This window comes from Adiantum capillus-veneris, chromosome 8 (assembly GCF_014529385.1).
Source record: "Adiantum capillus-veneris isolate H3 chromosome 8, ASM1452938v2, whole genome shotgun sequence".
Taxonomy (NCBI): Eukaryota; Viridiplantae; Streptophyta; class Polypodiopsida; order Polypodiales; family Pteridaceae; genus Adiantum; species Adiantum capillus-veneris.
The window spans coordinates 140,030,273-140,318,630 of NC_140938.1; the positions used below are offsets into that span (position 1 = coordinate 140,030,273).

The 288,358-nt window shown below is 45.3% G+C and overlaps 4 protein-coding genes across 6 annotated transcripts; 1 reads left to right on the plus strand and 3 right to left on the minus strand.

Moving 5' to 3' along the window:
- The first annotated feature begins 45,853 nt into the window (after positions 1–45,853).
- Positions 45,854–77,063, plus strand: LOC147453063 (Pseudouridine synthase family protein). The gene is made up of 2 exons (XM_086518567.1): positions 45,854–46,411; positions 75,719–77,063. Exons 1-2 carry the CDS (start codon positions 45,886–45,888, stop codon positions 76,369–76,371), a joined length of 1,179 nt encoding a protein of 392 aa, XP_086374693.1. The 5' UTR covers positions 45,854–45,885; the 3' UTR covers positions 76,372–77,063.
- A 12,693-nt stretch (positions 77,064–89,756) lies between these two features.
- On the minus strand, positions 89,757–210,664 carry LOC147453064 (putative LRR receptor-like serine/threonine-protein kinase At1g56140). Its single transcript, XM_086518568.1, has 13 exons — positions 210,581–210,664; positions 196,906–196,974; positions 129,300–129,365; positions 128,914–128,958; positions 128,352–128,419; positions 118,341–118,717; positions 92,222–92,417; positions 91,965–92,129; positions 91,744–91,886; positions 91,336–91,546; positions 91,030–91,258; positions 90,771–90,921; positions 89,757–90,506 (listed from the first exon to the last, which is right to left on the minus strand). Exons 2-13 carry the CDS (start codon positions 196,953–196,955, stop codon positions 90,231–90,233), a joined length of 1,977 nt encoding a protein of 658 aa, XP_086374694.1. The 5' UTR covers positions 196,956–196,974; positions 210,581–210,664; the 3' UTR covers positions 89,757–90,230.
- LOC147453065 (uncharacterized) lies at positions 138,493–147,238 on the minus strand. Its single transcript, XM_086518746.1, has 2 exons — positions 146,619–147,238; positions 138,493–138,613 (listed from the first exon to the last, which is right to left on the minus strand). The coding sequence occupies exons 1-2, from the start codon at positions 147,236–147,238 to the stop codon at positions 138,493–138,495; spliced, it is 741 nt and encodes a 246-aa protein (XP_086374872.1).
- A 22,320-nt stretch (positions 210,665–232,984) lies between the features above and the next one.
- LOC147453066 (uncharacterized) lies at positions 232,985–257,079 on the minus strand. 3 transcript variants are annotated; one of them, XM_086519079.1, is made up of 10 exons: positions 256,952–257,079; positions 256,811–256,833; positions 256,705–256,737; positions 238,290–238,425; positions 235,148–235,219; positions 234,996–235,067; positions 234,844–234,915; positions 234,609–234,680; positions 233,180–233,251; positions 232,985–233,105 (listed from the first exon to the last, which is right to left on the minus strand). In XM_086519079.1, the coding sequence occupies exons 1-10, from the start codon at positions 257,077–257,079 to the stop codon at positions 233,030–233,032; spliced, it is 756 nt and encodes a 251-aa protein (XP_086375205.1). In that variant the 3' UTR covers positions 232,985–233,029. The 3 variants fall into 3 exon arrangements, with proteins under 3 accessions (XP_086375205.1, XP_086375203.1, XP_086375204.1); XM_086519077.1 differs by having other exon boundaries at positions 232,987–233,105; positions 256,705–256,833; positions 256,942–256,960; XM_086519078.1 differs by lacking the exon at positions 256,952–257,079 and having other exon boundaries at positions 232,987–233,105; positions 233,180–233,239; positions 256,705–256,935.
- Positions 257,080–288,358: the final 31,279 nt, after the last annotated feature.

Genomic DNA, 288,358 nt, shown 5'->3' on the forward strand with positions numbered 1-288,358 from the left:
TACCTAGTTAGCTTGGCATGAACAATACTTGCAAAAGAGAGAGATAATTAGAGAAATTTGACAACAATTGAGGATCGGATTTACTTGGAGCCGATCCCCCCTCTAAAAGGCTTTTGTATTATAGATTCTCCCTTGAAGAGAGACTTGGTACAATACATATTTTTGTGTCCCTTGAGACCTTGTTGATGCCATGAAGATGGTAAGCTTCATGCACCAATATTATGCCCGTAACTAACTTGCAAAAACATTAACTTGTCCCTGGCCTCAATCCCAATATCTCAAACACCTTCAAAGGTGGAGAGAGATAGCAGGGAATGAGGGATGGGAAGAGGAAGAAGAAGTAGCATACTTTTCTCACCATAGATTACTCTTGGATCTTAGCTTAGCATAGTAATATAGATGGTAGAGAATATGAGCATGCCATTGAAGCTTGACTCTTGCATTTGCATTGCATAGCCAAGAGGTGTTGGTGTAGGCTCTCTATTTCTCAAGCTTGGAGAAGGAGATGGAGTTCTTGCTCAACACAATGAGAGAATGTGTGAGTGATCATGTGAGAATGAGAAAAAATGAGATCTCCTCCTTGCCTAGTTAGACCTCTCTCTCTCTTTACTCTAGCTTGATCCCTATTGGCCCTTGCCAAGGTTGGTCAATCACATGCTATGGTCATTCCAAGCAATAGGGATAGCATTTGGACAAGTGTTCTTCTTTCCCCCTTTGAGAGAGAGAGCTTAAGTAATTAAATACATGCATCTAAATTCTCATTGGACCTCCCTAAAGGCCATCCAGTAGGATTCAGGCACACCATGAGGGCAGCATGGGTAGGGGCTTGACATGTGTCCTTATTGCCTCTTCAGTCTTGGGCTTGCCGAGAGAGAGAGAGAGAGAGAGAGAGAGAGTTCTCTCTCATACCCCTACCTTTAGGGCTTTCCCCCTCCTTTGTAGAGATCATCTTTTACTTGCACACAACAAGCACCTTGGTCATCAAACATGACAAGCACCTTAAGCACCTTGGTCATCAACCACGACAAGCACCTCAAGCACCTTAGTCACCAAGCACAACCAGCACCTCAAGCACTACCCTAGCCTGCCTAAGATCTAAAGTACCTAAAGGTCCTAGGTCTAAGGGAACTAACCTTTGGAGGTCTTTAATAAGGCTAACCCTAAGGTCTTTTAAGCTCCATTACTTGCTCATTGCTCTTTGGTAGACCACCTCCCTTTTGGACCCTTCATGAGAGGTAGCCTTCTCTCCTTTTTGGTACCGTGTTGAGATACATCTAAAAGCACATATCTATATTCTAACTCTTGTTCCCATTCATTTTTCCACATTAAATTATCAGTTAAATATGAGAAAATCATTTGAGATAGGTAGATATTATGTTTTATGACATGGACTCCTCGTACACATCTCAAGTGGACCTTGCACTTCCAAGGAGTGCTTGCATGGATATTCCATCCACTGGAATAGATGAGGGACCCATTGATTTACCACCCTTATAAGTCCTATGGCTTGATGGCAAAAGTCTTGTAGAAGTGGAACAAGTAGAGAAATATGTCCAAGCAGCTAGAGACAAGGAAATAGAAAGCTTACGCAAGGTGAACAATTCAAGGATAGACCACAATAATAGTGTCTAGAATTGTTGATCAATTTATTCACCATGTACAGGTGGTGAGGAGGAGTTTAGCAACAAGTAGTGACATTACATCTACTTTGTCATAAAATTTAATATCTAACTAACCCATATGATTTTCTCGTAATAAACTGATCATTTAATGTGGGATAATAAACGAGAACTAGGGTTAGAATATAGACATGTGCTTACGGGTCTATCTCAACACGGGGCCAATGGTAAAGGGGTCCAAATGAGAGATGATATGTCAAAGAGCAAGGCTACCTAATGGAGATTAAAAGACCTTAGGGTTGGATTCTTTAAAGACCTCCAATGGTTAATGTTAAAAGCCATTTGACCTTAGGCAAGCTAGGGTTGTGCTTGAGGTGGGAACCCGGCCCAAGCTTGAGGTGCTTGTCGTGCTTGATGACTGAGATGCTTGAGGTGCTAAGAGTGATGATAAGTGAGGAACTATTTCTTTTTCCAATGAATGATTCTTCTTCCTCTTCCCTACCCTCATTCCCCACTTAGCTCTCTCCACCTTTGAAGGTGTTTGAGGCCTCGGGACTGAGGCTGGGGATAGTTAATTCTTTTTACAAAGTCTATGTTATGCTCGTGATGGAGTCGTGATGCATGAAGCTTTCCATATTCATTGCATCACCTAGGTCATAAGGAACACTAAGATTGTATTGTACCAAGTCTCTCTTGATGGGAGAATCTATAATACGAAATCCTATTGGAGGGGGGACTAGCTCCACATAAATCCGGTCCTCGATTGTTGTCAAGTCCTCTAAACTCTCTCTCTTGCAAAAGTATTGTTCATGCCAAGTTAATTAAGTACTATGATTATGTTGCTACCATCAATTAAGTTCAGCCTCTATGTTCTCAAATTAGTCTCACAAAAATGCTCTCTTTGTATCTCCTAATTCCGTTATTGTCAAAGTTCATAGGCCATTTCCATTACATACTTTGAAAGGGACATGTAGTGCACCAACTTTTGATGGGTTATTTCTCTGTGAAAATTGGGATTACGACCTACAAAGTGAGACTGTGATTGACCTACAAACTGGCAACACCTATCCTATGGGTTGATTGGATATCTTATAATCCACATCGAGTGCACAACAACATATGATTTGAGATTTCATCCATAGTATTGCCCAAAATGAGTATCATAATAGAGTTATAAGTATACATTTGACAAGTCCAATGAAACTCTTAATTAATGCCAAGGCAACACGACCAACACTATCACAAATGGAGACTCCTTCTGTGAGTCCAATAGACCCACCGTACATTGTTTTGCCTGGCCTTTCGGTATAGTCTAAGCCCACAAGCTGTAGTTTTACTTTTTAATACTAGCTCATCTTTCTCTCTGAGACACTACAAATACCATGCCTAATCCAGTGATAAGCATGATAGAAATTGCAGAGTCTTACCATAGGTCAAGCAAGATTTCTCAAGCAAACTAAAACCCGAGAAAATATCTAAATGGAATCTACCCACATTCTGCTATATATTGCTTTTGATGTTGTGCTTAATTGCTTACATCTAATTTCATTTCCTAAATGTGTATTTGAGTCAATCTTTGTAGAGAGGGCTATGAATCAGAGCCACCAAGAGTTTTCCAAGGTTCAATATACAAGGTGGATGCTAGCTTGAGTGTGATCCTCTATATGCAAAGTCTCAATGAGAGACAATAGTAGTGTTGGAATTAGGGTTGCAAGGAAACGCACACAGCTTGGAGAAGACGAAGGAAACTCAAGGCACACAATAGAGATTGTATTACTTAGTGTGCAATGCAAAGATAGATAGCCCTAGAATGAATGGGAGTATATAAATGCACGGGGGAAAAAACCTCCGAAAGAGGACATCCTTCTAAATGGGAAAAAACCTTAGGGGGAAAAAACCTCCTAAATACCCCGGCGGTCCTAAGTGTGTTCACACACGTCAGTACCACATGTATTTGGTAACAAATCCCCCTTGGAGTGATGTGGTGAACGAGAGCTGGTACAAGAGTAAAGGGAAGTGCCATGCCCTGAGGACATGATATGTCCACAAAGGGGAGTAAGCCCAAAGCTATGCGGAAAGCTTCGAACTTCTCACAAGACAATGCTTTGCAAAAATATATGCAAGGTTGTCCTGTGTTGGCACATAAGCCAAGTTGATCTCTCCTGCTGAAAGCCTCTCAATGTGCTTTCTGCGAGCATGAAAAATTGGGTTCCTCGCAACTACCAATGCACTCTGACTGTTAGTGTAGATAGTGTTTGGAGTGTCATGTCCACCACCCAAATCAGCATAAGGCGGCTGAGCCATACACACTCAATCGTAGCTGTGAAGACTGCCCTGTACTCAGCCTCACAACTAGAAGTGTCCACAGTAGGTTTCTTTTTGCTCAACCATGATATACATGAACCGCCAAGCATGAAACAAAAACCACTTGTGGACACTCACGTGTCAAGGCAACTAGCCCAATCTGAGTCCTAAAAAGCATGTAAGTCTTGCGGCAATGATCCCCCTTGGGATAAAACAAGCCAAGATGTAAAGTGCCACTCAAGTAGCAAAAAATCCTCTTGATAGTCTGCCAATGCTTAGACCCTGGGCTATGCATAAATCTGATGTTATGTGAGACTGAAAACTGAATATCCGATCTCGTGTTGCATACATAAATGAGGCAACCAACAACAATTTGGTAAAGGGTGACATCAGCAGGATCACCAGCATCATGTAGACTCAACTTCAAACCTGTTTCCATGGGAGTGGCAATAGGTTTGCAATCCTCAAGTCCAAACTTACATAGCAATGTCTCTATATAACTTTTCTAACACAAGGCAATACCACCATCACAATGCTTAAACTATATGCCCACGTAATGATGCAACAACCCCAAATCTTTCATCTTGAAAGTAGCATTCAAATCAGCCTTAAATTCAGCAATATGTCTCTCATTTGGTCTAGTAATCAGCAAATCATCTACATAAAGAACAACAATGGGAAGTACATCACCCTCACAATACATACAATGTGCTTTCTGTTGGACTGTTACGAAAGCCTTGTTTGCCAAGAGGCAAATCACATAAAGTCCATGTGTCATTTTTTATAAGTTCATCATATTCTGATTGCATGGCAGCCATCCAATTTTTTGAATTTTTTGCTTCATCAAAAGACAGAGGTTCCTCAACATCATGTAAGCTAGACACGGCCAAAGCATAACAATCTGATGCATATGAGGCATGGCAAGAACCTAAACGAGTACGACTAGACAAAGGTGCATCCAATTTACTGTCACGCAATGTATGTATGCACCAACCATTTTGGCATACCTCTAGCCTGCTCATTTTCAGCCCTTTCCTCATCAAGTACATCATGTACATCTACATCAGTAATAGGTTGATCTGTAACATTTTCAAAAACACCCATAGGCTGTACATTTGCCTCATTGGAATTTACATTCAAACTTCCACCACTGAAAAGAGGTAACAAAGTGTCATAAATGTCCTGTGAGCTTACATTATTGTCTCTAGTACATGACAACAAGGGCTGAACAGAATCTTCCACAAACACAACATCCCGTGAAACCAGAATACGCTTTATTTGTGGGGATGGGATGGTACAAACTTTAACCTTTGCTTTCAGCACTATAACCAACAAAAATACATTTGGCAGCCTTATCATCCAATTTTTTGCATTGTGTTTGTGGCACCAAAGCATATGCCAAACAACCAAAAACATGCATGTGCTCAATAGAAGGCTTTCTATCATGCCATGCTTCATATAAAGTAATAGACTGCAAAGCTTTTGTAGGACACTAGTTTAGTACATAAGCGGTACACATGATGGCCTCGAGCCAAAAAGAATGCGGCAAAGCTTGACTTTTGACCATACATCATGCCATTTTCGTAAGTGACATGTTTTTCCTCTCAGTAATACCATTTTGCTGAGGTGTATAAGGCACTTTACATTGGTGTTTTATAACACGACAAGAAAAAAATGCAATAAATTCATGAGACACATACTCCCCCCCTCGATCAGAACGGAGGATGCCCATAGTACATTTCGAGACATTTTCAGTCATAGCCAAAAATTGTTTGAAGCACATAAAAACTTCGGACTTCCCTTTAAGCAGAAATACCCATGCATGCCTGGAGTAATCATCAAAATGAAAGTCACGAAGTAAAGGTAATTTCCCAAGGACGAAGTTGGCATGGGCCCACAAACTCACTATGCACAAGATGCAACCTGCATGTGGCCCTAAAACTAAACCATCCTTTGAAAACTCAGAACGTTGTATCTTATCAAAAATACAGCCTTTACAAACGTGTTTGACAGGTGCTTCAAGAGGCGGAAAAGAAGCAACCATATCATATTTTTGCAAACGCAGCAAACTGGCAAAATTCAAATGTCCAAAACGTTGGAGAGGGGGAATGGGGAACACACCCGACACACACGCAATGGCCCCTATATAGCTCAGGGTATTCACAACACCCCTGTCCTCTCGAAAATACCTTCAAAAAAGACGATTCACACTAGCAGGGCCTCGCCTGCACTTCGCCCAACGCACACACAACCTACACAATCCTTAGAGAGCGACCACATCGATATTGGCCTCCTCCAGCTCTTCCACAACTCGACACCTCTCTCTCTTTCTCTCTCACACACACAGGGGGCCCGGGGGACGCACACGCTCACACACACCAGCACCACACACCTCGGAGACGAGCAAAGAACAAAGGGGGGAAGGGGGGAGAGACGACAGCAAAAATCAGCAATGACAGCTTCTCCTTGAAAGAAAAAAAACGTCATGTACAACAACCATATGGCCTGCTCTAGGTCGCACCATGGCCATCACACATCCTTGCAGAGGGGCACACACATCCCTCGAGACCGAATCCGTAGACACAAACCTCGACGGAAAAATTTGCCTCTTGCTTCACTTCCGCAGCAGTGTTTCCTCTTGGCAGCTCTCGTTGGCTCCCTCTTCAACAAGGCACTTGCCCTCCCTAGCTGCTTCGCGAACAACGCATCTCGGCTTCGACCACCGAGCACGAGTGTATGAGGATCTCCTTCCTCCTTCCTTAAGCCAAAAAGAAAACCCCCCTCTTTTTCGAAGCCGACTGCCCCTTTCTTTCTTCCTTTTTTCCCCACTCAAAAAGAAAAAATTTCTTCTTTTGCAATGACGCCCTGCGCCACTGTGCCTTGGGCTCTCTGTAATGGAATTTGCCTATTCAATTTGAGAGTAGCGGAATTTAATGAGAGTACTTTCAAGAAATGATTTTGTGAGCATAGCGGGTAGACATAATTGAAGATAGCAACATAATTATAGCAATTAGTTTACTTGGCATGGACAATACTTTTGCAAGAGAGAGAATTTAGAGAATGTGACAACAGTTGAGGACCGGATTTATGTGGAGCCGGTCCCCCCTCCAATAGGCATTTGTATTATGATTTCTCCCATAAAGAGAGACTTGTTACAATACATTCTTTGTGTTCCTTGTGACCTAGGTGAAGCAATGAAGATGGAAAGCTTCATGCATCACCATCATAGCATAACCTAAACTTGAAGAAAGCTTTAACTATACCAAGCCTCAATCCCAAGACCTCAAACACCTTCGAAGGTGGAGAGAGCTAGCAGGGAATGAGGGTAGGGAAGAGGAAGAAGAAACATTTCATACGAGAAAGAGCTAGTTCCTCACTTATCATAACTCTTGTGCTAGCATACATAATAGCATAGTAATGAAGAAGAAATAGATGGCAAGCTCAAGCATTGGAGCATGGCTCTTGGATGGATTTGCACTCCATAGCCAAGAGTGTTGGTGTAGGCTCTCAACCTCTACTTGCTTGGAGAAGGAGAGGGAGCTCTTGCACTTTGCATAGTACACAATGAGAGTGTTTGTGAGTGTGTGTGGGTGAGTATACCCCCTAAGCACCCCCCTGGCTTGCTTGGGTCGACCCCCCCTTGTAGCTCATGCTTGAAGCTCATTGGACCCCTCCAGGCCTAGCCAATCACAAGCAGGAGCCATTACAAGCAACATGGGTAGCCTTGGGACAAGTGTCCCCCTTTCCCCTTTGAGAGAGAGGACTTGATAAATGCAAAATCAATTAATTAAATATCCTAAATTATCATTGGACCCCTTGGGTGGCCAACCAATAGGCTTCAGGCACACCATGAGGGCAACATGGGAAGGAACTTGAAAAGTGTCCTTGCTGCCTCTTCAAGCTGGGGCTTCCCTTGTGTGTGTGTGTGTGTGTGTGTGTGTGTGTGTGTGTGTGTGTGTGTGTGTGTGTGTGTGTGTGTGTGTGTGTGTGTGTGTGTGTGTGTGTGTTCTCTCTCATCCCCCCCCCCCTTGTAGGCTCGCCCCCCTCCTTGTAGGGATATTTTTGACTTTGGATGAGCAAGCCCCTTAGTCATCAAGCATGACTAAGCACTTGAAGTAGGGGGTGTTCCCACAAGCATCTCGGGCAAGCTTCTCAAGGCACCTCAAGCACCTTAATCATGCACCAAGTCAAGCACCTCAAGCATGGAGCCAATCAAGCACCTCAAGCATCTTAATCAAGCACCTCAAGCACGACAAGCACCTCGAGCTTGGGCCGGGTTCCCACCTCAAGCTCAGCCCTAGCTTACCTAAGGTCAAAGAACTTTTACACACATTATTGGAGGTCTTCAATGAAGCTAACCCTAAGGTCTTATGCTCCATTGGTTAGCCTTGCTCTTGATAGACCATCTCCCATTTGGGCCCCTTTACTATTGGCCCCGTGTTGAGATAGATCTATAAGCACATATCTATATCTTAACACTTGTTCCCATTTATTCTCCCACATTAAGTGATCAATTTAATATGAGAAAATCATTTGGGTTGGTTAGATATTAGATTTTATGACATTACCTCTCTCTTGAAATCATAGTCGTCCTCGACTATGAGGTAGAAGAGATAAAGCCTTACTCATTAGTCAATCGTACTTAGCGGGTAGAGGATCCCTTTTTTACCCTACGACATCTTTCCAAGATGGATGACTAATCCATTTGGTGCTTGGGAGACATAGCTGCCACAAGCATGTCTGCTCTTTAGTCCATTTCATTCTCCCAAAGTAGAGTGACAAATTCTACTTGGTGTTTGAGAGACGTCGTCATCACAAACATGATTCTAAGCATGCATACTAGTTAAATTTGTGCACAATTAAAAAGAGGATTAGTCTTATAAGACAAAAACATGAGTCATTTAAAAGAGAGTTGTACATTTGCTTACTCTAATGTAGCATTGTAAGCATTGACAAGGTTCATACTATCCTTAAGTTGTACTCCTTGCATCCATTTAGCATCTTCAAAAGGATAATTTCTGAACTTAATAAGATACCGTCGGATTATCTTACCATGTCGTAGTACCTTGTCTTCATGCCGAAGGACAGCTTCGGGTTGTAGCACCTCTTCTTGGTTTTCAACTTCGGGAGGGCCTTCAATAATTGGTTCAGTTGGTGGCTCTCCTTTATAGGGCTTAAGTAGGCTTACATGAAAGGCATTGTGTATAAGCCAATGGTTGGGCAACTTGAGTTGATAAGCCGTCTCATTGATGGGCTTCAAGATTTGGAAAGGACCATAGTATCTTTTTGCTAGTTTAGCATAATACTTTTGATGGCCCGGAGGATTTTTGCCCGTCGTTTGCCTTAATCGAGCCTTAGGAAACTTGAGTAAGACCCAATCATTTTCTTTGAACATTAAGGCTCTTCTGTGCTTATCAGCAGTAGCTTTTTGCCTTTGTTGAGAGATGGCTATAGCCTCCCTAATCTTTTGAAAAGATTCTTGTAGGTCACGGCTATACTCATCGGCGGCGAAGATCTTCCCATGTACTTTGAGTAGCAAGGGACTTTTAGGTCTTCCCTCTATGATCTCGAAAGGTGCTTTCCCCGTAGAAGTATGTACAGTATTATTGTAGGCATACTCTACTAGAGGTAAATACTTTTCCCATTGTGAGCGTTGATCTACTTCGGTAACATAAGTCTTGAGTAGATCGAGTATCGTAAGATTGGCTATCTCACTTTGGCCATCCGTTTGTGGGTGATAGGCCGAAGAGAAATTCAATCTTGTTCCTAGATTTTCAAAGAGACCTTTCCAGAAATTACTGGTCATTCTAGGATCTCTATCTGACACGATGGATGTGGGTAATCCATGGTGCTTGAAAATCTGAGATATGAAGAGAGTTGCCATTTGATGTGCCTTAATAGTCTTTTTGACAGGAATAAAATGTGCTTGCTTGCTAAACCTGTCGACTATTGTCCATATTCCTGTATTCCCATGGATAGACTTGGGTATTCCAAAGATGAAATCCATGGATATACTCTCCCATGGTGAATTCGGAATAGGCAATGGTTGGAGTAATCCAGGTTGCTTCCCTCTATCATACTTGGTCTTTTGGCATACTACACATTTTGAAACATACTCTTGTATGTCCACTTTCATGGTAGGCCAATAGAAATACGTCTCTACTCCTCGGAGAGTAGGTTGAATACCTCTATGCCCTGCATATGGAGGAGCATGGGATTCATACATAACCTTCTCACGAAGGGAATGGGTAACACATAGCCTATTGCCGTGGAGAAGATAACCATCCTGCAAGGTGAATGGTTCCTCTTTCTTCCCCAAAGCAAGGGCTGACATTATGTCTCTAAAGTCAGGGTCAGTAGCATACTCATCTATCATAGAGGATAGATCATTGTGAGTAGCTATAGACACCGCATTAACTTTTGGTCGTCGTGAAAGTGCATCGGCAACTTGATTGTGCTTACCAGCTATGTGAGCAATATGGAAATTAAATTGCGAAAGAAAATTTTCCCACCTCATTTGTTTGTCAGAAAGTTTGGTCTGCGTCATGAAATACTTGAGACTTTGGTGGTCGGTTCGTAGGATAAATGGAGTCCCCAATAGGTAGTGCTTCCATGTATCTAGGACATGTAGAACAGCTAAAAGCTCTTTCTCATAAATGCCCAAGACTCGTTCATCACTATTGAGCCTTCAGCTCTCATATGCTATGGCATGCCCTTCTTGAAGCAAAACCGCTCCAAGGCAATCACCACAAGCATCACATTGGACCTCAAATGGTTTTGAGAGATCCGGAAGCACGAGGATTGGTTGGGAAGTAAGCTTCTCTTTGAGTTTTTCAAAAGTATTTTGCTCCTTAGCAGTCCATACAAATTTAAGGTTCTTCTTTGTTAAGTCGTGTAGTGGTCCTGCTACTTGAGAGAATTTTGCTATGAAGCGTCTATAGTATGCACACATACCAATAAAGCTTCTTAGCTCATGTAGATTCCTTGGGTTAGGCCATGATTTTATTACCTCTAACTTTGATGGATCCATACGAATATCATCGTGAGAGATAATATGACCTAGATATTGAATCTCTTGAAGGAAGAATTCACTTTTCTTTTGGTTGAGAAAAAGTTTGTTTTCCCTCAAGGCTTGAAAAATCACTTGGAGATGTTTCTTATGTTCCTCCAAAGATTTGGAGTAGATGATGATATCATAAAAGAACACTCCAGTGAATTTACAATATGGTCTAAAAATTTTCTCCATGAGACGATTGAAAGTAGCTGGTGCATTAGTCAAGCCAAAAGGCATGACTAGATATTCATAAAGACCAAATGTTGTGCGAAACGCGGTCTTTAGGATATCTTCATCCACTATCCTTATTTGATGATAGCCACTCTTAAGGTCAATCCTACTGAAGTAGGTAGAGCCTTGTAGCTTATCAAACAGATCTTCTACCTGAGGCATGGGAAATCTGTTTTTGATAGTGATATGGTTTAGTGTTCGATAGTCCACACACATACGGTATGTACCATCTTTCTTTTGCACTAAAAGGACTGGAGAACAAAAGGGAGACGAACTAGGCCTCACCATCCCTTTGTCTACCAATTCCTGTACTTGCCTCATAATCTCCTCTTGTTGAGCTTGTGAGACTCGATAAGGAGGTTTGTTACGCGGTGAGCTTCCTGGAAGGAGCTCAATACGATGGTCATCATCCCCTCGTTTTGGAGGTAGGTCCATAGGGATATCATCAATGAACACATCTTGGAATCCTTTTAGAAAAGTAGACAAGTCTAACTCTTCTTGATTCCTATCATTTTCATTTGATGAAACATTATTAGCTTTCAGAGACTCTTTGACATAAATCATGTACGCAGGAAATTGAGCTCTTCATTGATTTATCAAAAGAAAGAGGATTTACAAGTGGAATAGTGCGACCACGCTCACTAGCATCTATATACATGTTCTTTCCCCTATAGGTGAAGTAAATTCTCCTTTCAGGGAACTTCATGTTGGCAGCCATGCGATCAAACCATGGTGCCCCTAGGATAACATCCTGATGTTAGAGAGGAGAGATGAAGAAGTCTTCTTTGTCGACATAGCTTTGGACATGAAACCTCAACTTCCCAATCAAGGGAGTAACGGAGGCTTGTTTTCCCTTGAAAGCTGCATCAGCTGTTACTATATCTCCCATCTCAAAAGCTTGAATGCCCAACTTGGTGGCCAACTCTATTGATATGAATTTGAGAGTAGAGCCAGGGTCAAACAAGATGAAGGCATCATGCTCTCTTACCTTTCCCCAAGCATAGGAGAGTGATGATCCTTTGCAATGAGCATCCTCTTTTGGAGCTTCGATGGTGGAAGCCCTAGGAGTCTCATTGCGAGTATTCTTCTTGGGGCAAGAACGATAGCCATGTCCTTGCTCCCCACACTTGAAACATTTATGGTCCTTGCGAAAAGCTTCAAGCTCTTCAGGAGAGAGTTTGTTTTTCCCTTTGTAAACTCCCTTCTCCTTGGACCGATTGTTGTTGTTGTTATTGTTGTTGTTGGAAGTGCCTTGGGAATTATTTGTGCATTGGATTTCCCCTTTGCATCATTTTTATCTTTTTTTCCATGGGCTTGACATTACGTCTAGCCCCTTGATGGAAATTGATGCGTGAAGCAACCATGGTGTGATGGATTACTTCGGTAATAGTACCAGGCCATTGAGAGTTGATGTATTCGGCCATCTCTTCAGGTAATCCCGCACAGAATTGTTGTCTTTTCTCGACAAAGTCTATCTTTTGAAAGACAGTAGCTTTGAGATGTAAATCCCAAAACTTGTCTACATACTTGTTGATAGACTCATGAGAGAGAAGCTTCAAGTCGCGCCATTCGGTAAGAACTTTATCTTTAGTATCGCTTGGAAGAAATTGCTTCATGATGGAAACTCGTAGAGTTTTCCATGTCTTTGGGGCTTCTCCATTGCCACGAAGGCTACCCCACCATTGACGAGCTGATTTTTGGAAGTGCATAGCTACATGGCGTAGCTTGGAGGACTCTGTGAAGCCCTCATCCCCAAAGGCTGCATCAAATTGCTGGATGAAGGCCAACACTTTGTCGGTAGCACCAAAGGTGCCATCGTAGGTGAGAAAAGAGATACTCTTTCCTCCCTCCTTGAACTTCTTTAGCTTTTGTGACCTTCGCCATGCAGGAAATGATTTGCGATGTCCTCCCCTCTTGTATTCTCTAGGAGAATAGCCATAACTTTCATCGGAAGAGGAGGAAGGTGAAGAAGAAGGAGAAGAGGGTGACCTCTTCCTAGCCCTTTTCTTCCTTTGTTTCCTCTCTTGCCTTTCAGAGTGATGAGGAGAAGGACTATAGGTTGCTCTTTTCCTCTTGGGAGGAGTAGGCGATCGTCTAGACCGCCGTCTTCGTGGAGCCACCTCTTCAGAAGAACTTAGAATTTCATTGCTTTCTTTCTCTTTGGATTCCTCCTCTCAAATGGGAGAGAGTCTTCTTTTGGGGGACTCTTCAAGAGGCCTCGTAAGCTCTCTCTCCTCTGGGAGAGGAAGGGAAATTCCATAAGCACGAAGTTGTTGAGTAAGTTCGGCTTGCAAAGCAGGGTTGCCCATAGCTTGCTGCAACCTAGCGACGAGATAATTCACAAACATGGGAGCATCATCATTAGCACCTTCATGTGCAAAACCAAAGCTATCAATGTTCATTCTACTCTCTTGATTATTGTCAGCCATGTTAACAAAACTTATGTTTATACTTAGTGTATGCTTTGGCAGTTCAAAACCTTAGTTGCCACTCCTCTTAGCCTTTGAAAATCAAGGCAACTAGCCCAATCTGAGTCCTAAAAAGCATGTAAGTCTGGCGGCAATGATCCCCCTTGGGATAAAACAAGCCAAGATGTAAAGTGCCACTCAAGTAGCAAAAAATCCTCTTGATAGTCTGCCAATGCTTAGACCCTGAGCTATGCATAAATCTGTTGTTATGTGAGACTGAAAACTGAATATCCGATCTCGTGTTGCATACATAAATGAGGCAACCAACAACAATTTGGTAAAGGGTGACATCAGCAGGATCACCAGCATCATGTAGACTCAACTTCAAACCTGTTTCCATGGGAGTGGCAATAGGTTTGCAATCCTCAAGTCCAAACTTACATAGCAATGTCTCTATATAACTTTTCTAACACAAAGCAATACCACCATCACAATGCTTAAACTATATGCCCACGTAATGATGCAACAGCCCCAAATCTTTTATCTTGAAAGTAGCATTCAAATCAGCCTTAAATTCAGCAATATGTCTCTCATTTGGTCTAGTAATCAGCAAATCATCTACATAAAGAACAACAATGGGAAGTACATCACCCTCACAATACATACAATGTGCTTTCTGTTGGACTGTTACGAAAGCCTTGTTTGCCAAGAGGCAAATCACATAAAGTCCATGTGTCATTTTTTAAAAGTGCATCATATTCTGATTGCATGGCAGCCATCCAATTTTTTGAATTTTGTGCTTCATCAAAAGACAGAGGTTCCTCAACATCATGTAAGCTAGACACGGCCAAAGCATAACAATCTGATGCATATGAGGCATGGCAAGAACCTAAACGAGTACGACTAGACAAAGGTGCATCCAATTTACTGTCACGCAATGTATGCACCAACCATTTTGGCATACCTCTAGCCTGCTCATTTTCAGCCCTTTCCTCATCAAGTACATCATGTACATCTACATCAGTAATAGGTTGATCTGTAACATTTTCAAAAACACCCATAGGCTGTACATTTGCCTCATTGGAATTTACATTCAAACTTCCACCACTGAAAAGAGGTAACAAAGTGTCATAAATGTCCTGTGAGCTTACATTATTGTCTCTAGTACATGACAACAAGGGCTGAACAGAATCTTCCACAAACACAACATCCCGTGAAACCAGAATACGCTTTGTTTGTGGGGATGGGATGGTACAAACTTTAACCTTTGCTTTCAGCACTACAACCAACAAAAATACATTTGACAGCCTTATCATCCAATTTTTTGCATTGTGTTTGTGGCACCAAAGCATATGCCAAACAGCCAAAAACACGCATGTGCTCAATAGAAGGCTTTCTATCATGCCATGCTTCATATAAAGTAATAGACTGCAAAGCTTTTGTAGGACACTAGTTTAGTACATAAGTGGTACACATGATGGCCTCGAGCCAAAAAGAATGCGGCAAAGCTTGACTTTTGACCATACATCGTGCCATTTTAGTAAGTGACATGTTTTTCCTCTCAGCAACACCATTTTGCTGAGGTGTATAAGGCACTTTACATTGGTGTTTTATAACACGACTAGACAAAAATGCATTAAATTCATGAGACACATACTCCCCCCCTCGATTAGAACGGAGGATGCCCATAGTACATTTCGAGACATTTTCAGTCATAGCCAAAAACTGTTTGAAGCACATAAAAACTTAGGACTTCCCTTTAAGCAGAAATACCCATGCATGCCTGGAGTAATCATCAAAATGAAAGTCACGAAGTAAAGGTAATTTTCCAAGGACGAACTTGGCATGGGCCCACAAACTCACTATGCACAAGATGCAACCTGCATGTGGCCCTAAAACTAAACCATCCTTCGGAAACTCAGAACGTTGTATCTTATCAAAAATACAGCCTTTACAAACGTGTTTGACAGGTGCTTCAAGAGGCGGAAAAGAAGCAACCATATCATATTTTTGCAAACGCAGCAAACTGGCAAAATTCAAATGTCCAAAACGTTGGAGAGGGGGAATGGGGAACACACCCGACACACACGCAATGGCCCCTATATAGCTCAGGGTATTCACAACACCCCTGTCCTCTCGAAAATACCTTCAAAAAAGACGATTCACACTAGCAGGGCCTCGCCGCACTTCGCCCAACGCACACACAACCTACAGGGGGAAGGGGGGAGAGACGACAGCAAAAATCGGCAATGACAGCTTCTCCTTGAAAGAAAAAAAACGTCATGTACAACAACCATATGGCCTGCTCTAGGTCGCACCATGGCCATCACACATCCTTGCAGAGGGGCACACACATCCCTCGAGACCGAATCCGTAGACACAAACCTCGACGGAAAAATTCGCCTCTCGCTTCACTTCCGCAGCAGTGTTTCCTCTTGGCAGCTCTCGTTGGCTCCCTCTTCAACAAGGCACTTGCCCTCCCTAGCTGCTTCGCGAACAACACATCTCGGCTTCGACCACCGAGCGCGAGCGTATGAGGATCTCCTTCCTCGTTCCTTAAGCCAAAAAGAAAACCCCCCTCTTTTTCGAAGCCGGCTGCCCCTTTCTTTCTTCCTTTTTTCCCCACTCAAAAAGAAAAAATTTCTTCTTTTGCAATGACGCCCTGCGCCACTGTGCCTTGGGCTCTCTGTAATGGAATTTGCCTATTCAATTTGAGAGTAGCGGAATTTAATGAGAGTACTTTCAAGAAATGATTTTGTGAGCATAGCGGGTAGACATAATTGAAGATAGCAACATAATTATAGCAATTAGTTTACTTGGCATGGACAATACTTTTGCAAGAGAGAGAATTTAGAGAACGTGACAACAGGTTAGGACCGGATTTATGTGGAGCCGGTCCCCCCTCCAATAGGCATTTGTATTATGATTTCTCCCATAAAGAGAGACTTGTTACAATACATTCCTTGTGTTCCTTGTGACCTAGGTGAAGCAATGAAGATGGAAAGCTTCATGCATCACCATCATAGCATAACCTAAACTTGAAGAAAGCTTTAACTATACCAAGCCTCAATCCCAAGACCTCAAACACCTTCGAAGGTGGAGAGAGCTAGCAGGGAATGAGGGTAGGGAAGAGGAAGAAGAAACATTTCATACGAGAAAGAGCTAGTTCCTCACTTATCATAACTCTTGTGCTAGCATACATAATAGCATAGTAATGAAGAAGAAATAGATGGCAAGCTCAAGCATTGGAGCATGGCTCTTGGATGGATTTGCACTCCATAGCCAAGAGTGTTGGTGTAGGCTCTCAACCTCTACTTGCTTGGAGAAGGAGAGGGAGCTCTTGCACTTTGCATAGTACACAATGAGAGTGTTTGTGAGTGTGTGTGGGTGAGTATACCCCCTAAGCACCCCCCTGGCTTGCTTGGGTCGACCCCCCCTTGTAGCTCATGCTTGAATCTCATTGGACCCCTCCAGGCCTAGCCAATCACAAGCAGGAGCCATTACAAGCAACATGGGTAGCCTTGGGACAAGTGTCCCCCTTTCCCCTTTGAGAGAGAGGACTTGATAAATGCAAAATCAATTAATTAAATATCCTAAATTATCATTGGACCCCTTGGGTGGCCAACCAATAGGCTTCAGGCACACCATGAGGGCAACATGGGAAGGAACTTGAAAAGTGTCCTTGCTGCCTCTTCAAGCTGGGGCTTCCCTTGTGTGTGTGTGTGTGTGTGTGTTCTCTCTCATCCCCCCCCCCCTTGTAGGCTTGCCCCCCTCCTTGTAGGGATATTTTTGACTTTGGATAAGCAAGCCCCTTAGTCATCAAGCATGACTAAGTACTTGAAGTAGGGGGTGTTCCCACAAGCATCTCAGGCAAGCTTCTCAAGGCACCTCAAGCACCTTAATCATGTACCAAGTCAAGCACCTCAAGCATGGAGCCAGTCAAGCACCTCAAGCATCTTAATCAAGCACCTCAAGCATGACAAGCACGACAAGCACCTCGAGCTTGGGCCGGGTTCCCACCTCAAGCTCAGCCCTAGCTTACCTAAGGTCAAAGGACTTTTACACACATTATTGGAGGTCTTCAATGAAGCTAACCCTAAGGTCTTATGCTCCATTGGTTAGCCTTGCTCTTGATAGACCATCTCCCATTTGGGCCCCTTTACTATTGGCCCCGTGTTGAGATAGATCTATAAGCACATATCTATATCTTAACACTTGTTCCCATTTATTCTCCCACATTAAGTGATCAATTTAATATGAGAAAATCATTTGGGTTGGTTAGATATTAGATTTTATGACACTCTCTGTTAAGGCAACTACACCGCTAGCGGAAGCTAAATAGCGAGAACTCAACCAACAACAGAATTTGTCAGACGAGGACGGAGCTTGACCCGCAGGCGCATGGAAACAACTAGGTGGGTGTCAAATCACCTACTCGACCTTCTAATGACAATCACTACTAAGGAAATCAAATCTAAGTTTTAAAATACGCAAGTGACTGAAATCCGTACTACGAACGAATGCTATACGAAACAGGATCTAGAATCATTGAATCAATCTCAAACTCAAGGGGAAGTCTATGCACTAGGTAAGAACAACACCCTAAAGACTTGAACTGCAAAATCAACCTATAACCACTCCGTGCGGTAAACGCGTATGAAGACAGGCCGAAAAATACAGGTGACCGAAACTTGACCCCGATGGTACTAATGTGTAGCTCTACTCGTTGTGGTTCTATAGATATGCTGCACGCTCAAATCTGACACACGATTTGGAAGAAAACTCACACCGAAGCTCGTAGGAACTTACCACACATAGAAGCCGATAGCGCGCACTCTTGGTATCTGTGCGTAGCTCTCGTCGTTGCTAACACAATGGCGGTGTCGCTTCTCCAATGGCGGCTTCGTAGCTCGCGTAGCAAGTAGATAAGACTCTCTCTCACACACACTCTCTCTCAGACACAATCACGGCGCTCAAAAACTCACTTTGATTAATAATCTGAATCCCTTAGGTTACAAAAACTTTGGCTTATATACCTCAGCCTTGGAGGTGAGAACATCTCTAACTAATTACATCAACAAGTGAAATTACTTCGCGATTACAAGCTGGAAACTCAATTGAGTCCCGTTACTTAATGAATGGCTCAATTCAAAATCAATGTCGGAAAGACATTTATTACAATCAATGGTTACAAAAATGATGAGTGTGAGCAAAAATGTGGGTGTGATCCTCTGCTGGCTCAACACTCCCCCCCTCCGCGTTCATGTCGTCCCTGACATGACCTTTATGCTTGGTCAATAAAGTCCTGTCGTCTTGAGCATCTGCAAATGTGATTCGTATCGCAGGTTGCCGATGGTCAAGGTTGGGCCGAATATTTTGCTTTCGTGGGTGAAAAAGCCGGTGTAGAAAGCTTCTTCGAATGTTTGCATGTGGAAGCTAGGAAAAAACATAATCCTCTGGTATAGGAGGTGCAACACTTTTGGGGAAGGCTGCAATGAAAGATCATACATCATATCAGTCACTGTGTTTGCCGTCGATAGTAGACTCGAGGTCGTGGCTTTATCTGGCGCGAACACTTCAATGCAAGCTAAGAGAGTCCTGCAAATTTTCTTGAGCATCTGACACGAAAGGTAAGGAGAGCCAGTAAAGAGCTTGATGGTGCCTGTTAGGGTTTTCACCATGTAGGCTTTACCTATTCTCTCTCCTGCCTTTGGCCCTGGCATCCTGGGGTAATTAAGCCAATTTGGCTTCTTTTCTGCAATCCTGCCATGCTCTTTCCAGCTTCTGACTCTTGGCAACGGGCAGAAGGTTGCATCCTCCCGAATCTCCTTTGGTGCCTCTACCAAGTAGATGAGGTAGGTTGGGTATTTGTTCAGCCAACCTTTCCTCCATCTAAGCTGCGAATCTACAATCTTCTTTGATTGTTCCTCTTTTGTGATGTCGCCTTCGTAAAGAGCGACATACTGCTCCTCCTCTATTCTCTTTTTCGTTTTTATCACTTCAAACTTCATCAAAGGGAAAGGCAGGCTGGGTTGCATCCACTCTTCATGGAGCACTTTTGTGTCTAATCCCTGAAGTCTAATGGAGATTAGGAGTCTCCTCTCCCATTCCATTTCCGCCTTGGCACTCTCCTCTGTTGACTTTGCTATTTGGTCATGGAGCCTTTGTTCTTCTTCTTCAGAGATTCTTGAAGTCGAGGCCACCTCGTGAACTGGGGCTGGATCTTCAATTGTGGTTGCCTCTCCAGTATAGCCTCTGACTCCTCATAAGCTCTAATATATTGATCATATTGATCAACATGTGGCCTGGCTGAGCTAGTTCCGACTTTAGTGGGGTCTGGAATCCACTTTTCTTCAAAATCCCCCTTTAGAGCTCTTTCCGCTCTAAACTGCTCCACCAGTCTTTCCATTCTTGCCGCTTTCTGACTTTTGGTTTGCTTGGGAGCAACCTTCTTCTTTGCTTTCTTCATAAGCGGCTCATCCACATCCTCTTCAGGTTCTGAAACTATTTCTAGTTTCCTGCGTGCTCTTGTGGACGCCCTCTTGGATACTTCAGGCTGTTCTTCCTTCTCATCGGCTTCTCTGAGCCACTCATTCTGGGAGGGAACCTTTGGCCATTGATCTCTGGCTCCAATAGCTTCATAAGCTATTCTTGTCAGAACTTCAGCTCCTCCTATATACTTTGGCTTCTCGTTGTGCATGGCAATTACTTGCTCGTGGATGTGTTGAGCGTAATTCACCTCCTTTGGCATATTGCTCTTCAATGCCCATGTGATGGTAGTTGCAATGGCATGGGTTGGTGTCGTATACTTTTGCGGTCTTTTACTGCAAATATGGAGAAACTGGTTGTACAATCAGCAAAGGGTTGCCGCTCTTTGGTCTGCCATATCTCCATAAGTTGCATTCTGTTTCTTGGACCCATAAACCTCTATAGCCTCCCTTCTTTCCCTGACAGAGCTCCCTTTGTTGTGCAGCTTCAATGCATCTGCAATGAGCTGTGGAGTGATCTGTACCTCTACTTTCTCTCCATCTATTGCTGTCAATGTGGCTTTCCCATCCTTCTGAATGGAGGTTGCCAACTCATACACTCTTCTTGTATCTACACCTGATGGTCTCGAGGTGAAGAATCTGTGCAAATCTGCCCTTTCCAGGTACCTGCTGATGTTCTCTGACCTGCTATAATCCACCAATTCTTGTGGGATCATCGGTATATCCACTGCTTGCCCTTGAGGATCTCTGAAAGTCCCCTGGTAGATCTTTATTCCCTCTTGTTCCAATACTGCTTCCTCCACCCAAGTTTTGGTTGGCTTGAGGGTTTCTGCTGGAATGTCAAAGGGTTCCGCTTATGCAAGAGCATCTTTGATTGTCGGTCTTTTTCTCTTTGTTGCTGATGACTTGGCGGAATCCATGGATCCTGTAACTCCAATTTCAGAAGTTAGCGTCTTTTTAGTACTGAAAGCCGAAATGAAGCTTTTAACTATTCAAATGATTTGAAAATTGAAACATGAGCTATTCAAGGCCTAAGGATGCAAGGTAGGTGAAAAAATATGCAAACTGGGCACAAAATCATGCTTGAGACATCATACGCGTATGATGTCTTTTGTATCAAAATGACTTCATATTGGTTGTGCTTGTAGCTGATAGTGTATACATGAGTATCATATGCTTGGATTTGAGTTTGGATCCCATTTGGTCAGGTTTTGGCCAGTTTAGTCCAGTTAAGGCTCTTGGCAAAATTTTGAAAGGGAATAGGATTTTATGATCCAAATTGGATAAAACTTGGTGGTTCACCTTCAAATGGCATGTAGATCACTTCTGTTTGGTGGTTGAAGCCCTGAGGTGCCAAAATCACATAGTGAGACATCATACGCGTATGATGTCTTTTAGTGTATTTTTGGACCAAATTTCTCTATAAGCTTGGATATGGCTTTAGATAGGCTTATTCAATGGATTTATGAATTTTGGATAGATTTTGGGCTAAAAATGGCTCTGGAGACATCATACGCGTATGATGTCTTTTTCATCAATTTTTCATGGGATTGGTTCTGTGGACTCCCCATGTACTAGTGAAGGACTGTCCCTACTCAAATCTTGGTTTGGACTTGAGTATGCTGGATTTGGGCTAAAATAGGCTTTGGATGAAGGATTTTCCCTCAATTGGGCTAATGGGGTGATCCACTTGACCAAATGGTTCCAAACTTCATTTGTAGCATGTATTAGATATATATAATGGATGTATGATGTCAAATGAGCAATTTTGGCTCTGTAAGTGCAAATAGACATCATACGCGTATGATGTGTTTTGTGTCAAAATGGTGCTTTTTGGTTCCAGATAGCTTATAGATGTGTTAATCAACAATCCTACAAAGTTTCAATGAGTTTGGAGTTATTTTGACAAAATTAGGACCAAAAATTAATTTTATGGCCTACTTTGCGTCTTTTTGGTTTTCCTTAGGTTTTCTAACTCCAATTCTCATGATAGTTGGTTCATAGGATGTGATTAACATGTGGAATGAGGATATGCACTCAAATGTTGAAATGGATGTGAAAATCATGCTGTGAGACATCATACGCGTATGATGTCTTTTCTTGAAATGTTGGTCTTTTTGTGCAAAGAATGCTTTGTGCTAGTGCCCTAAGCCCTGCTAACTAGTTTTCAACTTAAAAAGTCATCAGTTTAGCTAAAAAGCCCCCTTATACGCATTTCAGTCTCCGAAGTCGTCTTTTTGCCTTGGAGTTGAATTTCTTCAACTTTTCTTCTCGAGAGTTGCATTTCCAGCTCATTGGATATGTTGTGAAGCCACCTATTTGGTTGAACTTGACTTTGGCTCCCCGTTCTCCATCTTTCTCCATTTGGTTACCCGAAAGCGTCTTTTTCACCATCGGTAAGTGAATCAGTTTTCTTTTGGGTTTTGCTTGCAAACATAAGTCATCCATGCATATTTGAAGCTGCTTGTGAAGTTTCACGTCATTTGGTCGTCAATTTTAGCCGTTATGTCAAAATGACGCTTTGTGTGTCCGCAGCCGAATCGGTTGTTCCGACCTACTTTTGGTGATCCAAACCCAGAGATACCCCATGGTTGCATTGCCCTCGATGTTGTTAAGCTTCCTGAGAAGTTTTGTGTCGTTTCGACAACTTTTTCCTGTTTGCCTCTTGCAGGCTCTGTTGACCTAGGGTTTTTCAAGTCGTTCTTTCTCGAGCTTTGAGTGTTAGAAACCCATCTTCTATGTTAGGGTAACCCACCTCTAAGTTCTTGCAAGGTTTGGTTAGGCGGTTGTGCCCCTACCTAGCGTTCTTCCCCATTCCCCGTCTGCTCTTGTTTCTTGGTTTTGGTCAGTTTTCGCGACAAAAGTTAACGATAAGCATCAAAAGCTTATGGCAACGAGTCTACCTCTCATGTCTGGTGTCCTCTAAGCTCTCGTAGCAGTCGTAGAAGGCGGTAGAAGGTCGGATGCTCCTGTGTGCTCTTTGCTCTCTCCAAGAAGGTAATAGTGGAAATGAGCTTGAAAGTGATGTGAAACATACTTAACTTCGGACTTCCCGGATCACTTGTTACCAAATTTGACATGTGCTCCTATCTCGTCATGAAATGCACTTTAGGATTTGAAATTTCTCAATTTGGACTCCATTTGACCTGTTTCTGAGAAATCTGTCCACTTTGCCAAAATTCTCTCATTTCGGGCTTTCCGCAACTTTTTCAGAATTGTACCCAATTTTTACCATGGGTTGTCCTTGTCATTAGGACCATCACCGTCTATTCTTTTCTTTTTTCCGATCTCATTTCACCTGCTTTTTTATTTTTCTTTTACTTTTATCAAGAAAATCATAAAAAATAAAGGAAAATAGCAAATTGAAGCCAAAAAATTCCAAACATACACAATAAATAGCTGGTAACCCTGTGTATATGAATATATACTTATTTGTGATTTCTGGACTTGGATTACCACTTTTTAGCTCCAAAAACACTCTTATTTAGTGATATTTACACGTCTAGAGACCCAAATTCATCATTTGATCTCTTCTTGTTGCAAAACAAGGTATATAAGGGCATAAATATTATCAATATCCGCAATCAAACATAAAAATTGCAAAATCATGTAAGACACTGCCCTTGTAATATAATTTTTGTTTTTCTTTGTTTTTGGCGCTTGTAGCTGCTTTGTAACTCCTGTATACCTGTATACCTCCCCCCCTCCTAGTCTGAGTCCTCCCGGACGACTATAAAGTGTCTGTGGGCGAAGCATTGTAGTTGTTTTGGTCATAAGTTCCCAATGCAATTGCAGAGCGATGATACAACAGTCTTTCCAGTAAAGCTGCTCTTTGTTTGATTGAAGGATTGTTGGTCGGGTTTTGGGTTGGTGATACTTCGGTAGTAGAATCAATAGATGGATTCATCTTTACCTTGTTGTTCTTTTGCACAATCCAAATCTGCTTCCGCTTCGCTTGTGCTTGCCACAAACTCTTTGCGACCCAAACCTGCTTTGTCCTTTGTGTTGATTTCCTCGCCTTGAAATACCTAGGAGTTTCCGTTGATTGTACTGAAGGGAGTTCCTGTTTACAAATCTTTGGGATCCAAATTTGCTTGCTATGGCTTTGTGCCGTCATGAATTTCTTTGGAATCCAGATCTGTTTCACTGTCCTTGATTGTCTAGAATCACTCTGTTGTCTGGTATTGAAGACTCTGTTTTCCACCTTTGTTTTCTCTGGCACCACCTTTTTTGGTCTCCATATCAACTTTGACTCCGTTTTTTCCCAAGGTTGAGCTGTTATATTATTGCTTGTCTTCCTTATCCACTGTTGAGAATTCCTCGTCGAAGAGTAATCCGGTTGTATAGAAACTTTTGGTTGCCATTGCTTCTTCTTTTTCTCTAGTTGTTGTTTACCTTTGTGCTTGGATTCTTCCTTTGGAGTTGGCTCTATTTCTTTGGTGAACTTAACTGATTGGCTTTCACCTTCGTATTTGATAAGCACTGATTTAGAACTCCAGTCAATCATTGCATTGTATTGTTTCTGCCATGGTTGTCCTAGAAATAATGGTTGTTGTGTAGCTTGGTCTTCAACCACGTAAAACATATGAGGATACACATATTGGTTAATCTGTATATGTAAAACTGTGCATCCGACACTTTTGATTGAATTCTCATAGTAACTCTTTAACTCTTGCTTGGCAATTTGTAGTTTAGTGTCATTTGTCAATTGTCTATACAAACTGAGTGAAAGTAGGTTAGCTTGAGCTCCTGAATCCAATAGTGCTCTGGCTTTGATTTGGTTGGTTCCTACTTTGCATTCAATGATGGGTTCTTCTTTGTCATTATCCATTTGTGTTATACTGACTGCGTTTATTCGTATTGCTCCTTCATTGCACTGTTTCTGACGCAGTAGTCTTCTTTTCTCCATTTTTTCCTTCGCCTCGGCTTGCGCTTCCTCCACAATCATTTTCTTTTTCTGGACACGCAACTTTTCTTGATGTATTTTGAGAAGCATGTCTTGGGTTAGCGGCAAAAGATACTTTTTCACTCTGCATCCACTAATCCAATTGGGCATTTCTTCTCCGTCTAATGTAGCAAGCTTGACGGCTCCACTTGGTGATAGATCTTTAATCACCAGAGGTCCCATCCCTCGCTTTTTAAGCTTCTTAGCATGTTGTTTCAGAGTGTAAACTAGGACATAGTCCCCAACCTTAAACTCTTTAGTCCGCACATGCTTATCAAAAAATTCCTTTTGTCGCCTTTTTTGAGCGTAGATAGAAGCTACTGCTTTTAGGCGAAGCTCATCTAGCTTTTCCAGGTCATCTATTCTATCAGAAAGCTCGTGCCCTGTCCACTCTAGATCCTTAGCCACCCTTAATGTTGAAATCAAGAATGCTATTGGTAAGATAGCATTTAGCCCAAAAACCATGTTATATGGGGTCGTTCCTATTGATGTTTTATATGCTACCCTATATGCCCATAATGTTGAATGCAACTTCTGGTCCCAGTCAGTTCTCGACTCAGATACAATCTTCGTAAGGACCGTGCATATGGTTTTGTTTGTTGCCTCAGCTTGTCCGTTTGCTTGTGGATGATACGGGGTTGATTTCCTATGGATTACCATGAATTCATCTAGAAGGATCTCTATCACTTCATTTATAAAATGTGTGCCTCGATCACTCACAATTTCTATTGGCAATCCATATCGTACAAAGACGTATTCATATAGAATTGTGCCGTGGTCCTGGCATCTGCTTTTTGAGTTGCCTTTGCTTCGACCCACTTTGTTAGATAGTCTGTAGCCACAATGATGTATTGTGCATGAGTCTTATATGCAAGAGGTGAAATGGGTCCGACATAATCAATCCCCCATTTTGCAAAAGCTCTTGCCCCCATCATTGGTCTAAGCGGCATATCATCTCTTTTAAGTGGTACTTTGGTCCGCTGACAGTCATCACACCGTTTAACGTATTCCTCAGCGTCCATATGTAATGTTGGCCACCATATTCCTGCGGCTAAGACAAGTTTTGCTATCTTATCACCTGAGAAATGGCCTCCACCTACTCCTCCATGAGCTTGCTCTAGGATTATCACATACTCAAACTCTGATGCGCAAATCCTAAGCTGGTTGTCTTTACATCTCTTATAGAGTTGATCTCCTATTAAAGCGTAATCTCTAGCTTCTGTCTCTACAGATTTTTGACGAGCTTTTGACGTTCCTTCTGGGAAAGTTCTATTTGTGAGATATTCAACAATATATTGACTCCATTCTGGAGCGATCGTTATCTGATATAATGTCGAATACTCTGCTGGCGGTTTTGATGAACATACAATACATACAGTGACATATTCATGTACGCTTTCTTTCATTCCTAGCCAATAGACTCCCAATTGTAACAAATTCCTATATGTGTTCCTTCTTGAACAATGAAATGCACATTCCTGAACATGTGCTTCGCGTAGATATATATTATATTCCTCAGGATTGATGCATAGTCGTAAAACATGATCATTTCCCAATTGATACAACCTTCCTGCAACCAATTGAAGATTCTTGGATTGCTGAATAGCAATATGTTTCTGGTTGTATTCTCTTCTATCGAACTCTCCTCCATAGGTTAATAGGTTAACGACATTTTGAGACCACTTCGGTATCATCTCTATGTTGAACAAGTACGCGTCTGACATGTCGTCATCTACTCCTATAGGGTCTTCTCCATTCGTCAATCGCGAAAGATGATCAGCTCTAAGATGTGTTTTTCCTTTCTTTACTACTACCGTGAAGTCGAATTCCAGTAAGATAATGAACCATCTCACTATTCTCCCGGTATTGCATGGTTTATTCACTAGGTAGAGCAAGGCTTGGTGATCCGTAAAAAACACAAACTTATTGGCTAGAAGATAATGCCGAAATTTTTTCACAGCATATATCATTCCTAATCCCTCTCGCTCTGTTGTGGTGTAATTCTTCTCTGCATTGTTGAGCTGTCAACTGGCGTAACAGATAGGAAAATCCATGTTTCCTTCTTCTGGCTAAGCCAGAATGCATCCTATTGCATATGCCGAAGCATCTATATGCACATGGAATATCTTCTCCCAATCTGGTGATTTCAAGACTGGAGCAGTAATGAGTGCCTCTTTCAATTTCTTGAACGATTTCTCACACTCCTCTGTCCATTCAAAGTTCACTATTAGCCTGTAAAGTGGTTGGCCTATTATAGCGTACATGTAAATGAATCGTCTATAATATCCGCAATGTCCCATAAAGCTCTGCACTTGTTTCGCATTGGTTGGTCTAGGCATATCCACTATAACTTTTATCTTCTCTAAATCCGTGGATATTCCGTTTTGTGAGACAATATGTCCCAGAATTCTGCCATGTCGGACCATAAACACACATTTCTCAGGATTGAGACAAATGCGATATGTCCTACATTTCTCAAATACTTTTCTTAGGTGTTCTAGATGCTCATCTCTCAGAAGAGAATGTACACATAAGTCATCCATGTATATTTCTAGAAACAACCTTAAGTATTCTTTGAAAGCATGCGTCATCAGCCTCTGGAAGGTTGCGGGAGCATTGGTTAGACCAAAAGGCATAACCCTATAAGCATAGATTCCCCACTCAGTTGCAAAAGCTGTTTTATGTTGATCTTCCAGTGCTATGGCTAGCTGGTTATATCCTGAAAAACCATCAAGAAAAGAGTATGTTGTTTTCCCTGATACACGCTCTAGAACATGATCAGTTATCGGCAGGAGATAATTGTCCCTGATTGTTGCAGCATTCACTTTCTTTAATTTGACACACACTCGGAGTTTTCCGTTCTTCTTGGGTACTACCACAATCGGAGATACCCAATGGGTGTGTTCAATCTCGTATATGAATTCAGCTTCCATTAGCTTATCTATCTCTTCTTTGATTCGCTTAGCAAACGTATCATTATATGTGTATGGTCTCTGTCTGCTAGGCTTTGCGTCTTGTTTTAGTGGGATTGTGTGTTGGCATATCGATGGGTCAACTCCCTTTAAGTCCTTATAAGACCATGCAAACACATCCCTATACTCTCTGAGAAGACTCAAAAGTCTCTCTTCCTCGCCTGGAGACAAATCTGTGGCTATGTACACCGGTCTAGGTGTCTCACCTGGAGCTGCTAAATCAACTTTTTTTGCATCCTCCGGTCCGTCATAAGATTCGTTCTCCCTTCTCTCTCGAATAGGTTGGGTTAATACCACCTTCCTATCCTCTATTGTGAATTTCCTATAGTGAGAGGGAACATCCATGTTTTCCTTGATTTTGGCGTTTTCGTCCTCTCCACTCTCAAATTCTGTCGTCCAAACTTCTTTCAGAGTTTTCTTGAGCTCTCTGTACATTTTTCTACGTTCTAACTTGGACTCCGTGTGTTCTCTGTTGCGCTTGTTCTTTTCTGATTTTTCTGTTTCTGTTTTCGTTCCATTCCTTTGAACTTGATTTCTTGAGCCTCTTTTGTTTTTTCGTAAGCTCTTTTGATCATTGCCTCTCATTCTTCCAGAAACCTTGTCCTTAACACAATCTTCTGCTTTTACTAGCATTAGGAATTGAGTTTGGCCTCTTATTCTAGGCATCGGATTGGTTCTAACCCCCTTTGTTTTTCTCTTTGCTCTATAGCGTTTCTGGAGTTATTTAGTTTGGTTCGGAAAATCATAAAATCGGACATCCGTTATAGTTTCTTCGTTTCCGCTTGAATTGTCCGTTGACTCGTTGTCTGCTTCATTTCCCCACTCTGGATGATCGGGAATGTCGTGAAACACCTCTTCTTCATCTTCCTTTTCCAGTGTATCGTTCTTTTCAGTTTCTTTTTCGAGTATAGTTCTCAACATGAAGTACGGAACCACGTCGTACCCGTCCTTGTCGCAAAATTTCATTGTGGGACCATCCGGAATTGCACAAACATCTAGGGTTGCTAGAATGTGTGTCCATTCTAATGGTTCAAGCGTGTCCTCTGGAAAGGGTTCTCCTATATAAGCTTCGTCTTCGATAGCCCTTTCTAAAACACATTCTTCTCGTTTCAGACTTCCACATTTCGAAGCTCCACACATCCATAACGCCTTGGGTTTACCTAACCAAGCTGGAAATTCGGATCCCGCCAAAGTAGCAGAATCAAACTCCTCCACCGGTGTTCGGTTCACATCTTTGTAGCTATGGTCTTTCAGGTTCACACGTGTAGTGGTTTCCATATTTCTCAGGTATATGTGATCGTAGCCCCAATCCTGGACCATTTTCAATTGTCTCATGAATGGTCTTCCCAGTATGATATCATAGTTATTCTCCTTGCCAAAATCGACAATAGCAAAAGTATGTTCGTATTCAATGCCGCCAGAAGTCACTACAACTTTCTCTAATAACCCCATAGGTTTCTCCATGTGTCCATCTGCTAATTGGAGTTTCAACCTAGTCTTCCTTATTGCTGGTTTCTCCCATTTTTTCCAGATTTCTTTTGTAGCAATGGCTACCCCAGCTCCGTTGTCTAGTATTGCCATCGTCTTCACTCCTTGGAATTCAACTGGTAAGGTTGTATTCCCCTCTTCACCTTCGCAATACTCTCCGACCTTGTTTAAGGGTACAGGCTTAGCGTTCTTTTGTGGTTTGCTCAACTCTTGTATACCCTCTTGCAGTCTCGATGTTGGGTCTTTTATCCCAAATTTCTCCAAGCATTTTCCTACAGTGGTCCACATATGTGGTCTTAGCCTCAAAAGCTCAGCTAGAGTGATAGTGCATCTCACTGGTGTTGACAAGATCTCTATCAATCCTTGCGAGTCCATGACTTTTTCTGATGAAATTCTTGGTGAGGGAAGCGCTCTAGTCTCGGATTTTGCTTCATACTCTCCTAAGTATGAAGGTAAAGTATTCAGTGAATGAGGTTTGCTCTCCATTGTTCTAACAGAGCCCCCATCTCCCCAGTAAGATTGCAGATCCAAGTCCACTTGAGATCCTGCCTCAAATTCCACTATGGGAGGATTCCTGATGTCCTTTTCCCAATTTTTCTGATTAGCTTGGCAACTTAGCTCGTTTGCAAAGTTTGCCTCTCTCACTTGTTTCCAAAATTCATTGTAATCCTCATCTCTTCCGTAAGACCTCTGTATGACTGGATGAAAACTCTCTATCTCCTGATCGGTTGTGTTTAATACTATGCGGTCATCCTTGTACGTATTTTCAGGCTTTTGTGCACTGGGAGTCTTTTCAGCTACCCGTGAAACGACAGTCTCTTGCTGAATTGGGTTTTCCGTTCCACAATTCATTGTTTTTTTTTGTGGTTCTAATAAGGCTTGTGCAGTCTCGATCATTCTCTGGCACATTTCAAGTCTCTGCTTTTCCAATTCCGCGTTTGGGTATGTCATCCACCTCTGTTCTTGTGTTTGGTTGTTCTTTAACCTAGCTTCGTAAGCTCTCATCAGTGCATCCAATGGTTCGTGTACTTTGTCGACTAGCATTGATCCCCCTGAGCTTAAGCTAGTTGTTTCTTTGATACTCTTTTGTTTCGTTCTTTCAGGGCTCATCTCTCGTTTCCCATTTTGACTCTCAAGTTTTTCTAATCTATCTTTCGTTTGCTTTAGTTCCTCAGCTAGAATAGCGTCTTCACGTTCTCTTCTCAACTTCATGCGTGCTTTTCTAGCTTTCCATGTGTTTCTCTGACTCCGCGGTCCTTGACTAACCACTTCAGTCGCTAACTTTCCATTCTCAGGTTCTCTAGTGGTTTTCTTAGCTTGAGCTCTAGTAACAACTTGCGTTGGTATCAGAGTTTCATTTTCAGACCCACTGCTGGTAGGAATAGTTTCTAGCATATTCAATGTCGTGTTTTGCACTTTGTTTGGATTTTTTGAACAATCCTCAATGAAGTGAGTAACCCCACACTCAGTGCAATAAGCATTAATTCTAATGATTTCCGTATGTGGACAAACATTCATCAGATGGTCACCTCCACACTTGTAACAGGGTCCTAGTGTTGGTCTTGGTCCCATTTGATTCGTCCTTTGTGAATAGGATGGTCTTTGTCCTGTTAACCCTCCATGAGCTATGAACATCAGTGTTCTTGCGTCCAAATTGTATCTCTCTTCATCAGAAGCACTTATAACTGTTGGTATTCCAACATTCCCAATCATGCCCCATGGTTCTGGTTGTTTGAGTTCTTCTGGTGGGTAATACACAGTTGGAGACATGTGTGCACCAGATTCTTCATAATAGGCTTGAACAGGCACTAAGGCTTGTTCTTCCTGATTCTCTAAGGTTGGTGCGTATCTAATGCCCACTGGTCTTGCTCCTGGTAAAGGTGGTTGTTGTCCCAATACTGGTTGTGGTCTTTCTATCCCCATAGGTCCTGGTACATTTCCCGTTGGGTATCGAGGTACTGGATGTACTTGAGGTGGTGCTAATTGAGCAGGAGGTGCATGCTGACGCTCCCTTACATACCCTTTGTTTTAATAGCACTCCTCTGTTGGATGGTTTGTCCATTTTTGTTCAATAGCACACCACTTCAATGTTTTTGGCAATGGTTTTTGGTATGGTGCCATCCTTTTTAGAGCATCTTCTATCATTTGCTCTACATTTGGCATGGTTGTTGTTTGAACATTCTTTTTAGTGGTAGTCTCGCTCGCTACGGAGGAAGAGCTACTGGATGCAAAATCTGTATCCGCTGACGCCTCTCCATAAACCGTACAGTTATCCACTAAGTACAATGCTTCTCTCGTTACTTGCTCGAAACTTGTACAAGCTTTCAAGTGCAAGTCCTTCTTAAGAGTGTCGTTTCTCAATCCCTCAATAAAAAGAACAGATAGTCTGTCATCTTGTGGTCGTTCACGTACTGGACATCTCTCAATGTATTGTTTGAAGCGAAGTGAAGCTTCCTTCACTTTTTCGTGTTCTCTCTGTTTAAAAGCATATATTTGTGAGACCGTATTGTGCTTAATCCCTCGTTTTGAGAATTCCTCAGCAAACTCTCTTAGCAAATGGTCAATGTCATGGAATCCCCCTATGTTCAGTGGTTGAAACCATGTCAATGCCGTACCTTCTAGAGTAAGACCAAATCCCTCGTATTGTGCATGGAAATCTGTTATCTGCTCAGCTCTTAAGACTTGCTTAAAGAGTGACACATGTGCATACGGATCTCCCGAACCACCATACTTCTTTGGCATACACTTCGCTACTTGAGATGGTCTCATACGTCTATTGTCTGCTACCAATCTCATTGCTCCTATGTCCCGGCTAAAGCTTTCTCTAGCATCATGGACTTCATGGGTTACCCTTGTCGGTTCCCCTGCCCTGAATCTACTACTAGGAGGTAAATGTGATGGTTCCTCTTCGAACTTTGGACTTGGAGTGGTATACGTGGGGATTGGAACTGCACTACCTCGATTCGTATCCATTGACTCTCTGGAATGTAATGATCCCATTGGTCCGGGCTTCGAGTACTGAGGTTGACTGAAAGAGTCAGCAGCCTGAGTTCTTTGTCCTCCTGTCGTCATTGGGTTTTGCCCTCCATTTGTTGGTGCTGGTCTTTGTGAGCTAGAAGTAACATAATACTGATGTAGTGGTCCCCCAAAGTATGTATATCCTTCTAATTCTTTCTTGCCCATTGTTGAGTATTGCCTGCCATACTTGTCGTAAGCGGCAATTTTCACTTCCGATCCCTCTGTGTAGGTAAAGACATAAAGTCTTTTTTGGTCTGTCAACTCTCCGGTGTAGGGTTCTTCACATCTATAATAGAGATCTTGCTCCCCATTATTATATTTGTATAGCCCCACATCGATGTTATCAGTGTTGATCCTTGTAGTTTCATTCTCTCTTCTTAACCTCGCATCAGGGAAGTTCATTATTGGTGCTTTCTCCTCAAGTTCTACATCTACTTTGGCTTTGGTGCCCATCAATCCCCACTTGTCCACAATGTTAGGGTTTAGGACTACCAAGTACATGGTACCCTCGTCATCTAGATATCTATCTCCGCTATAGCTCACAGGCACTAAGTCCTTGAACTCACTAGGTCTCTCTTCTATCTTTACACAATAGCGGTCCATTCCATCTTTGTAGATCTTGGCACCTTGCTCATTGTCGTACTGGTATTTTATGAACAATAGCTTCATGGTGGCGGAAGGGTTTGATGATCCTGCTGCCATATTTTTTCTGTTGTTCAGGTTCAGGTGTTCCACGTGTTCGGTGAAAATCTCGTAAGATCTCTCCGAAGAAGTATCAGAGACACTTCCTTCAAAGATCGGCTCTAATGGTTGCACCCAACTTTGGTTTACACTTCCCTCGGTTGATATGACACTTGCTGGTTCCCCTTGTTTTGGTTGGTTATTCTGGAGGTTCCTGCCCGATCTCAAATTCATCAATTCCCCTAAAGGACTTTAACTTTTCCGTCTCGACAATTTGTTTTCCCCAAGTTTTTGTGGTGAGAATTGATCCAAACTGATTGATACTTGGTCAATTGTTTAATCTTGTCAGTTTGACAACTTCTGTTTCATCAAGTGAGAATTTTGTTGCAGTTATGCTGAAAAAGACATTATACGCGTATGATGTCTTTTTTCACAGATTTAGACTATTTTGGTTATGCCTCACTCTCAGTAAGCCCCTTATGCTCTTTCCACTCACAAAATTCAGTTTGAACTCTGTTTGAGCAAGTTATGGCTAACAAGTTATGGCTAATTTAGGCTTTTCTTGGCAATTTTCCGCTTTTAACTTGTTTTTTGGGTCAATTGTGATGCAAATGGGATGAAACTTGAAATATAACCTCTAGACAGCTATTACAATGGATCTGTGTTGGCAAAGTATCAAAATATGTCCAAAATTAGGTAAAAGACATCATACGCGTATGATGTCTTTTTCATCAATTTGGGTCAAAACTTGATATTTATGCTTCCTACAGTGCTTGTAACAATCTTGTCAGGTCAGATATAAAAAATAAGCAGTGGATGTGTCAAAAGACATTATACGCGTATGATGTCTTTTGTCCCAGATTTTGACTATTCTTGGTTTTAAGCCTTTTCCAATGTTTATAATTGAGTTTCAAGTGTTTTTGTCAAGTTTGAATGTAAAAACAAGATCTGAATCCAAAATTTCCTCTTCTTTGCGTTTCTTGGACTCCGACTTGTCTTTTTGGGTTTCTTTGAGTGTTAATGCTCTTGTTTTAAGTTGAAATTAGGGTATAACCCCCCTTTTGAACACTCTGGTACAGTCAAAATTTCTGTTTTGGTCTCTCTTTGGTCATTTAGACATCATACGCGTATGATGTCTAAAGTTGCAGATTTCTAGTTTTTTGGCACAGAATCCTTCCTAAAGCTTTCTCTAGTGCTCAGCAACTCCCAGATACACAGAAAATTTATCTGACTTTTGTTTATTGCAAGTTTCACTACTAACTCAACGGTTTAGTGATCTAACATGCAATCAACCATATCAAGCAAATACTCCAATGATTACTAGCTCTAGATCAGGATCAAATGAAGTCCTACCTAAGCTATTCCTAATCATAAAATGGGTTTGGTAATTGTGATTTTAAAGAGATCCACTGCCACTCACGGACTACCAAATTCTTCTTCTATCAACAACTACTCAACACCAACAAAACAACAAACAAATCTAAGCTAAACTAAAAATACTGTCAAAACGGAAGACCCAGGAATACCCCACTTCCTAGTATCTCTCGAGATCTTCGGAGTCCACCACTCCTAGATCTTTTCTAACTAACGTATACAAAGTAGTTTATACGACTCACCTCGTAGGATTAGTCTAAGGTCACCTACTTAGGGCTCTCGTCCCCAGCAGCGGCGCCAAATGTTAAGGCGGTTACGCCGCTAGCGGAAGCTAAATAGCGAGAACTCAACCAACAACAGAATTTGTCAGACGAGGACGGAGCTTGACCCGCAGGCGCATGGAAACAACTAGGTGGGTGTCAAATCACCTACTTGACCTTCTAATGACAATCACTACTAAGGAAATCAAATCTAAGTTCTAAAATACGCAAGTGACTGAAATCCGTACTACGAACGAATGCTATACGAAACAGGATCTAGAATCATTGAATCAATCTCAAACTCAAGGGGAAGTCTATGCACTAGGTAAGAACAACACCCTAAAGACTTGAACTGCAAAATCAACCTATAACCACTCCGTGCGGTAAACGCGTATGAAGACAGGCCGAAAAATACAGGTGACCGAAACTTGACCCCGATGGTACTAATGTGTAGCTCTACTCGTTGTGGTTCTATAGATATGCTGCACGCTCAAATCCGACACACGATTTGGAAGAAAACTCACACCGAAGCTCGTAGGAACTTACCACACATAGAAGCCGATAGCGCGCACTCTTGGTATCTATGCGTAGCTCTCGTCGTTGCTAACACAATGGCGGTGTCGCTTCTCCAATGGCGGCTCCGTAGCTCGCGTAGCAAGTAGATAAGACTCTCTCTCTCACACACTCTCTCTCAGACACAGTCACGGCGCTCAAAAACTCACTTTGATTAATAATCTGAATCCCTTAGGTTACAAAAACTTTGGCTTATATACCTCAGCCTTGGAGGTGAGAACATCTCTAACTAATTACATCAACAAGTGAAATTACTTCGCGATTACAAGCTGGAAACTCAATTGAGTCCCGTTACTTAATGAATGGCTCAATTCAAAATCAATGTCGGAAAGACATTTATTACAATCAATGGTTACAAAAATGATGAGTGTGAGCAAAAATGTGGGTGTGATCCTCTGCTGGCTCAACACTCTCCCTCTACCCCCCTTTTTTTCCCCTTTAGCCTTTGAGTTTCAAAACTCCATCCATCCTTTTCTTTATCAATCCCACCTTCCAGCCACCTCTTTCTTTTGCACTTATACCCAAGGGTCTTTTTTTGTATTCATTTCCTATGGTGTCGATGCTTCTATGCGGTCGAATTCGCCAAATGAGCTTCCTCGATCATGCCGCATGGGAACTTCATCTGCCAGCTCCGAACCATGATGCCTCGATGGCCTCAAACGGCGTGTCCCAAACATAGAAAAAAGCATCCGACCATCCACGTTCGCTACGAACTGTCGACCTCGACCAAGCATATCTCCATGCTTCGGACTCCGATTCATGTGCCGTCGACTCCGACTAGCATCACATGCTGCATGCTACCCATTAGACACCTGGCGAGCTCGAGAAAACACCAAATGGTGTGTTTCCCAATGTGGCCCCCAACCGCCTCGAAACTGGCCCCTGTCAAACCTTGATTGTCCATAACTTTCCATCCTGAAGCCCGATTCTCAATCTGAAAAGACCGGCATGCCCCACAACTCGAGCACTTCCCGTGTATCATTTCACACCCGCCTTGACCAACCACCTGTGCCTGCCCAATCCGGCGAGGATCTGCAAACGCATCCCACTTCAACTTGCCATATCTCGCAAATTCGGGCTCCGTTTGACGAGCCATCTGGACCAGCTTCTAGAGCACATCAAGCATCACATTTCGACAGACAAAACCATCACTTCGGACACATGAGGCCACCATCCAATTTAGCACCTGGCAGCACACCCTTGGCCAAGAAAACCATCATATGCATACATTTCCCGATCCACCTAACCACAGTGGCACTTCACAGCTGCATTATCACCTGGGCCTGCATCTGCTCGACCACATAGCCCCATTTGTGCCCACTTCTATCGTCGACAGCATTTGGCTGTACCATCATTGCCCACCCCCTTGTTGAGCATTTATGCTCAACCAAAAGCATACTCGCTGCATACCAAAAGGGCATAACCACACCAACACTGAGCAAACCTCAAACCACACCACAACCTGTATGTACAATATATACATGGCTCCTGCTCTGCTGGCCTTCCTTTAGGCGGGTTGCCCAACCCCCTGCTTTATCCACTATCATCCACCAGGGTCAAACACTTGGCATTGGTCTTGTCCATCCACAAGTAGCAATTCCCTGTAGTGTGGCACCCCAACACAAACACAATAGTGCACCCAAAGTGCACACAACATAGCCTCACTGCTCCACGCAGCCACTGGCATCCAAGCACTCAAAAGAGCACTATCGTGCCTACCATTTTGCCCAACAACCACACCAACAGACATACCAGCATCGATGGACAAACCAACATCGATGGGCAAACCTGACCCTCCCACCCAACCATGTAAAGTGGAGGACTCCTCCACAGACTCCTGCAACTGGCGACATGCCCACTGCACTGCTGTACTCACAAGCATGGTCTTCACGACCCAATGGCACATCTCCCTTGACGGCTTCACAGCACCCATAGCCTTCTCTTCTTCTTCACCCATGGCCAAATGCACCTGTTCATCACCCAAAGGCCTCTCGAACAGCATCATACCATCGCAGTCCATGCCTGTGGCATCCTCAAACACCGTATCCTCATGCTCATCCGAACCAAGTGAGCCACATGGCTCCATCAATGCCTCTTGCAGACCATCCTTTTCAACCTGTTCACTCTCCACCTCCATGGCAGCTTCCTCTTTGGCCAAGCTCCATACCTGCCTCACTATCAAAGCACACTCCACGGCCACTTTAACCAACATCACCATAAGCATGGTGCCGCACAAAACCTTTGCATGCATATCCTCAGCCCCAAGCTTGGGAACTTCCACCTGCTCTTCAGCCACATTGGCAACCATCACATCTTTATATACCAAACCAGGCAGCTCTACCTGTACCATCTCAAGCTCACTAGAGTCCGTCTCTTCACCATAGGACGTGGACCCATCCTCTTCACCTGTATCCCACAAACTCGAGCTTAAACTCCCATCACCTTCACTGCCATAGGCCGACTCGGCACCTGTATTCACATCCTTTAGCAGCTCCAAAAAAGCTTGGCTACTGCCAACTTGGCTCTGCACACTCTCATCTTCCAAATCCAAGCTCTTGGTACCTACAACCTGGCCATAACCTGCCATCTTCTCTAGCAAAGACTCCACAAGTACAGGCTCTATTGCCTCTTCAAGCTTCACTTGGCACTTGGCATCTACTATCTTCCCTGCACACAGACTCTCTTGAACACATGGCTTGCCCTCGTTGGCAAGCACATCCACCATTGGCACTAGCATCCTACAAACAGGCACCTCCGAACAAGCAAAATTCACCATCACAAAAACCTCAAAATTGACACTTTTATCTTGTCGCAAGCCTTTAATGTGCGCTTCCACTTAATTCACCGACACGACCTTGCGAAACTGTAGCAAAAACCGCTCTTTAAAACCTATCCAAATCTATTTGTTTGCTGCTTGCAGACCATCAAACCAAGCCTTCGCTTTTCCTCGTAGCACCAAGGGCACCGTACGCACCTTGTCATCATCACCTGTCATCTGCAATGATAGCAGGAACAACTCAAAATCCACCAGCCAGCCGTCCGCATCCTCGCTTGCACTGAAGATCGGGCCACTGCTTGCCACATCCTTGCTTCCAATCACATCACCGAGGAGCTATCAGTGCGCTCCTCAGTGGGGGCACCAGAAGATGGTGAGGGGGAATGGGTAACACACACGCAATGACCTTATCGCAAATGGAGACTTCCTCGGTAAGTCCGATGGATCCTCCATATGTTGTTTCCCCAGGCGTCTCAGTGCAATCTAAGCCCACAAGTGATAGCTTCACCTTTCCAAGTCTAGCTCATCTTTCCCTTGATGACACCACGGCTACCATGCCTACCCCAATGATGGACATGCCAAGAAACACGCCATGGACCTCATTTGTTAGTAAAGCATCACTACATGGTAGCTCAATGCCTGCAACAGTACCTACAAGTGTGTACCAATCGTATGCACCTATGGGTCATGGCACTCATGTAGTCTCTACCTCTCCCATCGTTTCAACTACCTATGCTCCACAACCACAACACCCAAGTTCTTATTTCCACGGGACTATACCGGCTAGCATTAGCATGTCACATCCGACGTTTGCTATGCCTAGGGCCACACATATGAACTTTGGATCGCCACATGGCACAACACCGTACCAAACGTGGAACCCAAGGGCTTCCTATGCGCCAAGCCCGATGCCAATACCTACTCCACATGTAGTCTCTGGAGCACCTTCACCCACGGTGCCTGCTCACTTAGGTGACTTGGCAACATTTGCTCAAGTTATTGGTCGATCTATTGCTGTGAATATGCGTAACAGGCCTGATAGAGAGCCTAGAAGTAAGGCAGTACACATAGCCAAGCTCACACAAAAATTTAGTGGAGACGGGGATGTGAGAAAGCATATCGAAGTGTTTGAACAAATATGCGATTCTCTAGGAGAACACAATGACCTGCATAGAGTAATGCTTTAAGCCTAACCTTAAGTGGGAAGGCAGGAGATTGGTATAGAACCCTAAGGGTGGAAGAAAAAACGATTTACCCTACTCTTAGGAGACTGTTCTTGAAAGAATACATACAAGAGGGGGTGCTTTGGGGTGTAGCCTCTCAACTCCAGAAAGCCCAACGAGAGGAAGGAGAGTCGGTGAGAGACTTTATAAGTCGCTTGAAGCATTTGAATTCTCGTTGTAATCCAAATGAGCGCTTCAACAATAACCAATTGCTTGATAGATTCATTAGGGGGTTACGACATGAGGATATCTATAATGGCCTTGTCATTAGAGGTATCACCACTTGGGAAGCAGTCACCACCAATGCGATCCAATTGGAGGATAATTTAATGATTCAAGGAGAAAGAGTGTCTGTTGCGCCTAAATCTATTAGCTCGCAAGCATCAGGGCATCATCCAATGACCCTAAAGCCTATTTTGCTAAGGATTCAAAGATATCTGAGATGACTTTAGCAAATCTCACCAAGGCTATTCAAGAGAGTCTTAGGGATAATCGTGCTCCACAAAACAATCATATGTATCCAAGAAAGGAGCAACAATGGTGCTCAGTATGCTATGGACTGCATAGTACTAGTGAATGCCCTACTTTTAGAGTAAAATTCAATGGGAAGTGCAATGCCTGTGGGAGGTATGGTCATCAAGCTAAGGATTGCATAGTATTTAAGCACGCGATGGCCAATAGACCAACCTTAGCATGGACAGACACACCTCGAGTGCCTGCATTGATGCCGGCCCCACCTCTTGAACAAACATCACAACACATGGTCCCTAGGGCCCAAAATGTTGTTCAAACAACACCTTTACCACCTCCAGTACTAGGACCGCAACCACCACATCCGAGAATCACTTCTGTGAATCAAGTGGGTTGTGAGTCATCTATTGCTTGTTTGGAAGGCTGTGAGGAAGATATAGACCCTAATATTGCCTATGGGATGGATGTGCTTGAAGAAAGTCCACAATACCACATGGAGGACTATTGGGGACAAGTCAAACCTGTATATCAAGTAGCTGCTCTTGCGGCAAGAGGTCAAAATATCAATTACACTGCTAAGAGACCACCTCTTCAATGCTATGAGTGTGGAGGTCCACATCGTGTAGCCGAGTGTCCTATTAGGCTACAAAAGAATGCCACACTAATGCAAACCAGTCAAGCAAGCACATCTACAATGCCAATACTCATGTGTAATCGATGTGACATAGATCATTTGATTGCCCAATGTCCAAATAATCCAAATGCACCGAAGATCATGCCATTAATTTTGATCGAAGTTACCAAGGAGCCATCACAAAGTACACCTGTGGTACCAGTAAACGTACTCACACGATCGATGCTCCAAAAACAAAATTATATTCTTGAGGAAAGAGACACGGCATCAATTGCCCAATCTCAGAAAAAGAAGAAAACATGACGAAAGAGATTGCAAAAAGCAGCGAAGTCAGATCCCAATTCAAAGACCAACATAGGGACTGGTGACGACCCCGTATATATGAATGATGTTGAAGAGGATTCTGATTCAGGAGAAACCATGGAGACCAAAACGACCACTAAGATAGAAACCAACAAGGAAGATCTTCATGAGCCACAATGGCCATGAACCGAGAAGAAGATAGGAACTTATTCAAACCCTACAGAGGAGATTGAGCGAGTCAAGCAATTAAGGAGTTTGGCAGAAGATACCCAAAGGGATCTAGAACCAGCACCTAGGCAGATCCAGATTACAGACACCGTGTTCCCTACGCAGCAACAACCTCACCAAGTCCATAGACCCTTAGCCATACCTAGTGTCATCCAAGAAGAGAGTGACTTAAAGTCATGGGAAAGTGGACGTACTCACTTCTTGATGGAAAGAATGTTTACGGAGGGACTACTTGATCCTATCGAAGAAATGGAGATCCCATCTTCCCCACGTCAAGGGATTGATGTCCAAAAGGTGCCATTAAACATTGCCAAATTGATGGATTTCATATCTTCAGAAGTTAGAACCACCATCATGTCCAAACTATATAAAGACCCTGAGCTAGTCTCAGCTCTTCGAGCCTTCCTCATGTTAACCCTCACGGCTCACGGACACCCTATCATCTCCGACGGACGTTGCATTATTTACTTGGTAGAGTCAGGTACCGGGCTTGTCGGTCCAATAGGAAAAGGGTAAGAGTGAACGCCAATGAGACGCGCACTCTAACTGGAACATTCAAGGGATTAGTTAGCTAAGCATGGGCGCCCAAGTGTGAATGGGACGAGCTCATATAAAAGTCAACTAAACCTTAAATTCACTCATTCTCTCATTTGTGCAATTGAAGAGTGCTCTTGCTCCATCTCCATCTTCTTCTTCTTCATCTCCTTGTGTGTGTGTGTGTGTGTGTGTGTGTGTGTGTGTGTGTGTGTGTGTGAGAGAGAGAGAGAGAGAGAGAGAGAGAGAGAGAGAGAGAGAGAGAGATCAAGCATTGCGACGGCACGACGACAACGAGGCGGTTGAGAGCGGCATCTCCCTCTTCTTCGCGGCGAGGAATCCTCCATGACAGGAAGCGTAGAGCGGTGAGTGACACACCAATGCCATCTTTGAGCTTACTAGTTTAGGCTTGTTGTGTGCTTGGAGCCATTTGTGGCTCGCACACAGTGTATCGGCAAGTTCCTTGCATTGACACGTGCAACAGACGCGCACACTACCAATGTACATTCTCTTGAAAACATAAAACAACTTACATTACATTGTAATTCACTGTCAAATACAATCCTTCATGTTATTCCTAGGAGAGTACCTTCCTCTTTACTTTTCTCATGTGCTACCCTGTACTTTCCTCTGAATGGAATCTGGTAGCTAAACTAGCGTATGATAAAAATTTTGAGTAGCTAGAATGGCTGATATGTCTCTTGACCATGAGTGATCCCTACTCAGTACAAGATATTTCCCCGATTGCATAGACTTATCCTTTTTTGCAAGATGAATATCCACGCCTAGTGAATTTCATAGTGAACGTATGTGTCTCTGATGATGAGGAAGATTTAACATATTGGACAGATGAAATTCATGGTCTCATTGAGGACGACTTATCTTGATAATGAGGATAAAGATTTAGCCTTAGGACAACCATGCAACTTATACAACATTCTCTTACCTTGATTATATAATGTTAGTGTGGTGACTATTAGATAGATTAGTGTTCTAAACTTTGTGCTTCCAGTAAATAAATGACTTCTTTTCATGATGATGCGCCTCCTAAAGGTATAATGTTGTGTTAATATGTTTGTACAGGTAAAAGACGTGCCTCCTAAACATATAGTGTTGTGTTAGTATGTTTGTATAGGTAAAAGATGTTTGAGTTAGGTCCCATTCATTTACAATGCCGACACAACTCCAAAAATTGACACAAGAATATTCACATTGACATGCGACCATCTTCATTGACAAAAGGCGATCTCCATTACACGAACATGTTTCTAGCCACACAATATGATTCCACTTCGCACATCTACAACATCTACTCCAGATGACGAGTGCCATGATTACAAGTGTACTACTTCCTATGATTTCTGTTATGAACCTGCATGGTTTTACATTGTGGATATTGATGTATGTACATTATACTTGCCAAGTCGATGCTTGTATGTTTTGCACATGTGTAGGTTCAAGTGCCTTTATATTAAGTATTTGAATTTTGCTTAAATGCATGGTACTTCTTTTCATAGCATAGCTCTAGAATTATCTTGTAACTTTGCACGTGTCTTAATGCTATTAGGGGTTAGACTAAGTAGTGCTAGCTTCAAGGATGGAATTATTAGTTGTGTGAGTTGTGAAACATTGATCACTCAGACAACTTGAGATGCTAATTAGATTATAATCCTTTGACTTTTCTACAAATTAAGTGCTCCATTTCAGTTTAATTCTTGACATTTGACTCAATGCATTTGATAGGTAGACTCTGCCATTAGTTAATCAATGCACGTACATGCATACATTCTACTTTGGTAAGTCAATGATGATAGTTTTTTGCACCTCACAAATTGTGTACTTCACAATTTTTTTTTTCTTCTTTTGTTGGATGTGCCCGCTTTTATTTCGATTCATTTATTTTTGCAGTCACATTTCTCAAGGCTGCATCTTCGACAAGTTTTCTTGCTAAGCTTACACCTCACTAGATTTCAAGGATCGAATTTACATTAGGAAGGATGACATGCTAACCCATGATGGTAAACCTCATGAATGGTATTATTTTAAGTCATGGGCCAGGGTTGTCAATTTCACATGTAGATAGTAGGTGATTGGGTGATCACCAATTGTATATGAAAGGTGCACTGCAATTCAACCAGATAAGGTTCAATGTTGGCCGCCCAAGTGTGGATGCACGATTGAGAAATGGTTGGCTCATATATAAGCTATTGTAAGCTTAAAACTCTCTCATTCTCTGAAGTGCCAATGCAAGTGCTCTTGCTCCTACTTTCCTTCTTCTTATCCACCTGCATATGTGCATGCGAGTATGTGTGTGAAGGAGCCGACGCCCTTCCAAGCGGGTATGGCATTTCCTAGGGGAAAACTGTCGGGTTTCAAAGGCAGTTTAGTGAGGTGAGCGATAAGTTACCTGGAGGAGGCAACTCCAAAGGGAAGACCGAAGCTAGTCTTGCAGTACCTGGGCCTCTGAACAGAGGTACTTGGTCGCTGTCACGCCCACCGAAATGGGTCTCTCAAGGGAACAGTCATCGCCCTAAGAGTGTAGATAATTCTGGCCTCCCGAGTCCAGAGGAAACTAGTGACAAAAGCGTCTGCCTTCGGTTTCTCGGGGCATAGTCCTGGTCGTTCTTCTTGTCCACTTTTACGGTGGATAAGGGGAGCCGCCGGGCTTGCCCCGCCCGACTCCGAAAACAAAACAAAAACATGCGAGTATGTGTGTGAAGGAGGGAGCATGTGTACGCGATCGAGCATTGGCAACGACACCAACAATGCCGAGGGTGCTGAGCAAAACAGCAACGAGCTTCTTCTTCTTTGCAACACGAGGATCCCTCATTCCTGGCGGCACAAGAGGTGACTGACACACCATTGCATTTTGTTGAAATTGCCAACGCCCTGCCTGTGTGCTTGAAGCCTTTGTGGCTCGCACATGGAGCAAAGCAAGTTCCCTAGCAACGAGTACGATAAGAGCGTATATATGGTTAAGGAATTGCATAAAAAATCCTGGCTTCCCCTTATGGCCTTATGTAGGCCAAAAACTTCTTGACATACAACTGGACGGCTACATGAATAAGCGTTCACCACATCAACGTGGCCACCTAGTGCAATACATGTGCAAAATAAGTGAGGATGGTCAATGAGTGCTAGCTCAATTGAAAGAGTCATAGCCTATGACTTCAAAGGTGGTGGGTTCAACACCCCTTGATTGCTGGAAGACATGTTCTATTTCTTAAGGGCGTTTCCCATATGGTTTGGCCAACCTTATTTGACCAGGAGGACTCACCTTAAGAGTGGGTGTGTGAGTTGTTAACTGTCTAATTGAAAAGAAGGGAAAATGACCAAAATACCCCTCTAATTTGTGAAAATTCCCAAAATACCCCTCAAATTTCAAACATTCCCAAAATACCCTTTTACCTATTTTGGTTGATTATTCAAGCTTATTAGTTCTTAATTCTTTTCTGACAATCAAGATCCGTTTTCGAGTGCTTAGCATGTAATTTATCACAAATTACCTCGCAAAAAAGGGCAATTATATCTAAAAATAATGAAGCAATTCATCTCCAAAGCCTACATAACCTACTCAAATTCTAGTTTTAGTATCTTATATTGATAGACAATCAGTCTTCTTTGAAAGGTAGAAATTGTTTTATCTTTGGAAAAATTTACACTCACAACCAGGGGTATTTTGGGAATTTTGGAAAATTTGAGGGGCATTTTGGGAAATTTTGACAAAATATCGGGGTATTTGGGAATTTTTGAAATTTGAGGGGTATTTTGGAAATTTCCACAAATTAGAGGGGTATTTTGGTGATTTTCCCTAAAAAGAAAAAAGAAAAAAAAAAGAAGTGAGGATGGTCGGAAACCCTCGTCATTATATGGCACGGCTTTGGATCAGAGGAGATCTAGGGCCCAAATTTGAGAGCACGAGGCGGCTTTAATCTCAGCCGTCGGATCACGCAGTGAACTAGGGGTGAACTAATAGCTAGGGGTGGTGAACTAAGGGTGAACTAGGGGCGCCTAAACTAAGGTATGATCATATGCCATACCAACATGGACAGTGACGTGCTAGCGTAGTGGTAGGGCATTCGTGTGGCAACCGAGATGTCCCACGTTCAACCCACACTCCGCGAAGCGGGTGAACTACGAGTGAACTAGGGGCGCCATTTTTAGCTCGAGTTCACCCCTAGTTCACCCTGAGTTCACTGCGTGATCCGACGGTCGAGATCAAAGCCGCCTAAGTGCCCCCAAATTTGGGCCTGGCCAGAGCCGTGCCATATAGTGACGACGGTCGGCCACCCCAAAAGAGAATGTGGCAGGCAACAACAGGAAGTGCCACAATCTATCGAAGGAGTCCTGTCGTGCAGTTGCCGCGCTTGAATCTCTTCCGGGGAAGGAGTCCAGGTGGGAGAGTCGTCAAAATAGAGCAAGGCAGGCGAGGGGGGCTTGTTGAGCGGTGGAACATGGACAATGCAGAGCACCACATTTCCCACTCTCTTTCTGCAAAGACCCACATCTCGGACTCCCTCCCTGCTGAAACGCACATCTCCCACTCTGCTTCTGACGCTGCTGGGGATGCCCTAACTAGCCATGAATGGCCGCTTCCCCTCTCACCTTTGTCTGGAGAGCATGCCAAAGCTGTGGAGCTTGAGAGGGCATTGAGAGCTGAAGCGGTCATGGCCTCCCAGCCTGCTTTTGCAGCTTCCGACATTATCTATCAGGATCAGTGGCTCATTGTCATTAATAAACCGTCTGGAGTTTACAGTGGTCATGTCCTCTCCACCGTCAGCTCCATGTTCTCCTCCCAAGAAGATCATACGTTATCGAAACATGAAGGTAACAAAATTTGTTCAATCCGTGTTGTCTGCAAGGCCAGCATTCATGTCTGTAGCTCTTGTGGTAGTAATTTCAGAAAGCGAATTGTTGCACTGGATGGAGATACAGTCAAGAGCACAACCTTTCTTGGTGCACAATAACATACTGGCCAGTTTACTTGTTGAGGTATACAGATGGTCCAATTAGCGAGGAGCGCGCCTCATGGATTGCGTATGTGTATGGGTGTGTGTGTGTGTGTGTGTGCAGTTCTCTCCTAATGCGGCCCTTGTTATAGGGCTGACCAGCTATGATCTGTGCATCCTCCTCCCTTACTTGGGGGGTGACCCTCAAGCAAAATATGCGATGTGGAATATCCACGCATTTGTGTGTGTGTGTGTGTGTGTGAGAGAGAGAGAGAGAGAGAGAGAGAGAGAGAGAGAGAGAGAGAGAGAGAGAGAGAGAGAGAGAGAGAGAGAACCAGAAAGATTCTTAGTCACATCTAGATTGAGAAATCCGAATTTGCCTATTATGCTTTGGTATGACATGGATATCCAAAGCGGATAGGATGAAATTTGAATAAAAATTTCTATGCACACTTCTGGGAGCGTCCCAAGGGGACTTCTATTAGGGCCTTGCTTGATTGGGCAAACAGGTTGCACACAGATGCTGCTGAGGTCCTTGACATAGCTTCATGTTATTTTGAGCATTTGTTTACTGCATATCAGGTAACTGATGATGTTGTGTTTGCAAGAGAGGAGGTTTGGTACCATGTTCAGCCAATGGTTACAGAGGCCATGTGTCACAGTTTATTGGCCCCTTTCACCTTGTAGGAGATGCGTGATGTTGTGGTTGGCCCTGATGGTGCTTCTTGTCTTGGAGAGGATGGGTTGACTGGGCAGTTTTTCTTGCAGTTTGGGATGTGCTCAGTCTTGTTATACTTTCTTGCGTCCATGACATTTTTGACACTATGTGTCCAGGCCTCATATCTCTGAAGCAACTAGTTACATCTGGACTGATGTTGCAGATCGTGGATACGAACAAGCCCTTGTGGCGGAAACTGATGTCAGCGATTATGCCATGGGTGCTGTTCTCTACCCGGACGGTCGACCTGTAGAATTAAAAAACCACAAGCTCACAAACATGAAAACCCGTTATTCCACACAAGAGAAGGAAATGTCTGCAGTCGTCCATGCTTTGAAAAATTTGGCGTCCTTACCTCTTATGGCGCTTGCTTTGTGGTATGGACCGACCATCATTCATTGCATTATTCAATCAGTCAACCTTCAAGGCCACAAGGCTAGGTGGGCTGAACTCATGCAGGAGTTCGACTTTGAGATACGCTACCGTCAGGGTGCTACCAATGTGGTGGCCGATACGATCTCGGAGTTCTTTTGTTCATGGGCCTCTTGACTGACTCTCAAAGGGCGTTGCGAAACAGACCCTCACTATGGTGAGATATGGCGATAAGTCCAAGAGGGATGCGTAGCAAGAAAGCAATGGCGGTTCGGACACCCATTGGTAGGCTACGAAGATAAAGGTAGCAAAAAAGTATTCCGTTCGTGGTGGACTACTTTTCAAACAAGGCAAAGTGTGTGTGCCTGTTGATGACAATATCCACAAGCAAATTTTGTTTTATTGTCATGATGCACCGAGTGCAGGACACCTTGGCATATACCGTACTTTGGTCTTAGTAAGCTGGCATTTGTGTTGGCCGCACATGCAAGCCTTTGTTGAAAGGTATGTGCGAAAATGTGCGCATTGCCAATTGAATAAAACTGAGCGTCAAAAAACCATGCTTGGCTCCTACATCCTCTGCAAATTCCTGATGAGAAATGGACTAGCATTTTATGGGTTTTGGAGTTGGCTTACCCTGGACCAATCATGATCAGGATGCCATTTGGGTCGTTGTCGATCTAGTCTGACAAAGAGACAATTTATTCCTACTCGCACCATTGGAAAGAGCCATGAGTTAGCTTTGCTCTGTCACGTGCACATCCAACCCTATGTGCATGTGGACCAGCAGTAACTCCTACTTCTAGGTTTTAGGGAAGTGTTCTGGCACCATTGTGAGCCCATACGCAGGACTTGCATGCCCACGCACTTTAGATTAGTTGCATACCCTTTGATTGCACGAGCATAACCAATGTCTACTAGGTGTAGGCATTGGGGAGTGTTCCCATTCAGCACTATTCGTACCAAGCCTAGGTAAGAATTGCATACGAAGCACCTCTTATTAGTAGTTCATCAACTTATCAATAAGTGACATTTTAGCGTCATTTTATAATGTCGTGGGGCTCAATCTGACACTGCTCGACCTAGACTTTTGCACCTATATAGGAGGCCCTAGTGGTCACCTCTCCAAACATCGAGTACCCGCAGTTCAAGTATCCGCAGCATAAGGATCTTTGAACGTTTTTCAGCCATCAGCACATCGCTAGCGTTAACAGCAGAAGCAGCCCAGCGTTTTCAGATTTCAGCCCTAGCCTCATTGTCTGATTGCAGTTCCAGTCCAGATTAGCCCTAGCGTTTTCAATTTCCAGCCCTTAGCCTCGTAGATCCTAGTATCTACCGCAAGATCCCATGAGCATCTTAGCATCTAGGACCATTATATGAGCATTTGAGCATTTCAATTTCCAGCCCTTAGCCTTGTAGATCCAAGTATCTACCACAAGATCCCATCAACATCTTAGGATCTAGGACCATTGTATGAGCATTTGTGCAATCTAAAGTAAATACCTCTCTAGCGATAGAGAGGGTGCCCTTGGAGGGGGGTTTGTCATGTCATCTGGTGTCAATCTTCTCTCTCTCTCACTCACAGAACCTTAATTCACAATATCAGTCTCCTCTCTCTAATCTCTACACATCTCACTTGAAGTAAAAGTGTCACAACCTGCTGACATGTCAAGCCAGTGAAGAATGGAGCCAACATGCAGATCTTGGCCGAGAGGCCTAAACCCTAAGAGAAGAAGTAGCAGAAGAAGTTTTACCAACTTGCAATGTCTTGCCGAGTGGCCTACTTTTAAAGAGGAGTTCCCACCAACCTATTGTTCTCGTCGGATGGGGCCCATAATAACATAAAGTAGGACCCACTCTCAAAGACTGTCCAACGTACGAAGCTGATGATGTGACAGAACTGTACGGACACCTCTGAAATTCGTGCTGAGAGTGCCACGTGACAGCAGTACGGATTTTTGCATTTGGCGCTGGCAGGTGCTGATGTGGTAGTATGGATTTCTGTGAAAAACGCCGACAGCTTATGAATTAAGCACTTTTAGACCAGATGCTCGTTCTGTTACAAAAAGGAACTGTGTGATTTAGTAAAAGGAACTTTGAGTAAGCATTGAGCACTCTTGCTGAGTATTCACCATCAATCACTTCCGCATTGGTATCAGAGCTCTTTGGCAGTGCTCGATATCATCACTCAAGAAAAGAGCCTCTTTCAGATTTAATTCCTCAAAGAATCTTCATGCCCCTGCCTAGACTTATTAGCCACTCCCACCCTTAGTCCTTTGCGCATCGCGCGTACTCTCGTCTTCATCACTTTGTCTTAAGGGCAATTTAGCCATAAAAGAACGACATAATTTCTTTTTTTGCTTGTTTGAGATGACATGTAACCCAAGACCACCTGGGCGTGTCGATCTCTCTAATCTGTGTTTTTGAAGAGTGATAGGTAACCCAGAAAGAAGAGCTTGTCCAACCTCTCCTCGTTCCTCTTTTTCACTCATTGAGAGCGGACCTTGCATATTGCGGCAGGGCAATCAAGGTGAGGTGGGAAAAAGCAACTTTGGTGTAAGTGTGAGGCCGCCAAGGGGTGCAGCCGCAAGAAGGAGTTGAGCTTGGGCAAGAGAAAAGTCTTCTTAAACGCAAATTGCAAGCAGTACCAAGTACCAAGAACCCAAGTACTCAAGAACACCTAGTTGTCACGATTGTGACTTGTTATTACATTATACAGTCTTCTTGATTCATTACAGATGCAGATGTGAAGTGTGACCAACCCAGGAGGACCCTTGTTCTTGACTGGTCACAACCCTTCGCTCTAAAGTCATGTCTCTTCACCAACGACCACATTCCTTCAACGAGTAGTCACGCCCCTTTAACCAATGGTTGCTGCTCTTCATCGAATGGATGTGTCTATTTGCCTAAAGACATGTCTATTCGCCTAAAGGATATGTCTCTTCGTGAATAGTCATACCTTTTCATTTGTGACTCTTCGTCTCCTATATAAGGAGCCTATTGTACTTAGTTTTCAAGCAATCATTCAATCAATCGAACACAGAGTCTTTTAAGTCTTGTTTCTGAGTCAAGTATAAGTTTCTTAAGTCTTAATCATGAATTTAAGTACTTAATTAAGGATTAGTAACTAGAATCCTTACTGTGGTATCTGAGTAAATTATTTTCCCGGGACTTGAAGGTTGCTGGCCTCTCACCCTCGCCGCTACCCTCTCCCCCCTCTCCTGGAGTTGCATGGAAGCAGAGGAAGGTGGTACATACACACAAACAATCATGAGGTAACATGAATTTTTCTGTCCCAATGACATAAATACCGGACAGAAGCACAGATGTGTGTGTGGCGTACCCGGTGAATTTATGGAAACCCTCTGCTGGTGACCCTTCTTGTGCCTGTTCATCGGATTGTGCCCTTTCATGCATGAGTTCACCCTTGCAAGTGAATGGTGAGCAATTCCGCCATGCAGGTATCCCTTTACCTTGGTGGCACCCCTTCCCCAAGAGACTCGCAGATAGGGAGTGTCTCCTGAAGATAACCGGCAGGGGCTATGCACCTCTTCGCCTCCAAGGGACACGCGCACATACACCCCCTAGATGTTGGAGCGCTAAAATGCAACAAGCTGATATTATAATTAAGCAAGAACAAGTCACAATTCAAAATTCAGCAGGGAGATTCCCTCCTCACAAGAATTTGACACGTTGAAATTCAGAACAAAGTGCCCTTCCGTGGCACCCCTTCACACTCCTACACTTGTTCGAGTTCCCTTTGAGGTGTAACCATGCCGAATTCTCAGGACGGAGGTGGTCAATCTGACGATGCCCTTACTCTTATCAAGGAGCAGATGGCCACACTTTCCACAAGCCCTCGCATCACTTCACAGTCGTTTGGATCAGATGCAGACGCAAAACACTTCTCGAAGTCGTCCTATTGCTTCTTGGACTACTCATGCAGCATCTTCCACCCCTTCTTCCGAAGCTTCAGTGGAGGATCTGGTTCTTCAAATGTTGCTCCACTTGATCGTGGTAAAGGACATGATTTTTCTCAAGATCGGCGTTCTAATACTCAACAAGGCTCTTCGTCAAATGCATCTTCGACTTCAAAGAAGGATAGTTTATGTACAATTTGCGATGGTGACCATAGATGGTATCAATGTCCAAAGAGACCAACTCCGTCTAATTTGAAAAGAAATTCCAACCCAGAAACATCATCCAGTTGTGAACAACCAGCTTTTGCTCAAGATAAAGGAAAATTTGTGGTCAATAAAATTCATGTCTCAGAGGATATGACTATTCTTATGAAGCATGCTCAGTGCAATTCTTCAATTATGGAGCCTCTTTCAAAGCAAGTTCTGAGCCTTCTTGGAACTCTCAATGGTCGCTCCATCAACGTTTTGGTGGACATTGGATGCTCGAATAATTTCGTCAGCACTCGGATAGTTCGACAGCTTGGCTTGCCAACTCAGGAGACATCTCACTTATATGATGTGAAATTAGCAGATGGATCAATTTTAACTTGTGATGAGATAGTTCGACGATTGCAATTCAATATTCAAAATTATGCAGATCAATTGGATTTCGAGATCATGCCTTTATCTTAGGCTCCTGTCACATGGCTGACGGCCATGAATGAGCTGACAGCCTCTGGGCGGCAGTCCTTCCTCTTGCATAGATGGGCAGTTCGGGATGCAAGTCACACACACGGGGCATCCATAGCCTGCACAGCCAATCAACAAAGCGATTCCAGCTTTGGCTGTGAGGAGGGCGGTGTGGGGGGTCGCCCATCATTCTTGAGCAACGGTCATGAGTTGGCAAGCCAGCTCAGCTTTGCTGTGTGCATCCACCGAATGCATGTGACTGCAGTTCGACCATGGCGCCCATATTGATTGGTCCAACTCGGTTTTCGCTATATCCATCTGCCTATGTCTGACAGGGGCCTTATTACGACATGATTCTTGGTAAGCATTGGTTATTCCAGTGCGATCCAACTATTAGCTTTCGAGGACATACTATCAATGTCACGTGACACATCCAACCCTATGTGTCCGTGGACAAGCTACAACATGATCAGGTGATCAGGGTTCAGTCTGTCAAGTCAGTCTAGATTAGAAGTGATCTGGCACTTTTGTGAGTCTATTCGTAGACCGTGCATGCCCAATCACTTAGTGTAGATGCATATCCTCTGGTTGCACACAACATGATCATCAGTATTCTCATCAGAATCCATTAGAATCAGTTAGGGGATTTTTCCAGTGCATTTAGCCTATTTTCCCTATTTTTGACATTTTTCACTTATTAATTTAAGTGACTTCCCAACAAAAGTAGGTAGGGCAATTTTGCTAAGAAAATATATAAGCAAACCAAAGCTAGCATTCTTTGGCAGATGAGCAAGGAGCACAACAGGCCCTCAGGCAGTAGGTACTCCCTCTCTCTCAACAAGAACCCCTCAGCACCCACAAGACTTGGCATTTTCAGCTTTGCCGTCATCGCCAAACATCAAGCCTAGCGTTTTGGTGTCGCCCACAGTCCCCCTAGCCTGGCGTTTCAGCCCTGCTATCATCGCCACGGTTCTAGCCAGCCAGCGTTTTTACTAACGCTACCAGATCTGCCAGCGTTTCCATTTTCAGCCTCATTTGCAGCAGATGGTTCAGCGTTTTCAGCATTCAATAGAGCAGCCGATTCAGCCCTAGATGATTGCAGAAGAACCCCATTTTCAGCCATCAAAAACGCAGCCAAAAACAGCAGTTTTCAGCCACCCCGAATCAGTCCCAGATTTTCAGCCATAGCGTTTTTATGGACAGCAGATAGAAGACCACAGATTTCAGCCCTTAAGTCGTCGTCATCATCCCCGTCGTCGTCACTGACATAGTCCCAAGTTGCATCAGTCCATTGCATCGTCATTGTACCACTTTGTGCAATCATAAGTAGACCACTCTCGCTGACGAGAGTGGGGCCTTCGGAGGAGGGTTTTACGTCTCTGGTGTTGTATCTCTCTTCTCTCTCTATTTCTCAGTCTCATACACTTGCACGTAGTGTCCATTCACTTTGTTGTGATCATAGCACTTTCCATTAAGAACAGAAGGCTCTCCCTTCCATAAGAACTAAAAGGAACCTTGAGCACATTTCGGAGCACTCATCTTGAGCAAAGTGCAAACAATCATTCCGCTGCACCTAACTATCAGTTTATTCAAAGATGGACGTGAACTGAATTTATACGGGCTTTATCATGCGGAACGAGTGATTCAAGCCTCACGTGTACAAGTCAAACAACATGATACCGTGGATTATGAAACGAATATGATCTTTGATGCAGATGCATAAATTATTATTGATGAATCTTTGAGTTCATTAACTTCTCTTGAATCAATTGATGAAGACAATGATGATTTCAAGCAAGAAGTTTTTCCAAGTGATACTTCATTCCAAACAAAGATAAGGACATAGTTGCAGATTTCGAGTCTGAAGACAACTATGCTTTCTTTGATTCTTTGTTGGATGATGATATGCCAATTGCAAGCCATGAAGTGACAGTTTTCGAAGATGATTCTGAAGAATTTTGGGATTCATTATTGGAAGATGATTGCAGTCTCAATCCAAAATCCTCTCCTATAATTAGCAAAGATGAAGTTAACCCCTTCGAAGAATGCCTTGCGAAGATTTCCTCTTCAATATTTGTCAGTTATCGGAAATTTTTTGAACCAGAAGTCTTACATCGCATGAAGGATTTTGAAGATCAACCTCTTGTTCCAGTCAACTTGATTATCTTTAAAAAGTCTTTGAATAATGCAACGACATGGGATTTAGCAGTCAAAGCAAAAAGGTTTTGCAAGAAGCGAAAGTTCAAGACAAAGATTTCAAATAACTCAAAGACTGAAGATTTTCGAAGATTCAATGCTTTTCCAAAATTCTATCAACATCAGAAGTCATTTCTTAATCGAGGCTCTCGTTTTAAACGGGAGGAAATGTCACGATTGTGACTATATTACAATAGTACATCTACTCCTAGTTGCAGATATGCAAAGTGCCATGCCAACGAGAACCCCTACGCTTGGATGGTCATGACCCTTCACTCAAGAGACATGCCTCTTCGTGAAAAGCCACACTCCTTCGACGACTGGTCACACCCCTTCGCTCTATGGTTGCGACTCTTTGTCCAATGGTTGCAGCTCTTCGCCAAAAGGATGTGTTTGCGTCTAAAGTCATGTCTCTTCACCATGAGACGTGTCTTTTCATTTTTATCTCTTTGTCTCCTATATAAGGAACTTGTTGTACTTAGTTTTAAGGCATTCATTCAATCAATCAAATACACATTCAATCTATTGAGTCTCAGTTTGATCTTAAGTATGAGTCACGTGACACATCCAACCCTATGTGTCCGTGGACAAGCTACAACATGACTAGGGTTCAGTTCAGTCAAGTCAGTCTAGAATAGGAAGTGATCTGACACTTTTGTGAGTCTGTTCGTAGACCGTGCATGTCAAGACACTTAGAGTAGATGCATATCCTCTGGTTGCACACAACATGATCATCAGATTTCCATCAGAACCCATCAGGAGCATTTTTACAGTGCATAGACCTATTTTCCCTATTTTTGACATTTTTCACTTATTATTTTTAAGTGACTTTTGTTGGGAACTAGGTAGGGCAAATTTACTAAGTTTGTATAAATAGAAACCTAGTGCTAGCACTTTTTGACAGAAGAGGCAGTAAGAGCTCGGGTTCAACAGACACCTTCTCAGTAGGACCTTGCTCAATAGCAGAGCCTAGCGTTTTCATTCCCAGATCAGCCTTAGCGTTTTTGCATTGCAGAGCAACCTCGGCGATCACAAGACACAGCAGATCAGCCCTAGCGATAGCGGATCCCCCGCGACAGCAAATCAACCTCAGCGTTTTTGCAGATCTTCACGACGAAATCAATCCTAGACTCAAAAATAAGAAAAATAGCTCTCAGAAGAAGTTCCGGTTTTGTTGAAGATTCTACTTTGTGGGCTCGCTGCTGCTTGCGCCTTCCCCCCCGCCTTCGCGTATCTCCCCCCTCCTGCTCCCTGCACTGTCTACCCCAGCCCTCGCCCGTGCTGCCCGTCCCCTGTGTGTGCAGTCTCCTCCTCCCTCGTTGCTCCTGCCCGCAGCCCTTGCCGCTGCTACCGCCACTGCCCCCTTGCCGTTGCCTACCCCCGCCTGACGCCGCCTGCTGCCTCTCCCCCCCCCCTGCCCGCCCCTGCCCGCCCATAGCTTATCCGTCTTCAGTCCACCCCCGCCCCGCTCGCCCGCCCCTTTTCTCCCGTTTTGCATTGCCTCCCCTCCCCCGCATCCCCGTTTTTTTGCTCGCAGGAGGCTATCCCCACGGCCTGCTGGGAGCGGCCTTCCCGTCTTCTTCGACTCAGCAGCAGACACATATGGAGGCTCCAGCCTCGTCACAGAGGGACTCTACCGAAGCCCCCTCGCCTGACCCTGCTGAGCCCACCGTTCGACTTGCTCTTTCACCAATAGAGCAAGCGAGCCTAGCCCAGAGGTAGAGCGCTTGCAGGCGACTTCTGTCATCTGCAAGATTCTTGGTATCCGACCCAACAGAGGGGAGCTGCGTGACCTTCTCTAGGCGCGCCTACTTGCAGAGGTGGACAAGATCTTGGACGTACAGATACTCGGACGAGGCTACTATCAGATCAAGTTTGAGACCTTTGAGATGGCGTCCAAGGTCATCGCCATGAGTCCGTTGACCATCCGAGCAGCTCGAGTCCACTTTCGACAATGGAGACATGGTTTTGACCTTGCTTCGGATGTTCTGGTAGAGGAGGCAAACATCCCCATCTCCGTCTGCTTTCTTGGTTTGCGGAGGAAGTACTTACCACTTTTGTCTAGGATAGACTAAGCGATTGGGACTGTCCTGGAGACACCTCGCACGACAGCCTCAGTAGCTGCCAAGGTGGCCGGCATTCCCTCAGTTCACGTTTTGGTTAGGGACACTCACACGCTCCCGAAGGTCATTCTTCTGTCTTGGGTGAGTGGGGGTTGGTTCAGACAGAGCGTGGAGTATTCGGGTCTCTTGAACCAATGCTTCATTTGTCGACAGATGGGCCATCTTGCGAAGGCCTGTCCACGGAGGAGGCCTCGACCTACACCACAGATTCAGTCCCAGCCTGCAAGGGCTGGCCAGCAGCCCACAGGTCGAGACACAACGCACACAGGCAGAGCCTCCCTCCGAGCCTGGGGCTCCAGCGGAGGAGGGATGGCAGCAGGTCCGTGGTTGACGACGATAGGGGCCACAGAGACAGCCTGGCACTCAGACTGGTCCTCAAGCGCCTTCCTAGCAGCAGTGGGTTCCCACGGGGAACTGTTTCTCTCCTCTTGAGCAGGATGAGGTCCGTGCTCCAGCCCCCACCTCAGCTTCACCCTCGACAGCCCCTCCCCCCCCCAGAGTTCCCCCCTCCTCATCATCCTTCCCCCCGCCTCCTGCTCCTGCCGCCTCCTCCCCCCGCCTCTCTACCCCTGCCGCTCCCCCCCGCCCCTCCTCTCCACCTCTTACCCCTGCTCCTACTCCCCCCCCCTCCCGCTCCAGTTCCACAGCCGACCCAAGGGGCAGGGCCATCTCCGGCTGCTAGGAGATCTCTTGGCAGCGCCTTTGCCACGAGTCGCTTGGTGCGAGAGGGACAACCTTTCTTGCAACCCCCTCTACAGGTGCAGACGTCTCCTTTTGCAGCTCTCCCTCGTGGTCTAACGAGCATCGACTTGCGGCGCCAATGGGACTTCTTTGACTACGACTTCACTCGTTTTCTAGGCGACCCATCAGCAGACCATGAGGCAGCTTGCTTCAGGGTCCATGTTCTGTTCCTTGCAGTTAGGGGGATAGAGGCCTTGGACTCAGCGGTTGGCTTCTCGTTTCCCCTTTGCGGCAGGGACCAGATTGAGTGGACTCTCGACTCAGTGTTGGGGTGGTTACACACACAGGTCCTAGAGTTCTCTCACCACATGGGAGAACTAGGAGTTACAGACATGCTTCAGACTTTGTGGCCAGTGGCCACGTTTGCGGTGACCCCTCCAGATACAGCAGGATGTAGACACATTGTGGTCTACTTATTTGCCGATACGCAGTGCTTGCCATTCTATGTACACATTCATGAGGACTCCTGGACAGAGGAGGTTGCTTTTGCGAACGATCGATCTACTTGGGCTTGGACCAGACACTCGTTGTAGTCATGCCTATCTAGAGGACGCTCGGATGCGGATTACTCCCCATCCAAGCCAGCCTCGAAGATAGCACGTTTAGCTGCTGCGGCAGCATCTGTTCTCTCTCACTCCCCATGAGAATCGTCTCATGGAATGTGCAGGGACTCGGTGGGCCCCAGTTTCAGCGTCAGCGGGGCCGACTGCGTCAGGAGCTTCATCGCTGCCTTGTGGGAGGAGAGATTGATCTCCTTATGCTTCAGGAGCACCATCTTTGTGAGAGCCGCATTAGACGTTGTGGTCAACTCTTGCGTGGACGATATAATACTTTTTGGTCAGTTGCTTTTGGACTTGGAGGCATCCAGGGTGGGGTACGTATGACTATTGCGGATTCTTTGCAGCAGGCCATTGTGGGCAGAGGGATTATTGTGCCAGGTAGGGCTTAGTGGATTACTATGCAGGTTCAGGGTTGCCTTGTGGGCTTCCTGAACATCTATGCGTGTAATGTGGCGAGTGCTCGAGCAGAGTATTGGTCACAGATAGTTGAGTCTCTGCTGCAGACAGAACTCTGGTGCATAGGGGGGGACTTCAACATGTTGGAGGACTCTTCTGACAGGATTGGTGGTAGCCATGCTATTGTGCATGGAGTTGAGTTGGCAGCTTGGGAGAGGTTTTGTATGACTCTGAGGGTCTCGGATGTATGGAAGCACTCTAGTTTTGTGAGGCCCCCAGACAGCCTTGCCTTCTCTCGTTCGGACCGCAGAGCGGGAGGAGTGAATCTATCGCGGATAGATCGCTTCTACACTAGTGACCATTTCAGTGACTTGGGAGGGACAGTTGGCATTTTGGCAGGGACTTCCTTCTCGGACCATGCACCATTGATCCTCACAGTGGCAGACAGGCAGAGGAGAGGGAGCACGATGCTTCGCATCCCAGAGAGGGTCTTGTTGGACTCTGCACTCAGAGAGCGAGTAGAGGCTCTCTGGACAGAGAGCTTGGACAGACAGGATTCTCCTGCTGACAGAGTGGCTTCAGGACTAGCTCAGATTAGTCGTTTCTTTCTCCAGGAGTCTTTGGCTCGTCGGGCTGCAGCGAGCGTCTCAGACGGGGCATTGCTTTGTTGCAGAGGATGCAGGAGCAGCATCCAGACAGTCCTTGGTTGGAGGAGCAGCTACAGTAGGCTCGTCCCAGGAGCTTGTTAGCACAGAGGAGCGGCGACATGAGTTTGCTTTCCATCGACAGGCATCTCAGTGGACACAGGTGGGCGATAGAGTGACTGGTGCTTTCTTCGCGGCAGTGGGACCTCGACATTCGCATGCCAAGGTTAGTTTAGGAGGCCCGACGTGTCAGTTGCTTCTGAGCCCGAGGATATGCGTGCAGTTGCTACTGACTTTTACCGTGAGTTACTGTCTGCAGAGCCTCAGTTAAAGCGTCAGGATGCATGCAGGGAGCACGTGTGGGCACAGATGCCTTGCCTTGTGACTGAGGAGATGCGTCAGAGGCTTGAGCTGCCACTTCAGCTGGAGGAGCTGCACACGGCTCTTAGTGCCCTCCCCCGTGGTAGCTGTCCAGGTGAGGATGGGTTGACTTCCAGTTTTTTCTTGGAGTACTGGGACTTGCTTGGCCCAGATCTCTATAGTGCTTTTCAATACATCTTGCACACAGGAGTGATGCCTGACAGGATGAGTGAGGGCTTGATCTACCTCATTCCCAAGGAGGGTGGCTCCTTGGATGAGATTCGACAGTGGCGTCCCATCACCATCCTCAACTCAACCTACAAAATTCTTGCCAAGGCTCTGAGTTTGAGGATCCAACCACTTCTAGAGAGCCTTATACATGGGACTCAGGCAGGTTTTGTCAAGGAATGCAGTATCCTTGACAACATCTTTACTTTTTCGGAAGCTTCTGCCCTAGTGCGGCTCCGTGGTGAGGACCTGGTGATTCTTCTTCTCGATTTTGAGAACGCATACGGCAGAGTTGATTGGGACTTTCTAGAGGGTACTCTACGCAGGATGGGCTTCTCAGATGCTTGGATCAGAGGGTGTCAGCTTTGTACAGACAGGCTCACAGTCAAGTACTTTTGGCAGGAGGTAGAGGTGATCGCTTCATGCTCACACGTTCGGTCAGATAGGGCTGTCCTCTTGCCCCCTTCCTCCTTCTGTTCTATGCGGAGGCAATGAGTAGGTTTTTGGTGTCGCAGCAGGTTGGTCTACGGGGCTTACCACTCCCTATTCGGGGAGATGAGCTTTTGGACGCCGAGTTTGCCGACGACTCGACCTTGTACTTAGATGGCCATGAGGCCAACCTTCACAGGTGTGAGCAGGCTCTGGAGACCTTGTGTTGTGCATCTGGCGCACTGATCAACTGGAGAAAGAGAGTGGCTTTCTCGGTTGGTAGTGCTCTTGTGCCCGATTGGATGCCAGGAGAGGGTTTTAGGTGGATTCCCCCCGGGACTGCAGTTCGGTACTCCATTGCCTGCATATTTGAAACTTAGCGCAACAGATTGCTCCCCTCTTCCTGTCTATCAGGAGGAAGTTGTTACACTGGAGCTCAGCACGACTTTCTTTGGCTGGCAGAGTAGTAGTGGCCAACCAGGTGGTGTTGGCGACTATGTGGTACATCACTTCTTGCTGGATCTTCTCGAGTTCTTGTATCAGCCAGGTAGAGAGGCTGATCAGGAACTTCCTTTCAGGACATGACACTCAGATAGCCCAAGCCAAAGTGGCTTGGCAGATCATCACTCTTCCTTGTTCACAGGGAGGGCTTGGGATCATTGACCCATCACAGCACAGCAGAGCAGAGCCCTTCTTGGGAAGTTCATAGTCAGAGGACTTCTTCGAGGTGAGGAGCCCTGGAAGGAGTTCTTGCTACAACGGCTTCGTGCTAGGGTGCCTCAGGCTGGAGGCCCCTGGCGACCTTCGACCGGATGGATCTTCACAGAGATGCGTAGAGTTGGTTTGAGCAGGAGACTGGAGGACCGCTTCGCTGTGAGTTTGCTTCGATCTTGGGAGCACTTGCGGCGAGGCCTGGAGTAGCGACAGCCTACTTGCACGGAGGAGCGCCTACTACAGCCCCTTGTTTGGAACCCCATGGTTAGCACTCAGAGAGGCCACTTGGTTGGTAGTCGGCCTCATGTTTCCTGGGGTCCCATGGCAGCGGGTTCAGCGCGCCCTCTAAGTGACTGGTTAGAGTTTTCAGGCTTGTCAAAGGAGGTGCAGGGTTTCCAGCTACAAGGCATGAGAGGGGTGCAGAGCATGTGCCAGGACATCTCAAAGGCAGTTCCAGCTGAGTGGCTCACACCTCTCGAGCCAGTAGCACCCAAGTGGATGGGAGCCTTCACACGACTGGAGGTTCTCATCTCAGTCCGGGCTTGCTCAGAGACTATTCCATCCCTTTTCTTCGAGCACAGGGTGAGGGACGCTTACAGCGAGTTGAAGTAGAGGTCCCGCAGGTGACAGAGTGTTGTTTTCAGAGGATCCGAGTGGTGGGCATCTGTGGGAGGACTTGTGTCATCAATCCTAACCCAGCAGCTCTTGAGACTGGACACTGGAGACTGTGGGCTTGGGAGTGCTGTTCACTGGCACGAGTACAGTGGGATCCTGGAGAGTGGCTTTGGAGGGACCCTTTCTCTTCCGTAGACCACCCAGGTGTCCCGTTCTTTCATACACTGTTCGATTGGGACGTCACATACTAGCAGCACAGAGAGGCCCGCCCCGCTGCAGCACCTCATTGGCAGGAGGAGGGTCTCACAGCTGAGTTCTTGGCAGCCTTCTGGGAGAGGTTGTGGGACTTCAGACAGCCGAGCGAGTCACCTTGTTTCAGTGGCTGGTCGCACACAGAGCTACAACAATTGGGAGCTGGCTAGTGCATAGTGGTCTCTCGGCCGCATGTGCAGCTTGTGACCATCTTGTGGAGAGTCAGCGTCACTGTCTTTGGGACTGTCCTTTGGCACAGCAGGTGTGGCTTCGAGTTCTTCGACTGATGCTTGCTCTTTTCACGGCTCGACAGTACACTTGGGGAGCAGCGGCTTGGTCCACCCTCACGGGCCCAGCACTTCAGTTTGAGCTATCTTCCACCAACAGGATGATAGTGATACAGGAGGGGCGACCTACACTCTAGCCTGCCACAGAGCTTACTCCACAGGAGTGGCGCAGTGAGAGAGAGGAGTGTTGGCAGCTCATTAGTGGCCTGACACTCTGGTTCATCTGGCGGGCCCGTTGCTTCTGCATCTTTGAGGCTCGCCCTGTGCCACCAGCAGAGACTGTTCGCGATCTTTGGCTAGAGTTGATCCACACTCTCAGAGGACAGCTCGAGAGACTACAAGGCAGCTCCGACGGCATGCGGGAGCGCAGAGAGGATTTCCTTCGACTATGGTGTCCTGGGCCTTTCTACACCATGGTCTAGGGTGTACTCCGATGGCACTACCGACCATTTGTGTGGCTTTTCCCTCCCCCCATTTCTTGATTTAGCCCCATTGTACATATGTTGGTTTTTCATTGGGAGAGTCTCCCCATCATGGTTGTTGTAGCACTCTCTTGAAGAGGTGGTTGTAGCCCTATGGGCAGTTTCATTAACTAATAGAAGGATCTTTTTCTCGGGAAAAAAAAATCAGCCCTAGACTCAGCGTTTTCACTTTTTAGTAGTTAGAACCCGCAGAAGAAGTCCCGAACCTCGCACATCTCACTTTCCATAGCAGATCCTCGCTGCACGGTCAGATCCAGCGAAGTTTACAGTTTCAGCCCAGAAAACGCAGATTTCAGCATCTGCATTCTCAGTGTGTCGTTGTTGCATCGTCGCCATCGAGATCGTCACTGACATATAGTCAGAATTCAGCAGATAAAGATTTGCAGATTTTAGCCCTTAGCATTTTCAGATTTCAGCCCGTCTCGTCGTCGTCCTCATCGTCGTCGACATCGTCGGCAAGTCCAAAGCATTGTAGAGATTTGTGCAATCATAAGTAGACCGCTCTCGCCATAGATAGTGGGTGTTAGGTGCAGCGGAATGAATGTTGTATTTTCTCAAGATTAGTGATCCTTATTGCTCAAGGTTCCTTTTAGTTCTTAGGGAAAGAGAGAGCTTTCCGTCTTATGGAGAGTGCTATGATCACGAACAAAGTGAGTGGATATTGTGCGTGCAAGTGAATGAGACTGAGAGAAGGAGAGAGAAGAGATACGATACCGAGAGGTTGTAAAACCCTCCTCCGAAGGCCCCACTCTCGTCGGCGAGAGTGGTCTATTCTTTGATTGCACAAAGGTGTGCAATGCGTATGCAATGGACTATGCAACTTGGTCTATGCCGATGACGACGACGATGACGATGACGATGACGATGACGATGACGACGACGGCTGAAATCTGAGATCTTCCAATCGCTGAATTTCGGGACTGTGAAAATGACTGTTTTGGCTACGTTTTCTTGGCTGAAAAATGAGGTTTCTTATGGCTGAAAACTGATGGTCTTTACGGGTTGAATTTGCTACACTTCAGGTGAATAATGCCGGTCTTAATTTGCTATTGAAATCCAAAAACGCCAAGGGCTGAAATTGGTCCTTCCGTCGCTGGGGTTCAGCAAATGCAAAAACGCTAGGCTGATCTGTTGTGTCGTGATGACACCGGGGCTGATCTGCTGTGCACAAATCGCCAAGGCTAGGTCTTCTGTGGAGAAAACGCCAGAGTAGTCGCGGGGGTTGGTCTTGCTGAGAAGTTGCCTGTTGAGCAAGGTGCTCCTTCTGCCTCTTCTGTTGTGGAGTGCTAACTTGGGTTTGCTTATATATTAACTTACCCAAACTGCCCTACTGACTACCCAACAAAAGTCACTTAATAAATAAGTGAAAAATGTCAAAAATAGGGAAAATGGGATAAAGTCACTTGAAAAATTCCCAAACTGACTCTGATGGAAATGCTTATGCTTCTGCGGTGTGCAACCGGAGGATATGCATCTATGCTAAGTGACTGGGCATGCACGGTCTACGAATAGACTCACAAAAGTGCCAGATCACTGCTACTCTAGACTTGACTGAACTGACTGAACCCTGCTGTGGTGTAGCTTGTCCACGGACACATAGGGTTGGGATGTGTCACGTGACATCCCCTCCTTTTCAAAGTGAGGTACTGGTACCGAACTGTATGGCGTCGAGGGAGATCGCTAATAGCATCCGGAATCCTGGAAGGGACTCTTCGCCGGCCCACTTTGATGTGTGGGTTGTGCGATACTTGAACTTCATAAAGGTCTGCAACGCTTGCTTCTTTGGGCCGCGCCGAAAGCGACTCAAAGTCTTCTGAATCTCCTTTCTTGCTTCAACTTCGTCTAGAGTCGTGCTTCTTCCGTCTTCAAGAATCTCCATGGCTGAAATTTCCTGAAACCATCTCCAACACAAAACCATGAACATACCCATTCCATATAAAGTGAAGGAAAAAAATCTTGGCTTCTCTAAAGACTGTGTATGCAATGTAGATGAACATAAAGACGGAGTGGCAATCAGTTCATCAAACACATGCAAACAATGAGGTCGAATCTTTTCTGTGTGATCGAAATCAATCAACTGTGGCAAATCCCAATGAAAATGCCCATGTTTGGTGCTCATACTATCATGTGCTCGTTCAGAAACTGTGTGCCAAGGAAGCGACATGGAATGTGACTTCCTTACATACAAACTTTTCAGCTTTTCATGCACAATCCGCATACATTCGTGCTCATCCATGAGAGAATCGTGCTCAACATACAATATGTCATGCCTAGGAAAAGGGATCACATAACGATGCTGACTAAAATACAGGAAACCGTCACGAATGAAACACTCGAACAATGCGTGCGTATCAATCATGCGAACACATAATACTTCTTGTGAGGGTTCTTTGGACCAAGGCTCGAGAGCCAAGATAGGTTCATCTTGAATGATCGAATCGTCCTGTGGGGGTTCTTTGGACCTCGACTCGAAAGCCAAGATCAGATCTTCGTGATTGATCGAATCTACAACTAGGTTAGCTTCGCTAGAAAAAGCATCCACTAACACATCATCCTTGTGAAACAATCACATCGTCTTTATGCAACCCATCATGCTTGTGAGAAATCACATCTTGATCATGCAAATCATCATGCTTGTGAGAAATCACATCTTGATCATGCAAATCATCATGCTTGTCATTGTCATCCAAATCATTGGCATCCAAATCATCATGCTTATCATTGTGCTTCACATCATCATGCAAGTCATTGTCAATCAAATCATCATCATGCTTCACACAATCATGCAAATCTTGTGTGTCATGCTTTGGAGTAGAGACTGAGAGAGTCTCCTTTTCCTGATCTTGTGCGAACTGCGTCTGCACAATAGAAAAGAGTCGCAATAACTCTTTTCATGTGTTGGTCGCTCTTTTCTTTTTGTGCTTTGATCTCGCGATCAAAATCTGCTTGTCTTGCTTTGCTCTCGTGCGCTATGGCTGCCATTCTTTCTTGGTACTTACGCTCGATGGCTGCCATGTCTTCTTCGTAGGCTTTTCTGTCTGCTTCTCTTTCTTGTTCCAACTCCTCCATAGGAGTTAGTGCAATCTTTGTCGTAGATGGTGAAGGGGGAGGGTCGGAAAAACCTCCTGGTGTGGAAAATTCTTCTTCGTCTCTCTCATGCTCATCACCTCCAAGCGAAGTATCCATTCCGCTTCGAGTGATGACCATTCTGAAGTCGTGGGTTCTTGTGGGTTCTTGGGGGTCTTGGGTTCTTAAGTTCGCGAGGAACTTGGGTTCTTGAGGTCCTTGATTCGTGAGAATCTAGGGTTCTTGAGGGTCTTGAGGTTCTTGAGTTCTTGGGGTTCTTGAGGTTTTCTTTGGCTTGCAAATCGCGTTGAGAAGGATCGTCTCTTCACCCGAGTTCTACCCTTTTCTGCGGGCGCACCCCTTGGCGGCCTTGCGCTCACACCAAGGTTGCTTTTTCCCACCTCACGTCGATTGGCCGGCCGCTAAGTGCACGGTCCGCTCTCAATGAGTGAAAAGAGACACAAGGGGAGGTTGGACAAGCTCTTCTTTCTTGGGATTCCTGTCACTCTTCAACAAAACACGATTAGGAATCGCCACGCCCAAGTAAACTTGGGTTCGTGCGATCGCAACAAGCAAAAAAAATTCTTGTGGTTCTTTCCTTGAGTAATGCAGAACACTTCCAAAGCTCTGATACCAATGTTAGGTGCAACGGAATGAATGTTGTATTTTCTCAAGATTAGTGATCCTTATTGCTCAAGGTTCCTTTTAGTTCTTAGGGAAAGAGAGAGCTTTCCGTCTTATGGAGAGTGCTATGATCACGAACAAAGTGAGTGGATATTGTGCGTGCAAGTGAATGAGACTGAGAGAAGGAGAGAGAAGAGATACAACACCGAGAGGTTGTAAAACCCTCCTCCGAAGGCCCCACTCTCGTCGGCGAGAGTGGTCTATTCTTTGATTGCACAAAGGTGTGCAATGCGTATGCAATATGCAATGGACTATGCAACTTGGTCTATGTCGATGACGACGACGGTGACGACGACGACGACGACGACGATGATGTCTGAAATCTGAGATCTTCTAATCGCTGAATTTCGGGACTGTTTCGGTGGCTGAAAATGACTGTTTTGGCTGCGTTTTCTTGGCTGAAAAATGAGGTTTCTTATGGCTGAAAACTGATGGTCTTTACGGGTTGAATTTGCTACACTTTAGGTGAATAATGCCGGTCTTAATTTGCTGCTGAAATCCAAAAACGCCAAGGGCTGAAATTGGTCCTTCTGTCGGTGGGGTTCTGCAAATGCAAAAACGCTAGGCTGATCTGCTGTGTCGTGATGACGCCAGGGCTGATCTGCTGTGCACAAATCGCCAAGGCTGATCTGATGCAAAAACGCTAGGTCTTCTGTGGAGAAAACGCCAGAATAGTCGTGGGGGTTGGTCTTGCTGAGAAGTTGCCTGTTGAGCAAGGTGCTCCTGCTGCCTCTTCTGCTGTGGAGTGCTAACTTGGGTTTGCTTATATATTAACTTACCCAATTTGCCCTACTGACTACCCAACAAAAGTCACTTAATAAATAAGTGAAAAATGTCAAAAATAGGGAAAATGGGATAAAGTCACTTGAAAAATTCCCAAACTGACTCTGATGGAATCTGATGGAAATGCTTATGCTTCTGCGGTGTGCAACCGGAGCATATGCATCTATGCTAAGTGACTGGGCATGCACGGTCTACGAATAGACTCACAAAAGTGCCAGATCACTGCTAACCCTAGACTTGACTGAACTGACTGAACCCTGCTGTGGTGTAGCTTGTCCACAGACACATAGGGTTGGGATGTGTCACGTGACAATGGGGCCTTCGGAGGAGGGTTTGACAACATTCTGGTGTCGTATTCTTCTCTCTCTCTCTCTCAGTCTCATCAACCTTCATTCATAGTGTTCATCACCTTGTTTGTGTCCATTGCACTCTCTCATTAAAGGAACGGAAGGCTCTCCCTTTCGTAAGTAAAAGGAACCTTGAGCACAGTTCGGAGCACTCATCTTGAGCAAAGTTCAACATTCACTTCCGCTGCACCTTACATTGGTATCACAGCTTTGGCAGTGTTCTGTATCACTCAAGGAAAGAACCACACATTTTTTTTTGCTTGTTGCAATCGCACGTAACCCAAGACCTCTTGGACGTATCGATTCCTAATCGTGTTTTTGAAGAGTGACAGGTAACCAAAGAAAGAAGGGCTTGTCCAGCCTCCCCTTGTGCCTCTTTTCACTCATTGAGAGCGGACCGTGCACTTAGCGGCCGGCCAATTGATGTAAGGTGGGAAAAAGCAACCTTGGTGTGAGCGCAAGGCTGCCAAGGGGTGCGCCCGCGGAAAAGAGCAGAACTCGGGTGAAGAGAAGGTCCTTCTCTAACACAAATTACAAGCGAAAGAAGAACCTTAAGAACTCAAGAACCTCAAGACCCCCAAGAACCTCACAGACCCTCAAGAACTCAAGACCCTCAAGAACCCAAGACCCACAAGAACCCAAGTTCCTTGTGGACTTAAGAACCAAAGATCACAGTGTATGGTCATCACTTGAAGCGGAATGGATACTTCGCATGGAGGTGATGGGCATGAGAGTAGCGAAGAAGAATCTCACCACCAAGGAGGTTTTTCGGACCCTCCCGTTCCCCATCTACGCCACGAGTTGTACCAAATCCTATGGAGGTTTTGGTCAAGTCGATGATGGACATGATGGCACGACAAAAAGCGACTCGCGCTGCCTCGGAACGCGAGCGCGATGAAGGAGAAGAAAGAAAAGCAGCAAGAAAAGCAGAAAAAAAGGCCAACCTGGAACAAGCGCGCTTGGCGGCCGAAAGAGAAAGGAAGACTTGGATCGTGAATACGAAGACAAAATGGTAGCCTTGGAGGGCGAGCGAGACGCACGCGAAGAAAGAAGAGTGGCCTTTGAGCGCGAGCGCGACGCACATGAAGAAAGAAAAGCGGCCTTGGAGTTAGAGCGTGAGGCCCAGAGAGAACAACGCATGAACAACTTGGTCCTACATGTCCTCTCCTCGAAACCCGAGCCGGCCAAAGATGTTGATGGTTCTTCAAGTGGCGCAAGCCGTAATTCAGACTCCAACAATCCCGTTACAGAGAAGGTCACGTTCAGTAAGTATGATGGTAAGATGGATGCTACAGTTATTCATTCTTGTTTGCATCAATTTAATGCTTATTTTGCGACAACTAGGAATAGCAAGGTTTTGACGGCAGCCATATACCTTGCCGGTGATGCCATAAATTGGTACCACGCATGGCAAGAGGCACAGTTTGGTCGTGCACCTAGAGGAAGCCGACGAAGACACGCCCCTTTTCCTTCAATTGGGCCGACTTCCAAGACGAGCTCAGGCGTGGTTGATGCCACCACAGTACCTAGCACGTTTGAAGGACGATTGGTGCGCTCTCAAGTAAAATGGTATGCCAGTTATGTCTTTCTCTAATCATGTTTTGCAGCTAGGCACCCAATTATGCAAATCGGATGATGAGCGCAAAGAGGCGTTTCTTTATGGATTGGACGAGTATATCAAGTATGATGTCGAGGTGCTCGATCCAATCGATCTCAACAAGGCGGTAACGATTGCTCTCGCACAGGAGATGAAGCACAACAAGGGAAAGCCCAAGGAAAACAAGACTTCTATAAGTACCTCTCAGACTTCACAGAACCCTCGGAACGGTAAGAACGGTAACTCTTCTAAACAATCTTCCAATAGTCTCTTAGAAAAGAACTCTCCAAATGAACCTAAGGGTAAAGCTAACAAAATTGCTAAACCTAAGCTCACTCCAGATGAAAAAGCAGAACAAGGGATACATCACGTCGGAAGAGCAAAGCATTTATTCTAAGGAAGGTTGTTGTTCTCACTGTCACATTAAGAGTCACATAAAAAGAACATGTCCTAAGCTTGACTCTAATGAATCTAAAGAATCCACATTAACCACTTTTTTAGTCAATGCAATAAATGACAATACGAGTGTGCCCCAAGTTTCTCATGATCCTCCCATTGATGAGTCTCTCATTAAATGTTATGGTCATATGACGGGGCAGCGTTGTCATATTGTTGGACCCAGGCAGTATGCATGATGTGATTAGTCTCTCTCTTGTTGAGAGAGCCCGCCTAGAGGTTAGTCAGAAATCTCCTCTCGAGGTCTCTAGCTTCGCTCCCGGTATGGACTCTCTCACCACGAAAGAGTGCCTTGATGTGTTGTTTACAATTCAACAAGCTGCTTTCTCTCAGGAAATTTTTAGTCTCTCCTCTCTCTCTCTCTCTCATGTGCCTTTCCCATGGTTATTCACTGTGAGCAGAGTATTTCTTCTTTGTTATTAATCTCTCTCTCTCTCTCTCTCTCTCTCTCTCTCATGTTTTGAAAGGGACAAAACACACAATCCAGTAGCATCTCTTAGTACATAGTCCCATAGTTCACAAAAGAATCAATTATTGCATGATAAGGAACCTCTCTTTGTCATTCATTCCCTAAAGCATGAGAAGCATTTTGTGTATGGTAGAGATTTCAATGTCAGTATTGGTCATCCAATCCTCAATTTTGCCTATTGTATTTTGGAGTGACCGTCAACCTAGATGGTTCCAGTCTTGTGAGCAATTTGATTGATTGATTATGTTCTTAATAAAGCTAACGCAATTGCAGATACATTCAGTCACGTTGGACAGATCTCGGCTCTCGAGTTGAGGTCCACAGTATCCATTCAGGAAGTATCTTTTGTTCGCATGAAAAGTCAGTATGTATTTGCGAGTCTTTCATTCGTGGTGGTCTCTTGTATTTTCGTCACCATCTTTGTGTGTTTGTCAGGATTGTGACTATGTTGCAGTATTAAGTGCCATGCCAAGGAGAATCCCTACGCTTGGATGGTCATGGTCCTTCGCTCAAGAGACGTGCCTCTTCGCCAAAAGCCACACTCCTTCGATGACTGGTCACTCCTCTTCGCTCTACGGGTGCGACTCTTTGCCCAATGGTTGCAGCTCTTCGCCGAAAGGATGTGTCTTTACGTCTAAAGTCACGTCTCTTCACCAGGAGACGTGTCTTTTCCTTTGTGTCACTTCGTCTCCTATATAAGGAGCCCTTGTATCACATTTTCAATAAATCAAAGATAGAGTCTTGTGAGTCTTGTTTCTGAATTCAGTTCAAGTTTCTTAAGTCTTAATCATGAGTTTAAGTACTTAATTAAGGATTAGTACCTAGATTCCTTACAGTGGTATCGGAGCAATTTCTTTCCCGAGACCCGAAGGTTGTGAGCCTCTCACCCTCGCCGCTACTCTCTCCCTCCCCTCTCCTGGAGTTGCATGGAAGCAAAAGAAAGGTTGTACACACACACAAACAATCATGAGGCAACATGAATTTTTCTGTTCCAATTACATAAATATAGGACAGAAACACAGATGTGTGTGTGGAGTACCCGGTGAATTTTTGGAAACCCTCTGCTGGTGACCCTTTGTGTGCCTCTTCATCGGATTGTGCCCTTTCATGCATGAGTTCGCATCCCTTCACTTGAATGGTCAGCAATTCAGCCATGTAGGTACTGCTTCATTGTGGCTCACCCCTTCACCAAGAGACTCACAAATAGGTGGAGCTTTTTCCTAGCACTGGCCTGAATTTTACTTCATTGGCTACTAAAAATTCTTTGCTCGTGATCGCATCTCTTCATTGGCTCAATGCTCGATTCCCCTGTCGTTTTTAGAGTTTGAGTTGATCTGTGACCTTTTGAACTGTGGGTGCCACCTGTTTTTCCAGAAGGGAAAAAAAGCGTCTCCCAGCAGATAGAGAACGGAGGGTTCTCAGAGTAAGATTTAGTGGGAGATTGCGCAGTAAGGGCTCCACATCCCAGAGGATCTATAGGACTGGAGGTGGGTTCGCTCTCTCACGGAATCGGCCTCATAGATGTGGACAATCCCTTTGTTGCGTGCGCAATTAGAAACTATCTTGGGGATGACGGTCCCTTTATACAGGAAAAGACTCCCTTAGGTGGCCTTCATCTTTGGGGCGAGGGATTCCCCTCTGGGAGAAACCTATGAAGGGCGGTCTGTGTTCAGCAGGCGCCCGTGTAGAGTATTTTTCCAGCGGGAGAATAACCATCCTGGGAGAGGGGTGTGAGGTATATAAGAGGACCCCCCTTGCCGAGTTAGGCGTGTTCCCGCGTCCTCTCTTGCCCGCCCAAGAGGGTTGCGTAGCTGAGGTTAGAGCGCCTATTCTTAAAAGTACCCGGTGGAACACTCTTTACGGGTAGGTGATGTGTAATCGGGCTATGCAAAAGGAGACCCTCCTCTTTCAAGCTCACTATCTTTGCGACCCCCTTTTGAAAAGGAAAAGGAGCTTGACCTATTGAGGATTCTTGAAAAGCGAGTAGAAGAACAGGCTGGCGAAGGGAGAAGAGAAACGGCCGAGTTGAACCTTGAGCTAGACGCCCACATAGGGGCGTTATTGGCCGATCGGTTCAAGGATACTTGGATCTACCTGCTTCCAGGCGAACAATGTTATGAGTATCAAAGGTGGGATAGCCCGCCCGGATGGGCTTACGAGATGCTCAATAAGATAGAGGAGGAGATGAAGGGGATGGGGGCCGTGTTCACACGACCCCAAAAGAAGAGAATGAGCTTCCAACATCTTCTTAAATCAGTAGAGGAGCGCCTGCCCCGGATCCTTAAGCGGGCCAGGACGGTTGATGCAGGGCTCCTCTTTCTCAACGGAGTCCTCGTCCCTCACGAGTCAGGGCCGTTGTTACACCTGCCCAGTCCCTTGTGTGCATTGCCTGTCAAAAAGGATGCTGCTCGTCTAATCTTGGAGTGCTCTGTATAGCGGCCTTCAAAAAATGCTATATCAAACTCTTGGATAAAGGCTAAAGCCTTGGGAGCATCTCAAAACCTTGAAAATTACTCAAACTTTACTACTTGTCCTCCCTCTTTGAATTCCTTGGTCTTTTTGCCCTTGTCGTCGAGAAAATCATACTAATTGGCTTTGTGAAAGTGCTTCCTTTTCGAATAAAACTAATAATCCTTTCGTCGTTTCTTGCCCTTTTTGTCCTCATCACTCGAGTTAGAAGAGGATGAGCTGTCCGAGCTGTTAGCAGAAGATGAGGACGAATTGGACAATCCTTTGAAGCGTACACACTTATTTTGTTTTCTTGCATTCTCAAAAGAGGATTTTTGGCCCAAGTAACCAGGGAAGTTAGTTCCCTTGTTATGTTTCTTCCGTTGCTTCTTCTTTGACCCCAATTTGGTTGACTCGTTTTTCGACAATGTTCTGGAGTTCATCTTCAGTAAGCATCCGTGGAACAGGAGGTTTCTTGAGGGCTTGTTTTATTGGTGTATCGATGGCTTGCTGCCAATGCGTATGCACTTCGTCAATCGGGTGCCGGGTCAAAATTTTTGCATATTGTGGATCCTTTGCAAACTTGAGCAGTTGCTTTGCGCACTCATCAACCTATTGTTGATGTTGCATTTCCATTAGTTGATACTACACAGTCTGAGGTGGCCCGTATTCGTGATTTGCTAATCCATTCAAATTTTCCGTATCGCCTTCCGTTTCAGAAATGTCAAGAGGGTTCGTCTGATTCTTGTGAGATTCGTCGTTGAATCCATGTGTGTCGCGGTAAGAGGATCAGATTTCCCGATAGAAGAGAAATCGGCCGTGCTCTGATACCATTGTCACAGACTTGGGCACCCCAAGTCGGGAATCAGACACGACACACGAAAATTAGTAACTTTTAAATTTAAGTCGACACAGCCCGGCATAGTTCCATGCCTAGAGGTATTGGCCTCAAAACCTGGTGCCCCTTTCGATATTTCTTTATTTTATTAATGCTTGAGCAAAGTATAACTCTTGAAGGGAGTCCTTTGCTCTTAGACTCTGCGTCCAGATGCTCTGAAGAGTGAGGCCTCTAAGGGTCCTTTTATTCTTACAAGGGATACCAAAAGCAGAGCCTTAAAAAGCTTATAAACTCAAAAGCAAACAATCCCAAAATCAACTGGTCAAAGCTATTCAAAAAGCAAGTAGCACAAATTACGGAAATCTGTACTACTGCCACGTCAGCTTGTCAACTCAAATCAGGGAAGTCCGTACAGTTTGCCACGTCAGCTTGCCGTGCAGTCTGCCATGTCATCTACTGCCCGTACTTTCTTCTGTTGTACTGTCCTGCCATGTCATTTTTTGTGTCCGGGCAGTACTGCCACATCATCATCATTTTGTGACAGTGACTTTTGGCTTCTCGTGAAATTGTGGGCTGATTTTCTCATACTGCTCGACCCAGCTTGTAGCGCATACATAAGCAGCCCCTTGGCGCTAGAGAAGAGGCACAGGAAGCCGGAGAAGAAGTCAAGTACCCGTAGTACCCACAAGACCGCAACATCTCCAACGTTTTCTCTCAAGCATCCCCAACGTTTTTGGAACTCAGCCCTCAGCGTTGTCAGCCCCTAGTAGTAGCGTTTTCAGAACTCAGCCCTAGCCTTGTTGTGGGTGCAGATCAGCGACAACACCTCAGCATTTTCAAATTCCAGCCGTCATCTACATCAGTGTTTTTCAGTTTTCAGCCTATCGCTGCCACCGGTGATAGCGGATTAGCCCATAGCCTGGTGGGTTGGCAGATCCCCAACAACATTCTTAGTGTTTTGCATTTTCAGCACTTAGCCTCGCAGTAACAAGCACCTCTAACAAGTACCATCAGCACCTCAATAGTACCCAACATCAGTAACATTGAGTACCCCTCAACATCTCAGCACCTAGGATCATTGTAACAACATTTGTGCAAGAAGTAAAGAAAGGACTTGCTCTGGCAATAGAGCAAGGGGGCCCTTGCAGGTGGTTGGGACCCGACATACCGTGTCGTCTCTCTTTTCTCTCTCTTCTTCATTGTGTTTAGTTCAGTATCTCTTTTCAAGTGAACTAAAGTAACCTTGTGTTTGTGCGGAGTACTAGATCCGAGCTAAATTCTTAAACCCTTCCGCTGCACCCGACACGATGTCTTTGAAGCTCCAAGAGTAAGAACTCCAAACATCTCGGGCCCAAAGACCTCCTGAAATAAGGAGTGGTATCTCCCCCAAATATCCTAATACATGGTACATTTGCAAATGTAATGCTCCTCCATCTCTAGCTCCCTCTCACAGAGTTGGCAGATCCGATTCTTCGACTCTTCATCTGCCACCTACCCATCTCTATCTGTAACTGGTGTGATGAGGTACAAATCTGACCAATAGTTGTACGTAATCCATGTGATAGCTGGCTATTATCATAAAGCGATGATATGTCAGGTCAACCCCCGAATAGAAGAGAGCACGAGCCTGTTGACTCGGCCACTATACATACAGCGGCCCAAAAACGCCATGGAGATTCCAATGGAAAAACGGCGTCAAATGCAACACAAAAAACGGGCAGCTGTACCGATTTACTGACGTGACACAGATCCTAGATTTACCAGTTTAATCTGGAGAGCAATGTGTGAGAATGTGGTTCATGTGCTCAAATTCTCTTTGTCGTTTCATCCACAAACAGATGGACAATAAAAAATAACCAACTCTATGGTGTTAAGAGTTATTGAAGTGCTATATTTTTGATAGAAAAACTCAGTGGAAGTAGTTGTCATTGGTAGAGTTTGCTTACAACAACATTGTTCACATTTCTAAGGGAACGCCCCATTTGAGACTGTTGTGGGTGGTAAAAAGGTCCCGCCTATTATGCACCAAGGACGAGATTTGTAAGGCAAATCATTTTGTACAGGAGCTGGAGATTGTTGCTTGTGATGAGGTGAAGAAGGCTTTGTAGAAGTTTCAAGAACGGCAGAAGAAGGCAGCACACAAGCATCCGCGTGACTTGTAGCTGAAGGAGATTGATTGGGTGCTTCTTCGGTTTGAGAAGGCTCGTGGATAGTTTGGTCAAGTTCATGAATTATCCAGCTCTTGATGCAAAGTGGACGGAGGAGGAGGATTTAGTAGATACTCAGATTTTAGAGCTTTACCTTGATGCTTTTGATTTAACTCCGTAAATTTCAAAATTGCATGTCGAATCAGCGGGTTGAATCTGGTGCTGTGCATGCTGCACAAGAGGGGAGCCACTCCACTTCTTTGTGACAGATTGCCTAGATAGCAATAAACTTAACTGATCTCTCTCTAAGATTTTGGGGGTGCTGACAGGCTGACAGTACTCTGTGGATTGACTTTATGATATGTACGTAAAAAGTTGACTGTAATTAGTATGATTATGGTTTGGAATTCCTATTAGAACTGATTGATTCATGTACTCTTTACATTTGTCTTTTGTCTAAGATTTGTTAATCTGCTTGGAATCAACTCTATTCCTTCTAGGGACAGCACTGCGATGTGCTGTCTACCAGAACGGGTGGCTTTGCATATTTTTCTTAAGAGTAATGATTAACTTGTGAGAAGACTTTCAAGGTGTTTGTCTGTCTATCTGCAGAAATCTCATGTATCTTGTCTTTTTGCTTTCAGGAGCTACCGAATCCAAAATGCATTTGCATTTGGCAAACCGCTTGGACCGAGATACTTCTGGAGTGATGATTGTCACCAAGTGTAAAATTGCAGCTGGCAAATTAACTCGAATGTTTCAGAGCAGAAAGGCCAAAAAGACGTACATTGCCTTCTGTATAGGGCCTCGCCCCAACTGGAGTGAAGTATATGTAGAAACAGGTCATGGCCGCTCAAGATGGGGTGCGTGGCGTGTTTATGCTTATGAAGATGTAGGTAGAAAATTACCTGACAATGCAGTAGTGAAGGACATGAACACCAGGTTTTCTGTCTTGGCTGTCAATGGGGAAAGGGTCTCTGGTTGCTCTTGTGACAAAAACGTTTGCGAGAGATTAGTAGCAGAAAAGAACCAATCATATAAAAATATGCCGGCGTTTGGAGATGAGGTGCTCCTCCGAGCTCATCCTTCAACTGGAAGGACACATCAGATACGTTTACATTGCCAGTTTCTTGGCCTTCCCTTGCGGGGAGATGTCAAGTATGGAGGCCCTCTTGTGTGGAAAGGGATGAATTACGGCATTCATGCTCTCCATGCAGAAAGCATGTCATTTAGGCACCCAATAACCGATGTTTCCTTGTCATTTGTGGCACCCTTGCCAGACTGGGCAGTTTGCTGATCTGCTGATGTAAGCCAGCTCTTTAAATTTCCGGACTTTCAGGTTGTGGATGACTTGGAGCACGTTGGGATTGCAAAATGTACTCAGCCATGGCTTTAGACCTGTGGCAGGTGTAGAGACTAAGGCTTTATTATTGGGTAGGATTAAATTTTGGCTGCTGGAAGGCTTCAGATGGCTTAATTTTACGTTTTGGCATTCATCCGATTCTTGATTTGTGATGGAATTTCAAATGGGGGGACTGATACATACCAGCGCATTTTGGCAGAGCTTGGGCATTACATACCAGATTGATTTGTGAGGGAATTTCAAACAGGGGGATTGAGACATACAAGAGCATTTTACCAGAGCTTTGGTGGATCATCATCAACACATTTAAGAGAGAGCTGGACTGTGCCCTTTCGAGGGTGTGTAGTAGTAGATGTGATTCGTTCAGACTTCGCATAGCGTCTCCGGTTTTCATTCCCAATCCCATCAACCCACTAATGAGAGAGCAGTAGACCTGGTTCACATTCTTATTTTTCAAGCGGTGATGGCCTCTCTAATTTCCACCCGCTGTTTCCGTCATTCATTGATTATCTGTAGACCCTCTTTTTGTTGTAGCCTTCTGCCCTTGCATGAATGTGCATATGTTAACTCAGAAAGGCCATGATTTAATTGATTAAACAAAAGAGGCAAGCACGGTTTTAAGTTCCTATCATAATCTGAGCTACCAACTCAATCTGAGCTACCAACTCAAACAATCGTGGGTAAATTCGGCCACCTAAATTCTTACCAAATGGGGTGTGCTCTCGTGCTATATGGAGTTTGCATCAAGTCAAACTTATCTCTTGCATGACACAAGTAGACACTATTTTTACGAGCTTTTATAAATCTTGTCACCGATTATGCGTTTTGTGACTTGCTTTTTATACGGGGCAAGTTGGAAAAAGCATCTGAAGTGCTATAAAGACATTCTCTTGCACCTGGAAATTTGTTATCAATCTATAGAGGCTAGCATGTGGTAGGGCATCATCTATAGAGGGCACTTTCCAGGTAGGCGGTCAACTAAAACCAACATATGTTCTGAATGGATGATGTATTTGACTTTATGTCCAAGAGAGCGAGTTGATCTATAAATGTCCAATTGCTTGCCTTAAAATCAAATTCTCAAATCACGTGCGATTTTGACAAGTCCTCTTGTTGTGCTCATTTAGTCGTCTATTTCATTTTGTGGATAATGTAGAAACCATAGTTTTTGGTAGTTAAAAAACATTAAAGATCCGTTTTGAGTAAAACCTGGAAGAGAGAGAGAGAGAGAGAGAGAGAGAGAGAGCGAGCTTTGAGTGCTATTCCTTCCTCAGTGTTGGGACACATTGGTTACTGCCCACTTTGCGTAGTCACTGAGAGACATCAACTGGCTTCTAGGGCAATGTCTTGGTTAGTTGGCTTGCACTTCGGTTTTCCTCAAGTATGGATCAATGAAATCTTACATGACCCCCTCCCCCCCCCCCAACCATCACCACCATGATGGATCTTATATTCCTCATATATATGTACTATAGCTTCTATGCATTGGATTTTATCAACTCCTTTGGGTGATAGGCTTCCAAGAGGTCTACTTGTACTTAGAATAAAAAAAATTGTTTTTCAAAAGAGAAGGTTGAGAGAGAGAGAGAGAGAGAGAGAGAGAGGGTCAGCGTGTGTGCTCTAAAAGAACCACACTCCATAACTCTCTTGACGTGTGTGAGTGTTTCTAACGGAAACAAAGAACTACGTATGAGGTAGTAGATAACTACTATGATTCTAATGCATGTGGGATAGAGCAAGACATTGAGATGGGATGGGGGTTTTGTGTGTGTGTGTGTGGGGGGGGGGGGCATTCCCGGGGGGGATGGTGGGGTTGGTATAGGGAAGGTCAAGTGGCAGGGGGTGGGAAGAGCTGGAAATTGGTGGCAACTTGGTGGAGGGGAAAAAAATCGCTTGAAATTCACTCTGATGAAGTGGCTTCATTGTTGTCCCAAAGAGGAAAATCTAGGTTTAGAGTGTCTATTCCAGGGTGATGTACAATAATTAGCAAATAAGGAGGATTTAAGAGCATGATTGAGGTGATTTTTGGAGAGCATTCATAGGGGAACATAACCTTTGGGCATGCTTGTAGAGCTCCATATATCAATTTTTTAAAGGGAAAATTACCAAAATACCCCTCTAAATTGTGGAAATTCCCAAAATATCTGTGTAATTCGAAATATTCCTAAAATACCCCTCAAGTTTGAATTAAAATTCCCAATATACCCTTGAAAATTTTCAAAATCCCCAATCTACCCCTTGCGATAACAGAAAACATGAAAAAAGCGATAATCTTCTATAAATTTCTATACAAAGCACTCTATTCAACATGTCAGAATGTGGATTCTCGATGGTGTTATGGACTCAAGAGATAAAATGGCTCGATATTAACACACGCAAATGCTAGTGAATAAAGTCCCAAGAGACCCCTCATGGGAAAGGAAATAATGGTCTATTTTCTAAGGTTTTATTGAGCTCTTCATTAGAAATGGGTGCCCTACTGGCTCAACTTACAGGAAAGGAGATGTTGGTGAGCGAAGATAAATTGGATGGTACCAATTATTCTCTGTAGTCTTTTATGGCAAAAAATGTTTTGGTTGTTAAAGGGTTGTGGGAATGTGTATCTGGAGATGAAGTTCATCTAGGTGATGTTGCACCTATTGCACATGTTCATGGTGAAGGATGTGGTGTAGTTGTTGGTTCAAGACTCGTAGGACTTACTTCAAAGTAGGAAGAGATGGGCTATTAAAGATGCTCAAGCCTTGGCAGTGACTTGTTTGATCATAAATTGGTTAATCTCACCAAATATTAGATCTTGCAAGATTTTTTGACGTGCTTGGAATATTTGCAGATTATGTTCGAGGCAAAGAATGATGCTAGAATAGACTCTTTAAAGAAACAACTTAACAAAATTCAGATGGATGAAGGTGAAAATTCGATTGAGCATCGTAGGAAGGTCAAGGATCTTTGAGAGCAGTTGCTTAACATTGATGAAGTAATTTCAAAAACTCTTAATTCATTACCATCATTGTTTTTTTACTTTTCAAACATCTTTGACTCTATGCAAGCTAATTTGAGTCTCTTTGTTTCAAAAAGTTAGGGCTTTGCTCTTGCAAAGGGATCAATTATGTAAGAAGAAGTAAGGTGCAAATCATACATGATGGACTATTAATCAATTAATTTGGATTGGTTTATATTTAAGCCGCAAGATTACACATGGTGTGCTACTAATTGGTTGTCTGGTCATGTTGTAATTTTTTAGCTATTGATTAATTGCAATTGATATGTATGGACTACTTGTTATGTTGTAAGTTATAGATGATGATCTATTGACTAGTTTGGTTTGATCTTAATGCTTCTAGTTGTAGATGGTATGTTAGGGTTGAGTTTTTGATTGGATGATATAGTAATGTTGTCACATTGCTAGAAATGGTGACACATTATATACGTTGATACTCAAAACTTATATTCTATAATGTATGATAGCTTTCCTCTATGAGGGGGGTCTGTGACTATGGATTGGTAATCTGAAGTATCATGTAATTGACTTAAGATGATAATAAAGAGGTGATGCACATCCCAAGGTGTCTACTTAGTAATAGATAAAACAAATATAGCAACATAACTACTATAACCTGCACCATTATCCACAAAACTTGGTCAGACATCATGACCGTACACATTCAAAACATCCTTTGCAAAGAAAAATTCTTGCATCATGTAAGCCCACATTGGATAGTTGTCCTCGAAAGAAACCATGTGAAAAAGATTTTGTCAACCATGGTCGATGACTGCACCTAATTCAAAACTTGCTTGCATAAAAAAAAGTTAAACAAAACCAACATGTTCTATAACTAGAAAACCTACAAAGCACTTGTTTTGAGAAAAAAATCATCGTTAAAAGACCTACAAAAAAGGACGAAATTGTTAGTGGAATATTGTCAATAGTAGAAACAAAGGTTAAATTGAGCCGTAATAAAAAAATTGGAAAAATTACCCAAATACCCCTAAAATTTTTGAGACCCTTGTAGTTTGAAAAGTTCCCAAAATACTCTTCTTCTATTTCTTACAATTAATTGCTCCAATTTTTCCAAAGATAATATACAAAAGCATAAATACATATTTACAAAGTTGTTAGACAAAGATAATAATCCACATACCAAAAAAAACCGGTAGCATTTCTATGTGTTAATATCGAGCCATTTTATCTCTCGAGTCCATAACACCATCGACAATCCACATTCTAGCATTTGTGGTTTCTCTCATCGCACATCACATCACTCATTATGATTCATGGACATGGATTTTTGTGCACACTTAAGCTGGGCTCTCAAAAGCATTTTGTACAAGCATGCATTTAAGTGATCGAGCAAACTTTTACGTATATATTATGAGAAAATAAAAATCCAAAAAATTACTTTTGTATTTTCCAGGAGTACCTCTCTCTATGTTGAGTTGGCATTTCTTACTGGGCCCAAAGTTGAGTCTGAATCTGTGTGTGTGTGTGTGCGCGCGCGCCTCTGTCACAAGCGGCTGTGCCATAGAGGCATTCCCATGACATGGCCAGGCGTTCTTGTCAAGTTGTTGGCCAAAGGTGTAAGTAGTTTGAGCTGTCGCCGGTGTCGTGCATGAAGGGCCTATGGCACTTGTCGACCCAACCTCTTCTTGCGTAACCACCCCTGCCATAATCAACCATGTCTATGATCCACAAACACACTCGCCTTAAGTCTTTACCTTGGAAGATTGAGCCCTTTGGACTCTTGGAACAAATTAAAGTGTTTTTGTAACGTAGAGCCGTTAGAGCTACAGATATAGATTAGAGCCATATTGTAAATGCATATAAAAGAGCAAGAGAATCTCTTATATTCGCAACTTCACACAAAAGTTTGAACAAGTCCACGCAAAAGTTTGAACAAAATCTCAAGATAAAGCTTAGATAAGCTATTTCTCCAGAAATTTGTTTACCTAAAGCAAGTCTCTAGAAAAATACACCCTCTTTATCTACATGCCTCCACAATGTATTTCTAGCTATGATGCTTAGAATAGAATTCTGAGGGCACGAATGGCTTTGAAAGAGGGGTAAAGCCCAGAGTACCTTAAAAGAATACTCTTAATATACTAAGGATGCATTCACAAACAAGTTTCCCAAAAAGTATTGCTTGTAAATTGCAATTGCACATGCATATATAGGAGAGGCTTTAGAACTGCTTTGATACCAATGGTTGAAGATGATGAAACATGAAATAGAAGGAAACCGACAACACAGAGTAGGGAGACAATGCAAAGGAGAAGACTCACAGCTTGAGCACTAGAACTTTGTAGTTTACCTTTCTGTATTAGATCGATAGTATTAACTTATAATGAACACTAAGAGATAAAGTGCCCTTTCGCCCCATATGCCAGTGGGGAAAAACCAAGTGGGATAAAGTTGTGGCGACATTGCTCTTGCAAACTAATGAAGCGTTGGTAAGTTCCTCGCGAGACAAGGGAGAGCATCGCAGCACTCACAGAGAGAGGGACGCCCACAATACGAGAGAGAGAGGGGGCACGAGGGGCGCTCACAATCAGAGTGAGAGGGGGCACACGTCCTCAACCGAGACAGCTTCTAGAATCAGGAGAGGGAGAGTGGGTGCCGAGAGAGAGAGAAATGAAATGAAATGAAATGTTATATTAACGTCTTCAAAAGACCATAATGACCTATGAGACCCGAAAGTTACAAAGTGGTGGATCTGATACAAAGTCAGAGTAACAAAATAACCTAAGAACAATACAAAACAAAGATATATACTATGGGGTCCTAAGTTGGTCGATGTGAGCCAAGCAACAAACTAAGCAAAAAATGGGCGGCTTGTTGGGATAGCTGAATCACAAGAGATCTATCATCGGTCGTTGGCGAATCTCATCAATTTCCTCCATGGTTAGTAGTCTGATCGGGCGTCGTGCATGCCTGGCCAGCGTGCTCCGAATTTTCTGTCGTAGCTTCCGTCGATGCTGTGTAGTTCTTCGCAGTCGGCGGGCGCCTGGATTTCCCCAATTCAATCGCTCGGTCAATCAGTGTGCCTTTGGTGTGAGACGAGGGGGAGCTCTCGAGGGGGAGCTCTGCTGTGGGAGTGGCTCTTGCGGCTGTCCCGTGTCTACTCTGAAAAAGTCTGTGATCCGTCTTTGAGACTGGCTAGCCTCTCCATTCATCAGGCTATCTCTGTGTTTGCGCAGCTTGAGCAAGAACAAACCCAGACATCTCTGATCTTCGTATCCCATGACTCTTGAGAGTGGTCCAAAACCCTCTCTGAACAAGCAGTGGAATCGGCCTCGTATCTCATAGTAGACGGGGCAGCGGCATGTATAGTGTAGCTCTGTCTCAGGTTCCATGTTACACAAGGGGCATGTCCTGTCTTCTGCTGGTACTCCACTGTATCTCCTAGTTTCAATCCGCAACTGGTGAGAGGATGTGCGTAACTGACCAATAGTACATCGTTTCCCATGAGACAAGTGGGTATCCAAGTATTTGGGTCTCGTCACAAAACCATCTTCCGTAAGCTGGAGAAGGTGGTCTCTGTAGAAAGCCATCTTCGTGCCCAATTCTTGTGCTGGTTGTATCCATGTCCTCCTGGTGTCTAGCTGGGTCACGTCTTGGCGGATGAGCTTGGTGATCCCTGACTGTGTAAGAGTGAGAGATGGTGCATCCAATGAGTAATGGAATGGTGGTGGCAGCCTGTCGATGCCGAACCCATGTGCCTGAAACCATGATGTCATCTCCCCATACCAGCATGTTGTATCTCCTTGTATGGCTAATTGTCGAGAGGATTCAAGTGCTATGCGAGCATATCTGTTTCTAAGAAGTTCCCATGTGCGGTTTATGAAGGAGACTGATCTGGTGAGCGCCTCCACCACTAGTGGAGGGGGGGGGGCGCTAGCTCTGCTCGGATAATGGCTCGCGGTACTGATGCCTTGGCTCTAATGAGCCGCGAGATCATAGAGACGAGAGGTTTCTCCATGTTCCCCCAACCGTCTGTGCGACCCGGCCTCCCGTGGTGATCCAGTGAAGGTCCCCATATCTCGGTTCCATAAAGCAATGCTGAAGCCACCAAGGTGTCAAAGAGCCAGAGCTTCGTCCGGGGATCCTGAAACTGAACCTGCGAACACATCCTTTCCAATCTACCCAATGCTGTGTGGGCTCTAGTAAGTCTGGTATGAGCTGCTCTTCTGAGTGAGAATGCAAGTCCGCTAAAAACCACTCCAAGGTAAGTGTAAGCGTCTGTGTACTCCACAGTCTCCTGGCCGTATGTGAATGTAGGTGTTGAACTCCTGATCCACTGTGGGGTGGTGTTAAACACCATAACCTTGGTTTTACCCAGGTTGACAGACAAACCACTTTCGTGGGAAAACGTATGCAAAGCATCCAATTGACGTTGCATTCCCTTTGGGGATTCGGAGATCAACACTATGTCATCAGCATATAACAAAAGTGGAATCCATGTCCCTGCCAACTGAGCCAAAAGTGGAATCCATGTCCATCGGTGTCAATGTAGTCAGAAATCTCGTCCAAATACATACCGAAAAGAGTAGGAGAGAGCAGGCAGCCCTGCTTCACCCCAATAATGGAGTGAACCGGTGTAGAAAGTCCCTCCGGGGTGCGTACATGCCCTACTACTGATCTGTACAATGCCATGGTCCCCCAAATGAGTTCTGTGGGTACTCCCATATCCTGTAGTCTGCGCATCAGTCTAGCTCTGGGTACTGTGTCGAAAGCTTTGCGGAAGTCCACAAAGCTACAATAGATCCGTCTCCCATGAGATCTGCCTTCCTCGATGATGGCCCTGAGTGTCAGGATATGGTCAAGAGTAGAGAAGCCTCTCCTGAATCCTGCCTGCCCAGTTGCACGTATTCCCTCCCTCTCTGCCCATCTACTCAGCTGTTGCTCAAGAATGGATGCATACAACCGTGCAAGTGTGTGGCCAATCATAATAGTGCGATAATTCCCAGGCTCCATGGGGTTTCCTGATTTGAAGATAGGTACGATCGTAGATAGGCTCCAAGTGTCCGGTAGGCCCTGACACATGGCACGGTTAAACATAACTGCTAGAAGCTCTGCTAGTAGGTCTTTGGCATGCATGAAATGCTCAACGACTAGGCAGTCACGATCATATGCTCTCCCAGTCTTCATCCTGTCAATAGCTTTCTTCACCATCTTAGCGGTGAAAAAGACACATGTGTGTGGGCATGGATCGGGGGGGTCGGGGAGGGGCGGCTGTCCAGGTACTGTGTACAAAGATGATGCGTACTGACCCCAGGTCTCTGCGGAGGAAATAGCAAGGGGGGGGGGGGGGGGGGGGGGGGGGGGACTGCTCATGAAAAAGCCGCCACGCCTCACGCGAGTCCTGACTCAAGAATAGCTGATATAGATCCTTCTCGAGTCGAGCCAAAAAGGCCCTCTTCTTCCGCCGCACCAGGCATCAGAAGTCAATCTGTGACTGTCTGTGAGTGACATCCCCCAACAACACCTCCTTCTGAAGTCTGGCTCTAGTATGGCGGAACTCCTCATCGTACCAGCTGTTCTGAGGCATGCTCCCTGATCGGCGGCTCTGCTCAGCCTTGGTGTGTGGGTATGCTTCTGTTGCTGCCTCATGTAATGTTTGTGTTAGTATAGTAGTTAGCTCCTCCAGAGGTTGCCCCGGGTCCTCAGTGCATAGGCGTCTGTAGATTCCGTCCATGTATACAGAATCCGTCTCCCGTGTGAATGTGTAGCGAGTGGGGGCTGCTACTCGTGGCCTGTGTGCTACACTGAACTGGAAGGAGATGGTCATCGACACCAGAGCATGATCCACTGCCACCCCGACCGGTCTGGGCCCAACTGTGAGATCCTGGATACTAGAGATGAGATTCGGCTGTGCCATGACATAGTCCACAGTGCTGGCTCCATGTCTGTGTGGGAAGCATGTCAAACCTCCCGCAGCAGGAAATCTCTGTAGGCCGTTCAAGATGGCCAATCCATGTGCAGTGCCCATGTCTATCAGGTGTCGCCCATACTCAGTATATTCCACATCGTGTGATAGTTTGGAAAGGCCCGTCTCTGCTACATCTAGCTCTCTTAGCATCTCCTCTGTAGTATCATAAAACACTGCCTGGTGATGGGCAGTCCTAGCATTGAAGTCCCCTAGGATGATAATGTCACCATCCCTAGAGAACTCCCATATGTGATCATCCAAAATAGAGAAAGGGGACTGTCCTCCGGGAGATGCATAAACTGATGTACTCGGGGGAAAGTAGCAAATAGCTAGATAGAGGTATTTGCCTGTCTCTGCTTTTAGTCTCACCCACATGTACCTAGCTTGCTCGTCCCTGCGGGCTATGTGTATCAGTGGCTCCAGATCCTTTCTAAATAACACTGCCACTCCCCCCGAGCCCTGCCCTCTGTGCTCTGAGCGTGTCTCCTGTCTGTAGGCTGTCTCCCACCTGTATCCACTGATGTGTGGCATGGATTGCCCAGGGGCCTGGTGTGTCCCAGAGTAAAAGATGATGTCTCTTCCAGTAAAGCTATCCTCAAAAGCTCCCACATCAAGACGCATAGATCCATTGCAGTTCCAGGTAGCTACTTTGAGTGTGGTCCCATAAGTCTCGCACCGTCATGTGGAGCGTCGCTCTAGTATTACCACTTTTCCGTCTCGATAAAAAGCGATCTTGGCTCTAATCTCCGGCATTACTTCCTGCATATGAGCGATCTGCGAGAGGGTGAGATCATCCCCGAGAAAGATGCCAGTCTCTTTAAGAGTTGGTCTTTTCTTCAACAAGGACTTCTTCGCTTCCATGGAGGGAAAACGGAGGATGAGTGCTCTTTCTTTTGAGGTTTCTCCACTGCTTCCATTTTTCTTTATGTTGCCCACTCTCCATGTCCTTGTGTGCGTCGGCTCATGAATCCCCATCAAGGCTGTGAGTTCTTTTACTTCTTCGTCCACATTGCCTTTGTCTTTAAGACCGCAAATTCTCACATGTAAAGCGCGCACCCTTCTCCTCTGCTCCTCCTCAAGTGTCTATTTAATGATGTTGCTGGGTGTGGACGTGGGCGTTATCTCCTTGCCTTTCCCTTTCTTGGCCACCTTGATCCATTTCTCGGCTTCGTCCGCCTTCTGTTGAGTTTTGTTAAGAACATCCACCCAAGAAGTCGTCATTTCTTTGTGCTGCTCTTCTCCCTCTTGGATGGCCCGTACTTGCTCCTTGATCGTGTTGATTCCTTCGATTACTGAGGGTTGCAGTTCGCCCTCTTCCAGTGTGTTTCTTGATCGTGCTTCGGCGAGATCTTTCTTGAGTGACGCGATCTCTTCCTCTTGGGTCGTCACTCGGTCTTCCAACGTGCTTATCTTGCTCTCTTGGATCAACACGCGTCCTTCGAGCATGTTTATTGTACCCCAGAGATTGCGGTTCATCTTCGTAATGGTCTCCGTCATTTCCTCCTTGCATTTTTGAATGGCATTCTCCAGGGGGTCGGCTTTATCGTTCATCTTCCTCATGCTTGATCGCCGTCTGCAAGGGGGGGGGGGGTTAGATGTACGTGTACACCCACACTAGCAGCGGGCACGGCAGTTGGGCGAGTGGGGGAGCCGTCCGTAAGGGAGAAGATGCGTGTACACCCACACTAGCGACGGGCGCGGCGAGTGGGGGAGCGTGAGGCGATACGACTAGAGAGGGGCGTCGATAGTTACAGACGGGAGAGAGGGGGGTTAAACTATGAAAGGGGTGGGGGGGGGTGTGTGTGTTAAGGTATGGCAAAGAGAATGGGGGAGGGGGGGCGGGGTTTTTTTTTTAAAAAAAATAAAAAATAAATAAATAAATAAATAAATAAATAAATAAATATTTTAAACTTCCTACGTGTAGAAGAAGGTGGGGACATCCTACGCGTTAAAACATTTTGGGGGGGGGGGGGGGGGGGGGGCGGGGGGTTTGAAACCCTACGCATAGAGGAAGGGGGAGGGACATCCTACGCGTAGCATGTGGGGAGGGGGGGTGGGCCTGCAGAGGCAGTGCGAGGGAGGCGGCACAACGGCGCAGCAGCGCGCGGGCAGGTGCAGGCGGGCATAGCGGGGCTGCAAGTGGGCAGAGCGGGGCTGCAAGTGGGCAGAGCGGCGTGCGAGGGGGGCGCGGGGGGGCAGCGAGCAGGGCAACGAGCAGGGCGAGGGGGCAGCAGGGCGCAGGCACGAGTAGGCGCAGGCGGACAGGGCGAGGGGGTAGCAGGGCGCGGGCGAGAGAGAGAGAGAGACACAGTACCTGGACAACATCATCTTTGTACACAGTACCTGGACAGCCGCCCCTCCCTGACCCCCCCGATCCATGCCCACACATGTGTCTTTTTCACCGCTGAGATGGTGAAGAAAGCTATTGACAGGATGAAGACTGGAAGAGCATATGATCATGACGGCCTAGTCGCTGAGCATTTCATGCATGCCAAAGACCTACTAGCAGAGCTTCTAGCAGTTATGTTTAACCCGGCCATGTGTGAGGGCCTACCGGACACTTGGAGCCTATCTACGATCGTACCTATCTTCAAATCAGGAGACCCCATGGAGCCTAGGAATTATCGCACTATTATGATTGGGCACACACTGGCACGGTTGTATGCATCCATTCTTGAGCAACAGCTGAGTAGATGGGTAGAGAGAGAGGGAATACGTGCAACTGGGCAGGCAGGATTCAGGAGAGGCTTCTCTACTCTTGACCATATCCTGACACTCAGGGCCATCATCGAGGAAGGCAGATCTCATGGGAGACGGATCTATTGTAGCTTTGTGGACTTCCGCAAAGCTTTCGACACAGTACCCAAAGCTAGACTGATGCGCAGACTACAGGAAATGGGAGTACCCACATAACTCATTTGGTGGACCATGGCATTGTACAGATCAGTAGTAGGGCATGTATGCACCCCAGAGGGACTTTCTACACCGGTTCACTCCACTATTGGGGTGAAGCAGGGCTGCCCGCTCTCTCCTACTCTTTTCGGTATGTATGTGGACGAGATTTCTGACTACATTGACACCGATGGAGATAAAGGTGCTCAGTTGGTAGGGACATGGATTCCACTTTTGTTATATGCTGATGACATAGTGTTGATCTCCGAATCCCCAGAGGGAATGCAACGTCAATTGGATGCTTTGCATACGTTTGCCCACGAAAGTGGTTTGTTTGTCAACCTGGGTAAAACCAAGGTTATGGTGTTTAATACCACCCCACAGTGGATCAGGAGGTCAACACCTACAGTCACATAAGGCCAGGAGACTGTGGAGTACACAGACGCTTACACTTACCTTGGAGTGGTTTTTAGCGGACTTGCATTCTCACTCAGAAGAGCAGCTCATACCAGACTTACTAGAGCCCACGCAGCATTGGGTAGATTGGAAAGGACGTGTTCGTAGGTTCAGTTTCAGGAGCCCCGGACGAAGCTCTGGCTATATGACACCTTGGTGGCTTCAGCATTGCTCTATGGGGCTGAGATATGGGGACCTTCACTAGATCACCACGGGAGGCCGGGTCGCACAGATGGTTGGGGGAACATGGAGAAACCTCTCGTCTCTATGATCTCGCGGCTCATTAGAGCCAAGGCATCAATACCGCGAGCCATTATCCGAGCAGAGCTAGCGTCCCCCCCACTAGTGGTGGAGGCGCTCACCAGATCAGTCTCCTTCATAAACCACACATGGGAACTTCCTAGAAACAGATATGCTCGCATAGCACTTGAATCCTCTCGACAATTAGCCATACAAGGAGATACAACATGCTGGTATGGGGAGATGACATCATGGTTTCAGGCACATGGGTTCAGCATCGACAGGCTGCCACCATTCCATTACTCATTGGATGCACCATCTCTCACTCTTACACAGTTAGAGATCACCAAGCTCATCCACGAAGACCTGACCCAGCTAGACACAAGGAGGACATGGATACAACCAGCACAGGAATTGGGCACGAAGATGGCTTTCTACAGAGACCACCTTCGCGAGAGAGAGAGAGAGAGAGAGAGAGAGAGAGAGAGAGAGAGAGAATCTACAATTTGCTCTTTTTTTTAGGTGGTGCACATTTAATTACGTTAGCAAATATGAAAATATAACGTGTTGAACGCTAATAAGGCTTGCTAAATTAATTCAGGCTAATGGCGCGATAGAATTCATGATTAATTACATCCTAACGCCTTTCCCCAATGTGACTAAGAAAGATGAGTTTTCTTACAGTGAGAAATGAGCGTACAGCCCAATGTGCTTATATGCGACTACTCTCTTTTCTTATGTTGTCATGGACAAGCATACGAAGCACACATTGGGCCATTCCACACAACATACACATTGGGCCATTCACACTCTCAACACACACACTGGGCATTTGCATTTATGATGAATCAAACTCTGACATGCGTCCTCTATGTCCCAAAATACAACGAGGATTGTTTACAAAGTAGCATAATGTACACCATCTCTATGTCCCAAAATTCAATGAGGATTGTTTATAATATACAAGTAGCATAATGTACACTGAACACATCATTTGCATTGGGACAAAATAACAGCCAATTGTATTCTGGAAGGAAGTATCAGCATGATGAATTTTAGCACATCCCTCATGCATAGCATCAAACATCTGCATTCTCTGGGTGGTGAAATTGCTGTTCAATATGCCTGCGCTTTTCTTCCACGCTGGCCTATGATCCGAACCTCGGCTGTACACTAGGTCTTTTGATCAGCAATGAGTTACAGAAGCTCCATGAGAAATATCTCCTGCTAAACCGTAACATGAAGCTCCTATATGAATAATTCATCATTCGATGTACCCTACTAGAAGGTGGTTTGTCTGAAGGTGGTGTTGCTCCCCTGCAATGACAGTTGATTATGATGAGCTGAGAACCCAGACCTATTGATGGTGAGCTTGATGTCCAGGCTTCCTGTCAACATGGAGAGAGCCTCAGACATCTTGGGCCTCATTTCCGCGGTGGACTGAGCACACAAGAGTGCCACATGCACAGTCCTTGCGAACTCCTCCATTGCAAAATTGCCTCCCAAGGACTCATCTGCAAGATTCTCAATCCTCTTCTCCTCATAAAGTTGCCATGCCTGCATCACACAACCAATGGCAGCCCATAAAGTTAACCATAAATTTGCATGAACAGATGGCCCAAAACCAGATTGCACCCTTGGCTTGATACAGTATGCATTACTGACGCGACTCTTAGTTTACATGCACAATCCTTGGAGTTGACAGAAAAATGGGAGTATGCACCACTTTCATGGCTCCTATTCCCCATCTTGTCAAGAGAAAACGTCTTAACAAACATGCTGGTAACAGGATGTTTAGCTTGTTGTGTGTAAAGAACTCACCCATTCTCTCAAGAAAATTTGCTCTTCAGGAAGTTGGGTATTTATGTTGCTCCTGCCACTCAAAATCTCAAGTAAAAGAATCCCAAAGCTGTACACATCTGCTTTCTCTGTGAGTTTTCCTCGTATGGCGTACTCTGGGTCTAGATACCCACTTCAAGATTCAACACAAGTTCAAAGCTCAATTAGGACAAGTGACAGCCACTCAAAAAGAAGAAAAAAACCTTCATACATAAGAAAACCATTATAGATGATGATATACATGGTTCCTGCAACACGGGTGGTAATATGGATCTTATCATCTCCAAAAAGTTTTGCCAGCCCGAAGTCGGCAATCTTGGCATTGAGCTTCCGGTCAAGAAGAACGTTTCCAGCTTTTATATCCCGATGCACGATGCGTGTCCTTGATTCTTCATGCAGATACGTAAGTCCTTGTGCTATCTGAATACAGATTATGAATCGGGTCGTCCAGTCCAAACTCAGCTTCTTCTCTGTTCAACAATTTATTCAGCACCTGGGCATGTTTCTTTGGTACAAATCCAGTAATGAAAGGAGGTTAACATCGTACTGAAAAGTGCCTGATAAAGGCTGTTGTTTTCGAGGAGCTCCAAAACCAGGATTCTACAATTCCCTTCAACACAGCAGCCTAGTAGCTTGACAAGATTGCGATGCTGTACAGCAGATATTGTCCCTACCTCATTTATAAATTCTTGGTTGTCTTTGTCTGCGCTACAGGAGAGCTGTTTGATAGCCACCATTGTGCCATCAGCCAAAGCTCCCTGTCCCAAAAAAAGGTAGGTATCAAGGGAAAGTAAAAAGTGCAAACGAGCAGTCTAGGCAAAATTATTGAAGCCCAAAAATTATTAATGCTCTTAATCTTTGACTCCTGAAACTCGTAGTGCACATGCCTTGACAAGGAACCTTGCAGTCTAAAGGGTGTTCAAATGCCAAACGACGAAGAAAACAGTGCCAGGACCTTGTAAACACTTCCAGAACCTCCTTGACCAAGCTTGTTTTTCTCATGGAAGTCCTCTGTAGCGATCCTTATTTGATTGAATGTGAAAATTTGTGGTTTAACTTCGACACAAGGAATCTCCCAAGCACCCATGGAGGCTTCAACTTCAATCAACATTAATAAAGCATGAAAATGCTGGACATGGTGTTTCAGTATGTTAAAAGTAGCACAATTCAATATACCTGCGTTCTGCAAATTGAAGGATTTGATTTTCAGTTTCCTTCTCCTCCTCCTCATGACATGAAGTATAATACAGCCAACCATTAAAGCAGTAGCCAGAATGCATGATCCCAAAATTGCAGAAAGCTTTCCAGTTTTTGAAGGAGATGATTTTGGTAATTCAAATTCTGGGCTTGTTCCAGTGGTAAAAGGACAAAACTTCCATCAGATGACTTCAAAGATAGCACAACATGAGATGTAATAGCATCAAAGAAATCACCTGCAATCACACGTACAGCTGAGATCAAAGGTCCGTAAGTCCACGTGTCTGGAACACAGCAAGTACCTTTGCCAGACCATAGAAGGTGAATCTCAAGCACATTCTGTGTAACATTGATGTGATAAGACTTTACCACAGCTGAAAATGAGCCATTTGCAGCTGCACGGATGTCAAAATCTTTCTCTTTTCTGTCACCCTTACAAAAGGCAAACAGAAGAAACTGAGTAAAAGGAAGCCTCATGCTGCAAGTTTATCAAATATACATTCTAGTGCTGACATAGTGTATTTTAAAAAAGAGAAGTGTCATTAGGATTTCCAACATGCCTTGCATAGTTGCACAAGCATCTTCCGAAGAGCAAGAGAAAGGTCACATACAATTAATGAGTTAAACCTTCACATACAACCGGCCTATGTGTCAACCCACAATACTCATGCTGTCCTGTAACTCCTTCCCGAAGAATAATCCGATCTCTCTACTCTTGACGTCCCATGACATCTTGTGGTGTATCGCTCACTCTCACCGGATGCCCTGTACTTGAGATAAGTCCCTTTGCGGACTTTGATGAGTCTTTATGAGCACCATAATGCCTCTCCTCTCCATAACCATGTCCATCTGCCCCAAGATGTTTGTGACGGACTTTAGGGTTAGGGTTTCCATTGCAATGTCAAAGAGGCAATTGATCACTGCCTCCTCTGGCCCCAGCGATGGTGACCTCACCGCTAAAAACATGGTCATCACTTACCTCTAGTTATAGCAGCTGCAAAATGGTCAAAGAGACAGTTGATCACTGCCTCCTCCGGCTCCGGTAATGGGTACCTCACCACTGAAAGCATGGTTGTTACTTTTGCTATAGCAGCTGCACAACCACCAAGTACGGACAGTGCTGCTGACACCACTCCTGCTTCATCGACTCCGACAGAGAGTAACATCATTGGGGCCTTCATCTTCGAGAGGTGTTAACCTTGGCTAGAGCAGTAGCGCTCACCCGAGCGAGATGACCACTTCCATCCAGGAGGAGTCTCACATGCCCACATCACACATAGATCAAAGCTATCATTGAGCGCCATTGGAGGCGGATGCCTTGACATCTTAGTCACACAGACCTACATCTTCCCATGAGGGAGACACTTCATAGAGAGAGCATGTTTCAGTGACACCTTGTATGTTTGGACGATGGATGTAATTTCTAGATAGGTAGCTCATTTCAGCCTTTACAATTAGGCTACTGTTATGTTTATCTCAGATGAGAGATTTCCTTCATTGTTTGTGCTGGTTTGGTATCATAGGCCACATTGGCCTTTAGAGACGTTAGTATCCTCTTTTCTTTCTTTCTTTCAACAAACTACTGATTCTCCCCCTTTAAACCTATCTTTGTCTCTTTAAAACTGTTTCTCTCACTCTAGAGCTGATTGTCTTTGAATAAAGAGAATCAGCTAATTCTCTTTGAAAATTGTTTCTCTCACTCTAGAGCTGATTCTCTTTGAGTAAAGTTTCTCTTTACGACGTAGACTTTCTCTCTTGCATTTTGCTTCTGGTTTACTTTTGTGAGCCCAAAAAGAACCTTGCTTTTGTAAGCCAAAGAAGCATCCAGTTTTTGCTTCGAGTTTTTGAGCTGCATATAAAGGGCTGACTTTAGCCTTGCTGCTTTTAGAAGGTGCTCCAGCATTATGGGCCCTTTATCAGGGACCCATGGGGTGGAGCTCATGTGTCTGGCCATTGTGGCCCCCCTACAATAGAGCTTAAATGTGATTTTGACAAACACTAGATTGTCTAAAGTGCTAGATGTGGAATGGTCAGTTACATAAACTGGCTCTCAAGCACACCGTGTAACTCAAGTATGGTCGCCAGATTGATAAGTAGATCAAACCACCAAGTACCTTCTCAATGATAAAGGCTCCTCTTGTGGCTTCTAATGGGTCTCTTGGTGATGGAAGCTCTGGATCAATCCTCCTCTTTGCAATGGATGTGGTTGCAAATGTAGGCTCACGATGCCTATGAACTTTGACGGTGGTCAACCCATTGAGGCTTCACATCATGACTCCTGATTGCTAGGAAGAAGCAAATGATGCTAAGTGCCGTGTCCCGCCAAAGACAGATAGGTGATGGTCTAATGCCTCATCTAGACCGACTTGATGTCTTCAATGATATATCAGAGATGGCTGGCCAAAACTCATAGAATCCTGGGCTGCTAATCTCCGTCACTACGGCCTGCCGGACTGGGAGGCTGTCAATAGGGCCAATTTTCTGCTGAATCATGCTGATTTAGAGATCCATTTAGCTTCCACTTGCTAGCTGTCTGTTCCTCCTTTGATAGGCCCCGGACAGAGGAAAAGCCTTGCTGTATTTCCTTCTTAAAATACCAGTCTCTGACTGACCGTGATCACTTCGGAGAACTCTTGCGCAGATGCTCTTTTCTTCTCAGCACTAGGGATCCTTAGTTTTGGGTACTCCAACTAATTAAGTTTAACTGAAATAGTGCCTGCTGAAAATGTAAGTTTTGTAAGTGCACATCTCAATAGCGGCATGTCTGGTCAGCTTGAGAATCAAGTCATGACTGGGACCTATCCTAGGCTACGGGATGGAGCTCTAGGAGATAAACGAGTAGGGGAGTACAACCATCATATGCGAGAGAGAGAGAGAGAGAGAGAGAGAGAGAGAGAGAGAGAGAGAGAAATGAAATGAAATGTTATATTAACGTCTTCAAAAGGCCAAAGTGACCTATGAGACCAGAAAGTTACAATATGCCTTCTTCCGTCGCACATGGCGTCGAAAAGCAATCCGAGACTGTCTGTAAGTGACGACTCCTAAAAGAAGATCCCTCTGAAGCTGGGCTCTCATTTCTCTGCACTCCTCATCATACCAACTATTCTGGGGCATGCTCTCAGAATGTCGTTTCTTGCCTGGTTGAGTGTGTGGGTATGCCACTGATGCAGCCCCATGCAGTGGCTCACTCAGTAGAGTGATGCACTCCTCCACTGAGAGGCCTGTACCATTTGTGCCAGCTGTGCCTTCCAATAGACGGTCCAGATCTCGTTTGTATAGACGAAATCAGTCTCTGGTGTAAATGTATAGCGGGTATGTGACCTGCCTCCTGATGTTTGGGTTGTACTATACTGAAATTTAACGGACAATGTCAAGAGAGCATGATCTACTGCTATGCCCACTGGCCTAGCTCCCACTTTGAAATCCTGAATGCAGGGGATAAAGGTCGGATGTGTCATAACATAATCCACTGTACTGGCCCCATGTCTGTGTGGAAAGCATGTGAAACTGGCTGCTTCAGGAGATCGCTGTAAGCCATTAAGTATGGCTAATCCATGTGTATTCGTCATTTCCATGAGGTATCTCCCATACTCTGTCTGCTCTCTGTCATCTGAGCATCTGTCAAGTCTCAACTCACCCACATCCAGCTCTCTAAGCATCTCATCTGAAGTGTCGTAGAAGACTGTCTAAGAGAGAGAGAGAGAGAGAGAGAGAGAGAGAGAGAGAGAGAGAGAGAGAGAGATTTTATTATCGTCCTCGGAGGTCAAATATGACCTATGGGACCAAAGTTACATGTGATGTAGTATGTGTATGGCTGATGAGTGACTCGATGCTCCAAAATTGTAGTGATGAGAGTCGCAATGGAGAGCCCACACTTTGGCTCGGAGAGGAAAGTGTGTAGGTCTAAGTTATGGCTGAAAATGTGAGAGAAGTAAGTTCGGATGTGATCAAAAGCTGAGCACTCTAGTAGTGTGTGGTACTCAGACTCTCGAACTTGCAGTGACCATAATGTGCACAATCGATTTGACTCTTCTCCATTGCCCCAACGCCCTATCTCGCATCGAAGGAAATGGGAGCTAAGCCGAATTGCTGCGATAGTGCGTATCGCGGACAAGGGAATAGGCTCAAGCATGTAAGTGTGAGTACGGTTTCCTCTCTCAGCGAAGAACATGGTTTTGTAGTTGGGGGCAATATAGGTGGTGTAATGTATGAAGCGTGACCCACCGGATTTCTCCCAAGCCGTAATACATTGGCGTTGTAGAAAAGCTTCATTCACTTGAGAGTCAATTGAAGCATCATGTAGCAAGTGTAATGCATCCCATCTCCCAAACCACTTCTTTATGTCTTGCATCCATCCCGTGCTCAAGATCTTGCTTTTATGCGTCTTTTGAACTTTTTTGCTTGCTTCCCATGCAATTGTAGGAAGTCGATGTGAAGGGTTTTGACGCATCTATATCATGTACTCCACAACCCTTTCCATGCCCATAACCTCAATTGGAAGAGATCCCAACTCAAGAAGTAGGAGCATATATGGTGTTTGTGTCTTAACTTGGAGAAAGTTTGTAAGAAAACGCTTTTGGACATTCTCAAACTCTTTCCAAGTAGACTTTGAGATGCTCCCGCCCCACACTTCAACTCCATAAAGAAGAACCGGTGTCACCAATGCATCAAAACGATACTTCTTGAGAACCCAACACTTGATGTTTCCCGCATTACACATGTTCTCAAATGCATAATATGCTCTCTTTCCCGCTTCCAAACGACGCATAGCACATTCATGCCACTTGTGATTGGATGGAACCTCAAGGCCAAGGTACTTAAAGCTCTCAACAACTTCAAGTGTCTCGTTGTTGTACACAATGCATGGCTTCTCCTTATGGTTGGTTTTCACAAGCATAACCTTTGTTTTGGATTCATTTACAATTAGCCCACTATGCAAGCAAAAGTTCTCAAGGACAACCATAAGCTTTTGTGCATCTTCTAAAGTGTGTGCTAGAAGCACTACATTATCCGCATACAACAAAAGCATGATTACCGCATTGCAAATAGTGACCTCTTCAATGCCTTCTTCTTGCATAAAGTCAAGTACCATTTGTTCCAATTGATCGATGCATAGACCAAAGAGAGTTGGTGACAATGGAAATCCTTGTTTAACCCCAATAGTGCTTACAAAAATTTCTGAAATTTCTCTTTCCATGCGCAATTGACAAATCACCTTCTCATAGATTCGAGAAACCGCAAGCATAAACTCACTTGGCACTTGGAGTTCTTCCATCCTTCTCCACAAATTGTTACGTGGAATCATATCAAAGGCTTTCTTAAAGTCCACAAAACAACAATATAATCGCTTGCCTTTCAACCGACTTTCCTCCATGAGAACACGAAGAGTGACAAGATGATCAATGGTGCTATAGCATCGACGAAAACCTGCTTGTCCCTTTGCACGCTTGTCATTCTCTTCAGCCCAATCACTCAATTTCATCTCCATTATGCACCCAAACAACTTTGCCATAAGAGACCCAATCATTATAGTCTGGTAGTTGCTTACATTCTTTACATCCCCTTCTTTATGCAAAGGCTTAACCCAATTAGTACTCCAATCATAAGGCATACCATGTTGAAGTGCAAGGTTGAACATATCACACATCCACTCATGGGTAAAATCTCCCGTCCATTTGATCATCTCTGGTTTGATACCTTGAAGATCTCCCGCTTTGCGAGTGGCCAACTTTTCAAGCCCACCGCATACATCCTCAATAGTAAAAAAAGACGGCATACATGGGAGTGAACCATAAAATGGCATTTTTTCAGTATTTGCTTGCTCATATAATTGCCTACAATGTGTGTACATATCCACTAGACTCAAGTTACCAAAATTCTCAACCCGCTTGCCTCTCAAGTTTCTCCAAAATCTTCCACATGCATGTGCCTTTTCTTGGACTTGAAATTCTTGTTGCTTTACTTCCCATCTTCTTCTTTTCTTTTGAATCAATGCCTTGTATGTATGCAAATGACTTTGATAGTTGTCTCTGTCCATAGTTGCATCAAGCTTTATCAAGGACTTTCGAGCATCTTGATATTCTTTATCAAACCACCTTTTGCGTGATCTATCTTTGTTGATACCATGGAGATGCTTTATGGCAAAGCATTCTTCCGCACAAGAACAAATAGCTTTCTTGAAAGCTTCCCATTTAGTTTCCAATGGTGCATCACATTGAAGCTTTGTCATCCATAATTTTTGCTCAACCATTTCAATATACATTGGTGCCCGTTTGAAATTCATACATAGTGATAACTTCTCTTTCCTTTGGCTGAGATTATCATGCTTAGTTGCTTCTCCACATGAAAGGTCAATACATAAGGTGCGATGGTCGGATTCCGGGGTCCATTGACCAAACATAAAACTCTTTATGCGATACATGATGGCTTCAGAGAGTAGCATATAGTCAATCACACTATCCCTATTATGTCTCCTACATGTAAATCCATTGGTTCCACTCCACAAAGATACACCATTGGCAATGAGCATACCCGTGCTATTACACATGTGTAAAAGTAACTTTCCATAGTGATCCGGCTCTTTCTCATCCATTGAAGTACGATCATACAAGTGAACTTCCTCCAACTCCCTTGAAATGTATGGCATATCAAATTGTTGAGTATCATGTTGCAATGTTTTTGTGCGAGCATTCATATCCCCAAATACAATAACATCACCTTCACCTTTGAAATAAGCAATGTCCTCTTCCAAATCAGAAAATGGTTGATCTCTATCCATACAAGCATAAAAGGGAGAATCATGATGAGGAATGTAGCAACCGGCTACAAAAATGGGTGCTCTTTTTGGTGTCATAATTTTCAGCCATACATAATGTTTGTACTTGTCATCTTTCACAATTGATACAAAATCTTCCAATCCTTTCTTAACCATACATGCTAACCCTCCCTGTCCTCTTCGTTGCTTGAGATTCTTTGACCACATCAATGAATGTACATTGTAATCCTCCAAGCAGTTAATCCTTTGTGTATCATGCTCCCAAGTTTCAACAAGAAGTACAACATCGGCTTTGCTTGTTAGTTCATCAATGCCAACCCCCGCATTCCATGGGTATTCATTACAATTCCAAAAGCATGTTTTCAATTGTAACTCGGTCTCATAGGTCACGCATCCCTATTTTCTTGAGAGACTTGCCTCCTCCTTGGGCACATTTTCTTCATGAGAGATCTCCTTGTTTTTATTATTCTTTTCCTCATATGCCTTGCGACGCATATTTTGTTGCTTAATAGTGCGATCTTCACATACAAAACATTTTGTATCCCTCAAATAGATCCAACTATTATCAAGGATAATCTTTCGCTTGGTCTCATCCGGCATGGTGCATACAATTGGCCGTTCTCCCGAGCGAGGAGCTCCTTGCTTCTCCACTCTATGTGCTCCATAGACCATAATTCCGGACATGCCAAAGTGGGTTTTGAAGAAATCTTCAATAACAATGGCAAGAGAAGGAGGTGTCTCTAACTTCTCTTCGGGAATTCCACGAATAACAATGTTCTTGGAACGTCGCTCCCGTTCCTTCAACTCCTCCACATCCACATTCTCAACATTCTTTGTTTGAACCATAGCTTGCATGAGTGAGGAATTAGAAACCACATTGCTACCACATACATCAGCCCAAGACTTGTTTGTGCATACATTTTTCATGTCGCATACATCTCAGCTCATAGTGTCAAATTTCTCCTCTTTCAATACATGGTCATGCTCTACTTTGCTCATCCGCTCCTTCAAAGCATTCAAGTCCACAAGAGAGCGTTTACATTCCTTGACTTCCTCTTCAAGTTGCATCAAACGTGTTGTTTGCATCTCAAGTGTCCTCTTGAGATTCTCATTCTCAACCACAAGTATCCTTAGTGTGCCATTCTCCATTGCAAGTGCTTGTAAGTCTTCGCCTTGTTTGTTTACGTTCTCTTGCAATGATACCAAGTACGCCATGATCATGGTTTCCGATGTCGTTGGTTGGGTGGTTGTGTTGCTATCTCCACACTTAGGAGATTTTGGATCATTTTCCACAATGGTTGTGGACCTTGTTGAAGAAGAAGAACCCTTGCGAGTGCCGGAAGACATTGTATGTAAAATAGGAGATGAGAATCAATTTTGTTGAACCTATTCACTTCGGAAATGCTGCTACAGAAATGCCTTCCATAACTTTGAAAATTTTTGTCTTTACATCAATGCGTAGAGGACTTCGTGCTCTTCGATTGAGGCTATAGATCACCCAAATCGGAGTTCGGATGAAGAAGTTATGATCAAAAGAGTGGACTGCTGAAGTTATTCCGGGGTCCATCTAGCCAACGAGGAGTTGAAAGAGAGAGAGAGAGAGAGAGAGAGAGAGAGAGAGAGAGAGAGAGAGAGAGAGAGAGAGAGAGAAATGAAATGAAATGATATATTAACGTCTCAAAAGGCCAAATTGACCTATGAGACCAAACTGATTACAATGGTGAGTCTAGTACCAAGTAAGGGTACAAACAAAGAAAACTACAAACTAGAAACTGAGATAGGAGTGCTACCGACTCTTATGGGTGGCTGGTAAGCTGAGCAATGGTATAATGCCACAAAGGTACAAAATGGGGATAAGTGTCACTATGATACAATATAACAGTAGCGTGAAGTCTATCCTGATTGACACTCTGGGTGTTGTGCTAGAATCCTGTGGATCCTCTGCCGCAATCTCTGTCGGTGCTGCGTGGCTCCCCTCCTCAATCGTGGTCATCTCGATCTCCCCAACTCTCTAGCTCGGTCAATGAGAGTACCACTGATGTGTGTATGGGTGGGAACCGAGCTCTGTGGTGGTGGTGGCCCCTTTGCCTCTGTGGTACTCAGATTGAAGAAATTTGAGATGCGTCTCTGGGACTGTCTCTGTCTATGCCCTCTCAATAGAGAGTCTCTATGTCTCTGTATCTCAAGTAGAAATAATCAGAGACATCTCTGATCCTGATATCTCATGACTCTATCTAATGAGTCAAAACCATCTCTAAATAAGCAGTGAAAGCGTCCCCATATCTCATAGTAGACTGTGCAGTGACATTTGTAGTGAAGCTCTGTCTATGGCTCTGCATGGCATAACTGACATATCCTACTGTCTGCTGGTATGCCTCTGAATCTACCCGTCTCAATCCCAAGCAGGTGTGAAGATGTGTGTATCTGGCCTATGGCACATCGTAACCCATGAGATAGATGTGTGTCCATGTAGCTGGGCCGTGTGACAAATCCGTCTGTCGTGAGTTGGAGAAGTGTAGCAGGCTACAATGTCACTTTCACAGGACACTCAGTTAGTACGGTTGGTCTGGCCTGGTTCACACTAGTCGGACACTGGACGGACTCTGTGGGCTGGGCAGTGACACGTGGTAGGATACGGACGGTGGTCTAGTGGACATCGTGGCCAGGTCACCACCACCACTCACTTTGGAGATTGGCTTAGGTGGCTGACATTTATGAGCCGTTGGGTCATTATCATCATGGGCTTCACCTTTTGTCCAGCATCGTCGTCGAGAGCAGCGAGTCTTGCACAGAGCACTGCTTCACCATCCTTGCACATCTGAGCCTCGACACCCCCATTTGTACCTGTGAGTCCTGGGCTGGAGCTGAGTGTGCTGCCACGCCAGAGTCTGTACATGGTTCTTTGAGCTAGTCGAGTCTAAATGTTCTGGTCCACTGTTGTGTCTCTGTTGTTATCCATTGTTTCTGTGTTTCATTCTGTTTGAGAGAGTTTCCATTTGTTTGAGTGAGATTGTCACGCACATTGCACTAAGGGGCACCCACACTGTAGAGAGCACGACACATTATCCGCGCTACAGGTGCTCTCATTTTGGCGATCACGGTGGGACCTCAATTGAAGTCTCACTCTCTGTTGAGTACAAGTAAAGCAGCTAGCTGGTTTTTCTTTGTCTCGCCTGTGCTGGTCTGGTCTAGTTTCACCCTAGACAGCTTAATCTAGCTGGTCTAGTCTCTCACCTTGCTGGTCCTCTCTTGCCCTGGTCCACCCAGTCCTCGTCCCTGGTCTAGTCCTCCTCGTCCCTGGTCTAGTCCTTCTCGTCCTGGTCTAGGCCAGTTGGTCTAGTCACTCGCTTGGTCTACTAGGCTAGTTGGTCTAGTCACTCGCTTGGTCCACTGTTCAACCAGGTGAAGTTCTTCTTGCCCAAAGCTTGGTTGGGGTGGTGGTTACTGCATGACACATACAAGGCGATCATTAGAGCGTCAAAGCGCACTACTGAGCCCCCAGAAGTACTACCACAGACGACGCCAACCTTTGGTACCCAGTGGAAGTATATTAACACCATCACCCATACCTACACATACAGCTCCCTCCATTCCTTCAACCGGTTCTACATCCTCCTCCAGGTCACCTTCTCCGGTAAGGCTCTCCCCCATTTTGTTACAGCAAGCTAGTGAGCAATAGGCTCAGGAGCAAGAGGCCATGGAGGAGCTCACTAGTGTTCTGGCCAAGGTGAACATCAAGTTCCCTACCTTCAAGGGTCTCTCCACAGAGGATGCTGATGACCATGCTCGGAGGTTTGTTTCTCTTTGCAGAGGTCGTGGCCTCAAAAGAGAAGACGCCTACCTTGTGCTCTTTCCGTCCACCTTGGATGGTCTTGCAGATAAATGGTACAGTCAGTTTGCTGAAAACCACTTTGCTACTTGGACTATGTTAAGACAGCAGTTCTGTGAAGCTTTCTGACCTGGGGATTATCAAGAAAAGATTCTAGATGAGTTGGCCAACCTGTTGCTCCAGCCCAAGGAGACATTTTCCGAGTTCATGACCAGAACAAAGTCCCTGGTCGCCAAGCTGCCTCAGCAACCAGGAGAATTTATGGTGAAGAAGTGGGTAGAGAAGGCTCTGCCTAAGACTTCTCAACAAAAGCTCAGAGAAAGTCTCCGTCCTGAAGCCAGTCTGGAGGACTTTGTTGCTGCTGCTACTAGAATAGAGGGAGCTAGGAAGCTGTTCACTGACTCTCCTCAGGTAGAAACTGCCCCTGCACTCGTGGACAGTCCATCAGACCCCTTGACTTCTTTACGCAGGGAACTGGAAGCCCTAAAGTTACAGCGGGCCCTTCAGGAAGAGAGATCCTTCTCTCTTAGACAGGAGAAGCCCCCACATCAAGAGGCTTATGATCAACTTAAAAGAGAGCTAGAAGAGCTCAGGTCTCAGCAGGAGACTAAGGCTATGGTATGGTGTAGCTCATGTCGATCTCCAGGGCATCCTTCTCAGGACTGCCCACTTCGAGCTTACTGCCATTTCTGCGAGAAGGCTGGCCATGATGACAAAGAGTGCCATTATCTGAAGGAAATGCGGCAACTACAACAGAGCCTTGCCCCCAACCTTCAACAAGGGTTGACACCTACATCCAACATAGTTTCACCCTATGGTCATCAACACCCTATGCCACCTCTGCTGACAACACCTCCTATGCAAGGTATGCACAACAACTTCGCATCTCCCAATTTTTATCATGCTAATGCTCCCTCAACCCCTCAGAGCTTCTACACGTCACCCTCAAACTCCATGCAACAACCACCTCGTCCGCCGTTCCGTCCCTCCAATCGGCCCATTTTATGCTACAGATGTGGAGAGTATGGGCATTATCAGAGCAAATGCCCTCTGCCAGAAGGCTCTCCTCCGTGCCAACTTTGCCCTGAGGCTCAGGATCACTACACTAAGGATTGTCCAAAACAACGCGCCTCTACCTCTGCAAGCCCAAGTCAGAGCCAACCTGAATTCACCTTTCCCAAGATCAATTTGATAGCAGTTAGTACCAACCCCAAGCCACCACTTTCTGCCCATATGATTGCCTCTCAAGACAAGTTGCAGCTGGTAGAGGAGCCAGCTGGTGTCCTCACACGAGCTCAGAGGGCAGCCCTCGGCCTCAATCTTCCAGCAGGTATAGCCCTTTCCTCCCCAATGCCCACACCTCCTCCAGCAGCTGACATGCCATCTCCTAGTGCTAAGAAAGGATCTTTTACTATGCTCTCCGATATTGATGGGGCTTTCTTAGAAGCAGTTGCTGACTTACAAAAGATCAAGGAAACGGAGAAGACACTGATCCCAAGAGAAAACCTACAGCAGAGACTATATTGAGGAATACCTTTCAGCAAGTGTCATTGTATGACATGCTTCGACTTGATGCAAATTTTCGAAGTGACACCCTTGCCATCATTCAATCTCTGTACCCTGGTGCAGGGTCTAGTGGTGGACACCTCCCAGTGCAGCCCTCCGAATCCTACATGATATCCTATCCCGAAGCTTCACTTACTGATTACAGGAGTCCGCGTCTAACCATTTCTATTATGAGCCGCGAATTCTCAGGGGTCATAGTAGATGGTGGGTCGGGTATCAACCTGATGCCTGAATTCACTATGCTGGCATTGGATCTCCAGCCCACTAGGCCTGCCCCATTCACAGTGACTTTGGCCGACCAGAGGACTGTCTACCCCTTGGGCATTGTAGAAAAGGTGCCTCTGCAGGTTCAAGATTTCACATTCAGCTTGGATTTTGTGGTGGTTCGCCTTCCCCAGGTAGAAGGCGGCTTCCCATTGCTCATTGGCAGACCATGGCTATGACACACGAAAGCACTACATGATTGGGGAAACGATGCAATGTGGATACGAACCCCTGGCTCCCCAATGCAACCGATTCACCTTGAAGGTTGAATGGATCCGGTGGTGCATCATAGTTCCCTGTCCATGGAGTCCAATCCCGAACTGGAACAACCTACTCCGCCGGATGGGTCAGATGAAGACTTGCTAGAGTGGTTGGAGGCTACCAAATCTATGCCTTGTTATGGAGTCTCTATTCACTCTTTGCCTGAAGGAACACCCTCTTCAAATGATTCCACAGCAACTCAATCTAATGTGCCACCTGAGCCTATGAAGAAGCATAAAAGTAGTAAGAAATCTCTTCTACAGCAGTTCACTCCCCTTCAAACATCAACCCCTTTGGTGTCTGCTTCTCAGACCAGAACAAAGCTCTCCTCTGTGTCTAGCAAACTCCCTTCACCGAACCCGTCCTACAAGATGAATTCCAAGATCATGATATCTCTCTTGCTCATGATAGCTGCGTGCTCTTTATTTGCACCCTACCCATCACCCTACCCTTCCCATCTCCCCCTCACCCTTGAGCTAATCCCTCCCCCTCCCCTCCCCCTCTCCCCCTCGCCCTCGCCCCTACCCTCACCCTCGAGCTAATCCCTCCACCTCCCCTCGCCCTACCCTCCCCCTCTCCCCCTCGCCCTCGCCCCCCTTTCCCCCTCGCCCCTCGCCCCTAGCCCCTAGTCCCTAGCCCCTAGTCCCTCGCCCCTAGTCCCTAGCCCCTAGTCCCTAGCCTCTAGTCCCTCGCCCCTAGTCCCTAGCCCCTAGTCCCTCGCCCCTCGCCTCTAGTCCCTCGCCCCTAGTCCCTAGCCCCTAGTCCCTCGTCCCTAGTCCCTAGCCCCTCGTCCCTCGTCCCTAGTCCCTGGCCCCTGGTCCTTGGTCCCTAGTCCCTCGCCCCTCGTCCCTGGTCTCTAGTCCCTCGCCCCTAGCCCCTAGTCCCTAGTCCCTAGTCCCTAGCCCCTAGCCCCTCGCCCCTAGTCCCTAGCCTCTAGTCCCTCGCCCCTCGCCCCTAGCCCCTAGCCCCTAGTCCCTAGTCCCTAGCCCCTAGTCCCTTGCCCCTCGCCCCTAGTCCCTAGCCCCTAGCCCCTAGCCCCTCGCCCCTAGTCCCTAGTCCCTAGTCCCTAGTCCCTAGCCCCTCGCCCCTTCCCCCTCGCCCTTGCCCACCCCTGCCCTATCTAATAAACCCAGCCTCAGCAGCAACCGTTTCTGCCTCAGCAGATGATTTCTCGTGGCGGAACCGGCCACTACGCTAATCTCAGACGTCTAGGAATGGCTAGGAAGTATCTCTTTAAGGAGCCAATAGCTATGAAATGGATGGAATGCCTTCGAGCACATCTGATACAAGCTTTATGCCGATTGCAGCTTTGGCATCAGCCTTAGCATCAGCTCCTCCTTAACAAGAGAGATTGATGTTGGGCGAGAAGCTGTATCCACTTGTAGATCATTTAGAACAGGATCGCACAGGAAAAGTTACCGGCATGTTACTGGAGATGGATCAGCCAGAAGTTTTACATTTAATTGAATTTCCTGAGGCGCTGAACTTGATTCTTCCATCTTCAGAACCCACAGAGTAGGTATCAGAAACAAGAAACGGGATCATCTTCAGTAGCCTCAAGCTCCCTTTGCAACCCAAAAATTCTCGTCAAGGAGTCTGCATTTCAATCTGCTTTGTGAACCCTTCATGCTCTTCCTCAACAACTACGACTGGCCTCTGCAACTCCTTCAAGAGCCTCTCATATGCCTCCTTTAGAGCGACTACACTTCATTGGTTTTCAGCTTGAGAAGTGCCAAGAGTTTGCTGCAGCTCTTCACACTCTACTTGGAACTTCTTTAAATTCTTTGTCATCATCTCTGCATAAGAATCCCCCATCCTGTGTTGTGATCGAGCAAAGAAACCTCCTCCTCCAAAGTTGAATTCTCTTGCCAGCTGCAATCATTTCTTGCATGGGTGGGCCAAGCACCTGCTTCAAGAAAGATATACATGCAGTACCGATTGGTTTTATTTCACATTTTTTCAGTATCTCCTAGTTTTTCAATATTTCCTCTCACCGAGACGGTGAGCGGTCTTGTGGCGGGCAACCTGTAGCAGGCTTCAGTGTCACTTTCACAGGACACTCAGTTAGTACGGTTGGTCTGGCCTGGTTCACACTAGTCGGACTCTAGACGGACTCTGTGGGCTGGGCTGGGCTAGGCAGTGACACATGGTAGGATACGGACGGTGGTCTAGTGGACATCGTGGCCAGGTCACCACCACCACTCACTTTGGAGATTGGCTTAGGTGGCTGACATTTATGAGCCGTTGGGTCATTATCATCATGGGCTTCACCTTTGGTCCAGCATCGTCGTCGAGAGCAGCGAGTCTTGCACAGAGCACTGCTTCACCATCCCTGCACATCTGAGCCTCGACACCCCCATTTGTACCTGTGAGTCCTGGGCTGGAGCTGAGTGTGCTGCCACGCCAGAGTCTGTACATGGTTCTTTGAGCTAGTCGAGTCCACATGTTCTGGTCCACTGTTGTGTCTCTGTTGTTATCCATTGTTTCTGTGTTTCATTCTGTTTGAGAGAGTTTCTATTTGTTTGAGTGAGATTGTCACGCACATTGCATTGAGGGGCACCCACACTGTAGAGAGCACGACACATTATCCGCGCTACAAGAAGATGCTCTCTATAGAAAGCCCTCTTCGAACCCAGCTCCCGTGATGGCTCTATCCATGTCCTCCTAGTATCAAACTGGATAAGATCCTGCCAAGTGAGTCTAGTAATCTCCATCTGTGTAAGAGCCAAAGATGGTGCATCAAGAGAATACTGGAAAGGGGCAGCCTGTCCATGCTGAAATCATGCCTCTGAAACCATGAGCTCATCTGAGCATACCAACATGATGTATCTCCCTTTATGCCAGCTGTCTGGACGACTCAAGAGCAAGCCTAGCATATCTGTCCCTGGTGGTGTCCCATAAGCTGTGTACAAATGATACTGATCTGGTAAGTGCCTCAATCTCCATAGGTGGGGCAGCCAGCTCCGCTCGTATGATGTCATGTGGAACTGAGGCCTTGGCTCTAATCAGCCTAGAAATCATAGATACCAAGGGCCTCTCCATATTACTTTATCCAGCACTGTCAACAGATGGTCCCCAAACCTGAACCTCATAGTGCATAACTGAAGCGACCAAAGTGTCACAGAGCCAGAGATTTGTTCGAGGTTCCTGGAACTGAACCTGCGAACAAATCCTCTCTAGACCGCCTAGGGCTGCATAGGCACGAGTCAATTTAGTGTCTCCTGCCACTCTCAGTGTGAACCTTGGTCCACTAAAGACCACCCCAAGATATGTGTATGCATCCGTGTACTCCATACTATCCTGACCATATGTGAATGTAGGTGTTGATCTCCTGACCCATTAGGGCGTGGTATTAAATACCATGACCTTTGTTTTACCAAGGTTGACAGAGAATCCACTATCCCCTGCAAAACTATGCAATGCGTCCAAATGTCTCTGCATACCCTCTAGTGAGTCTGATATCAACACGATATCGTCAGCATACAAATAAAAGTGGGATCCATGTCCCTGCAAGCTGAGCACCTCTATCTCCTCATCTGTCAATATAATCAGAGACCTCATCAACATACATACCAAATAAAGTAGAGGACAATGGGCATCCCTGTTTTACTCCGATAGTGGAGTGAACTATGTCAGATATCCCCTTCGGTGTGCGTACATGACCCATAACTGAACTGTACAATGCCATAATCCCCCATATTAGTTCTGTGGGTACCCCCAATTCCATAAGTCGGCGCATCAATCTGGCCCTCTCTACTGTGTCAAAAGCTTTGCGGAAGTCCACAAAGCTGCAATATATCCGTCTGCCATGTGCTCGACCCTCTGTAGCAGGCTACAGTGTCACTTTCACAGGACAGTAGTTTACAGTTGGGCTTTGGTCAGTTGGTCTTTGGTCTGGTCGGTTCACACTAGACGGTCTCTTTGGGTAGAGACACGTGGCAGGGACAGGGTGGTCTAGTGGACATTGTGGCCAGATCACCACCGCCACCTAGTGGGGATAGACTTAGATGATGTTCTTTATGAGCCGTTGATGGCTCTTGATGATTGTACATATGAGTAGTCGTTTTGGGCCAGTGGGATGATCTTGTACGTAGTCGTCTAGAGTGGGTCTTTACACAGAGCACGTCTTCACCATCCCGGCACATCTGAGCCTCGACCCCCTTGTACCTGTGAGTCCTGGCTTGGAGCTGAGTGTGCAGTCTTTGAGATAGTCAAGTCATATGTTCTGGTCTGCTGTTGTGTCTTTGTGAGCTTTGTTGATGTCTATGGTTTCCTTTTCTGTTCAGTTTGTTTGAGTGAGATTGTCACGCACATTGCACTGAGGACCACCCACTGTAGAGAGCACGACACATTATCCGTGCTACAGGTGCTCTCATTTTGGCGATCACGGTGGGACCTCAAAGGAAGTCTCACTCTTGTGGAGATAAAATCGTGAAGCTAATCGGTTGTTACCTGGCTCCGCACACTTGCTTACACTGTGTAGATAGTCTATAAGTCTGGTCCTCTCTCGCCCTGGTCCAAGTCCTAGTCCTCGTCCCTGGGCCTTGGTCTTTGGTCCTGGTCTAGCCCTCGCGTTGGTCCAGCCCTCCTCGTCCTGCCAGCTGGGTGGTCTAGTCATTGGTCCTGGACCAGGTGGTCTAGTCACTATCCTCACTTGTTTTGTGTTAGACCTGTGTTGTTCATTGCATGACACATACAAGGCGGTCAGTTGAGCGTCAAAGTGCACTACTGAGCCCTTTGAAGCACTATAACAGAAGACGCCCTATGGTATCTAGTAGAAGTCCATTAACCTCATCAACCATACCTCCACATACGACATCCCCCATTCCTTCATCCGGTTCCACATCTTCCAGATCACCTTCTCCAGTAAAGCTCTCTCCTATTCTGCTACAGCAGGCTATTGAGCAACAAGCTCAACAAGGGGCCATGGAGGCGTTGGCTAGTGTGTTGGCCAAGGTAAACATCAAGTTCCCCACCTTCAAAGGACTCTCCTCGGAAGATGAGGACGACCATGCACGGAGGTTCGTATCTCTTTGTAGAGGACGTGGTCTTAACAGGGAAGATGCTTATTTGGTACTTTTTCCATCCACCTTGGACGGCTTAGCAGACAAATGGTACAGCCAGTTTGCAAAGAATCATTTTGCAACTTGGGCAGACTTAAGACAATAGTTCTGTGCAGCTTTCAGGCCGGGCGACTACCAAGAGAAAGTGTTGGATGAGTTGGCCAACATGGTGCTCCAGCCAGAGGAGACTTTTGCAGAGCTTATGACCAAAACCAAGTCTCTGTTGCCAAGCTTCCCCAGAAAACCGGTGAATTCATGGTTAAGAAGTGGGTGGAGAAGGCGCTTTCAAAAACCTCTCAACAAAAACTATGGGAGAGCCTCTGACCCGACGCCACTCTCGAGGAATTCATTGCAACTGCTATTAGGATAGAGGGGGCTAGGAAGCTGTTCAACAACTCTCCTCACGTAGATACTCCCTCTGTGTTCTCGGAAGGTAGTCCTGCTGATCCTTTGACTTCCTTGCGCAGGGAACTTGAAGCCCTCAAACTACAACGCGCTCTCCAAGAAGAGAAATCAATCTCTCTGAGACAAGAGAAACCATCACACCTTGAGGCTTTGGATCAAATCAAGAGAGAACTAGAAGAGCTTCGGTCTCAGCAGGAGACTAAAGCTATGGTATGGTGTAGCTCTTGTCGCTCTCCTGGACATCCTCCACAGGACTGTCCCCTTCGGGCTTATTGCCACTTCTGCCAAAAATCTAGGCACGAAGATAAGGATTGTTACTATATCAAAGGATTGCGGCAAATACAACACAGTCTAGGTCCTTCTCTCCAACAAGGGCTAGCACCTGCATCCAACATGGTCTCACCCTATGGCCATCAAAACCTGTTGCCTCCTCTGCTTACAACACCCCCTATGCAGCAAGGTATGCACAACAACTTTGCACCCCCCAGCTTTTATCATGCTAGTACTCCCTCAGTTCCCCAAAGCTTCTACACCTCAGCCTCCAGCACCATGCAACAACAAGAGCAGCGACCACCTCGTCCCCCGTTTCGTCCGTCTAATCGGCCAATCTTATGCTACAGATGCGGTGAATATGGCCATTACCAAAGTAAGTGTCCTTTACCTGAAGGGTCTCCTCCTTGCAGACATTGTCTGGAGTCTAAGGACCACTACAGTAAAGATTGTCCCAAACAAAGGGCATCCTCATCTTCAGGTCCGAATCAAAATCAACAAGAGTTTACATTCCCGAAAATCAATATAATCACAGTGAACACCACCCCTCAGCCAGCACCTGCTACACATATAGTTCAACCACAACAAGCAGCAGAGCCTGCTGGGGTGCTCACTCGAGCACAAAGAGCAGCCCTGGGTTTAAGTTTGCCAACGGGACCATCCTGTCCAACCCTTCCGAAACCTGTTCAAAATGTCGCACTCGTAAGTGGTGCAAAGAATAGGCCCATCTCTATGCTTTCAGACATTGATGGAGCCTTCCTGGTAGCAGTGGCTGACTTGCAACAGGTCAGTTTCCGAGGAGGCCCAGATTGTAGGAGCTAGGCCCACAACGGAGCAATCTTGAAGAACACCTTTCAACAAGTGTCTCTTTATGAGATGCTCCGGCTAGATGCAACCCTTAGAAGTGACACCCTCTCAATAATTCAGTCTTTGTACCCTGGTACAGGGCCTAGTGGCGGGCACCTACCTGTGCAGCCCTTGGAGTCCTACATGATTTCATATCAAGCTGCTCCCCTCACCAACTATAAAAGTCCACGTCTTACTGTATCTATTCTTGGGCATCAATTCTCAGGCGTCATAGTGGATGGTGGGTCTGGAATCAATCTAATGCCCGAATTTACCATGTTAGCCTTAGGTCTGCAGCCTACTCGCCCTGCTCCATTCACTGTTACATTGGCAGACCAGAGGACAGTCTACCCTGTGGGCATAGTAGAGAAGGTGCCTTTGAAGGTACAAGACTTCACATTTAGCTTGGATTTTGTGGTGGTCAGTCTTCCTCAGGTGGAGGGAGGATTCCCTTTGCTGATTGGTAGACCATGGTTGCGGAATACTAAGGCACTTCATGATTGGGGAAACGACGCCATGTGGATACATACTCTCGGCTCCCAAATGGAACCAATCCGGCTTGAAGGAGGGATGGATCCGGTGGCTCATCACAGCTCATTGTCAGTACAGTCCAATCCCGACCTTGAGCAGCCCATCCCACCTGACAGATCTGACGAGGACCTGCTACTACAGTGGTTGGAAGCTACCACATTGATGCCATGCTACATGGTCTCTATTCAAAACTCACCTGTGCCGCCGGTAACACTCTCTCTTCAAAATCCTCAGGAGGACATAGATGTCCAAAGTCCTACAGCGGATAGTACAACAATTGAAGAAGTAAGTGTGTCAGTCCCAAATTCTCATGCTTCGAATGACCCGCTGATGGAAGCCCTCGGTCTTGGGGAACCTATAACACATCACCGAAGGGGGAAGAAATCTCCTCTACATCCACTCGCCAAAGATTTCCCCCTTCCTGTAGCATCTCCCAAGTCGGACCCCCTACAAAAGCACTCTGTCATGTCTGGGTCTGAAGATTTACCCTTCGAGGAGCTCCCACAGGGGATGGTTACAAGAAGAGTATGCATAGTTTCCAATCGATCAAACACTTGCACATGATGTCTTGAAGCTCCAGGAGGCAGCGCACCTCTCATCTTCAGAAGCACCCTCTCCAGCTACACCCCCGGACCGGTCAGAGAAGTCAACCTGGGAGATTCTGACCACCCTCAGCACGTACTGTTAGCAGCTTGGTTATGGGAGCTTCCCGCATTACTCAATCGAGTAGTCTCTTTCATACACTCTTTTAAAGATGTTTTTGCTTGGTCCTACAAGGATTTGGAGGGGATCCCACCAGAATTGGGTGTCCATACTATCCCTCTGGTTGAAGGGGATAAGCCTGTCAGAGGCCGAGCTTACAAGCTCAACCCGAAGTATGCTGAGGCGGACAAGTCAAAGTTAGAAAAAATGCAAGAGGCAGGGATCATTGTACCTGTGGAGCACTCTGAGTGGTTATCACCCATGGTGATAGCGCCTAAGAAGAAGTCCAACAAAATCCGTGTGTACGTAGATTACCGTGCTCTGAATAAGGTAACTATCCCATATGGTTTCCCAACACCTTTCACTGAGCGTGTACTCGAAGATGTAGCAGGGCGTGTATTGTACAGTTTCATGGATGGGTTTAGTGGATACAATCAGTTGGGCATCCATCCAGGTGATCAGCTGAAAACGGCCTTTGTGAATCCCTGGGGTATTTTTATCTACACTCGAATGTCTTTTGGGTTGAAAAATACCCCACCTTCTTTCAATAGGGCGGTATATCTCATCTTTTGTCCTCTGCTTACAGATCATCTTCGCATCTTCATGGACGATTTTTCGACCTTCTCAGGTGCTCAATGTTCAACCCCAATGGAAAATCTAGAGGAACACCTCGCTCAGCTCTCAATGTCTTCCTCAGGGACAGAGAGGCACGCCTAAAGCTAAATCCTAACAAATGTCATTTTTTGGTTATTGAAGGCACACTTCTAGGCCATGTGGTGTCTGCTAAAGGTTTAGCGCTTGACCCAGAGAAGATCGTGGCAATTTTAAAGTTACCACCTCCCATCAACCCAAAAGGGGTACAGAGCTTTGTAGGCCACACAGGTTATCATCGCAGATTTATACGCATGTATGCATAGGTGGCTCAACCCCTAACCCGCCCAACCAGTGCTGCTGTTCCCTTTCAATGGTCAAAGGCAGAGGCTGAAGCTTTTGCATACCTTAAAAAACGCCTCACTAAAGCGCCTATCTTAGTAGCTCCCGATTGGTCTCTCACCTTTCATGTGCATACAGATGCCAGTCAACTGGCTGTGGGTGCAGTGCTGACTCAACCTAGTAAGGAGTACAACCTGGATCGCCCTGTTCACTATGCGAGTCGCCTACTCACCAAGGCAGAGTGCAGCTATAACACCACAGAAAGGGAAGGTTTAGCTATTGTGTATGTTCTGCAAAAATTTCGGCACTACTTATTAGGGGTCCCCTTCACAGTTATTACTGATCACCATGCCCTGTGATATCTGCTCAACAAGCCGCAGGTTGCAGGTAGAGTATGGCGATGGCTACTCTTATTTCAAGAGTTCGATTTCGAAGTGGTACTCAGGCCCGACAAATATCATGTCCTTGCCGACCACCTTTCTCGCGTTCACACTGGTGAAGAAGCAACACGGGTTGCTGACGACTTTCCTGATAGCAGTCTCTTTAAGGTGGATACCACTCCGGAATGGTACGGCGATGTTTTGCATCTGATTTCTACTGGCCTCTACCCAGAGAATGCTTCTCCCTTGCAGAAGAGACGCCTGTTGCTGAAGTCTAGGCCTTTCACTCTGATTAGGGGCCAGCTATACAAATCAGGGCAGGATGGTGCTCTGAAGCGTTGTGTCTCCCCTCATGAAGTCGAGTATATTTTAGAGGATGCCCATAGTGGTCCCACTAGTGGCCATTACCCTGGTCATATTACTGCACAGAAGATTCTCCAGTGTGGCTTATGGTGGCCCTATATTTTTCGCGATGCAATTGCCTATGTAAAGGTATGCGATGTATGTCAGCGCTGTGGCCCTAAACCAAGCAAATAGTCAAACCGTCCTCTGTAGGTCTCTATGGCATGGCAACCCTTTGAGAGATGGGCCCTAGATTTTGTAGGACCAATTACTCCCTCTGCCCAACCCGGCAATCGGAAGTATCTCTTGGTGGCTACAGACTACACAACAAAGTGGGCAGAGGTACTAGCAACAACGGACTGCACTGGCACTACGGTAGCCAAGTTTCTCTACGAAAATATTTTGTGTAGGTTTGGATGTCCCTTGGAAATCACCAGTGACAGGGGTAGTCACTTTGTGAATGAAACAATTTCTACACTGCTGGCCAACTACAAGATTTTTCACCGAAAATCTTGTTTCTATTACCCTAGAGCAAATGGGCAGGCAGAGAGCACTAATAAGGTTCTGATAGCACTCCTGCAGAAAGCATGTCATCTTCATCCCTCGACTTGGGCTCAAGCTATCCATGGTACACTTTGGGCATATCGAACTTCTTTCAAAGCCACAACCAATCACACCCCATTTCAGTTGGCATTCGGTTTGGAAGCGATAGCACCTTTCGAATTCAACTGAGGATCCCCGCGAGTGGGCAGTCTTCGTGCCAATGGAAATTTGGGGTCGGCATCTGTCTCTTGTCTTCTCCTTTTGGAGGAAAGCCGAGGTTTGGCTTCACCGGCTCTAGAGGCAGAGCAGCTTCGTCGTAAAGCCTGGCATGATCGCCATCTCAGAAAGCCGCAAATAATGCAAGGAGCATTGGTGCTACTTTATCAGGCCAAGTTTCTGAAAAAAGCAAAGAAGTTGGTCCCAGCATGACAAGGACCATATAAGGTGATGGAGATTCTACCCCACAGAGCTGTACAATTAGCCACTCTTGAAGGAGTTCCGCTGCCTTTAGTCAATTATCTCGGATCAAATGCTATCGTGCTTAAGATGCCACTCAAGGGTCAACCGAGCTACAATCAAGTGTTGAGCTTCGCCGATTCCTGAACCTTTAAATAACTTCGGAAGCACTATCTTCGGTATCTTGCTGTTTCTTTTTATCTTATCTCATACACCCTCTCCTTACACCCTCTCCTTCTGCAGACTCTTTAAGCTCAATGGGTTTGATTCTGGAATTGGATCAACTCTACCCTTCACTCTCTGTCTTCAATCTCTGTCCTCTGTAAATCCCTTGTGTTGTGTGTGTAGGATTGATTCTAGTATGGGCATAACCTATTCTCCTCAACCCCAACTCATCAACCCCAACTCAGGCCTTTTTCAAAGCACATAATTCTTTGATCTATAGCGTCTCATGACACTCAGTTCTCTTACTATGCATAAATGCATGAGTATTCTTGAGTGGGGTATTTATGCAGGTTATTGTACCCGTACTTGATGTGTATTGCTTCTACTGTCCTCTCACTCCTTCCCTTTGCTTTATTCTTCTTTCGGCTTGTGAGTGCCTTGAAAATACCAGTAAACCCTAACCTAACCTAACCCTGATGAATTGTTGCCATAATGGTCTTTCTATAACCACTTGGGGAAGATTGGCTCTGCCATTTCCTTTTCCTCTCCAAAAACCCTCCTCAATAGCAGGTCTTGCGTTCAACTCCTATGCTTGATCTTTATGATCTCTGAATAGTTTCCTGCACGTTAAAACTCTCTTCTTCTTCCTCTACCACCCTCTCTATTTTAAACCCTAGCCCTCCCCTTTCCCTGGCCCTAACTTATTCCCTATTCCCACGCAACTCGCCCTGTCCCATGCCCTCGCCCTCGCCCTCGCCCTTGCCAACCCTTCCCCTCGCCCTCGCCCTAGCCCTCCCTTATCCACTAGAGATCCATCTTCATAGAGATCCATCTTCATCTGCACTCTCGACGACGAAAAAGTGTGGCTCGAATCCTTTGCTGTAGCCTCCTTCGAAACTGTGTAGCTCCTCTTCTCCATCGGGGTCGTCTAGATCTCCCTAGCTCCAATGCTTGGTCTATGAGAATGCCAGTAGTGCGGGCAGACCTCTCCACTGTTGGTTGCTCCTCTGTCTGTTCTTTTGGGTGTATAATTTCTAGTGTAAAGAAATCTGTGATCTGTCGTTGGGGTTGTCTCTCTTCAGCTCTCCTCAGTAAAGTTTCTCTATGCCTGTGTAGCTCAAGTAGATATAGCCCAAGACATCTCTGATCCTCATAACTCATGACCTTAGATAGAGGCCCAAAACCTTCTTTGAATAGACAATGAAAACGGTCTCGTATCTCATAGTAAACTGTGCAATGACATATGTAATGTACCTCTGTCTCTGACTCTAGATGGCATATCCTGCTATCTGCTTGTGTCCCTCTAAATTTGCCAGTCTCAATCTCGAGCTAATGTGAGGACGTGCGTATCTGGCCAATGGCACAACGCAAACCATGAGAAAGATGCGTGTCCATATAGCTAGGTCGAATCACAAACCCATCTCCCGTGAGGTGGAGAAGATGCTCTCTATAAAAAGCCATCTTTGTGCCCAACTCCTGTATTGGCTCTATCCATGTCCTCCTCGTGTCCAGCTGGATCAGATCCTAACGAATGAGTCTGTTACTCTCTACCCGCGTCAAAGACCTCAAGGGTGCCTGTAGAGAGTATTGAAAAGGAGGCAACGTGTCCATGGTGAAACCATGTGTCTGAAACCATGATGCCATCTGTGCATACCAGCATGATGTATCCCCATTAAGAGCTAATTGTCTGGAGGACTCTAGAGCCACCTTGGCATATCTGTCTCTGGTAGTATCCCACAGACTATGTACAAAGGAGACTGATCTAGTAAGCGCGTCAATCTCCATAGGGGGGGCAGCTAATTCCGCTCGAATGATATCATGCGGTACGGAAGCCTTGGCTCTAATCAGCCGAGAGATCATAGATACCAGGGGCTTCTCCATACGCCTCCAACCATCCTGGCCTATAGAAGGTCCCCAAACCTGCACCCCTTATAACATAGTAGAGGCAACCAAAGTATCAAAGAGCCATAACTTTGTCCTAGGTTCCTCGAACTGAACCTGCGAACACATCCTCTCCATTCCTCCCAGAGCCGCACCAACTCTAGTTAGTCTAGTCTCTGCTGCTCTTCTCAAGGAAAATCTCGACCCAATAAAGACTACCCCCAGGTAAGTGTATGCATCAGTATGCTCCACAATCTCCTGACCATATTTGAAAGTAGGTACTGATCTCCTGAACCATTGCGGTGTGGTGTTAAACACCATAACCTTGGTTTTACCTAGGTTTATACACAATCCACTATCCTCTGCAAAACTGCGTAGTGCATCCAATTGTCGTTGCATACCTTCTGGTGAGTTAGATATCAGCACAATATCATCAGCATATAGCAACAATGGGATCCACGTCCCTGCCAGCTGTGCACCTCTGTCACCCTCTCTGTCGATGTAAATAGACACCTCATCAACATACATACCAAATAGAGTAGGAGACAATGGGCAGCCCTGTTTCACTCCAATAGTAGAGTGAACTAAATCAGATACCCCTTCCGGAGTGCGTACATGTCCCACCACTGATCTATACAAAGCCATAATCCCCCAAATCACCTCTATGGGCAACCCCATCTCCTGCAGTCTGCGCATCAATCGAGTTCTTGGTACCATGTCAAATGCTTTGCGAAAATCCACAAAGCTACAATAGATCCATCTCCCATGTGCTCTGCCCTCCTCAATGATGGCCCTGAGTGTCAGAATTTGATCAAGAGTGGAGAAACCCCTCCTGAAGCCGGCTTGACCCTTTGCTCGTACACCCTCGTCCTTTGCCCAATTACTCAAGTGTTGTTCCAGAGAGAGAGAGAGAGAGAGAGAGAGAGAGAGAGAGAGAGAGAGAGAGAGAAATTAAATGAAATGAAATGTTATATTAAATGTCCTCAAAAGGCCAAAATGACCTATGAGACCATATTGATACAATCTTGGTGGATCTAATACAATGACTGGGTACAAAAATAAAATGAAGGAGAAGGAGAGAGAGAGAGAGAGAGAGAGAGAGAGAGAGAGAGAGAGAGAGAGAGAGAGAGAGAGAGAGAGCACCTGTATAAAAATGTCAAATAACCTTTGCCCGAGGCTTTTCCAAGTGCCATCAGATGTTATGGAAATTTCGGCAAAATGAAGCTCTACCTTGTATACACCATTGAGCATAGTAAGGCCATAATATGCCAAGGAGCTCGGAGCACCCAAGGCAGTCTGGTATAATTCTTGATCATGTGTATTTTGGATTATGTTTGATGTTGAAACAATTGTAGGAAAAGCACCATCTTCATCAGATTGAAAACCGATGTTACTTACTCCCCACCTTCCATCATCACTTTGAAAATAACTTGCACCTCCAATACTTTGACTATTTGAGCTGAAAATAGTTTGATTTATTTCAATGTTTGGACCTCCACAATTGATTGCAAAACCTCCATCTGTATAAAACTATTGAAGTTTAGATACAAAAATCTCAAAAAATTGTGACATCTTATATTACATACTACTATGCACACCATCAACCTTTAATAAGGGGATTCATGAAAGAATGTTGCACTACATATGACGAAAGGAGCTTATAATGTTGATGAAAAAGAGGGAAGAAAGTAACACCCTTTCAAAACTCTCTACATATTAGAAAGACACAACCTTATAATGCTCTTTTACAATGGCATTTTATGGATAGACTAAAGATTCTTTAGGGGATAGGTAGAGGGTGAGGAGCAGGGTCAACTAATGGGAGATTGAAATCATCATGAGCGGGCTGCGTAGGTGTGAGGTGCAACAGATGATAATTTTGACACGAAAATTATTTCACACACAAAATAAACACAGTTTTTTTCTTAGTTACTTAGCTACTTGTTTTTTTCTTACTAAGAGAATGTTCCTTAAGCCATACACAGATAGAGAGAGATATAAAAAGGTAAACATCATTTTAGGAGAATGTAAGAGAGAAGGAGAAAGATTGACTACATGATGGGGTCTGACAAAGCCTCTCTAAGGCCTTGATTTCCTTATTGTCCAAACGATGTCTACATGAGATTATACTTTAATCCTCATGCACTGATAATACCTGTAGCAAGAGAACTATGTCGTGCTCTCTAGTGTGGGTGCTCCTTTGTGAAATATACACAGAATTCTCACTCAATGGCACATAGCAAGGCAACTAAAAGACTAATAGCATACTTGAAATGAATACAACAATACAATGTGACTGGGTTGGGAGTAGTAATTGCAGAAGATGTATCTCTCGACGAAGAAATAGCCTCTTGGAGCACAGAAACATGAAGCACTAGAAGAGACACTCTCGTGGGTGGGACTGTATTAAAGGCTTTGTGGAAGTCCACAAAGCAACAATAGAGCTTCCTCTTGGTCACTCTTGCCTAATCAAATCATACACCTCAGAGTAAACACATGGTCAATAATTGAAAAAGCTATCCTGAAGCCCGCCTGTTTTGGTGATTGTAAGTCTCACGCTCAACATAAGAACTGAGCTCCTGCTCAAGCATTGCACCATATAGCTTGGTCAAAATATGGCCTACCATGATCGTCATGTAGTTGCTTGGATCGAGCATATTGCCTGCTTTGTGAATCGGTACAATGGTGTGCATCGTCCACTCGCAAAGTAAACCATCTATTAGTGCCCTGTTGAACAAGTTTGCAAGAAAGGGGCTCGTGGATATGCTACATATATGAGGTGCTCACCTTGTAGAGGTTCGTGTGGTTGACTACCGACTATGCTGGAGGCGGGGAATAGCTTCCTTTACCATCGAGTGGGTAAATAAGCTAGAAGTAGCAGGTCGGGGCTGTTGTGCCTGGGGTATAGGTGGCTGCTGCAGTATGTAATATAGGCCCTCAGCATGTGTACCAGGTTTGCGGTAATGGGAGTTGGTATCCGGGTGTTAGTCCCTCGCTGGATCCATCCTGCACACATGACATGACACAAAACATACTCACGCATTAATGAGCGTAGCGACGGACATCAGGCTCACCTCTCAGTCATAGAGCCAATACGGGCTCACCCCCGAGCATGGGAGCCTGTAACCAACGGGTAGCCTCTACCACATGGGCTAGTGTCCCATACCACCAAACCCACACTAGACAAGTGCATGTAGAGTTGCCAAGGGCTTAGAGTCCAAGTGTGGTGATCACACAAGATAGCTCACCATCGAGCCTAGGGTCCTATTTATAGGGTTCCTTAAGTGCCCTAACTATTGGGCCATGTTCACACTTGGCCAGACATAGCTTAGGCACCCATCTTGATATTTAGGGACGTAACGCTTCCCCCCTTATTTTCAATTGCTATTCTTACCAATATCCTCGGTTATAACACCAGGAAAATGGCTCTTCAACGATCTTACCGATCCCCAAGTAGCATAGTGGAAAAGTATTCCATTGTGGTGGATCACTTTTCAAGCAAGACAAAGTGTGTGTGCTCGTTGATGAGGATGATAAGATTTTGTTTGAGTGTCACGATGCTCCAAGCGTGGAACACCTTGGCATACACTGTATTTTGGCATTAGTAAGCACCAAGTTGTTGCTTTGGAGGAAGTCCCAAGTTTGGAGGATACCACTCGTTACATTCCAGTGGAACCAGATTCTGTTCTTGATCAAAGGGTCAAATGGTCCCAAAAGGCTTCTTACCCGAGTATTTGATCAAGTGGAAGCATCAACCCAAGTCGAGACCTTTCTCCCCGTAGCCAACCACAACGGGCGTCCGAACTGCTATTGCTCCGGGCCACATAATCCCTCTTTGACTTGTCGCCAAATCTCACCAAAGTGAGGATCTATCTGGCAATGCCCTTTGAGAGAAAGAAATCAGTCTAGATTTCAATGAACAAAACAACATTCACCTCCGAGATCCTACTAGGGGCATTTGCCACTGCATTGATAGCACCTTACAATAGCATATCTCAAAGTCGAACTTTTGTTTGACCTCGGCCCACCTAGCGTTGCGACCTCAAAGGTCAAGCTAATCACAGAGATATTTCAATGAATGGTGGTTAGTACATACCATGAAGCAGACATCATAGAGGTAATGATGCCAAATTTTCAAAGCAAGGATGGCTGCCAACAGTTCCTTCTCTTGTGTGGAGTAATGGGTTTGCGTGTCCGTGTGCTTGTGACTTTCAAATGCTATAGGTCGGCCATCTTGATAGAGAACAATATGCATGGCATAATTTGTTAGGTGCAGTGGAAGCGTTGATGGTCATAGCTCAGGATAAGTGCTCCGCACGTACACAAGGTTCTTTTTACTTAACAAGAGATGTGCAAGGACTAGAGTGAGAAAAGAAAGAATAAAACTCTGAAAGGTTTTGTAATTGAGAGAGAGAAAATGAAATGAAATGCTATATTAAACGTCTTCAAAAGGCCAAAATGACCTAAGAGACCAAATCAATACAATCTTGGTGGATGTAATCCAATGTTTGGGTACAAAAATAAAAATGAAGTAAAGTGAAAGACTAAAATCATCATCATCATCAATGCCCAAGGATGCCCGGCATCAGGTGTTGTCTGAGAAAGTATTGTATCGGTCGCTGAAGAGATTCGTCAATGTCCGCCTCTGTAAATAGTCGTATTGGGCATCTCCCATGTCGTGGTAGAATAGTCCTAATCCTTTGATGGAGCCTCCATCGATGTCGTGGTCGCCCTCGTAGACGTGGGCATCTAGCTCTCCCGAGATCAATGGCTCTTTCAACTAATATACCTATGGTATAAGTGGGCTCTGAAGTCTACTGTGAAGCATGCTCATTTGGCTACTGAGTCCCTGCTCTAAAGAAGACGGTGATCTCCCTCTATGAATGTCTCCCACTGCCTGAACTCCTCAAGAGACTCTCCCCGTATTTGCGCAGCTCTAGCAAAAACAACTCGAGGCATCTCTGATCCTTATATCTCATGACTCCAGCCAACGGTCCAAAGCCCTCTCTCAATAGACAATGAGAGCAGCCTCGTATCTCATAGTATACCAGACAATGACAAATGTGATGTAACTCTGTCTCTATATGACACAACTGGCATATCCTGGACTCTGCTAGAACTCTCCTAAATCTGCTAGTCTCAATCTCTAGCTGATGCGATGATGTGCGCATCTGTCCAATAGCACATCGTATCCCATAGGATAAATGAGTGTCCATATAGGCCAGTCTAATCACATATCCATCCTTTGAAGATGGGAAAAGATCCTCTCTATAGAAAGCCATCTTCGTGCCCAACTCCTGTATCGGTTGTATCCATATGCTCTTGGTATCTAGCTGAATCAAATCCTGACGTATGAGTCGAGTAATCTCTGTTCGTTTGAGAGAGAGGGAGGGTGCATCCAAGGAGAAATGGAACGGAGACAATCTATCTCCATGCTGAAGCCATGTGATTGAAACCATGATGTCATCTGCCCATACCAGCATGTTGTGCCCCCCTGTAGCGGTAGCTGTCGGGATGACTCAAGGGCTAGCCGAGCATATCTGTCTCTAAGGAGGTTCCATAAATTATGCATGAAGGATACTGATCTAGTAAGGGCCTCGACCACGAGGGGGGGAAGCTAGCTCGGCTCAATATTAATCTCTTGTGGCACTGAGGCCTTAGCCCGACTCATCTGAGAGATCATAGAGACTAGAGGCCTCTCCATACATCTCCATCCATCACTGCTACTAGATCTGCCATGGTGGTCCACCGAGAGTCCCCAAATCTGAACAGTAAAGCATAGCTAAAGCCACTAGAGTTTCAAAAAGCCACAGATTTGTTAGAGGTTCTTGAAACTGAACCTGCGAACACATTTGCTCCAATCCTCACAAGGCTAAAGAAGCTCTCGTCAATCTAGTCTTTGCTGCTCTCCTCAATGAAAACACCAGTCAACTGAAGACTATCCCAAGATAGGTGTATGTATCTGTATACTCCACCGTCTCCTGGCCATAAGTAAATGTGGGTGCTGAAATCCTGATCCACTGTGAAGTGGTGTTAAACACCATAACCTTGGTTTTCCCTAGGTTAATAGACAATCCACTATCGTGGGAAATTGTGTACAAAGAGAGAGAGAAATGAAATGTTATGTGTACACACACACACACACACACACACACACACACACACACACAAGGAGAGAGAGAGAGAGAGAGAGAGAGAGAGAGAGAGAGAGAGAGAGAATGAAATGAAATGTTATATTAATGTCTTCAAAAGGCCAAAGTGACCTATGAGACCAGAAAGTTACAATGTGGTGGATCTGATACAAAGTCAGAGTAACAAGATGACAAGATGACAAAATAAAATACTATGGAATCCTGAACTGCTAGGTGTAAACTAAGCAGCTAAACAGCTAGCTGGGATAGCTAGATCACAGGAGATCCAACATCGGTCGTTGGCGGATCTCATCAATCTCCTCCATGGTCAGTAGTCTGACCGAGCGTCGTGCATGTCGAGCCAAAGTGATCCAAATCCTCTGATGTAGCCTCCGTCGATGCTGTGTAGTCCTCCGCAGTCATGGGCGTCTGGATCTCCCCAGCTCAGTCGCTCGATCGATCAATGTGCCTCTGGTGTGAGACGACGAGCTCTGCTGTGGTAGTAACTCCTCCAGGTGTCCAGTGGCACCTCTAAAGAAGTCTGTGATTAGTCTCTGATACTGGCTAGTCTCTCCTCTCATTAGGCTCTCTCTATGTCTGCGCAGATCGAGCAAAAACAAACCCAGGCATCTCTGATCCTCGTACCGCATGACTCTAGAGAATGGTCCAAAGCCCTCTCTGAACAAGCAACTGAAGCAGCCTTGTATGTCGTAGTAGACGGGGCAGTAGCATGTGTAGTGCAACTCTGTCTCAGGCTCGATATCACACAGGGAGAATGTCCTGGCCTCTGCTGGTACTCCGCTGTATCTCCTAGTCTCGATCTACAGCTAGTGTGAGGATGTGCGTATCTGGCCAATAGCACATAGTATCCCATGAGACAAGTGGGTGTCCATGTATCTGGGCCTCGTCACAAAACCATCCTCCGTAAGCTGGAGGAGATGCTCTCTGTAGAAAGCCATCTTCGTGCCCAGCTCCTGTGCTGGCTGTATCCATGTCCTCTTGGTGTCTAGCCGAGTCAAGTCCTGGCGAATGAGCCTGGTGATCTCGGATTTTGTAAGAGTCAGAGAGGGTGCATCCAGTGAGTACTGGAAGGGAGGCAATCTGTCTATGCTGAACCCATGCGCCTGAACCATGATGTCATCTCCCCATACCAGCATGCTCTATCTCCCTGCATGGATAACTGTCGAGAGGACTCAAGTGCAAGGCGTACATATCTGTCTTTGGGAAGTTCCCACATGCGGTGTATGAAGGAGACAGATCTGGTGAGCTCCTCAACCGCTAGTGGGGGGGCAGCTAACTGTGCTCCTACAATAGCACGTGGTACTGAAGCCTTGGCTCTAATGAGCCGCGAGATCATAGAGACCAAAGGCTTCTCCATGTCCCCCCATCCATCCTGCGGACTGTCTCTCTCTATCTCTCCCCAGTAAAGTATCTCTATATCTGTGTAACTGAAGTAGATATAGCCCAAGACATCTCCGATCCTCATAACTCATGACCGTAGAGAAAGGACCGCAACCCTCTCTGAATAAGCAGTGGAAACGGCCGCGTATCTCATAGTACACTGTGCAATGACATATGTAATGTAGCTCTGTCTCTGGCTCTAACTGGCATAAGCGGCATATCCTCCTGTCTACTGGTATCCCTCTGAATCTACCGGTCTCAATCTCCAGTTGATGTGAGGATTTGCGTATCTTACCAATGGCACTCCGCAAACCATGAGACATGCGTGTGTCCCTGTAGCTGGGTCGAATCACAAACCCATCTCCTGTGAGGTAGAGAAGATGTTTTCTATAGAAAGCCATGTTTGTGCCTAACGCCTGTGATGGCCCTATCCATGTCCTCGTATCCAACTGGATGAGGTCCTGACAAATGAGTCTAGTAATCTCCACCCGTGTAAGAGACATCGAGGGTGCTTGAAGAGAGTACTGGAAAGGGGGTAGCCTGTCCATGGTGAAACCATGCGTCTGAAACCATGATGTTATCTGTGCATACCAGCATGAAGTGTCCCCCTGAAGAGCTAACTGTCTGGAAGACTCAAGGGCCAGTCTAGCATATCTGTCTCTAGTAGTATCCCATAAGCTGTGCACTTCTAGGGTTTAGGACAACCTAGAAAGTGTTCTTGCAACCTTGTGAGCCTCTCAAAGGACTTGCATGCCCGGGCACTTTAGTTAGGATGCATACCCTCTGATTCCGCAGGAACATTTGCCGATGTCTGCTAGATGTAGGCACTAGGAAGTCTTCACATTTAGGACTTTAGTTATTAGAATTGAGCCTGCGTAGTTAGATGATTTGAAGCACCTCTTATTAAGAGTAAGTGACTCCTAATAAGTGACCCATTTAGAGAGGAATCATGGAGAAATAATAATGCTCAACTCCTCTTAGAAATCCTACATGGGGTTCACCTTGGAGTTACAATTTGTCCACATGCACATAGGTTTAGATGTGCACGTGATATAATCGTTGGCATCCGTTTCCAGCACAAAGGTTTTGTTTGGAACCACTATCTGCAAGATCGGTGCAAATGTAACGAGTTGCTTCAATGTTTGAAACATTGATCGAGCTCATCCGTCCACGTGATAGATGGACTAACACTACGCTTTTTGCTTTTTAAGACCCTTAAGCAAACGTGTAAAGGGTTCAACAATCTTGGTGTAGCCTTTGATGAATTTCCAGAAAAATCTGGTGAAACCTAGGAAAGATTTAACTTGCTGTATGGTTCAAAATGGGCCACTGTAGGACCAATCGTACCTTTTTGGGATCAATGTGGATGCTATCAACCGAGATGGCATGGCCGAAATACAACTCCTCCGTGTGGAAAAATTTGCACTTGGATTGCTTTGCATACAACTTCTCTCGTTGTAAAATATGTAAGATGAGGTGAAGGTGTTGCAAATGATCCTCGAGTGTATGACTTTAAATAAGTATGTCGTTGAGCAACACGCCAACACTTTCCAAGATGTGGACGAAGGAGGTCATTCATCATCTATTGGAAAGTTGCAAGGGCACTGGTCAATCCAAAAGGTAAGACAAAAAATTGGTAATGTCCGTACCGGGTACGAAACGTGATTTTCGGGACATCACACTGGTGTATCCATCATTGATGGTAGTCGACGGATCGAAGATCGATCTTGGTGAAATATCTCACTCATGAGAGTCGATCCATGAGGTCATCCATCCTAGGCAAGGATACTTGTTCTTGACGGTGACCTTATTGAGACTCTTGTACTCTAGCATAAATGCATCCCTTCGTCTTTCTTTTAGCAAGAAGAACACGAGCGCCCATTGGATTTACTAGGTTCAATAAAACCCTTGGCAAGATAGGCTTGTAGCTGCCTAGCAATCTTGGCTTCCTCTTTCAAGCTAAACCTACAAGGTTGCCGAGAGACGGGATGACTACCAAGCAAAAGCTCTATCCTGTAATTGAGGTCAGGCCCATGAGAGAGTGGAAGCCCATCCGGTAAATTTGATGGAAACACGTCAGTAACCTCTTTCAAAATAGAATCCAAATATCCTTTAACAATAGCCTCATGATTAGACACAGGAATATCATGCTCAGACGAAAGCACATCAACATTAGAATCCCTCACAAAATAGACTGAACCTTAGGATCATGACACCATGTATCAAACTCTTTTGCTAAAATAAGGTTTACATTAGAATCGGTGGTCCTGAAGGATGGAGAACCCTCGACCACATGATACTTACTTGTATTTGTGTCCATGGCCCTTGGTTTGGAGCTCTCAGTGTTGTCAGCTAGTCACCTTGTAGCTGTTGATATTTATGGAGGTTAAGAGGGACACTATTTATTGAGTCTATTCATTGTTCATATTTGGTGTACTGTACTAGGGCCCTGTCTATCCTGTTGTTCATTGTATATTTGTTGATGCCTTTTGAGTGTGAGACTTGCACACTGCACCAAGAGGTACCCACTTCACAGAGAGCACTAGTGTACGTACACATTTTCTTGCTACAGCCTCGGTTCTTGCCAAGGCATAATGGAGATTTGTTTCATTCTTATCGCCGACAGCGTCGTTGTTCTTCTTACGAGCTTCACGTGATGTCTCCAAGTGCTTGCATACAGATCCTAATCTTGTCATGGACATTGTCAGTAATTTGAGAATAGAACTTTTTACTGCTGATGTTTGCACGAATAGAGCTGGCAATGCCATTTGGCATAGCATTTTCGGTATCATTACACTTGTTCTTCTTCATGGCTGCCCTGCCATTCCCTAAAAGGAATTAGCCAAGTTTCTCCTTTTTGTTGGTGGTTCCTCTTACCCTGGTGAGAATGGTTTTACTAAAAACATTTCTTGTAGTTTCAACATGTATTATGAGTTCCCCATTTGAGACGATTGCAAATTATTTTTGATGCAGACTTTATGCTGGAGTCATTGTCTTCTGCTCTCGCTTCTTTGATTCAATTTTATGCCCTAGTCATTGTCTTCTGCTCTCATTTCTTTGATTCAATTTTATGCTGGAGTCAAATGTCTCCACCTAATCACCTCACTCTCTACTGGTTTTGTGATCCTCATTCCTAGCTCTGATGCATCAAATAAGAAAAATCACCCATGACCTCCTCCACCATCCATGGAACTGACAAACTGACTCCATTAAAGGCCCAAATTGAAACATGTATGTCTCTTACACCGTGTGTCCCTTTATTATTGCATGTCTGTCCAAGAACAGTGACATGCCATCTCTATAAATTGCCTCCTTCTCCTGTCTTGCTTTCCTCACCTTTGGCATAAGAACTTAGATGAGACCTCACTTACGCTCTGCCAGCTCTATGGTCAAGTCATTGCAGAGGCATATTTTGGCCCCTTTGAAGCCTCTGCGTAGCTAGTGTTCCAATCTCTTAGTCTCGTGGGCAGGCCATCTGGTTTTCCGCTGTGCAAGCTCTTCAGTTAGTGAACCATTCAACCACAAAAGAGAAGAAGAAAACATTTCACACCTTAAAACAAATGCTTGCAGAGTTTTATCATTATCAGTAATTTCAAACAACAGTGGATATATGGGAGCTTACATATCCCGGAACTTGTTTGGGTACAACGAGGGACAGAAGTCAAGCAGTTGAATGTTGCAGCTGTTAATCTGAGGACACAAAAGAGGAGAGAATTTGTGAAGTTTTTAAATAACAGTGCTCTCGGGAAAAAGTAGAAAATAACAAAGCTTAGATAAAAAGAAAAATCTTCAGGATCTCCATTATCTTTCGTGCAGAAAACAGACCGTTGAAAGCAAGAGACCTAGGCCCTAAGTAGAGCATTTCAAAGTAATCATTTCCTGCCTTACTACTACAGAAAATCAAAGATTTATTAATGCACTTGAACATTCAATACAAGATTGTGTTACACAAACAAAAGGCATCACGAAGCATCCAAGTCACAACTGAGAATGATCTGTCCACGAGCTTAGTAAAAAATTAATCGATGCACTTGAACATTCAACACAAGACTGTGTTACACAAATTAAAGCCACAGAGAGGTAAATCTTTGTGTGTATACATAAATCCAAGAAACCACCAGAAAGATGGGGAAAAGCTTCTTAGAGAATCTGTCGTTTAAGCTTCTGAGAAGCCATGAAGGTACCTTGTTTCCTTAATGGTTTGATCAAAATGATTCCAGAGAAGATTCCTGAGAGGGAAACCAACAAATTATAGTTGTCAAACCTAAGAATGTAGAAACATGTAAAACATTACAAGATTAAGCGTATCATAGGGTGATACAAAGTAGAGAATTCAAAACCAGTGAGGCATTCACACTTTCTATCAATCACAAAACTTATGCACATAACTGTAATTCTTTCACTCTTATTTGCTATATTACTGCAGGCGCCACTTTGAATGAAGACACTTTAATGCAGTCTTGTATGTTTACATGTCTCAATGACTTTTGACAACAGAAAATGAGAAGAGTGCTTGAACTAGCTGCAACCATGCTAACGTTCTTGCTGAGCACTGAGATTTTTGACATACAATTGTGGAGAAAGCCTTGACGCTGAAGAAGGTACAGTTCCCGAAAATTGATTTTTGGATGCATCCCTGAAAACAGTAAAAGTCATTAAATAACATTTTCATGAACTGTACAAGAACTTTTGTGCTGATTGCCACAGACAACCTTCAAAGTACGCTTTCTACTCCCTGACAAAGGAAAAGTGTGCCGTGCACTGTGCTCTCTCAATGGGTACATCTAACTGCAATGTGCAAGAAGCCTCACTCACATCGCCTCACTCACATCGAACTGCTGCCACAACCATTGACCCACTTACCAACAACAGAAATGAAAGATGTTGACTGAATAACAACGACACAGCTGAAACTATCAATTCACAGAGTATTATTCACAGACTGGCTGGCAGCACACTCAGCTGCGGACCTAGACTGGGGGTGTCGAGGCTCAAGAGTGCATGGAGTACGTATTGAGACTAGGTGCAAACTGGGAATTTGATCAAGACACTACTATATTAATGAGGATAGAGTGAGCGAAGTGAGGTGTGCGGTAGCCAGATAGATTGGTGGCCATGTGGATGGCCTTGCTACAATCCGTCCACTCCCATCAAAGTGCTCATCCACAAGTTCAACTAGACCATGGCCTGGTTTAGCTGTCTAGTCTACTTGTGTCTTCCACTCATAGCAATGTAGTGGGGCTATAGCTTACCCACCAAAATCCCACTCACCGTCCCAATGAGTCAGCCATATACGCTGTTGGGAAACAAGCAAATTGAAACACCTCTATAGCGATGTCACCCAAGAGCATTGAAAGAGAACTACAAGACACCAAAAGCTTTAGGAAACTCCTTTGAAACACCACTAATTCAACAAGAGTAGTCCCCTTGGGAATTTACTGGCCGTCGCCCACCCAAGAGACTATGCCACAAAGAAGGAAGAAACATGTTTAGGCACGGAATTACGGACGTCGCCTACCAATGCTCTTGAAAACAAAGCTTTCCCCTTCATCAAAAACCACTTTAAAACTCCCCCTTCAAAGCATACATCACCCACAAGACGTATGGGTTTCCACAACTCAACTTACATAGTTTTGCCCCAAAGCTGCCATACACTGTAGGTTGTAGAGAACAGACCATAACTCCAAAACCCCAACTTCAAAAGACATGATTTCAAACTTCAAAAAATCTTTGCAAACTCTGCAACAAAAGTGCTGAAATCTTTCAAATCGAACCCATGCACAACTATATGCAAAATCAACGCGAACGGGATGCTGTAGCAGGAAGACTAGGTGTAGAGAGAGCTAGTCGAGGGCAAAAAACTGCATCCAAAAGCATCAAGAAGCCAGAACGAGCTAAGAGACCTGCAATTTTTTGGTATTTAACTGAACTTTTTTTAGTTTGTGCACGAGTTTAAGTTATATACAAGTCTCCCTTCAAAAAACTCACTCATGGGCACTTGCAGTAGCCCGATAGCTGTCACTAGACTAGCGACTTGCAGTGCATGTACATGTACTTGCTAAACTAAGTTAAAAAGCTCACAAAAATAGACCCCATACACCTTTTTGATACCAGGCGTCATGTCCATGTGTACAAATTTACAAAAAACGGGGTTCTGAAAATGCGCCCAACAACGTCAACACTGAAAACTCTTACCAAATCCAAAGAAAGCTAGTTGAAGTGATAGTAGCACCTCAAAGTCTCTGATAGAAATACTTGAAACCCATATGTAGAAAGATAGACTAGCATGTAGACTACATTTGAGCTCCCTTTGTGGCCTGGTTTGAATTGAGAGTACACGCTCCATTCTATGGAGATGCAAATGTGGAGGTCTGCATTACATCAGGGTTATATAGTGTGGGACACCGGCAAACCAAACGTGACAAATTTTAGGGTTAGGGTTTTTGCGTCAAGGTCAAAGCTGCAACAAATCACTGTGTCTGTCTAGCATGTCAGAGATATTCTCTCTCTAGAGAGATGTTCAGTTCCAGATTCTTGGTTCAAGTCAAAATTCTCCCTAGCCGTACAATGAAATTCTCACACGTCGATATTCTATCTCCTTGATCTAGAGAATGCTAATTTTCTCACTGTAAAGCTTATTTTTAGTAGTTCCCTTTCTATAAGAGAAATGAAATGAAATATTATATTAATGTCTTCAAAAGCCCAAAATGACCTATGAGACCAAACTGTTACAAAATTGTGAATCTGATACCATGTCTGGGTACAAAAAGACTAGAACAAAAATAGTACTACTGCTAGAATTCACCCTCATCTGCACTCTGGATGTCGAGAGAGTATGGCTCGAATACTCTGCTGTAGTCTTCGTTGATGCTATGTAGCCCCTCTCCTCAATCGTGGCCGTCTGGATCTCCGTAGCTCCAGTGCTCAGTCGATGAGAGTGCCTGTAGTGGTCGAATGAGTGTGGACCGAGCTCTACACTGATGGCTGCTCCTCTGGCTGTTCCATATCTAGTGAAAAGAAATCTGTAATTTGTCTCTGGGACTATCTCTCTCTAGCTCTCCCTAGTAAAGTGTCTCTATATCTGTGTAACTCAAGTAGATATAGCCCAAGACATCTCTGATCCTCATAACTCATGACCCTAGAGAAAGGACCGAAACCCTCTCTGAATAAGCAGTGGAAACGGCCCCGAATCTCATACTACACTGTGCAATGACATATGTAATGCAACTTTGTCTCTGGCTCTTGCTAGCATAAGCGGCATATCCTGCTGTCTGTTGGTATCCCTCTGAATCTACCACTCTCAATCTCCAGCTGATGTGAGGATGTGCGTATTTGACCAATGGTACACCGCAAACCATGAGACATATCTGTATCCATGCAGCTGGGTCGAATCATAAACCCATCTCCTGTGAGGTGGAGAAGATGCTATCTATAGAAAGCCATCTTCGTGCCCAACTCCTGTGGCGGCTCTATCCATGTCCTCCTGGTATCCAGCTGGATCAGGTCCGGACGAATGAGTCTAGTGATTTCCACCCGTGTAAGAGACATAAAGGTGTCTCAAGAGAGTACTGGAGAGGGGGCAGCCTGTCCATGATGGTGAAGCCATGCATCTGAAAACCATGATGTCATCTGTGCATACCAACATGAAGTGTCCCCCTGAAGAGCTAAGTGTCTGGAAGACTCAAGGGCGAGCATAGCATATCTGTCTCTAGTAGTATCCCACAAGTTGTGCACAAAGGAGATTGATCTGGTAAGTGCCTCAATCTCCATAGGAGCGGCAGCTAGCTCTGCTCGAATGGTAGCGTGGGGTACGAAGGCCTTGGCTCTGATTAGTCGAGAGATCATAGACACCAAGGGCCTCTCCATACGTCTCCAACCATCCTGGCCTATAGAAGGTCCCCATATCTACACTGCATACAACATAGCTGAGGCTACTAAAGTATCAAAGAGCAAAAAATGAGAGAGAGAGAGAGAGAGAGAGAGAGAGAGAGAGAGAGAGAGAGAGAGAGAGAGAGAGAGAGAGAGAGAGAGAGATATGAAATGAAATGAAATGTTATATTAACATCTTCAAAAGGTCAAACTGATCTATGAGACCAATCTGTTACAAAATGGTGAATCTAATACCATGTTGGGGCACAAAAGAACTAGAACAAAGATACTACTACTAGAATCCATCCTCATGCACTCTTGGATGGAGAGAGAAATGAAATGATATATTAACGTCTTCAAAAGGCCAAAATGACCTATGAGACCATCAGATACAAAGTGGTGAATCTAATACAATGTCTGAAGTACCAGTACAAAAAGAAATGAAATGAAATTAAATGTTATATTACTGTCTTTAGAAGGCCAGAATGACCTATGAGACCAGAAAGTTACAATATGGTGGATCTGATACAAAGTCAGAGTAACAAAAATGACAAAATAAAATGAAAGAAAAAAATGCTATGGAATCTGAAACAGCTAGATGTGATCTAGGCAGATAGGTTGGATAGCTAATCCACAAATCACAAAAGATCTAGCATCGGTCGCTAGCGGATCTCATCAATCTCCTCCATGGTCAATAGCCTGACCGGGCGTCGTGCATGTTGGGCCAAAGTGATCCGAATCCTCTGATGCAACCTCCGTCGATGCTGTGTAGTCCTCCGCAGTCGTGGGCGTCTGGATCTCCCTAGCTCGGTCGCTCGGTCGATCAGTGTGCCTCCGGTGTGAGGCGGCGAGCTCTCCTGTGGTAGTAGCTCCTATGGGTGTCCAGTGTCTGCTCTAAAGAAGTCTGTGATCCGTCTCTGAGACTGGCTGGCCTCTCCTCTCATTAGGCTCTCTCTGTGTCTGCGCAGCTCGAGCAAAAACAGACCCAAGCATCTCTGATCCTCGTACCGCATGACTCTGGAGAATGGTCCGAAGCCCTCTCTGAACAAGCAATGGAAGCGGCCGCGTATCTCATAGTAGACGGGGCAATGGCATGTGTAGTGCAACTCTGTCTCAGGCTCCAGGTCACATAGGAGGAGTCTTGTTTTAAAAAAAAAAGGTAGGATCCATGAGTAGGACTCTTGAGATCTTAGAGAGGTTCGAGGGAGCATGTGTCTTGCCTGCATCTTTCTCAATATACAATTTTAGTTAGTTTGGTATAGTTATGATTGTGGTGTTTGAGTAATTATGGTGGTGTTAAGAGTTTACTAGTCCGTGTGTGGTAGTAAAGTGTTTTTCTTTCCAGAGTCATAAAACGCACATGATGAGTAGGAGTAGTCGTAGATAGGACACGTGATTGTGATCTAGAGCTATCCATCATCGAGTTATTTGCTTGTATGCTTGTTTTCATTTGTAATCTCTAAAAAGTTGATTTTTAAGGATAACATGCAATAAACAAGTTTCAATAGATATTTATGCGCAGTAGACCACAACAAATGACTCGACTATCTCAAAGCACACTTAGCTCCCGCCCAGGACTCTCAGGTACAATGGGGTGTCGAGGCTCAGATCTGCAAGGATGGTGAATAAGTGCTCTGTGTATAGACTCTCTGCCCTCGACGACGATGCTGGACCAGATGTAAAAGAAGATGATGATCCTGACCCAACAGCTACTACTCACATGTACAATCATAAAGAGCCACCAACGGCTCATAAATGTCCATTCAGCTAAGTCTATCTCCAAACTGAGTGGTGGTGGTGACCTGGCCACGATGTCCACTAGACCCCCGTCGGTACTCTGCCACATGTCACTCTCCAGCCCACAGGGTGCGTCCAGTGGGAACCAGACCAAGTGTAATCAACTGTCCAACTGTCTGTCCTATGAAGTGACACTGTAGCCCTACTACACATGTTCAGTTTCAGGAGCCTCGGATAAAGCTCTGGCTATTTGACACCCTGGTGGCTCCTGCATTGCTCTATGGAGCTGAGATTTGGGGACCTTCATTGGACCATCATGGAGGACAGGTCGCACTGATGGATGGGGGGACATGGAGAAGCCACTAGTCTCTATGATCTCACGGCTCATTAGAGCCAAGGCTTACCACGTGCCATTATACGAGTAGAGCTAGCTGCCCCCCCGCTAGTGGTTAAGGCGCTCACCAGATCTGTCTCCTTCATAGACTGCATTTGGGAACTTCCCAGAAACAGATATGCCTGCCTTGCACTTGAGTCCTCTCGACAGTTAGCCATGCAGGGAGATACAGCACGCTGGTATGGGGAGATGACATCATGGTTTCAGGCGCATGGGTTCAGCATAGACACACTGCCCCCCTTCCAGTACTCACTGGATGCACCCTCTCTGACTCTCACACAGTCCGAGATCACCCAGGCTCATCCGCCAGGATCTGACTCAGCTAGACATCAGGAGGACATGGATACAACCAGCACAGGAGCTGGGCACGAAGATGGCTTTTTACAGAGAACATCTTCTCCAGCTTACGGAGGACGGTTTTTTGACGAGACCTAGATACATGGACACCCACTTGTCTCATGGGATACGGTGTGCTATTGGCCAGATACGCGCATCTTCACACCAGCTGCGGATCTAGACTGGGAGATACAGCAGAGTACCAGCTCCACATTTCCTTGGACCAAGGTCGGGCAGTTTTTTGAAAAATGCCCTAGGTGATCACAATAATAACAAGAGCCAGTTATTTTTCCTCATTTGAGGTAAAGCAGGATTCTACCAACTGATTCTAGTTCAATTTCCATAGTATCTGGCATCGGTTTGTCAGTATTCCACATAACACAAGCTCTATTCCTATTTGACCAGTTAATAGTGGCTGTTGTGTCTCTGTGAGATCAGTTGTTGTCTATTGTTTCCTATTTTCAGTCTGTTTTGAGTGAGATTGTCTCGCACATTGCATTGAGGAGCACCCACTGTAAGAGCACGACACAATATCTGCGCTACAAGCGCTCTCATTTTGGCGATCACGGTGGGACCTCAAATGAAATCTCACTCTGTGAGGTACAAATCTTGAAGCTAGTTGGGTCTATCTAGCTTCGCCTACCTTGTCTTGCACTGTTCTCCCTTCGCCTGGTCCAATTGGTCTAGTCCTCCCTTGCCCTAGTCATCTCTCGCCCTAGTCCAACCAATCCTCGTCCCTGGTCTAGTTCTCCTCGACCTTGGTCTAGTCCTCCTCGTCCCTGGTCCAGCCTGGTCTAGTAGGGTCTAGACCAGTCTTTAGCCAGTTCAAGGTTTTCTTGCCCAAAGCTCGGTTGGATTGGTGGTCACTGCATGACACATACAAGGCGGTCAGTCGAGCGTCAAAGCGCACTACTGAGCCCTCTGAAGTACTACAACAGAAGACGACCTTTGTACCTAGTAGAAGTCCATCAACCTCATCACCCATACCTCCACATACATCACCCATTCCTTCATCAACTTCCACATCTTCCAGATCACCTTCTCCAGTAAAGCTCTCTCCTATTCTGCTACAGCAGGCTATTGAGCAATAGGCTCAGCAAGGGGCCATGGAGGCTTTGGCAAGTGTTTTGGCCAAGGTAAACATCAAGTTCCCTACCTTCAAAGGACTCTCTTCAGAAGATGCTGACGACCATGCAAGGAGGTTTGTATCTCTTTGTAGGGGTCGAGGGCTTAACAGGGAAGATGCTTATTTGGTACTCTTTCCATCCACCTTGGATGGCTTAGCAGACAAATGGTACAGCCAGTTTGCAGAGAACCATTTTGCAACCTGGGCAGCCTTAAGGCAACAGTTCTGTGCAGCTTTCAGGTCAGGTGACTACCAGGAGAAGGTGTTGGATGAGTTGGCCAACATGGTGCTCCAGCCAGAGGAGACTTTTGCAGAGCTTATGAGTAAGACCAAGTCTCTGGTTGCCAAGCTTCCTCAGCAACCCGGTGAATTCATGGTTAAGAAGTGGGTGGAGAAGGCGCTTTCCAAAACTTCTCAGCAAAAACTCCGAGAGAGTTGTAGCGCGGATAATGTGTCGTGCTCTCTACAGTGTGGGTGCCCCTCAGTGCAATGTGCGTGACAATCTCACTCAAACAAATGGAAACTCTCTCAAACAGAATGAAACACAGAAACAATGGATAACAACAGAGACACAACAGTGGACCAGAACATGTGGACTCGACTAGCTCAAAGAACCATGTACAGACTCTGGCGTGGTAGCATACTCAGCTCCAGCCCAAGACTCACAGGTACAAATGGGGTGTCGAGGCTCACATGTGCAGGGATGGTGTAGCAGTGCTCTGTGTAAGACCAGCTCTAGACGACTACGCACAAGATACTGGCACTTTCCCAAAACGACTACTCATATGTACAACCATAAGAGCCACCAACGGCCCATAAATGTCCAGCCAGCTAAGTCTATCTCCAAACTGAGTGGTGGTGGTGACCTGGCTACGATGTCCACTAGACCACCGTAGGTGCCCTGCCACGTGTCACTCCCAGCCCAAAGGGTCCGTCCAGTGTGAACCAGACCAACTGTAGCTAACTGTCCAACTGCCTGTCCTGTGAAGTGACACTGTAGCCTTGCTACAGGTTGCCCGCCACAAGACCGCTCACCGTCTCGGTGAAAGGAAGACTGAAACTGTGAAAGAAAACTACTAGCATGTACAATGGTGAGCTCCCGAATCTGTCATCCAAGAGATAGAGTGGTGGCCATTGCTGCATCCGAAGTATCAGCCTCTGGAGGTGGAGCCATCAAATCGATTGTGGGGCCTTGCTGTATGTGAGCTCTCCTGTCAGTAAGTGTGTTTCCTGAGAAATGACCAGCTACCTGCTGTTGGGCAGATGGTAGCACCTGTCCTGTAGTGTACTGAGGACGTCGAGTAACACAGCCATGGCGATGTGCTCCAGCAACTCCATCACAACAAGTCATATTTTGCATTTGAGGCAATGGTGAAGACTGAAACCCCTGAGGACGAGCATACTGTTGTTGTTGTTGATTGTAGTACTGAGCTGGAACTGGAGTTTGTGAGTAGAGTCCCATAAACTGCTGAGAAGAACCCATTGCTGCATGCTGCACTGGTGTACCTGCTCCAGTCCACCCATATCCCATACCCATCATCGTAGGCTTCGTTGCCCGATTTTCATGTAACAACAATTCTCTAAATCCTTGTAGTTGATTCTGAAGGTCACTAATCACTTGAGACTTTAACTTCAGGGCCTGTTGGAGTGCGAAAATAGTGGCATCCCTATCAGCGATGGCGCTTTCAGCAACCTTCAGAGTTCCCTCCATAGCTACGTAAGTAGCTGAGTGACGCTGGTGTGTGGCTGCTAAACGCTCTGCTCCCAGCTCAATGGTGGCAATGGCTTGCCTAGACTCCTGCAATATATCCTTAGATAGCCGAAAAAATGATGTAGAGTCCGACCCTATGGAAGGTTCTGTAATAGTGTCACGGTGAAGAGAGATGGCGAGTGGTACAGCTGGTGGGACTGGTGTGACAAGTGTACTGCTCGCGGTGGACTAGGCGCATGCCTCTCTGTCGAAGTAGAGATGGTAGGAGTGGTTGCTGCAGGACTAGGCATAGGAGAAGAAGCAACTGCCACTGGGATGTGGGAGCTAGTCACTGTGGTGGTAGGGGTAAAAATAGCAGCAGTAGAGAGAGGAACACACACTGTAGAAGCCACAGCTGTGACATGCATAGTGTGATCTGCACCACCTGAACTTACCAGCGAATCAGTAGCGACCGTATGCGAGGAACGTCGAACTGGTTGCTTCACTCGAAGCTGTTGGCTTTCCGAAGCTGGCAGGGATACTAAAGATTCTACTGTGTCCTTCACTACCTTTGCTCTCTTTTTATTTGGCTTTTCAGATATATCCATTGTTTATTCAATATCTTTCCCTTTTCCCTTAGAGCTTTTACGCTGAATCGCCGCATCCACATCCATAGGACTAACAGGTATATTAATGACCCAGGCCAACATCGGAGCTGCGAAGCATTGAAAGCTAGATTGCACAGATTGTACCTGAGCTCTGAATCTTTACCCCGCGACTGTAAAGAGGTAAATAAAATTTGATGAAAGCCACACGGGATGGTGTGGATGAGGCAGTATAGGCCTTCGCAGTGCGAGAATATAGTAGGCACGTCACATCTGGCCTTGCCCTTGCCCTTGCCCTTGCCCTTGCCCTGGCTGACCTTATGATCTCTGACCAAAAAGTAATACTTGAAAATGGCCCAGAGCTTTTTATTCCTTGCATAGTCAGCATGACTCATACTAATTAGCTCTTTGCATGCCTCGATTGTCGCATCTTTCGAAAGTTGTGAATAGGTTCGCGTAGCCGGTTTTACTACAGGAAAAGTTGTCATCCCCAAAGCATTACCAATTCGTGTAGCAGTCAGTGGGTGTCCTCTGACATTGGGAAAAAACTTTAGGAGTGAGTGCACCATATCCATGGGAATATCAGAAGGCAGCTCGGTGCCTGCTAATGCTGACAGACCTAGCTTGTGTAGCTGGTCTTTTGATAAGACTTCTCGAAGAGACGGATGAAGCTGCTGTAGATGGAAGTTCAGTGTGAACTTGGTTTGGGTCTTGGAAGAAGGAGGCCGAGGAATTTGATGACTCAATACCTGCATGATGGCTTTCCTCTTCTTTTGGTTCTTTACAGCTTCTTCTTCTTCATCCTCTTCCTCTTCCTCTTCCTCGTTGCTCGAAGACTCTGAGTCGGAAGCAGAGCTTGATTCGGACTCCTTGTAATTTTCATCACTGTGATCAGTGGACACATCGGTGAGAACATGGCTGGATGTATCCACGTCCTCTTCCTCTGCAGAACTTTGGGATGTCTCAGTTGGCCTCTCTGGAGAGAGAGCTCTTTTCTTCCTTGCTTGCTTGCTTGTACCAGCCATCGTAAAGAAAACTCCCTGATTGTGTCAATCTGCAGTGTGCAGGGCGAACTCTGAAAAAGCTTGAATAAGCAAGAAACGAGTAGCTTGTCCTTTCAAAAGCGATGGATGCGGCGGATGATGCGTTAAAAAAAAAGGCTATGGATGTTTGAAAGCACGCGATGGATGCAAAAAAAGCGATGGATTTTGAAAGCAATCGATGGATGCAGGAGAATTGGGCGAGGGGTTTAGTTGGGACGAAAGGTTAGGGTAGGTTAAGGGCGAGGGGGTGTGTAGAGGATAGGGGCGAGGGGAGTAAGGGAGGGTAGGGTCGAGGGAGTAGGTAGAGGATAGGGGCGAGGGGAGAGAGTGGATAAGGGCGAGGGGGTTGAGGGTGGGTAGGGGCGAGGGAGTGGGTAGTGGATAGGGGCGAGGGGGAGAGGGTGGGTAGGGGCGAGGGAGTGGGTAGAGGATAGATGTGAGCGAAGTAAGGGAGGGTAGGGGCGAGGGGGTTGAGGGTGGGTAGGGGCGAGGGGAGTAAGGGAGGGTAGGGGCGAGGGGGTGTGGAAGTGTAGGTAGTGGCGATGGGGTTGGGATAGGGTAGGCAGGAAAGCGCCACATACAGGAAACTCAGGGTAAAAAGCAATATTGGGTAGGGTTGAGTGAAAAGCATAGCTAGCAGTTAAGCAAGCAGGAAGCAGTAAGCGAAAGCACAAAGCAATATAGTAAGGAGCAACTAGTTGCAGCAGCGGCTTGGAGTCCAAGGTAGAAATGAAATGTTATATTAACGTCTTCAAAAGGCCAAAGTGACCTATGAGACCAGAAAGTTACAATGCGGTGTATCTGATACAAAGTCAGATTAACAAAATAAATTAAACTAGGATAACAAAATATAAATACTCTGGGATCCTAAACTAAGCAGTACAATGTGAAGACAATATGGGAGGGGAGTAGAGATCCATCTTCATCTGCACTCTGGACGACGAAAGAGTATGGCTTGAATCCTTTGCCGTAGCCTCCTTCGAAATTGTGTAGCTCCTCTCCTCCCTCGGGGTCGTCTAGATCTCCCTAGCTCCAATGCTCGGTCTATGAGAATGCTAGTAGTGCGGGTAGACCTCTCCACCGTCGCTGGTTGCTCCTCTGTCTGTTCTTCTGGGTGTACAGTATGTAGTGTAAAGAAATCTGTGATCTGTCTCTGGGGATGTCTCTCTTCACCTCTCCTCAGTAAGGTTCCTCTATGCTTGTGTAACTCAAGTAGATAAAGCCCAAGACATCTTTGATCCTCATAACTCATGACCCTAGATAGAGGCCCAAAACCTTCTCTGAATAGACAGTGAAAACGACCTCGTATCTCATAGTACACTGTGCAATGACATATGTAATGTACTTCTGTCTCTGGCTCTAGATGGCATAAGCGGCATATTCTGTTATCTGCCGGTGTCCTTCTGAATCTGCCAATCTCAATCTCGAGCTGATGTGAGGACGTGCGTATCTGGCCAATGGCACACCGCAGACCATGAGAGAGAGAGATAGAGAGTGTAGATCTGCAGAATTTATAGCCAATGGCCTATCAGGGCTTCCACCTGCCACCTTCCACCTGCCACCTGATACAGTGCTGGTGAGCATGTGAGCAGTGTGAGAGAGATGTGCCAGAATATCAAGAATTCCATATTCTAGCTGATTAGAGTTGTACTCGCCAATTTGAAGAAATCCACAAAGAGAGGGAGAGGGTCAGTGGCTAGAGTGCTGTAAGCTGTAAGAACCAGAGATAGAGATAGTGGCGAGAGTGCTGTAAGCTGAAGAACCAGAGATAGAGATACCCAGGATCAGATAGACACGGAGACAGAGAGAAACAGGAAGTTGATTATCTAATCAATTTGTGAATTCCAATAATTAAAAAGAAAAAATTCGAGAGTAGCTGGAATCCAATTCGAATTATGTCGATGTTAGGTGAGAAGGAGTTTGATGCATGCATAAAACACGAGAATTTTTACGATAACACATATTACAACGGAGATGAGAACTAGTGATAAGGTAAAGCTGAGAAGAGGGTTAATTGATTGATGGAGAGCGCCGAAAATTCAGATGGGACAGTCATACAGTTGTATGTGGCAGTTATAACACAACCAGATTCTATAGAGTCAGGCAAGTGAGTGATAGCACTTTATTCTTGATCCATTTACCAGTGGCAAAGGAACGCCTTCCAAAGTGACTAATTGCACAACCCCCTGTGGTAAAATCTCCTGTACCTTGAAAGGCCCTTGCCAGGCTGGGATCAACTTCTTGGCTTTTTTCAAATATTTTGCCTGATAGAGTAGCACCAGTGCGCCTTGCGTTATTTGCGGCTTTCTGAGGTGGCGATCATGCCACGCTTTGCGACGAAGTTGCTCCGCTTGCAGAGCATGTGAAGCTAAAAGGCGGCTTTCATCCAATAAGGTAAGACGGAATACAGAAGCAGCTTCCATGCCCCAACTTGCACGTAGACTCCCCACCCTAGGGGATCCGGAGTTGAACTCAAATGGAGCTATGGCTTCCAAACCGAAAGCGAGTTGAAAAGGCGTTTGATTCGTTGTTGCTTTGAAAGATGTGCGGTATGCCCAAAGAGTGCCGTGCACAGCCTGAGCCCACGATGCTGGATGGAGATGACATGCTTTCCTCAGGAGTGCGATCAGAACCTTGTTGGTACTCTCGGCCTGCCCATTGGCTCTAGGGTAATAAGAGCACGACTTGCGATGAAAAATCTTGTAATTGGCCAGCAAAGTTGAGATCAGGTCATTGACAAAATGACTGCCCCTATCACTGGTGATCTCTAAGGGACATCCAAATCTGCATAAAATATTTTCATATAAAAATTTGGCTACTGTATTGCCAGTGCAATCTACTGTCGCCACTACCTGTCCACTTTGTTGCATAGTCTGTAGCCACTAGCAGATATTTGCGACTACCTGGTTGAGCCGGGGGATATATTGGACCCACAAAGTCCAAGCCCCATCTCTCAAAAGGTAGCCACGCCATCGAGACCTGCAGAGGACGGTTGGATTGCTTACTTGGCTTCGGCCCACAGCGCTGGCACACATCACAAACCTTAGAATATGCTATTGCATCCTTCAAAACGTAGGGCGACCATAGACCACTCTGTAGAATCTTTTGGGCGGTGATGTGACCAGGGTAATGGCCACCAGTGGGACCATTGTGGGCATCCTCCAGAATATGCTCCACCTCATGAGGCGAGACACAACGCTTTAGAACACCATCTGGTCCTGATTTGTAGAGCTGGCCCCCAATCAGAGTGAAAGGCCTGGACTTCAATAGCAATCTCCTCTTCTGCAGTGGAGATGCCTTCTCTGGGTACAGCCCAATAGAGAGAAAATGTAGGACCTCGCCGTACCATTCTGGTGTTGTATCGATTTTAAAAAGACTGCTATCTGGAAAGTCATCCGCAATCCCGGTAGCTTCTTCACCTGTGTGAATGCGAGAGAGGTGGTCAGCCATTACATGATGCTTACCAGGACGGAGTACCACTTCAAAATCAAACTGTTGGAATAGGAGGAGCCATCGCCATACTCGACCTGCGACCTGTGGCTTATTAAGTAGATAGCGCAAGGCATGGTGATCAGTAATAATTGTGAAGTGGACCCCTAGCAAATAGTGACGAATTTTTGTAGAGCATACACTATAGCCAAACCTTCCCTCTCTGTGGTGCTATAGTTGCGCTCTGCTTTGGTGAGCAGGCGACTTGCATAATGTACAGGGCGATCCAAGTTGAACTCTTTGCTAGGCTGAGTCATCACAGCACCCACAGCCAACAGACTGGCATCTGTATGCACATGAAAAGGTAGGGCCCAATCCGGGGCAACTAGAATAGGCGCTTCAGTGAGGTGTTTTTTGAGGTATGCAAATGGTTCGGCCTCAGGTGTTGACCACTGGAAGGGCACAGCAGCACTGGTGAGCCGGGTCAATGGTTGAGCCACCTGTGCATACATACGTATAAACCTGCGATGATAGCCTGTGTGGCCCACAAAGCTCTGAACACCCTTGGGATTTATGGGAGGAGGTAACTTCAAGATGGCCACTATCTTCTCTGGGTCAGGTGCTAAATCTTGAGCAAACACCACATGGCCCAACAGTGTGCCCTCTGTGACCAAAAAATGACACTTGTTCGGATTGAGCTTCAAACGTGCCTCTCTGCACCTGAGGAAGACTGCAGAGAGCTGAGCAAGATGTTCCTTTAGATTTTCTACTGGGGTCGAACATTGAGCACCCGAGAAGGTGGAAAAGTCGTCCATGAATATGCGAAGGTGATCAGTAAGCAGAGGACAAAAGATGAGATATACTATGCGATTGAAAGAAGGCGGTGCATTTTTAAGCCCAAAAGACATTCTAGTGTAGACGAAAATACCCCAGGGAGTCACAAAAGCTATTTTGATTTGGTCGTCAGGATGTATTCCTAATTGATTGTAGCCGCTGAACCCACTATACAGTACATGGCCAACGACATCTTCGAGGACTCTCTCAGTGAAAGGTGTCGGAAATCCATCCGGGATTGTGACCTTATTCAGAGCCCGGTAGTCGACGCAAACTCGAATTTTGTTGGATTGTTTCTTTGGGGCAATAACCATAGGGGACAACCATTCTGAGTGCTCTACTGGTACAATAATACCTGCTTCTTGCATTTTTTCCAACTCGATTTTGACGGCTTCTGCATACTTGGGATTCAGTTTGTAAGCCCGTCCTCTGACCGGCTTAGCCCCCTCAACTAGAGGAATTGTGTGGACACCTAGCTTTGCTGGGATTCCTTCCAAATCGTGGTAAGAGTAGGCAAACACATCCTTGAAAGAGCACACGAAAGAGATTACCAGGTCGAGTAGAGCGGGGTGATCCCATAACCAAGTGGCTAACAAGATGGGCTGATGGTTGTCAGCGCCGCCTAGGTTGACCTCTCTCTCTGGGTCAGGCCGTGCAATGGGCGAGGCCTCGTCAGGGAGAGAAGACCGAGCCGCCTCTGTTAGCTTCTGGACATTATGAGCTGGCGTCTGATCAATGTTGAAATCAGCATACTCTTCCTGCAACCATCCTGATGGAAGCTCTGCAAATGGTAAATCCTCAGATACCTCAAAGTGCTCCGGCATGGGTGGAGAGTCAGATGGAGAAGAGGCTAAGGAAGGAGCTGGGGTGTTGGCCAACTCTTGCAAGGGAGACTTTTCCCCCCTTCTATGGTGGGTTATAGGCTCACCCAGGCCAACGGTTTCCATCAAGGGACCCTCTGAAGGATGGACACCAGAGACCGGTCCACTTGGTTCTGGCTCACTTGGCTGACTGGGATTACTGGCTTCAGCTGTAGCTTCAAGTTTAGCTTCAGGTGTAGGATCAGGGGGAGAGGGTGAATCTGTTGGTAAAGGTTGAAGAGAGACTACATAGCATGGCATCGAAGAGGTAGCTTCTAACCACTACAGTAAGTCTTCATCGGACCCATCAGGAGGGACCGGCTGCTCCAAGTCAGGGTTGGACGCTACTGACAAAGAGCTATGTTGAATGATCGGATCCATACCTCCTTCGAGACGAATTTGTTGCATAGGAGAGCCAGGAGTATGTATCCACATGGCGTCGTTTCCCCAGTCGTGAAGTGCTTTCGTATGTCGCAACCATGGCCTACCAATCAGCAAGGGATAACCTCCCTCTACCTGGGGAAGATTAACTACCACAAAATCCAAGTTGAAAGTGAAATCTTGTACCTTCAGAGGCACCTTGTCGACTATGCCCACTGGGTAGACTGTTCTCTGATCGGCCAATGTAATAGTGAAAGGAGCAGGTTGGGTAGGCTTTAGACCTAAGGCCATCATAGTGAATTCGGGCATCAAATTGATTCCAGATCCACCATCAACAATGACGGCGGATATAGTGAGACGAGGACTTTTATAATCGGTGAGGGGAGCAGATGGATAGGAAATCAAATAAGACTCTGAGGGCTATACAGGGAGGTCCCCGCCACTAGGCCCAACCCCCGGGTATAGAGACTGAATCACTGACAAGGTGTCACTTCTAAGTGTGGCGTCGAGCCATAGCATATCGTATAGTGACACCTGCTGAAAAGTATTTTTTAAGATGGCTTTTGCTGTGGGCTTGGCGCCTTTGAACTGGGCTCCCTTTGGGGCCTTCATCTGTTCCAAGTCAGCCACTGCTTCCAAGAAGGCTCCATCAATGTCAGATAACAGGGAAGTTGGTTTGCTCTGAGCAATTTTGAAGGACTCGTCCTTTGGGTCAAATAGACCAGCTTGAGGAAGTGAGGACTGGCGAGGTGGACCTGTGGGCAGACTGAGACCAAGAGCTGCTCTTTGTGCCCGAGTAAGGACACCACCAGGCTCCTCCTCTTGCAGTGGCTTAACCACATAAGTAGCAGGTGATGGTTGAGGCACGCTGTTCACAGTAATCAAGTTTATCTTCGGGAAGGTGAATTCTTGCTGGTTCTGAGTCGAGCTTGAAGACGTGGATGCCCTTTGCGTGGGACAATCCTTACTGTACTGATCTTTTGAATCAGGGCAATGAAGACAAGGAGGGGACCCCTCAGGTAAAGGACACTTGCTTTGATAATGCCCATATTCTCCGCATCTGTAGCAGAGTATGGGCCGATTGGAAGGACGAAACGGGGGACGAGGTGGTTGCTGCATGGAGTTGGAGGCTGAAGTGTAAAAGCTCTGAGGGGTTGAGGTGGCATTAGCATTATAAAAAATTTGAGTCGGGAAAGTACTTGACATACCTTGGACAGCAGGGGTATTGAGCAAAGGTGGCATGTAGTTGGGATGGCTGTAGTGGGAAACCATGTTGGATGCTAGTGCTAACCCCTGTTGGAGAGTAGGACCAAGACTTTGTTGTATTTTGTGCAATCCCTTTATATAGTAGCAATCCTTATCTTCATGACCCGATTTTTCGCAGAAGTGGCAATAAAAGCGAAGGGGACAGTCCTGTGGAGGGTGTCCTGGAGAGCGGCATGAACTACACCATACCATAGCCTTAGTCTCCTGCTGAGACCTGAGCTCTTCTAACTCTCTTTTAAGTTGATCATAAGCCTCTTGATGTGGAGGCTTCTCCTGTCTGAGAGAGAAGGATCTCTCTTCGTGAAGGGCTCGCTGTAACTTTAGGGCTTCCAGTTCCCTTCTTAAACAAGTCAAGGGGTCTGATGGACTGTCCACGAGTACAGGGGCAGTATCTAACTGAGGAGAGTCAGTGAACTGCCTTCTTGCTCCCTCTATTCTAGTAGCAGAAGCAACAAAGTCCTCCAGACTGGCTTCAGGACGGAGACTTTCTCTAAGCTTTTGCTGAGAAGTCTTAGTCAGAGCCTTCTCTACCCACTTCTTCACCATGAATTCCCCTGGTTGCTGAGGCAGCTTGGCAACCAGGGACTTTGTTCTGGTCATGAGCTCTGCAAATGTCTCCTTGGGCTGGAGCAACAGGTTGGCTAACTCATCTAGAATCTTCTCTTGATAATCCCCTGGTCTGAAAGCTTCACAGAACTGCTGTCTTAACATGGTCCAAGTAGTAAAGTGGTTTTCAGCAAACTGACTGTACCATTTATCTGCAAGACCATCCAAGGTGGACGGGAAGAGCACTAGGTATGCGTCTTCTCTGTTGAGGCCACGACCTCTGCAAAGAGAGACAAACCTCCGAGCATGGTCGTCTGCATCCTCTGCGGAGAGACCTTTAAAGGTGGGGAACTTGATGTTCACCTTTGCCAGAACACTTGTGAGCTCCTCCATGGCCTCTTGCTCCTGAGTCTGTTGCTCCCTAGCTTGCTGTAACAAAATGGGGGAGAGCCTTACCGGAGAAGGTGACCTAGAGGATGTAGAACCGATCGAAGGAATGGAGGTAGCCGTATGAGTAGGTATGGGTGATGGGGTTAATATGCTTCTACTGGGCACCAAGGGTTGACGCCTTCTGTGGTAGTACTTCAGAGGACTCAGTAGTGCACTTTGACGCTCCAAAGACCTCCTTGTATGTGTCATACAGTAACCGCCAACCCCACCAAGCTTTGGGCAAGAAGACCTTCACTTGGGCAAGACAACCTTCACTTGGCTGAACATTGGTCTAGACTCTACTAGACCAGGGCGAGTGACTAGACCACCTGGCCTGGACCAGGACGAGGAAGGACTAGACCAGGGACGAGAAGGACTACACCAGGACGAGCACTGGGTGGACTAGGGCGAGAGAGGACCAGACCAACAAGGCGAGAGACTAGACCAGCTAGATTAAGCTGTCAAGGGTGAAACTGCACAGGCGAGGCGAAGAAACCAGCTACTCACTAGAGTGAGACTTCAGTTGAGGTCCCACCGTGATCGCCAAAATGAGAGCACCTGTAGCACGGATAATGTGTCGTGCTCTCTACAGTGTGGGTGCCCCTCAGTGCAATGTGCGTGACAATCTCACTCAAACAAATGGAAACTCTCTCAAACAGAATGAAACACAGAAACAATGGATAACAACAGAGACACAACAGTGGACCAGAACATGTGGACTCGACTAGCTCAAAGAACCATGTACAACACGCTCAGCTCCAGCCCAAGACTCACAGGTACAAATGGGGTGTCGAGGCTCAGATGTGCAGGGATGGTGTAGCAGTGCTCTGTGTAAGACTAGCTCTAGACGACTACGTACAAGATAATGGAACTAGCCCAAAACGACTACTCATATGTACAACCATAAGAGCCACCAACGGCCCATAAATGTCCAGCCAACTAAGTCTATCTCCAAACTGAGTGGTGGTGGTGACCTGGCCACGATGTCCACTAGACTACCGTAGGTACCCTGCCACGTGTCACTCCCAGCCCAAAGGGTCCGTCCAGTGTGAACCAGACCAACTGTAGCTAACTGTCCAACTGCTTGTCCTGTGAAGTGACACTGTAGCCCTGCTACAAGAGTCTCCGACCCGATGCCACTTTGGAGGAGTTCATCGCAACTGCTACTAGGATAGAGGGGGCTAGGAACCTGTTCAACAACTCCCCTCACATAGAGACCCCCCTTGTGTTTTCGAAAAGTCCTGCTGATCAATTAACTTCTTTACTCAGGGAACTGGAAGCCCTAAAGTTATAGCGAGCTCTTCAAGAGGAGAGGTCCTTCTCTCTTAGACAGGAGAAGCCTCCACATCACGAGGCATTGGAACAGATCAAGCGTGAGCTAGAAGAGCTCAAGTGTCAGCAAGAGACTAAGGCTACGGTTTGGTGTAGCTCATGCCGCTCTCTAGGGCACCCTCCACATGAATGCCCCCTTCGGGTTTATTGCCACTTCTGTGAAAAATCTGGACATGAGGACAAGGACTGTTACTGCCTCAAAGGATTGCGACAAATACAGCAAAGTCTTGGTCCTACTCTTCAACAAGGGCCAACATGTGCATCCAACATGGTTTCTCCCTGGGGCCATCCACACCATATGCCACCTTTGCTGACAGCCCCTCTTATGCCAGGTATGCAAAGCACTTTTCCCTCTCAGAGCTTTTATCATACCCATGCTCCCTCATCACCTCAAAGCTTCTATGCCTCCATCTCCAACTCAATGCACCAGAAGCAAGGACCATCTCGCCCTTCGGCTCGCCCTTTGAATCGGCCCATTTTGTGCTACAAATGCGGGGAATATGGGCATTACCAAAGCAAATGCCCCCTACCAGAAGGGTCCCCTCCTTGCCGTCATTGCCCTGAAGCGAAGGATCACTACAGTAAGGATTGCCCTAAACTTCGTGCATCCACGGATTCGAACTCAAGTCAAAGCCAGAATGAGTTTGCCTTTCCCAAGCTCAATTTGATAGCAGTGAGCACCGTTTCTCAGCCGCCCCCTTCTACCCACGTGGTTACCCCTCAAAATAAGCCACCGCAGTTGGCAAAGGAGCCATCGGGCGTCCTCACTCGGGCCCCGAGAGCCGCTCTCAGTCTTAGCATTCCAGCAAGTCCCCCACACAGTCTCACACCAGTGGATACCCTGCTTGCAACAGTTAACAAGCCATCCCCCAGGGCCATGAAAGAATCCAAATATTTGCTCTCTGATATTGATGAAGCTTTCTTGGAAGCAGTTTCCGATCTACAAAAGATCAAGGTACCCAAGAAACCACTGGTAGAACAGGAAAAGCTTACAACAGAGACAGTCTTGAAGAACACCTTCCAACAAGTGTCCCTCTATGACATGCTGCGACTAGATGCAAATTTTAGAAGTGACACCCTTGCTGTTATTCAGTCAATTTATCCTAGAGCAGGTCCTAGTGGCGGGCGCCTCCCAGTGCGACCATCAGAATCCTATATGATATCCAATCCCGCTGCTCCACTCACTGATTATAGAAGCCCTCGCTTGACAGTGATAGCCGTTTTTCGGCCCTTTGTAATTGCCACAGTGAGTTACCTCACCCTACCAAAATCACCCAAACACTGTGGCTATCCCTACCATTTCACTGTACATAGGCGTGCGTGAGTCACGGGACTTTTCCCATATCTTCTTAAAAAACCCGCAATTAGCTAGTCATTAGGCTAGTTGAGCCAAAAAAATTAAAAAAATTAAACAATATAAGTATATTATGGCCCATGCGTATGTAAATATTTCTTTGTATATAGAGCCTAAATAAAAGATTTTTTTCATAATTATTTTGGTATTTATTTAAATACTTCTACCTAGGTGTGTGTTATTTATGCTCTGTACATTGTCTCACCATTACCACAATTTTTTCTTACCATTTTTCATACTCTTTATTCCATATAGAAATATTTTTATGTAAGCTTCTCTTATATTTGGTGTAACTCCACCCCAACAAAAATCCAAAAAAACTAGTTTTATTTATGTGTATATTTTTTCACTATTGTGATTTTTCCCTTCCTACATCTATTTTGTTTTTTTTCTAAAAAATTAGAACACCAAAAATATTTATCTTTTTATGGTAGCCTCATAATGAGAGAGATTTCTTTTGACCCCTTTATATTTTTTCCACTTATATTATTTATATTTGACATGTACATATTTTTTAGACCCCTCAATATTTGATTTTCTTAGTTGTACTATTCACTTATATCATAATCTCAACAATATCTTCAATTATAGACCTACCAAATAAGGTCAAGGGTAGGTGGCATGCATACATGCACTATGGAGGGCTCACTCTTGGAGGTATTCAAAAGAATCATCCAAAGGACCCCACAAGGACCTTGTGCAGTAGAAAAAAACGGCCGGTTTTGCTGAATTTTTAAAGTTCACTTGCTCTCCGAATTTGAAAAGGTGATACAAACAAAAGTTGTAGCTCGTGGGCTGAACTTTTGCCTCAAATTTTTTCATATTTTTTTGAGCTACGAGCTGTGAGCTATGATTTTATTAGTGGACCCCAGTTTTCCCATGCTATGCAACCACACTCTCTCTTCCACTTTATCACTTTCCTCTTTCACACACACTTCTCCACTCATCATCCCCACCTCTCTCACCACTCCTCTCTGCACCCTACTCACCTTCTCCTCAACCTTGAAGAACAAGAGAAACCATGGTGAACCCATACCTCCCACACACAATTCCATTCCAAAATTGACCACCTAGTCTCATTTTTCCTCCTCCAAATTACCCATATCTATAAAAAACCACAAAATTCAGCCTCTTCTCTTAAAAGACAGCATCATGGTGGTTGATTACTCAGCTTCAATTACCTTGTCTCTCAAGGAAGGTCAAGAGTGGGGAAAAAATGTACCGTCAAAGCTAGTGGACCGTCAACAAGCGTCAAAATTGGCCCTACTCAAGACACTTGGAGCATCAACCTTGTAAGAAATCCACCTTTTCTTACCTCTTAAGAGTTTTTCTTCCTTATTTGTATCCTACATGGATACTCCCATTGTAAATATCCAATTCCATTTGTAAATTAATACTAACTCTACTAACACTAACCCACTATGAAAAGTCCTATCACCTCCATTTCTCTCCTCTCTCTTTCTCCACCAACTTCTTGATAATTCCAAGCAAAAGAAATTAGATAAATTGCTGAAAATCTAACCCAACCATGGTTAGAGGAGTAACCCTAGCCTTCAAAATTGCTATAAAAGGAGGGTGTAGCTAGCACAAAAGGGGGAGCCATAAGCAAGAGCACTATGCTATAGCTTGAGAAGCCAAGCTCAACCTCTCTAGAAGGAGCTCTTGAGTGGAAGCTCATTGTCTTATGCATGTGCATGTGTTGTAATAGGGGATTAGCAAGGGAACTCTATGCCATTGTAAGAGAGAGAGTGATAATTCAATTGAGAGTAGGAAATCTATCATTTCTCCTACTAGTGTAAGCCCAACATTTGCTGAATCAAGGAGGGTGGATTTGGACTAAGCTTGGATACTTTGTCTCCCTTCCAACGTGAAGTAATGGACAACAATGATGCGTAAGTGTCTTGGTGTTTTTTGTTAAGTTCTTGATAGCTTGTCTCTGGTGTTGTCATCAATCTAGCCATAAATCCCACATACTGTAAGAGGGCGATAGGGTGGAGAGGAGTCCCCTGGCCTTAAGACACTGATTGGGGTGGCTTTTCTTGTGATGTGTTGTGGTGAAATTTACGCAAGCTATGTTGAACAAATACTAATCTCACTTTGATTTGTCATGACAGATTCGTAAGAAGGAATTAATGCAACAAGCACCCCCTCCCCCTTTCTCTCTCTTTCTTAAATATATAGTTGTGTTTGCTTGATCATTGCCGATACGTTTCAAAGCAGCCCGAGCACTATCTCTCTCTCTCTCTCTCTCTCTCTCTCTCTCTCTCTCTCTCTCTCTCTCTCTATATATATATATCGTGTTTTAGTGTGTAAGAGTGTTCCATTGGTATTAGGGTTAGTGTAAATTCCTTGCTTGTTTGTGGGTTGCTCTAACGATTCTCCTCTTTTGCGTCCTAGTTCGCTCTTAAACTAGGTGGTGCCCCTTGTGTAGTTGGGATTTGGCTGTGGGTTTGTTGTTTTGGTTTGTGTTGTGTTGTGCCCCAGCCCCATTGAGCAGCACGGGAGCTTTGAAGGGTGTCTAGAGGCCACTCTTCTTGTTGCCCGCCCCGGACCGCCTCAAATTGGTGCCCCCACGGAGGACGGCTTGTGTATTTTTGTGTAGAATCAACCTTTAGCATAGTCAAGTAGTTTGCATGAATCACGAAAATTTGTATGATCCCTTCATTCCCATTGCAAGGCAAAAGGTACACATAATTGTTAGTACTAAGTTGCAATTTCAACGTGTCATTCGTAGAATTTTAGGTCCTCTTAGGTTGGCCGAGATAAACGCTTCAGTAAATCCTTTTATTTTGCCTCTCATTAGGTACGACCTTAGTTTGGACGTCTATATTTTTGTTTTGTTTTAAGCATTAGGTCATGCATAGACCATGGATAATGGCCCAGGAATAGAGGTTTTCCCCTTCCATTTCACTCCACACATTAGAATAAACATTGCAATTAGTAGGAAAATCCATTTTCAACAACGTATGGTGTTCATGTTTGGTGCCCAAAGAGTAGGAGAAATTCTTGCATCACCAAACCCTGTCATTCTACCTCTCATCAACTACCACACTTCTTTTGATGTACAGTGCAGCCTGGCAAAATAGTGTGTATGTTTGTTTTTTCTTCGTCGAAGTTGTTACAAGAAACAAAAAAACGATCGTTTGTTCTAACTGGGAATGTGTGTGCAGTGAAAGTTCAATCCTTAGGGATCTAGCTCTATTACCAATTGAGTTGCAGGAGCAAGTAGTAAGGCGTCTCCCTCATAACAAGAGGGTGGTGAAGTTAAGACGGAAGGTCCTACGCGTGGATTCCATTTTCCTCTTGTTGTTGGGCACTAAGGAAGACCGCGCATTCATCCAACTAGTGTGTGCCCTAAGATTGGTAAATAGAGTGAAATTTGGCGTTTGTCGAGTGCATTTCACCATTGAGGAAGACTCTTCAGGAAACTTGCGGCCAGAGTTCATGCTTCATAGACTAACATTTGGTGAATTTTTCCCTCATTTGCGTCTTATTAATAGTCTTCCTTTCGCTTTTAACAAAGGAGATAGGAAGCTATTCAGAGCTTGTCTTGATAAAGAGAGCATAGAGAAGATTGCAAATTTGTATAAATTCTCATCCTTCTCTACTTTCTATGACACTTTGTTCATAGAGACATTGTAAATCTCTTTATGCTTTTGAATGATTTAACCATAATCGTAAGGAGTTTTTGTCCAGGAATTTTGTAGCACAAGTGGAGTCTTTAAATCTTGCAAACTTGATTGGACTTGATGAGGATGTTCTTTATGAAATTGTGAGAAGGTTGCCTCACTCCGACTGTGTGGAACTCGAAGGAAAGGAGCTCCTAGTCAATTGCTACTTTCTCATGGCCTTCGACGAGCATGAAGATCTAGTTTTTATACAAACCGCTTGTGCGTTGGGAATTGTAGAACAAGTGCAATTTATCACTTGGGACGTGGTTGCTCTTTTGGATCCAGAAAATGAAGTTCTAGAGATTTCTGTTTATCGCCTTAGCTTTGAAGAATTTCAACCCTTCTTAGAGCTCATCAATAGTCTATCTTTTTGTTTTGATCAAACAAATCGAGACCTCATTGAAGCTTGGATAGCTGAAGAAGAAAACCTAGAGTGGTATTTTCTTACTTCTTCATTTGTAGGCGAGTGGTTCTAAATCTCTATTGTATCCCTTATTGTAACTCGTGTTGTAATCTTTCATAATAATGGAGAGCCAACGCCAAATGTCTGGATATCCTCTTTTCTTTGGAGAGCCTGGAGAGGATGCAGAATTATTTTTAGCAAATTTCAAGATGTCTTGCCGTATCAAGAGGATAGTAACCGATCAAGAACGTGTAGAAATGTTTGAGGTGGTCCTTAGGAAAGATGCTAGTACTTGGTTTGACTCTTTGCCTGAGGAAGTTAAGGGGAATTACACAGAAGTTTTGAATCGTTTTAAGAGATACTTCTTTGATCCCCAAAACACTCAAAAACTATGGCAAGACATTGTTTCTCATAAGCAAAAAGACTTAGATGACTACTACTTATACAAGCAAGAGTTTCTACGTCTTTGGGCTCTATGGATACGAAATGTTGCTAACCCTGGTGATGGTGCAGAATTTTTAAAGAAGGAGAGGTTCATAGCCGGACTCTTTCCTGACCTTAAGGTAAAAGTTGAGGCGGGTGCACTTGCTACTTTTGATGCAGCGGAAACTAGGGCTGCTGAGAAGTATAGGAAACTCAAGTGCTTAAGGGGAGAGGTTCCAATAGAAGGTCTTAGACCCAAAGGTAAGTCACAAGCATCAACATCTAGGGAGCTTCCTGAGGTAACGGCTGAAGTGATTGAGAAGTTAAATGAATCTTTAAGCAGCCTGTCAATTCACCTTGCACAAGCTGTAGGTCCAAAGGGACAAGCAAAGAAGTCAGAAGAGAGAGAGCCACGAACTAGAAGAGTCTTGCAATGTTGGAATTGTGGAGAGTCTGGACATGGGATGTATAATTGTCCTTGGCCCCGTGGAGAGCCAGGGAGACCTAACTTGAATTACCCAGTGATGAATGCAGGTAAAGGAATTGGTCAACAACCAAGGCTTCTACAAAGACCAAATGGACCAAGACCACCTCCACAAGGGGTAGAAGGAGTTCCACCTTTGCCAGATCCAAATGTGCATGTGGTAGAGGTGACAAACTCAAATGAGGTTGACATGGAAGTAAATGGCATTAAGCGTGGCCGAGGAAAAGGTAAAGAGAAAGAGGGTGTCCCATCACAGAGTGACCATGGACAAGGCAAGAAGGCAAAGGAGACCAAGGAAGCTAAGAGGACTCGACGTCGTATCAATCTCCAAGACTTCCCTCTTGGACATGGTATGGCTCCATACAACCTGTTGGAAGACATGCGAGGTAAGGGTCCTGATATCTCATGGCCTCAGTTTCTTGCATTATGCCCACAAGTTAGGAGGGATTTAACAAAGGCAGTTAGCACTAGGAGAAAGGTAAAAGAGAGTGTGCCTGTTGTAAAAATTGCACAAGCTGAAATGAATGAGGACATTACACCTGTGCTAGATTGTTACATAAAAGGGAGATTGGTTAGGAAAGGTCTAGTGGATGGGGGTGCACAAATTTGCATCATGACAGAGGGACTCATGCAAGAACTAGGCATGCACATCCATGAGACACCTGAAATTAAGGTCAAGATGGCAAACAATAGCAAGGCTAGGTGCGTAGGCATTTGTAAAAATGTTTTTGTGGAGGCCTTTGGCATTAAGAAGGCAGTGGATTTCTATGTCATGTCTACCAAAGGAAATGGTTACCCATTTATCCTAGGGAGACCATGGCTAATGAAAATGCGAGCTTTGCAGGATTGGGAGAGTGGAAAGCTAATTTGCAGGAACGACAATCATAAGAAGATTGTCTTTGACATGAAGGAGCAACGCCAAGAGGAGCTCCATGAAGAATCATCTCAAAGTGAGACGGGACCGATAACACTTCAGAAGAAGAAAGTAGCGGCAGCATTACTGAAGAGGAGTCTTCCATCGAAGTCATGGGGGTAATGTTTAAGCCAACCAACCAAGATACCTCTTGTCAAGGTTTGGAGGAGGCAGGTTCCCAAGAGAACCAAAAAGTGGAAGATGAAAGAATGCTAGAAGGTATGCTATCTACAACACTTACAAAGGATGAAAGAGAGGAGTTCAAATGTGTGCTAAGGAAATTTCCTAGGCTTTTTGCTAAAGACTACACCGATGTGCGTGGAGTAGATGCTGTTCAACACAAAATTGAGTTGAAGCCAGAGGCCACACCTAAGGCTCAGAAGCTACGAAGGCTAGGAGTCATCAAGGAGCAGGCTTTACTCAAGGAGGTAAGAAAGCTTCTAGCAGCAGGTTTCATTTATCCAGTGGAGAATTCAGAGTGGGTCTCTCCCGTTGTTGTCACTCCTAAGAAAAACGGAAAGTGGAGGGTGTGTGTGGATTACCGTCCACTCAATGAGGCAACAAAAAGAGATCACTTTCCCCTCCCATTTCAGGATGAGATACTAAATGAAGTAGCTGGTCATGAGAAGTACACTGTGTGTGATGGCTACTCAGGTTACTTTCAAATAGGTATCGCATTGGAGGATCAATTGAAAACAACCTTTATCACTCCTTGGGGTTGTTATGCTTTTAGAGTCATGTCATTTGGCCTGACAAATGCTCCTGCAACTTTCCAACGCTTCATAAACATGGTGTTTCAAGCATTCTTTGGAAAGTCCATTAGGGTTTTTATTGATGATTTTTGCATTTATAGCTCGAAATCATTGCATCTACAAAGGGTAGAAGAAGGTTTAAAGAAGCTCTATGACATGGGAGGTCAACTCAACCCCGACAAGTGTCACATAGCTGAGGATGAAGTGATCTTGCTTGGTCACAAGGTTTCCTATAAAGGCATTGAGGTGGATCCTTCAAAGGCAAAGGCTCTTATTGAGCTCCCCTCACCCAAGAATCTCAAAGAGGTGATATCATTCATTCAAAAAGTGAAGTATATGTCACACTTTATTCACTTAGCTTCGGAGTTGCTTCATCCTTTGCAAAAGTTGACACAACAAGTAGAATTTGTATGGTCTGATGAGCTTGAAGAGTACTTTTGTAACATTAAAGTCATTTTGTCAGAGCTACCAACACTCATGCCTCCATGTTGGGAGTACACATTCTTTGTTAGCTCTAGTGTTGGGAAGGAAACAATTGGTGCAGTTTTATTACAACAAGATCCCCACAGTACCAGGATGCGACCCATCTACTTTTCTAGTAGGGTCATGAATGCTTTGGAGAGAGGCTACACGGAGGCAGAACTCATGATGCTTTCTCTCATGTTTGCGATAAGGAAGTTTAGATCCTACTTGCTCCCAAAACCTTTTGTAATTCTCACCGCAGAGAATTTGTTCCCTTGGGTGTCATCTCAAATGAATCTTAGTACTAGGATCTCAAAGTGGATTATGGAGTTGCAAGAGTTTCAATACTCTTTCAAGGTAAAAGATAGTGTGCGTGCACAATTGGCAGGGATTCTCACTTATAGGGTGCATGAAAAGGAGATTAAGGTGCCTGAAGTAAAGACCCTACTATTACCACCACCAAAAAGTATTTCTAATGCTTTTACCTTGTTCTTTGATGGAGCTTTTCGTCGAGCCACAGGAAAAGCAGGGGGAGGGCTAGTGTTGCTCAACCCAAGTGGAGAGGTGGTCATGAAAGAGAAGTTCAATCTACCAAGTTCAGCTAGCAACAATGAAGCAGAATACGACATACTAATTCATGGTTTGAAGATGTGCATTGGCCAAGGGATACAACGCCTCATGGTAAAGGGAGATGCACTTCTCATTGTTAAACAGATTTTAGGCATTTGGGCATGCAAGAATGAAAGCTTATGGACAAAAGTTCATGCCATTCGTAGACTGTTTAATCAATTTGAAGAAGTGCAACTATATCATATTCTTAGGAAACAGAATGAAGATGCCGATTTACTTGCACAGCAAGTAGTTACATGTGTTGAGAAAGAAGTGCAGGTCATGATGGTGGCAGCAACTGTCAAGCAACCGAGATACCAGGGATTGGAGTCATTGACTCCCATTATTAGCTACATTTTGGAGGGCGAGTTTCCACAAGACTTCACGAAGGCTCAAAAGAGGAAACTCATTAGGAAGGCAAGCGCATATCTCTTCCTAGAAGGCTCCCTCTATCAAAGAGGGAGGGATCAAGTATGCAGAAGAGTACCAACTATTGAGGAAATTCCAGCCATTCTAAAAGGTTTGCATGAAGAAGCATGTGGTGGTCATTTTGCCCAAGAATTAACTGTGAAGAAGATTTTGCTTGCGGGGTATGTTTGGCCAAGTCTGCATGTGGATGTCCAACATTGGTGTAAAAGTTGTCACAATTGTCAGGTAAATGGGAATAGAAGATTGGTTTATGGTCCAAGGCAAATCGTGCTTGCAAATGGACCCTTTGAAAAGTGGGGCATTGATGCTATGGGTCCTCTGCCTAGGACAAAAAATGGTAAACTCTACATTCTAGTGGCTGTAGACTATATGACAAGGTGGGTGGAAGCACAAAGTGTGGAAAAGGTAAATGAGAAGACAGTGAGCAAATTCGTCTACACTCACATTTGCTGTAGATTTGACACACCTTTGGAGATTGTTTCTGATAATGGTCCAGGGTTTAGAAAGGGATTGCTCATAGAAGTCTGTGAAGAACTTCGCATTCTACATCGTCACAGTACACCCTACTATCCCCAATCAAATGGTTTGGTAGAAAAAGCTAATGGTGTCATTGCAGGCATCATTAGAAAGATGGTGAAAAACAAGACAAAGTTGTGGGATGACTTCTTGGATGGTGCCTTGTGGGCATATCGAACCACATATAGGGAAGCCACGGAGTTCACACCATTTCACTTGGTCTATGGTCAAGAGGCTTTACAGCCAATTGAGCTAAACATTCCAACAATGCGACTTCATGGCAAATCAGCACAAGATGATCAAGAAGCATGGATGGATCGACCTCCTACCTTAGCTGAGCTTGAGTGGAAAAGAGAAGCAGCATACGAGTGCTATAAGAGGAAAGCCACACAGACAAAGGAGAAGCTTGACAAGAAACTGAAGGACAAAGGCATCAATGAAGGAGATCTTGTGCTAAGGTATGACAATCGACTCGATAATCGTTTTGATGCCAAATTTGAAACAAGATGGCAAGGGCCATACATAGTCAAGAAGGCTTTCAATTCAAGTTACTATCAGCTTATGGACTTGAATGGTAAAGAGCACTCCAGGAAAGTAAACGGGTATCGCTTGAAGCCCTATTTGAGTCGCCTTCTACCAAAGGATCTACCAAAGATCTGTCAAAAGGCCACTGTCTCATGTAAGTATTGTTACATGAAGCATGAGTGTAACTCTAGCCAAAATTCTGAGGGGCCAAACAATAAAGATCTCGTCAAGGACTCTGAAGCACTCTCTTTGGAAAAGATGCTCTATGATGGTACATGAATATACCATCATCCAGGGGGAGGGCTAATAATAGCCGTTTTTCGGCTCTTTGTAATTGCCACAGTGAGTTACCTCACCCTACCAAAATCACCCAAACACTGTGGCTATCCCTACCATTTCACTGTACATAGGCGTGCGTGAGTCACGGGACTTTTCCCATATCTTCTTAAAAAACCCGCAATTAGCTAGTCATTAGGCTAGTTGAGCCAAAAAAATTAAAAAAATTAAAAAATATAAGTATATTATGGCCCATGCGTATGTAAATATTTCTTTGTATATAGGACCTAAATAAAAGATTTTTTCATAATTATTTTGGTATTTATTTAAATACTTCTACCTACGTGTGTGTTATTTATGCTCTGTACATTGCCTCACCATTACCACAATTTTTTCTTACCATTTTTCATACTCTTTATTCCATATAGAAATATTTTTATGTAATCTTCTCTTATATTTGGTGTAACTCCACCCCAACAAAAATCCAAAAAAACTAGTTTTATTTATGTGTATATTTTTTCACTATTGTGATTTTTTCCTTCCTACATCTATTTTGTTTTTTTTCTAAAAAATTAGAACACCAAAAATATTTATCTTTTTATGGTAGCCTCATAATGAGAGAGATTTCTTTTGACCCCTTTATATTTTTTCCACTTATATTATTTATATTTGACATGTACATATTTTTTAGACCCCTCAATATTTGATTTTCTTAGTTGTACTATTCACTTATATCATAATCTCAACAATATCTTCAATTATAGACCTACCAAATAAGGTCAAGGGTAGGTGGCATGCATACATGCACTATGGAGGGCTCACTCTTGGAGGTATTCAAAAGAATCATCCAAAGAAGGACCCCACAAGGACCTTGTGCAGTGGAAAAAAACGGCCGGTTTTGCTGAATTTTTAAAGTTCACTTGCTCTCCGAATTTGAAAAGGTGATACAAACAAAAGTTGTAGCTCGTGGGCTGAACTTTTGCCTCAAATTTTTTTATATTTTTTTGAGCTACGAGCTGTGAGCTATGATTTTATTAGTGGACCCCAGTTTTCCCATGCTATGCAACCACACTCTCTCTTCCACTTTATCACTTTCCTCTTTCACACACACTTCTCCACTCATCATCCCCACCTCTCTCACCACTCCTCTCTGCACCCTACTCACCTTCTCCTCAACCTTGAAGAATAAGAGAAACCATGGTGAACTCATACCTCCCACACACAATTCCATTCCAAAATTGACCACCTAGTCTCATTTTTCCTCCTCCAAATTACCCATATCTATAAAAAACCACAAAATTCAGCCTCTTCTCTTAAAAGACAGCATCATGGTGGTTGATTACTCAGCTTCAATTACCTTGTCTCTCAAGGAAGGTCAAGAGTGGGGAAAAAATGTACCGTCAAAGCTAGTGGACCGTCAACAAGCGTCAAAATTGGCCCTACTCAAGACACTTGGAGCATCAACCTTGTAAGAAATCCACCTTTTCTTACCTCTTAAGAGTTTTTCTTCCTTATTTGTATCCTACATGGATACTCCCATTGTAAATATCCAATTCCATTTGTAAATTAATACTAACTCTACTAACACTAACCCACTATGAAAAGTCCTATCACCTCCATTTCTCTCCTCTCTCTTTCCCCACCAACTTCTTGATAATTCCAAGCAAAAGAAATTAGATAAATTGCTGAAAATCTAACCCAACCATGGTTAGAGGAGTAACCCTAGCCTTCAAAATTGCTATAAAAGGAGGGTGTAGCTAGCACAAAAGGGGGAGCCATAAGCAAGAGCACTATGCTATAGCTTGAGAAGCCAAGCTCAACCTCTCTAGAAGGAGCTCTTGAGTGGAAGCTCATTGTCTTATGCATGTGCATGTGTTGTAATAGGGGATTAGCAAGGGAACTCTATGCCATTGTAAGAGAGAGAGTGATAATTCAATTGAGAGTAGGAAATCTATCATTTCTCCTACTAGTGTAAGCCCAACATTTGCTGAATCAAGGAGGGTGGATTTGGACTAAGCTTGGATACTTTGTCTCCCTTCCAACGTGAAGTAATGGACAACAATGATGCGTAAGTGTCTTGGTGTTTTTTGTTAAGTTCTTGATAGCTTGTCTTTGGTGTTGTCATCAATTTAGCCATAAATCCCACATATTGTAAGAAGGCGACAGGGTGGAGAGGAGTCCCCTGGCCTTAAGACACTGATTGGGGTGGCTTTTCTTATGATGTGTTGTGGTGAAATTTACGCAAGCTATGTTGAACAAATACTAATCTCACTTTGATTTGTCATGACAGATTCGTAAGAAGGAATTAATGCAACAAGCACCCCCTCCCCCTTTCTCTCTCTTTCTTAAATATATAGTTGTGTTTGCTTGATCATTGCCGATACGTTTCAAAGCAGCCCGAGCACTATCTCTCTCTCTCTCTTTATATCGTGTTTTAGTGTGTAAGAGTGTTCCATTGGTGTTAGGGTTAGTGTACATTCCTTGTTTGTTTGTGGGTTGCTCTAACGATTCTCCTCTTTTGCGTCCTAGTTCGCTCTTAAACTAGGTGGTGCCCCTTGTGTAGTTGGGATTTGGCTGTGGGTTTGTTGTTTTGGTTTGTGTTGTGTTGTGCCCCAGCCCCATTGAGCAGCACGGGAGCCTTGAAGGGTGTCTAGAGGCCACTCTTCTTGTTGCCCGCCCCGGACCGCCTCAACAGCATCCGTTTTGGGTTGGCAATTCTCAAGAGGGATAGTGGATGGTGGATCTGGCATCAACCTGATGCCCGAGTTCACTATGTTAGCTTTAGGTCTACAGCCTACTCGCCCTGCTCCCTTCACCGTTACATTGGCCGATCAGCGGACAGTCTACCCAGTGGGCATAGTGGACAACGTGCCTCTGCAGGTACAAGACTTTACTTTTAACTTGGATTTTGTTGTGGTTCGTCTTCCCCAGGTTGAGGGTGAATTTCCCTTGCTCATTGGAAGACCATGGCTACGACACACTAAAGCACTTCATGATTGGGGAAACGACGCAATGTGGACACATACTTCTGGTTCCCCGATGCAACCCATTCTCTTAGACGGAGGTATGGATCCAGTGGTGCAACAAGTTTCTTTGTCAATGGAAACCAACCCTGAACAAGAACAACCTACTACACCTGAAGGGTCAGACGAAGATCTGCTGGAGTGGTTGGAGGCTACCAAATCTATGCCTTGTTATGGAGTCTCTATTCACTCTTTGCCTGAAGGTACACCCTCTTCAAATGTTTCCACAGTAACTACACCTAATGAGCCACCTGAGCCTATAAACTTATGAAGAAGCATAGAAGCAATAAGAAATCTGCTCTACAGGAGTTCACCGCCCCTCAAACATCAACCCCTTTGGTGTCTGCTTCTCCGACAAGAACAAATCTCTCCTCTGTGTCTAGCAAACTCCCTTCACAGCGCTCGTCCTGCAAGATGAATTCCAAGATCATGATAGTTGTCTTGCTCATGATAGCTGTGTGCTCCTTACTTGCCTCTATCTACCCCTATCTCCTCGACCCTACACACAAGTAGAATGCCCACATCCTTAGGGTTCACAGTTGTGGCAAAGAGATCATCAAGAGCGTCGAACATTGTTGTTCCCATCATCTACAAGAGAGTCACCAACACAAAAGAGAGCAGACACTAATGCTGTCTCCTGCTGCTGTAGGCTCCTGGCAGCAGGCCCTCCTCCATTGGTGCTGGCTTCTGCATTCAGTTGTGCAGCGGCTGGTGGAGGTGGATCTGGGCCGAGAGCAGCTGTGCAGGTGAGCTCCATCATCCCTGCCACACCTCGTCCCCCTACTCACCCTCGCCCCTGCCTACTCCCCCTCGCCCCCCTGCCCAGCTCTTGCCACTCTCTCCCCCTAGCCCCTGCCTACTCACCCTCGCCCCTCGGCTCTACCCACCCCCTCCCTTTCCCTCGGCTCTACCCAATTTCCCCTCCTCGACCCTACCCTCCCCCTCACACCCCCTACCCACCACTCGCCCTAGTCCCTTCCCCTCACCAGCCCTCGCCCTAGTCCCCCTCACCACCCCTCGGCCCTAGTCCCTCCCCTCACTTGCCCTCGCCCTTGCGCTCCCTCCCTCGCCCATACCCAAATTTTCCCTCCCCTCGCCCCTACCCACCCCCTCACCAGCCCTCGTCCCCCTCTCTCTCCCTCACCCCTACCCACCCCTCACCACACCCCCTCGCCCCTACCCTCTCCCCCTCACTTGCCCTCGCCCTTGCTCCCTCACCCCTACCCAAATTTTCCCTCCCCTCGTCCCTACCCACCCCCTCACCAGCCCTTGTCCCCCTCTCTCTCCCTCTCCCCTACCCTTTCCCCCTCGCCCCTACCCTCCCCCTCACCCCCTCTCACCAGCTCTCGCCCCCCTCGCCCCTACCCACCCCCTATCCACCTCTCGCCCCACCTACCCAACCTTCGCACCTAGTTCCCCCTCACCATCCCTCGCCCCTACCCAGCCTCCCTCTCGCCCCCCAACCCAGGCCTCGCCCCTGCCTAGGCCGCGCCACCCCTCAGCCTCAGCCTGTTCTACCCCACCCCGCTCATTTCATTGGCATTTCGTTCAGACTATGCTGTACCAGTGTGATGCATAGAAAAACTAGTCAAGGGCGTTTTGGAAGACCTCTCATAATGTTGTTTCTCCATACTCCTACTCATAGGCGTTTGGGCAAACGACACACACACCCACATACATTCCACACACATACCGACTCTCTCTCTCTCTCTCTCTCTCTCTCACACACACACACACACATTTTCCTCTCTCCTCTCTCTCTCTCTCTTGGGCGAGGAGACAAAGACCTCCTGTATTTTAACCATCAAGCGGGCCTCTGGCTTCGTTCTTTGTTCACAGGAAAGGCCAGCGACACAAAGGGGGAGCAAGTTTTTTGTAATCATTTTTTAATCCGATCACAACAAACGAGCAAGCTTAAGAGCCTTTTGGCTGTTTCCTTGTGGCTTTCAAGAATTCACCTGGTTGCCATCCTGTTGCTGTTAATGCTTTTCGTTCTGCCATCGTGATGGAGCTTAATCTTATTTGCGATGTTACTCCACCTTATGGGCATCCCTCTTAATGAGAGGAATGTTGTCCAGAAAGTGTTGCAAGGTTCATCTGCAAGGATGGACCAGGTCATTTTCGTCTCACTAAGGTTATGGAGGATAAAGATGCGCTGGATCCAAACCGAGCATATCTCTTTGCTGTGGAGCTTTATTCTGTTTTGCCAATTGGGATTCTTGGATTATGCAATCATACTGAGTCCTGCCTATTCAAAGGCTTAAGGCGATTGCAAGCAGTGCAATGTTTTTAACTCCACTTTTGAGGTATGTAAGGTCATGGGCCTAACACCTGCTTCAAGAAAGATGTACGGATGGAGTACCTAGTGGTTTTCCTTCACAGTTTTTTCAGTATTCCTCTCACCGAGACGGTGAGCGGTCTTGTGGCGGGCAACCTGTAGCAGGGCTACAGTGTCACTTCACAGGAGAGACAGTTGGACAGTTGATTACACTTGGTCTGGTTCACACTGGATGGACCCTCTGCGCTGGGGAGTGACATGTGGCAGAGTACCGACGGTGGTCTAGTGGACATCGTGGCTAGGTCACCACCACCACTCAGTTTGGAGATAGACTTAGCTGACTGGACATTTATGAGCCGTTGGAGGCTATTTATGATGGTACATGTGAGTAGTAGCTGTTGGGTCAAGATCATCATCTACTTTTACATCTGGTCCAGATCCTCGTCGAGGGCAGAGAGTCTATACACAGAGCACTTATTCACCATCCCTGCAGATCTAAGCCTCAACACCCCATTGTACCTGAGAGTCCTGGGCTGGAGCTGAGTGTGCTGCCACGCCAGAGTCTGTATCAGTTCTTTGAGATAGTCAAGTCATTCGTTGTGGTCTATTGTTGCTGTTGTGTCTCTGTGAGATCAGTTGTTGTCTATTGTTTCCTGTTTTCAGTCTGTTTTGAATGAGATTGTCTCGCACATTGCACTGAGGAGCACCCACTGTAGAGAGCACAACACAATATCTGCGCTACAACATGTGAACACATCCTCTCCAATCTACCCAATGCTGCATGGGCTCTGGTCAATCTAGTCTCTGCTGCTCTTCTCAATGAAAATGCTGGTCCACTAAAAACCACTCCAAGGTAGGTGTAAGCATCTGTATACTCCATTGTCTCCTGGCCGTAGGTGAATGCGGGCGCTGACCTACTGATCCACTGTGGGGTCGTATTAAATACCATGACCTTGGTTTTACCAAGGTTGACAAACAAGCCACGTTCATGGGCAAAGCTATGCAAAGCATCCAAGTGACGTTGCATCCCCTCTGGAGAGTCGGATATTAACACAATATCATCAGCATATAACAATATTGGGATCCATGTTCCTGCCAGTTGTGCACCTCTATCACCATCTCTCTCAATGTAGTCAGAAACCTCATCCACATACATACCAAACAGAGTAGGAGAGAGCGGGCAACCCTGCTTCACCCCAATAGTGGAATGAACCGCTGTAGATAGGCCCTCTGAGGTGCGTACATGCCCCACTACTGACCTGTACAGTGCCATGACCCCCCAAATGAGCTCTGTGGGTACTCCCATCTCCTGTAATCTGCGCATCAATCTAGCTCTGGGTACGGTGTCAAATGCTTTGTGGAAGTCCACAAAGCTGCAATAGATCCGTCTCCCATGTGATCTGCCCTCCTCAATGATGGTTCTGAGTGTCAAGATATGGTCAAGAGTAGAAAAACCTCTCCTAAATCCTGCCTGCCCGGCTACACGTATTCCTTCCGTCTCTGCCCATCTACTCGGCTGTTGCTCAAGAATGGATGCATACAACCATGCCAATGTGTGTCCGATCATGATAGTGCGATAATTCCCAGGCTCCATAGGGTCTCCTGACTTGAAGATAGGTAAACATGGCACGGTTAAACATAACTGCTAGGAGATCTGCTAGTAGATCTTTGGCATGCATGAACTGCTCAGCCACTAAGCCATCATGATCATATGCTCTCCCAGTCCTCATCCTGTCAATGACCTTCCTCACCATCTCAGCGGTGAAAAAATCACATGTATGGGGGCATGGATCGGGGGGGTCGGGAAGGGGCATCTGTCCAGGAACTGTGTAGAGAGATGACGTGTATTGGCCCGAAGCCTCTGTGGAGGTAATGGCAGGGGGAAGGGAGTGCTCATGAAAGAGCCGCCATGCCTCACGTGAGTCCTGACTCAAGAATAGCTGGTATAGATCCTGCTCTAGGCGAGCCAAAAATGCCCTCTTCTTCCGCCGCACTAGGCGTCAGAAGTCAATCTGTGACTGTCTGTGAGTGATGTCCCCCAAAAGCACCTCTCTCTGAAGTCTAGCTCTGGTCTCTCGGCATTCCTTGTCATACCAGCTGTTCTGGGGCATACTCCCAGAACGACATCTCTGCTCAGGCTGTGTGTGTAGGTATGCCTATGTTGTTGCATCATGTAACGTCTGCGTCAGTATAGTAGTAAGCTCCTCCAAAGGTCGCCCTGGCTCTTCTGTACACAAGTATCTGTAGATCCCATCTATGTATACAGAGTCCGTCTCCCACGTGAAGGTGTAGCGAGTAGGAGTTGCTGCTTGTGGCCTGTGTGCTACACTAAACTCGAAAGAGATGGTCAGCGACACAAGAGCATGGTCCACTGCCACACCAATAGGTCTGGGTCCAACTGAGAGGTCCTGGATACTAGAGATGAGACTCGACTGTGCCATGACATAATCCACTGTGCTAGCTCCATGTCTGTGTGGAAAGCATGTAAAACCCCCCGCAGCGGGAAATCTCTGTAGGCCATTCAAGATGACCAATCCATGTGCAGTCCCCATGTCTATCAAGTGTCGTGCATACTCAATATGCTCCCCATCTTGTGATAGTCTGGATAGGCCTGTCTCTGCAGCATCCAGCTCTCTCAGCATCTCTTCTGAAGTATCATAAAAAACTATCTGATGATGAGCAATCCTAGCATTGAAATCCCCTAGAATGATGATGTCACCATCTTTAGAGAACTATCAGATGTCATCATCCAAAATAGAAAAGGGGGACTGTCCTCTGGGTGGTGCATACATTGACGTACTCGGGGGAAAGTAGCAAATAGCAATGTAAAGCTATCTGCATGTCTCTGCTCTCAATCTCACCCACATGTACCTAGCTTGCTCATCCCTGAGAGCTATGTGTATCAATGGCTGCAACTCCTCGCTGAATAACACTACCACTCCACCTGAGCCCCGCCCTCTGTGCTCTGATCGTGTTTCCTATCTACATGCGGTCTCCCATCTGTATCCACTAATGTGAGGCATAGACTACCTAGGGGCCTGATGTGTCTCAAAGTAGAGGATGATATCTCTCCTACTAAAACTTTCCTCAAAAGCACCCACATCTAGACGCATAGATCCATTACAATTCCAAGTAGCAACTTTGAGTGTGGTCCCATAGGTCTCACACCATCATGTGGAGCGTGGCTCCAATATCATTACTCTTCCATCTCGGTAAAAAGCAATCTTACCTTTTTCCCTTGCTGCTCTAATCTCTGGCATTACCTCCTGCATATAAGCTATCTGTGATAGGATAAGGTCATCCCTGAGGAAGATACCCGTTTTCTTAAGAGTTGGTCTCTTCTTCAAAAAGTCCTTCTTTGCTTCCATGGAGGGAAAACGAAGGATGAGTGCTCTTTCTTTCGAGGTTTCCCCCTTGCTCCCATTTTTCTTGTTGCCCACTCTCCAAGCTCTCGAGTGCATCGGCTCATGAATCCCCATCAAAGCCATGAGTTCTTTTATCTCTTCGTCCACATTATCTTTGTCTTTGAGACCGCAAATCCTCACATGTAGAGAGCGCACACGCCGTCTTTGCTCCTCTTCAAGTGTCAGGTTAATGATGGTGGGTGTGGACGTAGTTGTTTCCTTGCTTTTCCCTTTCTTGGCAACCTCAATCCACTTCTCGGCCTCATCTGCCTTCTGCTGAGTCTTTGTAATAACGTCCACCCAAGAGGTCACCATTTCTTTGTGTTGCTCTTCCCCCTCTTTGATGGCTCGCACTTGTTCTTTGATCCTGTTTAGCTCTTCTATTACTGAAGGTTGCAATTCTCCCTCTTCAAGTGTATTTCGTGATCGTGCCTTTGCGAGCTCCCTCTTGAGTGACTCAATCTCTTCGTCTTGGGAGCGTCACCCGATCTCCCAGTGTGGCTATCTTGCTTTCTTGGGCCCAATAAGTTGCGGTTGATCTTGTTAATTGTTTCTGTCATTTTTTCTTTGCATTTTTGAATTGCATCCTCTAAAGGGTCAAGCTTGTCATTTTGTTTCCGCATACTTGGTCGCCGCAAAAAACGACAGGGGAATTTGTGATGGTGGTAGGAGACGGCCCTACATGCCCCACACTATGCATACATGTTCTCCCCACTTTAAGCATACATGACATACGTTTTTGCCTTTTCTGCAATTTCTGCAAATCAAACAAATTCAGGCTTTCTGCAACTCCTGATTTTGCAATTCTGTAAGCTCTGTAAATTCTTGAGATTTTGAAAATTCTGTAAATTTCTGAATTTTGCGTGCAGTTACTGTTTTCCTGCAGGGCTTAGAAAGCTGCTTGAAACTGGTTTGGGAATTAGGGAATTAGTCCTGTGGGAACCTGCACCTACCCGGGGGGTTTGGGGGGGGGCGGGGGGGGGGATGCTGGAAAATGCTGGCCTGTGGGGACGCGCGCGGAAAATGCAAATGCAAAGCAGTGGTGGGACGCACGCGAAAACGGGGTTAGGGGGGTGCACTGCAGGTTATGCGGGGGGTGGGCTGCAAGCAGGGCAAGACGCGAGCAGCGGGATGCAGAGCAGAGCTCGCGTGCAGGTCAGGGCAACAACGAGCAGAGCGGGATGCAGGGCAGGGCAGGGCAAGCAGGGGGGTGCAGCGCGTGCAAGGCAGGGCAGCAGCGAGCTCACGCGCACAAAGAGAGAGAGAGAGAGAGAGAGAGAGAGAGAGAGAGAGAGAGAGAGAGAGAGAGAGAGAGAGAGAGAGAGAGAGAGAGAGAGAGAGAGAGAGAGAGAGAGAGAAATGAAATGAAATGTTATATTAATGTCTTCAAAAGGCCAAAATGACCTATGAGACCAAAAAGTTACAATGCGGTGTATCTGATACAAGGTCAGATTAACAAAATAAATTAAACTAGGATAACAAAATATAAATATAAATACTGCGGGATCCTAAACTAAGCAGTACAATGTGACGACAATATGGGAGGGGAGAAGAGATCCATCTTCATCTGCACTCTAGACGACGAAAGAGTATGGCTTGAATCTTTTTCCATAGCCTCCTTCGAAATTGTGTAGCTCCTCTCCTCCCTCTGGGTCGTCTAGATCTCCCTAGCTCCAAAGCTCGGTCTATGAGAATGCCAGTAGTGCGGGTATACCTCTCCACCGTCGTTGGTTGCTCCTCTGTCTGTTCTTCTGGGTGTATAGTATCTAGTGTAAAGAAATCTGTGATCTGTCTCTCGGGATGTCTCTCTTCACCTCTCCTCAATAAAGTTTCTCTATGCTTGTGTAACTCAAGTAGATAAAGCCCAAGACATCTTTGATCCTCATAACTCATGACCCTAGATAGAGGCCCAAAACCTTCTCTGAATAGACAGTGAAAACGACCTCGTATCTCATAGTACACTGTGCAATGACATATGTAATGTACTTCTATCTCTGGCTCTAGATGGCATAAGCGGCATATTTTGTTATTTGTTGGTGTCCCTCTGAATCTGCCAGTCTCAATCTCGAGCTGATGTGAGGACGTACGTATCTGGCCAATGGCACAACGCAAACCATGTGAAAGATGCGTGTCCATATAGCTAGGTCGAATTACAAACCCATCCCCCGTGAGGTGGAGAAGATGCTCTCTATAGAAAGCCATCTTTGTGCCCAACTCTTGTAATGGCTCTATCCATGTCCTCCTCGTGTCCAACTGGATCAAATCCTAACGGATGAGTCTATTAATCTCTACCCATGTCAGAGACCTCAAGGGTGCCTGAAGAGAGTATTGAAAAGGAGGCAACCTGTCCATGGTGAAACCATGTGTCTGAAACCATGATGTCATCTGAGCATACCAGCATGATGTATCCCCGTTAAGAGCTAATTGTCTGGAGGACTCTAGAGCCACCCTGCCATATCTGTCTCTGGTAGTATCCCACAGACTGTGTACAAAGGAGACTGATCTTGTGAGCGCATAATCTCCATAGGGGAGGCAGCTAATTCCGCTCGAATGATATCATGCGGTACAGAAACCTTGGCTCTAATCAGCCGAGAGATCATAGATACCAGGGGCTTCTCCATACGCCTCCACCCATCCTGGCCTATAGAAGGTCCCCAAACCTGCACCCCATATAACATAGTAGAGGCAACCAAAGTATCAAAGAGCCATAACTTTGTCCTAGGTTCCTCGAACTGAACCTGTGAACACATCCTCTCCATTCCTCCCAGAGCCGCACCAGCTCTAGTTAGTCTAGTCTCTGCTACTCTTCTCAAGGAAAATCTCGGCCCAGTAAAGACTACCCCCAGGTAAGTGTATGCATCAGTATACTCCACAATCTCCTGACCATATTTGAAATTAGGTACTGATCTCTTGACCCATTGCGGTGTGGTGTTAAACACCATAACCTTGGTTTTACCTAGGTTTACACACAATCCACTATCCTCTGCAAAATTGCCTAGTGCATCCAACTGTCGTTGCATACCTTCTGGTGAGTCAGATATCAGCACAATATCATCAGCATATAGCAACAATGGGATCCACGTCCCTGCCAGCTGTGCACCTCTGTCACCCTCTCTATCGATGTAATCAGACACCTCATCAACATACATACCAAATAGAGTAGGAGACAATGGGCAGCCCTGTTTCACTCCAATAGTAGAGTGAACTAAATCAGATACCCCTTCCGGAGTGCGTACCCGTCCCATCACTGATCTGTACAAGTCCATAATCCCCCAAATCACCTCTATGGGCACCCCCATCTCCTGCAGTCTGCGCATCAATCGAGCTCTTGGTACCATGTCAAATGCTTTACGAAAGTCCACAAAGCTACAATATATTCGTCTCCCATGTGCTCTGCCCTCTTGAATGATGGCTCTGAGTGTCAGAATATGATCAAGAGTGGAGAAACCCCTCCTGAAGCCGGCTTGACCCTTTGCTCGTACCCCCTCGCCCTCTGCCCAATTACTCAAGTGTTGCTCCAGGATGGATGCATACAACCGTGCCAATGTGTGTCCAACCATGATAGTGCGGTAGTTCCTAGGCTTTGTAGGGTCACCAGCCTTGAAGATGGGCACAATATTAGACAATCTCCAAGTCTCAGGTAATCCCTCACACATGGCACCATTGAACAACACTGCGAGAACCTCCATCAGCATATCCCTGGCATGTATAAAGTGCTCCGATACTAGACCGTCATGATCATATGCCTTCCCGGTCTTCATTCTGTCGATGGCCCTTTGTACCATCTCAGGTGTGAAGAAAGTGCTCGTAGCTGGGCAAGGCTTGGTAGGGTCTGGAAGGGGTTCCTGTCCAGGAACCGTATATAATGATGTCGCATATTGGCCCCACACCTCAGGTGAAGTAATCACTGGGGGAGGGGAGTGCTCATGGAAGAGACGCCATGCCTCTCCTGAGTCCCTACTCAAGAACATCTGATACAAGTCTCGCTCCATTTGGGCTAGGTAAGCTCGCTTCTTCGGTCGCACAAGGCGTCGGAAAGCAATCCGAGACTGTTTGTAAGTGATGACTCCTAAAAGAAGATCCCTCTGAAGCTGGTCTCTCATCTCTCTGCACTCTTCATCATACCAACTATTTTGGGGCATGCTCCCAGAATGTCGTCTCTTGCCCGGCTGAGTGTGTGGGTATGCCACTGATGCAGCCCCGTGCAATGTCTCAGTCAGTAGCGTGGTGCACTCCTCCACTGAGAGAGAGAGAGAGAGAGAGAGAGAGAGAGAGAGAGAGAGAGAGAGAGAGAGAGAAATGAAATGAAATGATATATTAACGTCTACAAGAGGCCAAAATGACCTATGAGACCAACTGATTACACTGAGAGAGAGAGAGAGAGAGAGAGAGAGAGAGAGAGAGAGAGAGAGAGAGAGAGAGATGAATGAAATGAAATTTCATATTAACGTCTTCAAAAGGCCAAAATGTCCTATGAGACCAATCTGTTACAAAATAGTGAATCTAATACCATGTCTAGGTACAAAAGAATTAGATACTACTACTAGAATCCATCCTGATCTGCACTCTGGATGTCGGGAGAGTATGGCTCGAATCCTCTGTTGTAGTCTCCGTCAATGTTGTGTAGCCCGTCTCCTCAATAGTGGCTGTGGGGATCTCCCTAGCTCCAGTGCTCGGTCGATGAGAGTGCCGGTAGTGGTCGTATGAGTGTGGGCGGAGCTCTGCAGTGATGGCTGCTCCTCTCGCTGTCCCATATCTAGTGAAATGAAATCTGTAATCTGTCTCTGGGACTCTCTTTCTATCTTTCCCCAGTAAAGTGTCTCTATATCTGTGTAACTCAAGTAGATATAGCCCAAGACATCTCTGACCCTCATAACTCATGACCCTAGAGAAAGGACTAAAACCCTCCCTGAACAAGCGGTGGAATCGACCCTGTATCTCATAGTACATTGTGCAATGACATATATAATGTAGCTCTGTCTCTGGCCCTAGCTGGCATAAGCGGCATATCCTGCTGTTGTAGCAGGGCTACAGTGTCATGGGCACGAGACAAGCCATTAGTCACAGTTGGTCGGTTTCACACTGGATGGTCGGTGATTGTGACACATGGCAGGGATACGGGTGGTGGTCCAGTCGACACCGTGGCCAGTGCACCACCTCACAGTTCAGAGATAGGCCTAGTTGGAGTGGATATTTTGCAGTTGTTGGTGGCTCTTCATGTTTGTATATATCCCTTGTTGTTTGGGGTTTTTAGCTACTTTTGTGTGGTCCGTGGTCTAGGGTCCATTATCTTCAGTTACACACAGCACGTCTGCACCATCCCTGCACAGTTGAGCCTCGACACCCCCACTGTACCTATGAGATCTAGGCTGGAGTTGAGTGTGCTGCCATGCCAGAATCTATATCGGTTTCTTTGAGTTTGTCGATGTTCGTACTGTTCATGATCTGCTGAGTCATACTATTGTTGTTGCTCTGTTATTCTTGCTATGTTGTACTTGTCTTCTGTGTTTTCATTCTGTGGAGTGAGCTCTCACGCACATTGCACTCAGGAGCACCCACTATAGAGGGCACGACACATTATCTCCGCTACAAGTGCTATCATTTTTGGCACGCCCGGTGGGACCTCAACTAAAGTTTCACTCCACTGTGCCTACAGGTGAAGAGCTACTTGTTTAAGATCTCGCCTGTGTTGGTCTGGATTAAGCTAGTCCAGCTTGGTTTGTCGAGCTCAATACTAGACCAGCTAGTCTAGTTACTCGTCCTGGTCTAGTGCCCTCTCGTCTAGGTCTAGTCAGAGTAGGGTCTAGTCCTCTCTCGTCCAGGTCTAGCCAGGAGGTCTAGTCACTCGCCCTGGTCTCGAGGAGTCTGGACCAGTGTGAGATAAAGGTCTACGTTCAGTACTCAAAGCTTGGGTGGGTTTTTGGTTACTACATGACACACACAAGGCAGTCAAAAGAGCGACAAAGCCCACTACTAAGTCCCTTGAAGTACTACCACAGGAAGCGTCAACCCTTCGTGCCAAGCTGAAGTCCACCAGCCCCATTATCCCTACCTTCTCCCTCAACCAGTTCTACACCTCCTCAATCACCCCCATCAATAAACTTCTCACCCATTGTGCTACAGCAAGCTCCGGTGCAACAAGCTCCGGCACAGACAGCCATGGAAGAACTCACAAGTGTTCTAGCTAAGGTGAACATTAAGTTACCGACTTTCAAAGGTCTCTCCACAGAAGATGCTGACGACCATGCCCGGAGGTTTGTTTCTCTCTGCAGAGGTCGTGGCCTCAACCGAGAAGATACCTACTTGGTACTCTTCCCATCTACCTTGGATGGATTAGCAGACAAGTGGTACAGTCAGTTTGCAGAGAACCACTTTACTATTTGGGCTACATTAAGACAACAATTTTGTGAAGCTTTCAGACCGGGCGATTTCCAAGAAAAGGTTCTGGATGAGTTGGCCAACCCGCTGCTTTAGCCCAAAGAAACTTTTGCAAAACTCATGACCCGAACAAAGTCTATGGTCGCCAAGCTTCCTCAGCCACCAGCTGAGTTCATGGTCAAGAAATGCGTAGAGAAGGCTCTTCCAAAGACTTCTTAGCAAAAACTGAGAGAGAATCTCCGACCTGATGCCACCTTGGAGGAGTTTGTTGTGGCTGCTACTAGGATTGAGGGGGCAAGGAAGCTGCTTACCGACTCTTCTCAGGTAAGCAGCTTCCTTGCCCCCTCAATCCTAGTAGCAACCACAACAAACTCTTCTCAAGTAGAGACTGCCTCTCTTGGAGAGTCCATCTGACCCTTTGACTTCTCTACGTAGGGAACTTGAAGCCCTAAAACTACAACGTGCTCTTCAAGAGGAGAAATCAATCTCTCTTAGACAGGAGAAGCCCCCACATCACGAGGCTTTGGATCAAATCAAGAGAGAGCTAAAAGAGCTTATGTCTCAGCAAGAGACCAAGGCTATGTTATGGTACAGCTCATGCCGCTCTCCAGGACACCCTCCACAGGATTTTCCCCTTTGTGCTTATTGCCACTTCTGCGAAAAGTATGGACATGAAGACAAGGATTGCTACTATATCAAGGGATTGCGGCAAATACAACAAAGTCTCGGTCCTTCTCTCCAGCAAGGGCTAGCACCAACATCCAAATTACATGCCACCCTTGCTCAATACCCCTATTGTCCAAGGTATGTCAAGTACTTTTCCGTCTCAAAATTTTTATACCCATGCCGCCTCAGCCCCTCAGAGTTTCTATACATCAGCCTCCAACTCCATGCAACAAGAGCAGAGACCACCTCGTTCCCCGTTTCGTCCATCAAATCGACCCATCTATGCTACAGATGTGAAGAATATGGGCATTACCAAAGCAAGTGTCCTTTGCCTAAAAGGTCTCCTCCTTGCCGCCATTGTCCGGAGTCTAAGGACCACTACAGTAAGCATTGTCCCAAGCCAAGGGCATCCTCATCTTCAGGCCCAACTCAGAACCAACAAGAATTCACATTCCCGAAGGTCAATCTGATCGCAATGAACACCATCCCTCAGCCATCACCTGCTACTCATACGGTTAGGCCACAACAAGTGGGGGAGCCTGTTGGCGTCCTCACTTGGGCACAAAGAGGAGCTCTTGGTTTCAACTTGCCAACAGGTCCATCTCGTCCATCTCGTCCATCTCCACTTCCACAACCTGACCCAACTAACGAGCCCTTCATTGGTGATAAGAGCAGGCCAGTCTCTATGCTATCGGACATTGACGGAGCCTTCTTGGAAGCAGTGGCTGACTTGCAATAGGTGAAAGTTCCTGAGGAAGCCCAGATCGCAGAAACTAAACCCATAGCGGAAGCAATCATGAAGGACACCTTTCAACAAGTATCCCTTTACGATATGCTCCGGCTTGATGCAACCCTCAAAAGTGACACCCTCTCAGTCATTCAGTCTCTGTACCCGGGTGCAGGGCCTAGTGGCGAGCACCTCCTTGTACAGCCCTCAAAGTCTTACATGATTTCCTATCCAGCAACACCTCTCACCGATTACAAAAGTCCTCGTCTCACTATATCTATTCTTGGGCATCAATTCTCCGACGTCATAGTCGATGGTGGTTCTGGGATCAATTTGATGCCAGAGTTCACTATGTTGGCTTTAGTTTTGCAGCCTACCCGCCCTGCTCCATTCACTGTTACATTGGCAGGCCAGAGGACAGTCTATCCAGTAGGCATAGTAGACAAGGTGCCTCTGAAGGTACAAGACTTCACCTTTAGCTTGAATTTTGTGGTGGTCAGTCTTCCCCATGTGGAGGGAGGATTTCCTTTGCTTATTGGTAGACCATGGTTGTGGCATACTAAGGCACTTCATGATTGGAGAAACGACGCCATGTGGATACATACTCTTGGCTCCCCCATGCAACCAGTTCACTCGAAGGAGGTATGGATCCAGTAGTTCATCACAACTCGTTGTCAGTACAGTCCAACCCTGACCTCCAGCAACCTACCCCACCTGACGGATCTGACGAAGACCTGTTGCAGTGGTTGAAAGCTACTACATCGATGCCGTGCTATGTGGTCTCTATTCAAGTAGCTAAACCTCCTGACTCGGTCAAAGAAGTCAACCTGGGCAACCCTGACAACCCTCGGCACATCCTCTTAGCAGCTTGGTTATGGGAGCATCCCGCGCTACTCGATCAAGTAGTCTCTTTCATACAGTCTTTTAAAGATGTTTTTGCTTGTTCCTACAAGGATTTGGAAGGGATCCCACCAGAATTGGGTGTCCATATTGTCCCTTTGGTTGAAGGGGCTAAGCCTGTTAGAGGCTGAGCTTACAAGCTCAACCCAAAGTATGCAGAAGCTGTCAAGTCAGAGCTAGAAAAAATGCAAGAGGTAGGGATCATTGTACCTATGGAGCACTCTGAGTGGTTATCACCCATGGTGATAGCGCCTAAGAAGTAGTCCAATAAAATCCGTGTGTGCGTAGATTACCACGCTCTGAACAAGGTAACTATCCCGGATGGTTTTCCCACACCTTTCACTGAGCATGTGCTAGAAGATGTAGCAGGGCATGTATTGTACAGTTTCATGGATGGGTTCAGTGGATACAATGAGTTGGGCATCCATCCCGGTAATCAGATTAAAACGGCTTTTGTGAATCCCTGGGGTATTTTTATCTACACTAGAATGTCGTTTGGGTTGAAAAATGCTCCACCTTCCTTCAATCGAGTAGTATATCTCATATTTTGTCCCTTGCTTACATATCAACTTCGCATCTTCATGGATGATTTTTCAACTTTCTCGGGTGCTTAGTGTTCAACCCCAGTGGAAAATCTAGAGGAGCACCTCGCTCAGCTCTCTGTTGTCTTTCTTAGGAGCAGAGAGGCACGCCTGAAGCTCAACACGAACAAATGTTATTTTTTGGTCACTGAAGGTACACTTCTAGGCCATGTAATGTCTGCTAAAGGTTTAGCGCTCGCCCCAGAGAAGATAGTAGCAATCTTGAAGTTGCCGCCTCCAATCAACCCTAAAGGTGTTCAGAGCTTTGTCGGCCATACAGGCTATCATCGTAGGTTTATACGCATGTATGCATAGGTGGCTCAACCATTGACCCGACTCACCAGTGCTACTATACTCTTCAAATGGTCCAAACCTGAAGCTGAAGCATTTGCATATCTCAAAAAACGCCTCATTGAAGCACCGATTCTAGTGGCTCCTGATTGGTCTCTTCCTTTTCATGTGCATACTGCTGCTAGTCAATTGGTTGTAGGTGCTGTGCTTGGATCGCCCTGTTCACTATGCAAGTTGCCTGCTCACCAAAGTAGAGTGCAACTATAGCACCACAGAAAGGGAAGGTTTGGCTATTGTGTATGCCTTACAAAAATTTTGCCATTATTTATTAGGGGTCCACTTCACAATTATTACTGATCAACATGCCGTGCGCTATCTGCTTAATAAGCCACAAGTTGCAGGTCGAGTATGGTGATGGCTACTCTTATTTCAAGAGTTTGATTTCGAAGTGGTACTCAGATCCGACAAACATCATGTTCTTGCTGACCACCTCTCTCGCATTCACACCGATGAAGAAGCAACAAGGGTTATAGATGACTTTCCAGATAGCAGTCTCTTTAAGGTGGATACCACTCTGGAATGGTACGGCGATGTCTTGCATTTGCTATCTATTGGCCTGTACAGTGAGAATGCGTCTCCACTACAGAAGAGAAGATTGCTTTTAAAGTCTAGTCCATTCACTCTGATTAGCAGCCAACTCTATAAGTTACGACTAGATGGTGTTCTGAGACGGTGTGCCTCTCCTCATGAGGTTGAGAATATTCTCAAAGATGCCCACAGTGGTCCCACTGGTGGCCATTACCCTGGTCACATCACCGCCCAGAAGATTCTACAGAGTGGTCTGTGGAGGCCCTATGTTTTTTGGGATGCAATTAGCTATGTGAAAGTATGTGATGTGTGTCAGCGCTGTGGACCTAAACTAAGCAAGCAGTCCAACCATCCTCTACAGGTCTTTATGGCACGGCTGCCCTATGAGCGATGGGGCATGGATTTTGTGGGTCCAATTGCTCCTCCGGCCCAACCAGGTAACCGGAAGTATCTGCTGGTGGCTACATATTATGCAACTAAGTAGGCAGAAGTACTGGCGACAACTGATTGCACTGGGAATACTGTAGCCAAGTTCTTGTACGAAAATATTTTGTGCAGGTTTGGATGTCCCCTAGAAATCACCAGTGATAGGGGCAGTCACTTTGTTAACGAAATGATTTCAACCTTGCTCGCCAACTATAAGATTTTTCATCGTAAGTCTTGCTCTTATTACCCTAGAGAAAATGGATAGGCCGAGAGCACCAATAAGGTTCTGATAGCTCTTCTACGGAAAGCATGTCATCTCCATCCAGCGTCTTGGTCTCAAGATATCCACGGCACCCTTTGGGCACACCGAACTTCCTTCAAAGCTACAACCAATCACACCCCATTTCAGTTAGCCTTTGGTTTTCCTTTGGTTTGGAAGCAATAGCACCCTTCGAATTAACTCAAGATCTCCGCGAGTGGGCAGTCTGTGTGCCAATGGGGGTTTGGGGTCTCTCTCTCTCTCTCTCTCTCTCTCTCTCTCTCTCTCTCTCTCTCTCTCTCTCTCTCTCTCTCGTCTCACCCTATTGGAAGAAAGCCGATGTTTGGCTTCTCAGGTTCTTGAGGTAGAGCAGCTTCGTCGCAAGGCATGGCATGATCGCCATCTTCGTAAGCCAAAAATAATGACAGAATCACTGGTGTTACTCTACCAAGCTAGATATCAGAAAAAAGCAAAGAAGTTGGTCCTAGCTTGGCAAGGACCATTCATAGTACAAGAGAGTCTACCTCAGGGGGCAGTACAGTTAGTGACTCTCGAAGGTATTTCCTTACCATTGGTAAATGGCTCCAGGATTAAATGCTACTACCCTTCGCCATAAGCCTGGAGTCATTGTCTTTTCTATCTAGTCATTGTCTCTTCTACTAAGGTGCCATCCGTTGTGTCCCGACCTGTTGTGTGCCCTGCCTTTTCACCTCACTTCTGTAACTTGCCTTCTCAGAGTCCTTCCCCACCCTCAACGCTGTTCTTTCTGACTATGTTCCAGTTTTTCCATGGATTGCTAACATTGTTCTTCCAACCTATGTCTTGATGTCTGTCTTCTGATTCAGTTTTTTAGATCACTGCTATGTCTACTTCACGATATACTTTCATAAAATATTCTTCTATTGGGTCAACTGAATGAGTTTGCAACCTTTCATTTCCCTCTGATTCTTGGATTCTATTCACAAACGTTCTCCTACAGTGTAATCTGTACAGCTATTGGAGCTGTGGGATGCAAGAGTCTCCACATCGTTAGTTGCAACTCTCTTCCAGCGAAAGGGTCAAAGCACAATTTTCAAGCCCCTACCTCCCCTATCTAGCAAATAATCCCTTTGCCCCTACATATAAACCCGGCTTGCCCTTCAATCCCCTCGACCTCCCTACCCACATGACAACCTACTCACAGTTAGCAAATTCTTTCCCAGTTCGTCCTCCCTTCTAGAATTCACCCCCCCCAATTTGTCCCCCTCTCCCAACTCGTCCCCCTTCCAAAATCGTCCCCTTACCAACTTGCCCCCCTCTTCCAAAGTAGTCCCCTCACCAACTCGCCCCCTTACCCAACTCGTCCCCCTCTTCCAAAGTCGTCCCCTCACCAACTCGCCCCCTTTTCAATTCGTCCCCTTCACCAACTCGCCACTTCCCGTTTAGTCCCCTATCCCCAACTCGCCCCTCCCCTTACCCAATTCGTCCCTCCCCAACTCATCCCTCCCCTTACCCAATTCGTCCTCATCCCTCCCCAACTCGCCCCTCCCCTTACCCAACTCGTCCCTCCCCCTCACAACTCGCCTTCCCCAATTCGCCCTTCCCCCTCCACAATTTGCCTCGTTAACCGTCCCAATTAGTCAAACCCAACTCGACCTATACCCTTCTTTATTCGCACAGAATCCGTTTTCCCTTCAAAGCAGCCCTAATTACACACATCTCTCCCCTCTCTACCCAATTCCAATTCGGTCGCTCTGCCCTCTTCGGCTTCTTCGCTTAGGCTTCTTCCGTTGCGATAACTGCTCCGATAACTACAGACAGTTATATACATATACAAGGTGAAATCAAATTGAGAGTTGCCAACTGTATGCAGTATGTAGTGATTGCAGAGTTGATCATATGTATGCATTGTGGATCTATACTTTGTGCAGAGGGACTAGCTTTGTTTCAGCTTTTGAGTGTCTGAACGTTTTTCTGGCTTTGAATTGGAACAACCTCAGTCAATCAGTGGGATTGGGTGACCTATACACATCATTTACTGTGTCAAAAGTTTTGCAATTCCCATGGTGGGTAGCAACAAACATTCCAAAAAAGCAGGATTAATAAAGAAGTCACCACCGCAACCGCTGAGTTCTACTGAGGAGGACGAGGATGACTCAGAAACTAGTTGCCATGATCTAGATGACTTCACTTGTAGTAATGCCAGCGATGAAAGTTACAAAGCCTCGCCAAACTCGGAGTCGGATTCAGAAGCTACCTCTAAATCGAACGCTTCCCGAGAAATAAATGTGAAAGCAACAGGTAAAAAGAAACACAATCATCAAATCATTAGTCATGAGATCAATCGGCCGGCTACATCTTAAAATCGCACACCATTCTCTTTGGATGTTTATCCACAACCGCCTCGACCATCTCTAAGCGAAATAAATCCTCTCCAAGGCCCACCAGCTACAAACTTTGGGTCTCACAGCATTGGTTGATGGCGATCTGCCAACTATTGTTCCTGTTGAGATGGTACATGATCTTTTGAAGAATTTCCCTAGGTCAAGGCCACAAATTCACTGCTACACGGTTAGGCCATGCTATGGGTATGGCCACCTTTCCATCTGTGAAGCCTGCTACCCGAACTTTCTCTCAGCTTTCCAAGGATGCCACCATTCAGGCATGTCAGGAGATGCTCAGTACAGATCACTTGGATTATGAAGGAAACAAATAGCTCCTAGAAATCTTTAGATACTACTTTTTGGCTAGAGATGCCAAAGAAGATAAGGGAAAATGTGAATTGCCCACTACATTATCCCATTGGGACGGCCTTTACTGTTTGCTCCACACCCAACCCTGTGGATTTTACCAGATTCTTTTTTCATCTCGTTACAGTCTAGGGCCAAAAGATTTCGGGCCCCGGTGAGGTCTGTGCAGTTCAACTTCAAATGTTTCGCAGCACCTCTCTTGACGTGGGTCATAAATATACATGTTACACCAGACGAAGTGGATGAGAATACACGAAGTGTGCAAGAGAAAAGGAAATCCCTAAACATTCAGGCTCATCCTAAAATCATGAAGAAAAAGAAGATCAAAGCAATGGTGGCGAAAGATACAGTAGAGTCTCTACTCTCTTTGCCAATATCTGAGAGCCAACAGACTAAGGTGACACATCTTCCGCGGCGCTCTCTGTCTTCCACCCCTCTCTCTACTGGGCCAGTGTCTACTTCCAAACTTCATGACAAGTTGGTGGCTTCTCCCTCGAAGATTCCTCTACCTTCTTCCCCAATATTCACCCATATTGATGCCAAAATATCACTGACTCCACCTGCAACAACCATCTGAGCTCCTACTCCACCAGTAGTACCTACTTCTAGCGAGCCCGCTGTGCTACTTGAGAGTCCTCCAGTATCATCTTCAGGGGTGGCCGACTCTACTTCTCTGCTACACCTTTCGGAGAAAGTATTACAAGACTCCAGGAATGCTATCGCCACCATAGATCTTGGAGCGGAACAGTTAGCTGCCACGCATCAGTGCCACTCTGCCATATACGCAGCTATGTTGGGATCTCTGAAGGTCGCCGAGAGTGCCATCTCGGATCGGGATGCTAGGATTTTCGCACTGCAACAAGCTTTGAAAATAAAGTTAGACATCATTGAAGACCTTCAAGCACAGGTACAGGGATTTCGAGAAATGCTTCTACATGGAGATAGGTCTACTCAGGCACAGACATAGGCTCAGGCTCAGGCTCAGGCTCAGGCTCACGCTCCAGTTGGTGTGGGGTTTGGATGGACTGGATCCGGGCCACCAATGCATACTGTAGGTCCTTCTCGGCAATTTATGGGACTCTACACACAGCCTCCAGTTCAGTACTATAGTCAACAGTATCCTCAGGGGTTTCAATCATCGCCATTGTCCCACATGCATAGCGTTCCTTGCTGCGACGGTGTTGCTGGTGCACACTGCCATGGCTGTGTCACTCGACGTCCTCAGTACACTACTGGACAGGTGCTACCCTCTGCCCTGCAGGTGGCGGCTCCTTTCATAGACGGCCAGGTTATGGACAGAAGATCCCAGCAGCCTCTAGTCCAGCAGCGAAGTTCCACTATTGATTTGATGGCTCCATCTCCAGAGACTGATCCTTCGGGTGCGGCTGTGGAGACTACTCTTTCTCTGGGATGACAAAATGGCAATCTTTTCACCATGGCAGTACGATAGTAATTTATTATTGTAGTTTCAGTCTTTTAGCAGTTTCAGTTGTTCTCTCATCGAGACGGTGAGTGGTTTTGTGGCGGTCAACCTGTAAGCAGGGCTACAATGTCACGGGCACGGGACAGGCCGTTAGTCACAGTTGGCCGGTTTCACACTGGATACGGGTGGCAGGGATACGGGTGGTGGTCCAGTCCACACCCTGGCCATCGCACCACCTCACAGTTCAGAGATAGGCCCAACTAATGTAGATATTTTGCAGCCGTTGGTGGCTCTGCATGTTTGTATATATCTGCATGTTGTTTAGGGTTTAGCTACTTTTGTGTGGTCCATGGTCTAGGGTCCATTATCTTCAGTTACACACAGCACGTTTGCACCATCCCTGCACAGTTGAGTCTCGACACCCCCACTGTACCTATGAGATCTGGGCTGGAGCCGAGTGTGCTGCCATGCCAAAGTTTGTATCGGTTTCTTTGAGTTTGTCAATGTTCGTGCTGTTCATGATCTGCTGAGTCATACTGTTGTTGTTGCTTTGTTATTCTTGCTATGTTGTTCTTTGTCTTCTGTGTTTTCATTCTGTGGAGTAAGAGCTCATGCACATTGCACTGAGGAGCACCCACTATAGAGGACATGACACATTATCTCCACTACAGTTGTCTACTGGTATCCCTCTGAATCTACCAGTCTCAATCTCTAGCTGATGTGCGGAAGTGCATATCTGACCAATGGCACACTGCAAACCATGAGACATATGTGTGTCCGTGTAGCTGGGTCAAATCACAAACCCATCTCCTGTGAGGTGGAGAAGATGCTCTTTATAGAAAGCCATCTTCGTGCACAACTCCTGTAGCGGCTCTATCCTTGTCCTCCTGGTATCCAGCTGGATCAGGTCTTGACGAATGAGTCTAGTAATCTCCACCTGTGTAAGAGACATCGAGGGTGCCTGAAGAGAGTATTGGAAAGGGGGCAGCCTGCTGTCCATGGTGAAGCCATGCGTCTGAAACCATGATGTCATTTGTGCATACTAGCATGAAGTGTCCCCCTAAAGACCTAACTGTCTCGAAGACAAGGGCTAGTCTAGCATATCTGTCTCATCTGGTAAGCGCCTCAATCTCCATAGGAGGGGCAGCTACCTCTACTTGAATAATAACGTGGGGTACGGAGGCCTTGGCTTTGATCAGTCGAGAGATGATAGATACCAAGGGCTTCTCCATACGTCTCCAACCATCTTGGCCTACAGAAGGTCCCCATATTTTCACCCCATACGACATAGCTGAGGCTACTAAAGTATCAAAGAGCCATAACTTTGTCCGAGGTTGCTGAAACTGAACTTGCGAACACATCCTCTCCAAGCCTCCCAAGGCCGCAAAAGCTCTAGTCAATCTAGTCTCTGCTACTCTCCCGAAAGAAAACCAGCCCAGTGAAGACAACACCAAGGTAAGTGTATGCATCTGTAAACTCTACAATCTCCTGACCATATGTGAAAGTCGGTGTTGATCTCTGATCCACTGTGGTGTGGTGTTAAACACCATAATCTTGGTTTTACCAAGGTTTAAATACAATCCACTATCTTCTGCAAAACTGTGTAATGCATCCAACTGTCGCTGCATACCCTCTGGTGAGTCAGAGATACGATCATCAACTTATAACAACAATGGGATCCATGTCCCTGCCAGCTGGGAGAGAGAAATTAAATAAAATGAAATGTTATATTAACGTCTTCAAAAGGCCAAAATGACCTATGAGACCAATCTGTTACAAAATAGTGAATCTGATACCATGTCTGGGCACAAAAAGACTAGAACAAACATACTACTGCTACTAGAATCCATCCCGATCTGCACTCTAGATGTCGAGAGAGTATGGCTCGAATCCTCTGCTGTAGTCTGCGTCCATGTTGTGTGGCCCCTCTCCTCAATCGTGGCCCCCCGGAACTCCTAAGCTCCAGTGCTCGATCGATGAGAGTGCCAATAGTGGTCGAATGAGTGTGGGCCGAGCTCTGCAATGATGGCTGCTCCTCTCACTGTCCCATATCTAGTGAAAAGAAATCTGTAATCTGTCTCTCGGACTGTCTCTCTCTAGCTCTCCCCAGCAAAGTGTCTATATCTGTGTAACTCAAGTAGATATAGCCCAAGACATCTCTGATCCTCATAACTCATGACCCTAGAGAAAGAACCGAAACCCTCTCTAAAATAAGCAGTCGAAACGGCCCCGAATATCATAGTACACTGTGCAATGACATATGTAATGTAGATTTGTCTCTTGCTCTAGCTGGCATAAGCGGCATATCCTATTGTCTGCTCTGGTATCCCTCTGAATTTACCAGTCTCAATCTTCAGTTGATGTGAGGATGTGCGTATCTGACCAAAGGCACACCGCAAACCATGAGACGTATGTGTATCCATGTAGCTGGATCGAATCACAAATCCATCTCCTATGAGGTGGAGAAGATGCTTTTAGCTGGGTTGAATCACAAATCCATCTCCTATGAGGTGGAGAAGATGCTTTCTATAGAAAGCCATCTTCATGCCCAACTCCTGTGGTGGTTGTATCCCTGTCGTCCTGGTATCGAGCTGGATCAGGTCCTGACGAATGAGTCTAGTAATCTCCACCCTTGTAAGAGACATCGAGGGTGTCTGAAGAGAGTACTAGAAAGGGGACAGCCTGTCCATGGTGAAGCCATGCATTTGAAACCATGATGTCATTTGTGCATACGAGTATGAAGTGACCCCCTGAAGAGCTAACTGTCTGGAAGACTCAAGGGCCAGTCTAGCATATTTGTCTCTAGTAGTATCCCACAAGTTGTGCACAAAGGAGACTGATCTAGTAAGCACCTCAATCTCCATAGGAGGGTTAGCTAGCTCTGCTCGAATGATAGCGCGGGGTACAGAGGCCTTGGCTCTGATGAAAAGAAATGTTATATTAAATGTCTTCAAAAGGCCAAAATGACCTATGAGACTACACTGATACAATCTTGGTGGATCTAATACAGTATCTGGGTAAAAAATAAAAATGAAGTAAAGTGAAAAAACTAAAATCATCATCATCAATGCCCGAGGATGCCCGACATCGCACGCTGTCCGAGAAAGTACTGCATTGGTCGCTGAAGAGCATCGTCAATGTCCGCCGATGTAAATAGTCGTACTGGACATCTCCCATGTCGTGCTAGAATAGTCTCGATCCTCTGATGGAGCCTCCATCAATGTCGTGGTCGCCCTCATAGACATGGGGCGGCTAGCTCTCTCGAGCTCAATGGCTCTGTCATTTAATATACCTTTGGTATAGGTGGCTCTGAAGTATGATGTAAAGCTTGCTTATCTGACTGCTAAGTCCGTGCTCTAAGGAAGTCAGTGATCTCCCTCTGTGAATGTCTCCCACTGCCTAATCTCCTTAAGAGACTCTCCCTGTGTCTGTGCAGCTCTAGCAAAAACAACCCTGGACTCTGTTGATACTCTCCTGGATCTGCCAGTCTCAATCTAACTGATGAGATGATGTGCGCATCTGTCCAATAGAACATCGTATCCCATTGGATAAATGAGTGTCCATATAGGCCAGTCTAATCACATATCCATCCTTTGTTAGTTGGAGAAGATGCTCTCTATAGAAAGCCATCTTTGTGCCCAACTCCTGTGTCGACTATATTAATGTGCTCTTGGTATCTCGTTGAATCAGATCATGACGTATGAGTCTAGTGACCTCTGTCCTTGTGAGAGGTAGGGAGGGTGCATCCAAGGAGTACTGGAATGGAGACAGTCTATCCATGTTGAAACCATGATGTCATCTGCCCATACCAACATGCTGTATCCCCCTGTAGCGCTAGCCATCGGCATGACTCAAGGGCTAGCCAAGCATTCTGTCTTGGGGAGGTTCCATAAAAACTGTGCATGAAGGATACTAGTAAGTGCCTCGACCATGAGAGGTGGGGCAGCTAGCTCGGCTCGAAGAATCTCATGTGGCTTTGAGGCCTTAGCCCGAACCATTCAAGAGATCATAGAGACTAAAGGCCTCTACATATATCTCCATCCATCAGTGCTACCAGATCTGCCATGATGGTCCACTGAGGGTCCTCAAATCTGTACTGCATAAAGGATAGCTGAAGCTACTAGAGCGTCAAAAAGCTAGAGCTTTGCTCGAGGTTCCTGTAATTGAATCTGCGAACACATCCTCTCCAATCCTCCCAAGGCTGATAAGCTCTCGTCAGTATAGTCTCTGTTGTTCTCCTCAAGTAAAACACCGGTCCACTGAAGACTACCCCAAGATAGGTGTATCCATCTGTATATTCCACCGTCTCCTGGCCATATGTAAATGTGGGTACTGACCTCCTGACCCACTGTGGTGTGGTGTTAAACACCATAACCTTGGTTTTCCCCAGGTTAATAGACAATCCACTATCATGAGCAAATGTGTACAAAGCATCTAAGTGACGCTACATTCCCTAAGGGGAGTCAGAAATCAACACAACATCATCAGCATATAGATAGTGAGATCCATGTCCTTGCCAACTGTGTTCCTCTATCACCATCCCTCTCAATGTAGTCAGAAACCTCATCCACATGCATGCCAAATAGTGTAGGAGATAACGGGCCCAGCTCTGTTGCACCCCGATAGTGAAGTGAACCAAATCATAAATCCCCTCTGGAGTGCGAACATGCCCCACCACTGACCTGTATAGAGCCACGATCCCCCAAATCAACTTTGTGGGTACCCCCATCTCCTGTAGTTTGTGCATCAATCTAGCTTCGGGCATTGTATCAAAGGCCTTGTGGAAATCCACAAAGCAACAATAGAGCCGTCTCCCATGTGATCTCCCCTCCTCAATAATGTCTTTGAGTGTCAGAATATGATCAAAAGTAGAGAACCTCTCCTGAAACCTGCCTGTCTTGCTGCTCGTACACCCTCTCTCTCTACCCATCTACTCAACTGCTGCTCAAGGATGGATGCGTACAACCGTGCCAATGTGTGTCAAATCATGATAGTGCGGTAGTTCTCATGCTCCATAGGGTCCCCTAACTTGAAGATAGATACGATAGTAGACAAACTCCAAGTTCAGGTAGGACCTCACACATGGCATGGTTCAACATCACTAATAGAAGCTCTACAAGCAGATATCTCGCATGTATAAAATGCTTTGCTACTAGGCCATCTTATGCTCTCCTAGTCCTCATCCTATCAATGGCCTTCTTTATCATCTTGGCAGTAAAGAAAGCACATGTGTATGGGCATGGCTCTGGCAGATCCAGAAGAGGTGGCTGCCTCGAGACTGTGTAGAGAGATGATGCATACTGACCCCAAACCTCCATAGAAGTGATGACTGGTGGGGGTGAAAGCCCACGGAAGAGCCGCCATGCCTCGCCTGTATCCTGGCTAAGAAATAGATGGTTTATATCCTGCTCTAATCGAGCTAGAAACGCCCTCTTCTTCCACCGCTCCAAACGTCGAGAAGCAATCCGTGACTGCTTGTGAGTGATGACTCCTAGAAGTACCTCTCTTTGAAGTTGGGCTCTTGTCTCTCTGCACTCCTCACCATACCAGCTATTATGGGGGGTATGCTCCTAGAAAGTCGTCGCTGCCCAGGCTCAATGTGTGGGTATGCCTCTGCTGCTGCATCCTGCAATGTCTTTGTTAGAGAGAGAGAGAGAGAGAGAGAGAGAGAGAGAGAGAGAGAGAGAGAGAAATGAAATGATATATTAACTTCTTCAAAAGGCCAAAATGACCTATGAGACCATCAAATACAAAATGGTGAATCTAATACAATGTCTGAAGTACAAGTACAAAAAGTACTGAATGTAAAAAATGAAAACTGAAAATGAAGTGTGAAATGTGAAATGTGAAATGTGAAAATGTAGAATAGGCCCTCAATGACAATCTGGGTGTCGTGCTAGAATGCCTCTGATCCTCTGCTGGAGTCTCCGTCGATGGAGTGTGCTCTTGTGTCTCGGTCGTGGTCGTCTCGATCTCCCGAGCTCAGTTGCCCTGTCAATGAGGGTGCCTCTGGTATGAATGCGGGTACAACCCTGTGCTGGTGGTTGGTCTCCTGGCTCCCTCGATCCAAAAAAGTCTGTGATCTGTCTCTGTGACTGTCGTACTCCATGTCTCCTCAGCAGACTATCTCTATGTCGGTGTAGCTCAAGTAGCGAGAGAGAGAGAGAGAGAGAGAGAGAGAGAGAGAGAGAGAGAGAGAGAGAGAGAGAGAGAAATGAAATGAAATGAAATGTTATATTAACGTCTTCAAAAGGCCAAAATGACCTATGAGACCAATCAGTTACAAAATAGTGAATCTAATACCATGTCTGGGTACAAAAGAACTAGAAAAGAACTAGAAGTGGAACAAAATACTACTACTACTACTACAATCTAAAACTACGTGGGTGTAGCAGCTGATACAATAGGTACCCGGTAAACTGGATGTAACAGTGTGTGAAACAAAGATGGAAGAAATGGTGAGGATCCATCCTCATCTGCACTCTGGATGTCGAGAGAGTATGGCTCGAATCTTCTGTTGTAGTCTCCGTCGATGCTGTGTAGCTCCTCTCCTCAGTCGCGGTCGTCTGTATCTCTGTAGCTCCAATGCTCGGTCGATGAGAGTGCCAGTAGTGGTCGAATGAGTGTGGGACGAGCTCTGCAGTGGTGGCTGCTCCTCTGGCTGTCCCATATCTAGTGAAAAGAAATCTGTAATGTGTCTCTGGGACTGCCTCTCTCTAGCTCTCCCCAGTAAAGTGTCTCTATACCTGTGTAACTCAAGTAGATATAGTCCAAGACATCTCTGATCCTCATAACTCATGACCCTAGATAGAGGACCAAAACCCTCTCTGAATAAGCAGTGGAAACGCCCCCGTATCTCATAGAACACTATGCCTGCCTGTCCCTTTGCCCGTACACCCTCACCCTCCTGAAACCTGCCTGTCCCTTTGCCCGTACACCCTCACCCTCTGCCCAGTTACTCAACTGCTGCTCAATAATGGATGCATACAATCGTGCCAGTGTGTGTCCAACCATAATAGTGCGGTAATTTCCAGGCTCTGTAGGATCACCTGCCTTGAATATAGGCACAATAGTAGACAACCTCCAAGTCTCAGGTAGTCCCTCACACAGGCACGATTGAACAACACTGCAAGAACCTCCATCAGCATATCCCTAGCATGTATAAAGTGCTCCGCTACTAGATAGATAGAGAGAGAGAGAGAGAGAGAGAGAGAGAGAGAGAGAGAGAGAGAGAGAGAGAGAAATGAGAGAGAGATCTTAACTATCTCTTTTATTAAAAAATGAAGATCCAACTTCAGGAGTGAAAATCAGCTTTAAAGATAAAAATGCTCTTTGTTTTTCGAGAGAGATTCTGCAATTTCTAGAGAGAGAAAATAAAAAAGGCGGTTTTAGAGAGAGAAATTTTAGCATTGTCTAGAGAATGGAGAGAGAGAGAGAGAGAGAGAGAGAGAGAGAGAGAGAGAGAGAAATAAAATAATATATTTCAAAAGGCCAAAATGAACCTATGAGATCAAGCTGTTACAACATAGTGAATCTGATACCATGTCCGAAATAAAAAAGAATTGAAACAAAAAACACAACTACTGCAAACTGGGATTGTATGGATGCGCCAGCTAATACAAAAGGTGCCCAGTACAATGTACTACAATGTGTAGTACAATGAGAGAAGGGAGGGGGGAAGGGCCGGGGGGTGGGGAGATATGGTAGAGATCCATCCTCATTTGCACTCTAGAAGTCGAGAAAGTATGGCTTGAATCCTCTGCTGTAGTCTCTGTCAATACTGTGTAGCTCCTCTCCTCAATCACGGTTGTCTAGATCTCCCTAGCTCCAATGCTCGGTCTATAAGAATGCCAGTAGTGGTAGCATGAGTGCGTGACAGAGCTCTGCAATGGTGGCTGCTCCTTTGGGTGTCCAATATCTAGTGTAAACAAATCTATAATCTGTGTCTGGGACTGTCTCTCTCTAGCTCTCCTCAGTAAAGTGTCTGTATGCCTGTGTAACTCAAGTAGATACAGTCCAACACACCTTTGATCCTCATACTCATGACCCTAGATAGAGGCCCAAAACCCTCTCTGAATAGACAATGAAAACGGCCTCCTATCTCATAGTAGACTGTGCAATGGCATATGTAATGTAACTTTGTCTCTAGCTCTAGATGACATAAGCGGCATATCCTGCTATCTGCTGGTATCCCTCTGAATCTTCCAGTCTCAATCTCGAGCTGATGTTAGGATGTGCGTATCTGGCCAATGGCACAACGCAAATCATGAGAAAGATGTGTGTCCATATAGCTAGGTCGAATCACAAACCCATCCCCTATGAGGTAGAGAAGATGCTCTCTATAGAAAGCATCTTCGTGCCCAACTCCTGTATCGGCTCTATCCATGTCTTCCTCGTGTCCAGCTGGATCAGATCCTGACAATGAGTCTAGTAATCTCCACCCGTGTCAGAGACATCAAGGGTGCCTGTAGAGAGTACTAAAAAGGAGGCAGCCTCTCCATGGTGAAGCCATGTGTCTGAAACCATGATGTCATCTGTGCATACCAGCATGAAGTGTCCCCATGAAGAGCTAACTGTTTGGAAGACTCAAGGGCCAGTCTAGCATATCTGTCTCTTGTAGTATCCCACAAGTTGTGCACAAAGGAGACTAATCTGGTAAGCGCCTCAATCTCCATAGGGGGTGCAACTAGCTCTGCTCGAATGATAGCGTGGGGTATGGAGGCCTTGGCTCTGATCATTCAAGAGATGATAGATACGAAGGGCCTCTCCATACGTCTCCAACCATCTTGGCCTCCAGAAGGTCCCTATATTTGCACCCCATACGACATAGCTGAGGCTACTAAAGTATCAAAGAGCCATAACTTTGTTCGAGATTCCTCGAGCTGAACCTACGAGCACATCCTCTCCAATCCTCCCATAGCCGCATAAGCTCTAGTCAATCTAGTCTCTACTGCTCTTCTCAAAGAAAATCTCAGCCCAGTAAAGACTACCCCCATGTAAGTGTATGCATCTGTATACTCCACAATCTCATGACCATACGTGAAAGTAGGTGTTGATCTCCTGATTCACTGTAGTGTGGTGTTAAACACCATAACCTTGATTTCCAAAGGTTTACACACAATCCACTATCCTCTGCAAAACTATGTAGTGCATCCAAATGTCATTGCATACCCTCTGGTGAGTCCGAAATCAACACAATATCATCAGCATATAGCAACAATGGGATCCACGTCCCTGCCAGTTGGGCACCTCTTGTCACCCTCTCTGTCAATGTAATCAGACACCTCATCAACATACATACCAAATAGAGAAGGAGACAATGGGCAGCCCTGTTTCACCCCAATAGTAGAGTGAACTAAATCAGATACCCCTTCCGGAGTGCGTACATGTACCATCACTGATCTGTACAAAGCTATAATCCCCCAAATCAACTCTATGGGCACTCCCATCTCCTGTAGTCTGTGCATCAATCGAGCTCTCGGTACCATGTCAAATGCTTTGCCGAAATCCACAAGCTATAATAAATCCGTCTCCCATGTGACCTGCCCTCCTTAATGATGGCTCTGAATTTCACAATATGATCAAGGGTGGAGAAACCCCTCCTGGAACTGGCTTGACCCTTTGCTCGTACACCCTCACCCTCAGCCCAATTACCTGTTTTGCAGGCATAATCGAGGGCAATTACAGTGCTTTCAAGAGGGGGGTATGTCACAAATGGGTGACGTGGCATGGCCCTGGACACACTCACAGAGTGGGGCAGAAGACCCGGACACACACACAGACTGGCGGCAGTGACACGTGGCAGCTGTACGGCAGGCCTGGATTTTCCACTGCAAATCGCGCTGACATGCTGACGTGGCAGGTGTACAGATTTTCGCTTTTTACGCTGATGCTATATAGAAAAATCTGCTTTTGCGCTGCTGAAATCCTATGCTGGCTGATTTGAGAAGCTTTTGGATTAATTGCTTTAATTTTTGGAAGCTTTTAAAGTTGACAACTTCTGGGGCTCTGCTTTTGGGCATCCCTTGTAACGTATAAATTAGTGGGCAGGGCCCTCATTTCTGAGAGCATCTGGACGCACAGTCTGAGAGTGAGCATCCTCCCTCTCTCTTGTACTTTGAAAACAGATTAATACAAAAAGAAATACCGAAAGGGGCGCCAGTCTATGGGGCCAATATCTCTAGGCACAGAACTACGTCGTGCCGTGTCGAATCAAGTGTGAATTGTGAACTGTTTTGAAGTGAATCTCTGTTGTGTCACGGTAGAATCTTGACTTTGAGTGTCCAAGTTTGTTACAGAATGAAACTCATGCTTAGTATGTGGTTCGACACTCTTCGATAAGCAACAAAGGATTAATCTCAATGATGATCGGATTAATTTGGAGTCGCTTTCCCTATATTTGGCAAGCATTTATTTTGCTACCAGCACTATTCCTCAACACAATTCTCATGTTTCTCTAACCTGCTTGGCACTGAAAAGGCAATACTAAGTAGTCTCACAGAACACATAAACAAAACAAGAAAACTTCAGCACTCGAACCAACTATGCATATATACAATCATAAAGAGCCACCAACGGCGAGCAAAATATCCCTGAAAGTCCAGCTAAGTCTATCTCCAAACTGTGGTGGTGGTGAAGTGGCCATGGTGTCCACTAGACCACCACCCGTGTCTCTACCACGTATCATTGCCCAGGCGAGAGTCCATCGGCCAAGACCAATTATAAGTGTAACTGCCTGTCATGTGCAAGTGACAATGTAGCCCTGCAACAGGTTGCCCGCCACAAGACCACTCACCGTCTCGGTGAGAGAATCATTGAAAAACTGCTACATAGACCACGATAACTGAAAGAAACTGCATATCTACTATAAATGATGAGCCAAACTCTCCAAATCATGTCAGCGAAGATAAATTGTAACCTAAAGATTAATCTCGTACACAACATGCTAAGTGAGTAGGGTAGGGCAAGAAGAGGGTAGGTAGGGTCGAGGCTGCAGGTGGGTAGGGGTGAAGGGGGGGGGGGGGGGCAAGCATGGGTAGTCTAGACCTTGGTAAGGGGCGAGGGTGGGTGGGTAGGGGCGAGTAGGGGGGTGGGTAGGGGCGTGGGAGTGGTTAGGGGTGGGTACCGGCGAAGTAGGTAGGCTAGATAGGGGGTGAGGGGAATGGGTAGTTGCTAGAAGACGTATGGCTAGGTTTGCATGGGGGGACTTTACAGGAATCTCATTTGCTGAAATTTTGGAAACACATGCCCACATCTATCATGTGACACACTGAAGCAACCCAAAATTGCTACTAGAAGCCTGCAATCCACTAGCAGAGAACCATCCTGTGATACACACCAACAAAAGGACTCAGATTGGCTCGGCACCACCAGCCACTTAACCGTGATACAATTACCCTCTTGATTGATGAAAACATCTATTTTGTTCATTTTCTTCATACAATTAGAGCTTTTAAAGATTTTTGAAAGGTGAAACTTTTTATTGGTGTTTGCTATAAATGGAATGCATAGAGAAGAGCAAGTTGGAACCACTTTAACAGAAAAGAAGTTATGTGAATATGGATCTTCGCTTTTCCACTTTGATAAATGTACCTGGTCTAGCAGCACGCAGTGATCCCACAGCCATGCAGCCAAAATAATGGGCTGGGTGTTGTCAGAGTCTACCAAGTTGACTTCTTTTACTGGGTTTGGAGAGAGAACGGCTGAAGATGTTTTTGTAGGTGTAGAGGTTTCCGTTTTCTGGAGCATAGATACATCATGAGATGCTTCTTGTGGCCATCCTTGGGGAAGCCCATCGAAGAGGAGTCTATCACACACAGAGGAGGTTGAGGGCTGGGCTTATTCTTGTAAAGGAGATTTCTTTCTTCTTCTATGGTCTTTTAGGGGCTTATCAAACCCAAAGGCTTCCACTGTGGGAGCATATGAGGCATCACCCTCTCTGACCCCAACCCCTGCATCTTGGCTGAAGATTGAATAGAGATCCCATAGCAAGGCAAAGACTTGGTAGCTTCCAACCACTCAAGCAGGTCTTTCTCTGGCCCATCAAGTGGGGTAGGCTGTTCGAGTTCGGGGTTGGATTCTACTAACAAAGAACTATGATGCACCACTGGATCCATCCCCCCTTCGAGGTGAATAGGTGTCATTTGGGAGCCAGGAGTATGTATCTACAAGGAGTATTTCCCCAATCATGTAGCGCTTTAGTGTGCCACAGCCATGGTCTACCGATGATCAAAGGAAAGCCGGCCTCAACGTGGCAAAGACGAGCCACAACAAAATCCAAGCTAAAGGTGAAGTTTTGTACCTGCAGAGGCACCTTGTCCACTATGCCCAATGGGTAGACTATCCTCTGGTAAGCCAAACTAGTTGTGAAGGGGGCGGGTCGGGTAGGCTGCAGACCAAGTGGCTCTTGCTTTTTGGCAGGCTTATGGGCATCAGCTATATATAATAGTCGTTTTGAGAAACGCTTGCTTTTTGTACCTATTGCTTTTAGGCATGTGGCCTTTATAAGTGAGCCTAGGGGGCCACTCTAGCAGATTAGCTTGGAAGAAAGATCACAAAGTGACTCTTCGGCAATTGTACTTTGTGATTTATCAATATAAAAAGTACTAAACAGAGTCTCGTGTCTTGTGTCTAGCACTGCAAATCTGCACTCTCCTTGCATAGTGGAGCCTCGACACCCCCATTGTACCTGTGAGTCCTGGGCTTGGAGCTGAGTGTGCTGCCAGCCAGAGTCTGTATACTGATTCCATGATTTAGTCGAGTTCCATTTGAGTTCTGAGTCTATTGTTGTGTCTTTTGAGTCGCTTCTTCCATTGCTCTATTGTGTTTATGTTTTGTTGGAGTGAGCTTTCACTCATAATGCACTGAGGAGAACCCACAATAGAGAGCATGACACACTTTTTATGCCACATTTGGGATAGTATGTTGGCAGATATGTGTATTGAGATGTTCTTTATATCTTCTAACAATTGGACAGTTACACATTGGGATGCGCACGATTGAATAGTGGTTCTAATTTGCTTGGCTTGGAAAGCATTCGCCTATTCCTTCTCTAGATGAGTCCCAAAGATTGGAGGTTTGGAGCCTATATTGGAGAATTGCTTGTGGTCCTTTATCTCTTCCTCAGTTTTCGATGCATTTGGTTGACACTTTTCCTCCTCCTTGGACCATAGGTTGATGATTATGCAAATAGCATTTCGAAAATGCATAAGTCTTTGTCTTGGTGGAAAAAGCGACTCTGGATGATATGGAACAATAAGATGCCTTTCGAATGTTGCCTTTTTCTTTTGCAAGAAAATTAGTGTGAAAGTATTGTCTAAACTCTAGAATGATGTATATGGGTGGTGGCAAGATAGCCTCCATCAAAGATGCTACAAGGGAGTTATGCCCACTACTGTATTCCACTCTTTCACAAAACTGGGCCGGTGTGGCTTATGAGACAAAATTGTATTGTCCATGACACAAAGCAAAAACACGAGAAAATTGTATTGTCCATGACACAAAGCAAAAACACGAGAAACAAAGATCACCACAAAGAGCTGGACAGGTGTGACAACACTAGTATCTATTGATGCCTCATGCATTTTGAATGCAAAAAGAGTTCTTGTTACATCTTGAATGGCACAAATTACCCTTTTTAAGAGACCGAATCCTGTTAGTCCCCTGTTACTTGAAGTTATCATCTTTTCATGAAAAAGGTATGATACCCTATGGAGGATGCTTCTTACAGAAATTTAATCAAATCGTGGATATACCAAAGCATAGTTAAGCTAGCACATCCTACTGATTTCTCATAAAAATATGGCTTACAAGGTTTTCAAATTTGAGAGTCCCTCCAAGACATCAAGATTCCCTTCCATATTGTTGCTTCCAAGAAACCTGGAAAAAAGAACCAAGGTCAAAACAAGAGAAAACTGGCTTGTAATCAGCAAGCTTTAGATTTAGTTCATAAAGACAGCTTTTGATTTTGGTCCATATAGGAGTTTTGTGATGCCTCAAAGATGCAAAGTGGCCACACCACAGAACATTTTTTTGATCAACCATAGTACCTCTTGGCCTGAGTCATCAAGGCACTCTTCCGAGACTGATTTGCTACCCAAGCCAATCATGCCTCATACACCATTCAACCAGACAAGGAGGTTATCAAATCCCTTCAACTATACCCTTTTAACCATCCTGAATAGGTGATATTCACGCAACCCCCTTGTTTTTGTTGACCTGAGCTCTTACACCTCTTTTGGTTACTCCAATGCAATTGCATACTGGCTCCTTTGAAGTTCCTAGCATTTGCATGCCTCCTACATGCATGACTCCTGGCACAGCTTGTTCATATGTTTTCACTTGTCTGGTTCCAGCCCCATTGAGATTATGCTACACATTTCTAATCAGTAAAGCCCCCCTTCCCCCCCCCCAAGAACTGAGTGGAACTCGACAAACTCATAGAACCATACAGACTCTGGTTGGCAGCACACTCAGCTCCAAGCCCATGACTCCTGGCACAGCTTGTTCATATGTTTTCACTTGTCTGGTTCCAGCCCCATTGAGATTATGCTACACATTTCTAATCAGTAAAGCCCCCTTCCCCCCCCCAAGAACTGAGTGGAACTCGACAAACTCATAGAACCATACAGACTCTGGTTGGCAGCACACTCAGCTCCAAGCCCATGACTCCAAGGTACAATGGAGGTGTCAATGCTCCGATGTGCAAGGAGGGTGCAAGTGTGGTGCTGGACTCAAGACTACAGACTCGAGACGCTAGACCATACAAAGTGGATAATCATGTAGTCCCCGACCATTGGAACCAACCATACATATGTATCTCATAAAGAGCCACCAACGTGCAAGGGGCAAGGTGTCACGTGCACATCTAACCCTATGTGTATGTGGACAAGCTACTTCATGACATGGTTTCAGTTCGGTTAGATTAAGAAGTGTTCTGGCACTTTTGTGAGTTTGTTTGCAGACCGTGCATGTCTAGACACTTATAGTAGATGCATATCCTCTGGTTGCACACAACATGATCATCGAATTTCCATCAGAACCCATCAGCAGCATGTGACTTTTGTTGGGAACTGGGTAAGGCAATTTGACAAGCAAGTATATAAGAAAACCCAGCGCTAGCACTTTAAGGTAGAAGAGGCAGTAGGAACCGCGTGCTCGACAGTGCACCTTCTCAGCAAGATACCCCAATAGGAGACAGCGTTTTCAGCCATCTAGAAGGCCTAGAGTTTTCAGCATTTGAAGAACAGCCAGCGTTTTGCAGTTGCGGATCAAGCCCGGCAGCAGTACTCAGCAAAGACCTAGCATTTTTGCATCAAGCACCCAGATCAGTCTTAGCGTTTTTGCATCAGCATGACCTACTAGTGTTTTGCACATTCACCGCGACGGAACCACCAGAAGCACCAGCGTTTTCAGTTTTCAGCAATCAGACATCGCAGTTGAAGTCCCAAACCTCACGGATCTCATCTTCCCACAACCGCACGGTCAGATCCAGCGTAGTTTGCAGATTCAGCCCAGATTCAGCCTGGAAAATGCAGATTTCAGCATCTGCGTTTTCAGCGCGTCGTCGTCGCATCGTCGCCATTGACATCGTCATCGACATAGAGTCAAAATTCAGCAGATAGAAGATTTGCAGATTTCAGCCATTAGAGTTTTCAGATTTCAGCCCGTCTCGTTGTCGTCCTCATCGTCGTCGACATCGTCGGCAAGTCGAAAGCATTGTAGAGATTTGTGCAATCAATAGTAGACCGCTCTCGCCATAGAGAGTGGGGCCTTCGGAGGAGGGTTTGACAACATTCTGGTGTCGTATTCTCTTCTCTCTCTATCTCTCAGTCTCAGCACCTTCATTCATAGTGTTCACCCACTTTGTTTATGTCCATTGCACTCTCTCACTAAAGGAACGGGGTTTTGAGGGGCAAGGTGTCACGTGCACATCTAACCCTATGTGTACATGGACAAGCTACTTCATGACATGGTTTCAGTTCGGTTAGATTAAGAAGTGTTCTGGCACTTTTGTGAGTTTGTTCGCAAACCGTGCATGTCCAGACACTTAGAGTAGATGAATATCCTCTGGTTGCACACAACATGATCATGAATTTCCATCAGAACTCATCAGGAGCATGTGACTTTTGTTGGGAAACTTGGTAGGGCAATTTGACAAGCAAGTATATAAGAAAACCCAGCGCTAGCACTTTAAGGTAGAAGAGGCAGTAGGAACCGCGTGTTCAACAGCGCACCTTCTCAGCAAGACACCCCCAGCAGGAGACATAGCGTTTTCAGCCATCCAGAAGGCCTAGAGTTTTCAGCATTTGCAGAACAGCCAGTGTTTTGCAGTTGTGGATCAAGCCCGGCTGTAGTGCGGATAATGTGTCGTGCTCTCTACAGTGGGTGGTCCTCAGTGCAATGTGCATGACAATCTCACTCAAACAGACTGAAAAGCAAGGAAACAATAGACATCAAATGAGCTCACAAAGACACAACAACAGACCAAAACATATGACTCGACTATCTCAAAGAACCGATACAGACTCTGGAGTGGCAGCACACTCAGCTCCAGCCTAGGACTCACAGGTACAATGAGGGTGTCGAGGCTCAGATGTGCAGGGATGGTGAGTGCTGTGTATCGACTCTCCCCAGACAACTACGTTGGACCATATATCTAGAAGATGATCCCATGACCCAACAGCTGCCATCCATATATATAATCGTAAAGAGCCACTAATAACTAATTGGTGGGTGACATGGCCACGATGTCCACTAGACCACCGTCTGTATCCCCTGCCACGTGTCACTGCCCAGCCAAGAGAGTTCGTGCAGTCCGGTGTGAACCAGCCTCGGCCAACTGTAACTTGTCCTGTGAAAGTGACAGTGTAGCCTGCTACAGGTTGCCCGCCACAAGACAGCTCACCATCTCGGTGAGAGGAAATACTGAAAAAACTTGAAAGAAAATCAGTAGGTGTTGTAGCAGGGCTACAATGTCACTGCACAGGACAGACAGTTAGACAGTTGGTTACAGTTGGTCTGGTTCACACTGGACGGACCCTCTGGGTTGGGGAGTGACACGTGGCATGGAACTGACAGTGGTCTAGTTGGTCTGGTTCACACTGGACGGACCCTCTGGGCTGGGGAGTGACACGTGGCAGGGAACTGACAGTGGTCTAGTGGACATCCTAGCCAGGTCACCACCACCACTCAGTTTGGAGATAGACTTCGTTGATTGGACATTTATGAGCCGTTGGTGGCTCTTTATGATTTTACATATGAGTAGTCGTTTGGGTCATTACCATCATCATCTTCATATATGCTCCAACGTAGTCGTTTAGTGCGAGTATATACACAGAGCACTTATTCACCATCCCGGCACATCTGAGCCTCGACACCCCATTGTACCTGAGAGTCCTGGGCTGGAACTGAGTGTGCTGCCACGCCAGAGTCTCTATCAGTTCTTTGAGATAGTCGAGTCATTTGTTGTGGTCTACTGTTGCTGTTGTGTCTCTGTGAGATCAGTTGTTGTCTATTGTTTCCTGTTTTCAGTCTGTTTTGAGTGAGATTGTCACGCGCATTGCATTGAGAAGCACCCAATGTAGAGAGCACGACACACTATCTGCGCTACAGGTGCTCTCATTTTGGCGATCAAGGTGGGACCTCAACTGAAATCTCACTCTGTGAGGTACAAATCTTGAAGCTAGTTGGGTCTATCTAGCTTCGCCTAGCTTGCCTTGCACTGTTCTCCTCTCGCCTGGTCCAATTAGTCTAGTCCTCCCTCGCCCTAGTCATCTCTCGCCCTAGTCCAACCAGTCCTCGTCCCTGGTCTAGTCCTCCTCATCCCTGGTCCAACCTGGTCTAGTCACTTGCCTGGTCTAGTAGAGTCTAGACCAGTCTTCAACCAGTTCAAGGTTTTCTTGCCCAAACCTTGGTTGGATTGGTGGTCACTGCATGACACATACAAGGCGGTCAGTCGAGCGTCAAAGCGCACTACTGAGCCCTCTGAAGTACTATAATAGAAGACGACCTTTGGTACCTAGTAGAAGTCCATCAACCTCATCACCCATACCTCCACATACATCACCCATTCCTTCGTCAGGTTCCACATCTTCCAGATCACCTTCTCCAGTAAAGCTCTCTCCTATTCTGCTACAGCAGGCTATTGAGCAACAGGCTTAGCAAGGGGCCATGGAGGCTTTGGCAAGTGTTTTGGCCAAGGTGAACATCAAGTTCCCCACCTTCAAAGGACTCTCTTCAGAAGATGCTGACGACCATGCAAGGAGGTTTGTATCTCTCTGTAGGGGTCGTGGTCTTAATAGAGAGGATGCTTATTTGGTACTCTTTCCATCTACCTTGGATAGCTTAGTAGACAAATGATACAACCAGTTTGTAGAAAACCATTTTGCAACTTGGGCAGCCTTAAGACAACAGTTCTGTGCAACATTCAGGCCAGGTGACTATCAAGAGAAGGTTTTGGATGAGTTGGCCAACATGGTGCTCCAGCCAGAGGAGACATTTGCAGAATTTATGACGAAAACCAAGTCTCTGGTTGCCAAGCTTCTCCAACAACCCGGTGAATTTATGGTTAAGAAGTGGATAGACAAGACACTTCCCAAAACTTCTCAGCAAAAACTCCGAGAGAGCCTCCGACCCGATGCCACTTTGGAGGAGTTCATCGCAGCTGCTACTAGGATAGAGGGGGCTAGGAAGTTGTTCACCAACTGTAGCACAGATAGTGTGTCGTGCTCTCTACAATGGGTGCTCCTCAGTGCAATGTGCGTGACAATCTCACTCAAAACAGACTTAAAACAAGAAACAATAGACAACAACTGAGCTCACAGAGACGCAACATCAACAGTAGACCACAACAAATGACTCAACTATCTCAAAGAACTGATATAGACTCTAGCGTGGCAGCACACTCAGGTCCAGCCCAGGACTTTCAGATACAATGGGGTGTCGAGGCTCAGATGTGTAGGGATGGTGAATCAATGCTCAAACCAGTAGGTACCGCATGTACATCTTTCCTGAAGCAGGTGCTTGGCCCACCCATGCAAGAAATGATTGCAGCTGGCAAGAGAATTCAACACTTGGAGGAGGAGGTTTCTATGCTCGAACACAGGATGGCGGATTCTTATGCAGAGATGATGACGGTTCAGGAGAATTCTAAGAAGTTCCAAGTAGAGTGTGAAGAGCTGCAGCAAACTCTTGGCACTTCTCGAGCTGAAAACCAATGAAGTGTAGTTGCTTTGAAAGAGACATATGAGAGGCTCCTGAAGGAGTTGCAGAGGCCAGTCGTAGTTGTTGAGGAAGAGCATGAAGGGTTCACAAAGCAGATTGATATACAAACTCCTTGACGAGAATTCTTGGGTTACAAAGGGAGCTTGAGGCTACTGAAGGCACAATGTGGATCAGTGGGGTGGGGGAGATGAGGCTGAGGCTGAGGCTGAGGCTGGGAGGGGTGGGGAAGTTTAGATAGGGGCCAGGGGGAGGGTTTACTAGATAGGGGCGAGAGGGGGGACTGGTTAGGGGCGAGAGGGGTGGGTAGGGGAGAGGGAGACTGGTTAGGGGCGAGGGGAAGGGAGGGGGTGGGTAGGGGCGAGGGGGCTGGGTAGGGGCGAGGGAATGTGAGGGGAGGGTAGGGGCGAGAGGGGTTGGTTAGGGGCGAGAGGGGCTGGGTAGGGGCGAGGGAATGAGAGGGGGAGGGTAGGGGCGAGGGGAAGGTGAGGGGAGGGTAGGGGCGAGGGGGGCTGGGTAGGGGCGAGGGAATGTGAGGGGAAGGGTAGGGGCGAGGGGAAGGGAGGGGGGTGGGTAGGGGCGAGAGACTGTGAGGGGGTGGGTAGGGGAGAGGGGACGGTGAGGGGGTAGGTAGGGGCGAGTGCAAGAGGGGTGGGTAGGGGGCGAGGGCAGGGAGGGGGTGGGGTGAATAGGGCGAGAGCTGGGCAAGGGGACGAGGAGTGGCGGGGGATGATGGAGCTCGCTCTCCTCCACCAGCCTACAGTTACCGTTTAAGCTTCTTGCTACATTCTGTATGAAATACCGTCTGCTTTAGAAGCGGCCGGTGAGTTATACTGAGCTTCACCATCGCTTATTGTTACTAATTGCAACCCAAAGTCAATATGAGAAAAGATATGCCAAGGCGACACCGCCCTACCGCACAGCCGATCATTATGCTTGTGCCTGTGGAAAGCGACAATTTCATCTGCTGAACAATAGAATGCGGGAACCGGCACCAAGGGAGGATTCTGTAGGAGCCGGCACCAATGGAGGAGGGCTTGCCGCCGCCAGGAGCCTACAGCAGCAGGGGACAACATTAGTGCCTGCTCTCTATTGTTTTGGTGGCTCTCTTGTAGAGGATGGGAACAACAATTTTCGGCGCTCTTGATGATCTCTTTGCCACAATTGTGAACCCTAAGGATGTGGGCATTCTGATTGTGGGTAAGGTCGAGGGGATAAGGGTAGATAGGTACAAGTAAGGAGCAGACAGCTATCAAGATCTTGGAATTCATCTTGTAGGACGGGCTCTGAGAAGGGAGTTTGCTAGACACAGAGGAGAGCTTTCTTCTGGTCGAAGAAGAAGGAGACACCAAAGGGGTTGATGTTTGAGGGGGAGAGAACTCCTGTAGAGGAGATTTCTTCCTGCTTCTATGCTTCTTCAAAGGCTCAGGTGGCTCATTAAGTTTAGTAACTATGGAAACGTTTGAAAAGGGTGTACCTTCAGGCAAAGAGTGAATAGAGACTCCATAACAAGGCATAGACTTGGTAGCATCCAACCACTCCAACACCAACAGATCCTCATCCAATCCGTCAAGTAGAGTAGGCTGTTCATGTTCAGGGTTGGTTTCCATTGACAAAGAAACTTGCTGCACCACGGGATCCATAGCTCCTTCTAAGAGAATGTGTTGCATCGGGAAGCCAGAAGTATGTATCCACATTGCATCGTTTCCCCAATCATGGAGTGCTTTAGTGTGTCGCAGCCATGGTCTTCCAATAAGCAAGGGAAATCCGCCCTCAACCTCGGGAAGACGAACCACCACAAAATGCAAGTTAAAAGTAAAGTTTTGTACCTGCAGAGGCACATTGTCCACTATGCCCACTGGGTATACTGACCGTTGGTCGACCAATGTAACTGTGAAGGGAGCAGGGCGAGTAGGCTGTAGACCTCGAGCTAACATAGTGAACTCGGGCATCAGGTTGATGCCAGATCCACCATCCACTATTACTCCCAAGAATTGCCGACCCAAAACGGACACTGTCAGGCGACGGCTTCTATAATCAGTGAGTGCAGCAGCGGGATTGGATATCATATAGGACTCTGACGGTCGCACTGGGAGGTGCCCGCCGCTAGGACCTGCTCCAGGGTAAAGTGACTGAATAACTGCAAGGGTTTCACTTCTGAAACTCGCATCTAGTCGCAACATGTCATAGAGAGACACTTGTTGGAAAGTTTTCTTCAAGACTGTCTCTGCTGTAAGCTTCTCTTTTTCTACCTGTTGTTCCTCTGGTACCTTGATCTTCTGTAGGTCGGAAACTGCTTCCAAGAAAGCTTCATCAATATCGAAGAGCAAAGATTTGGATTCTTTCATGGCAGAGGGGGATGGCTTGTTAACAGCTGCAGGCAGGGTATCCACTGGTGTAAGAATGTGTGGGGGCTAAGACTGGAATGCTAAGACTGAGAGCGGCTCTCTGGGCCCGGGTGAGGACGCCCGATGACTGCTCTGCCAACTGCGGCGATTTATTTTGAGGTGTAACCACGTGGGTAGAAGGGGGCGGCTGAGAAACGGTGCTCACTGCTATCAAATTGAGCTAGGGAAAGGCAAACTCGTTTTGGCTTTGACTTGAGTTCGAAGCCGTGGATGCACGAAGTTTAGGGCAATCTTTACTGTAGTGATCCTTCGTTTCAGGGCAATGATGGCAAGGAGGGGACCCTTCTGGCAGGGGGCATTTGCTTTGGTAATGCCCATATTCCCCGCATCCGTAGCACAAAATGGGCCGATTCAAAGGGCGAGTCGACGGATGAGGTGGTCCTTGCTCCTGGTGCATGGAGTTGGAGGTGGAGGCATAGAAGTTTTGAGGGGATGAGGGAGCATGGGTAGGATAAAAGCTGTGAGACGGAAAAGTGCTCTCCATACCTTGCATAGGAGGGGCTGCCAATAAAGGTGGCATGTGGTGTGGATGGCCACAGGGAGAAACCATATTGGATGCCGGAGCTGCCCCCTGTTGAAGAGTATGACCAAGGCTTTGCTGTATTTGTCGCAATCCCTTGAGGTAGTAGCAATCCTTGTCCTCATGACCAGACTTTTCACAGAAGTGGCAGTAAATCCGAAGGGGACAGTCCTGTGGAGGCTGTCATGGAGAGCGGCATGAGGTGCACCATACCATAGCCTTAGTCTCTTGCTGAGACCTAAGCTCTCTCTTTATTTGATCCAAAGCGTCGTGATGTGGGGGCTTCTCCTGTCTGAGGGAGATTTACTTCTCCTCTTGAAGAGCTCTCTGTAACTTTAGGGCTTCCGGTTCCCTGCGTAAAGAAGTTATCGGATCAGAAGGACTTTCCGAAAACACTGAGGTGGTCTCTACCTGAGGGGAGTTGGTGAACAGCCTCCTAGCCCCCTCTATCCTAGTAGCAGCTGCGATGAATTCCTCCAGAGTGGCGTCGGGTCGGAGGCTCTCTCGGAGTTTTTGCTGAGAGGTTTTGGGAGCGCCTTCTCCACCCACTTCTTACCATGAATTCACCGGGTTGCTAGGGAAGCTTGGCAACCAGAGACTTTGTCTTAGTCATAAGCTCTACAAAAGTCTCCTCTGGCTGGAGCACCATGTTGGCCAACTCATCCAAAACCTTCTCTTGATAGTCACCTGGCCTGAATGTTGCACAGAACTGTTGTCTTAAGGCTGCCCAAGTTGCAAAATGGTTCTCTGCAAACTGGCTGTACCATTTGTCTGCTAAGCCATCCAAGGTGGATGGAAAGAGTACCAAATAAGCATCTTCCCTGTTAAGACCACGACCCCTACAGAGAGATACAAACCTCCTTGCATGGTCGTCAGCATCTTCTGAAGAGAGTCCTTTGAAGGTGGGGAACTTGATGTTCACCTTGGCCAAAACACTTGCCAAAGCCTCCATGGCCCCCTTGCTAAGCCTGTTGCTCAGTAGCCTGCTGTAGCAGAATAGGAGAGAGCTTTACTGGAGAAGGTGATCTGGAAGATGTGGAACCAGAGGGAGAAATGGGTGATGTCGTATGTGGAGGTATGGGTGATGAGGTTGATGGACTTCTACTAGGTACCAAGGGTCGTCTTCTGTTGTAGTACTTCAGAGGACTCAGTAGTGCGCTTTGACGCTCGACTGACCTCCTTGTATGTGTCATGCAACTACCACCAATCCAATGGGCAAGAAAACCTTGAACTAGCTGAAGACTGGTCTAGACTCTACTAGACCAGGTAAATGACTAGACCAGGCTGGACCAGGGACGAGGAGGACTAGACCAGGGTCGAGAAGAACTAGACTAGGGACGAGGAGAACTAGACCAGGGATGAGGACTGATTGGACCAGGCTAGAGAGACCAGACCAATTGGACCAAGGCGAGATAGGACCAGACCAGATGGACCAGGGCGAGAGAGGACCAAACCATTACACAGTGCCAGGCAAAGTAGGCAAAGCTAGATAAACCCAACTAGCTTCAAGATGTGCACCTCACAGAGAGTGAGACTTCAGTTGAGATCCCACCGTGATCGCCAAAATGAGAGCACATGTAGCGTAGATAGTGTGTCGTGCTCTCTACAGTGGGTGTTCCTCAGTGCAATGTGCGTGACAATCTCACTCAAAACAGACTTAAAACAAGAAACAATAGACAACAACTGAGCTCACAGAGACGCAATAGCAACAGTAGACCACAACAAATGACTCGACTATCTCAAAGAACTGATACAGACTCTGGCGTGGCACCACACTCAGCTCCAGCCCAAGACTCTCAGATACAATGGGGTGTCGAGGCTCAGATGTGCAGGGATGGTGAATCAATGCTCTATGTATAGACTCACTGCTCTCGACGACGATGTTGGGCCAGAGGTGAAGAAGATGATGATAATGACCCAACGACCCATAAATGTCAGCCACCTAAGCCAATCTGCAAAGTGAGTGGTGGTGGTGACCTGGCCACGATGTCCACTAGAACACCGTCCGTATCCTGCCACGTGTCCCTGCCCAGCCCAGAGAGTCAGTCCAGTGTGCACCAGACTAGACCAACTGTACTAACTGAGTGTCCTGTGAAAGTGACACTGTAGCCTGCTACACCAACCCCCCTCACATAGAGACTCCCTCTGTGTTTTCGAAAAGTCCTGCTGATCCATTGACTTCTTTGCGCAAAGAACTTGAAGCCCTAAAACTACAACACGCTCTCCAAGAAGAGAAATCAATCTCTCTTAGACAAGAGAAACCACCACATCTTGAAGCTTTGGATCAAATCAAGAGAGAGCTAGAAGAGCTTCGGTCTCAGCAGGAGACTAAAGCTACGGTATGGTGCAGCTCTTGTCGCTCTCCAGGGCATCCTCCACAGGACTGTCCCCTTTGGGCTTATTGCCACTTCTGCGAAAAATCTGGGCACAAAGACAAGGATTGCTACTATATCAAGGGATTGCAACAAATTCAACAAAGTCTAGGTCCTTCTCTCCAACAAGGGCTAGCACTTGCATCCAACATGGTCTCACCCTATGGCCATCAAAACCCGTTGCCACCTCTGCTGACAACACCTCCTATGCAGCAAGGTATGCACAATAACTTTGCATCTCCCAGCTTTTATCATGCTAGTACTCCTTCAATCCCCCAAAGCTTCTACACGTCAGTATCTAGTCCCACAGCAAGGGCAGAGACAACCTCGCCCCTCCAATAGGCCAATTTTGTGCTACAGGTGCGGAGAGTATGGACATTATCAGAGCAAATGTCCGTTGCCAAAAGGGTCCCCTCCTTGCCGACATTGTCCTGAAGCTAAGGATCACTATAGTAAGGACTGCCCAAAACAACAAGCATCCACATCTGCAAGCATAAACCAAAACCAGCAAGAGTTTACATTCCCAAAGCTTAACCTCATCACAGTCAGCACCATTCCACAGGCCCTGCCTTCCACTCTTGTAGTTGTCTCTCGAGATGGGTTGCAGCAAGTGGAAGAGCCGGTTGGTGTGCTCACACGGGCACAGAGAGCTACTCTTGGGCTCAGCCTCCTTGGTCTAATTTTTACATCTCCTATCACACAAATGAGTCAAACTCCCTTAGTAGCTGACAAACCAGCAGATAGTGTCAAGAGCCACCCTACCTCGCTTCTATCAGATATTGATGGTGCTTTCATGGAAGCAGTAGAGGATTTGCAGAAGCTTAAGATGCCATAGCAAGATCTAATCAAAGGAAACAAGCCCACAGCAGTGTCTACCTTGAAAAACACCTTTCAGCAAGTGTCATTGTATGACATGCTTCGACTTGAGGCAAATTTTAGAAGTGACACCCTTTCCATCATCCAGTCTTTGTACCCTGGTGGAGGGCCTAGTGGCAGCCACCTACCTGTGCAGCCCTTGGAGTCCTACATGATTTCATATCCAACTGCTCCCCTCACCGACTACAAAAGTCCTCGTCTCACTGTGTCTATTCTTGGGCATCAATTCTCAGGCGTCATAGTGGATGGTGGATCTGGGATCAATCTGATGCCAGAATTTACTATGTTGGCCTTAGGTCTGCAGCCTACCCGCCCTGCTCCATTCACTGTTACATTAGCAGACCAGAGGACAGTCTACCCTGTGGGCATAGTAGAGAAGGTGCCTCTGATGGTACAAGACTTCACATTTAGCTTGGATTTTGTGGTGGTCAGTCTTTCTCAGGTGGAGGGAGGATTTCCTTTGCTAATTGGTAGACAATGGTTGCGGCATACTAAGGCACTTCATGATTGGGGAAACGACGCCATGTGGATACATTCTCCTGGCTCCCCCATGCAACCAATTCGGCTCGAAGGAGGTATGGATCCAGTGGTTCACCACAGCTCATTGTCAGTACAGTCCAACCCCGACCCTGAGCAGCCCATCCCACCTGACGGGTCTGACGAAGACCTATTGCAGTGGTTGGAAGCTACCGCCTCGATGCCATGCTATGTGGTCTCTATTCAAAACTCACATGTGCCAGTACCTCTCACTCTCCCTGCTCCTCAGGCGGACACCAATGTCCCAAGTCCTACAACAGACAGTGTACAAGTTGAAGAAGTAAGTGTGTTAGTCTCTGATTCTCATGATTCAAATGTTCCTCTGATAAAAGCCGTCAGCCTCGGGAAACCTATAACACATCACTGAAGAGGGAAGAAATCTCCTCTGCATGAACTCGCCAAAGATTCCCCCCTTCCTCTAACATCTCCCAGGTCCGACACCCCGCCCCCTCAAAAGCACTCTGTTAAGTCTATGTCTGAAGATTTACCCTTCGAGGAGCTTCCACCAAGATGGTTACAAGAAGAGTATGTGGAGTTTCCAATCGATCAAACACCAGCACATGATGTCTTGAAGCTCCAAGAGGCAGCTCAGTTCACAACTTCTAAAGTACCCTCCACAGTTACACCTCTTGACCCTGTCAAAAAAGTCAACTTGGGCGACCCTGACAACCCTCAGCACGTCCTCTTAGCAGCTTGGTTATGAGAGCATCCCACATTACTTGATCAGGTAGTTTCTTTTATTCACTCTTTTAATGATGTTTTTGCTTGGTCCTACAAGGATTTGGAAGAGATCCCACCAGAATTGGGTCTCCACACTATCCCTCTGATTGAAAGGGCTAAGCCTGTCAGAGTCCGAGCTTATAAGCTCAACCCAAAGTATGCAGAGGCTGTCAAGTCAGAGCTCGAAAAAATGCAAGAGGCAGGGATCATTGTACCTGTGGAGCACTCTGAGTAGTTATCACCCATGGTGATAGCGCCTAAGAAGCAGTCCAATAAAATTCGTGTGCGCGTAGATTACCGCGCTCTGAATAAGGTAATTATCCCAGATGTTTCCTCACACCTTTTACTGAGCGTGTGCTCGAAGATGTAGCTGGGCATGTTTTGTACAGTTTCATGGATGGGTTTAGTGGATACAATCAGTTGGGCATCCAATCCTGTGATCAGCTGAAAAACGGCCTTTGTGACTCCCTCTTGTATTTTTATCTACACTAGAATGTCTTTTGGGTTGAAAAACGCTCCACCTTCTTTCACTTAGTTAAAGAAGAGGTTCGTAACATGCAACATTATGAGATCTGGGGCATAAACTACACACATCAAATCTTTGGAGACAAAGAACACGGTTCCTATAAAACACATTGAGATCTTGCCTTGTAATTGCCGGATGTTTTGCTTTAATTGATAAAACACAGTAACTTTTTGCCTGCTTTCATGTTAAAACAAGAACCGAGCACTTAAAGAAGGGGCCCAGCTTTCAAAAATTAATGAAGTTTCCCAAGTAGGTGTGTTGAGAACCACCACAAGAAGTAAATCTAAAAAAGAGGGATTCTTACAACAATGAGAGACTGATTAAGTTTCTGAAAGAGGTAGGTATATGACCTGTCAGCTTATTGAAGCTCAAATCTCTAAAAGAAGAAACGAAACCAGAGGGTATGCAGCGACAGTTGGATGCATTACACAGTTTTGCAGAAGATAGTGGATTGTATTTAAACCTTGGTAAAACCAAGATTATGGTGTTTAACACCACACCACAGTGGATCAGAGATCAACACCGACTTTCACATATGGTCAGGAGATTGTAGAGTTTACAGATGCATACACTTACCTTGGTGTTGTCTTCACTGGGCTGGTTTTCTTTCGGGAGAGTAGCAGAGACTAGATTGACTAGAGCTTTTGCGGCCTTGGGAGGCTTGGAGAGGATGTGTTCGCAAGTTCAGTTTCAGCAACCTCGGACAAAGTTATGGCTCTTTGATACTTTAGTAGCCTCAGCTATGTCGTATGGGGTGAAAATATGGGGACCTTCTGTAGGCCAAGATGGTTGGAGACGTATGGAGAAGCCCTTGGTATCTATCATCTCTCGACTGATCAAAGCCAAGGCCTCCGTACCCCACGTTATTATTCAAGTAGAGGTAGCTGCCCCTCCTATGGAGATTGAGGCGCTTACCAGATGAGACAGATATGCTAGACTAGCCCTTGTCTTCGAGACAGTTAGGTCTTTAGGGGGACACTTCATGCTAGTATGCACAAATGACATCATGGTTTCAGACGCATGGCTTCACCATGGACAGCAGGCTGCCCCCTTTCCAATACTCTCTTCAGGCACCCTCGATGTCTCTTACACAGGTGGAGATTACTAGACTCATTCGTCAAGACCTGATCCAGCTGGATACCAGGAGGACAAGGATAGAGCCGCTACAGGAGTTGTGCACGAAGATGGCTTTCTATAAAGAGCATCTTCTCCACCTCACAGGAGATGGGTTTGTGATTTGACCCAGCTACACGGACACACATATGTCTCATGGTTTGCAGTGTGCCATTGGTCAGATATGCACTTCCGCACATCAGCTAGAGATTGAGACTGGTAGATTCAGAGGGATACCAGTAGACAACTGTAGTGGAGATAATGTGTCATGTCCTCTATAGTGGGTGCTCCTCAGTGCAATGTGCATGAGCTCTTACTCCACAGAATGAAAACACAGAAGACAAAGAACAACATAGCAAGAATAACAAAGCAACAACAACAGTATGACTCAGCAGATCATGAACAGCACGAACATTGACAAACTCAAAGAAACCGATACAAACTTTGGCATGGCAGCACACTCGGCTCCAGCCCAGATCTCATAGGTACAGTGGGGGTGTCGAGACTCAACTGTGCAGGGATGGTGCAAACGTGCTGTGTGTAACTGAAGATAATGGACCCTAGACCATGGACCACACAAAAGTAGCTAAACCCTAAACAACATGCAGATATATACAAACATGCAGAGCCACCAACGGCTGCAAAATATCTACATTAGTTGGGCCTATCTCTGAACTGTGAGGTGGTGCGATGGCCAGGGTGTGGACTGGACCACCACCCGTATCCCTGCCACCCGTATCCAGTGTGAAACCGGCCAACTGTGACTAACGGCCTGTCCCGTGCCCGTGACATTGTAGCCCTGCTTACAGGTTGACCGCCACAAAACCACTCACCGTCTCGATGAGAGAACAACTGAAACTGCTAAAAGACTGAAACTACAATAATAAATTACTATCGTACTGCCATGGTGAAAAGATTGCCATTTTGTCATCCCAGAGAAAGAGTAGTCTCCACAGCCGCACCCGAAGGATCAGTCTCTGGAGATGGAGCCATCAAATCAATAGTGGAACTTCGCTGCTGGACTAGAGGCTGCTGGGATCTTCTGTCCATAACCTGGCCGTCTATGAAAGGAGCCGCCACCTGCAGGGCAGAGGGTAGCACCTGTCCAGTAGTGTACTGAGGACGTCGAGTGACACAGCCATGGCAGTGTGCACCAGCAACACCGTCGCAGCAAGGAACGCTATGCATGTGGGACAATGGCGATGATTGAAACCCCTGAGGATACTGTTGACTATAGTACTGAACTGGAGGCTGTGTGTAGAGTCCCATAAATTGCCGAGAAGGACCTACAGTATGCATTGGTGGCCCGGATCCAGTCCATCCAAACCCCACACCAACTGGAGCGTGAGCCTGAGCCTGAGCCTGAGCCTGAGCCTATGTCTGTGCCTGAGTAGACCTATCTCCATGTAGAAGCATTTCTCGAAATCCCTGTACCTGTGCTTGAAGGTCTTCAATGATGTCTAACTTTATTTTCAAAGCTTGTTGCAGTGCGAAAATCCTAGCATCCCGATCCGAGATGGCACTCTCGGCGACCTTCAGAGATCCCAACATAGCTGCGTATATGGCAGAGTGGCACTGATGCGTGGCAGCTAACTGTTCCGCTCCAAGATCTATGGTGGCGATAGCATTCCTGGAGTCTTGTAATACTTTCTCCGAAAGGTGTAGCAGAGAAGTAGAGTCGGCCACCCCTGAAGATGATACTGGAGGACTCTCAAGTAGCACAGCGGGCTCGCTAGAAGTAGGTACTACTGGTGGAGTAGGAGCTCAGATGGTTGTTGCAGGTGGAGTCAGTGATATTTTGGCATCAATATGGGTGAATATTGGGGAAGAAGGTAGAGGAATCTTCGAGGGAGAAGCCACCAACTTGTCATGAAGTTTGGAAGTAGACACTGGCCCAGTAGAGAGAGGGGTGGAAGACAGAGAGCGCCGCGGAAGATGTGTCACCTTAGTCTGTTGGCTCTCAGATATTGGCAAAGAGAGTAGAGACTCTACTGTATCTTTCGCCACCATTGCTTTGATCTTCTTTTTCTTCATGATTTTAGGATGAGCCTGAATGTTTAGGGATTTCCTTTTCTCTTGCACACTTCGTGTATTCTCATCCACTTCGTCTGGTGTAACATGTATATTTATGACCCACGTCAAGAGAGGTGCTGCGAAACATTTGAAGTTGAACTGCACAGACCTCACCGGGGCCCGAAATCTTTTGGCCCTAGACTGTAACGAGATGAAAAAAGAATCTGGTAAAATCCACAGGGTTTGGGTGTGGAGCAAACAGTAAAGGCCGTCCCAATGGGATAATGTAGTGGGCAATTCACATTTTCCCTTATCTTCTTTGGCATCTCTAGCCAAAAAGTAGTATCTAAAGATTTCTAGGAGCTATTTGTTTCCTTCATAATCCAAGTGATCTGTACTGAGCATCTCCTGACATGCCTGAATGGTGGCATCCTTGGAAAGCTGAGAGAAAGTTCGGGTAGCAGGCTTCACAGATGGAAAGGTGGCCATACCCATAGCATGGCCTAACCGTTGTAGCAGTGAATTTGTGGCCTTGACCTAGGGAAATTCTTCAAAAGATCATGTACCATCTCAACAGGAACAATAGTTGGCAGATCGCCATCAACCAATGCTGTGAGACCCAAAGTTTGTAGCTGGTGGGCCTTGGAGAGGATTTATTTCGCTTAGAGATGGTCGAGGCGGTTGTGGATAAACATCCAAAGAGAATGGTGTGCGATTTTAAGATGTAGCCGGCCGATTGATCTCATGACTAATGATTTGATGATTGTGTTTCTTTTTACCTGTTGCTTTCACATTTATTTCTCGGGAAGCGTTCGATTTAGAGGTAGCTTCTGAATCCGACTCCGAGTTTGGCGAGGCTTTGTAACTTTCATCGCTGGCATTACTACAAGTGAAGTCATCTAGATCATGGCAACTAGTTTCTGAGTCATCCTCGTCCTCCTCAGTAGAACTCAGCGGTTGCGGTGGTGACTTCTTTATTAATCCTGCTTTTTTGGAATGTTTGTTGCTACCCACCATGGGAATTGCAAAACTTTTGACACAGTAAATGATGTGTATAGGTCACCCAATCCCACTGATTGACTGAGGTTGTTCCAATTCAAAGCCAGAAAAACGTTCAGACACTCAAAAGCTGAAACAAAGCTAGTCCCTCTGCACAAAGTATAGATCCACAATGCATACATATGATCAACTCTGCAATCACTACATACTGCATACAGTTGGCAACTCTCAATTTGATTTCACCTTGTATATGTATATAACTGTCTGTAGTTATCGGAGCAGTTATCGCAACGGAAGAAGCCTAAGCGAAGAAGCCGAAGAGGGCAGAGCGACCGAATTGGAATTGGGTAGAGAGGGGAGAGATGTGTGTAATTAGGGCTGCTTTGAAGGGAAAACGGATTCTGTGCGAATAAAGAAGGGTATAGGTCGAGTTGGGTTTGACTAATTGGGACGGTTAACGAGGCAAATTGTGGAGGGGGAAGGGCGAATTGGGGAAGGCGAGTTGTGAGGGGGAGGGACGAGTTGGGTAAGGGGAGGGGCGAGTTGGGGAGGGATGAGGACGAATTGGGTAAGGGGAGGGATGAGTTGGGGAGGGACGAATTGGGTAAGGGGAGGGGCGAGTTGGGGATAGGGGACTAAACGGGAAGTGGCGAGTTGGTGAAGGGGACGAATTGAAAAGGGGCGAGTTGGTGAGGGGACGACTTTGGAAGAGGGGGACGAGTTGGGTAAGGGGGCGAGTTGGTGAGGGGACTACTTTGGAAGAGGGGGGCAAGTTGGTAAGGGGACGATTTTGGAAGGGGGACGAGTTGGGAGAGGGGGACAAATTGGGGGGGGTGAATTCTAGAAGGGAGGACGAAACTGGGAAAGAATTTGCTAACTGTGAGTAGGTTGTCATGTGGGTAGGGAGGTCGAGGGGATTGAAGGGCAAGCCGGGTTTATATGTAGGGGCAAAGGGATTATTTGCTAGATAGGGGAGGTAGGGGCTTGAAAATTGTGCTTTGACCCTTTCGCTGGAAGAGAGTTGCAACTAACGATGTGGAGACTCTTGCATCCCACAGCTCCAATAGCTGTACAGATTACACTGTAGGAGAACGTTTGTGAATAGAATCCAAGAATCAGAGGGAAATGAAAGGTTGCAAACTCATTCAGTTGACCCAATAGAAGAATATTTTATGAAAGTATATCGTGAAGTAGACATAGCAGTGATCTAAAAAACTGAATCAGAAGACAGACATCAAGACATAGGTTGGAAGAACAATGTTAGCAATCCATGGAAAAACTGGAACATAGTCAGAAAGAACAGCGTTGAGGGTGGGGAAGGACTCTGAGAAGGCAAGTTACAGAAGTGAGGTGAAAAGGCAGGGCACACAACAGGTCGGGACACAACGGATGGCACCTTAGTAGAAGAGACAATGACTAGATAGAAAAGACAATGACTCCAGGCTTATGGCGAAGGGTAGTAGCATTTAATCCTGGAGCCATTTACCAATGGTAAGGAAATACCTTCGAGAGTCACTAACTGTACTGCCCCTGAGGTAGACTCTCTTGTACTATGAATGGTCCTTGCCAAGCTAGGACCAACTTCTTTGCTTTTTCTGATATCTAGCTTGGTAGAGTAACACCAGTGATTCTGTCATTATTTTTGGCTTACGAAGATGGCGATCATGCCATGCCTTGCGACGAAGCTGCTCTACCTCAAGAACCTGAGAAGCCAAACATCGGCTTTCTTCCAATAGGGTGAGACGAGAGAGAGAGAGAGAGAGAGAGAGAGAGAAGAGAGAGAGAGAGAGAGAGAGAGAGAGAGACCCCAAACCCCCATTGGCACACAGACTGCCCACTCGCGGAGATCTTGAGTTAATTCGAAGGGTGCTATTGCTTCCAAACCAAAGGAAAACCAAAGGCTAACTGAAATGGGGTGTGATTGGTTGTAGCTTTGAAGGAAGTTCGGTGTGCCCAAAGGGTGCCGTGGATATCTTGAGACCAAGACGCTGGATGGAGATGACATGCTTTCCGTAGAAGAGCTATCAGAACCTATTGGTGCTCTCGGCCTATCCATTTTCTCTAGGGTAATAAGAGCAAGACTTACGATGAAAAATCTTATAGTTGGCGAGCAAGGTTGAAATCATTTCGTTAACAAAGTGACTGCCCCTATCACTGGTGATTTCTAGGGGACATCCAAACCTGCACAAAATATTTTCGTACAAGAACTTGGCTACAGTATTCCCAGTGCAATCAGTTGTCGCCAGTACTTCTGCCTACTTAGTTGCATAATATGTAGCCACCAGCAGATACTTCCGGTTACCTGGTTGGGCCGGAGGAGCAATTGGACCCACAAAATCCATGCCCCATCGCTCATAGGGCAGCCGTGCCATAAGACCTGTAGAGGATGGTTGGACTGCTTGCTTAGTTTAGGTCCACAGCGCTGACACACATCACATACTTTCACATAGCTAATTGCATCCCAAAAAACATAGGGCCTCCACAGACCACTCTGTAGAATCTTCTGGGCGGTGATGTGACCAGGGTAATGGCCACCAGTGGGACCACTGTGGGCATCTTTGAGAATATTCTCAACCTCATGAGGAGAGGCACACCGTCTCAGAACACCATCTAGTCGTAACTTATAGAGTTGGCTGCTAATCAGAGTGAATGGACTAGACTTTAAAAGCAATCTTCTCTTCTGTAGTGGAGACGCATTCTCACTGTACAGGCCAATAGATAGCAAATGCAAGACATCGCCGTACCATTCCAGAGTGGTATCCACCTTAAAGAGACTGCTATCTGGAAAGTCATCTATAACCCTTGTTGCTTCTTCATCGGTGTGAATGCGAGAGAGGTGGTCAGCAAGAACATGATGTTTGTCGGATCTGAGTACCACTTCGAAATCAAACTCTTGAAATAAGAGTAGCCATCACCATACTCGACCTGCAACTTGTGGCTTATTAAGCAGATAGCGCACGGCATGTTGATCAGTAATAATTGTGAAGTGGACCCCTAATAAATAATGGCAAAATTTTTGTAAGGCATACACAATAGCCAAACCTTCCCTTTCTGTGGTGCTATAGTTGCACTCTACTTTGGTGAGCAGGCAACTTGCATAGTGAACAGGGCGATCCAAGCACAGCACCTACAACCAATTGACTAGCAGCAGTATGCACATGAAAAGGAAGAGACCAATCAGGAGCCACTAGAATCGGTGCTTCAATGAGGCGTTTTTTGAGATATGCAAATGCTTCAGCTTCAGGTTTGGACCATTTGAAGAGTATAGTAGCACTGGTGAGTCGGGTCAATGGTTGAGCCACCTATGCATACATGCGTATATAAACCTACGATGATAGCCTGTATGGCCGACAAAGCTCTGAACACCTTTAGGGTTGATTGGAGGCGGCAACTTCAAGATTGCTACTATCTTCTCTGGGGCGAGCGCTAAACTTTAGCAGACATTACATGGCCTAGAAGTGTACCTTCAGTGACCAAAAAATAACATTTGTTCGTGTTGAGCTTCAGGCGTGCCTCTCTGCTCCTAAGAAAGACAACAGAGAGCTGAGCGAGGTGCTCCTCTAGATTTTCCACTGGGGTTGAACACTAAGCACCCGAGAAAGTTGAAAAATCATCCATGAAGATGCGAAGTTGATATGTAAGCAAGGGACAAAATATGAGATATACTACTCGATTGAAGGAAGGTGGAGCATTTTTCAACCCAAACGACATTCTAGTGTAGATAAAAATACCCCAGGGATTCACAAAAGCCGTTTTAATCTGATTACCGGGATGGATGCCCAACTCATTGTATCCACTGAACCCATCCATGAAACTGTACAATACATGCCCTGCTACATCTTCTAGCACATGCTCAGTGAAAGGTGTGGGAAAACCATCCGGGATAGTTACCTTGTTCAGAGCGTGGTAATCTACGCACACACGGATTTTATTGGACTACTTCTTAGGCGCTATCACCATGGGTGATAACCACTCAGAGTGCTCCATAGGTACAATGATCCCTACCTCTTGCATTTTTTCTAGCTCTGACTTGACAGCTTCTGCATACTTTGGGTTGAGCTTGTAAGCTCAGCCTCTAACAGGCTTAGCCCTTCAACCAATGGGACAATATGGACACACCATTCTGGTGGGATCCCTTCCAAATCCTTGTAGGTATCCGCATCTGAGGGAGGAGCCATCAAATCGATAGTGAAAGTCTGCTACTACTGATGAGCTCTACTCCTCTGGACAAACTGGCTCCCAGTGACATAGTTGTCACCTGCTGTGTAGCTGATGGAAGCACCTGGCCTGCAGTGTACTCACGGCGTCGACTAACACAGCCATGTCTATGTGCACCAGCAAGGCCATCGCAAGGAATGCTCTGTGTCGACTGCATATTTGGTAGGGAAGCCGATGTCTAAAGCCCTTGAGGATAGTGAGTAAAGTGCTGAGGCTGGCCATATCCGACAGTAGTGTGTGTAGAGGGTCCCATGAAATGGGCAGAGCAACCCGACTGTACATACCCAACAGGAGCCTGTACTTGTATCCCCTACCCTGTCCAGCCATACTTACTGGACCCTGAAGTCCCATATCACTGTGGAGTAGCACTTTCCAAAGTCCCTCGATCTGAGCACGGAGGTCGTCCATGATTTTAGACTTTTCTTGCAATGCGTGTCGCAACGCAAAAATAGTGGCATCTCTATCCGCAATCGCTCTCTCTGCGACACGCAGAGAGCCCTCCATAGCTGCAGAGAGCCCTCCATAGCTGCGTATGTAGCGGAGTGGCGTTGGTAAGTAGCCGCTCTGCCCCAAGCTCAATGGTAGCAATGGCCTGCCTAGACTCCTGCAATATGTCCTCTGATAGCCGAAAAGTGATGTAGAGTTTGAAACTGTGGAAGATCCCTCAGCAATGTTCGGTGGGAGAGGGTTGACAAGTGGCACTGTTGATAGTTGACTGGGAGCATGCCTCTCTAGTGGAGTAGAGACGGGGATGGAGTGTCTGCAACATGAATAGGTATAGGAGAAGATCCATCTACAAGCGGGACGCGGGAGCAAATCACTTTGGTAGGAGTGAAAATGGCAGAAGTAGAGAGAGGGACACATACAGTAGAAGCCACAGCTGAAACATGCATAGTGTGATCCGAAACACCCAAACATATCCCAGAACAAGTAGCGGGAGTATACGAGAGGCGCCGTACAGGGTGCTTCACCCAAAGCTACTAGCTTTCAGATACTGGCAGCGATGTTAGAGATTCTATTGTGTCCTTCAGCACTCGAGCCCTCTTCTTCTTCTTCTTCTCAGGTAAACTTTTTGTATGGGCAATAGATTTCCCTTTTTCTTTGGAGTGCGTACTCTGCATCTCAGCATCCACCTAACCCAAGCCAACATAGGAGCTGCAAAGCACTGAAAGCTAGACTGTACCAACTGCACCTGAGCTCGAAACCTCTTAGCCCGGGACTGTAAAGATGTGTAAAGAATCTGATGGAAATAGTGTGGATTAGGCAATAGAGGCCGTCGCAGAGAGAACAATGTAGGTACATTGCATCTTTCTTTACTTACTTTAGCATCTCTGACCAGAAAGTAATACTTGAATATAACCAAAAGCTTTTATTCCTTGCATAGTCTGGATGATCAATACTTAGTAGTTCCTGACATGTATGAATGGTCGCATCTTTGGAAAGTTGTGAGTATGTCCTAGTGGCTGGTTTTACTGAGGGAAAGCTTGTCATCCCCAAGGCATGATCAATGCGTGTAGCTGTAAGTGTGTGACCGCATACCTTGGGAAAAATCTTCAGAACCTCATGGACCACATCCACAGGAACATTCTCAGGTAGATCTGCATCCGCCAATGCCATAAGACCTAGCGTGTGCAGTTGATCTCTGGATAGAACTTGCCCAAGTGATGAATGAGGCGGCTGTAGGTGAAAATTCAAGGTGAATTTGGTGTGACTTTTTGATGTCTCGGGTCTACTGATCTGATGGCTGAGCACCTGAGTATTAGTCTTCTTTTTTTCTTTAGGAAGAGAGGGGCGAGGGGAGGGTAGGTTGGGGTCGAGAAGTAGAGAGGGACGAGAGAGGGGTTGTGAAGGTCGAGGGCTAGAGAGGGACGAGGGAGGGGTGGTGAGGGGCGAGACCAAGAGGACAGGGACGAGGGTGAGTACTAGGGAGGGACGAGGGATGAGGGGCGAGAGGGTGAGGGTAGGGGCGATTCCAAGAGGTAGGGACGAGGGAGGGGTGGTGAGAGGCGAGTACTAGAGAGGGACGAGGGATGGGTGGTGAGGGCCAAGAGGGTTAGGGTAGTGGCGAGGCCAGTAAGTAGGGGCAAGGGGTTTGAAATGAATATTGGGGAGGGTAGGGGTTTGAAGTTTAGGTGCGAGAGAGGTAGGATTTCTGTAGAGTGCTCGTAGAGCAAACAAGATGGGGAGTTTTCTATATCTTGCTTTAAGGCTATGTTGATGTGTATGAGAATACAAGATTGGTTGTGAATACCGGACTTGTGGTTAGGATAGAACTTGCTAGGGAGAGAGAGATGGTTGTGTAAAACCTTGGCAAAGTAAACGCACCCTACCCTACTATGCTCACAAGGTCCAATAAACAAAAATTGAATTCCACATTTAATGAGTTGAAGACAACACTAGAAAGGAAAATAAGAGTTTAACAGAGCCTAGCCTTTTTTTTTTGAAAAAAAAGAAAAAACACGAGGAAGGGAAGTGGACTAAGTAGATTAAGATGAGAAGGCTTTACGAGAAAGTTCCATGAAAAAGAGAGAAGTACTCAATTGGATAGATTGAGACCTCACTAAAGATACTGATTCAATTAACCAAACCAAATAGGAGAATGCTCAAAGAAAGAACACCAAGATACAGAGCGGGAATCAAGTGAAGAACTTGTGGGACAGAAGATAGATCGTGATGCAAGGACTGCGATGGGATGAAGACAAAAGATTGAAGTGAGGTAAATACGTGGCAGGTTGGTAGGGAGCACAAGGCGGGGCTAAACCAAACTGAATGAGTTAGAAGACACTCTGAATGCAGGTTAAAGTACTAGTGGGGAAAGAATCGCTTTTGGCCTATTGCAAGAAATAATAGCATTTGATGCTCGAGCCATTTACCAGCGGCAAAGAAACACTCTCCAAAGTTAGCAATTGTACTGACTCCTGTGGTAAAATCTCCTATACTATGAATGGCCCTTGCCAAGCTGGGACCAACTTTGCTCTTTTTAATACCGAGCTTTGATAAAGTAGCACCAATGAGCCTTGCATAATTTTTGGCTTTCCGAGATGGCGATTATGCCATGCCTTTCGATGAAGCTGCTCTGCGTCAAGAGCCTGAGAAGCCAAACGGCGGCTTTCTTCCAATAGGAAGGGACGAGAGACAGAGGAAAACCCCATTCCCCCATTGGCACGCAGGCTGCCTACTCGAGGAGATCCTGAGTTGGATTCGAACGGGGCTATGGCGTCCAAACCGAAGGCTAACTAAAATAGGGTGTGATTGGTTGTGGCTTTGAAAGAAGTGCGGTATGCCCAAAGGGTGTTGTGGATAGCTTGAGCCCAAGACGTCGGATGGGGATGACATGCTTTCCGCAGAAGGGCTATCAGGACCTTGTCGGCGCTCTCGGCTTGCCCATTTGCTCTAGGGTAATACACACAAGATTTACGATGAAAAATCTTGTAGTTGGCGAGCAAGGTTGAAATCATCTCATTAACAAAGTGACTGCCCCTATCACTGGTGATCTCCAGGGGACATCCAAACGTGCATAAAATATTTTCATACAAAAACTTGGCTACAGTATTGCCAGTGCAATTAGTTGTCGCCAGTGCCTAGTACCTCTGCCCACTTGGTTGCATAATCTGTAGCCACCAGCAAATACTTTCGATTATCTAGTTGGGCCGGAGGAGCAATTGGACCCATAAAATCCATGCCCCATCTCTCAAAGGGCAGCCATGCCATAGAGACCTATAGAGGACGGTTGAATTGCTTGCTTGGTTTTGGTCCACAGCGCTGACACACATCACAGACTTTCACATAGGCAATTGTATCCCAAAAAACATAGGGCCACCATAGACCACTCTGTAGAATCTTCTGGGCGGTGATATGACCAGGGTAATGGCCACCAGTGGGACCACTGTGGGCATCCTCCAGAATATGCTCAACTTCATGAGGGGAGACAGACCGCCTCAGAACACCATCTGGTCCTGACTTGTAGAGCTGGCCTCCAATCAGAGTGAATGGCCTAAACTTCAACAGCAACCTTCTCTCGCATTCTCTGGGTAGATAGCGCAAGACATCGCCGTACCATTCCGGAGTGGTATCCACCTTAAAGAGACTGCTATCGGGAAAGTCATTCTGAACCCCTGTAGCTGCTTCACCAGTTTCAATGTGAGATAGGTGGTCAGCCATGACATGATGTTTGCCGGATCGTAGTACCACGTCGAAATCATCTTGAAATAAGAGTAGCCATCGCCATACTCGACTTGCAACTTGGCTTATTAAGCAGCTAGCGCAAGGCATGGTGATCAGTAATAATTGTGAATAATTGTGAAGTGACCCCTAATAAATAATGAAGAAATTTTTGTAGAGCATACACAATAGCCAAACTTTCTCTTTCTATGGTGCTATAGTTGTGCTCTACTTTGGTGAGGAGTCGACTTGCATAGTGAACAGTGCGATCCAGGTTGAACTCCTTACTAGGCTGAGTCAGCACAGCATCCACAGCCAGTTAACTGGCATCTGTATGCACATGAAAAGGGAGAGACCAATCAAGGGTAACTAGAATAGGTGCTTCAGTGAGACGTTCTTTAAGGTATACAAATGCTTCAGCCTCGGGTTTCGACCATTAGAAGGGTACAGTAGCATTAGTCAGTCAAGTCAATGGTTGAGCCACCTGTGCATACATGCGTATAAACTTGCGATGATAGCCTGTGTGGCCTACAAAGCTCTGAATACCTTTGGGGTTGATGAGAGGAGGTAACTTCAAGATGTCCACTATCTTCTCTGGTCAGGCGCTAAACATTTAGCAGACACCACATGGCCTAAAAGTGTACCTTCAATGACCAAAAAATGACATTTATTCAGATTGAGCTTCAGGCGTGTCTCTTTGCACATGAGGAAGACTGCAGAGAGTTGAGTGAGGTGCTCCTCTCGATTCTCCACTGGGGTTGAACACTGAGCACCCGAGAAGGTTGAAAAATCTTCCATGAAGATGTGAAGATGATCCGTAAGCAAAGGACAAAATATGAGATATACCGTGCGATTGAAGGATTTTTTAACCCAAACAACATTCTAGTGTAGATGAAAATACCCCAAGGAGTCACAAAAGCAGTTTTGATATGATCACCTGGATGGATGCCTAACTGACTGTATCCACTGAACCTATCCATGAAATTGTACAGTACATGCCTTGCTACATCTTTGAGAACACGCTCAGTGAAGGATGTGGAAAATCCGTCTGGGATAGTTACCTTGTTCAGACCGCGGTAATAGACACACACACGGATTTTATTGGATTGCTTCTTAGGCGCTACCACCATGGGCTATCCGATAACCACTCAGAGTGCTCCATAGGTACAATGATCCCTGCTTCTTGCATTTTTCCTAGCTCTGACTTGACAACTTTTGCATATTTTGGATTGAGCTTGTAAGCTCGGCCTTTGACCGGCTTAGCCCCTTCAACCAGAGGGATAGTATGGACACCCAATTTTGGTGGGATCCCTTTCAAATCTTTGTAGGACCAAGCAAAAAGAGTGCATGAAAGAGACTACCTGATCGAGTAGCGCGGGATGCTCCCTTAACCAAGCGGCTAAGAGGATGTGCTGAGGGTTGTCAGGGTCACCCAGGTTGACTTCTTTAACCGGGTCAAGAGGTGTAGCTGGGGAGGGTGCATCAGAAGATGAAGAGAGAGCTGACTCTTGGAGCTTTGAGACATCATGGGCAGGTGTCTGATCAATTGGAAACTCCGCATACTCTTCTTGTAACCATCCTGGTGGAAGCTCCTCGAAGGGTAAGTCTTTAGACACAGCAGAGTGATTTTGAGTGGACGGGGCATCAGACCCAAGGGATGTTAAAGGAAGAGGTGTAATGTTGGCGAACTCCTGTAGAGGAGAATTCTTTTCCCTTCTATGATGTGCTATAGGTTTACCAAGGCCAACCACTTCCATCAGGGGGACACTTGAAGCATGATCATCAGGGACTGAAACCTGGCTTCTAGGACTGGCACACTTTCTTCTAGATGACTTGGCTCACTGGTTTCAGTCTGAGGATCCGGGAAAGAGTGTGTATCCACAAGCAAGGCTTGAATAGAGACCACATAGCACGGTATCGATGTGGTAGCTTCCAACCACTGTAGTAGGTCTTCGTTTTGTTCGGGACATGAGTTCTGCAAAAGTCTCTTTGGGCTGAAGCATCAGGTTGGCCAGCTCATCCAGAACCTTTTTCTGGAAGTCCCCTGGTCTAAAAGCTTCACAAAATTGTTGTCTTATGTGGCCCAAGAAGTAAAGTGGTTTTCAACAAACTGATTGTACCACTTGTCTGCTAAGCCATCCAAGGTAGATGGGAAGAGTATAAGTAGGCATCTTCTCGGTTGAGGCCAGGACCTCTACAAAGAGACACGAACCTCCGGGCATGGTCGTCGGCATCCTCTGTGGAGAGACCCTTGAAAGTCGGAAACTTAATATTCACCTTAGCTAGAACGCTTGTGAGCTCCTCCATGGTTGTCTGCGCAACAGCTTGTTGCACTGGAGCGTGTTGTAACACAGGGGATGAGCAGTTTATTGAGGGGGGTGAGTCGGAGTGACTGGGGAGGTGCAGAACTGGTTGAGGGGGAAGGTAGGGGTCATGGGGCTGGTGGAATTCTACTTGGCACGAAGAGTTGACGTTTCCTGTGGTAGTACTTTAGAGGACTTAGTAGTGGGCTTTGTCGCACTCTATCGGTGATCATCTAGCAAGAACCAATTCAGCATAGCTTTGAGGTCTATTATATTGTGTCATCATTTTTCCATGTGTTGTTGTGTGTTTTATAAACTCAATTTTCCTCTATTTGTGATCATCTAGTACTACTATCCGCATGTGTGGTTCTCACACACACGCACACACACACACACACACAAATGAAATGAAATGATATTTAACGTCTTTAAAAGGCCAAAATGACCTATGAGACCAAGCTAATACAACATAGTGAATCTGATATCATGTCCGAATACAAAAACGAATCTAAAACAAAATACAACTACTACAAGCTGGGACTCTATGGATGTGCCAGCTAATACAAAAGGTACAGAAGGTGTAGTACAATGGAAGAAGGGGAGAAAATGGCGAGGATCCATCCTCATCTGTACTTTGGACGCCGAGAAAGTATAGCTCGAATCCTTTGTTATAGTCTCCGTCGATGCTGCGTAGCTTCTCTCCTCACTCGTGGTCGTTTGGATCTCCCTACTTCCAGTGCTCGGTCTATGATAGTGTCAGTAGTGGTATTGTGAGTGTGGACAGAGCTCTGCAATGGTGGCTGTTCCTCTGGCTATCCAATATCTAGTGTAAAGGAATCTGTAATCTGTCTCTGGGACTATCTCTCTCCAGCTCTCCTCAGTAAAGTGTCTCTATGTCTGTGTAACTCAAGTAGATACAGTCCAAGACATCTCTGATCCTCATAACTCATGACCCTAGATAGAGGCCCGAACCCCTCTCTGAATAGACAATGGAAACGGTCTCGTATCTCATAGTACACTGTGCAATGACATATATAATAGAGCTCTATCTCTGGCTCTAGATAACATAAGCGGCATAACGTGCTATCTGTTGGTATCCCTCTGAATCTATCAGTCTCAATCTCGAGTTGATGTGAGGATGTGCGTATTTGAACAATGGCACAACGCAGACCATGAGATAGATATGTGTCCATATAGCTGGGTCGAATCACAAACCTATCTCTTGTGAGATGGAGAAGACGCTCTCTATAGAAATTCATCTTCGTGTCCAACTCCTGTGCCGGCTCTATCCATGTCCTCCTGGTGTCAAGCTGAATCAAGTCTTGACGAATGAGTCTAGTAATCTCCACCCGTGTCAGAGACATCGAGGGTGCCTGAAGAGAGTACTGGAAAGGAGGCAGCATGTCCATGGTGAAGCCATGTGTCTGAAACCATGATCTCATATGTGCATACCAGCATGATGTCTTTCCTTGTAGAGCTAACTGTCTGGAAGACTCAAGGACCAATCTAGCATATATATCTCTAATAGTATCCCATAGGCTGTGTACAAAGGAGACTGATCTGGTAGGTGCCTCAATCTCCATATGGGGGACAGCTAGCTCCGCTCAAATGATATCGTGTGGTACAGAGGCCTTGGCTCTAATCAGTCGAAAGATCATAGATACCAAGGGCCTCTCCATACTTTTCCAACCATCATGGCCTACAGAAGGTCCTCAAACCTGCACCCCATACAACATAGTTGAGGCTACCAAAGTATCAAAGAGCCATAACTTTGTCCGAGGTCCTGGAACTGAGCCTGCAAACACATCCTCTCCAAGCCTCCCAAAGCCGCATAAGCTCTAGTCAGTCTAGTCTCTGCTGCTCTCCTCAAAGAAAATCTTGGCCCAGTGAAGACTACACCGAGGTAAGTGTATGCATATATATACTCCACAATCTCTTGACCATATGTGAAAGTAGGTGCTCATCTCTTGATCCACTACGGTGTGGTGTTAAACACCATAACCTTTTTTTTACCAACGTTTACACACAATCCACTATCATCTGCAAAACTATGTAGTGCATCCAAATGTCGCTGCATACCCTCTAGTGAGTTAGAGATCAACACAATATCATCAACATATAACAACAATGGGATCCACGTCCATGCCAGCTGGGCACCTCTATCACCCTCTCTGTCAATGTAATCAAACACCTCATCAACATACATACCAAATAGAGAGAGACTTCTGCACACTAAACTGAGAGGCACTCATAGTCATAGAGAGCACACAAAGCATGACACACTTTTCTTTCTACAAGTGCAGCACACCCAACAAGACCTCAACAGAACTATCTCTCAAGGTCGCTTGTTCTTCCAAATGAGTTCCTCCTCGTCCATACTAGTCCTCGTCCTCATCCAGCCAATCTGCTCGTCCTAGTCTTATCTACTCCACTACTCCAATCTCGTTCGCGGGTCCACATATACCCTCATCTAGTTCACTCAACTAGTCCACTAGTCTACTCCACTTGGTTTTACTATTTACTTTTTGGAAAAATTACAAAAATACCCCTCTAATTTGTGTAAATTCCCAAAATATCCTTCAAATTTCAAAAATTCCCAAAATCTATTTTGGTTGGATTGTTCAAGATTTTTCAGTCTTTATTCCTTTTTGACAATTGAGATCCATTTTGTGTGCTTAGCATGTAATTTGTCACAAATCACCTCGCAAAAAAAAGGCAATTATGTCTAAAGATAATGAAGCAATTCGTCTCCGAAGCCTACATAATCAACTCAAATTTTGATATTGATAAGCAATGAGTCTTCTTATCAAAAGCTACAAATTTTTTAATCTTTGGAGAAATTTAATTTCACAACCAGGTGTATTTTAGGAATTTTGGAAAATTTGAAGGGCATTTTGGAAATTTATGAGAAAATATTGGAGGTATTTTGAGAATTTTTGAAATTTGAAGGGTATTTTGGGAATTTCCACAAATTAGAGGAGTGATAATTTTCCCTTAGTTTTTTTTTACTATAGCGAGCAAGCGAAAAAAAGAAAAAAAAGCCTTCATCGGTTGCTCGGCAAGTCGACGAGGTAGAAAGCAACTTTCCCACTCGAGGGAGTAAAAAGTCTGACATGTGGAATCACACACCTAAGACAATGATGCAGCACTATTCCAATGTTTGTATTCCAACTGGTAGACCAAGTGGGCTAGTCCTAGTCTTGTGCGGGCAATTTATACTCCTAGACACCAGGTTACAACTAGCACTTGGTGGGAAGACAATTATGTGGTAGCTAAACCGCCTCCCGCTTGGTTGGTTCTCCACCACAATCATAGATTAAAAAAACGTTGAGTTTTATAAGTTTTGAGTTTTGTAACTTATAAGGTACTTTTTGATTATCGAGTTGGGCACATTTAGTTTCCACGATGCAAGTTTAATGTTATGCCAACACTATGTTTCAATTTAGGGCCGGTTCAGACTAGGCGATGAAAGAGAAATGCAAAGGGGCATCAATGCTCTATGTCAATATTTGATTGGTTGGAGTTGAGGCACTCTTCCGTCGGGCCCTCTATGTTTCTTCCGATCCCCCCCCCCCCCTCTGCCCCCCCCCCCCCCCTTCGAAAGAGTTGATGGCCTCTCTCAGGCCCCTTCGCTTTTTCATTGTTCCTCCTCCACACTGTTCACACTAGGCAACGGAAGATTTGCAAAGATGCGTTTCTTCCGCTGGTGTAGTCTGAACTCAGCCTTATTAAACCACATTTAAAATGTACTACTCCTACAAAGCTCTCTCTCTCTCTCTCTCTCTCTCTCTCTCTCTCTCTCTCTCTCTCTCTCTCTCTCTCTCTCTCTCTCTCTCTCTCTCACACACACACACACACACACACACACACACACACAACACACTCCCCAAATTTTTACACACACTTCATAATTTGGTTATTGAAAGTGGAAAGGTGGAAGTGTTGTGTGTTGAGTAGATCGTCATACATGATATATCATAATTGACTAAAGAGTCATGCCAAGGGCTTTAAAAAAAAAAAGAAAAAAAAAACTTTTTTTTTTTTGGGTATGTTGAAAAGACGTGTAGTACACATATTATACTTCGATGTATTATACATCTAGTCCCGTACTTTGTTGTTATGACCACAATAGCCTAATTAATTTATCCCATCCTTGCCTATTTTAGCTGTTGTATATATTCAGAGGAGCTGTTATCCAATAGTTCATGTTTTATGCTAGTCATAAGTCCGTCAATGTCCATAGGAGTCTATGAGGTCAAGAGTCTTGAGCCTAGAGTTCATGTTTTATGCTAGGCATCAATTGTGTCAATGTCCATATGAGTCAACCACTCTACCCGTCTACCTCAACACTAAGTGACACCTATATTAAAGGGGGGTGGGGGTGGGGGTGGGGTGGGGGTGTGTGTGTTTTAATGGGATGAAGAGCGAGGAAGTTCACACACGAAGATTGGAGAGATCACAATCGCAAATGTCTACTCAAAAACTAAACCTCGACACGCACTAAACCTGGACAACGTGGGCAATGCCTATCAACTCACAATATTACATTGTAAAAACGGTTTTGGATACACAATGTGTGCGCGGATGAGGTGGTTAGCCTAAGTGAACCTTAACTTGGATTGCAAGGTCACAGGATCAAATCTCGACGGCGCGCCTTGTTTTTCTCGCTGGCCAGATTTAGTGCCCCTCATTTTTCTGACGACGCGCCTCGTTTTTCCCATTGGCCAAGTTTACTGTGCCTCGAGATCCCGCCCCCCAACCCCGACCACGATCCCATTACTCTCCCCCACATTAAATATAGGTGTTACTTAGTGCCAAGGACCCATCTATGGCGTCTTGAGTCACAGTCACACGTGCACACTCCATGCACGGATTGAGCCTCTACACCCCCATTGTACCCTAACAATCCTTGGTGTAGAGTTAAGACTACAAATATCCAAGCCTTATAGTTGCTACATTTGTGAGTAGTGGAGCGCAGTTAAGTCTTGGATCTTGTTCTGCTGTGTCATCGTCGTTTTCCTTTCGTAGTTGTAGTAGAGGTGCTTTGTTTGTTCCTTGTCTAGTTCTCTGTATACGGCCTGTTGCAAGGGATTGAGAGAGGGAGGACACCAATTGAGAGAGAATCGTAAAGCAACCAGCCTCAAAAGTGAGGCCGCGACCAACTGTTGAGAGGGTGAGGAGAATGTCGAGGGTTTTTTGGATCCGAAGGGGATCACCACCTCGAGAGAAAGAGCAGCCATGTCAGAGAAGAGGAGACATGCTCCATGAGGGAGCTCGCCAAGGGAAGGAAACAGCACTAATAGAGTGAGATCCACCATTCCAGGCCAAGAGAGAGCTGAAGCTGCCTCTTGATTATTGGGTGTATAAGGTCACCAGTTTCGGGATGAGTCGAACTGCTGCTGAAACTCACGCGCAAAAGGGAGCTATTGAGCGCGCACACACAAACACCAAACACCCACCCCCCCCCCCCCCCCCATTGCCCTGAGGAGCACACACAATAGAGAGCACGACATACTTTCCCTGCTATAATCCACTCCCCTTGCCCCTCATATTGCCTCTCCTCCATCTGTTGCTCATGGGGCCAACACGCCATATCCGATGTACCCTCATCCAAGGTGCGGCCATTGCCCTCCCGCATATGCCCCCGTACCTGCCCTTCTGTCCACTGCCATCATCATTGGAGCATTAGTAGTTCTAATATCACATATGTTGTTGCAGAGTCAATAGATAGCTATATCACCACTCTCCGGGACTATGAGTGGTGTTGTGGCGGCAGGCAACCAGTAACATGCTACAATATCACTTGCACGGGATAGGCAATTGCAATTGTTCTCGGTTCACACTAGGTGGAGTCTCGTCTAGGCACTGACATGTGGCAGACACAGGGAGTGGTGGTGGTCCAGAGGATGCTGTGGCCAATTCATTGCCACCACATTTTGGAGATACGCACAGCTGGATTGTTAGAGCTATATGTGTAAGCCATTGGTTGTATATGTGCTCAGTTGGTTTTAGTCGTTGTATGCATCCTAGATGTCCACACGGTCATTCAGTTTAGAGTCTTGCGTTCAATCTAGCACTTGCACATCTGTACTACTCTCCCTACACATATGGAGCCTCGACACCCCATTGTACTTGTGAGTCCTAGGCTTAGAGCTAAGTTTGCCGCCAGCTAGAGTTTGTATTGGTTCCATGGTTCCATTGGGTTCGGAGTCTACGGTTGTGTTAGTTGAGTTTGTTTTGTTCAATTGCTCTTAGTGTTTATTATGTTGGAGTGAGATTTCTAGGACATTGCATTGAGGAGCATCCACAATAGAGAGCATGACATACTTTTCATAGAACAATCGGGCTAGTGTGTTATGCAGATGTATCATGTTTACGATAGTAAACAGTATTTTGGAAGATGCACACAGTGGTCGAATTGGTGCCCACTACCCTAGTCATGTTACTGCATAGAGGATCTACAAAGAGGTCTATGGTGGCCATATCTCTTTCAGGATGCCATTGCCCACGTCAAGGTATGTGATGTCGACCCTTTCAATCCAACAGCCAAGGTAAGAAGTACACTCTTGTAGTAACGGATTATGTTACCAAATGGTTTGAGGTCGTGACAACCACTGACTATAATACAGCTACAGTGAATAGGTTTCTTTATCAAAATATGTTTTGCAAGTTTGGATGTCCTCTTGAGATCACTTGTGAGAAAGGCAGCCACTTTGTGAATGAATTGATGCTACACTGCTCTTCAACTACAAGATACTTCACCGCAAATCTTGCTCATATTATCTAAGGGCCAATGGACAGGCGGAGAGCACAAACAAGGTTGAAATTGCTTTGCTTAGAAAGTCTTTCCATCTACCCTCCACATCTTGGGCTCAAGCTATCCTAGGCACTACTTGGGCTTGTTGCGCTACATCTCAAGCCAATACACAACAAACACCATTTTAAGTGGCTTTTGGGCTGGAGGTTTTTGCTCCCTTTGAATTAACCCCATAACTTTCATTCTCGTATGATATCTAGCGTTTGATATGCATATGATATGATCAAATATACTTGCCTGGCTTATCAATATTGAGAATCTAAAGAAAGCTTTTTAAGTGGCGGCCATCAAGGTTTTGAACTACCTTCAAGTAGTGATCTCTTGCAGGTTGAGGCACAGAGTCATTTTATCTAGCAATGATCAAAAGCACTAAACTAGGCCTAGTCGCCCTTAGTGCCTTGCACCCTTTTTGGCTTTCTAACAGAAGCCATAGAGGAGAAGAGAGTTTGGCAAACATTGAAAAATATTATTTCCATTGTTGATTGGACCTACCTTTTCATGTGAGTAGTTGAAAACTACTTTCGTTTAGTTTGTCAATTGATGGTTCTTTTCATTTCACAGCTTTAGATGACTTGCTTTCCGCTCATTTTATTCTTTTAGAATGCCAGTGTGAACCTTCACCTTGTTTATCCAGCTTCTCTGTTAAAGCTCTGAGGTGGGCCTTGGCTCTGAGATTAGTGATAGCAGTTGTGTAGCCAAGAGAGGGGGCAACTAGCTGGGCTGAATATATATCGAGACCAAGTGAGCTGCTGGGGGTGTCATGATCCAAGTGTCATATTCAACATTGTAATACAAATGTCTCCCTAAGTGTGATTCCATTTGCTCTTAAATAAATCCATTTATGAGTGAGCACAGACTCGTGTCTAAACATGGTGCACATACTTTGAAAAATTATGGTAGTTTTTGCTATATTCCACCATGATTGGACCCAATCTCAAAATTACTTCCTTAGTAGCCTTCCCACTTGTGGTGTAATTATCTTTGGCAGGTCAGAGAAATCCAAACTTACAAGGTGAGAAAATAATTGTTAGAAACCTTACTGTTCAAAACTGCCAAAATCCTTCTCTTCTACCTAAAGTGTTCTACAGCTCTTCCTTCAGCAATTTTTCAAAAGTCAAATAGTTTTTACTCACAGTTGCCCAAAGTTTGACATGTTCTCAAAAACATCTGGGATCTGACCATGAAAATTATTTCCAAACATCCACCTACAAAAGATGCATGTAGTGTAAGAAGAAACGATCCTTCCAAAACTGTTGCAGCGAGCAGATTTGTTACTTACAGAGTCTGCAATTTTGTCAATTGACCCAGTTCCTTTGGTATTTCCCCAGAAAACCCACTTCTGTCAACATGCCTGAAAATTTTTCAATTGTGGAAGTGAACCAAAGAAGTTGAGTATCCAACTCATTTCTGACTGAATAAGACAATGTCAATCAGACCATGCCCTTGCATCTATACCCTTTAGCTCTGGCTTTCAAAAGCTGCCAAGCTGTAAACAGCCATAATTTTTCAAAACAACTGACAACCAAACATCTTACAAGCAATAGATAGTGCAGATTAGTCTTTAATTGCACCTCAACCTTAAAAGAACAAAATTTCTGCAATGACAAATCTGAAAGTTGCACTAGCTAAAGTTATCAGAGACTTCATGGCAAAGTCAGTAGGAACTTCATGTAGGCTCTCCCTCCGAGATCTCAATATGAAAAGCTCTTATCAGAGACCTTCTTGTACTAAACATTGGTTTGTCTGACTACCTTTCACCAGCCTCTTCTGACCTATTTGTTGTTGCAACCTGATTCAAATACATTATGGTTTTAGCTTCTCCTTTCTCGAGTTCCAATCCACTACCCTCAAGTTCGCAGTATCCTCCCTGCCATTGTGAGCAACTTGTCTGCTCATTATAATATCTTCATCCTGTCTGGTTCTTCTATCTAATGTCTTGGCCTAGCTGTACGACAAGAACCATTCAGAGGACCAGAAACATCAAGACAATAGTAGTTGAAGGTTTTCGTGATACAGCACCTTCAAATCACATAGTCTATGCAATGTCCTGGTCTAGGTGTATTACAAGAGCCTTTCAAGTTCACCAAAACACCAAGACAAGCAGTATTTATCGCTATAATGAAACATCACCCAAAGTAGCACATTATCTTGTCTCACCACTGATAATTTTGAGCACAACAAAAGTGCAAATATTATAAACAGTGAAGACTTCACAACGTAAGCATTAATAATTACTCCTAACGGGAGGCAGCTTGGGTAGCCTTCTGCGTATTTGAGAGCGCTAATAAGGGTCACCTATACTAAGACCTCTTGAATCCAACCATCTGTTTGGGGCTAACATATAACTGACTGTCCACGATGCCATGTGCCCAAGTTCAACTCTATGTCACGTCGCGCAACTTTCTATTTTGTATCTGTGTGTGTCCATCAATGAACTGCTGAAGGCTTTGATTTGATGTATTATTTACTTGAGCCTTTCACTGCTGCATATGGTTGTCCCTTTTTGCATCGGTCAAACATCACAGCAAGGACCATTGCCTTGCGCCCATCTCTCGGCTCTGAAATTGGCTCTCTCCTGTGCACATTCACCATCCACATATAACAGCACAGACTCTAGCCTTGGCTTCTTTCTATTAGCCTCGCAACGAACATATTACCAGCCATGTTCCCACTTCCTAATCTTGTGATTTTTCCAGAGAGAAACTTACAATTCCGAGAGAAGAGTTAAATGGCCAATTTCTGCCGGTATAGCACCAGAGAATCTGTTGTTTCCCATAAACCTGAAAATTTCAGAAATGTTAATTCCACTTGCACAAGGGAAGCAATGAAAAGATTGAATGTAAACAAGCAAGAAATGAAGAATGTAATTCCAAGAAATTGCAGCTGACTAGATGGTTCACCCTCTGTGCTTGATCTTCAAGAAAGTGAGAAGTTTCTACTTACAGCATCTCTAATTTTGTAAGGTTTCCTAATTCGGGTGGTAGACTGCCTGAAAGCTGGTTTATGCCAATGTTTCTGCAGTTAAACTTTCTTAAGGTTCAGACATGCGTTCAAATCTAGCCTCTCAAAATTATATTACAAGTTTGCTTGCTTACAAAAATGTCAGCAAACCCAACCGGCCAAGCTCAACAAGAAAAGGACCACTCAAAAGATTCCTCTCCATGCTCCTGCTCCAAGTTAAGGGGAATATATTTGATGAAACTCTTATGCACATAACTGTCCACCAGTGTGCACTGTAGAGACTTACAATTTTTGTAGATGTGTAAAATTTGCAATTTCTGGTGGTATTGCACCAAAGAGGTTCAATTTGTCCATGATCCTACACCATACACACCATAAAATCACATAAAAATGGTTCATGGCTTTATGTAGAACTATTTTAAACCTAAATGTAGAGACAGTTACTCATTTATACCATGCTTAACTACATAACTTGAGTTTAGACCTTGAAGAGTGTGTGCGTGTCTCTCACATGCATAAGAGAGAGAGAGTGGGGTATTAATGCTATTTTCATGGCAAGGATGGGTTCGAGCTTAAAATATAGGAGTTATTTGGTGGCGTTATGAAGGTCGAACAGTGAGATGCAACATTGACAGAAAATTTTTGCCCATAGGATTTGGAATGCTTGGTGCATCAAGGTTGTCCGCTCCAGCACTCGTGTCAAATACTCTATGCCATTGCCACATGTCGCAACATTGACAGAAAATTTTTGCCCATAGGATTTGGAATGCTTGGTGCATCAAGGTTGTCCGCTCCAGCACTCGTGTCAAATACTCTATGCCATTGCCACACGTCTTATGCTGTAATATACACTGATTAGGCATGGCAGTTCATGGGGCCTAACATGCGAAATGACCTTAACATACAACTCAGCCATGGATCTACAGATAATCTGTCATGCATTGGAATACATGGATCTCATCTATGGAAATGGTTTTGGCCGTATGCATGGTTTCCCCTATGCCAGCTCTCCAATCTCAGCATGGAAGTTGACATTGTGTCATCTTCATCGGTCCAGAAGCACATCCAGCCAATTCCTTGCCCTCCTGAAGCATTCACTTGATCAAAGCCTTTCTGCAGCCCCTGACATCAGCTTATCCCACAAAAGCATATCATCTCTCCACATTTGGTATTGTCACTATCAAGATGTGGCCAATGCAGATCGTATGACCCATTCCTTTCACACGCTAGTTTTGAACAGCCACGCCTAAGCTTCTTGCATCTTTTCAGCGGCAGTTGCTAGGCAAGAGATTGTGGAGTAGGTAAGAGATTGTGGAGTATTTACACCATTGGTATTTTAATAGGGATATAGTTGCACTATGATCCATGCTCACACATCATTTGTGTGCTCCAACGAGTCCCAATGAGAGGCTGAGTCCAAATGTACATGAATCCACACAACCACTACATAAGGGAGAATATGAATGCACAATCAAGTTAACAATGAAGAGTGAGAGATGGGAACAATCAAACCTCCTCTCAGTTAGCTTCACCTACAAACTAATCACTAATAAAAGAGAGACCGGCAATAATGAAATACTCAAAACATAAGTTGAGAACATTAAGAGAAATGAGAACACCTAAAAATCTGATTTCACTACTAGGAAGACAAACCATTGCATGGGTTTATAAACAAGATCATGACGAGATGATAGGTGTGATTAATAAGGCACAGAGGACATCTCCATTCATTTCAGCATCCCCACTTTAAGGGTGGATCAGATTGTTGACTTGTAAAAAGATACCCCACAAACCACTTCATTGAGTGGGAGGCTCTGAAGACCACCTTCTGCAGTGCCGTTCAACCAAGAGACTATCAAGACAAGGCCCTTAAAAAGCTGGAAAATATGATACTCCAGTCTGGTGACACATCTACGGAGCGACTAGGGCCTACATCGAGGATTTACAGGACCTTCAACAGCTAGCAGGTCAAGCTAGTACTCCATCACCTGTAGACTATGCTAACCAATTCCCTTCTACCAAGCAACTCCTTGAGTCTACTTATCAGAAGGTATCCCTTTATAATCTGCTTTGAAAGGACTTTATGTTTAGAAGTGACACACTAGCAATTAACCAATCCTTATATCCAAGCGCTGGCCTTAGTTGCAGGCATCTACCCTTGTAACCCACAACAGACTATGTGGTCAGCTGCACCTCTTAGTGACTACAAAATCCCCTACCTCACTATATACATCCTTAGCCAACAATTTACTTGGGTGCCCCCCCCCCCCCCCCCCCCCCCCCCCCCCCCCCCCCCCCCCCTTCTTTACTCCCACCACCCTTGCCTCTGCAACAATTCTCATCCAAGCGGTGATACCCTTGGTCAGGCATCGGACATGCAGACTTTCAATTTTTACATTATGAACTCAAGGGGCACAATGGCCCCTCTAATTTGAACGAAGGACGCAACCATGACCACATGATTTGAGCCCTCATCTCGAAATCTTCCCAGCTTGGGCCTGCAAACTTGGAGCATCCCCAGCATGCGACCTTCTTCTGGTGATTTCTGTCGATCGAGTTCTTGGCCTCCACCTCCAAGCAGAGTTCTGAACCCATGATTGCCATGTCTAGACAGTTGCTACTAGTCATTCTGAGCAGCTTATTATTGTGTATGAGAAATTGTAGCAGCTTGGGTCACAGGTCTGAAGCAGTGTGTGTAAATTGTGCCTCAGCCCAGCTGGGGTAGTTCAGAGGCCGCTTGTTAGAGACCATTTGACAGATATGGGCACAGCATGTATGTGATTCTGTGAGATATAATGCAAACATGAGGATGTGCCTATGAGGAAGCATGCTTGTTGAGGCGGGTTGCTGGGTATGTTGTGAGATAACATCAATCCTTGTTTCTTGTCTATTGTCAGTTTGGAAGACACCGTTGTGGTGTGGAGAGCCGAGAAGATGACAGGTGTCAAACTCCCTGGCGTGAGTCAAGCGGAAGAGGCATTCTCAGCGCCTTTCAGAAAGAGAACCCCAACTCTGAGGGCCATGAAGAAGAATATAAGACTCTCACAACCCACAGATCAGTGAGTTTTCAATGTTCATCGAGCACAAGGGATAGTGATCATCCTACACCTCATATTCCAGCACATCGGCAGTTGACTCAGACGCAACGTACGTTGAAGATCAGGCTTGTGAAAGCTGCAAAGAAACTACACTCGAGAAAGAGTACCAAGGTCTAAGCTACTTGATTGACCACTTCGAACACAAAGATCCTCCACTATCTGAAAAACTTGATAGAACAATAAAAAGCATCAAATGGATAAATAAAGCACTGTGAAATATCTCGTGAATTTGCAAATCACTTGCTCAATGTACTATCAAAAAGATTTCGACCAATTCAGGCACCAAAAGCTATATATAATCAATGATAAATTTTTTGTGTCAAAACTCACAGCTCAGAGACATGGCAACTAGAGTTTGAGCATGAACATCTGATAAATGAAGGACCCATATCCTTTTCGCAAGGGTCCACACTCAAATTCCATTTGGGTAAACGCATCTTGCTTGTTATGAATTGTAGTGATTCAACTGTTGTAGAGACAAGAAAATTATTTAGAGAATCACATGAAAATTAAAATTTTTCTTTTATCTTTATACACAAAAAATACAACTCAAAATGTACATGTTTGATTATACAAACATACGCATTGCTAGGCCCAAAACAGCATTTTCAAAGCCAAAGCAACAAAGACAGTCAATCAAAATCCTTCTTTTCTGAAAGCGTAACTTTTGAGAAGGAAGCCTAAGAAGAAAGGAAAATGTCACTTAAGAATTCTATTGTAAGGTAGTGGCAAGCATGATACACACAAGTAGATTTCATGTATGTTCATGTATGGTACTTGTGAACTGGTAGTAGCAGGAAAATTTCTTCACACTGAATTATATTGTGATTTCTTCTCGACTCCTCTTAAGGAATTTTCTTATGTGTGCATACAAATCCTCTTGTCCGCAAAAGAAGTTTTAAAAAGTCATCCTTGCATTTGCACATTTGCACATTTGCACATTCATGTTGCTGGATCCATTGTATGTGCTAGGCGTCAAGAAGAACTTATAAGTCAAGATATGATACTTCTTGGCCACATTGTCTTTGTTAGATTTACACATCTGCTGCTTCACTCAGGTCTAGGGCATACATGTACGGCTAGTATGTCCCCGGGCTGGCCACCCACTGCATTGTCCAGCCGCCCACCATGTATTGGGCGCCCTATATATCTTTTTCCTTATGCTGGGTCGTGGGAGCATACTTTGCACTGCTCGACCTCCCCCTTGGGCACCTATATATGGGGGCAGGGGGGTACCCACTTCCACAGTCGCAGATACACACATCTGATATATTGAGGGTCTTCTTGTTCTGGTAGTCATGGATCGCCGCCTCTTACCCACACCAGCATTTTGTGTCCTCTCTCTCTCTCCCCCCCCCCCCCCAATGGGTTGGACTCTCTCTCACTGTTTTTAGGGTTTCGTCACCTCTTCTTTGCTGGTTTTAGGGTTTCGTCATTGTTTTTTTGCTGTTTACAGGGTTTCGAAACTGTTTTTTTGCTATTTTATAGGGTTTCGCCATTGGTTTTTGCTGTTTTTTAGGGTTTCGTCACTGTTTCTTGCTGTTTTTCAGGGTTTCGAAACTGTTTATAGCCATTTTTCAGGGTTTCGCCACTGTTTTTTAGGGTTTCAAATATGTGTTTTTCTGTTTTTTAAAGTTTCGAAGCTGATTTTCTCTGTTTTTGCTACTTTTTAGAGTTTCTTGCTTTTTTTTTTATTGTTTTAGTCTCTCTCTCTCTCTCATGGTCTCCCTCCATTGGGCTACCCATTGACCCCCTTTCACATGGCCTCTCCAGTGGCCATAGCCCGCCTCCCTCTCACCGCCTCCCTCTCAACATGAAGTTCTCCATTACCAACAATATCAACACTTGAAGTTGAAGTGAAGGAGTGGAAGAAAGAGATGGAGACAACCTTTCTTCAAAAGATGGAGGAATGAAAAGAGGAGAAGAAGAACCTATGCAAAAGGATTTCTCGCGTCGAACAGCAAGCGGCTTCAAAAGAAGCCACAATCTGAACTCTCCAAGGTGAACTTCTTGCAGCAAAAAGTGGGCGGCTCAAAGAAGACAAAATTCAGCCATCCATGATGGAAGAATTGAATACCATGAGAGAAGAAATACGGGTTATCAAGGAAGATGAGGAGAAGAAGTCATGGGCCGCGGTCATCTCCGCAACACAAAAGAAAGTAGAAGAGGTCGAAAAATGGATTGAAGTCACCAAGAAAGGGAAAGGTAAGGAAGCTCCTTGTACACCCACTCTTATTAATATGACCCTCGAAGAGGAACAAAGGAGGAGGATGCGGACTCTACATGTGAGGGTAACCGGCCTCAAGGACATAAACAATGTGGAAAAAGAGGTCACAATCCTCATATCCATGATGGGGGTGGACAAGCCTTCACACACAAAGGCATGGAGAGTGGGCAAGAAGAGTGGTGGCCCGAGAGAATCTTCAAAAGAGAGAGCTCTCATACTACGCTTCCCCTTCTTGGAAGAGGAGAAGAAATTCCTGAAAAAGAGGCCTACTCTCAAGAAGACAGGTATTTTCCTCGGTGATGATCTCTCTCTCTCACAGCTTGTGTATATGAGAGAGGTAATGCCAGAGATTACAACGGCAAGGGAGAAGGGAAAGACGGCCTTTTACAGAGATGGTCGGGTGGTGATTGTAGAGCGGCACTCTACATGACGGTGTGAGACCTATGGGACCACACTGAAGATGGCTACTTGGAATTGTAATGAATCTATGAGGTTGGACGTTGGTGCGTTTGAGGACAGTTTCAGAGAGAGGGACATTGATTTCTTCCCAGAGACTCATTAGGCACCTGGACAGCTTATGCCACATGTGGTGGGATACAGATGGGAGACAGCCCACAGGACAGTCGAGAGATCTGAGCATGGGAGTAGAGGTACAGGAGGAGGAGCAGTGCTATTTAGGGAGGAGTTACAGCCACTACTACATATTGTACGGAGAGATGATCATGCTAGATACATGTGGGTGACGTTGAGAGCTGACACAGGCGATTTCTATACATTGCCATATGTTACTTCCCCCCAAGTACGTCATTATATGCGACACCCAGAGGACAGTCGCCTTTCTCTATACTAGATGATGTTTTATTGGAGTTTTCTAGGGATAGTGATATCATCCTCCTGGGGACTTCAATGCCCGAACGGGCAACTCTTAGATAGTCTTCTACGACACTTCAGATGAGATGCTTAGAGAGTTGGATGTGGGTGACTTGGGGCTTGACAGATGCTCACATGATAGAGAACAGATAGAGTATGGGAGATACCTCACGGAGATGACGACCACACATGGGTTAGCCATACTTAATGGCTTACAGCGATTTCCTGGAGCAACCGGTTTCACATGCTTTCCACACAAACATGGGGCCAGTACAGTGGACTATGTTATGGCACAGCCGAGCTTTATTCCTTGTATTCAAAATTTAATAGTGGGAGCCATACCAGTGGGTGTAGCAGTGGATCACGCGCTTTTGACATTGTCCATTTCATTTCAGTATAGTACAGCCCAAACATCAAGGGGCAGGTCACATACCCGTTATACATTTACAACAGAAACTGACTCGGTTTATACAGAGGAGATCTATAGCCGTCTATGCATAGCTAGTCCTGGTCTCTCAGTGGAGGAGTACACCACTTTACTGACTGAGACACTGCATGGTGCAGCATCAAGAGGCATACCCACACACTCAGCCGGGTCGGAGGAGACATTCTGGGAGCATGCCCTAGATAGTTGGTATGATGAGGAGTGCAAAGAGATGAGAGCCTAGCTCCAAAGAGATCTTCTTTTAGGAGTCATCACTTACAGACAGTCTCGGATTGCTTCCCGGTGCCTTCTGCGACGGAAGAAACGAGCTTATTTGGCCTAGATGGAGCGAGACTTGTATTAGTTGTTCTTGAGTAGAGACTTCGGAGAGGCATGGCGATTCTTTCATGAGCACTCCCCTCCCCCAGTGATTACTTCTCCTGATGTGTGGGGCCAATATGCGACATCGTTATATACAGTTCCTGGACAAGACCCCCTTCCAGATCCTACAGAGCCATGCCCACCTACCAGCACCTTCTTTACCACTGAGATGGTAAAGAGAGCCATTGACAGGATGAGGACCAACAGGGCATATGATCATGATGGTCTAGTAGCAGAGCACTTTATACATGCTAGAGATATGCTGGTAGAGGTTCTTGCAGTGTTGTTCAATCGTGCCACGTGTGAGGGGTTACCTGAGACTTGGAGGTTGTCTACTATTGTGCCTATCTTCAATGCAGGTGATCCTACAGAGCCTGGGAATTACCACACTATTATGGTTGGGCACATATTGGCACGGTTGTATGCATCCATTCTTGAGCAGCAGTTGAGTAATTGGGCAGAGGGTGAGGGTGTACGAGCAAAGGGCCAGGCCGGTTTTAGGAGGGGTTTCTCCACTCTTGATCATATTTTGACACTTAGAGCCATCATTGAGGAGGGTAGGTCACATGGGAGACCGATTTATTGCAGCTTTGTGGATTTCCACAAAGCATTTGACATGGTACCGAGAGTTCGATTGATGCGCAGACTACGGGAGATGGCCATAGTGTTAATTTGCGGGATTATGGCTCTATACAGATCAGTGATGGGACATGTACGCACCCCAGAGGGGATATCTGATTTAGTTCACTCCACCATTGGGGTGAAACAAGGTTGGCCAATGCCCATTGTCTCCTACTCTATTTGGTATGTATGTTGATGAGGTGTCTGATCACATTGACAGAGAGGGTGATAGAGGTGCCCAGCTGGCAGGGACGTGGATCCCATTGTTGTTATATGCTGATGATATTGTGTTGATCTCTGACTCTCTAGAGGGTATGCAGCGAGAGTTGGATGCATTTACACAGTTTTGTAGAGGATAGTGGATTGTCTATGAACCAAGGTTATGGTGTTTAACACCACACCACAGTGGATCAGGAGATCAGCACCGACTTTCACATATAGTCAGGAGATTGTAGAGTATACAGATGCATACACTTACCTTGGGGTTGTCTTCACTGGGCCGAGGTTTTCTGAAACCGGCCCGTGGGGCGGTAGGCGTTGGCTTTCACCCGAAAATCTTTACTTTAAACACACACAGAGAGCACGTGCGAAGGAAACCTGTGATGGGAATTAATACTTAAGCACACACGGCTCGGAAGCTAGAATGCTCCGAGCAGACGCCGACAACTTATAGGCCCCAAAATTGGCGCCCCTTTCGGTATTTCTTTATTCTTTAACAGAGGGAATAAAACCTGTGGTTTCCTACGAGCTGTCCCGCATAATCCGTGCTGAAATACACCTATTCTGGCCCGATTTTGCAGCATAACTGTACTAGGACGCTTCACAGTCAGTATCCCCACGCAATAGATGACTTTCCCGACGCATTCAGACACTTTACAAAACCTGGCGAGAATCTGCAGCACGCTGAATTCTCTGTTTTCTGCCCCGAAAATGCATCAGATCACCTCTACAACAGTCCCCGAACCTCCTGGGGGTATTAGGGACCGTTTAGGGCTGAAACCCTAAACCTGCAAAAATACACAGCAGGCTGTAATTCCCTGTTTTGGGCTCCGTTTCGCGTGCCGGTCACATCTGTAGCAAGTCCTCGAGCTCCCGCACCTATAGGGCTACTTGCCCTTTGAATCGGACGAGATTTCTCATCTGAAACCTCTCCGAATTTACATGTACCTGCCGGGGATTAGCCACTAGCTAACCCCGTACCTGTGCAAGAGGCTCTTGCCTCGGCAATCGCGCATGAACCCACACAATTGTACATCAGTCAAATGAAAAGCCCTCTTGTGGGGCATCACATAACTGCACGTTAGGGGGAGAGAGAGAGAGAGAGAGCAATGTGTAGCGTGCAAGGCATCACTCCTGGCACCACACTGTACATGGAGAGAAAGGAAGCACTCCATAGCTCTTAACCTGTGACAGGAAACTCAAAAATGAGCCTCCTAGCTATAAATTCAGCGCTACCTCTTCTTTGCATTGGGAAAGTTCACAAAAATGGGCCACTTGGCACGATTACATGCATTTTCCCGTTTCGGGGTTGCCGCCTAAAAATCTCCCGACTGGTTGCTCAGTTGACTTCGCAGCAGAGTTGTAAAATGTTCTCCTAGTCATACCAGAGATAATGACGCGAACACATTTCACGGCCCAAAATAGCAGTTCCCTAAATTTTAGGAAATGATTCCGTTGGGCTCCCTCTGGGCATCTGACCATCTATCCTCATTGGGACTGCATCCAAAAGTGCAATGTGGCCCAACTGTCGAATACTTTCTTTTGGTAGTCCCACCTTGACTTTATGCCTTTATTGAGTTCACTTCCTAGTGTCCACCAATTTGCTAAGTGCGATTGGGTAACCTACATGATCTTGCTCTGAGCCTAGACATCCTCTTACTATACGAATTCCAGTGCTGACCACTTCCCGTCGGCGAGTGAAACTACCGTTCACATTGGCCATACAATGTCCGACCGTTTGCTACTTAAAAAGAGGGTCTCAAAAATAAAACAAAAATCATTGGCAAGAAACCAACAACTAAGATTAGCAGTTGCCACGTCCTCGTGACATAGTTAACAGCTGCCACGTCCTCGTGACATTTTCTTTGGGGAGAGCAGCGCAGATTAGACTGACTAGAGCTTATGCGGCCTTGGGAGGCTTGGAGAGGATGTGTTCGCAGGTTCAGTTCCAGGAACCTCATCTTCTCCACCTCATAGGAGATGGGTTTGTGATTCGACCCAGCTACTTGGATACACATATGTCTCATGGTTTGCAGTGTGCCATTGGTCAGATACGCACATCCTCACATTAACTGGAGATTGGGACTAGTAGATTCAGAGTAAATACCAGCAGACAACAGGATATGCCGCTTGTGCAAGCTAGAGCCAGAGACAGAGCTACATTACATATGTCATTGCATAGTGCACAATGAGATTCGGGGCCGTTTCCACTGCTTATTCAGAGAGAGTTTCTGTCCTTTCTCTCGGGTCATGAGTTATGAGGATCAGAGATGTCTTGGGCTATATCTACTTGAGTTACACACATATAGAGACACTTTGCTGGGGAGAGCTAGAGAGTGTCACAAACTGCCAACTTGAAGATGTCGGCCGAGGGGCCTAAACCCTAAGAAAAACAAGTGACAAGAGAAGAAGTCCTACCAACTTCTGGGGACCCCGTCTGATGGGGCCGCAAGTGACATAAAGTATTAAAAATAAAGCCGGACCTACACACAAACAGTGTTTTGCGCTGATTGCTGTACGGAAAATCCGTGATTTACGTTGGCAGTTTTTTGGCATTGCTTTTGCACCAGATGCTTTTGAGTTTGAAGGCTTTTTACTGTAAACTACTTTTGGGGCCTAAGGCCTTTAAATATGTGCTAAGGGCTCATTCTCTGCATGCTTCCTGGAGAAGGTGCAGAGTCTGGAGTACCGGCTTGTAGGGGGGTGGGCGAATGTGGAAAGAGGGGAAAGTAGGCCGAATTGGGGGTGAGGCGAATTTGGAGAGGAGAAGAGGACGAGTTGGGAGAGGGGAGATGGGGATGAATTGGGATAGTGGGGAGGGAATTGGGATAGTGGGGGGGGAACGAATTGGGACTGGGAAGGGGGACAGCAAGGGAAGCCAGCAAAGGAAGGCCAACGGGCACAGTGTAAAGGAGAGAGAGAGAGAGAGAGAGAGAGAGAGAGAGAGAGAGAGAGAGAAACACTTTCAGCCATGTGTGTGTGTGTTGCATACAAGAAACAATTTGAAGTAGGTGTGTGGGTATGCTTGCATGGGTGCACTGACCAGATGGAAGGTCAAGGGACCTGTCAGCATTCTTCTACGCAGCAGTAGGGGGTAGGACACTAGAGACAGACAACTCTGTGCTACAGAGAGAAAAGTGGGAACTTGGAAAAATTATCATAGAACCGACCAGGTGAGGAGTTCACACTGTAGAGATTCCAGTAAGAACGACACTAACACAACGCTCATGATAGAAATGTGGTTCACACGTAGAGAAAGACAAGTATCCCAATTACAGTGGAGAAAGGGTACCTTATGAGCAAATGTGGAAACTTCTACAGGCATAGCAGAGAGACTGAAAGTGTTGCAGAGACAATAATAGAACAGAGAAACAGAGACAATAACATAACGGGTGTTCTGGTGGGAAGGTAGTGGGGAGAAGAGAAATGGGAGATTCAACATTAGGCATAACGATATCGGTTGGTGAAATGGCTGCACACTATTTACTCATATGTTTACTTAGAGGGATAATAGCACTTGACTCTGGAGCCATTTACCAGTGGCAATGGAACACCGTCCAAAGTGACTAAGTGGATTGCTCCTTGTGGCAAAATTTCATGTACCCTGAATGGCCCTTGCTAGGCTGGGGCTAGCTTTTTAGCTTTTTTCAGATATTTAGCTTGATAGAGTAGCACCAGTGTTTCCTGTGTTATTTTCGGCTTCCTATGATGGCGATCATGCCACGCTTTGCGACGAAGTTGCTCGGCTTGGAGAGCATGTGAAGCTAACATCCTGCTTTCTTCTAACTGTGAGAGACGAGAGAGGTTTGCGGAAGCAATCCCCACTGTGACGCGAACACTTCCCACTCTTGCTCAACCTGAGTTGAACCCATATGGTGCAATTGCTTCAAGACCGAAAGCTAGCTGGAATGGAGAGTAGTTAGTGGTTTCCTTGAGGAGGTGCGATAAGCCCAAACTGTGCCGAGGATAGCCTGAGCCCAAGAAGCTGGATGCAGGTGACAAGCTTTCTTGAGAAGCGCGATTAGCACTTTGTTAGTGCTCTCAGCTTGTCCATTTGCTCTAGGATAGTAACAACAAGATTTGCGATGAAAAATCTTGTAGTTCATGAGAAGTGTGGAGATTAGGTCGTTGACAAAATGACTACCTCGACCACTGGTGATTTCCAAAGCGCACCCAAACCTGCAAGAAATATTTTCATACAAAAAATTTGCGACAGTGGCGATTGTACAGTCGATGGTGGCCACCACTTCAGCCCACTTCGTTGCATAATCCGTTGCTACCAAGAGATACTTACGATTGCCTAGTTGAGCAGGTGGAGTAATTGGACCAACAAAGTCCAAGCCCCATCGCTCAAAGGGCAGCCACGCCATAGATACTTGCAGAGGGCGATTGGATTGCTTGCTAGGCTTAGGCGCACATCGCTGGTGACAGACATCATAACTTTTGACATGAGCAATAGCATCTTTGAATATATAGGGCCACCATAAGCCTACTTGTAAGATTTTTTGCGCCGTGATGTGACCAACGTAATGGCCACCTGTAGGACCACTGTGCGCATCTTCCAGAATGTGGTCTACTTCATGAGGAGAGACACACCTGCGCAGCACACCATTTGGCCCAGATTTGTAGAGTTGTCCCCCAATCAAGGAGAAGGGTCTAGACTTCAACAAGAGTCTTCTTTTTTGCAAGGGAGAAGCATTCTCGGGATATAGGCCAGTAGAGAGAAGATGTGACACATCTCCATACCATTCTGGGGTCGTGTCGACCTTAAAGAGATGACTATTTGGGAAATCATCATCAAACCGAGTATCCGGCTCACCTGTATGTATGCGAGAGAGATGGTCGGCCATGACGTGCCACTTGCCTGGACTAAGAACTACTTCGAAGTCGAATTCTAGGAATATCAGTAGCCACCTCCAGACTCTTCCTACAACTTGGGGTTTATTCAGAAGATAGCATAGCGCATGATGATCCGTGATGATAGTGAAGTGAACCCCTAACAAGTAATGACGAAACTTTTGTAAAGAATACACCATAGCCAAACCTTCCCTTTCTTTGGTGCTGTAGTTGCGCTCTGCCTTGGTGAGCAGGCGACTTGCATAGTGAACAGGGCGATCCAGGTTGTACTCCTTACTAGGCTGAGTCAGCACAGCCCCCACTGCCAGTTGACTGGCATCAGTATGCACGTGAAAAGGGAGACCAATCCAGAGCCACTAAAATAGGTGCTTTAGTGAGGCGCTTTTTGAGGTATTCAAATGCTTCAGCCTCCGGTTTTAACCATTTAAAGGGTACTGTAGCACTAGTGAGTCGGGTCAATGGTTGAGCCACCTGTGCATACATTCGTATGAACCTACGATGATAGCATGTGTGACCTACAAAGCTCTGAACACCTTTCGGGTTGATGGGAGGTGGTAACTTCAAGATTGCCACGATCTTCTCTAAGTCAAGTGCTAAACCTTTGGCAGACACCACATGGCCTAGAAGTGTGCCCTCAGTGACCAAAAAGCGACATTCGTTAGGATTGAGCTTTAGCCGTGCCTCTCTGCACCTGAGGAAGACAGCAGAGAGCTGAGCGAGGTGCTCCTCTAGATTTTCCACTGGGTTGAACATTGGGCACCTAAGAAGGTCGAAAAATCGTCCATGAAGATACGAAGATGATCCGTAAGTAAAGGACAGAATATAAGATATACTGCTCAATTGAAGGAAGGTGGAGCGTTTTTCAACCCAAACGACATCCTAGTGTAGATAAAAATACCCCAGGGAGCTGATCACCTGGATGGATGCCCAACTGATCGTATCCAGTGAACCCATCCATGAAACTGTACAATACATGCCCTGCTACATCCTCGAGCACACGCTTAGTGAAAGGTGTGCGGAAACCATCTGGGATAGTTACCTTGTTCAAAGCGCGGTAATCTACGCACACACGGATTTTATTGGACTGCTTCTTAGGTGCTATCACCATGGGTGATAACCACTCAAAGTGCTCCACAAGTACAATGATCCTTGCCTCTTGCATTTTTTCGAGCTCTGACTTAACAGCCTCTGCATACTTTGGGTTGAGCTTGTAAGCTCGGCCTCTGACGGGCTTAGCCCCTTCAACCAGAGGGATAGTGTGGAGACCCAATTTTGGTGGGATCCCTTCCAAATCCTTGTAGGACCAAGCAAAAACATCCTTAAAAGAGTGTATAAAAGAAACTACCTGATCAAGTAATGCGGGATGCTCCCATAACCAAGCTACTAAGAGGACGTGCTGAGGATTGTCAGGGTCGCCCAGGTTGACTTTTTTGACCGGGTCAAGAGATGTAACTGTGGAGGGTACTTCAAAAGTTGAGAAGTGAGCTGCCTCTTGGAGCTTCGAGACATCATGTGCTTGTGTTTGATCGATTCAAAACTCTGCATACTCTTCTTGTAACCATCTTGGTGGAAGCTCCTCGAAGGGTAAATCTTCAGACACAGACATAGCAGAGTGCTTTTGAGGGGGCGGGACGTCCGACCTGGGAGATGTTAGAGGAAGGGGGGAATCATTGGCGAGTTCATGCAGAGGAGATTTCTTACCCCGTCGGTGATGTGTTATAGGTTCACCAAGGCCGACGGCTTTCATCAAAGGAACATTTGAATCATGGAAATCAGGGACTAACACACTTACTTCTTCGATTGGCACACTTTCTGCTATAGGGCTTGGGACATTGGTGTCCGCCTGAGGAGCCGGGAGAGAGAGTGTTACCGGCACACGTGGATTTTGAATAGAGACCACATAGCATGGCATCAAGGTGGTAGCTTCCAACCACTGCAACAGGTCTTCGTCAAACCCGTCAGGTGGGATGGGCTGCTCTGGGTCGGGGTTGGACTGTACTGACAATGAGCTGTGATGAACCACTGGATCCATACCTCCTTCGAGCCGGATTGGTTGCATGGGGGAGCCAGGAGTATGTATCCACATGGCGTTGTTTCCCCAATCATGAAGTGCCTTAGTATGCCGCAACCATGGTCTACCAATAAGCAAAGGAAATCCTCCCTCCACCTAAGGAAGATTGACCACCACAAAATCCAAGTTAAATGAAGTCTTGTACCTTCAGAGGCACCCTCTCTACTATGCCCACAGGGTAGACTGTCCTTTGGTCCGCCAATGTAACAATGAATGGAGCAGGGCGGGTAGGTTGCAAACCTAAGGCCAACATAGTAAATTCTGGCATCAGATTGATCCCAGATCCACCATCCACTATGACGCCTGAGAAATGATGCCCAAGAATAGACACCGTGAGACGAGGACTTTTGTAGTCGGTGAGGAGAGCAGCTGGATAAGAAATCATGTAGGACTCCAAGGGTTGCACACGTAGGTGCCCGCCACTAGACCCTGCACCAGGATACAGAGACTGGATGATGGAAAGGGTATCACTTCGAAAATTTACATCAAGTCGAAGCATGTCGTACAGTGACACTTGCTAAAAGGTGTTTTTCAAGATAGACTCTGCTATAGGCTTCTCTCTTTTGATCAGATCTTGCTCCAGTATTTTAAGCTTCTACAAGTCCTCTACTGCTTCTAGGAAAGCACCATCAATATCTGATAGAAGAGAGGTAGGTTGGCTCTTGGCACTACCTGCTAGTTTGTCAGCTACTAAGGGAGTTTGACTCATTTGTGTGACTCGAGATGAAAAAATTGGACCGCCAGGGAGGCTGAGACCAAGAGCAGCTCTCTGTGCCCGTGTGAGCACACCAGCCGGCTCTTCCACTTGCTTAACCTATCTCGAGAGGCAACTACAAGAGTGGAAGGCGGGGCCTGTGGAATGGTGCTTACTGTAATGAGGTTAAGCTTTGGGAATGTAAACTCCTGTTGGTTCTGGCTTGTGCTTGCAGATGTGGATGCTCGTTGTTTTGGGCAGTCCTTACTATAGTGATCCTTAGCTTCAGGACAGTGTCGGCAAGGAGGGAACCCTTCTGGCAACAAACATTTGCTCTGATAATGTCCATACTCCCCGCAACTGTAGCACAAAATTGGCCTATTGGAGGGGCAAGGTGGTCTCGGCCCTTGCTGCATGGGACCGGATGCTAACGTGTAGAAGCTTTGGGGAACTGAAGCAGTACTAGCATGATAAAAGCTGGGGGATGCAAAGTTATTGTGCATACCCTGCATAGGAGGTGTTGTCAGCAGAGGTGGCATCCGGTTCTGATGGCTATAGGGTGACACCATGTTGGATGCAGGTGCTAGCCCTTGTTGGAGAGAAGGACCTAGACTTTGTTGTATTTGCCGTAATCCCTTGATATAGTAGCAATCCTTGTCTTCATGCCCAGACTTCTCGCAGAAGTGGCAATAAGCCCGAAGGGGACAGTCCTCTGGAGGATGTCCTGGAGAGCGACACGAGCTGCACCATACCATAGCCTTAGTCTCCTGCTGAGACCGAAGCTCTTCTAGCTCTCTCTTGATTGATCCAAAGCATGGCAGCGATGTGGTAGCCTCCAACCACTGTAGAGGATCTTCGTCAAACCCATCTGGTGTAGGCTGCTCTATGTCGGGCTTGGACTCCACTGACAAAGAACTATGATGAACCACCGGATCCACATGGCGTCGTTTCCCCAATCGTGAAGTGTCGTTGTGTGCCACAACCAAGGTCTACTGATGAGCAAGGGAAAACCTCCCTCAACTTGGGGAAGACTAACCACAACAAAATCCAAATCGAACGTGAAGTCTTTTACTTGCATAGGCACCTTGTCTACTATGCCCACTGGGTAGACTGTCCTCTGGTCTGCCAATGTAACTGTGAAGGGGGCAGGGCGGGTAGGCTACAGACCTAAAGCCAACATAGTGAACTCGGGCATCAGATTGATCCCAGATCACCATCGACTATGACGCCAGAGAATTTGTGCCCAAGAATAGATACACTGGGGCGAGGACTTTTGTAATCGGTGAGGGGAGCGGTTGGATAGGAAATCATTTACGACTCTTGAGGGCTGTACGGGGAGGTGCCCGCCACTAGGCCCTGCACCCGAGTACAGAGACTAAATGACTAAAAGGGTGTCACTTCTAAGGCTTGGATCGAGCCGGAGCATATCATAAAGTGACACTTGTTGAAAGGTGTTCTTCAAGATAGCTTTTGTTGTGGGCTTGGCTCTTTTGATCTAGGCTTCCTCTGGAACTTTGATCTGTTGCAAGTCAGCCACTGCTTCCAAGAAAGCTCCATCAATGTCAGATAGCATGGAGGTTGGCCTGCTCTTAGCACCAATGAAGGGCTCCTCAGTTGGATCAGGTAGGCCAGGTTTTGGAAGTGGAGATGGACAAGATGGATCTTTTGGTAAGTTGAGACCAAGAGCTGCTCTTTGTGCCCGAGTGAGGACTCCAGCAGGCTCCTCCACTTGATGTGGCCTAACCACATGAGTAGCAGGTGACAGTTGAGGGATAGTGTTCCCTACGATCAGGTTGATCTTGGGAAATGTGAATTCTTGTTGGTTTATGTCACGTGCACATCTAACCCTATGCGTACGTGGACAAGCTACTTCATGACATGGTTTCAGTTCAGTTCAGCCAGTCTAGAATAGGAAGTGATCTGGCACCTTTGTGAGTCTGTTCGCAGACTGTGCATGTCCAGACACTTAATTTAGATGCATATTCTCTGGTTGCACACAGCATGATCATCAGATTTCCATCAGAACCCATCAAGAGCATTTTTACAGTGCATAGACCTATTTTCCCTATTTTTGACATTTTTCACTTATTATTTTTAAGTGACTTTTTGTTGGAAACTAGGTAGGGCAAATTTCATAAGCTTGTATATATAGAAACCTAGCGCTAGCACTTTCTGGTAGAAGAGGCAGCAAGAGCTTCGGTTCAACAGGCACCTTCTCAGCAAGACCCCCCCCCCCAAGCAGTTGACCTAGCGTTTTCTGCAAGGAGATCCAAATTCAGCCCTTGGCGTTTTTACATTGTAGATCAGCAGATCCACAGCAAGGCACAGCATATCCACAGCAAGGCGTAGCAGACTCCCTAGCATTAGCAGATTTCCACAGCAGAGCCCAGATTAGCCCAGCGTTTTTGCATCAGCCTGACACCCTCAACGTTTTTGCAAATCTTCACGACAGAATCAGCCCCTAGACCAGCGTTTTCAGTTTTCAGCAGTTAGAACCCGCAGGAGAAGTCCCAAACCTCGCAGATCTCACCTTCCCGCAGCAGATCCTCGCCACACGGTCAGATCCCGCGTAGTTTGCAATTTTCAGCGCGTCGTCGTCACATCGTCGCCATCCATCGTCATCGAGATAAGAGTCAGAATTCAGCAGATAAAGATTTGCAGATTTCAGCCCGTCTTGTCGTCGTCCTCATCGTCGTCCTCATCGTCGGCAAGTCCAAGCATTGTCGAGATTTGTGCAATCATAAGTAGACAGCTCTCGCCATAGAGAGTGGGGCCTTCGGAGGAGGGTTTGACAACTCGTCTGGTGTCGTGTCGTATTCTTCTCTCTCTCTCTCTCTCTCAGTCTCATGCACCTTCATTCACAGTGTCATTCACTTTGTTTGTGTCCATTGCACTCTCTCACTAAAGGAACGAAAGGTTCTCCCTTCCATAAGTATAAGGGACCCTTGAGCACAATTCAGAGTACTCATCTTGAGCAAAGTTCAACATTCACTTCCACTGCACCTTACAGTTTAGGTTCGGGTTTGGAGACGTGGACGCTCGTTGCTTTGGACAATCTTTGTTGTAATGATCTTTAGCCTCGGGGCAATGGCGACAAGGCGGAGACCCTTCAAGAAGACGACATTTACTTTGGTAATGTCCATACTCTCCACACCTGTAGCATAGGATGGGGCGATTGACTGGTCGAGAGGGTGGACGAGGTGGTCTTTGCTCTTGCTGCATAGGGTTGGCAGCTGAGGTGTAGAAGCTCTGCGGGCCTGAGGGGGCACTAGCATGGAAAAAACTTTGCGATGGGAAAGAGTGTTGCATACCTTAGAATACGGCATAGGAGGGGTTGTCAGCAAGGGTGGAATTTGGGTTTGTTGACCATAAGCAGAAACCATATGGGATGCAGGAGCTAAGCCTTGTTGAAGCGTTGGAGCGAGACTCTGTTGTAATTGTCTAAGTTCCTTCAGATAGTAGCATTCTTTGTCATCATGCCCTCACTTCTCACAGAAGTGACAATAAGCTCGGAGCGGACATTCCTGCGGAGGATGCCCAAGAGAACGACAAGAGGTACACCAAACCATAGTTTTAGTCTCCTGATGAGCTTTGAGCTCCTCGAGCTCGCGCTTGAGAGTGTCCAAAGCTTCTTGCTGTGGAAGCTCCTCCTACCGAAGAGAGAATAATCTCTCTTCTTGAAGAGCTCATTGTAACTTCAGAGCTTCCAGTTCTCTACGTAGAGAGGTCAAAGGATCGGAGGGATTATCTTAAAGGACTGAGGAGAGTCGGTGAACAGCTTCCTCGCTCCTTCTATCCGAGTAGCAGCTGCAACAAACTCCTCGAGGGTGGCGTCGGGTCGGAGACTCTCCCGCAGCTTTTGCTAAGATGTTTTGGGAAGAGCCTTCTCTACCCACTTCTTAACCATGAATTCAACCAGTTGCCGAGGAAGCTTGGCGACCAAAGACTTTGTTCTAATCATGAGCTCTGCAAAAGTCTCTTTGGGTTGAAGCATCAGGTTGGCTAACTCATCCATAACCTTTTCTTGGAAGTCCCCTGGTCTGAAAGCTTCACAGAATTGTTGTCTCAATGTGGCCCAAGTAGTAAAGTGGTTTTCTGCAAATTGACTCTACCACTTGTCTGCTAATCCATCCAAGGTAGATGGGAAGAGTACTAAGTAGGCGTCTTCGCGGTTGAGGCCACGACCTCTATAGAGAGAAACAAACCTTCGAGCATGGTCGTCGGCATCCTCTGTAGAGAGACCTTTGAAAGTCGAGAACTTGATGTTCATCTTAGCCAGGATGCTTGTAAGCTCCTCCATGGTTGTCTATGCAGGAGCTTGTTGTAACACAGGGGATGAGAACTTTATTGACGGGGGGTGACTGGGGAGGTGTAGAACTGGTTGAGGAAATGGAGGTAGCTACAGGAGAAGAGTACTAAGTAGGCGTCTTCGCGGTTGAGGCCACGACCTCTACAAAGAGAAACAAACCTTCGGGCATGGTCGTCGGCATCCTCTGTAGAGAGACCTTTGAAAGTCGGGAACTTGATGTTCACCTTAGTCGGGACGCTTGTAACCTCCTTCATGGCTGTCTATGCAAGAGCTTGCTGTAACACGGGGGATGAGAACTTTATTGATGGGGGTGACTGGGGAGGTGTAGAACTGGTTGAGGGAATGGAGGTAGCTACAGGGGAAGGTAGGAGTAATGGAGCTGGTGGGCTTCTACTTGGCACTAAGGGTTGATGCTTCCTGTGGTGGTACTTCAGAGGACTTAATAGTGGGCTTTGTCACTCTTTTGACTGCCTTGTATGTGTCATGCAATAACCAAAAGCCCACCCAAGCTTTGGGCACGAAGACCTTGTAACTTGTTGAAAACTAGTCCAATCGCCACTAGACCAAGGCGAGCGACTAGACCACTTGGCTGGACTTATACTGGATGAGAGAGACTAGACCAAGGCGAGTGATTGGACCACTTGGCTGGACCTGGATGAGAAAGACTAGACCAGCACGTCTAGAACTAAGCAAGTCGAGGTGAAACTCTACTGGACTGAGCCAACCCAGTCGAACCCAACACAGCAAGATAGGTAGAGAGTTGAAACCCAGCAGCTCCTCGACTTGACTCTGCTCTCTACATAGAGTGAGATTTCAGTTGAGGTCCCACCAGACGGCGGACGTGCCAAAAATGAGAGCACCTGTAGTGGAGATAATGTGTCGTGCTCGCTATAGTGGGTGCTCTCTAGCCCAGAACTCATGGAGACAATGGGGGTGCCGAGGCTCAGCTATGCAAGGAAGACGTGAAGACGTGTTGTGCGTGAACTCAAGATAATAGACTCAAGACTATTGACCACATAAAAGTAGATGCTGATCCAAACCCACTACGGATATATATACACATGAAGAGCCACCAACGACTACAAAATATCCAGTCCAGCTAAGCCTATCTTTGAACTGTGGTGGTGGTGCACTAGCCTAGGTGTCGATTGGACCACCACCCGTATCCTTGCCATGCGTCACCAACCCGGCAAGAGAGTCCGTCCAGTGTGAAACCCAAGCCAACTGTGACTAATTGCATGTCCTGTGCTAGTGACACTGTAGCCCTGCTACAATGGGTCAAATTTTGGTCACTTTGGTCTTTATGGCACCAACCCATTTTCGCATGTTTCATCGGCATGAGACGGATCCTTTTTCCTCGTTCAAGATTTCACTAAGGCAATCGTTACATTTTGCCTTTGAGATTGGGGACATATCCCTGGAAATCTTGCAACTCTACTATGTTTGATTTTAGCGCTTTCTCATCACAGAACGCTTCTATGTTCCTCCCTTTGTACTTGATCTTTTTGGTGGGTTTTCCTCGCTTTGAGGTTTTCCACTTGTAAATTAATCAAAACAAATTTACAAAAAAAAAAGTGTGTGTGTGTGTGTGTGTGTGTGTGTGTGTGTGTGTGTGTGCGTGCGCGCGCATGTGTGTGTGTGTGTGTGTGAGACAGAGAGAGAGGGATCTTATTAACGTCCTTTGGAGGTCGAACTTGATCTATAGGACAAATCAACACATCCTTTTGTGTGTGTGTGTGTGTGTGTGTGTGTGTGTGTGTGTGTGTGTGTGTGTGTGTGTGTGAGAGAGAGAGAGAGAGAGAGAGAGTCTAAGAGGTATAATTATCAGCTTTGCTAGGAAAACATCCTTTAGAACTTATAATTTGTGCCTATGAGCAATTAGGGAACTCTTGATTTCATAAGTGAACATGAAAGTCGTGCACAGCCAGGGTTCAATAGATGGGTACGAGCTTTACCTAATCAAAAGGTTTGAGCTTATGTTTGTCCCAAATGAATCATTTGTACGCAGAGCCAAGAAACAGCTATTCGGTAATCAGGCTAAAAAAAACCAAATGCAAATGAGCTAGCCATACCTTCACCAGGATTGGTGGTGGCTGCAGCTGTCGCTGCGAAACAAGAGCTGAGAAGAGAGACGATGAAGGCGAACGACATGGAATAAAAATCGCGTTGTCCCATGACCGAGTAACCCGGGTACAGCAGCCCTGGATGAAAAGCTTAAGTTTATGACTCTTCGGCGTCTGCGGGTGTGACTATGCAGGTATGCAAATTATTATAGAGAGAGAGAGAGAGAGAGAGAGAGAGAGAGAGACGCGCATGCACCACTCTTTTAATGCTCTCTCTCTCTGTATTGGACGACAATAACGGATATAGCTGAATCTTTCAACTGTGCTGAAGCCTGAGTCTCGATCACGAGTAGGCCTGCTGTCGCCACCAAGTTCGAAAACCATTTCATATCAAATGAGCCAACGACCTTTAAAAAGTTCGTCCAGGACTTCTTAGAGGCCCTTCCCATAAAACCTCTTTTGGAGCATGACCTAACTCTTGTTTGAAGATAATGTTGTTATTAACCTTCGAAGGTCTATGTTTGCACATAGTTCAAGGCTGTTTACACAAAGGTTGCCTATTGTGGGCAGCCATTATATGGTGTCCATGTGTTTGCGAGGTAGAGCAAACATACTCGACATCATCTTGCCAATGACTAATGCTACTTGAACCTCCACCTCCACCAACAATAGACAAGAGCGCAGCCAATATGCTAGGTTGCTACTCCTTAATTACTAGAAAAGATTTATGAAATGTTTTCTGAGGGTGTAGTGAAATGCTTCAAAAAACCACGTTCTTGGCTTTGTTTTTTCAAGTCAAACTAGTGAGACAACCGTGATTTATGCCAAAATCTAAGGTAATTATCAGTATATATAACTAAAAAATGCCCAAATTTTTCCCTATGAAATCAAGGTCCAATGAAATTACAATTGACACATTTCATGTTTTACAGAGAAATTTACACTACAAATTAGGATATATTGACATTGGTGGTATGTAAAGGCGTGCTTGCCCATCAGGGATGGGCATGCATCCTTTGGTGTGTAAACACTCTAATAAGGAAGCAAAGAGAGAGAGAGAGAGAGAGAGAGAGAGAGAGAGAGAGAGAGAGAGTCTCTCATTACGCTCTCAATATTTTAGCCTTTAGAGAGACTAGTAAAACGGCACGCCTTCGGCGGCGGCATGGCCTCTTTTTACCCTCAAGCCCCTCACTCTTGATAAATTTCATAAAAAAAGATCAAGAAAAGTACTCTCTCTCTCTCTCTCTCTCTCTCTCTCTCTCTCTCTCTCTCTCTCTCTCTCTCTCTCTCTCTCTCTCTCTCTCTCTCTCTCTCTCTCTCTCTCTATGGTATTCATATGGTGTGAATGTCTCTCTCCATGGTATTCATATGGTGTGAATGAAACTTTCTTAATTAAGTTTTGTCTGTATGACCTTAAGTAGTTGTTTTCATAGTTAGCACAGATGAGAAGGGCTTGTTGAAGTAGTTGCACAGATGAACTTGCAAACGGATTGGGTAGGGGCACAGGGAGTGTAGCCTCTCTCTCTCTCTCTCTCTCTCTCTCTCTCTCTCTCTCCTCTCTCTCTCTCTCTCTCTCTCTCTCTCTCTCTCTCTCTCTCTCTCTCTCTCTCTCTCTAAACTCAAACTCTCTCTCTCTCTTTCTCTCTCTCTTGCTCTCTCTCTCTCTCTCTCTCTCTCTCTCTCTCTCTCTCTCTCTCTCTCTCTCTCTCTCTCTCTCTCTCTCTCTCTCTCTCTCTCTCTCTCTCTCTCTCTCTCTCCAGTGTACTATCGGAGGTAACGGCTACGTATTTCCCCTTCTCCTTTGAATGCTTTTCAACATCGCCTCCAGCAAGAGTACCCGCTCGCCCGCCTTCTCGAAACCTGGAGCCACCTGTGATTGTCTCGCTATGTAGCAGTCAGCATTGAGCACTCCTGAAGCCTGTAGGAATTCACTGCAACTCCGGAAGTCCTACGTCCATCTCTCTCTCTCTCTCTCTCTCTCTCTCTCTCTCTCTCTCTCTCTCTCTCTCTCTCTCTCTCTCTCTCTCTCTCTCAAGCTACCGAAGCAAGAACATGCCGAGAGGAAGAGGAAAACAATGTAAAATAGTGCCAAAGCCCGCTCACAATGTTCAGGAAAATGTGCCTTAGCTTACAACCATGCCGCTTTGAAATTCAAAAATGCTTGTCGAGAGGAAGAGGAAACATAGTGTAAAAAGAGAAAATTACATGCACTATTGCAAGAATGAGACGCACAACTTGCAGACTTGCTTGATCATCTCCTCTTTCCACCTCCTCAAGGCTCACGACACTGAGCAGCAGGGTTCGTGAAAAATCATTTTCACAACCATACACAACTCCTTTGTATTGATTTTCCAAGAGGAAATATTTAAAAATAGAGAAAATTTTTACTATTTTACACGTGCCTATTGGGGAGGTGGGAAGAGGAGATGATCAAGCAAGTCTATAGGTTGTGGATCTCATTCACATAGTGCCCACACCTTATCTCCATGTGCTCGCTATCGTGCATGTTGAGGAGGTGGGAAGAGGAGATAATAAATCAAGTCTACATGTTGTGCGTCTCATTCTCACACGTGCTCGTGCCTTGTCGCCGTGTGCACATGCATGGCTCAAGACCGTATTGATTTTCACAAAGGTCAGTTTAGTTTGGATGTCATGAACCTTTGATTGAACCTATTATTAGCAAAATTTTCTTACTCTATTAACAGAATCCCTTTGATATTTGGACTACGCCTTCTTTTCCAAAGCAAGCACGATGATTGAACCTATCATTAACAAAATTTTCTTGCTCTATTAACAGAATCCTTTTGATATTTGGATTGCGCCTTCTTTTCCAAAGCAAGCACGATTATCAGTCAACGCCCCGCCCAAGGTACAACCGTTGGAGACTTGCCTTGCTTAGTGTGCGAGGTTTAGATATAGAGGAAAGGTGAGGAAAGGTAGGAAACCCAATAGTTTAATGCTTGAGTTGAGTTGGTGAAGCACCACAGAGAGAAAACGCAGTTGAGTTTAATGCCAGAGTTTTTGGCAAGAAACCTGCATAGCAAGCACGCTTGTTGCGAAGGCGACACCACTCTTAATGCTCTGATTTGACCGTCTCTCTCTCTCTCTCTCTCTCTCTCTCTCTCTCTCTCTCTCTCTCTCTCTCTCTCTCTCTCTCTCTCTCTCTCTCTCTCTCTCTCTCTCTCTCTCTCTCTCTCTCTCTCTCTCTCTCTCGTGCTGTTCATGTGTGCGTTAGCCGAGCTGCAGGGGACACCCGCCTGAAGTAGGAGATGCTGACACGTGTTTGAGGGGAGGGGCCGAAATCCCTTCCCCCATTATTATAGCATAGAAAAATTTTCTTGCTCTATTAACAGAATCCTTTTGATATTTGGACTGCACCTTCTTTTCCAAAGCAAGCACGATTATCAATCGACGCCCTGCCCAAGGTGCAACCGTTAGAGACTTGCCTTGCTTAGTGTGCGAGGTTTAGATATAGAGGAAAGGTGAGGAAACGTAGGAAACCCAATAGTTTAATGCTTTAGTTGAGTTGATGAAGCTCCACAGAGAGAAAACGCAGTTGAGTTTAACGCCAGAGTTTTCGACAAGAAACTTGCACAGCGAGTGTTGGACGGGAAGCTACTCACACACCCATGAAGTGCATGCAAACACTACCTAGATCAACATAATGTCAATCGAGGACACAGATGACACGATAGGCACACAGAGGAAATCTCTTAAGCTTGTCAGGCTGAGACCATCCTACACATACAACACTCAGGAAGGCCAACTAAACCACAATCAAGAACCTCACTGCTCTCAACTACACCACTTAGCCACATACACACATACAAAAGGTAACTCACCTAATCATGCCAGATTCGTACGAAACTTAAGGAACACCATCCCCTCACTAGGATACACCTGTCCCTAAGCTTCTACACTCAAAACCCTCACTCTAAACCCGTCTGCGAAAAACGCGTAGGATGACAAAGCTGAATTCCGAAAGTGCCCGAAACTGAAATTTATGAGTACCTATGCGTAGCTTATGTCGCCACGATTCTATAGACTACTAGCACGCAGAAAACAGACATCGTTTGATACACTTATGGCCACAAATAGCTCGTAGATGCGTCGGCGTGTGCGCTTCGTCTCGCGTGGAATGCTTGGCGTTGTCGCGTAGCTCTCCTCGAGCCTACTGCAATGGTGCAGTCGGATCTCCAATGCGTTGAGCGAGCCGGGTGTAGCGAGAGGATGAAGCTCACGCTCACTCTCTTTCTCTCTCACACACAGTAGACGGCAGCGCTAAAGTTTGATTATGAAAAAGTCTTTTTTACAAAATGACCTAGGTACCTTATATACAAAGGCTACCTTAGGTTTAACCAAAAATGGGGTTGAAAGGGTCAAATGGCTTTGTATTTACAATCTGGAAGTGCCATTGCACCCCAGCTTCTGAAACTAGAATAACTACTCATTACAAATGACGTTTATAGCCATAATCTGCAGCATTTCATAACTCGCAAAAGATAAGACTTTGGTACGAAACTTGAGTTATGTTGTGTTGTTGACCCAACGGTCAACATTCCCCCCTTCCGCGTGCATATCGTCCCCGACATGACCTGATTGTCGATGGCGATGTGGTCTTTGTTGTCGTTTTGTTGTCGTAAAGAAAGTATAGACTATATCCTTTGCAGTAGCTTGTCTTGTTTGTCCAATCCGATGTACATAGTCTTCACATGATTCAGGAAAATCATAATTGATGACGAACTTTATGTCTTTCACATCCACGCTCCGAGCTGCAACATTTGTTTCTGTCATTATAGGTCTACTGCCAGATCTAAATTCAAAAGAACCCAATGTCATTTAACTTGACTCTTATCATCATGGATAGAGAAAGTTCCATCCATCACTTGCTCCAGCAAATCTGTCAATTCGGAGTATTTGTGATTCTCAGAAACAACTTCTACAATCTGTAGAATTGAGTGATTGGCTTTCTGATCTTGTGAGGCAATGACAACTTTGTATGATTTATGTTGTGATGTTGACCCAGCGGTCAATACTTTGCTGCTGTTTTGGCTTCATCTGTTGCACTGCTTGTATCTTTGTCGAACCACAACAAGAACTATGATCCATTAGAGCGGACGTCTATCATCATAACCATTCATCTTTTGAGATCCTCTGATTACTTTTAAGTCTGCTCTTCTTCATTGGGGACTTCTTTGTTCTTGTGCAATCATGTTGTTAGTGTTGTCTGCAGCTTTGTCAGTGTAGGCCATTCTTCGACTCACCATTGAGGAGAAATATGCTATGATCTGAAATTGGTGCTCCAATTCATTTGTCAATTGATTTGAGTAGCATTTCCTTATTGTTGATGTAGAAGGAATATGTACAAGAGGATGGTGATAGGTGTCTTTAGATTAGGGTCTAAAACCTGGATGACCAAAGGGAAAAAACCCGGTGGGAAAAAAAATGCCTTTGGTATACGCTCTTATTGGAGTTGAGTAGTTGAACGTGAAGTACATGTTCATGAAAGGTGAGTGCTTGGGTGAAACACGGAAAGAGTGCCTGATGCAAGTGCCAATTATGGGACACTCTATATGCATATGAGAAATTTGTCAACAAAAGCATGCAATGTGAAAGAAGGAGATGATGGGCGTTTGAGGAATAAATGTAGCACATGTGACATCAAAAGATGTTTCAATAGCTTCCACCTTTCCAAGAAGGGTTTTCGATGTAGAAGTTTCTCCACTCGTATCTAAGTGTGCTCAGTATGTGAGTGTCTTTTGGACCTTCTCCTTCACTTCACCAGACTTAATTACTTAGACTTCGACTCTTTTGCTCACCTATACCAACATGAGCGACACAACGTAAATATGCTCAACTCTTCCAGCTTAAGCAGTACCTAGGATAGCTAAGACGCTTAGACCACATAGAATATTACTTGAAGCTTTGGGACTAACACCTTACTCATTTTGTGGCGTAGACTCGACTCTGACTTGTATGACTTGTCGGTTGCATGTTGACACTGCTTTGTGACAAGTTCTTTGGCTGTTGTAGTGGCTGTTGAGACATACTTCGTGAAGTTTCATCGTTTTCTTGTACCTTCTTCTCTTTGTAGTGCTCACGCCTCTCGTCAGTCTTTTCTTCATGTGGTTTATGGATTTTTTTAATTTTTTCTTAATAATAAACAAGGAAAATCTTAAAACAACTCAACAAAAGAAAAATCATTTAAATAGAAATCTAAATGCTATGTACAATATACACATGTCCCTAGGGGCTCATATATGGATTTTGTCCCCATACTCCTCTGTAACACTACTATGAGGGCATATACTCTAAATTTTGTCAAAAAATTATCACAATAAAACGCAAAAATTCAATGCATCTCACAAAACATTGCCCTCTAATAGTCATAATGTTAGGTCCGCATTCAGAATGCCTCCCCCCTTCCTATTTGGAGTCATCCTTTACGACAGGGTATCGCAAAGGGTATGTGTTGTGCTTGGGCAAAAAGTTGTGCCTATGCAGGCCTTGTAATGTAGCCCTATTATGCATACACAGTCAATGCATGGAAAAGATTTATGTTGTGCAAGATGTGGGTATAAGCAATTTGCTTATTGGCATTTGTTGGCGAGGCCTCATATTCTAAGCAATGTAATGGTCTTTGAAGCTCCTGTATCGTTGCTTGATTGAAGCACTTGCTCTCTTCTAACTGTACTGCAATTGTAGAAAGCATTTTAAGAATTCAAGCGGCGATGCATTGACAGCAGTTTTGTTGTTCTTCTTTGGGACCCTTTTCTTTGCGATTATTGGTTGTTTTGTTGCTGGCTCTCGTTTGGGAACCCATACTTGCCCATGCTTTGTTTGTGTTTGAAGAGACTTCTTTGGGATCCACCTTTTTGTTGTGTGAGTCGACAATGGTCTTTGCTTCAGCCCTTGTATGCTTGGTTGGTGACGGGATTCAGGCTTTGAAAGTTGATATTGTGGTTGTTTTGGAATCCAAATGAATTCCTGACTTTTTTGTGCTTGAATCAACTTCTTTGGAACCCAAACCTGAGTTGTGAAATCTTGCGACTTTGTGATATTCTTACCTGTTCGTGCACGCTTTTCTTGTTTTTGTTTTGGTGTTGGATCTTGTGATTTGTCATTAGAGATCTTTGTCTTCTTGATCCATATCTCTTTTTTGCCGATCTGGCTTTTTGGTATCCATATTTGTCGAGCTTTTTGGCTTTGACTTGTTGTCCTGTTCTTTTGACCTGTCATGGTTGTTGCTGAAGGGGTTGGTGATAGTGATGGCCTGAGTTGATGATAGGGGATGTCGTAAGATTCATCACTATCGCTACTATCCTCAGCAAGGTTGACTTCTTGTACTTTCCCTTGATTTTTTGGCTGGTATTGGAAAGTTACTGTCTGTTTGCTCGTGGGTGGTAGTTTCTTGGAGAACTTTTCTAGCCCATTGATTAGAGCATTGTTAGCTCGTTGCTCTGGTCGTATTCCTCCTAGCTGAGTCTTTGCATCCTTATTAGGAGCCATGTATGAGGATGCTTGTGGTGGCTGTGTCTTTACGAAGGACTTTGGAATCCACTTTTGATGCACTTGATTCATGTAACGGTGACATTGATTCCCGGGTCGTTGATCTTCTTGAAGCTCGAAGTGTTCTACAGAGTCATAGAACTCGTCGTCTTCTTCATCTTTTGATTCTCCACATTTCTTTGTTTGATCCTTATTTCGAGAGCTTGTTGATGTCTGGTTCTATTCATTTTCCTGAATTACACTCACTGCAAAATAAGGAACGACATCATAGCCATTTTCATCACAAAACTTTGTTGTGGGAGCATCCTCCACGGCGCAGACGTCTAGAGTAGCTAAGATGTGTTCCCATCCAAAAGGCTCTAACTCTTCTTCAGGAAATGGTTCTGGGATATAGTCCATATCCTCTATAACCCGTTCTAGGATACATTCCTCATGTTTCAAGCTACCACATTGTGAAGCTCGCTCCACACATCCATAGTTCTTTAGGCTTACCTGACCAAGCTGGCAGTTTTGATCCTGCAACTGTGGCGGAATCAAACTCCTCAACCGGTGTTCTCGTCACATCCCTATAGCTATGGTCCCTCAAGTTTACCTTTGTTATGGTTTCCATATGTCTTAGGTATATATGGTCATAACCCCAATCTGGGACCATTTTCAATTGTCGCATGAATGGTCTTCCCAGAATGATTTCATAGTTGTTCTTCTTGCCAAAGTCGACAACAGCAAAAGTGTGTTCATATTCAATGCCACAAGAAGTAACGGGTACTTTTTCTAGCAATCCTAGGGGCTTTTCCTTGTGTCCGTCTGCAAGCTACAGGGTCATTCATGTGGATATCAAGGCAGGTTGTCCCCATTTTTTCCAAACCTCTTTGGTTGCAATGGCCACACCAGCTCCACTGTCAAGGATTGCCATGGTTTTTACACCATTGAATTCCACAGGAAGGGTGGTGTTTCCATCTTCTCCCTCGTAATACTCGCTTACCTTGTTTAATGGCACTAGCCTAGTATTTAGTTGAGGCATTTCAAGCTCTTTGATGCCTTCCTCAATTCGAGTCATTGGGATTTTTATACCAAATTTCTCTAGACATTTACCCACATTAGCCCACATGTTTGGTCTTATTCTGAGCAACTCGGCTAACATTATTGTACAGGTGACTGGGGTAGATAGAATATCTACTACCCCCTTTGAATCGATGGCCTTGTTGGGAGACAGTCTCTGTGATGGGACTGCAACCACATTTGACTTGGTCTCGTACTCCCCCATGTAGGACGGTAGTGTTCTTAGCGAATGGGGTTGACTATCCATAGATTGTACAGATCCTTTGTCGCCCCAACACGATCGCACGTCTAGATTCATTTGAGATCCAGTCTCAAATTCCTCTATTGATCCAGTCTCAAATTCCTCTATTGGTGGTAGAAACACTCTTCGTTCATCACCAGTCTTGTCTACTCGTCTTCTTAGGTCATCGGCTTCATTGGCCTCTCTGACTTGTTTCCACAATTCATCAAAACCATCTATCTCTTTACAATCCTCGGGTATAGCTTGGTGAAATCCCTCGGATGAGTTATCCGTGGTATTCAGTACTATCCTTGGTTCTAATGCTGGGTCTTTGAGGTTTGGTATGTGCTCATGACTAGAATCTGGCTCTTTTAGTTCCTGGTTTGGTGGGATTACTTGTGTAGGCAGGACACGGATCACATCCTCAGGTTTTGCACCTAGTGGTTCTAGTAAAGCTTGGGCTGTTTGAATCATTTTATGGCACATTTCAAACCTTTGCTTTTCTAGTTCCGTATAGGGATATGTCATCCACCTTTGTTCTTGGGTTTGGTTGTTTTTTAGCCTCGCATCATAGGCTTTCAAGAGGGCATCTAATGTCTCATTAACCTTATCTACCAACACCGATCCTCCTGAACTAGCACTTCTCGGTTTCTCATCCGTGGATGGTTCTTCTAGAGGTTTAACCATCTGTGTAAGAGAAGGTGCCTCCTTTTCCTCATGTTGTTTTATCTTCTCCTCAGCTTCGGTAAGCTTCTCAGCTAGGGATTTTTGCTCTCGTTCCCTGCGTGCTTTCATCGTAGTCTTTCTAGCTTTCCAACTATTTCGTTTGCTCTTGGTTTTTTGACTAGGTTCGTCTGTCTTTGGTCCATCATCTGTCTTTGGACTCGTGTCACTTTCCGTGTTCTTTGTCTCTGGATTCTCATCAGCTTTCTTTTGAGCTTGTGCTCTCGTAACCACTTGAACTGGTACGACATTTTCATTTTCTGAGCTACTAGGGAGCTGAACAATCCCTGATACATTTATCGTGATTTTCCTGATTTGGTTTGGTTTTTTCGGGCAATCGGGGATCAAGTGAGTGATGCCACACTCAAGACAATAGGCATTTACTTCAATGATCTCCGTATGAGGACATTGTTTGACCAAGTGGTTGTCACGACTTTTGTGACAATCTGTCTCTGGTTGAGGAGATTCTTTTAGCATTTCCTCTTGGCTATAAGCAAGCTTTGACCTAGATAAGCCGCTATTTGCAATGAATCGCAATGTCCTTTTGTCCATTTCATACCTTCTTTCTTTCGACTGAAACCCAGGAGGTGGAGGTTGTACTGGCCTCACCACTCCATGTGTTTTTCTCACATTTTGTTGCTCCAAAGGGTAGTACTCACTTTGGTTGCTATACCACATTGTAGCTGGTACTGGCGTTGGTTTATTTGATGCTTTCATCATTGGCATGTATCTCATGTCTACCTGCATTCTAGCACCTGGCAGCGGAGGTTGTTGTCCTAAGACAAGCTGTGGCCTTAAAACTCCTACTGGTCTTGGCGCATTCCCCGTAATGTATCTAGGTGGAGTAGGTGCTTATGGAACAGGTTGTACATACCTCTCCCTAGCATTTTCCATGCTATAATAGCACTCTTCCCCCGTATGGTTCGTCCATTTTCTCTCAATTTCACACCACTTCAGCTCTTCCGAATCAGACCTTACAAGAGGAATCAACCTCTTGACCAAGTCGTTGATAAGCTTTTCTTGATCAATAGGTGCCGTTGGCTTGGCAATGGACTCACTTATCTGTGAAACATTGTGCTGAGAGGATGTGTCATCTCCTTCACTCTTTAAGTCCTTTTCTTTGTATGCCTCACAATTATCCACTAGATAAAGAGCTTCTTTCATCAACTCGTTTAGCGTCATCCTCCTTATCATATGCAGATCCTTCTGAAGGCCCTCATCTCTCATTCCCTGGATAAAGATCAGCATCAGTCGTGCTTGCGTAGGTAATTCCGCTCTCGGACAGAGCTTAACATATCTCTTGAGTCGTAATGATGCTTTGCGTACTGATTCATTCTCTTTCTGTTTGAATCTATGGATTTGCGAGACCGTGTTGTGAGCAATGCCTTTTGGCGAGAATTCTTCAATAAACTCCTCAAACAGCTCATCTAGGGTCTCAAATTCCCATTTTTCCACCGAGTCGAACCATGTAGCTGCATCATCTTCTAGAGTCAATCCAAATCCCGCAAACTGTGTCGCAAAATCTGAAACTTCCTCTGCTCTAATCACTCTTCTAAAAGCCGCTATGTGATCTCTCGGATCTTCATCTCCGGAGTATTTTCTGTTTACCCATTTCTGGACTTGGGATGGTCTAACTCATGGATTGTCTGCAAGTCTAACCAGAAACTCTCCCAATCCTTCTCTCGTTATCGCTCTTGAAGGAAATCCTGGTGGCTCTCTTCTTGGAACTCCTATAGGAATTCTCGTGTTTGGTGGAGGCATTTGTGGTCCTTCATTGACCAAATATCCACCTCTTTCTAGTACAGTCTGTGGATTTGTGCTTTCTACAACTCTGTATTCTCGTCCATACTTGTCGACAACTATAGATCTCCATTGACAGTCGACGTCGTATGTGTAGACATATAAGAGCTTGTAATCCGTTATCTCTTCTAGGTATGGATCTGAGCACCTATAAAGATTGACCTCATTGTCGTCAATGTATCTATATAGTCCTTCACTCTCATGACCAATCATCCAAACTCTCTCAACAAGATGGGTCTTTATCAATTGCAAGTTTGGAAGATCCATTGTGGGAGGATATTCCTCTATCGTCGGGATCTCCAAGCTTGTGTAAGCTGCGTTTGAATCTAGGGTAGACATAATTTCAGGGCTTAAGAGCTTTTGCTTGGTTCAAGTAGACTTAGTCCACTGTGTTCAAGTTCTTTGGTTAGGGAAAAGTCGAAACTATGTCCAAAACCGCAACCGTTTCGTCACAATTCTCGCAAATTGTCGCTTCTAGACACCCCTGACTTCCGGATGAATTTTGAGGCCTCAAACGATGTTTTTTTCTAAGATCTATAGAGCCGCTCTCAGGCTACGTTTTGATATAAAAACTTTTCCGATCCGATACCGTTTGTGAAAGTTATGGCCAAAACAGTGAATTGCAGTTTAGTATGGTCAAAATTACAGTTGGACCCTAAAGTTGGCCTAAAGACATCCTACGCGTATGATGTCTTTTTGCTCAGAATTTAACAAAATTTGGTCCAGAGACTCCCCTTGAGTCCAGCAACACAATGGTATGCTCAGATTTTAATTTGGACCTAAAAATGGCCTTGAGACATCCTACGCGTAGGATGTCTTTTTGCTCAGATAGACTTGAAATTTTCACCCCAGCTTCTCCTTGATGTGCTGATCACAGTGGTGTGCTCATAGGTTGGTTTGGAGTCCTAAATCAAGCTTGAGACATCCTACGCGTAGGATGTCTTTTTGCTCTGTTTCAGCTCAAACTTGCACTGTAGCTTCCCCTTGATGTGCTTAACTCACAGCTATTTTTACTTTTTGATCCTGACACCTATAGGCTGGTCAACTGATCCAGAATTTGTTCCAAAAGCCTGATGTCTGTCCTGATGAATTCCCAAGTCAACTCAACTCCAAATTGGACCAAAATTGACTAGGAGGCTTGCCTAAGGCTATATTACAGCATGGTATGGTCAAAGTAGAATTTTGGTCTCAAAATCATGCAGGAGACAAATTTGAACTACAAACTCTCCTTAAGGTGCTGATCCCTCTGGTATGCTCAAAATTAAAATTGGAGTGCAAAATCACACATATGACATCCTACGCGTAGGATGTCTTTTTGGCCTGTTTGACCCAGACTTGTCCCACAGCTTCCCCTTGATGTCAGTAACCCAGTGGTATGCTTAGATTTTGGTTTGGATTTCAAAAGTCCTAATTTTTAGCTATTCTTGCCTTTTTCAGTCAAAAGTGCTAAAGTCTGTTCAATCTTCCTTTCAATGACCCAAATGAGATGAAATTTATCACATGCACTCAAAACATCATGTATAACATGCACATGAAGTCACCCTATGGTTTGGTCTCAAAATTAGGCTTTGGACACAATTTGGGTAGGATGTCTGGCAATTCTCATCTTTTGTCTTTGATCTGTCAAATTTTGGTCAAATTTCCACTTTCCAAATTAAAACAGGGTAAAACCTACCTTCTGAACACACTGGTCAACTCAGAATTTCAAAATTTCCACCAGATCACCCTGTAGACATCCTACACGTAGGATGTCTACTGCTTATTTTTTGAGACTAAAGTGTCCTTGATGCTTCCTTATGCTCTCAGCAAGTGCAAGTATGCTTCACAATTGCAAAAACATGCAAAAAACACTCAATTTAAGCCTTTTCTGAAATTTTACGTTTTCTGACTCTGCCTTTTGGCTTTTGGTCAACAAAAATAGGGAAAAACACCCAAGTCAATATGTTACTAGGGTAAAACCTACCCTCTGAACACACTAGTGCAGTCAGAATTTTCAAATTTGGTCTCCAGAACCCCTTGAGACATCCTATGCGTAGGATGTCTATGTTTACAGAATTGCAGGTTTTCTTCACAGAACCCTTGCAAATGCTCTTTTATATGCACAGCATCAGTCAGTCATACAAAAATGTCCACAAAAGCTTGTTTAATGCATTTTTACCCTCAAAAGCACACTTTTCCGTGATTTCAAATGCAATCAAGCACTTTAGAAAATAATTCAGTGCTGAGTAGCTCTAGATCAGAATCAGATCACTTACCTAAAGCTGCTCCTACAAATCATATGGGGTTTTGCATCTATGAGTAGAAAAACGCTTCACTGCCACACACGGACTAGTAAACGCTTTTATCACCTCACAAATCACTCGACCACCAACAACTACTCTAATCCACAGATCCTAACTAAACCTATCTAGTCGCAGACCCTCGGCAAGACACACTCTTCCTGGCTATCCACTTGATCGCGGAATATCCTCTTCCGGATCCACTTAAGAAAAACGCTTTCTTTAGCCGAAACTAAATCAAGCAACCATCACACGAGTGTTAGTAGGAAACCTACTTAGGTCCTTGTGTCCCCGGCAGCGGCGCCAATGTTGGACGGGAAGCTACTCACACACCCATGAAGTGCATGCAAACACTACCTAGATCAACATAATGTCAATCGAGGACACAGATGACACGATAGGCACATAGAGGAAATCTCTTAAGCTTGTCAGGCTGAGACCATCCTACACATACAACACTCAGGAAGGCCAACTAAACCACAATCAAGAACCTCACTGCTCTCAACTACACCACCTAGCCACATACACACATACAAAAGGTAACTCACCTAATCATGCCAGATTCGTACGAAACTTAAGGAACACCATCCCCTCACTAGGATACACCTGTCCCTAAGCTTCTACACTCAAAAACCTCACTCTAAACCCGTCTGCGGAAAACGCGTAGGATGACAGAGATGAATTCCGAAAGTGCCCGAAACTGAAATTTATGAGTACCTATGCGTAGCTTATGTCGCCACGATTCTATAGACTACACGCACGCAAAATACAGACATCGTTTGATACACTTACGGCCACAAATAGCTCGTAGATACGTCTGCGTGTGCGCTTCGTCTCGCGTGGAATGCTTGGCGTTGTTGCGTAGCTCTCCTCGAGCCTGCCGCAATGGTGCAGTCGGATCTCCAATGCGTTGAGCGAGCCGGGCGTAGCGAGAGGATGAAGCTCACGCTCACTCTCTTTCTCTCTCACACACAGTAGACGGCAGCGCTAAAGTTTGATTATGAAAAAAGTCTTTTTTACAAAATGACCTAGGTACCTTATATACAAAGGTTACCTTAGGTTTAACCAAAAATGGGGTTGAAAGGGTCAAATGGCTTTGTATTTACAATCTGGAAGTGCCATTGCACCCCAGCTTCTGAAACTAGAATAACTACTCATTACAAATGACGTTTATAGCCATAATCAGCAGCATTTCATAACTCGCAAAAGATAAGACTTTGGTACGAAACTCGAGTTATGTTGTGTTGTTGACCCAGCGAGCACGTCTATTGCGAAGAGGCAACACCACTCCCAATGCTCTGATTTGATCGACGGTGGAATCCTGTGTGTGTGTGTGTGTGTTCATGTGTCGCGTTAGCCGAGCTGCAGGGGAACACCGCCTAAAGTAGGAGGTGCTAACACGCGTCCAAGGGAAGGGGCCAGAATCCCTTCCCCCATTATTATAGTACTAGCTCACGCGCCCTACCTACCGGCGGGCCTCGCTCGCTCTTACCACCTCACTCTGTATGTGTTTGTGTGTGTGTCCATCTTTATACATTTCTCCATGACACTCACACGATCGACACTTTCTGTCTTTGGCACAGAAGCTGTGGAGATCCAGACGGCTATGTAGATATAAATGGGGCTACATAGCAGAGAGTACAACAGAGAATTTGAGCCATACTCTCTCGATATCTAGAGTGCAAATGAGGATGGATTCTAGTAGTAGTAGTAGTATTTTCTAGTTGATTTTAGCCTTTTGAAGACGTTAATATAACATCTCATTTCATTCGACTTCGTTCTCTCTCTCTCTCTCTCTCTCTCTCTCTCTCTCTCTCTCTATCTTCACATTTTTTGTAACAGTTTGGTATCATAGGTTATTTTGGCCTTTTGCCCTAATTTACCTAACTTTAGGTCAAAACAAATTTTGTAACAAATTGGTCTCATAGATCATTTTGGCCTTTTCAAAACATCTACTTAGCATTTCATTTCTTTCTCTCTATCTTCACAATTATGTAACAATTTGGTCTCTTAGGACTTTTAGCCTTTTGAAGACGTTAATATCATTTCATTTCTTTCTCTCTATCTTGTATTTTTATGGTCTCCAATCACTTGTCAACTCTCTCTCTCTCTCTCTCTCTCCCTCTCTCTCTCTCTCTCTCTCTCTCTCTCTCTCTTTGGTCTCATAGGTCATTTTGGCCTTTTAAAGACGTTAATGTAACATTTCTGAGCCATACTCACTCGATATCTAGAGTGCAAATAAGGATGGATTCTAGTAGTAGTAGTAGTATTTTCTAGTCTTTTAGCACCCAGACATGGTATCAGATTCATAGTTTTGTAACAGTTTGGACTCATAGTTGATTTTGGCCTTTTGAAGGCATTAATATAACATCTCATTTCATTCGACTTCGTTCTGTCTCTCTATCTTCACATTTTTTGTAACAGAGTGGTCTCATAGGTTATTTTTGGCCTTTGGACCTAATTTACCTAACTTTAGGTCAAAACATTCACAATTTTGTAACAAATTGGTCTCTTAGATCATTTTGGCCTTTTGAAAACATCTACTTAGCATTTCATTTCATTTTATTTCTTTCTCTCTATCTTGTATTTTTATGGTCTCCGGTCACACTGTCATCTCTCTCTCTCTCTCTCTCTATCTCTCTATCTCTCTCTCTCTCTCTCTCTCTCTCTCTCTCTCTCTCTCTCGGGTCTCATAGGTCATTTTGGCCTTTTAAAGACGTTAATATAACATTTCCATTCATTTCGTTTCTTTCCTCTCTCTCTCAAATAATCAACAAATCAAATAATTAAATTGAAATAAAAATTAGCTAACACGTTTTACCTGGCTGTGCTACCTGGTTGAACCGCCTTACCACAACACGACTCCACTCTCCTTGGCTTGCACACTTGCTGCCTACAAAAAAAATATAAAATTTTAAGTTACATTCGGACGATGTCTAGATGGAGAGAGAGAGAATGAGAGAGAGAGAGAGTTTTGTTGCGGTGTCAAACTCACCACGTTTCGCTTCACATCCATCACCAGAGAGACATTCTTGTAGTTATTGAAGGACCAATTTCCGGGCATAGAAGATATGACCCTGCATATTGTGTTAGTAGATGTTAATGTGGATATGCACCTAGGTTATTTTGGATGGAGTTTTATGTGTAACAACCCAAGCTGAACCCCTCACCACTTCAAGATAAGCTTATTTTTCCGCTTATCACCACAGAGTCGCTTAACCCCTCACCACTTCAAGACACTTAGGACGGGTTCAAACGACCCGGCGGAAGTGCATGATAATTGGAAGCAGCCAATAAGTCATTTGCATGTGAATGCATATGTTCACAAAGGGCGGAGGAAATCAGCAAGAATTTGTCCACGTCATGGAGCAAAATTGCATTTTCTCTTCCATCGCCCCCTTTGGTTCTTCTAGACCCTCCCCCACGGCCAAGAATCCCTTCCGCTTGACAGGGAGCTCCTATAACCAATGAAAATTCTGCACGACAGCTGCAAAGCTTTTCTTTGCCTCCTTGCTGTGTGAACGTGAGAGCGGAGGAAGCTCAGGAATTACCTCCCTTCCCCCTGGAAGCACACATAAATGGTTCAGACTTCCTCCGTCACCGTCTGAATCCGGCCTTATTTCTTCTCTTCACATCCATCACCACAGAGACGCTCAGAGCATTGACCTTGCAGAAGCCGCTGAGAGAGAGAGAGAGAGAGAGAGAGAGAGAGAGAGAGAGAGAGAGAGAGAGAGAGAGAGAGAGAGAGAGAGAGAGAGAGAGAGAGAGAGAGAGTCTTGCTTACGTCTGTCCTGCCACCCTTCTTATTCTTTCTACCTCTCTGAACCTTGCACCCTAGTCCTGAAGGTAGCATTGCATTGCATTGCATTCCCACATCACTTCTAGCCTGTAGGTCTCCTCTCTGCATCATGGCATCTCACACTCCGTCGGCCATTATGCACTTGACACAACAATGCAGATTTGTATGCGTAGCAAAAGTAAAGCTTGTCAACGATCAGTGCTTCAGGAAGCATCGCGCTTTCTAAAGTCTAAAGCTGTATAAAAGCCTTCACTCATTGGTTGCTTCCATGCACGACCATAGTATCATAGTAGCTGCCTCCTCGTCCAGCATCAGTAGCTGTTGGAGTTTACAGCGTTGAGTTTGCGGCATTTGCATGCTGCAGTTCTCTGTTCATGGCACTGGGGCAGTCTCGTACTGCTGCACGATCAGCCGCCTACACACATGAAGGACGTGTGGTCCCTCGCCAACGTCTCCTTCGAAGCCTAGTTAACAACTCTGTAGCATAGCATACCCCCTGAGGCTCACGGCGAGAGAGAGCAAGAGCGCAGGAGAATACCGCCTTCTTCTTCTTCTTCTTTTTCTTCTCTCTCTCTCTCTCTCTCTCTCTCGTTTGTACTTCAGGTGGAGCAGTCTAAAGTCTCTCTCTCTCTCTCTCTCTCTCTCTCTCTCTCTCTCTCTCTCTCTCTCTCTCTCTCTCTCTCTCTCCCGTTTGTACTTCTACTGCAAGGCGGGTCCTACTGCTGCAAGGCGGCCTCCGTGTTAAAGTCTGGCAGAGCTGCCACTTCACGTCCAAGGTGCAGTCTGAGGACTCGCTCTCTCTCTCTCTCTCTCTCTCTCTCTCTCTCTCTCTCTCTCTCTCTCTCGTTTGTACTTCTGGTGCAAGGCGGGGTCCTACTGGTGCAAGGCGGCCGTCAGTACTTGAATGTACTTGAAGCCTCCGTGTTAAAGCTTGGCATAGCTGGCCGCACTCTTTCCTTGTCGCATGCCTTCAGGTCGCAGTGCTTGACACGTGGCGCTTATTAAATTTACATTTTCTTATGAAAAAACACAAAAACATTTTTTGTTTTAATTTTTAATTTCTAATTTTATTGTTTTTACTTTCTTTCTCATTTTATTTTATTGATGTGCAATGTGCATCTTTCATATTATTTAAGTGGAGCCTTTCATAATTTAAAAACCATTTGTGATTATATATGTATAATAGATAATCTTTGCAACTAATGGCTCCTACAAAATAAAATTCATTACCCTTTAAGATTCCCTTTCTATTCGAGCTCCTTCTCTCATCACCTCGCCTCTGTACGTGCATGCCCTTGTCCCTAGACCCGTCCTCTCTCCCACTAAGACCTCCTGCAACAGTCATGACAAGAAATCTCTGTGTGAATTTCGTGGCCCTCAAACGTTCCCTTGCACACGATAGAGCTTGGGTGAAACCTTGGCTCTCACCGGTTTTTGAATCACCTATGCCTCGTGTTGCCTCCGTCCCCAATCACTTGCGCCTAGCCATCAGCTGCTCCTAACTCTACCCCAATCGTGAGCTTGCACTCTACTGTTCATCGCAAATGGAGAGATTGCAAGGCCATGCACACGCTTCGAAGCATGACATGATGAGAGAGAGAGAGAGAGAGGGTTGAAATAGTGAGACAATGCAGACTGTGGGCGACGAAAAAGAAAGAGAATATAGATGGAGACACGTGCTATCAGCAGGCTGGTGCATACACGAACGAGAGAGAGAGAGAGAGAGAGAGAGAGAGAGAGAGAGAGAGAGAGAGAGAGAGAACATTGCAGTCGTCGTCGACAACCCTAACAATAAAAAAGTTTTAACTAAAGAATCTTGTAAGATGATTAAAAAAATTTATCATTTTTAAACAGTTGGTACCTCCCAATAGATAATATAATTTTATATTAAAACACAATAAAAATTCCATGTGATTTTAGGCACATATTTAAACTTACTATCGCTCATCTCCCCTTACCTTAGCAGGCCTTCAGGTCTTCGTGATTTTAGGCACATATTTAAACTTACTATCCCTCATCTCCCCTTACCTTAGCCGGCCTTCAAGTCTTCGTGCCTCCTCACCTTGTTTGAAAAGTTGTGGTGCAATCTCTAACCTCTCTAATCACACTAGAAAGTGTGGCTACTTAACATTTTGGAAAAGTTGAATTGCCACAAAAGAAAAATTATAAATAACCTTTTTATGTCAAAGTCCAAGGAAGTGGACAAAAAAAGTATTGTGACCAAAGAATTACCATGGTTATTATTAATTAATTTCAATTCTCAACTTGAATCAATGCTCACATATTGCTTTTTGTAGAGTGAATTTCTTGGTTCAAAATGGTTTGTAGTGTGAATTTCTTGGTTGAAAAGAAAAAATTCCGATTATGATTTATTTGGAGCTTAATTTTCAAGAAAAAAAGTATAGACATTTTAGTTATAAATCTCGATAAATATTGTGAGTCCAAGGGCCAGTGTGAAGCAGCTTAGGGGTTGCCTATAAGAAGGCATATGGTTGCTAAGCTTCACATCCCTTGGCCTCAAAGTGGTATCAGAACTAAAATTAGGCTCCTTTTGCATGCATGCAATGTGGAGGGTCATGCATTCGTGGAGAGGAAGAAGATGAAGGTCTCGACAAGGTGGCGTGGGCAGGACCTCTAACACATAGTGGGTAGGTTCATCGACTTGCACCAAAGTGGTTGCTCTCTCTGTCTATGGACTCATGCTGGCCCACTGACCTTTTTTGACATAAGCATGCACCCTCAAACACGCTGCACCACGAGCTACATCTCTCCCTCTCTAAGGCGCATGTTGATGTCGCCATGGCTCATTGTTGAAGAGCTCCTTTTCACATTTCAAGGGCCAAAGCCCTCACAATTTGAGGCTTTCCTTAGCCAAGGGATTACTCCCACAACCTTTGGCTTTAAAGTTTGTGAGGTTTTTGGGGTTGCTTTGTGGGAACGTTGGACCTCATCAAAGATACCATGTACCTTACCGACACTCCACCTCTACAAAATTGTAGAGATTATTGCAATCAAGATTGCATTTTTTGGGACAATATTTTTATTGTTACCATATACATGTGGTAGTGATGTGTGTGAACACACTTAGGATCGTCGGGGTATTTTTTCCCTCACTAGGAGGTTTTTTCCCCCGTGCATTGTATATACGCCCATCACTCTAGGGCTATCTTATCTTTCCAATGCACACTAAGTAGTACACTCTATTGTGTGTCTTGAGCTTCCTTCGTCTTCTCCAAGTTGTTTGTGTTTTTTTGCAACCCTAATTCCAACAATTGGTATCAGAGCAGGTTGCATCCTCCCGAGCTTAATCGCCATCAGCTCCAGCACACGAGTGCTCAAGCTCATTTCGGCCTTCATTTCCACTACAGGCAGTATAGCATAGGCTATTTTGTCATTTTGTGCAAAAATTATGTCAATGTTGTTTTTTGCATAACAGATCCCTTACAATCTTCTACGGTTTGTACTATATAACACGTATTGTTCCCACTCTGTTTCTCCTCTTTTCGAGCAGTTGTCACATCACCTGCAACATTTTCCATGGCTGACAACAACACAGATGTGTTCAAGATGTTTGTTGTTGTGAGGATAGATTGGATGGGGACAATTACCCTATGTGGGCTTATATGATGCAACATGTCCTTGTGTCAAAGGGCGTTTGGAATATTGTGCAAGGCAATGATGTACGTCCTGGTTTTGAGGATGTAGGCAATGTTGAGGATGTTACAGGTTTTGGTGGTAGAATTGCTGCTGCCAGAGAAGTTTTGCCTATGGCTAAGCAAGCTTGTTGGGATGTAAAAGATGCACAAGATGATGCATTAATCGTGTTGTCTGTGAAGCGCACTATTACTCCTCACATTCATTCAACAAAATCTGCAAAACAGGCTTGGGATATTCTGGCTGGTTTTTATGCAAGTTGCAATGAGGCAAAAATTGCATTGCTGCATAAAGAGCTGGGATAGAAGATTATGCATGAGGAAGATGATATGGACACTTTCCTTGTTGGTGTCAAGGATATCAATGAGAAACTTATTTTTGCGGGCAAAGTCATTTCTGACAGTTCCCTTGTGCAATGTTCTTGATGCTTTGCTAGATTCTTACCAAACTTTTGCTAGTACTTGGAGACTTATGACCCAAGGAAATCAGAAGTTGTCAAGTTTGATGCGTTATGCACATTGTTGTTGTTGCAAGAGTCAATTTTAGAAAAAACAAGACTAGACAACGTGCAGTTGATAGGCCTTTATTGATGCTCAAAGAAAAGGTGGTAACATCAATGTAGCCACTTCTTATGGTTCTATACGAGTGGTAAATCACATGATCCTAACGCTTCTATTGTCAACAATTTGTCTAGGAATTCTTGTGAAAAGGGATAAAAGAAGATGTGTTGCAATTATTGTAAAGCTAACGATCAATTGATCAAGCAGTGTCCTAAGTTGAAGGCCAAAGAGGCTAAGAAGAAAGAGGTTGGTTCCACTACAAATGTAGCTATTGTTGAGTCTTCTGTGAAAGGAGACAATGATGCTGATGTTGGTATGGAATGGGCTTTTTGTGCAAAGTGCACTTATGATCCTTCTGTCCATGATGCATGCATGTCACTTGCTGCAGATTCACATGTGTGGTATTTTGACAGTGGTGCAACAAAGCACATTACCTCATATCGTGATTTGTTTACCTCTCTTGATTCTATCGCTCATGGGAATTCAATCACTTGTGCCATCAAATGCCTCTTATCCAGTTCAGTGAGTTGGAAAGATTGTGTTTACTGCTACAAATGGCAGTTCTTTTGCACTTGTTGATGCATTGTATGTACCTCGGATCAAGAAGAATTTATTGTCTGTATCTGCACTTCTAGACTTGGTCTTGTAGTCAAATTTGTGGATGACAGATGTACATTACATCATCTCAGTTTTGGTGATAAAATTGTTGCTTATGGCATTTGATGCCATGGGTTGTATAAGCTCACTTTGTACGACAAGTGTGGGAAGAATTATGCAAACGCAGTTGTGGATTCTAAGGCTATTTTAGATGCAAAACTTTAGCATGCAGGTTTTGGACATCTAAATTTTGCCAGTTTGTTGTGTTTGCAAAAATCTGATATTGTTGCTTCTTTGCCGCCTCTTAAAGCCCTTGTCAAACATGTTTGTGAAGGCTGTATTTTGTGTAAGATACAGTGTTTGAAGTCTCCAAAGGATGGTTCAGTTAGGGCCACATGCAGTGGAAGCTTGTGCATAGTGATGTTTGTGGCCCCATGTAAACTCCTTCCTTGGGTAGTTACCTTTACTTTGTGGCTTTTGTTGATGATTACTCCAGGCATGCATGAGTATATCTGCTTAAAGCAAAGTCCAAAGTGTTTATATGCTTCAAACAATTTTTGGATATGGCTGAAAATGTCTCAAAATGTACTATGGGCACTCTCCGCTCATATCGAGGGAGGGAGTATATGTCTCATGAATTAATGCATTTCTGGCTAGTCTGGGATAAAACACCAATGTACAGTACCGTATACAACTCAACAAAATGGTGTTGCTGAGAGGAAAAATAGGTCTCTTACGAAAATGGAAAGATGTATGGTCAAAAGTCAAGCTTTACCACATCCGTTTTGGCTTGAGGCTATTACATGTGCCACTTATGTACTTAATAGGTGTCCTACAAAATCTTTGTAGTCTATGACTCCATATGAATCATGGCATGATAGAAAGCCTTCTATTGAGCACATGCGTGTTTTTGGCTGTTTGGCATATGCTTTGACACCACAAATACAGCACAGAGAATTGGATGATAAAGCTGTCAAATGTATTTTTGTTGGTTATAGTGTTAAAAGCAAAGGTTACAGGTTCTATCATCTGCAAACAAAGAGTATTTTGGTTTCATGGGATGTTGTGTTTGTGGAAGATTATGTTTAGCCCTTGTTGTCATGTACTAGAGACAATAATGTAAGCTCACAGGACATTTATAACACTTTGTTGCCTCTTTTCAGTGGTGGAAGTTCGAATGTAAATTCCAATGAGAAAATGTACAACCTATGGGGGTTTCTGAAAATGTTACAAATCAGCCTATTACTGACTCAAATGTACATGATGTACTTGATGAGGAAAGACTAAGAATGAGCAGGCTAGAGGTATGCCTAAATGGCTAGTGCATACTTTGTGTGATAATAAATTGGATGCACCTTTGTCTAGTCATACTCGTTCAGGTTGTCACCATGCATCTTATACATCAGATTGTTATGCTTTGGCTGTGTCTAATTTATGTGATGTTGAGGAACCTCTGTCTTTTGATGAAGCACAGAATTTAAAAAATTGGATGGCTGCCGTGCAATCAGAATATGATGCACTCATAGAAAATGACACATGGAATTTATGTGATTTGCCTCATGGAAAAAAAGCCATTGGTACGAAGTGGGTTTACAAGTTGAAATGCAAGCCGGATGGTGAGATTGATCACTATAAGGCTTGACTTGTTGCAAAGGGTTATGCACAACAAAAAGTCATATATTATGAAGAGACTTTTGCTCCCACTTGTCGTATGAGTACTGTGCATTTTCTATATTCATTGGCAGCTCATTTTGGTTGGAATATACATCAATCAAACATTGTTACTGCTTTCTCTAATGGTGACATATTTTGATGAAGTTTATGTAACATAGCCTCGTGGTTTTGTCAAGAAAGGACAAGAGGATAAAGTGTGCAAATGTAGGAAATCTTTGTATGGGTTGAAGCAATCTCCTCATGCTTGGTATGAGAAGGTTGACACTCCTTTGGTCAAACGAGGCTTTCGTAATAGTCCAACAGAAAACACATTGTATGTAAAGCATGAGGGTGACGTACTTCTCATTGTGGTTCTCTATGTGAATGATTTGTTAATCACTGGACCAAACAAGAGACATATTTTTGAATTTAAGGTTGATTTGAATGCAACTTTCAAGATGAAAGTTTTAGGGTTGTGGCATCATTACTTTGGGTATACAGTTTAAGCAGTGTGATGGTATTGCCTTGTGTTAGATAGTTACATAGAGACATTTCTATGTAAGTTTGGACTTGAGGATTGCAAACCTATTGCCACTCCCATGGAAACAGGTTTGAAATTGAGTCTTCATGATGATGGTGATCTTGTCGATGTCACTCTTTACCAAACTGTTGTTGATTGCCTTATTTATGTATGCAACACGAGGCCAGATATTCAGTTTGTAGTCTCACGGGTCAGCAAATTCATGCATAGCCCCTACAGGGTCTAAGCATTGGCAGGCTGTCAAGAGGATCTTTTGCTACTTGAGTGGCACTTTACATCTTGGCTTGTTTTATCCCAAGGAGGGATCATTGCCCCCAAATTAACATGCTTTTTTGGACTCAATTTGGGATGGTTGTTTTGTCCACAAGTGGTTTTTGTTTCATGCTCAAGAATTCATGCATATCATGGTTGAGCAAGAAGCAAGCTACTGTGGACAATTCCAATTGTGAGACTGAGTACAGGGAAGTCTTCACAACTACGGTTGAGTGTGTATGGCTCAGATGTCTAATGACTGATTCGGGTGTTGTACAAGACATTTCCAACACTATCTACATTGATAGCCAGAGCGCATTGGCAATTGCAAGGAACCCAGTGTTTCATGCTCGCACAAAGCACATTGAGGTGCATTACCACTATGTAAGGGAGAGGCTCTCAATGGGAGAGATCAACTTGGCTTATGTGCCAATAGAGGACAACCTTGCAGATCTTTTCACCAAGGCATTGTCTCGTGAGAAGTTTGAAGCTTTCCACAAAGATTTGGGCTTACTCCCCTTTGTGGATTGATCATGTCCTTAGGGCATGGAGTTGGTGCTTGTGCAGAGTGTGAAAGAGAGGGAAGGAGAAGGGGATGAAGCATAGGGAGTTGGATTAGTGGAGAGGAAAGTGAGAGAGTAAGTCAACTCTCTCACTTTATCTCCCTCTATTGATTAGGAAGAAAAGAAAGTAAGGGTGGTTTTCCACGGTCACCTAACCTACATCCCAACAACCTCCCACTTGAAGGTCATGGTGGCCAATAATGGCATCAATATAGTTAGTCTTTACAAAGTTGATGAAGCATCACTATAGTTAGTCTATACAAAGTTGATGAAGCATCATTATAGTTAGTCTATACAAAGTTGATGAAGCATCACCTAGGCTTCATCCTACACCTATAAGTTCTATGCAATGTGTAAATCGCTCCGAGGTTAGGCTCTGTGTGAGAGCATCTGAGGGGTTCTCGTCAGTGTGAACCTTGACAAGATCGATGCGCTTTCCAGCCAATGCATCTCCTATGACATGGTATCTGACCTCTATGTGTTTTGACTTTGAGTGAAACACTGGATTCTTTGCCAAATCAATGGAACTATGACTATCACAGTGCAATATTGGAACCTCATGATTGCCCAAATCTCCCACTAGACGAGCTAACCATATGGCTTCCTTGCTTGCGTTAGACGCAACAGCATATTATGCCTCAGTGGTAGATGAAGACGTGCAGTCTTGGAGACACGATCTCCAAGAGATAGCTACTCCAACAAACATGAACAGATAGCCAGATGTGGATCTTCTATGATCCACACAACTCGCATAACCCGCATCCGTGTAACCTACAATAGATGCATCACTGTTTCTGAAGCGTAAACACTTGTTACTTGTACCCTTCAAGTGTATGAGGATTTCTTTACTGCTTCCCAATGCTTCTTGCCAGGGTTTGCCATGTTCCTACTAACCACTCCGACTACATGTGCAATTTCTAGTCTTGTGGCTACCATAGCATACATCAAACTGCCAACAACTCAAGGACATGACACTTTTGCTATTTTCTCTTTCTCAGAATACCAAGAAAGTGATTGGCATTTCTCAAATATTTCATTGAAAACTGAGTGCTTAGCATCTTTTTCGACTGATTGATCTCATCAATTGATTTGCCTGTGATGATAAGCATATCATCTACATACAAGATCAAGATGATTAAAGAACCATCATTCAACCTCTTTGTGTATAAGCAGTGATCCTCTTGACTTCTTATGTAACCCTGAGACTACATGAATTTGTCGAATTTTTGATACCACTGCCTTGAACCTTGCTTGAGGCCATAGAGTGCCTTTTGACGTCTACAAACCAATTCTACCCTTGTTGGCTTTTGGGTTTCACATAGGAAACCCTCCGGTTGTTTCATGTAGATATCTTCATCTAGATCCTCGTGAAGAAATGTTGTGTTCACATCCATTTGGACAAGTTCCATGTCATGGATAGCAACCAAGCCAAGCATAGTGTGAAGTGTACTCATCTTGACTACTGGAGAGAAAATCTCATCGAAACCCACACCTTTTTGTTGCTAGAAACCCCTGGCAACTAGATGAGCATTGCACCTAGGTTTGAGATCTTCCGCTGTATATGTCTTCTTGTATACACACTTGCAAGGTAAAGCATTTTTTCCTTTTGGTAATTCAACAAAATCCTATGTCTCATTAGCCACAATCAAATTGTATTCTGATTGCATAGCCTGCTCCCACTTAATGCTATCGTCCATTTGTATAGCTTCTTTGTAGTAGGTTGGCTCTCCACCGCCAGTGACCAAAATGTGATGTATACCCGGCTCAAACCGCTCGGGTGCACATGATACTCTTACAGAGTGTCTTAGTGCCTGACTATTGACTCTGATCTCTCCGGAGCAATAGTAGTATCTTGCACTGGAGGATTAGGTGCAACACTACTGAACTGAGTTGGTTGGGAGGCTACATCCTCAAAACGAACGCGTCTGTACTCAAATTCTTTAATGGGCTTCTTGTGCATTTTTGATTCATTGAAAATCTCGTGTGAGCTACGAATGACTTTGTTGGATTCTGGGTGCTAGAGACGATAGCCCATCCCTCCATTTGCACCATAGCCTATAAAAATGCATTTGTGTGACCTAGGATAACTTGCGACGAAGTCCTTTGGACACATGTGCATATGCCTCACATCCAAATACACGTAAATGCTCATAGCTTGGTGTTTTCCTTGTCCGTGATTGCTTTGGAAGTTTGAAATTCAAAGGAGAACTAGATGACCTGTTGATGATGTGCACTGCTGTCAGAACAACTTCCCCCCAAAACTGTGGAGTAAGCTTCGCCATAGACATCATAGAGATAACTCGTTCTTGAATCGTGTGATTCATTCTTTCAACTATCCCATTTTGTGCAAGTGTTTATGGAGCAGTAAACTGCCGACGAATGCCTCTTGATTGCAAAAATTCTTGAACTCCTGGAGACGTATTCTCCACCATTGTCCGTGAAAAAAGCTTTGAGATTTTGTCATGTTTGGTTCTCAACCATGGTGACAAATTTTTGGAACGTAGAAAAGACCTCTTCCTTACGCTTAAGGAGATACATCCACACCTTTTTGGTAGAATCATCTATGAACATGAGAAAGTAGTTTGCCCCCCCTAGAGGTTTATGTGGCATTGGACCACACAAATCACTGTGCACTAAGTCTAGGGGTTCGCCTAATTTCTTGTTCAATGGCAAAGATGTCAACCTAGTCTGTTTACCATATAGAGAATGCTCACACAATGGAAAGTCCGTGTAATCTAACACATCTAAGTAGCCAAAACGTGGAAGTGTTTGCATTCCCTTTTCACTTATATACCCTAGCCAGCTATACCACAACTCAATAAGACGACAGCTTGGCAACATAGATAGAGTGTTCGTCGACATGCAAAATGAACATAGAGTACATGGATCTATTTTTATGACCTTTCATTATGACAAGGTTGTTCTTATGGATCGGTCAAGGACGATTACCAAAAACTATAGTGTAGCCAAGATTATCCAATTGTCCTATAGAAAGCAAGCTCTTTCTAAGCTTGGGCACATTTCTGACATTCTTCAACACAAAAGTAGTGCCATTATGCATCTGAAGTTTCACATCAGCAATGCTGTGCGTGTATGTCGCACGTGTCAACGCAAGGAACTTGCCGATACACCGTGTGCGAGCCACAAATGGCTCCAAGCACACAACAATCCTAAACTAGTAAGCTCAAAGATGGCGTTGGTGTGTCACTCACCGCTCTACGCTTCCTGTCGTGGAGGATTCCCTTTCGCGAAGAAGAGGGAGACGCCGCTACGTCGCGCTCAACCGCCTCGTCGCCGTCGTGTTGCCGCAATGATGGATTGCACTCTCTCTCTCTCTCTCTCACGCATAAACACACACACAAGGAGATGAAGAAGAAGAAGATGGAGATGGAGCAAGAGCACTCTTCAATTGCACAAATGAGAGAATGAGTGAATTTTAGGTTTAGTTGAATTTTATATGAGCTTGCCCCATTCACACTTGGGCGCCCATGCTTAGCCAACTAATCCCTTGAATGTTCCAGTTAGAGTGCACCTCTCATCGGCGATCACTCTTACCCTTTTCCTATTGGACCGACAAGCCCGGTACCTGACTCTACCAAATAAATACTACAATGTCCGTCGTAGGTGATAGGAATGTGCGTGAGGGTTAACATGCCCCCCTTCTTGATGTAGATTCCGTCCTTGGAAGCTATTGAATTGAAGCTCGTTTGTCGAGGTGGAAGAGCTTTTGAGATGAATGTCCTTAGCCTCCTTCAGTTACTGCAAAATCAAACAACATTGGCACAGTAATTGCATTCTCATAAGCAATTAAAAAGCATATGCAGTTGTAGGCAGATAATTTGATTGGAGAATTTTAAACCATTTGTCAGCAATAAACATTAAATTTCAATATAATCAACCGATAAACAATTGTAAAGATAAAAAATTAAACAAGTCCGGGGTCGCTAATTTAACGGTTGAAAGGCACTAAAGATCGACTATTAATACCATGGGTAAGCTTCTTAATTTTCTCTGGTTAATTAAGTTGTTTAATTGCGAGGGCCAAGTATTTCATGTTCGAGGGCTGACTAGAGGCTATACCTAGAAGACCTTGTAGTTAAGCTACGATAAAAGGAATTTCTCATGAAATCATCGCCTGACTGATTACTTTTTCTTTGACCCCCCAAAGTCTTTTCATAGTGATTCAATTTTGATGTGCGTGCTTATTTTGTATGCCTTGGGTTTTTTGCTTTTCAAGGAAAAGCGCCCACACTGGGAACCTCTAGGGCTCTAGTATCATAGGCGATACATGTGAGTGGAGTACCAAATCAAGCTGAGGTTTCTCTTCCAGCTTAAGATTTTACATTGTGGTACTTTTATTTTTGTTTGTTCGTTTTTATCATTTTAATTTTGTAACTTTGGGGGGTCATATAACACTGTTACACCTCCCCAGGCTCATCACACTAGTAAACTCCCTCTATAATACTTAAGCTAAAGGTCAATAGGGACTAAGCCCACTAGAAAGCCCTAGTACATTTGACACAATGCTGCCTAAATCGGATTAAGAAACTAAGTAACCATTGATTATTAGAAAGGCATCCCCATGGTATTAAGAGAAGATCTCTAACACCTAGCTTGGTCAAACTAGCTTAGTCAGACTGCTTGATTTTTAAACCTAAACAAGTGATTATGACAAAAAATGACATTGACTTTAATGTTTGATACTAAGCAAATGTGTTGAATATTATGCTACCAATCATAATTAAAGCACACAAACATGGATGCAAAAAAGATACGGGGTAATGCTAATGGACAAGAAACACCTGTTTGTTTTATGATCACGCTTGATTTGAAAAGTGGATGAGAGAAAGATTCTATGAAGGTCCAAATCCTAACCATAGCAACACGTTCCTGTACACACGAGGAAACACAAAGAATACCTCTAGGAGGCACATCAGTGGGAAAAAAGAACTTTGGTAATCATTAAACTCTAAAACAGAAACACTCCTATCGTACTAAACCTACCTACCCTCCATCACTCGAGCATTATGCACATTGCTGTTGCAAGAGTCACTTTCTAGAAAAAACAGGACTAGGCAGCGTGCAGTTGAACAGGCTTTTATTGCTTCTCAAAGAAAGGGTGGTAACAGTAATGCAGCCACTTCTTATGGTTCTGCTGCGAGTGGCAAAAATTCTGTTCCTAATGCTTCTGCTGGCAGCACTTCGTCTGGCAATTCTGGTGATAAGGGCAAAAAGAAGATGCGTTGCCATTATTGTAAAGCCAATGATCACTTGATCAAGTCGTGTCCTAAGTTGAAGGCCAAAGAGGCTAAGAAGAAAGAGGATGGTTCCACTGCAAATGCTGGTTCCACTACAAATGCAGCCATTGTTGAGTCTTCTGTGAAAGGAGATTGTGATGCTGATGTTGATGCAGAATGGGCTTTTAGCGCAGAGTGCACTTACAATCCTGCTGTCCATGATGCATGCTTGTCAGTTGCTGCAGATTCACATGTGTGGTATTTCGACAGTGGTGCTACAAAGCACATTACCTCACATCGTGAATTGTTTACCTCTCTCGAGTCTGTCCCTCATGGGAATTCAGTCACTTGTGCCAACAACGCCTCTTATCCAGTTCAGGGAGTTGGAAAGATTGTGCTCACTGCTGCTAATGGCAGTTCCTTCACACTTGTTGATGCACTTTATGTACCTGGGATCAAGAAGAATCTCTTGTCTGTATCCGCACTTGCTAGACTTGGACTTGTAGTCAAATTTGTGGATGACAGATGTACAGTTCATGATCTCAGTTTTGGTGATGAAATTGTTGCATCCGGGCTTTTGTGCCGTGGGCTGTATAAGCTCACTTTGTATGACAAGTGTGGACAAAATTTTGCAAATGCTGTTGTAGATTCAAGGGCTATTTCAGATGCAAAACTTTGGCATGCACGTTTTGGTCATCTGAATTTTGCCAGTTTGCTGCGTTTGCAGAAATCTGATATGGTTGCTTCTTTGCCGCCTCTTGAAGCACCTATCAAACATGTTTGTGAAGGCTGTATTCTGGGTAAAATGCAGCGTTCTAAGTTTCCAAAGGATGGTTCAGTTAGGGCCACATGCAGGTTGCAGCTTGTGCATAGTGACGTTTGTGGGCCCATGCAAACTCCGTCCTTGGGCAATTACCTGTACTTCGTGACTTTCATTGATGATTACTCCAGGCATGCGTGGGTATTTCCGTTTAAAGCGAAGTCCGAAGTTTTTATGTGCTTCAAACAATTTTTGGCTATGGCTGAAAATGTCTCAAAATGTACTATGGGCACCCTCCGTTCCGATCGAGGGGGGAGTATATGTCTCATGAATTTAATGCATTTCTGGCTAGTCTTGGGATAAAACACCAATGTACAGTGCCTTATACACCTCAGCAAAATGGTGTTGCTGAGAGGAAAAACAGGTCACTAACGGAAATGGCACGATGTATGGTCAA

Bases quoted from the DNA above. Each gene is read 5' to 3' on its own strand.
- LOC147453063 (XM_086518567.1), top strand. From the start codon at position 45,886: ATGTGGCAGGCAACAACAGGAAGTGCCACAATCTATCGAAGGAGTCCT. The intron at 46,412-75,718 runs GTAACAAAATTT...TTTTGCTTTCAG, and splicing joins TACGTTATCGAAACATGAAG to GAGCTACCGAATCCAAAATG.
- LOC147453065 (XM_086518746.1), bottom strand. From the start codon at position 147,238: ATGGAGGAGCTCACAAGTGTTCTGGCAAAGGTGAACATCAAGTTCCCC. The intron at 138,614-146,618 runs GTTACAGCGAGC...TGTGCAATCTAG, and splicing joins AGGGAACTGGAAGCCCTAAA to CTTTCAATGCTTCGCAGCTC.
- LOC147453064 (XM_086518568.1), bottom strand. From the start codon at position 196,955: ATGGAAGGGAATCTTGATGTCTTGGAGGGACTCTCAAATTTGAAAACC. The intron at 128,959-129,299 runs GTATGTCAAAAA...TTTCCCTCTCAG, and splicing joins TCAAGGCTTTCTCCACAATT to GAATCTTCTCTGGAATCATT. The intron at 128,420-128,913 runs GTACCTTCATGG...TTGTGTCCTCAG, and splicing joins CAAACCATTAAGGAAACAAG to ATTAACAGCTGCAACATTCA.
- LOC147453066 (XM_086519079.1), bottom strand. From the start codon at position 257,079: ATGGTTTTCGAACTTGGTGGCGACAGCAGGCCTACTCGTGATCGAGAC. The intron at 256,738-256,810 runs GTCATGGGACAA...CTTGTTTCGCAG, and splicing joins TGCTGTACCCGGGTTACTCG to CGACAGCTGCAGCCACCACC. The intron at 233,106-233,179 runs GTAAGTAACAAA...CATCTTTTGTAG, and splicing joins TTGACAAAATTGCAGACTCT to GTGGATGTTTGGAAATAATT.